Raw genomic sequence first — 243,793 nt, 5'->3', positions numbered from 1 at the left:
TAAGAAAGTTTGTACAACAATTTTTGCTCCTTTTTCTGGTTTGTTGCCTAAGACGTACGGTTCTTAACCTCAACCATAGAAAATAACACCGTTCGATCAATTAGCGTTGGCTCTCTCCACAAAAGATGCGCATCAAAGGGCCATCAAGTTTGCTTCTGGTGGTCTTTCTTTTCGCGCCGGAATAAGTTCCTGATAAAGATTGAACACTACATTTCCCGTAACAAGTAAAATTCTTTTGTAGTCTGACCGTATCCAGACTTGATTGGTATCGAATGTGGTAAGTATTGTTAACTGTTCATACAAACCTCCGTAGTTAAAGCCATACAACAGATTTTTAAAAAGAATATCCTTTCTTCTCTTAGCTGCAGACACATAGCCATATCGATGGTTGGCAATGAAAACCTCGTAACTTCATCTGTCTTTGAAATCCTTTAATTCCAGTAACCAGTAGCTCCATTATCAAAGACAGTTTTGAAAGTGCATGGATTTCTCTAATCTGTCAGTAACTGGGCTTCTACTGTATAGTTACACATGTAATAACTTTCATCTGTGTGACTTTATATATTTTTTTGAAAAACTGTTTAACTTCTCCTGTAAAATTTAGCACAATTGAATTACGCGGTTTTCACTGCTTACCATCGATATGCCCTATATGCCACAGGCCACATCCTTTCTTCCAAGACGAGAGATCATGTTGCTCTCGGTTATCTCTACATTTACTGGATCTTCATCCTGCAGCGCTACGGAAGCAACTAATTTTCTAGCTTAAGTTTGCTATCTTACTAACTTCTACCCATCCGCTACTGGGTGTTGTCGTCATGAACCTTCGAAGGCGATAGTTAACTAAATGAAATTAAGTGGTTTCGGAGAGCTTTTCAAGTCTCAAACATCTATGATGTTTATGTGCAGACTAAGCGACGAATGAAAATTTGTACAAAGGCCGGGATTTGAACCCGCATCTCCTGCTCCGCCACTGCATCAGGGTGGCGTGTGGTTAGCGCGCCTGCCCAATGAGCAGGCGCCCCAGGTTGGAATCTTTGCCTTGGTACATATTTTCATTTGTCCCTTCAGTCTGCATATATACACAATAATCAACCGTTTCTTCTGCCAGGGTCACGGCTACACGGCATACACTAGAAACGCAGACACGAGGCTTTTGCTACAACTGAATGTCTCACATATCATTAACTTGTTCACGGAAGATCCGATATTTAGTTTCTCCAAAAACAGCATGCATGCGGTATACACACTGTAACTAAAGAGCAATAAATAAAATTCTGCTCTGCCATAATGTCCTTAATAAAGCTCATCGATTTCGGAAGGCCAGTTCTTCAACTGAGGGTGCGTGTCAAACGTAACTACGTTATTGAAAAGTGGGACTAGAAAGTAAACGACATTAATTAAGATTAAACGTAATAACATAACAGTGCGATATTTTTCGTCAAACTGTAAATCGCTGTCCACGGGCTCTTACAACCACATTGCCTAAGACGGGTCACGAAAAGATACGTTCATGACGCCTAAAAGGATGACGCTGCAGTAAGCAGTTAATCATGCTACTGAATTTTTAATACAACAATGTAACGGAAGATATTTTGCAAACGTCTCACACCCTAAACTTTGAATTGCAACTGTCGTACTATTTTTGATTATATGATGTTCGTGGTTTCATCTATAAAACTCTACAACATGAACTCTCCACGAACGGCACCAATAAACGACACAGCTATATTAAAATAACTAAGAAAATTTACAAGAGCAGTGAGCAGTAGTATTTTTCGACATACACAACGTATGTGACGAAGGTCCAACTATGGTTAAGTAATGAACAAAATAGTACATGTCAATTAGGAAACGTGTCACTCTTTAACTCTTTTGGAGTCAGGAGTCATAATCACCATAAACCTAACCTTCCGAAATGATACACATTTACCAAGGTGTGGGTAATTTTGAAGACCTCATTCGACGTTACTGCAGAAACCAACTATAAGCGCGTAGAAAAGATTAATCATATTTCACAACACTATATCTCCTAGATGAATGAAGTTAGAAACTTAGGGTTAAATTTAACTTACGCATCGAAATTAAAAGTTTATCTTGGTGCCAGCTGCAAGTTGCCGGTGGGGATTTTCCTAATGCCGCTAGCTTGTTCATGAAAAGTTTTCCCATAATTAACAGAAGGTGTCGAAAATTTCAGTTTTCAACAGGTCGGAGCACCACGAAACCGGGATGCTCTATCATGATTCTCAAATTCCATCATTAAACTCCAAGGTCGCCTGATCTTACAATAAGTGATTTTTTTGTGTTGGGGGGAGGGGGGGGGGGGGGGGGGTTGGAGGATTGGAAGGGAAGTTTGAAGACTCCAACTACATGCCTGTCCTTCAACAGCTTAGGGTGAACGCCGCAAATGAACAGCAGTGAATACAGTTGTGAGTAGGCAAGCAACTTAAATCACTTAATAAAAGCAAGTCTTCTGGTCCAGACTGTATACCAATTACGTTCCTTTCACAGTATGCTGATGCAATAGCTCCTTACTTAACTATCACATACAACCGTTCGCTCGACGAAAGATCCGTAGCCAAAGACTGGAAAGTTGCACAGGTCACACCAATATTCGAGAAACGCATTAGGAATAATCCACTGAATTACAGGCCCATATCATTAACGTCGATATATTGTGTTCGAACGTTATGAACTAACTCAAAGAAAACTGTCTATTAACACACAGTCAACATGGATTTAGAAGACATCGTTCTTTTGAAACACAACTAGCTCTTTACTCACATGAATTGCTGAGTGTTATTGACAAGGGATTTCAGATTGATTCCGTATTTCTGGATTTCCGTAAGGCTCTTGACACTGTACCACACAAGTGGCATGAAGTGAAATTGCGTGCTTACGGAATATCGTCTTAGTTATATGACTGGATTCGTGATTTCCTGTCAGAATAGTCACAGTTCGTAGTAACTGACGGAAAGTCATCCAGTAAAACAGAAGTGATTTCTGAGGTACCTCAAGGTAGCGTTACTTCGGTTACGCGATAAGTAAGTCGAATCAAAAGGCCGTAAATTCAACTAAATACCTAAGAATTACAATTATGAACAACTTAAATAGGAACACATAGAAAGACTGCGTTTTATTGACAGGACACTTAGAAAATGTAACAGATCTACTAAGGAGACTGCCTACACTACGCACGTCCGTCCTCTTTTATCTTCTTTTAGAATACTGCTGCGCGGTGTGGGATCCTTGCAAGATATGATTGACAAAGTACATCGAAAAAGTTCAAAGAAGGGAAGTACGTTTTGTATAATCATGAAATAGAGGGCAGAGTGTCACTGAAATGATACAGGATTTGGGGTGGACATAATTTTTTTTTTTAAAGGCGTTTTTCGTTGCGGCGTAATCTTCTCACGAAATTCCAATCACCAACTTTCTCCTCCGAATGCGAAGATATTTTATTGGTACCGACCTAAATAGGGAGAAACGGTCACCATGATAAAATATGGGAAACCAGATCTCTTACGGAAAGATACAATATGTGATCAAAAGTATCCGGACACTCCCAAAAACATACGTTTTCCATATCAGGTGCACTGTGCTGCCACCAGCTGCCAGGTAATCTATATTAGCGACCTCAGCAGACATTAGACGTCGCGAGAGACCAGAATGTGGCGCTCCGCGGATCTCACGGACTTCGAACGTGGTCAAGTGGTTGGGTGTCACTTATGTCATACGTCTGTCCGCGAGATTTTCACACTCATAAACATCCCTAGGTCCACTGTTTCCGATGTGATAGTGAAGTGGACTGACAGAGACCGCCGACATTTGAAGAGGTCGTAATGTGTAATAGGCATACATCTACCTAGGCCATCACACAGGAATTCCAAACTGTATCAGGATCCACTGGAAGTACTATGACAGTTAGGCGGGAGGTGAGAAAACTTGGATTTCATGGTCGAGCCGCTCGTCATAAGCCACTCATCATGCTGGTAAATGCCAAACGACGCCTCGCTTGGTGTAATGAGCGTAAACATTGGACGATTGAACAGTGGAAAAACGTTGTGTGGAGTGTAGCGATCCGAGGTAGGATTTGGGTATGGCGAATGCCTGGCGAACGTCATCTGCCACCGTGTGTAGTGCCAACAGTAAAATTCGGAGGCGGTGTGGTCATGTTTTTCATGAACGGGGCTTCCACACCTTGTTGTTTTACGTAGCACTATCACTGCACAGGCCTGCACTGATGTTTTAAGCACCTTCTTGCTTCCCACTGTTGAAGAGCAATTGCATCTTTCAACATGATCCAGCACATCGAGCACCTGTTCATAAAACACGGCTTTTGGCGGATTGGTTACGCGACAATAATGGACTGGCCTGCACAGAGGCCTGACCTAAATCCTGTAAAACACCTTTGCGATGTTTTGGAACGCTGACTTCCTGCCAGGCCTCACCAACAGACATCGGTACCTGTCCGCAGTGCAGCACTCCGTGAAGAATGGGCTGCCATTCGCCAAGAATCCTTCCAGCATCTGATTGAGCGTATGCCTGCGAAAGTGAAAGCTGTGATCAAGGCTAAGGGTTGATCAACACCATATTGAATTCCAGCATTAGCGATGAAGGACGCCACGAACTTGTGAGTCATTTTCAGCCAGGTGTTCGGATACATAGTGTATAGGTAATCGTTCTTTCCGCACCATATACGAGATTGGTGTAATAGATAATTGTGGAGATGGTTCGATAAACCCTCTGCCAGGCACTTAAATGTGAGTTGCAGAGTATCGATGTAGATGTAGATTGTGCAGCAGGTTGTAAAAGCCGAACTTACGTACAGAGAAAACTTTTACAAAACGCTTTGCCCTAACTGGACTAAGTGCTCGATACAGATTTATGTTTACGGTAAAATTTGATGGCATGCTTGTAGATTGTGTAGGAGAAGATTCATCAATAGGTTTTTGTAAACGTGACTGTGAAAAGCACACTTCGAAGGATGTAATGTGGAAAATACCTATGGAGCAGTAAATATTCCCTTATTGTAAACAACGTGTACCGTTCATGGAGTTAAACGATTTCGAGCTCAAGTAACGGAGTCAAATGTTTTCGATCTCTAACTTTATTTCTATCAATGGGCGTACTTTATAATGCAAGGTGTTGAGACTGGAAGTTGTCAGTTTCATCAACTGCTGTGAGAGTAAGTAGCTGTTACAGGATGCAACTTCTTTAAGCAAGTAAAAAACAAATATTCATTTCCGACCATAAGTTCCTTGTCTCAAATTAATCAGTTTAGGACCCCTTCTACTACAGGCGTAATTTTGGCCCTGAAGGTTCCCTTGTTCCCACATTAAAATCTGCTTCTTTCCAAAAACATAGCAGACTTGTAAAACACTCGTCTCTATATTATTCTAAAGTAACTGAAATTGCGACCTAATCCTGAAACAGTTTATTGTTAAACTAGCAGCTGAGGGCAAGACAAGTCAACAGTTTACGAAAATGGCCACACATGATATAAAAACAAATTGTAATTTCTTTAGATATACTGTTCCAATCCTACAGCAATTCTCATTTCATCAGCTATTGATGGCCCTTAAAAATTACATTATTTCATTGAAAGTAATTCTAGCTGCTTGAATGCCGGACTAGATATGGCAGTTTCGCATATAAATCATATGGCAAAATACAACGAGGCGACAAAAGTCATGAGATGCCTTCTAATATCGTGTTTGGCCAGCGTAGTGAAGCAGCTCGACATGGCATGGGCTCAACAAATCGTTGGAGCTTCCCTACAGAAATACTGAGGCATGCTGCCTCTGTAGCCGTCCATAATTGTGAAAGTGTTGCCGGTGTAGGATTATGTGCACGGACAGACCTCTCCATTATATCACATAAATGTTCGATGGGATTCATGCTGGGCAATCTGGCTAGTCAAACCATCGCTAAGACTGTCCAGAATTTTCTTCCAACCAATCGCGAACAATTGTGGCTTGGTGACATGGCGCATTGTCATCCACAAAAATGCCATAGTTTTTTGGGAGTATGAAGTCCATGAATGGCTGCAGCTGTTCTCCAAGTTGCCGAACAGAACCATTTCCAGTCAATGATCGGTTTAGTTGGATTACAGGACCCAGTCCATTCCATGTAAACACACCCCACAGCATTACGGAGCCTCTGTCAGTTTCCACAGTGCCTTGTTGGCAACTTGGGTCCAAGGTTTCGGGGGGTCTACGCCACACTCGAGCTCTTATCATCAGCACGTAAGAACTGAAATCAGAACTCATCTGACCATGCCAAGGTTTTCCACTCCTCTACGCTATAGGCGATACGTTCACGAGCCCAGGAGAGGCGCTGCAGGCGATGTCGTGCTGTTAGGAAAGGCACTAGCATCGTTCGTCTACTTCCATAGCCCACAGATTTCGCCACACTGTTATAACAGACATGTTCGTCGTACGTTCTACATTGATTTTTGCGGTTATTTCAAGCATAATTGTTTGTGTGTTAGCACTGAAAACTCTACGAAAACACCGCTGCTTTCGGTCCTTAGGTGAAGGCCATAGGCCACTGCAGAGTCCAATGTGCGAGGTAATGCCTGAAATTTGCTAGTCTCCACACACACTTGAAACTGTTGACCTCGGAATATTGAATTCCCTAATAATTTCCGATATGAAATGTCGTATGCGTCTCACTGCGTTCAGAGTCTGTTAATTCCGAGGCCGTAATCCCGTCGGTAACCATTTCACATCAATCACCTGAGTACAGATGACAGCTCCACCAATGCACTGCCCTTTTATAACTTGTTTACTAGCTACCACCGTCTGTACATATGCATATCGCTATCCCATGATTTGTCACCTCAGTGTACTCTCCTCTATGCTACTGTCATCTGCCAAAATCTTGTTAAGATATCTCAAACTGTTTATCGATGAACGTTGTGAGTGTTTAATTTTAGCGAGTGCGGGACGAAGCGCTTTCCATACAATCCATTTCCTCGAAATTGGAGACAGACAACTATGTCATTCCAAGTTTAAAGAATAATTTAATGTTATCTACACTTCATATGCAGCAACATATGACCTCCAGAGTGAGATTTTCACTCTGCAGCGGAGTGTGCGCTGATATGAAACTTCCTGGCAGATTAAAAGTGTGTACCGGACCGAGACTCGAACTCGGGACCTTTGCCTTTCGGAAAGTGCTCTACCAACTGAACTACCCAAGCACGACTCTCGACCCGTTCCCACAGCTTCAATTCCGCCAGTACCTCGTCTCCTACCTTCCAAACTTCTCAGAAGCTCTCCTGCATACCTTGCAGAACTAGCACTCCTGGAAGAAAAGATTTTGTGGAGACATGGCTTAGCCACATATGACCTACCATGCACCAAACGCAATTTCATAGCGATCCTTTTTTTTCCCAGTGCCAACTTCAAGAATTTCTTGCAGTAGTTTAGCTAACCTCGAAATATCATAGTAACCATGACCATCAACGAAATGATAGGCAATTCATAATAGGCTGAGGAATTAAATTGTAAGATACGCGAGAATGAACTTTTTTTACCGAATAGTTTATTTACAATCCGCCCTGTAGGCTGGGTGCGCGAATGAACTTTTTTTTACCGAATAGTTTATTTACAATCCGCCCTGTAGGCTGGGACATCAGACGCCAAACAACTCCTGACCGTCACCACAGATCCCTGCAGCCAGCTAGCAGACGATAGAGCCTGCAAGCGAGCCGGCGCACCAGCCAGCAAACTAAGCTTACAGCGAGTCTTATTCCGTGTGAGGCGGGCTTCTTTTGTGAGCTAATGGCTGTCTAATTGTCCACTGTTTAGCGCTTTGACTGCCGCGTTCTCTCGGTAATACACTACCGCTACTGCTGCAACTTACCGAAGAGGCTGGCGGCGTCGAGCAGGCTGGGCGCGTCCGCGGCGGCGGCGGCGGCAGCGGCGGCGGCGGCGGCGGCGGCAGCGGGGCCGGACCCCGGAGCCGCCGCGGACTTGTCGGCGCCGCGCTCCACGTCGCTCTCCTTCTCCATCCCGCTGCTCACTCCGCCACCTGCACCACAAAGCGCGCCCTCACCACACTGACAGAGCTGCAGCGGTTGCACAACAAAATGGACACAGCGAGGGAAATGCATACCTGATCATAAATACGGATGCCTGCATGTTGCGCTCTTTTATTCGACCAGGAACGGAGCCTGTGCAATGCCCTCAACCAACACCGACTCAAAGGAAGGCCTCGACGCTTGTTGGTGACGTTACGTCAGCTAGGCACGGCGAACGCCAGGCCTGTTGCAGGCAGAAACGCCTGGGCGTGCTTATCACTATAAATCTCTTATTTTTTGGACAAAATGTTTGGTATTGTTTTGCATTCTGCAGTTTTATTTAGATGAAAGATTTTCTTAATATCGTAAAGCTAAAAATGAGGATCGTAGTTCTGTATTACTGAATCCTGTCGAAACAAACGTAGATCAATATGAGAAGATGCTTTGCCCCATTGCAGAAACAGAACAAAAGAAGGCAAAAGAGGAATCGAACCCGAAACCTCTGGCGTTAAGAGTCCAAGCCCTACCCATCTAGACCAGACGGTGGCTCAGCAGTGGACTAACATTTTATACTCATAACGCACGTAAGAAACTTTGGATCGCTTTTTCTCGGGATTTTCCCAGTAGTGCGTTCTAATACTTTAACCATGTGAGGTGTTAGGGGTCCTCTTTCACCACACAAAATTTCGGACAAATCCCCGACCCCAACTCGTGCTATCTCCTTGTTAGTTTGCAAGCTTCGGAAATTTTACATTCAAGTAACTATATTTACTTCATCCATTTTGTTATCGAAACTTACCCCAACCCCCTTACAATGAACTCGTTTCTTTTATTTATTTATTTATTTCCGTTTGACATTGACACTGTAAATGTGAACTAATTTACATGTGTAAATGTCCAACTGTTGCCAGTCATTAGATTACAGTTGTTTTCCTCGAAAGGAATTCTAAACAGGAAACAAAATGCTTCCTACATCGAAAACACTGCTGAGCTTAAATTTTTTAAACATGCGCATTAGAAAAGATAAATATTCCCCTCTTGTAACTGAAAGGAGAAACTTTATAAGATAAAAAAAATTTATTTGATAAAACTTATTCTGTCCCCGACCCCATACCCAAATGTGTACAATCGCAAGATATTTCATTAACATTCAGTGCTCCTCACCCCATAGTCAACCAAGATACCTAAAGAAGAGCACCAATATGTTCACAGTTTCTTGTAAAAGCAACCCAGTACAAACCCGACTTCCTCAGATTTACAAATAAGGTAAAGGAGCACGAATTCTATTGCTGCTGGACCATGAAGTTGTTTTTGTATGTCAATCCTTAAAACAGGTGGAAATTTAAGTTCAGGAGTGCACTATTTGTTTAGAAGTGTAATGAACTGCACAATTAATTGATTGCAGAAATCTCTCAGAACAATGTGTGTTGGTCAACTACCGCCAATAGTTCCACATTTTCCTGTGTCAGGGAGGGAGACACCACCATTATGAGTATGCCTGCAATAGACCTGGCGTTGGCCGTGCCTAGCTGACGTGACGCCATGAACAAGCGCCGAGACCTTCCTTTGAGCCGGTGTTGCCTCAACACGTTGCAAATGTGAGTGCTCTGTGTATTCGAGTGTGCATTATGTCGGAGATTAGTACACACATCAAAAAAAGTTTTGCATCACCTCAGTTCCGAGAGTTCTAGAACCTGTACAGAAAATTGGAATAGAGATTAACATAAACATCATTTTCGCCCTTTTATTGCTCATGAAAACCACACATTGCATGTTGTACCACCATACAGCGAGACCTTCAGAGGTGGTGCCCAAGACTGCTGAACACACCGGTACCTCTAATACCCAGTAGCACTCTTGCATTGATGCACGCTCATATTCGTCGTGGCATACTGTCCACAAGTTCATAGAGGCACTTTTGGTCCAGATAGTCCCACTTCTCAACGGCAATTCGGCGTAGATCCCTCAGAGCTGTTGGTGGGTCACGTCATCCATAAACAGCCCGTTTCAATTTATCCCAGGCATATTCGATGGGGTTCATGTCTGGAAAACATGCTGGCCACTCTAGTCGAGCGACGTCATTATCTTGAAGGAAGTCATCCACAAGATGTCCACGCGCAGTGGCTAGCACACTGGACTCGCATTCCGGCCATCCTGATTTAGGTTTTCCGTGATTTCTCTAAATCGCTCCAGGCAAATTCCGGGATAGTTCCTTTGAAAGGGCACGGCCGGCTTCCTTCCCCGTCCTTCCCTAATCCGATGAGACCGATTGACCTCGCTGTCTGATCTCCTCCCCAAACAATCCAATCCAATCCAAGACGTTCACGATCGGGTGCGAACTGTCATCCATGAAGACGAATGCCTCGCCAATTTGTTGCCGATATGGCTGCACTATCGGTCAAAGGATGGCATTCACTTATCGTACAGCCGTTACGGTGCCTTCCATGACCACCAGTGGCGTACGCCGGTCCAACATAATGCACCCCAAAACAGCAGGGAACTTCCACGTTGCTGCACACGCAGGACAGTGTGTCTAAGGCGTTCAGCCTGACCGGGTTGCCTCCAAACTCGTCTCCGAAGACTGACTGATTGAAGGCATATGCGACACTCAGCGGTGAAGAGAACGTGATGCCAATACTGAGCGGTACATTCGGCATGTTGTTGGGCCCACCTGTACCGCGCTGCATGGTGTCGTGGTTGCAAAGATGGACCTCGCCATGGACGTCGGGAGTAGTGTTGCGCATCATGCAGCCTATCGCGCACAGTTTGAGTCGCTACACGACGTCTTGTTGCTACTCGAAAAGCATTATTCAACATGGTGACGTTGCTGACAGGCTTCCTCCGAGCCAAAATCCGAAGGTAGCGGTCATCCACTGCAGTAGTAGCCCTTGGGCGGCCTGAGAGAGGCATGTCATCGACAGTTCGTGTCTCTCTGTAGCTCTTCCATGTCCGAACAACATCGCTTTGGTTCACTCAGAGACGCTTTGAACCTTCGCCCGTTAACAGCCCTTCCTGAGACAGAGTAATAATGCGGACGCGATCGAACCGCGGTATTGACCGTCTAGACATGGTTGAAGTACAGAGAACAAGAGTCTGTACTTCCTTACTGGTGGAAGACTGGAACTGATCAGCTGTCGGACCCCCTCCGTCCAATAGACGCTGCTCATGCATGGTTGTTTATATCTTTGGACGGGTTTAGTGACGTCTCTGAACAGTCTAAGGGACTGTGTCTGTGATATAATATCCACAGTCAACGTCTATCTTCAAGAGTGATCCAAAACGTTTTTTGATGTGTGTAAATGTTGATGACTAACGACTAGAATGATTTGCTTGAGACGTGAATCGCAGATGAAGTTAATAGCGCATCTCGGATAGAGAGACAAACAGACGTTGCAACATTTAGTACGTTTTTGGAAATTGAGAATTTAGTAAGGACTATGAGACCAAACTGCTGAGGTTATCGGTCCCTAAGCTTACCTACTACTTAATCTAACTGAAACTAACCCACGCCCGATGGAGGACTCGAACCTCCAACGGGGGGAGCCGCGTGGACCGCGGCAACACGCATGAGACCGCGCGGCTACGCGGCCCGGCAGTACGGTTGTAACTGCCACTGTGTAATTTCGTTAATGTGTTACAGTTTCTGCAATGTATCCCCTAAGTGCGTCCCTGTGCCTGTGAGTGGTATCTTCGAAACTGGTTTATCAGACTCACGTCGCAGACTTCGTGCCCGACATGTTTTGGCTGAGCGAAGTGGCGGGATGGTTCCTTGAAAATCTTGTTGTCGATCAGTTTGCAGTCTTTAGCAGAAACGGTGCTCGTACTTCGTATCTAATGAAGTTTTCGTTTATCTGAGGTTAAATTTCAATCAGAAGATGGAGCGTGACGGAAAAAAACAAACCGCATACTGTTCCTACACGTTCTCGATGTAAATTACCATTTAAGGTTAAATACAACTGTTCGTATGTGTACAGCGCCAAGTGTTTTTACAACAACACACAGAAATAGTTAGGTCAGTTATATTTAACGATCGACAGAAGCTTAATAAAGGCTTCGAGAAAGAAGATATTAAAGCGAAATACGACTGTTTTACGCTCTGCGCTGCCACTGCCAACTCATAAAACTACGACTGCAGAAGTTTCAGCTTTTTTCCCCCTTGGACTGTCTGAAAGCTACAGCAAAGGACAAACAGTCACTTCTGCTAAATCGAAACTGAATACTTCTGGAGGAGTCGACTTCTGAGAGGCAACCTCCAACGAAGAAATCTAAATACATACCGCTGCTATATGCACTGGAACGACAGCGATGCGATATTGTACATAAGATGTCTTCTGCGGTTCTCAAATCCTATCTGCTGAACTAATGACCCTGTGTGCTATGACCTGGTCGGTGAATTACTGCTCTATAGAAAAAAATCTAGCTATAGGTTTCCTGCGCACATTACACAAATAATGAGATTTGTTCTGTAGAGTGTCTCTTATTGAAGGAACTGTTTGAATACAACTACTCGTAAATGCGGGGTGAAGTGTGACCTATAACTCTACTTCTTGGTTACATTCAAATAGAATAAGCTCTTTAATAAACAAGCGTTTACGACCGTAGACGTACTGCCAGAATGAGATTTTCACTCTGCAGCGGAGTATGCGCTGATACGAAACTTCCTGGCAGATTAAAACTGTGTGTCCGACCGAGACTCGAACTCGGGACCTTTGCCTTTCGTGGGCAAGTGCTCTACCAACTGAGCTACCGAAGCACGACTCACGCGTAGGAGACGAGGTACTGGCAAAAGTAAAGCTGTGAGTACCGGGCGTGAGTCGTGCTTCGGTAGCTCAGTTGGTAGAGCACTTGCCCGCGAAAGGCAAAGGTCCCGTGAGTCTCGTTCGGGCATACAGTTTTAATCTGCCAGGAAGTTTCGTAGACGTACTGATTCGGCAGCATTTCCATTTTCTCCCGCAAAAATACACGTATCCATCTGCGGATTTCAATCCAGCCTTCGTGGTGAGGTCAACTTTACTCACTATATTTTTACGAGTCGTTCACTTTCTGCGAAACTCGCTAGTTGCATGAAGGATGTGATATGAAGAAGACGCAGATGCGGAAAAGTTGCACTGAAGCCTGTATCATGTGACAGACTAGGCGTCATTGCGCAAGCTTCACAAAAAGCTACAGCTTAATTGCCTCACAAGGGGCTGCCTGACGCTCTCTGACAAGCGCATCACTTCTTTGTCGTCAATGACTGCTCTTGCTTCACCTGTTTCTGTTGACATGCTGCACACTATATTTCCCCCAATTTTTGCAACTTCTTAGTGGGTTTTTACAAAACACAATGAAAATTTCTTACTTTTTAACCTGTAACGCTTGCGCACCGTCCACGTTTTAATCGTGCATGGCGCCGGTACGATGCAGAATAGAATCAGTGTAACAATGCATTGTCTAGCGATGACTTTAAATAACTGCACACGATTGGAATATTGGAAAAAATCGTTAAAAGAATGCAACCACTACCTTCTAATCAGAAAATATGTGCACTGGCATTAGTCGATTGCTAGTGTATGAGAAATGAAAACGATACTTCATGATTATCTGTCGCTGACTCTCTGTTGAAAAGTATTACAAAAATCGCTCACAGTGACACTTGTGTTCAAATAAAGCTAACACTGCTCCAAGAAACAAGAAAACTTTTAAAAAGAAACACTACTTGTATGCAGAAGTGAAATGGATTCTTCGGGTATGATAGAGTGAACATTACTACGTATGAGGAGCGGCTCGTTCTGCCTTGCGTAGTAAGTGAAGTGCTGTGGTGCGGTGTGTGTTGTGTTGTGTGTGTGTGTGTGTGTGTGTGTGTGTGTGTGTGTGTGTGTGTGTGTGTTTAAAGACAGAGAGAGAGAGAGAGAGAGAGAGAGAGAGAGAGAGAGAGCTGGGGGCGGATGTGTGGTACACGCAAGGAGTGCAACTCCGCCAGAGCAGCACGATGCTATCTGAGCTATTTACGACCACTTTGTTATTGGATATCTCTCTGCAAATGAGTCAATACGCGCTCCGTTCTCAGGCTTGTCTTGTCGTGCTCTTATCTCGTCGTCCTCAATAAATGGGTGACAGTAAGCGGCGACACATTATTTTCAGATTGTATTTTAATATGATTTTGAATCAAATGCTATAATAGAGTTCTCAAACACCGTGTTTGCGTCCTCATTGAATATGTGCGAACTGTCCAACGCAAGAATTTTCTTGATGATTAGCGCAGCTCTTTCAAGCTGGCCTGTTGATTGTCGATGCATCTTTCACTGAGCTACACTTCTATTTTATGACAGTATTTTGCCACCAACTAATAATCGTCAGAGTTACACTACTCTAGGAATACAATCTGAGAACATCTGAACCAATTACAATTTCCTTGGCTATCATACCCAAGAGCAAGCACTGGCAAGACTTAATACTCAAAGAGAAAAACAATGACTATATTCGGCACTGCTCCGGTTGCAAAGTGCGAACACAGATCTAAGGGACTAGTTTCGTTCACTACTGCAGAGTAAGTTGACATACTGCCTTATTACATGTCACGATAACATACAACTGTCTTACAGACCTGCAATGCCTTCCAGACGGAATGCCATGAATTGTCGAATGTGTTACCTGCATTCATTTCGTGCACTTCCAGTCAGCACCACAAATGCTAATGTTATCTTACTGTTTATAGGAGATAATTTGCGTAAATCTATAATTGGTTTTTATTCGACACAGTCCTGTTTTTCTTTTATTCAGTTTTAGTTCCTGACAACGATAGCAATATATCTGAAATACTCTTTCAAGGTAGTTTCACGCACTGACTGTATTGTAGGTACTTCATCAGCACACCTAAATACGATCATCATCATTAATATTACTGTCCGAATACACTGGTCGTCTGAAGATGTATGCAGCAAAGAAATAATTATACTAAATAATAGCAGTGAAGCAACGCTCAACAAGTACTACAACTGCGTATAACGTTACGGTAATACCAATTGTTTTATATTTACCGCCTTCGGACGAAACTCAAGCAAGGGAAAGTTGAAAGTGTCATCAGGCCGGAAGAGGGGGTGGATGTTAGTGGTAGTTCACAATTAATAAAAAAGGCTAGTCTTCAAGTACTGAACGTCTTTACCTTGTTGTTCCACATGACATTCGTCAAATACAACGATCCAAAAAGCTGCCCTGAAACACACCGTATCTGTCGTGGTAATTTGCGTATCGTCCGTAAACAAAATTTATTGACAATGCAGCCAGCAGGGTAATTGCGTTTATGCGCCCATTTCAGCCAAAAGCTTTATTTCAAGGGGAGAGGTATTCACACCAGACATAATGATAAGCCTGATGCATTTATGGTTTACGTTCATCAGCAAATGTTTCCTTAAACATACGGGCCGTAACTGTTACGACGATGTGCCGGAATCTGTTGCCGCGTCACCAGGCGGCTTAAGTCAATGAAATTCACAGCATACACTTCAGCGGCTCATTGAAAATGTACCCCTGCGCGGGAAGGAACATGGAACACTTCCGCAGTTCGGCCTGGTTGTACGGAATAGTAGAGCAGGACCTGTTGCACAATCACGCGACATAACTCCGGTAGAATTTTTATGAAGACCTGTGTAAAACATCGTGTACCCTGTCCCAGAAAGGAATTTATTGTGCTCTTATTCGTAGCTTTTGCGTAAATTCGACACGAAACTCATGTGTTCGAATGACTGTCACAATCGCTACCACAAGGCAATTCGGACGCCTTTTCTCCAGTGTGTAAGAAGACAATTCGAGAATGAATACGTTATCAGTTTCACTGATTCTTCTTCAGTTCAATGTTACGTGCCTCATTAATTAATCTCTCTGTGAACATATGCTGCTCGACATAAAAATGATTATTTGATCGACATTGCGAACTAACATACACAATAGGATTCGGATCGTAGTGGTTGTTACTATCACAAAGTTAATTGATTACTTGTGTTCATATTCTGCTTAAACTACAGAAGCCGATTTGAGAAAAACTCAGTGCCTCGTCTATTATTTCCGATGGTAATTTGTGTTCTATAATAATATAAAAATACATCACAAAATAAATGAAATTCGGCGAAGTTTTTTTACGTGACTTACAAAGGAAATCAAATACTTCGGTACCTGCTTGTGGACGTTGCGACACTCTTGCTCCCGCGGGCATTATTGCTCTGAGAACGACCCTGACGGCAAGAAACCTCTCTCCCGCTTTTCCATAAACTCTCTTAGAAACTTCAACTACAGATTCCAAAAAAGGAAATTTGCAACACACATAACACTATGATGGTAGACTGACAATTTATTCATCGACAGGATTTCATAACGACTTTTATGAACTGTTTCGTGTAAGCGGTAGATAAGTTTTTGTGTACTGCAATTAACAACATCAGGCACAACAATGATGAAACTGCAGACCTATTCAAATGTCCTCAGCTTCTAGTGGCTGAACATATAAGACGAAAACAAAATACCTTCCACAATAGAACTTTCGAATTCATGCCAGTTTATCAGCCTCACTGCGTCCATCTGACCAGCAACTGAATTAAAGTAAGTATTGATGGTTTTGAAGTTACTGAGTTCTACTGCGCACAGCCGTTGCCTCCAACTCGTTCATATACAGGACAGCTATAATTAAACTTTCGCTGCTTGAGCCACTGTAGACGAAAAGAATTTACCGTCTGGGCATCTCGCTTTATAGGATACTGTGCGCTGCAGGATTTGCGTTCTTACAAGGGAACCTCCCCATCGCACTCCCCTCACATTTAATTATAAGTTGGCACAGTGGATAGGACTTGAAAACTGAACACAAATCTATCGAGGAAACAGGAAGAAGTTGTGTGGAAGTATGAAAAAATAAGCAAAATATACAAACTGAGTAGTCCATGGGCAACATATGCAACATCAAGGAACGCTGAGCTCAGGAGCGCCGTGGTCCCGTGGTTAGCGTGAGCAGACACGGTCGGAACGAGAGGTCTTTGTTTCAAGTTTTACCTCGTGTGAAAATTTTTATTTTTTATTTACTGTTTACGTCACAAACTCTTATGTTTTCATCACTTGGGGGAGGGGGGGGGGTGATTATCACATCCACAAGAAAACCTAAATCGGGCAAGGTAGAAGAATCTTGTAACCCATTCGCCAAGTGTACATGTTAGGTGGGTCGACAACATATTCCTGTCATGTGACGCACATGCCGTCACCTGTGTCGTATAGAATGTACCAGACGTGTTTTCCTGTGGAGGAATCGGTTGACCTATGACGTAGCGATGAAATGTTTTCGGTTCCCATTGAAGAGGCACGTCCTTTCGTCTACTAATCGTACGGTTTTGCGGTGCGGTCGCAAAACACAGACACTAAACTTATTACAGTGAACAGAGACGTCAATGAACGAAAGGACAGATCATAACTTTGCGAAAATAAAGAAAGAAAACTTTTCACTCCAGGAAAGACTTGAACCAAGAACCTCTCGTTCCGCAGCAGCTCACGCTAACCACTGGACCACGGCACACCGGAGCTCTCAGTATCCTGGATGTTGCCTATCTTCAGCAACTTCTTCCTGTATTCTCGATTGATATGTGTTCAGTTTTTCAAGGCCTATCCACTGTGACAACTTATAACTAAATCTGAGGGGGGGGGTGCGATGGGGAGGTTCCCTTGTTAGTAGTTTTGGGTTCGGCACTAGTACGGCAACTTATGATTGAAACGAGCATCAATGTACATTACGCCGGCCGGAGTGGCCGTGCGGTTCTAGGCGCTACAGTCTGGAACCGAGCGACCGCTACGGTCGCAGGTTCGAATCCTGTCTCGGGCATGGATGTGTGTGATGTCCTTAGGTTAGTTAGGTTTAATTAGTTCTAAGTTCTAGGCGACTGATGACCTCAGAAGTTAAGTCGCATAGTGCTCAGAGCCATTTGAACCAATGTGCATTACAGTTGCAGGAGGTCAACATGGGCCTGGACAAGGTGAGAAACGCTTTACTAGTAAAAGCGTTTTATTAAACAACAGATATAGTGCTATTGTCCTTCGTGAGTACAGACGCATCAAAGGAATACGGACAGGTTATCTTTCCGCACCGGGATTGAAGAACATTATTCAGTAGTTCAAACTAACTGGCGATTTGGGAATTGTTTCTGGGAGAGATCGACTGTCAACTGCTCGGCAAATTGTTGAAGAAGTTAATGTCGCCATAGCTGAGAATGCTGCACGCAATGTGCGAACTTCAAGCAGACTGCGAGCTGTGGCGAGACAGCAGAACATTCCATGGTCCACCATTCGAAAAAATCTGCGAACAACTGTGAACAGTATCTTTACAAACTCCACATTACTTATCAACTTTTGCCAGGAGACGCTGACATTCGAGTAGACTTTGCTCTTAGGTTTCCTGCAAGGGATGTTTTTGACGACATGTGGCCTTGGAACATTTTGTGGATTGATGACGCACACTTTAAGCTCACTGGGGCAGTGGACACTCACAGTCGATGCATTTGGGGATCGTCATCGACAACGAATGTTCATTAAGTTCGTCTGCATAGTGAACGCGTAACTGTGTGGTGTGGCTTCGCGGCATAGTTCATGATTGGTCCGTTTTCCTTTGAGGATTTCTGACCCCAAGGACCAAGGACACGCAGCGTCAACGATACAGGTTATTGTGATTTGCTTCGCCAACATGTGACCCCTGCTCTACGGGAGAGAGGGGCTTTAGACTCAGTTGTTTTGATGTACTGTACATGCGGCTCCACCTCACATTATTCGTGACGTCACTCGGTTACTTCGTAACGCATTTGACGAAAACCGAATAACTGGCCGATTGTTCCAAAATGCATGACCACCAAGGTCACCAGATTAGAATTCTTGTGACATCTGACTGTGGGGGACAGGGGTAATCAACGGGATACTGACACACGTTGGAAGTTGAAGATGATCATAACGAGGGAGGAAGCCAACGTCCCACCTGATATGTTTCGAGCAGCTGTAGAGCCATCTGTAGTACGGTTCCAGGCTGTCGTGGATGCCGATGTTCGTCTCAATGAGCAACGTTTGTAACCTGGAACGTAACCATGGTACGCAATTAACAAATGTTTCCCTTTCACGTAGAAATTAAAATGCGTTTGTTTCAATGGTTTATTCGTCATGTCTCTTCCGCATGTCCTTACAAACGTTTTCACAAAGTTTCGTTGTCCTACGATCACCAGTTTTTCATTGGGACGCTCTCAAGTAGGGAAAGTTTAACTATAAACATGCTGTATTACTAGCGCCAACTGCCTTGCCGCAGTGATAACTTCGGTGATCTGACGGGAATCGGTGTTAAGAGCTGTCGGACTTGGCTATTACCTGGATGGGTGACTATTTTGGTCTGCCGAGCGCTGTTGGCAAGCAGGGTGCACTCAGCCCTTGTGAGGCTAATTGAGATGCTGGTTGTCTGGATAAGTTGCGGCTCCGGTCACGGAAACTGACAACGGCCGGGAGAGCTGTGTGCTGACCAAATGCCCCTCCGTAGTAGCATCCTTCGACTGAGAATAACACGGTGGTCTGTCGGCACCGTTGGGCCTTTCCAGGCCTGTTCGGATGGAGAGTATTACTAGGAAGTGAGGACTAACAGACTACAACATAAAAGACAAAATGAGTAGTCTATAGGACGTCGTTGCGATTTAGAAACAGACAGAAGCTGTATAACAGTTTATTTATCCACCAGTAGACCTGACCGGTGTCGAAATAGAAAAATCGGTTTTAGCCTCTGCGGGTACAGAGGCATTCTGCATGTAGAAGTTCAGAGTCAGTGCTTTATAAACCACTCATTTCAGGTTCAATAAAAACCTACTGTTTGTAGTGCATTGGGCAGCTACTTTGGGCCGGAAAACGTGTAAAGTTTCAAAGGGACTTTTATCCACATAAGTGACGAACACGGAACTTTAAATGAGAAGGTATAGCACCTTACCAATGCGTGACGATGCTCAGTAGTAATGAGGTGCCTTGCGTAAGCGGGACTTACACCTGTCTGGAATGAAAACAGAACATCAGCGCAGACCGTTCTCTTCCGGTTACGTAGGAGCCCGAAACGCTACGCAGATGTAGTGGATACATTGATCATCGAAAGTGAAGTGAGAAGATATTCACCAAAACCCTTCGCGTCTACTGCAGATACACAAATGAACTGTCAGCCAGAACGAGCTTCCCACAAGGCAAACTCAGTATCGCACCCCCCTCAGATACAGTGATAAGATGACCGAGAGAATAGCCCGCCAAAAAATGAACACAGATCAAGCATTAAAACAGGAAGACGGTGTATGAATGTCAAAAAAAGAAGCAAAACAGAAACAGTGAATGGTCCAAGCTCAAGATGTACAAAATCGAGTGAACTACAACAAACACAGCGTCGTGGTTACGTGGTGACGGCTTTGAACTGCTGAGCGGGAGATCCGTGTTCAAACCTCCATCGTACCCTTTTTTTTTCACAAAACTATGAACTATCCGTCCGGTCACTGAAGTGTCTGTTCGTTGTATTCAAAGTTGTGTGTGTGTGCGCAGTGGTGTAACGCCCGTTTGCAGCAGTGAGGTGGAAGAAGGGGCCTCCACCCTTACGTACCTCCATTTTTTCTAAGCAAGTACCTAATGTTATGAATCTTGCATTCCGTTTTGGAAATCTTTACTGTTGAATTCCTTTGTTGTAACATAGTTCACACCCGTTTATTTGCTGTTTTCATTTCTGTGACAGGTCTACGCAGCATCTCGTCTGCTCTCACTATTCATCACATTTTATGGCAATGGTAATATATTCTTACAACATGACTCACATTCTATAACCAATGTATAGTATGACAATTACCAAGACTGCAGAAGGAAAACAGACAAGACAATGACCAGACGGAAATCTAAACATGGATCTCCCACTCTGAAGTCCACCACCGTGACAACATAACCACGAGGCTGTGATTCTCGCAAGCAGCTCAAATGTTATACAACCTGGTCTTGCACTGTTCACTGTCTATTTTGCTTCTTTTTTCACAGTTTAAAACACCTTCTTCCTGTTTTCAATGCTCGATCTTTATTAAGTTTTTGCTGACTATCCACGTGGGCAATTTTACTGTTAAATCTGAGGGGAGTTTCCTTCTCAGAAGAAAGAGCTGCAAATATCAGGAGGCCAGGCTAGCTACAAACATAACCAGTTCTGCTAATTAGTTGTGAAATTTACTGACAGCTTAAAACTGTGAGGCGGGACGAGAGCTTCAATTCTACGAGGGCTACTCTGCTACTTGATTTCGCGTTTCCTCCAAGCCAAAACATTATTCTAAAAGAATCATGTGGTTTACCGCTAAAATGTGAATAGCACAGCAGTAACGAAATTAAGAGCCTGGCGGCATTGTGAAGAAATATCAACAGCATTCGAACGCTTACTGACTACGTAAGACGCTACAGTCTGAAGCCGAGCGACCACTACGGTCGCAGGTTCGAATCCTGCCTCGTGCGTGGATGTGTGTTACGTTCTTAGGTTAGTTAGGTTTAATTAGTTCTAAGTTCTAGGCGACTAATGACCTCAGAAGTTAAGTCGCATAGTGCCCAGAGCCATTTGAACCATTTGACTACTTAAGAATGCCAGCGGGTGGTAATTAAAACGAATAATCAACGGTGAAGCTACACGTATACGACACTTTCCTGACAAGACTACTTTCCTTCTTTCATTTTTATGTTACTGCATAAAATTAGGTGTAATATATAGATAACAAACTAAACAACCATTCGACATGCTCACTGTTCCACGTGAAATGACTAGCGGATGGACGAATTCAGTCCCTTCTGGGATTTTGTTTTACGTTATTTAAAGCAGCAGCTCGCAGAATCTTACTTTTTCACACAACGCGAAAAAATATATAATTTCGTGCTTCCACAGCTGTTTGAAACCATAACATTCTGTGTCCGTAAATACTCAAATGGCGCTGGGTACTATATTTTGTAGTTGTGAGACTGTACAATTTTGTTTCAGTTAATGGAGCTTTCGTTCGCCCAACTTATTTCATTCGAAACACTCAAATTTCCATGTTTCATCAATCAAAATTCCACAATTCATCAAAAATTGTTTGGTTTCGTTACAGTTTCGACAGGAACAAATGCACGTTCCCCCGATTTGCTGTCCGTACTTCCTAAATAAGATGCTCCGGAGCGATCTGATTCTTATTTAAATTTATGTTGCTCGCGACCGCAAGTGGGTTATAACTAATTCACCAGCCGTTGTGATCCATATCTACATGACATATCGCCTCAGCGATACTGTATTAATCGCTACGAAACATGCTACTTTGTTGTACGTCGAGTACAGCGCAAATTTACTCTTCCATCCCTCATCAGAGAGGTAACTTCATATAGTTAGCGCTGTCGAAATGTAAGTGTAATTTAGAGCTGGCTCTGATCGGTCACTTATGACTCACAGATGTTTTTATTCATATTCAATTAATATACAGTCATGGTGTTCTAAAATATCCGCAATGGATTAGCATAATCTGTATTTTAGAGCCATGTCATGAAAACAGTAAACAAGCGCGGAATTCGCCACATATCTGACTGTTGCTGAAGTTAGTAAACTCATCGGTATTTTTTATCAAAATGTGACAAATTCAGTAAGTCTCAAAGTGACACCAGGGAATATATAAAAGGACGCAACTAAATTTTCTTTAGTGGCTTTATGAAAGGTCCCTTCGGCCAAAACAAAAAGTGTAGTAAACACGGACCATAAAAAAAGATACACGGGCCATAAGAAACATATCTTTAAGAGACATATCTTTAAGAGACATGAGAATTTCGCCACTGTGAAAGACGTCCCTTCTATTGAACGTGTGCTCATAGTTCTTAAGGTATGCACTGTAGACCACGTGTTTACTGGACCATTTTTCTGGTTTTGGTTCATACTACCTCCTCCCAAAATATGGATTGATTGGTTGGTCTGGGGAGTAAATGGACTAAACTGCTGGGTTATCAGCCCCTAAAATATGGAAAGCAAAGAGGTTCCTGTAGAAGAGATTTGTTTCACAGTATCGAAGAAGGAGAAGAATAAGTGTTCATAGCTCTCAAGGCATGCGTTTTAGAGCCCATGTTTACTGAGACTTTTTTTTTTTCTTATAGTATCGTGTACTTTCAACTGAATGCGCGTTTACGTCATTAGTTATATGATACACCCTGTATACGCAGGGTGGTCAGGAACAGTCTGAAAAGCTTATAATGGTGTTGCGGGATACTTTGGGCTGAGAAATAATGGTTAAGAAAACATTTCAATACCGCGCACCGCTTCCGAGATAGCATTGCAGTTACCCGTCAGGCTTTTGCGAGCGCAAATTCAAGCGCAGGGGGGGGGGGGGGGGGGGGGGAGTATTTCACAGTTAACTGGATTAGGAAATGAGACGCTGAAAGCAGTGGGCGAGGGCGAGTTTTAGCATACTGGCAGCAAAATAAATGACAATGGCAGAAGTCAAGATGATATGAAATAAAGGCTCGCACTAGAAGGAAAAGCTTTCCTGAAAATGAGAAATATGATAGCGGCGAACTGATTTAAAATTAGCTTGTAGCTACAAATAGACCGGATCTTATCGACAATGTCAGTATAGAAATGGGGATTAGCATGATGTCATTATAGCAAGTATGGTTACGAAAGTTAATAAATCAGTCAAGAAGGCTAGAAGAGTGTTTCTGCTACATAGAGCAGATAAGCAGTTGTTAGCATCTCACTTAGAGAGTGAACTGACATCACTTAGTTCCAGTAAGATGAATGTAGAGGGATTATTGGCACAGGTCTGTAGAGTTATGTGCCTAGTGAGTGGATAAACGATGGAAAAGACCCTCCATGGTTTAGTAACGATATTCGGAGTATGCTGCGGAAGCAGAGGCTGCTGCAATGTCGTTTCAAAAGAGAACGCGCAAATGACGACAAGCAAAGGTTAGCAGAGATTCGTGCGTCTGTGAAAAGATCCATGCGTGAAGCGTAAACAACTACCACCGTCGTACCTCAGAAAAACATCTGGCAGAGAACCAGAGAAAATTCTGGTTCTATGTAAAAGCGCTAAGCAGGTATGAAGTTTCCATTAAGTCCCTTGTTCACCAGTCTGATGTGGCAGTTGAACGTAGCAAATCGAAAGCCGAAGTTTTAAGTATTCTGTTCAAGAAATCGTCCTTTCAGGAGAATCGTACAAACATACCGTCATTTGACCATCGGACAGACTCCCGCATGGAAGACATAGTGGTAAGCATCGTGGCTTATAGAAAAAAAAAAAAACAAAGATTTCAAGCCGGCCGGTGTGGCCGAGCGGCTCTAGGCGCTTCAGTCTGGAACCGCGCGACCGCTACGGTCGCAGGTTCGAATCCTGCCTCGGGCATGGATGGGTGTTATGTCCTTAGGTTAGTTAGGTTTAAGTAGTTCTTAGGGGACTGATGACGTCAGATGCTGAGTCCCATAGTGCTCAGAGCAGATTTGAGCCATTGTTTTGAAAGATTTGAAAACAAATAAGTCACCGTGTCAGGATGAAATCCCAAATCGGTTTTACAAAGAGTACTCTTCAGCACTGGCCCCTTACCTAGTTTGCATTTATCGCGAATCTCTCGTCCAGCACAAAGTCCCAAGCGACTGGAAAAAAGCGCAGGTGACTTCTGTATATAAGAAGAGTATGAGAACGGACCTTCACAATTACAGACCAATATCACTAAGTTCGGTCTGCTGCAGAATCCTTGAACATATTGCCAGTTCTAGTACAATAAACTTTCCTGAGACTGAGGAGCTTACGTGCACGAGCATCATGGTTTCAGAAAGCATCGCTCCTGCGAAACTCAGCTTTCCCTTTCCATCATGTGATATAAGGCGAACTAAGGATGAAGGGCAACAGGCGAGTTCCATATTTCCACGTTTTCGGAAAACACTTGAGCCGGTGCCCCATTGCAGGCTGTTAACGAAGGTGCAAGCATATGGAGCTAGTTCACAGATGCGTGAGTGGCTCGAAGACTTCTTAAGTAATAGAACTCAGTATGTTGTCCTGCACGGCGAGTGTTCATCAGAGACAAGGGTGTTGTCAGGACAGCTCCATGGAAGAGTGATACGTCCATCTGGCGGACAGGGTAGACAACAGTATGCAGTTGATTGCTGATGATGCTGTGGTGTAGGGTAAGGTGTCGAAGTTGAGTGACTGTAGGAAGATACAAGACGACTTACACAGAATTTCTAATTGGGGAGATATATGGTAGAAGCCCCAAATGTGGGAAAATGTAAGTTAATGCGGATTCGCGTCTTTTAAGTATCTGGGCGTAACGTCGCAAAGCAATATGAAACGGAACGTGCATTTGAGAACTGTGATATGGGAGGCGAATGGTCGACTTCGGTTTACTGGGAGAATTTTAGGAACGTGTAGTTCATCTGTATAGGAGACCCCATATCGGACGTTGGTCGGACCTATTCTTGAATACTGCTCAAGTGTTTGGGATCCATACAAGGTGGATTGAAGGAGGATATCGAAGTAATTCAGACGCAGCCTGCTACTTTGTTACCGGTAGGATCGATCAACACGTAAGTGTTGCAGAGATACTTCGGGAACTCAAATCGGAATCCCTGAAGAGAAGGCCACATTCTTTTCGAGGAACACTATTGGGAAAATTTAGAGAACCGGCATTTTAAGTTTGCTGCCGAATGATTCTGCAGCTACCAACATACATTGCGCGTAAGGACTACGAAGATAAGATACGAGAAATTAGGGCTCATACGAAGACATATAGACAGTCGTTTTCGCGTCGTTCTGTTTGCGAGTGGAACAGAAACGTACGTTACTTGTAATGGTACAGGGTACCCTCCGCCACGTGGTACGGTGGCTTGCGTAGTACCTATGTAGATGTAAGTATAGAAGTTTTTTCTGAAGTCTGGAGCGTAGTCATATATGGAAGTGAAACGTAAACCACGAACAGTCCAGACAAAAAGAGAATAGAAGCTTCTGAAATGTGTAGCTACGGAAGAATACAAAAGAGCTTTATGATTCAGACTTGGCTAACAGGACGGGATAGATTGGTAGGATATGGAAGATAATGTGTGGAGGGGGAGGGGGGCGGCGGGCGGGAAGGAGGGGGAACTGTACAGGGAGACATCGACTTCAACATAATAAACAGGTTCAAATAGATGTAGGATGTAGTATTTACGCCCCATACAAAATACCTTCAAAAAATATACTGGTATGCAGAGCTCCTTCACGGACTACCCTCGCACACGTCCTTCCTCACTCCAAACTCCCATTCACGCCTCAGCCCACTTTGTATTCCCCCTAACCTCGAACGCACTGCAGTGGGACTTAACTTCTGAGGTCATCAGTCCCATAGAACTTAGAACTACTTAAACCTAACTAACCTAAGGACATCACACACATCCATGCCCGAGGCAGGATTCGAACCTGCGACCGTAGCGGTCGCGCGGTTCCAGACTGTAGCGCCTAGAAGAGACTCTCCAACTGTACTCAAATAGCACCTCAAACTCGAACGAAACAGGGGATCCTGCCTGAAACCCAGGCACAGGTCCTTTTAATGAAATGAGACTGCATGGTTCCACATTGCGGAGGGAGGCATGCTAGTGTAGTCCGTGCAGTTGTACAAAGCCACTAAGCCAGGGTGGCATAGTGGTTAGCTCATCTGTCTACTTAGCGGCAGACCCAGGTTCTAATCCAACCCTTGGCACAAATTTTATTCGTCGCTTCAGTCTGGATATATACACCATAGACGTTTGACGCTTGAAAAGGTATCTGAAACCATACGGAAGAGCTACCTACGTTGTATGGTAACAACTTGACAGCTGATGGGACAGCTGCGAAATTCAAGTCTACACAACGAGATGTCTACAGCAGAGAAAACAGTACTCGTAAATGCATTTCAGTCTCGACTCAGCCGAGAGGTGAGACCGGAGGCAGCCTTTACATACCCCAGTGCTGCACTTCCAATGCTGTGAAGCCTATGCTACTACGTTTCCTAGAAAACAGAAGAAGTTCCTATCTCTTGAGTCATCGACTCGGACGTGACCAGCTGCCCAGGGCACTGCTACGATCATTGCAAGCGGCTGACAAAGGCGGGCATGTAAAGCAGGCGGCAGCGCGCTGGGGCGCGCCGGCGGCGGCCCGGCTAGAAATCGCTGGCCTGGAGAATGTGGCGGCGCGCTTGTTCGTAATGAGTGGAGTGGAGTGGAGCTGGGGCAGCCGGGCGCCCGGGGCGGCTGCCATATTGATTTACACTGGACGCGCCCACCTGCGCAAAAAGCGGCGTTACTGCGCGGCCACCTCCTCCACCTCCGCAGCTCGCAGAAGGCCCCTGCCACAGCGACATGACAGCCTCGCTGCGTCGTGCGAGCGACCGCTGCGCACCGAGCGACGCCTGGTGTTCAAAACGAGAGGCGCTATGCCGAGGCCGTACCGAGGGGTGGAGAGACAGGCTCCCGCCAAGAGCGCAAAAGCTCACAAAAAAAACTTTTTAAGAATTGGGCGCGAGCGGTACACGAATTCTCCTATCTCTCGTTTTCCTATCTTCTGCTTACAATAAGACTGTAGACGCACGCTGTTTTCCAGGCGTCATTTCGTTCGATTAACACAGTACAGAAGCGACTGTTACTGCAAATGCGTCCGTTGCTAACACCGTTTCTGTGAGAACTGTGCGCTTGGTTCACATAGCTGCTGTCTACACACTTAGCTAGTGTTCAACAACAGGGTTTTTGCTGCAACTTCGAAACTATATTTTTGGATCTCAAAGGTCGGCGAGCAGGTTATCAAACAAAACAAAACAAAACAAAACAAGCAAATGCTGTTTCGCCGAAGGCTTCCGATGTTTTACGATTTCTGCCGACTGAGGACCGGGGCGACGCGACGTCGGAGGAAGCAAACAGAAAAAGTGTGGGAGAAGATCTGTTATTGATTCAAAAGTGATAGCTATAACTGTTAATATATTTATCCCACTCTGAGACAAAACGGTCAACGCCTTCATAGGAAAATGTAAACAGTTGCCTACAGAACCATGATTGTACCCAGGTGTGCAACTCTTCCTCCGAAGAAAATCGACGGCCACGAATGTCTTTCTTCAGGGCTCCACAAAAACATGGATATCGCATGGGGAGAGGTCGGAGCTGTAAGGAGGATGCGTAAAGCTTCCCAGCGAAACTTCTGCGGCGCAGTCGAAACATCCTGCCAAGAAAATGCCCGCTCACATGTTGCCAAGAAATTTCGCTGGGAAGCCCTCACATATTGTTCATAGACTCCCGGTCTTTCGATATGCCATTTCGACATGTTTTGGAGCCCTGAAGCAAAACATTCGTGGCCATCGATTTTCTTCGGACGAAATGGTGCACGCCAAGGTACAATCACGATTTCGTAAGCAACCGCATTCCCTTTTCCATGACGGCGTTGAACGTCTTGTCTCTCAGTCGAATAGATTTATTAAAAGTTATGGTGATTACTTTTGAAATAATAACAACTTTTTTTTCATCTGTCTCGATTTCATTTGACTGCCCCTTGTACTTTTGCAGCTCCCAAGTTTCGTTTGGTACAATCTGCTGTGTAAATAGAAAGGAATTCAAAAAGAATCTTTCTATGGCAGATTGTCAATATTATAGGACTTGTTAGCTGTTGTACCTACAGGCAAACTGTATTTTTACGTAAGTTGAACCATCATGTATTCCTCAAGCATCTGATGTCTTAAGACCACTGGAAGTAGGTCTTGCTTATGTATTAAGTTTCGGCTGGTCCCAGCGGAGGTTCGAGTCCTCCCTCGGGCGTGTGTGTGTGTTTGTTCTTAGGATAGTTTAGGTTAAGTAGTGTATACGTTTAGGGACTGGTGACCTTAGAAGTTAAGTCCCATAAGATTTCACACACGTTTCAACATTTTTTTGTATTACGTTTTTGAAGTTATTCTAGCACGTATGAACTCTGCATAGTTCCTTAAAAAATATGCTGCTGATTTTGGAGTCAAATACAGCTGAGATATACTATACAGCGGGGCTACTTAGCAAAGTAGCTATTTTAAGGCTCTATGTGAAGGAGCTGATGAGCATTAAAATGGCTTACCATTTCGATATTTTGAAAAAAATCTTGCAAATACTGTTTCAGGAAATTGGTAATGATTGGAAATCTGTGGTAAGTTCCTATGGGACTAAACTGCCGAAGTCATGGGCCCCTAGGCTTACACACTACTCAATCTAGCTTAAACCAGTTTACGCTAAGGACAACACACACACACACACACACACACACACACACACACACACACACACACACAAACCAATGTGCGAGGAAGGACTCAAACCTCCGACGGGGGAGCCTCGCGATCTGTGGCAAGCCACCAAAGACCGCGCGGTTACCCCGCGCGGCTTGGTGATGATGAAAGGGTACTTACGGCCGAATACGGGTGAAAGACGACTGCCACATTTAGCTGTCTTGTCGGCAGAATACGACACAGCTGCTACACGTAATATTCAATGAGTTTGCCATCTTGAGAGTAAGGAAATGCAAGTACAATTATAATAAATACACTCCAAGTAGTCCTATGATTCAGTGGGTACACCTACGCTGTTCCAAATTGTAGGGAAGATGAGTTTGGATAAAAAAACGAATGAAAAACCTATGAACTAAAAATCAGACCTTAAGCTACACGACATCCAAGGTCACGTTCAGGGGGAAGTTTTAAGAGTGCTGGAAGATCAAATGCAGAGCTAGACGCAAAGGTAGATCCTCCCCTTTGAACTTTATCTGTGTCCTCAATAAGGTGTTCAGGCAATGGCTACGAGTAATGAAAGGAGTGAGTCAGTAGAATACGGTTGCGATTAAAGACAGAGGGCCGCGCGGGACTAGCCGAGCGGTATCAGGCGCTGCAGTTATTGACTGTGCGGCTGGTCCCGACGGAGGTTCGAGTTCTTCCTTGGGCATGGGTGTGTGTGTTTGTCCTTAGGAAAATTTAGGTTAAGTAGTGTATAAGCTTAGGGACTGATGACCTTAGCAGTTAAGTCCTACAAGATTTTTTTTTAAAGAGAGAGGAATACGGGTAGCCTGTCTGGCATTCGCAGACAATATTGTGGCAAATAACAATTTACTGCCAAAATGTAGACTAACTGGCATAAAATACACACTTAAGTGTAGTAGTTCAAAGTGTTTGTATCTCTAGAAACATAGTGCGAACGTAGAACTGCACGACACAACTCTTAAACGACTCTAGGAAAAAACGCCAGTGGTTGCGGATTACAAATGGGGAAGATTTACGAAGTCCTCTTCCGGTTGTAAAACGTCATCTCATGCCATATCGTGCAGGGATATTTGTCATTTTGTGGTGTATTGAAATTAATTGTTTTTGATTGACTCCAGTAAGTATATCGCACTAGCTTACAAACGGAGTATCCAGGTAAAAGGCATGCTGGAGTTAACGTCCCAGCGACATCACGCTCGTTGGAGATGGCAGTTGTAAGACGTTGTAAGAATGTGGTCGCAGAAACTGAGAGAAGAAAAGAAGAAACGGTGCTTGTATATTCCAATAGTATTATCCACTACAGCTGAAGCTGAGAAAAGGCATCCTTCAAACGCAACACTAATAGAGTGGCAGCCTGCCGAATAACGCAGTGTCTTAAGTGTAATCCAGAGGTGAAAAGGACAAAAAAAAATTTTGGATTGCAGTCTTTGTCGGCGAATTTCACTGCCTCCATAACACGGCTGATAACTAGCGAAGATTTCACAACAAAAAATATTATTAGTGTTTAACGTTCTTTGGACGACTTCATTGGCTACGGATTGTCGTAGGATGGAGAAAGAAATTGGCCTTGTCCTGTTTAAAAAGAAAAAGAAAAATCCCGGCATTGGCTGAAGTGTTTTAGGGAAACCATAGAAAATCCAAGGGAAAGTGAACCGAGGACTCCCTGAATGCGAATGCCCTGTGTTACCACAGTGAAAAATGAGCGTTTAAGAAGAACTTTACTGCTGGCTACAGCCTGCTATATAGAACGCGGGAGACGTGACTTGGGGTGTAATGGAAAACCGAAGACTTGAGGGTTTATTGAAGGGGAAGGGGACCTCGAGAGTGAGGAGCTTTTACACTCCTTCCAGCAAGCTAGTCCTGGATGTCGGGCGACTGTAATGTCAGTCATAATCTGTTTTCACTCATAATATCTTTTTCATTTCATTTCAATTTTTGATATTCGTTATGTACAGCACATTTTCTTGGTTCGGAAAAAAAGTAGACTCGCATTCGGCATAAAAGATTCATGTATATCAGTTTGCACATTATGTCAAACAATATCTTTGAAGGTGCAGACGAAAACAACGAAGGTAGTTTGAAAAGGTCACGGAATAAACACCAGTTGTCGGCGCTAGCGCAACGAGGTTCTCGGGTAATAACGAGAGGCGTCTGTGTTCTGAGCAGAGATCTGTGACGCGGAAGTCTCTCTATTGTTGTTCCCATGTAGTAATTTGTGAAGACAGAAAAAAAAATCGAGATTTGGGCAGTGATTATGTACATCCTAAAGAGAGGTATGAAGGTAAAGGAAATCCATGCCTACATTTAGAACATACTAGGGACTCTGCAGTTCTATATTCACCTATTTGTAAATGAATAAACGAGTTCAAATTTAGTCGGGACAGTTTAGATGATGATCCGCGTAATTTTCGGCCAATATGCGCCACTAGCCCATAAATTATTGCAAAAGTACATAAAAGGGTAGTGAAGATCGCCAACTGAAAGTGCGACAAATTTTTGAAGCTGTGGAGACGTCATCTGAAAGAGCATATCACATTTCAACAGTGGAACTGGATATGAAAAAGTGACCTGCTACATGGTTGCCGCGACTTTTAAGGCGGGATCAGAAATGCATCGGAATGGAAATGCCCGAACAATATGTGACCCGTTTTCAGAGCAACCAACGAGGTTTTTTGTGCCGGTTTGTGTTGACAGATGAAACCTGGGTCCACTAGTATACCAAAGAGACAGAAAAATAATCAAACCAATGCAAACATGTTGATTCACCATCACCAAAGAAACCAAAGGCAACACGCGCGGCCGGGAAAGTCATGGAGCCAGTTTTCTGGGATGCAAAAGGGAAATTGCTGACAGACTTTCTTCCCACTGGTCAAACAATTACGTGACAATATTACGCTAATCTCATGGACCAACAACAGCGAAAAGTACGTGAAAAACTGCCACGTTTGATAAGGAAAAGTCATCTTTCATCAAGACAATGTGCGCTCACACAAAAGTGTCGTTGCCATGCAAAAATATACGAAATAAAATATGAATTATTACCACACACGCCTTATTCATCTCATTGGCTCTTCCAGAATTCCGACTCTTCCCCAAGCTCAAAGATTTCATCGGTGAACGGAGATTCTCTTCGAACGAAGAACTGACAGCCAAAGTTGACGGAAATTTTACAGACCTAGAGAAATCTAATTTTCAAGATCGAATCATGGCACTAGACCATCGCTGGAGCAAGTGCATTAGTGTACATGGAGACTGCTTTGAAAAATAGCAAAAAAAGACGTTTCTATTCCATCCCGAGAACTTTTCACACCATACTGGTATGAGAAGGGTGTATAGATACCCCAGACGGCATTTTGTAGTGTTCTAGACCGCATTTCGTCCAGGCGGTGTAAAGTGTTGGCTCACAACAGTGTCGCATCCTCCAACACTGGAAATATGAACTGCTGTCTCATGCGGCAGACCTCTACATTTTAGTCATCTAGAAATAACGAGAGTAATCTACTTGTAGGGTTACAGATAACTTTCAGTCCTCAACAAATACTCAGATCAGCAGAAATACGTTAGTTAGGTTTAAGTAGTTCTAAGTCTAGCGGACTGATGACCTTAGATGTTAAGTCCGGTAGTGCTTGGAGCCATTTGAACCATTTTTCTTATGTAATATCTTACAGCTTGTCCATAGCACGTCTATTTCACATTTTTATGTAGGTGTGAAAATAAAAGAGTAGTTACCTCAACGTGTATAGTATTACCAGCATAATTCCGTTAACGAACTGGAACTGTCAGTCAAAAATAATTAACTGTCCTTGTGAAAATAGGAAAACAATGAAAGACAGCAGAAAAAAGTCATCACGCATAGAGAATACTGGACCTAAAAATACAATCAGCAAGAAAAAGAAATGCAATTAGAAAAAAAAGTATAGAAGATTCGACATACGAGACACAGGGATGCTATCAGGAAGAGTGGCCTTGCAATTTACAGCAGAGGAACATCATGGCAAAATACGTAAACCATCGTAGATATACAACCACCCTGGTCGTTGTCAACGGGGCATCTAACACAAACAAGAATGTCAGGAAATTGCAATACAGTAGCACATCCACGAGTACCCCCAGTACTTTGCAAGTTTCTCCCTCACAGTTTCACGAACCTGGAGGAATATATACCCACTACGCTATACACAACATTTCTGTGATAAAGTCCACAGGGCGTTCCGTTCGTCAACCAGCGCGGCCGATAACTGCTGGATGGTCGTCGGTGGATATGGATGTGCTGCAGTACGTCTTCCCAAAGCATACCACACGGGATCGATGCGATTGAAGCCGGTGAAACGAAAAGGCCAGTCCATTCGCCGAATCCCTCTCGCTCCAAGAGCTCCTCCACCTGCGCTATTCAATGCGGTTGCGTATTTTCATCCATAAAAATCAATTAAGTGGCGAAAGCACTCCTGAAAATACGCACCTGAGGAAAGAGTACAGTGCCATAATAATGTTGAAAGGTGAATGTATCGTATTCAAAGATTTGGAAGTCAGTATGCCGGTGCATCATTAAGCCTCCTCTCACCATAACACTTGGACCACCAAAACGATCATATTCGAAAATGTTCCTGCGTACATCACGTGTTTCCACCTCTCGATATATGAGAGTACGTCCAGAGTCACAACCCATACTGAATTTCCTCTCATACCAGAAGAGCACACGACCCCACTCCTCGTTAGTCCAGTCCCTAAGCTCTTGGAATCATAGCAAACTGTGCCGCTGATGTGCAGGTGTCGACGGAACACAGCGTATTGGTCGTTGGGCGAAGAGATCACCCTCATGGAGCCGCCCTGTCACTGTGGAAAGTAAGATTTCGTGACTTACTGTCCTGTTAAACGTGGCCGCAATTGCACCTGCTGTTTGAAGAGTGTCACTTCCGTGGTCGACCAACTCTCCTTCTGACCGCAGTGTCTGTGGTTCAGAACGCTTCCCATGTACGTGAAACAATGCTGTGTGAGCAATACCAAACCCCTCGGCTACACTATTCACACTTCGTCCTTCTTCCAGTTTAGTGATAATACCTCCCCGTGCGATCTCATCCAGTCCGCGCCTTGCTGTAATGAAGAACACAACCTTAGGGCACCATAGCTGCTCGCTGATCGACACTCACAGCCTTTTCCCATTTCTTCAACATCGTGGGATGGAGGGCCAGCCCCATTTGGCGCTAGTCATTCTGGCCTCACGCCATGTGGATCCAATTTTCCGTCCACGGGTGGGAGACCTCTGCGACACACTCCCGCTCTTTCATTCACTTCCACAGAATTCTTAATACGTTATGTTTCTTGCAGAGCAGTGTGCGTCTATGCACGAAGGACGTTATTTTTTTCCACTTCTGTTTAGCGAGTTCAGTTTTCTTCTTTTTTTTTGTTAGGAATTGATAGGTTAGGGTATCTTCTGCTCCTGTCACAGTGACCAACATCTTCTGTAAAAATAATAAATTTGTGAATAACTGTTTCTTCCACTTCCATAGCGAATGTGGGGTCAGTTGAGAAGCTGTGTACATTCGCTAGTACACCTCAGAAGGTTTGCGCTTTTATCGCATTCTCACAAGCAGGAGTAGGAGCTCTCTCCTCTAGTTATGTTGTCACTTTTCGGAATTTTTTCAGTGCTTTCCAACCTTTCTGTGCTTCAGATACTGGCTTAAGCAGCCCAGCCTTCTGACTTAAACTGTAGTAGTTGGTGTTTACGAGGCTACTGCGGCGATTCCATCTCCTTTTATAGTAATCTGGGAACCAACAGAACAATTACAAAGCCCTTCTCTTTTTTATTATGGTATTGAGGATTGGTAGTGGTTTTCTTCAGATGTGAGATTTGATGAACTATGACGTACATTCTTCAGTTACTACGGTTATCGCATCTAGTATTATGTTTTTAACCCGTACTAGTTGTGCAATGCCATTTATCTTTTATGGTTGAAGAAGACTCCTAGAGAATAAACCTTAATATTTCTAGACATGGACTTTGTTTTAATTTTTTAGGTTGATGAATGTTCTCTTCAATTAGTCAGGTAGTGATGTTGACACGGATACTTGACGAGTAGGGGCATATCTTCGCTCCAGATGTTGTCTCCTGCCCATGGTACGCTGAGGTGAGCATATACTGTCATCTAGCGTAAACAGTGGTCTAATACAGACGATCCTCGATGGATCTGATGCATTTCTGGTTCTTCTTCTTCTAAGTATCTATCGTGTATTATGCCATTTTCTGTTATTGACAACGTCCCCAGGTGACAAGGTTCTCACCCATTAATATGTTCTCGCCCAAGTTATTTACATACTGCAAGAATTCCTTTGACGCCCCTTCTTAAGGGATAATTTATATGTAAATGAGAGGGCGTGCTGAAAAAGGAAAACCTCCGAATTTTTTATGTGAAAAATATTACAGCTATTTAAATAAAATAAACGTTACTGACATTCTACATATTTATTCTTCATGTCTACATAGTTAGTTCTCAGCGTAGTCACCCTGGCGAAGAACATATTTCCATTTTGTTGATACCATGAATGTACAACGTCTGATTTTGTTGGCGGAGCCACGGCCACGCCTCTGGCTGCACTGCTTCGTCACTACAATAGTGAAATCCTCGAAGGTGTTTTTTAATCGGATTGCAGCACAAACCCTTCCATCGGTTTGGCACAGCGCGTAGCGTAATTCATCACTTCAAATCACACGTTGTCAGTCCACCATTATTCCCCAGTGGACTCTTCACACCACCTCAAGCGTCGGTTAGCACTGATTTCAGAAATGTGTGTCTGACGAAGAGATACTCACCCACTTTACAGCATTCTTTTGAATTCCCTACGCACATTATAGTGTTCACTGGACTGATGGTAGTATTTCGGAACTGGCGAGTGTTTCCCTCCGCGGACTGCCTGCGATTCCTCTGCAGTGCTCGACGGTCCCTCTCCGTCAGTACATGAGATCTGTCTGGTCTTGGTTTAGCTATGGTTGTTCGCTCGCGTTTCCATTTCACAATCACCTCAGCTTTAGAAGAGATGAAATGCCTCTTATGGGTTTGTTACTCATGTGACATCCAACGGCTACTCGACGCTCGATGTCAATGAGCTCTCCTCACCGACCTGTTTTGCAGTTACTGCATCTCTGCTGGCAACACAATATTCGCCGCCTCTGTTGATCCTGGCGGGTCCTTTCTCGTGACATCTACTGGTGAATTTCACGTTACATAGCAGTCTCCGGATACTTTTGATCAGATAGTGCACGTAGATCTTCCACAGAACTCTTAAGTTGAGCACTGTTCATCTTGTATTTCCTGCTGGAAAATATATGGAGATACCACACACCACAAATTGTCGTTTTGTTAGACTTTAAAATCTTCGAGGCACATTCCGCTGCCTTTCTCATCAGCACCCTTCTTTCCTTCTGGTCGTCTGCATGTACTTTTATAACTCCACAAGTCACTGCATAGTGGTGGTGGTGGTGGTTAGTGTTTAACGTCCCGTCGACAACGAGGTCATTAGAGACGGAGCGCAAGCTCGGGTTAGGGAAGGATTGGGAAGGAAATCGGCCGTGCCCTTTCAAAGGAAGCATCCCGGCATTTGCCTGAAACGATTTAGGGAAATCACGGAAAACCTAAATCAGGATGGCTGGAGACGGGATTGAACCGTCGTCCTCCCGAATGCGAGCCCAGTGTACTACCCACTGCGCCACCTCGCTCGGTCCACTGCATAGTGCTTGGCCGAAGGACATGTACCAGTATCATCGATATTCTCTTCTGTTCCATTCGCGTGTTGAGCGAAGGAAAAATGACTGCCTATGTGCGTCTGTACGTCCCCCGGGCTTTCTTATTCTCACTACTCGCACGCGATATACGGTATACAATGGTAACAGCCTAAAGGTCGCGCAGTCTTATTTGAATATAGGTTCGCTGAATTTCACGAGAAGCACTTCATCTGTTTTTTCAAGTATTTTCGTTTAAGTTCTCCAAGCATTTCTGTTACACTTTCGGATGGGCTATACCAGTCTGTTACGATGCTAGCAGCGTGTTCCTAAGTTGGCCCAGCGCCTGCCGTTATGCTTGTTAGATAAAACTGACTTAATAGGGTTAATAACGTCCCCTTTCTTGGTGAACGCATTTTTGTAGTATCAGTTCTTGTTCGAATTGCTCCGTGGTTACGGGATACACTGACATTTCTTCAAAAATTCATGATTTTGTAATTATTTATTATTTTAAGTTTGTGGTCGGATGCCCTTCCTGATGCCTAGCCAATTTGGAGAGAAAATACGTCTGAGTCATATGTCCATAAGTCATATAATCGTTTTTCGTTCTTTGTCATATCGTAACTATTGTGCACCGTGTTTACTGTCAGTAAACACCAGTTTATTTCACTCATAGAAGGTTCTCAGTATGTCCGTCTCAGACTTTGACACTTTTGTGTACAGCCTGATGACGTCCTGACGAAGTCTTAGTAAGATTCCCGGCATGTCGTGGATGACCCAGCTGCTACCTGTATTCGTATGTCAAGATATTGTGGTGAGTCCCCGGGTGTCTCGAACACCTCGGTTTTCATGCACAGTTTATATTGTCTCGTTTACTCCTTGCCCAGCTTGTGTACTCCAAACTATTTACGTCCTCCTCCACATTTCAGATATGCTAGCACGCTAACGGAGCGTTCTCGAAAATAAGTTTATTAGCAGAATGGTTCGAAAATTGGCAATTGACCTTAAATAATTAAAAAGTGTGAAGTAATCCATATGAATGCTTAAAGGAATCGTTCAACTTCGGTTACACGATAAATCAATCAAACCTAAAGGTCTTAAATTCAGATAAATACCTGGGAATTACAATTCTGAACAACTTAAATGTTGTGGGGAAGGCGAACCAAAGACTGCGATTTATTTGCAGAACACATGGCAGATACGACAAATCTACTGCAGAGACTGCCTATACGACGCTTGTCCTTCCTCTTTTGGAGTACTGGTTCAAATGGCTCTGAGCATATGGGACTTAACTTCTGAGGTCATCAGTCCCCTAGAACTTAGAACTACTTAAACCTAACTAACTTATGGACATCACACACATCCATGCCCGAGGCAGGATTCGAACCTGCGACCGTAGCGGTCGCGCGGTTCCAGACTGTAGCGCCTAGAACCGCTCGGCCACCACGGCCGGCTTTTGGAGTACTGTTGCGCGGTGCGGGATTCTTGCCAGATACGATTAACGGAGTTCAAAGAAGAGCAGCACGTTTTCTATTATCGAGAAATAGGGAAGAGAGTGTCACGGACATGATACAGGATTTAGGGTGGACATCATTAAAAGAAAGACGTTTTTCGTTGAGGCGGGATCTTCTCACGAAACTTCGATCACTAGCCTTCTCCTGCGAATACGGAAATATTTTTTTGACGTCGACCTACATAGAGAGAAACGATCATCATAGCAAAATAAGGGAAATCAGAGCTCGCACGGAAAGACATATGTGTTTGTTTATTCCGCACGCTGTTCGAGATTGAAATAATAGTGAATCATTGTGAAGGTGGTTCGATGAGCCCTCTACCAGGCACTTAAATGTGATGTGCAGAGTATCCATGTACATGTAGATGTACCAACCACTTGTTAAATTGGGTTTCTCGCATGGAATTTCAGCTTAGTAAATTAAAAACTTTAAGTGGCTGGTCTCGTGGTAACTGGCATTAGATTTCAGGGAATCACTAGAGAAATAGAACTGCACTTGTGCCATTTTGCAGCCTTAGTTGATGTTGGTCGGTAGTAGCATGCAGTGAACGGACTGCAGCGCTGCACCACTGCAAACCTGAACCCACGTTCAAAGGTTTCAGTTTTGAGTCTACAGTCACTCGTTTCATGATTCTAGGTCAGCGGGAAGTATCCTATGGGTTTGATGAGTGAGTCCACGAGATTCAACAAAATGGCCGTACCTTCTGAGTGCATTGACTTAGAAGCTAACTTTTTAAATCGCCAAAGGGTCGAAGACCTTTTTATGTGACACAATTTTTAGCTTGATACTGTACCTCTGCCAGTTCCTGAGAAAAAGGGCTCTTAATAGTCGGACAGACTGACAGACGGACGGACAAAAAAGTGACCTTATCAGCGAACTCTGTCCCTCATATCTCTCCTCGATCTTAACGTTCCCATCCGAGCAAAATCATTTGTGTCGCATTCCATCTTTCGTTTTCGAAGTCCTTCTCAGTAGCAGGAACTCGACTCTGAAGTAACCTCCCGCACTATATCCGAGAACTGAATAATATCTCCAGCTTTAGAAGACAGTTAATGATATTAAAGCAACACTAAGTATAACCTTTGTCCATGTATGGACTTGTTGCCCCTGCACATCCCTCTTTCCAACCATATCATGTTCTTTTCCCTACACTCTTAGCTGGTGCAGTGTGCTTAAATTTCCTTTCCCTAGAACTCGCTATACCGAAAACAGCTATCTTGCACACCTATAAATTCTTCTTATATCTTCCAATACTATTACTGTAATTTTATTGTTATTACTATCAGCGGCAGCAGCTGCAGTAGTACCAGTACTGCCAGTATTGACTTCATTAGTTCGGGAGCAGTCAACGGCCTCGTCCCAGAGGTAACACCGGTTCCCACCAGATCACTGAAGCTAAGGACTGTCGGGGTTGGCTAACACCCGGATACATGACCGACCGGGTCTATCGAGCGCTTTTGGCAAGCGGGGTGCACTCAGTCCCACTTAACAGAGGAGCTACTTGACTGAGAAGTTGTGGCGCGGGTCACGGAAACTGACAACAGCAGCGAGAGCGGTGATGACACGGCGGTCGGTCGGTACCTTTGAGCCTTCCGAAGCCTGTTCGGAGAGAGTTTATTGTAGTTCAAAGTCGCTTTTATTTACTCATAGTACGGCTTCAGGCACTCAAATTCTTTCAATACTATTTGTCATATTAATATTGTTCTTTTTTTTTTTATAGGGAAAGTGCGGTATGTGCAAAACCCTTGGCGGACATAAGACCGGACCTAACGAACAAAGATACTAGAAAGACAATTATTCCCGTTAATGTTCCCCTTATAGCTAAACAATATTTGATCGACAGATGTTTTCATTTTGCTTCTGGGAAGAAAGTTATTTGGGTGGCCGAGATAAATGGTACACCGTCTGCATAAAAACAAACAGCCACTTTTGCTTCGGCTGAAATCTGGCAGAAATTATGTAAACCTTCAGACATAATAAGACCTATGTTTACCTTGAGGGATTACGAATTTCTCATCGACCTTGAGTACAGCTTTAGCTGACGTAATGAGAGGAGTAAAAATCAGGGCCAAGAACACGAGGGATCCACTGTCAGCATAAACCTAGACGCCGAGTTTTCGGGGAAAAATGCCCGTGGAAGACGACGGGGAAGAAGAGCGCTGCTGCGAACGTGGAGTGTAGGCGAGGAGGAACGGAGAAAAGCGAGCCAGGGCCTGCGCTTGCGCCTGCCTGGAGCTGCCCGTCGTCTCTTCCCCTCGCAGCGGCATTAATGCTGTCGTGATCGTGCCTACACGGAACTCATTCAAATGAAGAAACTACCGAGCACACAAATAGCCTTCACTGACGCTGCACGCCGTGCCAAAACCTGACCGGCAAACATGTGCATTAATCTCGTAGTCTCTTCTTCTCCCTCTCGAGAGCTTGGAGAACGCCGTTGCTCTAATTTTTACTGTCGTTAAGCAATGAAATGAGAAAGAATGGCCTAGGAGTACGGTCTACTACCAAAGATCCCAGTACATTTACTACACAAAAATAAAAAAGTCTTGGCTTCGTGATACAGACCACGTTCTCATTTCTTAATTTTTTTACAAGAGTTGGATATAAAAATGGGAACACCGTGAGAAATTTATTAAAGGACAGCTTACAAGCACCCTGATCTGCACTTGAAATGTTTATTTGCCAAACTAGTATTTCGGTGTCTAACCCACCGTCAATGGCATCCGATCCAGAGCGATAAACAACTGTGTGTACATCAGTTTCTACAACATTACAACTGCATGTGTAACAGCAGAAACATAAGTCTACTTACGTTGTGTGTCTCTACAACAATGACACGTGTGTCAGTTATAAATTTTTTTGTGCTGTCGAGACTGGTGTGCATCTGGAAAGTAAAGGGCCACGTGTACACCTAGAACCCAATTACAGCCATGTCTATGTTGATACGATAGGATATGAAATCTATCGTATCTCATTGTACACTGGTTGTCGTGCATTTTACTACTGTCAAATCTTGGGCAGCGACAAATTCTTGATCACGTCTGACATAACTCTCACATAGTACAGACATGGAACTCACAGGTCAAAGAGTTTATATTACCGGTCATTTGTTATTTCTAAGATATAGTTATATACATATGTGACATGCATTCATTATATAAAATAGAATCATTGGACGCTTGGTATATGAGCGTAGAATATACAATAGGTATAAAACTGCAAAATAATCCAACATCATGTCAGGTCAATGTTACATGCAGGATATGGAGACTCCATACCGAACGTATTAAGTTAAAAGAGTGACGAAAGTTTGTATATCAATCTTATTCTGAAACTCTGTTTGTTCATTACGTATATTGTCCGGGTGTTTCTCATGAGGATATACATATCAATTTCTTCTGAAATGTTTAATAATCTGCTTTTTTCTGCCTTTTGAAGTACGAGCATGTTTTTATTAATGACATTCGCAGAATGCTTTTATTCCCTTAAATGAACACTGACATTAATACGTTATCTAAATCTGTTTTTGAAGTTTCTCCCTCTCTGCCCAACATAAAATTATCACACTCAGTGTTATTTTATGTACACATGACATGTTATATTTTTGGGCGTTATCTATACTGTGTGTAATGCTTGATCTTATTTTGTTCTCTATCCCAAAGCCAATCTGCAGCCTAGTTTTTCGAAACAAACGACTTATTTTTACAGAAATGTGACTGTAAGGTTATAAATTTATCTTTATCTACTTACTCATTCTTTTCTAATGTGATCTGATTTATATTCTTTGTATGCTCTTTCTATTTTTGATGTATAACTGCGTAACTAGTTTTGGTCCACAGCCAATGGGAGTATGAACGTTTTGGACCTGACAGTTAAAAGAGAAGGAAATGCAATCTTTTCAACATATTTCGGAAACCCACAACAACTGATTGCTCAACTCACAGCAGTTCCTGCCATCCACGATCCCTTAAAGAGGCATATTTCCGGTAAGTGATTGACAGGTTTATCAAATGCCCTTTAAAAGTGGCGAATATTAACTCTGAATTACATACAATGGAGAAGGAATCATGTAACAATGGCTATGACCAATACTAGTTATGCTATTGTGCATAAAAAACAGAAAGAACATACTAGTAATATAAAACAAAACATATGAGATAAGAGCGAGCAAGCAGATAAAGTTAAGTTTATAACCTTGCCATACCGGGGTCACATTCACTACAAAATAAGTAGTTTGTTTCAAAAAGTAGGGTGCAAATTCATTTCAAGATAGAGGACAGTATAAGATCACGTATTACACACGATATAGGTAAGAGCCAAAAATATAACAGAAGGATGTGTGATCGCCATTCACCTCCATCATGGTTGTCTGCACTTGTCACTATTTCGCAGCAAGACTGCTATAAGATACCTTTCAGGATCATACAGGACCTGTATTTATCCATTCAGAGACGATAGGAAGCTATTTCGAATGCCGACGGTATTGCTACACCGCATTAGACAGGGTAATGTGTTGTGCTTTTGGTATTTTCATATTCCCCCCCCCCCCCCCCCCCCCCCCCCCGCCGCTGCCCCCTCCTTCAGCCTTGCATTTATTTATCAGCTCTTTGGTCATCGAATGAGTCAGTACATAGTTTATAATACCCACCTGAAAATCTACAAAGAAAAGGTGAACAAGACTAACAAAACACAGAAAAGTTCTCTACTACTATGAGGAACTATTACACATAATCGAAGAAATGTACGATGCTGAAATCTGTCAACTAGGATTTGAATACTTCAGCTTTACCACTCGTATTTTTCAGTTCTGCTGGAAGCCTATTGAAAAAGAAACCTGCTGACTGGTGCAAACCTTTCTGTAGATAGTGTAACGAAGTGTTAGGCAAGTGCATATCGTTTTTCCGTCTAGTGTTCACTGAATGAATCAGTACTGTCGACAACAAATCCCATGACGGAATATGTGTACACAGATGGCAGAGCTAGAGTTACTAGACACCTGCACAACGGCCTATAGGAAGTACGCGTACTGACACCGCAGACAGTCAGACCACCTTTTCCTGGGCTAAGTGGTGAGCGCATAAAATTGCCAAAAACATAACAGTATTCGGGATAATAGCGTGAAAGTAAACAAAGTAAACACGCCTTCGCGTTTCAGTGCCAGGGGCGGTAGAAATCATTCTTAGAGGGGAGGTAGCAGCACTCTGTTTCTGTACAAGATTTTGTGCGTGATACTTCCAAACAAACCTTCATCTACCCAGTGTCTAAAAGATACGCTGACGCTACCCAGTGACGTTAGGTGTCTTTTATAAGTGGTTACACCCGTGAGCCGGCCGGTGTGGCCGTGCGGTTCTAGGCGCTGCAGTCTGGAACCGCGTAGCCGCTACGGTCGCAGGTTCGAATCCTACCTCGGGCATGGATGTGTGTGATGTCCCTAGGTTAGTTAGGTTTAGGTAGTTCTACGTTCTAAGGGACTGATGACCTCAGATGTTAAGTCCCATAGTGCACAGAGCCATTTGAATCATTTTTGATACCCCCTAAAACCGTGTCGGACCTGCTTTTGCCCAGCGTAGTGCAGCAACTCGACGTGTCAGGGGCTTACCAAGCTGTTGGATGTCTCCTGCAGAAATATCGAGTCAAGCTGACTCCACAGCAGTCTATAATTGATGACATATTGTCGGTCCATTTGTGCACGAACAGACCTCTCGATTCTATCCCATAAATGTTCGATGGGATTCGTGCCAGGCGACCTGGGTTGCCAAATCATTCGTTTTAGATGTCCAGCATGTTCAAACCAGTCACGAACAATTGTAGCCCGGTGACACGACGCACCGTCATCCATAAAAGTTCCATCGTTGTTTTGGAGCATTGCTGCCAATGCTCACCAAGTAGCCGAACACAACCATTTCCAGTATCTCATCGGTCCCGTTGTACCAGAGAACCCAGTCCATTCCATGTAAACACTGTCCACACCATTATGGAGCCATCACCAGCTTGTGCACAGTCTTGTTAACAGGGGTCCATGACTTCCTGGCGTCTGCACAATACTCGAAACCTACTGCAGCTCTTACCAACTGCAATCCGGACTCATCTGACGAGGTCACGGTCTTCCACTCGTCAAGGGTCCTACCGATATGGTCACGAGCCCAGGAGACACGCTGCAGGCGATGTCGTGCTGTTAGCAAAGGCACTCGCGTCGGTCGCCTGCTGCTACAACCCATTAATGCCAAATGACATCTCTACGCAAACGCCGTTGCTCTCTTCCAATGCATTATCGGTGATGGGAGTTCATGCCTGAATTTGGTATTCTCGGCACACTCTTGACACTTCGGACCTCGGAATATTGAATTCCAAATGATTTCCGAAGTAGAATGTCCCAAGCGTCTACCTCCATCTACCGTTCCGCGTTCAAAGGCTGTAAGTTGCTGTCGTGCCCCCATAATCACGTCGGAAACATTTTCACATGAATCACCTCAGTACAAATGACAGCTCCACTTTTTTTCCCTTTATTGAATTTCGACTCCCCCTCCAACCCCCACCCCCCCCCCCCCCTTCCCGAAGAGGGTGGGCTGGCAGCAGTTTAGTACGCTGCTCTACAGCCTACGTACTTTTTAAAAACGTAAGAAGAAAAGAAACAATAAGAGCAGGCGATAAAACGGTGACTTAAATTGGAAAATTGTGGAAAGTTAAAACATAAAGCAAAGGGGTTGGCAATGTTAATAAAATACACAGGAATCAGACAAGTAACATAGCAGACAAACAATTAAAAAGACATGGCGACAGTCTGGTTTCTGTTTGCAAGAGATAAAAAAATCACACCCAGCGACAGTATGATGTCCATTCGCAACACTTCCCAAAAGACACACAACACTGAACACTCACTGTAAAACATTGCACGAAAATGATAGTACGCAGAGGGGCACATATGGCAAATGCTCTCAATTCTTGCATCAATAAGAGATACTGAAGGAAGCATAGTATTTTTAAATGGTAAGATGTATTTATGTAACGGCATTCGAAAGGTCTTCGAAAAACGAGTACAGAAATAGTAACTAAATTAAGATTTCTACATCGAATTAACACATTTGCACTTATGGATACCATTTCAACATAGCACGTGTTTTGATAGTTTGAACGGCGGGTTCTAAATTAGTCCAACTCGCCAGCTCGATATCAAAGCCAATTGAGCGCCCTCTATTATTATAATGAGCAGTGCACAGATACAACGACCTCACTGAGATAACGTAATCACTAGGCGAGGCCAGCTCTTCAGCTCTTATGTGCAGTTATAAAGCGTGCAGCGCAGTACTTACTTGGACTGCAGTTTTTTTAATACATATTTACAATGTGAAGATAAAGCGAATTGTATTTTTAAATATAAAAAATGAGTAGTCCATAATTTCTTTTGTAGTTACTAGATGTGGTATATCACCAGTGAATGATTTCAGCGGAAATAAGATGTGAAAATGGTTATTGGGTACAAAGCCCGCCTGTTACGCAAAACACTGTTTTTTTATATAGACCCAAACATGTTTCAGAACCTTTGCGCCAGCTTCATTGGGTTTTCTTTACTTGAATCTGTAAAATCTGGCATGTTTTAAGAGATAATTAATATATGATAATCAAACCTTCGGCAGTGTTTGTTTGTTGTTGCCACTACAACACAACATAACGACAAACAAAAATTTAATTTTCGTAGATTAAATATCACTTTAAATGTTCAAATTTTACAGACTTGACTGAATAAAAACCACTTAAGATGCCACAGAGATGCTGAAATATGTTCGAGTGTATATGAAAAAAACATTGTTTTGATAACAGTCGGAACTTATACCCAACAATTCTTATGCAACATGGCCAGTGCAAGACCACCAAAACCAGACGAGGAATATGTGGTTCAAATGGCTCTGAGCACTATGGGACTTAACATTTATGGTCATTAGTCTCCTAGAACTTAGAACTACTTAAACCTAACTAACCTAAGGACATCACACAACACCCAGTCATCACGGGGCAGAGAAAATCCCTGACCCCGCCGGGAATCGAACCCGGGATCCCGGGCGTGGGAAGCGGGAACGCTACCGCACGACCACGAGCTGCGGACGGGAATATGTGAAAATTAATTTAACTCCACTATGACCGGCACACACATGCCAGATACGGATTGTCCACTGTGTATCTGATACACTGGCCAGCCAAACTACACTAGCGGGACACCCACAGATGGGCACCGGCGGAAGGATTCTGCGAGCCGGTCCATGTGCCACATACCTATAACTGATCTGCAAATACAAATCCACGGAGGTTCAGAAATAAAGCTGGCGCGAGTATGCAACGGTGGAGATGAGCTGTGGCACGTACCAGGAACGTGCCAACTGGACCAAGGGCTATGTTACAAGCGGCGTTCCCTGCACGCAGTAGTCCAGAGTCACGTAGGCAGACTCGTGTTACACGCCCTGCCGAGGTCGAGGCAGAGGATTCATCTATGCAAGGCGTCATTCACAAATGTCCAAATATACGTCTATGTCTTGAGGCGATAAACCACTTGTCGGTATATGGTGGAGGGCAACAACTATTATTCGTGGTCAGCTAATTTGTAATCTTTTGCACGTACGGTAAAAATCTTGCGTCGCCATGAAGAATTCATGACAAAAACGCACACAGCCGGCCGGGGTGGCCGAGCGGTTCTAGGCGCTACAGTCTGGAACCGCGCCCGCTACGGTCGCAGGTTCGAATACTGCCTCGGGCATGGATGTGTGTGCTGTCCTTAGGTTAGTTAGGTTTAAGTAGTTCTAAGTTCTAGGGGACTGATGACCTCAGAAGTTAAGTCCCATAGTACTCAGCGCCATTTTTTTGAACCAAAAATGCACACACTGTCGCATCTGGTTGATCGTACTGACAGCGGCATTGGACTGTTTGCCGATGATGTTGTAGTCTACAAGAAAGTAGTATCACACGAAAGTTGGGAACAAATAAATGAGGATTTGCAGAAAATAAATGCGTGGTGTAACGAGTGGCAGTTATCTCTCGATATTAGTAAGTGTAACTTACTGCGTATATCAATGCAAAAATTCCCGTGAATGTACGAGTACAAAATAAACGCCCACTCTTTGGAAGCGGTAACATCCGCCAAGTATCTCAAATGGAATGATCAGATTACACAAGTAACGGGCAATGTGAACTTTGGATTGCGGTTTATTGGTAGAATCCTGAAGCGATGCAGTCCTTCAACAAAGGAATGAGCGGCAAGATTCGTGAATGGTACATTTAGCCATCGCGAGAGCGTTACAAATCTCAGAGAAAGTTTGAAATGGGACACACTTGTAGACAGACGACGCTCTACACGGAAGAGGCTGCTCACTAAAGTACTAAATCCGATCTTCGCCGAGGTTGTACAGCATACTTTCAAATCGCGCAATGATCACGATTCAAAGGTAAGGGAAATTAGAGCTCGTATTGAGGCGACCAAACAATCGTTTTTCCCTCGTGCGATCCACGAGGGGAACAGTGGGGGGTAGGGGATATGACTTTGGCGCGAATTGTGCCCTCAGCCACTGTAGATGTAGATATGTAGAGTCGCGCGCGCGCCGACACACACGCGCGCGCGCGCGCACACACACACACACACACAGACACATTATATACATAATGTATGTGAAAACGAGACAGATGGCAAAAAAGTAAGTCAGCTGTCTATTATTTCAAAAGTAATCGCCTTGTTAATGAATTTCTCCCACTATGAGCCAAGACGGTCAATGCATTCATGGAGAAATATTTGAGGTTGCCTATGGAAACACTTCGTTCGAAGCAAATCCACAGCGACCAGTGTGTTTCTTCTTCTTTTTCTTGTGCCTTTGTCTCGCACAGGCGCAGCGTCGTCATGGTTGTGAACAGCTGTGGCATGGTTAATTTAAGGAGCGGCCGGATGTCCTTCCTATTGCCAGTCTGTTACCGCCCGGACTGGAATATATTACCCCAACTGTTTGCGTGTCGTGTGCTATCCATGTGAAAGTGAGTGAAATGCAGGTGAATCGTGTAACTGAGGTGGGAATTAGATCCCACTCTGGCATTCACCTAGTGGAATGTGGGAAACCGCCTAAAAACTACATAAAGGCTGGCCGTCAAACCGACTATCTTCGCTAATGAGGCGGGCGGATTCAATTCGGGGCCGGCGCAACTCCTCGTCCGGGAAGCGGCACTTTCACACACACGACTCTCCGGTCGGTTATCACGAATGTCTTTCTTCAGGATACTAGAAATAGTGAAATCGTACGGGGAGAGATCCGGACTGTATGGAGGATGTGTAGGGCCTTTCCGTAGAAACTTCAACAGCGTACTAGAAACAACCGTTGCAACACGTGGCTATCGATTTTCTTCGGACGAATTGGTGCGTGCCTGGGTACAATCATGATTCCGTGGGCAACCGTAAACAATTTTCCATGAAGGCATTCACCGTCTTTTTTCACAGTGGGATGAATCTATTAACAGTTATGGCGATTACTTATGACACGGTTCTGGGCACTGCAGTCTGGAACTGCGAGACCGCTACGGTCGCAGGTTCGAATCCTGCCTCGGGCATGGATGTGTGTGATGTCCTTAGGTTTGTTAGGTTTAACTAGTTCTAAGTTCTAGAGGACTAATGACCTCAGAAGTTGAGTCCCATAGTGCTCAGAGCCATTTGAACCAACTTATGACAATTGGAGCAATTTTCGCCAGCCAACGAGTCTTATAGAAGGATTGCTTACATGGAGAACCATCAAATGGAGGAGCCACAGTAATTTTCCCATTCTCCATTTGTATACTATAGGAAACGCTCAAATTGGCAAATAATAAAGTTTAATTATATTTTTCCAACTATCTCGTTTTCATTTGACTGCACCTTACAATTAGAAAAACCACAGGACTATGGACCGTACGAAAATGGTTTAAATGGTTCTGAGTTCTATGGGACTTAACATCTGTGGCCATCAGTCCCCTAGAACTTAGAACTACTTAAACCTAACTAACCTAAGGACATCTCACACATCCATGCCCGAGGCAGGATTCGAACCTGCGACCGTAGCGGTCGCGCGGTTCCAGACTGAAACGCCTAAATCCGCTCGGCCACTCCGGCCGGCTGCTATGAACTAATTTTAAGAAATGTATCACCCGGTGATAAGACGCTGCGCTACTTGAAACCGGTAATGGGAGAAGAAAAATTCTACTTTTCTAGACGGCAACCATTTTTGAAAATATTTGCTCGTCACATTAGCAGTATTCCACATCCATTAAACGTTTTAAAGGAGAATGCAGTTAAGATGTGATTTATTTTATAATTCAGGGAGATACGTGATCCTGGCAAGTCACTATTTCTAAAGCGACCGCATCACGTTCTACTGCATCGTTAAAATGAACGCGAGGATTCTTTCGCCACGCTCCACTGTATCCTAGTAGAGAGTCAATGCAGTGAGCTACTACGCGTGAAACTGGTTATCGTTCACGAAGGAAGGTTAGACTAAAAAGTCTTGTCGACAACGAGATGGCACAGCGTTCAGCTGTCGATATGTAATCGCGTCTGGTGCAATGTACGGCCAGTACAGCACAGTTACGGCTCTGGTGATAAGCTGACAGCTCACTTTGCAGAGCCCGGACCCACTGATGTCATTACAAACAAGGTATGGCACATCTCACGTTACCATATCAGCTTAAATAATTTAAGCTTCCTGTCGACTTCTTCTTAGTTACCGACAGACCTCGGAGGGAACTGCGTCTCTATCGTACGCATTTATATATGGTTTTCAACGGAGACAACGATACAAGGAATTTCACAATTCAGTGTTAACTAAAATTCCGAGAAATGTATTTTTCAGTGTAATTGTCATACTCATTTCTTCATCGAGTGTCTTCTTTTGTTAAAAATTTCTAAGTTTGATTTTTCCGCTGCATCCCGTCACATTTTACTTGAAATGTTTCATCGAAGACAAACGATCGACCACCAGGATGTTTGTATTATTAGTAATGAGTTAAAAGACTGTCAGTGTTAACAAGGAACAACTGCACGAAGAAGCCACAGGAGACTTTATTGAAAGAAAATTTCGAAGGGCTGGCAGGAAGATTAGAATTTAACATCTCGTCGACATCGAATTCATTAGAGACGGAGAAAATTTCGGGCACAGTTAAGTGGCTCATATAACTGATTGCCTAGGCGTTGGCATACACACGCACTAAACACTCGCTCACAGTGTTTTAATTACAGCATGTATATTTCCTAAATAAAGGCTCTCAAATTCGAAAAATGCACGTTCCATGTTATAGATGGAGATAAAACGTTAAATTTCACCTCGATTTACTATTAACATTACAACCTTCTGAAACTTCCTTTGACACAGGAAAAATGAAAGCAAACGGAAACAATGACTTACTTCCGCCGCAAAATTCGCAATGCATTTCATAACGAAGACATCACTGAAAACAAGCAAATTCATTCGGTCAGCCGATTGCGATGATGTTTGGGTATCGATTGAATGCTCATAATTTTACTTCAGTGTAAATGTTGCATGTCGTTGTCGGCTGGGACATCTTCCAGGGATACAGTCGCCTATATCTGAAAGTTTAGTTTTAATTCCCATTGGGCACTTTTCCGTTGTGAAGAGCGAGTGTGAAATGCAGTATCGTGTTTTCGTTGTTGTTGTTCATATTTATGCTGGTGGCTATAAGAAAGGGTGGGGGCAACCAGTGCTGGCAGACAGCTTACTTCTCTCGAATAGCACAAAAGAGATCGCTGAGTTTAATGTTTTCATCCGACCGATGAATCACATGTCCTCATGCATGAGTTATTGCGGAGAGCCTTAAGATTTAATATTAGTGATTGGTGATCACAAACCTCTTCTCCCCCTTTGTCGGCCAAATAACGGTTGTGAATTTCCACGAAAAGGATTCGAGAACCCACCCCCATCTCCACGCGACGACCTCCACCCACCATCTTACCGTCTCGAGGGCCACCTTACAATCGTGTTACAATCTCAGATAAGGATGCGGATAGCTTCCGTAACTTTCCAGCGATGAAACTCTATACACAATGATCTTCATACTGGTCGTTCTCACTTGAAGTGTCCTGTCATGTCAGTTCCTCATCCTTTTCTTTCTCCATTTTACAGCCAATTGACAATTATTTTTCGGCGAAAGGGAAACGTGAAATGAGTATGAAGAGCAGTAAAGTTTCTGTTCATGCACAGATACTCTTTCGCGATAATCTCTGATGAACCAACTTTTCTTTACTATGCAACTCTGCGCTGGGTCAGAGTACGGATCCCAAGGTGCAGCGTAGGCTCTCTTAAGACTTATCTGTCACTTTTCCCTTTTTTTCACCTCTGGCAGTATGTGAAAAACTGCCGAATTCCACTGTGGTTCGGAATTCACATTGAGCTGTGGGTTCCCTGTACGTGAGGTCGGAGGAAGGCAACGATATGTCAAATATAATGGGACCATGCCTAGTAAAGCACTATGGTTTTCAAAGCAACCTCCTGGGTGATGGCAGCTTTACCTTCTATAAGAGCCTGAAACGATTCTGAGAACGGTTGAATATAGTGGCACTGACGTATTGCCGTTTCCGACAAAACGTCGTGTAGGCTGCTTGCCACTGCGTTCCTGCATACTTTTAAAGATATAATGAATACATGCTTAACATATTCCGCTGGACCACAGCATGAGGATTAGAAAATGTGTGGCACCACTTCTCATGCCCTGTTGACCAGCTAAAAGCATTTAAACTGCTTACCCAAACATGAAAATCTACCGACTAGCTGTGATCACTATTTTTCTTGAAGACAGACTTAGTTACACCTCTACGGAATAAGAAAGTTTTCATGAGAACAAGCGTAGAGTTATGGAGTCTTTTTTGTGCGATTTTGAATCTGATCAATGCTTTTTTACGGCCACCTGACATCTTCGATATTTACTTCAGTTATTTTGTAATTCTTCCCAGGACTTTTTGGCGCCACTTCACAGAAGTCTACAATAGTAATACGCTTTCTAATTAAGGCAGGCTGTCATTTTATTTCTTTCATCAACCAATTGTTCTTCAACATAAAATAAAATTTTTAAGAAAGAAACGAGAGTAAAATAGCAGTGAGCAAATACTCTGCCACGTGAAACATGGTGCCGTAAGTCGTACACACTGCAAAAATTCTGTAAACGGAATAATCTTATAGGTAATTATATAATTCTTTCAAGTGTAGCCATGTTTTTTATCCCGGCAGACGGCAGGAGAAACCACCAGCACATGGAGGTCGTAATGTTAGTTATAAGAACACAGAAACTGACTCTGTTCAGAAACACACTAGCTGCTGAAAAGTATCCGGACATCCCTATGTAATGCAGAACTGATCACTGGATGTTACAACAGGTGGAAGTGCCAGTATAAAAGGAGATGGCGATTATTGTGATGGCAGTAGGGAAGCAGTAACTGCGGTCAGCAGATCTCAGCGACTTTTAACGTGTATTAGTAATTGGCTGCTACCTGACTAACAAATTCATCACGAACATTTCAACCCCTATAACGTCCCTCAAGTCGACTGTATGGTGTGACTGAACAGGAAACGCGAAGAAACAACTACAGCTAAACCAAAGCCAGGCAGACAATATGTACGGACGGGCGGGGACCGTCGAACGTTGCCGAAGATGGTTGTAAAAAACGGCAGGCAGTCAGCGGAATGAATCATTCCAAAGCGCTACCAGTAGTGTGAACTTACACTTAGTTTACACCTGACTGTGAGTAGGATGTTTAAAAGAATGGGGTACAACTGTCAAGCAACACCTCATGAGCAACACATTTCTGAAGAGTCAATGCTAAGCGACGCTTGAGGTGCTGTAAAGAGTGACGTCACTGAACTGTGGATGACTGGAAACGAGTGATTTGGAGTGACAAACCGCTCTATACCTTGTGGCAGTCCAGCGGAAGGGGCTGGATTTGGTGAATGTCTGAAGAGTGTTGCCTGCCATCATGTGTAGTGCCATCAGTATAGTACGGTGGAAGTGGTGTTACGGTATGGGGGTATTTATCGTGGGTGGGGCGTGAGCTCTTTATTGTGCTTAAGAAGACGCTAAATGCGGAAGGATACGAACACAAAATGGTTCAAATGGCTCTCTGCACTATGGGGCATAATATATGTGGTCATCAGTCCCCTAGACATAGTATTACTTAAACCTAAGTAACCTAAGGACATCACACACATTCATGCCCGAGGCAGGATTCGAACCTGCGACCGTAGCAGCAGCGCGTTTCCGGACTGAAGTTATCAGAACCGCTTGGCCACAGCGGCTGGCATTTCACAGTATTGTGAACTGCGTACAGTAGATGAACAGTTCAGAGAAAGTCAGAAAGCAGCATTTGAGTGAGGGCAGTAACATTCTTAAAATGAACTGGCCTGTCTAAATTCCCAACCTGAACCCAATGCATCACCTTTGGGACGAGTCAGGACGTCGACGTCGCTACAGACACCAGCGTCCAACATCAATACTTTCTCTGGTTTCTGCTCTTGAAGAAAACTGGGTATCGTTTCCTCCATAGACATTCAAACACCTCATTGAAATCGTCCTAAGCAGAGATCAAGCCATCATAAGGGTGTAGGATAGACACATCCCACCTTAATGTCCAGTAATAGGTGTCTGGATACTTCTCATCACAAAATTATCTGCTCAGGGCACTTGATGAAATGAGTGACACCGATCAAGCTCTGTAGCGGATTCATTTCATGCAACTCCTTCTTCTCGTGCTGTTAAATGCCGGGGCAGCCCGCATGTTACAGAGTGATGTTTGATAATGGCCAGTATTCGTCATGTAACGGACAGAGACGAGTTTTTTTGAACGCGTATATTTGGTGCTGCCGTAGCTGGTGTGCGCGGTTGTATATCAAGGCGTTTCCGTCGTTCGTAAGATTTACGCGCGTTGGCATCAGATTCGCCAACGACCCGCCATTTGTTTTTTTTTCCCATTCAGAAGCATTCAGAAGGTATGGAGACTGACGCTTATTACCGATTAGCTGCGCACTTGCTGTAAGTTCTACTCATTGCTGAACCTTATGTCATCGTTCAATGTGCGAGAGGGAGAAAGCGACAGTAAAATATGTACGCGTTAAAACAACTCGTACTATTGAATGTTATCATCTGAGGAGAATGAACATGTCATCGTTTTTGTACGTAGTAGGGTGAATTTTGATGGCAATAAATACTTAAAAAACTAAACTATACTAAATTCGTTCGAACAGGCCATCACGGGCCAACAGTACCGACCGGCCGCCGTGTCATCCTCAGACCACAGGCATCACTGGATGCGGATATGGAGGGGAATTTGGTCGGCACACCGTTCCCCAGCCGTATGCCAGTTTAGGAGACCGGAGCCACAACTGCTCAATCAAATATCTCCTCAGTTTGACTCACGAGGGCTGAGTGCACCCCGCTTGTCGACAGCGCTCGGCAGACCGGATGGTCACCCATCCAACTTCCAGCCCAGCGTGGCAGCGCTTAGCTTCGGTGATCTGACGGGAACCGATCTCTCCACTGCGGCAAGGCCGTTGGTAATAAATACTTAATTTCTGTTCGAGATATTCACTTCGAGAACATGAGAAATGCAACAATAAATATTTGATTCGGTCTAAACGTATAATTCCTAGAGATTTATTTATTTATTTAATCGTGTCTGAGCTACAACTGTAATTAATTAATGGGCTATGTAGACTAGGTTCAAAATATAACTAAATGATAGTTATACATTCATATATACATTCATGATCTTCATATAACGTAAGTCGTCATTAGTGTCTATAGCAAGGCTCATATCTCTCTCCAGTCTTCGGCACACTTAACTGCAGCGGCGTTGGGCAATCACAGTTCTTGGAAGGTGCATGGGGCCAGCAAGGATGGACAGGTCAACAGGTGTGCCATCGTCTGTTTTCCTCCACATTGGCAGGGTCCTTCTTCGGCTTGAAGAGGTTATCTTTTGATCTTCCCATTTAACACCTCAAGTCTATTTAGGCTCTCCCTGACTCTCTTTCCAATTGTGATCCAGCAGGAAGTTTTTCTTCAATGTTTCAACTTTTCAGGCTGTCTTTATCCAATTTCTGTTTCCACATTGATTCTCTGCTTGTAGACTGACTTTCGTTTAGTGGACGTTCAACTTTTATGAAATCTTTCCTAGGTTTAAGTCTGGCCACCGCTGGCTGATGTGCATACAGGGGTTAACTTCTACCTTTGCACTGCCTGCTTCGTTCGGCCATCGCCAACGTCTGCCGTCTGATCTGTGTGTGTGGGGGGGGGGGGGCTATTCCAGAACACGTATAAAGGAGATCACGGTTTGTAGACTTCAGGCAGCCCGTAAATAATCGTTATGAGTCATCCAGTGCTGCATCTAGCTTCTGGGCATATGTCGATCTTCTCCATACGGTGCATGCATATTCAGCTGGAGCAAAGCACAATGCCAGGGATGATTCATGTAGAATTTCAGGATTTGCTCCCCAGTGTGAGATGGTAGGTTTGCGGAGTATACCGTTCAGTGCTGTACAGGTGCTGACAGATTGAGAACGGGAGTCCTTTATTTTCAATAAAAGAAAAGGGAATTTTCTTCCTATATGCGTGAGCTATGGATGGCAATGGATCTTCACAAAGCCATGCACGGGCCCTGGGTTGGCGACACATCAGATTTTTCCAGTATGTGCCGCTATCCCACGGCTTGTTCACGTGCTCGACGAACAAACAACCTTTCTGCCGACGGGTTGACGCTTAGGGAAGTGTCGCTTGCCTAGGCAGAGCTCCTACAGCAGCCAGTCAGAAAGGTCCAGGAGATCACGTGTGAGCGCCCACCGCGCCGAGCTGCGCGGACGAGGCGGGTGGATCGCTCTCTTTTACTGACAGGCCCCCGACGAGATCAGACGCATTGGCCGGTTGCCTCCGTGCACTTTTCGAGACCCAGCTCTTCTGTTTGCGCCTTAGGGCCGCTAAACTCACATAATGTACTCCGGCTAGGTCAATCAGTAAATGTTTTCTCAATAAACGGGAGGCAGTTTGCCGACCGGAGTTGAAAAATTAACACTTGTTCTTTTTTAGACCCCACTTCCACCTCAGCCACATCCTGACATGCACAGTGCGTTGACTTTCGCCCTAGTTTTTTCTACATGTTTCTTGTAAGACAGTGTTCGATCTAGCGGAACTCCAAGATAAACTGGGTTTGGGCAGTGTTTAACTGAGTTCCATTCGAATTGTAATTCCCTGTTTGCTTCCTTATTTTTCAGATGAAATAAACAAGTCTGCGTCTTCGCTGGATTCGGTCGAAGCTGGTTCTCGTTGTAATATTCAGTTCGTACTCCTAAGACATCTGTTAGGTTTCTCTCAATCTGTTTGATTGATCTTCATTGGCAGACAATGGCTACATCATCAGCATTCTTGTCGTTGGTCCAACTGGTTGGTCATTTGTATACAGATTGAAAAGAAGAGGGGACAAAACACTACCTTGTGGGAGCCCATTCTTTTGGTTCCTCCAGCAACTTCTTTGATCTTGAAATTCTACATAGTATCTTCTGTTGGAGATCAGTGATCTCACAACTTCTATCCCAACAGATAAACTGAGGTCATACCATGTAATACTCAATTAGCTCTGCAGCAAGGCGTACATAATCATAGTGTGGTGTCACCGCCAGACACCACACTTGCTAGGTGGTAGCCTTTAAATCGGCCGCGGTCCGGTAGTATACGTCGGACCCGCGTGTCGCCACTATCAGTGATTGCAGACCGAGCGCCGCCACACGGCAGGTCTAGAGAGACTTCCTAGCACTCGCCCCAGTTGTACAGCCGACTTTGCTAGCGATGGTTCACTGACTTCTACGCTCTCATTTGCAGAGACGATAGTTAGCATAGCCTTCAGCTACGTTATTTGCTACGACCTAGCAAGACGCCATTATCAGTACTATTGATATTGTAAACCCTGTATCGTCAAGAGCGACGTTCATCATTAATGGATTAAAGTTAAGTATTCCACCAGCTACGTCAGTTTTTCTCAATTCTAATTCCCTTGTCATGTTCCAGACCTCACGCCAGCCTGCGTGAGCTAAAACGCGTGCATTTCGGCTTCCTTTAGTAACACGGTGTTGGCTCTCCTGCCAACTACAACGCATAGTCTGTCTTTTACGTGTAATGGGCAGTCAAATGTGGTCGGGCCCACATGTTGCCAAGGTTCTTTCAACTGCGCTGCAGAATTTTCGCTGGATAGCCCTCACACATTCTCCATACAGTCTCTATTTTTTCCGTGTGATTTCCACATTTTTGGGATCCTGAAGAAAGATATTCGTGGCAGTCGATTTGCTTCGGAGGAAGAGGTGCACGACTGTGTACAGTCATGGTTCCTTAAGCAACCGCAAACATTTTTTCATAAAGACATTGACCGTCTTGTCTCGCGGTAGAAAAAATTTATTAACAATTATGTCGATTACTTTTGAAATGATAAACAGTTTACTTACTTTTTGTCCATCTGTTTCGTTTTCATTTGACAAATGGTTCAAATGGCCCTGAGCACTATGAGACTTAACATCTGAGGTCATCAGTCCCCTAGAACTTAGAACTACTCAAACCTAACTAACCTAAACACATCACACACATCCATGCCCGAGGCAGGATTCGAACCTGCGACCGTAGCAGTCATGCGGTTCCGGACTTAAGTGCCTAGAACCGCACGGCCACCGCAGCCGGCTTCATTTGACATCCTCCTTAATAGTATACCAGGTGTCCCTTCTCACAGTCGTCAAGTGCATTTTCTCTGATTTTTCAGCAGATTTTGCGATTTTATTTCTGCAACATATAGGTGGAGTCAACCCAAACAAATACTGCTCATCACGCCTTTCACATGACGCCTATTGTCTACGGAAAACCTCGGTTTGTTGACCGTTGCAAACAAAACGATTATTCAAGTGTAATTTTACGTATCCATTCGGTAGAGCGGTACCAGATTAGCCTAGTACGATAATTGTTTCATCGATCTATATTAAATGGGACAGCAAAACACGAAGAACATCCAGTTCTCCAACTTAGCAACGCTGCTGCATGGCGGTAGCAGGCAGCCCGGGCCTGGGCGGTTCTGTCGCTACTGGAATGCTAGTTATTCTTTGTGTTTTACTGTCCGTTTTAATATATATCGATAACACGAATATCGCCCTAGACTAATGTGAGACCGCTCTAATTCATTTTCTTTCCAACTGGATACAAACAGACGCTTTCCTTCGATTCTCGCTGTCGCATGACAGACGTGATGGGAAGTATTTGTTTGGGTTGACTCCAGCTACACATTGCAAAAACGAAATTGCAGATGCCTGCCGAAACACCAGAGAAAATGCGCCTGATGAATCTTAGGAGGAACGGCTACGGGGGCCTTCCGATCACGTTTCCGTCCCTTTTGTAGGAGCAGCAGGCACCGTGGGACTTTTGACCAATAGCCCCACCACTGATGACTTGCGCCAGTCGTTCACCAGCAGAAAGTGTGTTGTCACTGTCAGTCAGACGGTGCAGTCGCCGACAGCCTTCCTTTCCGTATAGTTTCCTAGGCCTAAGCTACCTAAATTCTACATACTGTGCGCAATGGAAATAATTACAACAAAGACAGGGAAGCCGTGTCTTCTCGAAGATCGTCATCGCTACCGTGTGCACGGAAAATGTGTTGAGTATTGGTTGTGCGTGACTTCCGAACTGAGTAATTGTCGAGGCGGTTTAAAAATTGCAAATGGCAGAACCGTGGCCGAACAGCAACATTCTTGCCTACCTGAAGAAGCAGATGTGCAGGTTAAGAAACGAATGCACAGCTGCAGGAACAGGGTCCATGAAGGGAAAGTCAGCACATGGTTTCAAAATTTTTAATGAGGAATCCCAAGACTGAAAGATAAATAATCCTGATATTCGGTCGCGAAAAAGGGGAGAAAATCCAGTGTGAAAATGGAACTGTTTTTACGGATGAACCACTCAACTGTACATCATACGCCGTGGTATTGGAAGCTTTTCTCCCAGATAACACTAAAAATAATATTCAGGACGTTTTCATGGATTCTAAAATAAGATGCATGGTGGTCATCGAAAACTGCTCTGCTATACTTTGAAATGGCTGCAGTTAAAGCTATGACAACAGTGTTTCTCGAAACATCCCATTCCGGTCTACAATTTCACTTCAACCACTGCCTGTGGAAGGAAATACAACAACATGGGTTAACGATAGAATACAAGGATGGAGAAGAAGTCCGATTGTTTTGCCGCATGTGTGCTGCAGTGGCACAGTTTCCACCAGTGTTGTTGGAAGCGTGGATGGTAATAATAGAGGAAACTCCCCAGTTGAGAAAAGGCAATGAAATTCGCAGAATATATGGTCAATTAATTAACAGAAAATTCTGGTATACCAATTTACACGTGGAATATTTTTAACTAGTGGCACAGGACCACGAGTGTTGACGAAGATTGGTCCTGAATAAATCGAAAACCTCCGGAAGCATACTTTCTGAAAAATAAGCTGAAAGAGAAAGCAGTAACTGCTATATTTTTAGTTAAATAAGTTTCCATCGCCTCTTCAAAAAAGAAGAAAAAGGTACATAAATCTTGACAAAAGGTTAGATGAATTTATAAGAATAGATATACAAAGACTACGGGGATTTAAGAAGACACGTGAGAAATTAAAATTCATAAAATAGGGGAAAAAGTTTAATTATTTGCTACAGTAATGTTGTAAATGAAAAAGAAATTTTAACATGTGTATGTACTATGTGCATAGCCAACCCTAAGGCTGGACAAATTGTGAAGGGATGATCCTATTACAAAACGATCAGCAGAGCGCTCTCGATGTTGGGATTCTTGTGATTGTCGGAACACCATAGCTGAAATATCTGTGATCGGGAACACCACGTTGAAGTCAGGGATATCAAAGCCCACGACAGCGGAAGGACCCTGTATGCAGTGACATACACAATCGTAAAAGTATTTATACAATTTGATATCTAAATATAATTTTATAACAGAGCAATACCTGTCATACTCTTTGTATAAATATAGTCAAATACTGAAATGACGAAGTTATTTCGTTCTTCTGTTTGTAAAAGCCTTGCTGTAAATCAGTTAATTACAGGAATGTAACATGTTGAAATTAATATGCCTCTCTCCCACTCTTCCTAACTAGCTTTTTTTCAGATTCAGGACCAACATGCAATTTTATTAAGTGGTGTACATCTCTGGAGATAACGTCTCTCTTATCTCCGCAAGCCGGCACAATGGTTGCAACAATATCATAGCCAATTCTTTCAACCGTCCATCAGAACTGAAGCAGTACTTTGTTTCTCGGGCTCGCACTATCAGAAGGATGTTCCTAAGTGCCCCATGTGCTGATTGACTTGGAGATATACGGTTCACTTTAGACTGCTCCCTGTAAGACCTCCTACAACGTCCACTACTTGTTTTCCCCGACTTCCTTGTTTATGGATCAAATGGCTCTGAGCACTATGGGACTCAACTGCTGTGGTTATCAGTCCCCTAGAACTTAGAACTACTTAAACCTAACTAACTTAAGGACATCACACACATCCATGCCCGAGGCAGGATTCGAACCTGCGACCGTAGCAGTCGCACGGTTCCGGACTGCGCGCCTATAGCCGCGAGACCACCGCGGCCGGCCTTCCTTGTTTATTTTGAACAACGCATACCGAGATTAAGTATTGTAAACGTATTTCGGAACCCCCATTTAGATCTCTAAAACACGAGATGTGCATAATTTTCTTCAACTTTACTCGGATAATTCATCATTTAACAAAAAATGGAAAATTAGTATTACGGTATTTAAGCCACATAGGATACCGCTGCCGACAGCAAGTGAAACACAGTAACACATGTGGCAAGCAGCTTGAGAAAGAAAGAAAGAAAGAAAGAAAGAAAGAGCGGTGTAGCATTGTGGGCTGGGAAGCCCCAAGGGGTTCGGTCGCTTAATCGGAAAGGGTCTGCTTCCTCAGCACACAATGGCCCCTTTCCAAGCGGTGTGTGGCAGTCGTGTCTTACGTGCATCTGTTGTGTTTAGATTACTGTAATGGATTTGTGTGTATAGTGTGGTCTCATGTCCGTGTTCTGTGGTGGTGAGACAAGGGAGAGGGGGAAACCAGATGCCGGTACATGGCCTACTCCTCTCGATTTGCACCAAGGGGACCGTCGGGGTTAACTTTCTCTTCTGATGGACGGACCACAGTCAACAGTGTCAAGTATTCCCTTTTCTGTTCCACTCGCAAATGGTATTTAAATGTCTCCGCGCGAGCCACAATTTCTTATTTCTTGTTTTCGCGGTCATGCGAAATGTACATTGCTGGCAATAGAATCCTTCTGGAGTCAGTCGCAAACACCATTTCGCTAAATTTTCTCAATGGTGTTTCGTGAAAAGAACGTCGTCTTTCATACAGGAATTACCAATTGAGTTCACGGAGCATCTCCGTGACAATCGCATGTTGATCGAACTCCTCGATAGCAGCACGCCTCTAAATTGCTTCACTGTGGTTCTTCAATCCGACCTCGTTGGGACCCCAAACACTCGAGTGCACTCAAGAATGGGCCACACCATTGTTCTATATGCGGCCTGCGTTATAGGTAAGCTAAACTTTCCCAAAATTCTCACAATAACTCTAAGTCTACAATTCGCCTTCCCTATTACCGTCATTACGTGCTCGTTCCATCTGATACCAGTTTGCAGCGTTACGCCTAGACATTTAATTGACGCAACTGTGTCACATACGATGCCATAATACTATATTCGAACATTGTTTTCCCTACTCTGTTGCATTAACTCATATTTTTCTACATTTAGAGCAAGCTGTGATTCATCGTTGAAAATAGAAATTCTGTCTATGTAATCCTGTAACCTTCTAAAAACAGTTGCTCACCGTATCCATCAGATCATTTTTGTTTATTGAGCACAAGAGGGGTCCTGTAACATTACCCTGAGGGTACTTCTGACGATACCCTCGTCTCTGACGAACATCCGTCATCCAGGAGAATGTACTGGCTTCTATTACTCAAAAATTCTTCGAGCCATTCACATATCGGAGACCCTATTCGTCTGTAATCAGCCTGCAGTACGGCACCGTCTGAAACGCTTTCCGGAAACCAAGGAGTGTAGACTCTCCCTGTTGCTCTTCATCCACGCTTCACGTGAGAAAAGGGCAACCTAAGTTCCGCACCAGCGATGCTACCGAACGCCAGTGCACAATAGTGCGTTAGCGAACTACTCACCCACAGCTCTCCCAAGGCCCAATGGTACCGACCGACCGCCGTGTCATCTCCTGCCGATAGGCATCACTGGATGCGGGTATAGAGGGGAATGTGGTCAGCACATCGCTCTCCCGGCCGTTGTCAATTGTCGTGGTCAGAGCCGCTACTTTTCGGTCCGGTAGCTTCTCAATTGGCCTCACAGGGGCTTAGAGTACCCCGCTTGCCAATAGCACACGGCAGACTATTGTAGTAGGGTCATCCACTGATTGCCATTCCCAGACAGTGTAATGTTGACTTAAAGTGACCCACAAATACAAAACTTAATGTCTCTCTCACGTCTATTCTGGCGGCTGTTGTTTAATTCTTGTCTATTAATGTTCTCTATAGAGGCGCTAAATAATTACTCGTTTGTTTCTTAACAGTCGAAAAAAAACGGACGTTCTTGTACTAAAAACAGAAGGCAAATGCGTGAAGTATGCAATGCAGAAGTCACGCGCAGATTCGCTAACATGTAGCAGGCGCAAATATACGTTTACGTCATCACTGATGTGTTCAGTGCGAAGAACCACAATAGAAAGCGCTCGTCGGCCCTGTACGTATCAGATGTGCTAGTAGGCCTGCGATTGCTGTGCTCAAATCAACGACCGCAAATTCCTGAACCGAGCACTCGATAAAACGTATTGTTCATCATTTTGGCCTTCTGTGAGCATTCGCTATCAGCATGACGTGTAACGCTCTGTCACAGTTATGAACACTGGAAGATTGAAGTGCGCAGCGTATCAATTCTTCCTCATTTAGCCCTCGTGCCACATAGCGTACGTCTTCCGTCTCTCTGTCTGAATGCTGCAGTTGCTCTCTTCCAAACGGAAATACGCAGAAACTATAAAATGTTATACATCTCCTATTGACTTTACTAACTCTGATACAGCATCCGCATTGCGCTAAATACAATCAGTTACAAGCTATAACTTCTTTTAGGCGCTATACGCAGCGAAAATAATGTAAACGCGAAATGCCACCGTTGTTTGGATATCAAAATAGCGGCGCGTAATTCACGAGCTGCGTATGCAGGCCATCATTACGTTTTGTCCAACGCACTCATTAGTATTCCTTTCAATCCATGCGTCGGAAACTGGCGTTAATGTCGAAAGTTGAGCCATCCACCGTTTATTTCCGCTAGTCGTAAACAACTGTGAGGTGCACATGAAGCATCACTTTCATGTGGCCGCGGAAACACTCTTTATAAAAACACGCAACGCTAACACAATTTGTGGACAGGGGGGGGTGACATGATGACCATCACTCTTAGTGAATGGTGCGCAACACTTGGGATCGAGCGAGGTGGCGCAGCGATTCAAATTCCAGTCCGACCACTTTGTTTTCTATAGTTTCTCTAAACCCATTACAGCAAATGTCAAGATGGTTCCTTGGTTCCTTTAAAAAGGAAACAACCGCGTATTACCACCTCGTTGCTAAGACTGATCTTGAGCTCCGTCGTCGGTGGAATGTTAAACTCTAAACTACCTCCTCCATTGCAAGAGCCAGGATGGTAAAGTGCCTCCGAAGACACAGATACAGAGAGAGAGACAGAGAGAGAGAGAGAGAGAGAGAGAGAGAGAGAATACGGGGGGGGGGGGGGGGGGAGAGGGAGAGAGAAAATAGGGAGGGGAACAGAGTTGTACATATGTCCCCCTCAATATTAACGGAACATGGTGTACAGAAAGTGAGAGAGCTATTAATAAAATTACGTAAGACGTAATGTTTAGGGTATACTTTTCGTATAAACATGTGTGTAATGCTACCTACTTCAGAAACCGCCCTCCATTCTCTAATAGTCTACTTTCTCTCTGCATTCATCGACAAATGTAAGAGCGAAAAATTAATTTCTTTCCAACGCAAAGACTACAAATATTTTTATAGTTGACAAAATACAACACAAATATTACATTTTATTAAGACCCACTAAGATCAAGTTGCCGCTATAATGATACACTTATCAAAATAACACTTGTGAATAGTTATCAGCTCTAGATACGTCATAGTGGATTACCAATAAACAGCATCGACGCCGTGTACCTTTGAAAAACTGAGATTCTCTGCCGGCCGAAGTGGCCGAGCGGTTCTAGGCGCTACAGTGTGGAACCGCGCGACCGCTACGGTCGCAGATTCGACCACTGCCTCGGGCATGGATGTATGTGATGTCTTTAGGTTGGTTAGGTTTAAGTAGTTCTAAGTTCTTGAGGACTGATGACCTCAGTAGTTAAGTCCCATACTGCTCAGAGCCATTTTTTAAATTTAATTTGAGATTCTCTACGAATTCAGATACTGAATACTTACGGTTAGGGCGCGTTCTGGCAGCCGCGGCACACATTCATGGTTCCCTCCAGACCTGAAATCAACGGTTCGTGTCAGAAACACATTACAGAATGCATTTAAGTTTGTTAGAAAACGTCAAGCTCCACATTCACCAGGCAGAGTATCAACTAAGAAAATTATTCAACTAGAAGGATAAAACAGAAACAAACTATTCAGATGAATTAATTCATTAGTCAAGTTCTTACTGCGAGATGAAGTAGTAGGCTTCTGGCATATTTCACTCAAGAAAGAGCATGAAATGAGGGAGTAAAATAGTGTACGACGAACACTGCGGGAATGTATACTGCTGGAGCTTCGGAGATTATCACGTTAGTTTCTGACGACTACGCAAATCTGAACACCTCTGCCCAAAGGACGCAGGCTCTTTTGCTGTACCACATGATATTAAGGCGAGATAAATAAAGAGAGATCATTTTCTTTTTTGTAATTCAATTAAATTGAGTGGTATCTTTCTCTAAAGCGACTCCACACCGAGCAAGCCTTTTACTGCAGACGCCTCATTCAGTACTGAACTGTAATAAAATATTAAACATTACAGTCAGTTTATTGTTTCTTTACTATTTTCAGAAATAGGCCTATACTATACTGAAATTATACAGGATTAACTTTTTCAGTTTTTTCCGTTCTTTCTTCTCGGAGAACCAACTACGTAACATTACTATGTAACACAACAAACGTCTCGCTTCATTGACTAAACAACCCGCCTCCGTAGCGCTACTACTAACGCTGTGCGGTGGCGCTCGGTTGGGAGGTAAGCTGGTTCGAGTCCTGGTGTTGGAAAATATTCACTGCCAGTACTTGGCCGGCAATGGGAGGAGACATTTGTGATCCTTCCGCTGGATAGGATCGTTAAGCTCGGCACCATCTTTCGTACTATTCTAGAGCCATGGGGTTATGTGCCGGCATTCATAACAGCACAACACTACAGTGTGCACGCATTCGTCGCAGTCATCCGGTCGGCACCGCTACACATCTGACGCTTCGCAACAGGTCGGAAGTAGGCAAGGCAAACGATCTCCACTAAATGCATGCCAAGAGCGTCGATGCAGAACTCCGCATCTGTTCCGCCTACGATCATTTCCTCAGTATGGGACTACTTTGACGTTGAAATATATGACGAGTAAAAGTAGTACACTACTAGCCATTAAAATTGCTACACCAAGAATATATGCAGATGATACACGGGTATTCATTGGACAAAGATATTATACTAGAACTGACGTGTGCTTACATTTTGACGCTAATTGGGTGCATAGATCCTGAGAGATCAATACCCAGAACAACCACCTCTGGCCGTAATAACGGCCTTGATACGCCTGGGCATTGAGTCAAACAGAGCTTGGATGGCGTGTACAGGTACAGCTGCCCATGCAGCTTCAACACGGTACCACAGTTCATCAAGAGTAATGACTGGCGTATTGTGACGAGCCAGTTGCTCGGCCACCATTGACCAGACGTTTACAGTTGGTGAGAGATCTGGAGAATGTGCTGGCCAGGGCAGCAGCCGAACATTTTCTGTATCCAGAAAGGTCCGTACAGAACCTGCAACATGCGGTCGTGCATTATCCTGCTGAAATGTAGGGTTTCGCAGGGATCGAATGCAGAGTAGAGCCACGGGTGGCAACACATCTGAAATGTAACGTCAGCTGTTCAAAGTGCCGTCAGTGCGAACAAGAGGTGACCGAGAAGTGTAACCAATGGCACCCCATACCATCAAGCCGGGTGATACGCCAGTATGGCGATGACGAATACACGCTTCCAATGTGCGTTTACCACGATGTCGCCAAACACGGATACGACCATCATAATGCTAAACAGTACCTGGATTCATCCGAAAAAATGACGTTTTGCCATTCGTGCACCCAGGTTCGTCGTTGAGTACACCATCACAGGCGCTCCTGTCTGTGATGCAGCGTCAAGGGTAACCGCAACCATGGTCTCCGACTGATAGTCCATGCTGCTGCAAACGTCATCGAACTGTTCGTGCAGATGGTTGTTGTCTTGCAAACGTCCCCATCTGTTGACTCAGGGATCGAGACGTGGTTGCACGATACATTACAGCAGTGCGTATAAGATGCCTGTCATCTCGACTGCTAGTCATGCAAGGCCGTTGGGATCTACCACGGCGTTCCGTATTACCCTCCGGAACCCACAGATTCCATATTGTGCAAACAGTTACTGGATCTAGACCGACGCGAGCAGCAATGTCGCTATACGATAAACCGCAATAGGCTACAATCCGACTTTTATCAAAGTCGGAAACGTGATGGTACGCATTTCTCCTCCTTACACGAGGCATCACAACATCGTATCACCAGGCAACGCCGGTAATTGCTGTTTGTGTAGGAGAAATCGGTTGGAAACTTTCCTCTTGTCAGCACGTTGTAGGTGTCGCCACCGGCGCCAACCTTGTTTGAATGCTCTGAAAAGCTAATCATTTGCATAGCACAGCATCTTCTTCCTGTCGGTTAAATTTCGCTTCTGTAGCACGTCATCTTCGTGGTGTAGAAATTTTAATGGCCGGTAGTGTATATTCTATGCCGTTTACGCCTAACAAGTACGTACACACTTCTTCTAGGCCAATTTACGAAAGGAGCGAAAAAAGTCAACTATCCACCTTGTGTATCCTAATTTAATTCTGTTAAGTTTAACTCCAAGCCCTTAAATGAAAAATATATTCCAAGCGGCAAAATGATTTTGCACTCATGTTAGAAATTTTTACTTTTGCAAGCCTAATAAATTCCGTACTAAAATTATGTAACTGTTCTCCCTCTCACTCCTTCGCTCTACTTCTAAAAAGCAAACACAGTTTGGAAAATATGAAGTTACTGTTGTGGCTGGCTTCAACAAACCACGTGTGCCAAACAGTGTTTCCATCTTCATGTTTGGCATCTCTCTCGAAAACCTATTGTTACAGTAGTTAAAACCTAACGCTCATAAAGTGAAGGTAAGAAATCAGCAACGCCGTTTGAAATTTCAGCGCTTGTGAACAAATAAATTTCTGGGTGGTAGATGGTACTGATTAAGCATGGCTCTCTCCCGTAGCCCAGTATATTCCGAATATCACCACCTTATTACAGTTTTCCTGCCAGTAAAACGGAATGATGCATCTTGAGGTAGTCATACAATAACAGATTCCGGCTAACAACTTTCAATATAAATGGACATAGTAATTCGAAGTCGGACGTAAGTAAAGCGACATCTGTTCCGCTACAGCTATGACCCGTCCAGTCGTCATGACTGATAAATAATGAAATTTCAATATGTGACCGTCTTCTGTGAAATATATACATATTTCTGACTGTCCCATTTCGCCCACGCTGCTATAGCGACAATCACTGATCGTATATCCTCACTGTTACCGGACATTTCAGCGCAGTATATTTTTTTCACGATTTTTTGTGCGTCTCGTTATTTATTACGAAAATTTTTGACCTGCGCTATTAACTCAGTTCGTAAATGCAACGCTAAATTAAAAACTGTTACGCTTATAGTATAAGATACCTGTTTATTAGTTTAGTTTCTAGAACCTGAACGGCCATCATGTCTTGTTTGTAGTATTTCGAAGTCGAACGTGAGTAAAGTGACATCTGTTCAGCTACAGCTATGATCCGTCCAGTCGTCACGACTGAAAAATGTAATGTAAAAGACGCTAAAACCTTCACAAATAAAAATAATAATAGTAATAACAATATTAGTGAGTGGTTATTAAACAGTCATTTTTATACCAGAATCAAATGCGGTAACAACCGACAAGTTGGTCTTTTTTAGAAACCAAGTACATTAAATCTGAAACTATTTTCCATTCAGCAAAAAACTGCCACAAAGAACCCGAAATTTACCGACCAAATTCAAACGAGTAGTCGGTCCTAGTTATGTTGCTTGTCCCTATGTATTTGTCTAGAGCCGTTAACTATGGCGAGGTACAAATAAATGCCGTAGGAAATAACGATGTCGAATTTTTGTGGCATTTCTGAACGGCATAATTATGATAGCTTCAAAAATATTATGCCAGATGCACTCCAAGATACAGACACTCTTCGCAGTCGTCTTCGCTAGATTGTTTTCATGTAAATGACACAAAACATTTTAGGACTCAACGTTCATGATCTCTTAGCCTGAAGCAGTTGCTACGTGTTTAGACTGGGCCACTGGAAGTAGTACAGTCAGCTGTTAATTAAACATGAATCGAGTAGAATCAGAGACTAGTATGTGATAAAATGACTTGTGGATCACACTAAATACCCTAGTATAGACAACAAGTGTTTTAAAACCAAGCGTAAGTCCCGCAGCTTGCAGACGAAACCGGGACTACAATTGTTTCTTTCCCGGAACTGTCAGATCTGTGCAAGTGCTCGCCTGTTACGAGACCGTGACGCAGCGAATGTTACGCGCCAACAGGAAACAAAAAAGCATACTCGTCAGCAGCAGGGTCAGAACTTATGTCACACCAGTTATTGCTGATATGTATGAAACTTCTCTATCACGAGAATAGAGGAAAAATCTTTGTCTTTCTGTTTTGGATAACAGGACTTCAGTTCTCCGCAAACTAGCAGTAAGTTTGCAGACAATAATTCTGTATCAGAAAATGTGAAAGACTTCCATTATCAACAACATTTGATAACACAAAAAAAATTCCAAATGTTACTGTTGAGGAGTCTCACCTGTCAACCTTCCAACATTTCCAGCGGTTTGTGTCTGCCGCGATAATTCCGTATTTCTACATTACATGCTTAGAATGAAGACACATAAACCATGCAAAACCACAATTATTTTGATGTGGATTGCAATACTACGCATAGGTCCCACATGTGTTGTAAGACAGTCCCCTCTCCAATATAACTCTGAATGTCTTCCGCCCTCATTCTTGCATTACAGTACTTTCATTTCTAGAGATTATATGAATAAATTGTCAACAATTCCAGATAGCTTACAACCATATGAGAAAGAGCAGTTCTTGTCACTCCTCGGCAGTATTCACAAATGCTACTGATTGCACTTCGCAGAATTAGTAGATAATACGTTTGTATTACACACGTGGTGGACAAGCACTAAGTTCATAGTGACACGGGTATTAAAGCTGACGTCACGCCACACGTATCTCATCAAGCAAGTAAATGATTCCAGTAGCGACTACAAACTTTCCTGCAGTCTGCCTCAGTAGCTGCGCGGTCAGCACGGCTGGTGGCTAACCCAAGGGGCCCGGGTTAAAAAAAAATGGCTCTGAGCACTATGGGACTCAACTGCTGTGGTCATTAGTCCCCTAGAACTTAGAACTACTTAAACCTAACTAACCTAAGGACATGACACACATCCATGCACGAGGCAGGATTCGAACCTGCGACCGTAGCAGTCGCACGGTTCCGGACTGCGCGCCTAGAACCGCGAGACCACCGCGGCCGGCGGGCCCGGGTTCGATTACCGGCCGGGTCGGAGATTTTCTTAGCTCGGAGGTTGGATGTTGTGATGTCTTTACGTTCGTATCGTCAGAAATATCATTCCACTTTTGAGACGGCTGTATCAGCACGTTCAGAAAGCCAGTAAATAAAAATAGTACAATAACTGACCTTTCTACACGTCTAGTGACGACTTATGAATGTCCAGTTCTTCAACCATATTTGTTGTTTATTATGTAGAAGATGTTTAGCATCACTGTCTCCCAAAAAGAAACACAATCTTAAAATGATTCGCCTATCATGTCATCAGGTTACATTTGGTTCGGTCGTACTTTAATTGTCAGTGTCTGAGCCAGAACAATTCTGGCTCAACAGTAGCGACATCTACGACCTATCTGTTGTCACTTCGTAGGGGCACAAAATTTGTTTCGATAATGAAGCTAGCAGCGAAAAGTTTTTGAGCGAAAAACAACGTAAACGTGCTTATCGAAATAGGGCGTCATTCTATAAACTGTGGATGGCGATCGACGCTTTCACCTCACACATCATTTAATGAAGATATTGATATAATAAAGAAATTGATAGAATCAAGATATTGTTAATCAATGATAATCTAGGCAAATAATCTAAAGAGACCGATAAAATAATCACTAACGTATTTTCGTAACATTATAAACAACGAACAAAATTATTCTTAAAATGGAGCTGTTTTCTGCTTCCATAATAGTAATTATCGACCAGAGAACGTCACTGATACAACAGGTACTCTGGAGTTAAACACAATACTTCTAACTGAGAAAAAAAAGAAACGATAAAGACTAAGCTATATCCCTGTAAGAGCAAATCCAGGGTCTCGTGTTACAACAATACTAGGGTGAGAACGTAAGTTAAAAGTGGGTTACCAAGCCCAAGACATTAATGTGTTCAGTCATGGGATGGCACACAATCACATCAGCTGACGTCACTATGGTTCGAAATTCTCCCCATCTATTTTGATTCGTGATCTACACAAAAGCTAAAGACGGTGTCGTTGACCCTCAGTACTTCTCATATCTGAAGAAAGGAAGGGAGATTGTAGAGTTTAACGTTGACGACGAGATAATTAGGGAAGATTCAAATCTGAACATAAGTTCCGTTGTTAGAGTTTTTATTTTCTAAGTGCCAGTAAGCTATGACGAGCGAGTGGTGGTTGAAGCGTAGAAAACCCTACCCGATAGTAATGTGCGATGTCTGTCGTGATAATTCGCCTTACTTTATTATTTATTGCTATTTACTTGTTCCCGTGTGGCAATGATGACACTGGTTTTTATATCTTCATATCTGTCTTACTGTTCTCTTTTTTAAAAGAAACTTTGGAATAACAACGTCTTTAGTGCAGAAGATTCTAAATATTTCTGATTTTTACTTTACCGTTGTGCAGCTTGGTTGTTCAGTTGTTTAAGTGTTGGATTCATGGCAAAAAGATTCGGAGAGCGATCTGTTGGTGACCCTGGGAAGTTTTGTGGCACTTCACGCGACAAAAGTCTGAAACTCCTAAAAAGCCTAAGGCACTGCACTCTTGGGATTCCTCGTAAAAGTGCTGATGTCAGCAGTTATAGATGGGCTGGCATGGTTCAGAATTTGACAAGGGAACATCACCTTCCATACCACCTACGGCTAGTAGCACGCTGTGCACTTAATACCATTCTTTGAGTCGATCAAAGGAAACAACAGATACCGAAAAAAGCCTTCACAAACAATTATTTCTCACGAATTTCCTGGTTAAACAGGTCACATAACGTTTTTATCTGTCTATCCGAAATACCGTTTTTGTGTGATATGATGACCGCAATGAAAAACGCGTGATAAGTTTAATAATGTACCGCTAATATTGTACATGACTAGCCGAAGAATTTGCATTATCTATACTTCCTTTCGCTTCTCAGTGCATTTTCCTTTCAGCTACAAATGTCATCGGTTATTGTGCTGATCCGTCAGTGAAATCCAAATTAAGGTCCGTTCCCTGTGTTTAGATCACACAAAGTTTCAGACTTGACTACTGAAATTCCGTTCAACACTAATGAATTTGGAAAACGTTACCAATTCGTGCAATGGAATAAGTCAGGGCGACGTTTGTGAATTGAAGAAAAAAAGATGCAAGTTTTAGGTACACAATGCTGACCCTGGAAGACAGGTCTTTTACATCAGTCGGTGAGGCAGCGTAAACGTGGAACTTGTTCTGATAAAAGGAGGAACGAACTCCAGTTGCAGAGAATGTACAACAGTGAAAGATTATTGAATTTCATTCTTCAGCAATGTGTGCTGTTTCATTTCCAAGTGAGGTAGCAAATTTGCACAAAAAATTCCTAGAAACTGATAATATTTCTCCTACAGATAACAACACAAATTTTGCCGTGCACTTTCTGTAATACAAGCGCTGTGTTGTGTTGTGAGAGTCGCTTAATAATTTTGCACGTATCAGATTCTCTTTCCAGATAAGCGTAGAAATTCAGAGAGTTTGTGCGGTCAACTGCACACTTAGTTGCAACAGGACGCTGCACGGTTGTAAGCGAAGCTCGCTTGAGCGTAATTGTCGTGTACATATGACAAAATGGCGTACAAACGCAGCCGTGTAATTTGAAGACGGCAGACAACCCTTTGTATCCAGTCGATAAGTTTCAGTCACTCCGGTCCTGTTGCTACATATGAGGTAGTGCTGAAATGTGGTACCACCGAATTTTTCATGCGAAAACTCGTAAAGCTTTTCAAATAAAACAATTATTAACATTCTACATCTTCATTCTTCATGTCTACATATTTGCAGCCCTGTGCCGACAGAGGGCTCCGAATTGTAGCGTGTAACGTGGCGGTGTTTAACGGAATTGTGTAGGTGCGTGAGAAAGAGCGCGCTGTAATCGAGTTTCGTTTTCGAAGAGTTCGTCCACACATGCAGTACCCTATCTTTCAGCATATCAATCCCAGACCACACACGAGTGCTGCGACATATTCGACAATGCGATGCGCCTTAGGTTCACCGTCATCGATCATCCTCCATACAGTTCCGAATTGCCTCCATCCGATTTTCATCTGTTTCCAAAAATTAAAGAACACTTTTGGGGTCTTCACTTTGATAGTGATGACATGGTGCAAGCAGAGCCGCGCGGAGTGGCCGCATGGTCTTGGGCGCCATGTCACGGATTACGCGGCCCCTCCCGCCGGCAGTTCGAGTACACCCTCTGGCATGGGTGTGTATGTTGTTCTTAGCATAAGTTGGTTTAAGTATTGTGTAAGTCTAGGGACCGATGACCTCAGGAATTCACACACATTTGAACATTTGCGGGCAGAGGTGAGGTTGTGGCATCGTCAACAAAGTCAAATATTCCACAGTGACGATTTCAACAAACTGGTCATTCGGTGGGAGAAATGTGTTCATCACCAGGATGACTATGCTGAGAAATACATATGTGGACATAAAGAATAAAGATGTAGGATGTTAATAAAATTTGTTTTATTAAAAACCTTCAAGGTTTTTCACGTAAAAAAAAATTGGAGACATTAAGTTTCAGCTCGTCCTCATAGTTTCTGAAAAAAAAAAACATACATATCTGAAATCCAGCTGCAGATTTTTTGAAAGGCAACACCTCAAATTTTTTGCAGTATTTGAAACTTTGTTCCCATTTACAACATATGCTTTTGTTTCGCTGTGATACTAAGAGACAACTGTTGCATGAAAGCTTGCCAGAATTTATGTGTATGAATGACAGCAGGTACATGAAGCACTCGATTTAAAGAACATATCGCAGCAAATGATGTAATGTTGATTTCCGTTTTTCACGATTCTAATTTTTGCAAATAGCATATTGCGGCATTTAAAATAATGCACGTGTGTTTTAGACATGGTTTTCCCATGTGCTTGAAACATAAATTGTCGAATGGCTCCAACTGTGGCCGATGTGCAAGACATCAACTTCTTGTATCACACAGAACCTTCAACCTTGAACCGCAATAGTTTCTAAGGAATCTACCGACTGGTAAAATATATGCCACGGCTTCTTCTTCCAAACCTTTCCTCGTGTCTCCCCTGGGTGGGCGTGTTAGTTCGGATTTGTCAATTTTAGTGGCAGAGCGCGACCAGATGTCCTTCCATACGCCACACCTACCTCCTCCTCCCCCCCCCCCCCCCCCCCTACTGGCGGTACTCGTGCAAACCATCTGTCTCCTTCTAAAGTTATCATACGTTTAAGAGTGAGGGCGTTTTCTAAATCTTTGCGTACCGTATATCGTGTGTGGGACATGGGTACCACTCCGATATTTACCTAGCCATATGGGGAAATCCACCTAAAAACTACATCCAGGCTGGTCATCATATTCGTCTCCGCCAGATGGGTTCGATCCAAAGCCGACGCGGCTCCGTGAATACCGGAAGCGGCGTTTTAAAACGCTCGGCTATCCGGTCGGTTCAACGCCATATGCCATACCAGAAAAGAAATCACAGCGATAAATGAATAAAACGTAAGCACCGTAGAACATGTTTTGGCTTGCAGTATTAACGCAGTGATGGTTCACTAACGTATCAGTTCATGTAGTAAATAGGCCAAAGTGACAGAAATTGGCTTCCAGGCTGCAGACAGGTGTCTAGTAACATAGTGATTGATGATAGCGGACGACGAGGCTACAGCCACCGTGGGAAAGATGTTACACGGGGTCTGAATTTGGGGACTTGCAACAAGCGTGACGCACTTGAGGCAGTCAGCGGTGCTTCGCAGCTGAGTGTGGCGTTAGTCACGCGTGTGCGGTACAGTCGGCGCCAATGCGATGCAACAGCGCGCAGCGCAGCTACTGCTCAACGAGGCATCGCTACTGCCGCGGAACACTGCGGCGAACCGTTCGCAGCTCGTACCTGCTTCCACCACAATGAGAATGGGATTTGGGGAAATCGGCGGTGGCGCTGCAGGATGAGTTATCGCCGATAAATTTATAAATTAACACTTTCTCAGCTTCGGTCACTGGTGTAGAAGTAACACTTAGTTACCCGACGTCTAAACGCATAATTTAACCCCCGGCACGCACGCACGCACGCACGCACGCACGCACACACACACACACACACACACACACACACACACACACACACACACACACACACACGCGCGCGCGCGCGCGCTACGAATCATCTCCACCAGATAAAGTCCCGCCCCCACTTAATTAATGTCCAAACCGAACACGAGTACGATAGATAACACTTTAGCATGCAGAACAACTAGTAGCTTGAGATAGATTCGAATCCCAAATACACCGTGAAAAATGACCGAATAAAATAACAAGGAACCATCCGATGGTGGACGTATGTAGCGCGGAGTTCTAGTGCGTGTAAGTTTCCTAACTTGTATGTAGCGAGGGAGTTTATCACATACGGACCTCTCTATTCAATTGATTCAACAAGTAAGGGGAAAGAAGCTAGCCAACTCACACATTCAACTGTAGTGATTTAGGGGAACTTGAAATACTAAATCAGGATGACCGGGCCTGAATACAAGTCCTCTTCCCCCACCCCCAGTCAAGACGACGATTCCGTTTATTCTATTGTTGCTCCTCTTATTTATCTTACAGAGTTCCATTACTGATTAAAATGAAATGATTTCATGGCTTTTCTGGTCGGTTCTTAGGCAGCCTGGTGCAAGTCTTTGTATTTGACGCCACTTCAGCGATTTGCGCGTCGATGAAGATGGGAGGAAATGCTAATGACAACACAAACACCTAGTCCCCGAACGGTGAAAGTCTCCGACCCGGCCGGAAATCAAGCCGGGACGCTGCGATCTAGAGAGCTGCGGACGTCGCTTTCTGGTAACAACCACTTTCGTGAATTGGTTTTCGACATCACAGCAGCGATAATTGGCAGTAACAAGGTAATTATGAGACCGAAACTACGAGTAATAGGAACACGTTACGGATTGCACACTCGCAAACAGGTAATCTACTTCCAAGTTACGGTTTGGTCAGACGTGTACATGCGTGACGTTCAAGATGCCGCTGTAGGAGTAAATTCGTTCCTCGAAAGGAAGCTACTGCAGTTGTCACCGCAGTACTAAGTATTGACAGAGACTGCAGTAAATGCAGAAGTTGGAGGCGGCCCAAGTTAACTGTGACACGCATTGCGAAATGCAGATCGGCGATTAGGGAGAGCGTGCGGAGGAAGCAAAGGTCGGTCGCCGGGCAAGCAGATACCATCGTGGCTTTTGTTGCGTAACATATGCAGACGCCAGCGCGCCGGCTCTCCTGTTTAAACAGGGACAGCTGTTCGCAGGGTTTCCTGTCGCCCTTAGGTCGAGGCCGAAACGTGGCTCCAGCAACAAATGCTACGGGCACACGTGTAGCCACCCGCTCACGTTTACGACCATTGCTTAAAAACCTAGCTCGCCCACAATTTAAAACAGCCACTGTTTCTCTGTCACGCCCTTTGCTTTAGAACTACAGAGTCCCCACTCTCTCCACGCAACTACGCCACAAGTTGCTCCCACAGGGAGTTTCCCAACGTTATACAGGCCCTTCCGCACCGCGTGTTTTACATTAGTGGCGCTGCTGTGTCCGGATACGCGCATGGAGCATTTATTTCAGTAAACATCTTAACACTGAACAGAATACGAAAATTAGTAACTAACTCAAAAATGCACGAATAAAATCTACGCGGTACCAGTAGCGTTCTTCCGACTGAGGGCACTCCCCCCATCCCCTCTTAATCCCTCGAAGTAGTGCCACTAATTCTTGAGTTTATAGACGATAACACCATCGCTGTGAAGAAGACTGGGCGAGCAGTCGGAATGCTGTGCTGGCAAATGGTTTCTACAATCCAGGTTGTTGCTCGCTAGCGGTATCCTAGATGAGATGTTTTCAGAATGAGTAATACGTCATACAGCAGTGATGGAAGAAATTATCGTATGTTCTGTGCATAATCCTGCGATAAATTACCAAAAAGCCTATTGCTCCATCGCTAACCCACCTAGCTTACACTATGGCCTTGCGAGCTCAAATATCAGTGGGTATTCTCAGTCTGCGAGGACGCTGAAGCCATTAACATCTGGTCCACATAGAGGTTATTTGAGATACTATCTCAGTGTGTACGGATGAAGAGAAACCACTCCGGTAGGGTGCTATGTGATTTGGTTAAGCCACTTAAGAACAAAATCAAATGGCCGTGCCGTCAGTTGAGCCCTGCTCCTCCCCAGTACGTTCCACGTAACAGACCTCTTCGTAAAGGATGGATACAATGTGACTGGAGCAGCAGAAGATGGGAAGCCCAGCTCAGCTAAGCAGAAAGGAAAAAGAAAAGGAAGATTCGGCGATGAGGACAACTGGACGGGCAGCCGTGTCATCCGCTACCACTTATGGCGTCAAGAGACACATAGGGAAGGAAATGGGGTCCACACACCCCTTTGTCGGCTTTCCAAACCATGGAACCGTTACTTATTCAAGTAGCTTCTTAGCTGGTATCACTAGGCTGAGTTGACCCCGTTCCCGTCCTCTCACTGCCTCGTCATGACTGGGTGTTGTGTGATGTCCTTAGGTTAGTTAGGTTTAAATAGTTCTAAGTTCTAGGGGACTGATGACCATAGATGTTAAGTCCCATAGTGCTCAGAGCCATTTGAACCCTTTTTGAACCGTCCTCTCACCAAGGAAAAAACACTGGCAATACTGTGAACTGAGCCCAGGTTCTCCGCATGGCAGTCAGACTTGTTGAACCGTCAGCTCCGGAGGTGGACCCAGCTGTACACAGATGTTAAACTCGTAAACACAAATTTCTCCATTACTATGGGTTTATCGACAAATTATTGAAAAAATCTCATAAGAATACTGGGTGTCCAAATCAAACGAATAATAATATTAAAATGTAATACCTTGAAAGGTAATTGAGATCTACAAGTGTGGTAACTCAAAATGTTTTTTTACACTCCTAATACACCTCGTTATGCGCTCCATCTAATTCGTATTCCACTTCTCTCCAAGTGTCTTGCATCACTGCATGCGTAATATTGGCGGGAGCTACATGAATGTGATGGCGGAGATCTGACAGATCTCTAACTAGTGTTTGGTACACTTGATACTTTGTCAACCCCCACAGAAAAGAATCGGTGGCGTAATGCCTGGACTTTTAGGGGGCCAAGCAATCGATGGATCTCCCAGTCCAGCGATCTGGGAACTCGTGATCCAAGAAATCCCTCACAATGTTCACAAAATGACATTGTTGGAAAATCAGGTCAAGAGGAACTTGTGGCACAGTATACAGTTCCAACATAACTACGTAAGTTGTTGCCGTAACTGTAGGCGCTGTGTATGAGAGACTTTCAACAATCCACACAACACATTCATCTTCGGAGAGTCGCGTTCGCACTCTGTCACTTCATGTGGGGGTTCACTTCCCGATATGCACCAACTGTGCGTGTCTACCGTGCCAGAAGTGTGGAATCTAGCCTCCTCCGTGAAATAAATCAAATAGAGGAATGTCTCGTTTTCAGCTATATTTGCCAGATTGCCGGAATTGTCTCCGCGAAAGCACTCCGTCGCGGCCTGTCCTCAGGCTTGATTTTTTGACGCAGCTGCAGTTTGTACGCCCGTAGGCGCAATCTTTTATGGACGACATAGCCTACTGTCTAACGAGGTCACTGTAACTGCCAATTTGCTTGTCCGACTGACTGACAAGGGTTCCGCTGGAACGACGAACGGATTAATTCAACAGTAGCCTTTGGAACTGCGTGCTTGGCGTGGTGATCCGACGTCGAAAGTCAACTTCCAGTTTCCCGAAGCTGCTTGTTCCATTTCTTGATTGTTACGTAAGTGGGAACATGGACAGTTGGTCGCAGTCTATTCTTACGCTGAAAATGGCGGTGTACCAGTGTAACAGACTTTAGCTCCGCGACGGAAAGTACACCTACTGCTGTGGAATCCACATGGCTACTGACACGTGTTTACGTGAACAAAGCAATTATGCGCACGCGCATGCGCTACCAACTGCTGCAAGGGAAAGCAGAAAAATTCTGTTACCATACTTGTAGAAGAAAATCGCCAATAAATATCTCAATTACGTCCCCGGTTATTACATGTTATATCATGATATGTTTAACTCGGACAGTCTGTATTATAACGGGCGTTGGGGTGTATTACGCCTCCTGCCCCCCACCCCCCCAATATTTATCTTCTTCATTACTCACTTCCTTTTAACTTTCCAAATGTTGGTCAGCATGTAAATTATGTTCAACATGTCGTTTTGTCAGTTATGCGCTCTCTCTCTCTCTCTCTCTCTGTCGCAGAAAAGCGATAGATAGGTAGCGTGCGGTTCGCTGCACCCGATTTTTTTCTACATGTATCTGGCGTGTTTTGCGACTAGGGTTGCCAGCTGTCTGGTGTGTTCGAATTTTGTTCGGCTTTTTTTTTTTTTTTTTTTTTTTTTAGCGATGCAGTAGAGAACGCACAACTAACGCCTGTTCCAAACTGACGACGTAAGCGTGAGGAATAAGTTTAAGGTAATAAAAGAAATATGACAAAATACATATATACTAACCAGTGGTATTCTCGTGTCTGTGTTTTATGCTTTTCTTCGTAGGTCGAACGACCCTAAAACACAATGTGACAATCACGCTACCCGTAGAGCGAGCGTCGTAAAGTAGAATGTAATGATCCGACGATACCAACTCGCCGCGCCAATACTTAAATACCGACCAATATTAAAAAGGCAAACACTTCCTAATGTTCTGCAAAACAATATATTTCTTTGGTCATCGGTACAAATAACATCTGTGTAAAACGCACATCAGGTTTATCTGTGTTTGCGACAGTCAATTCTCACCCGAAGATGGCCTGAGAAGCCGAAAGCCGGTTCACAACCAAACAAATATAATGTTGTAGACCGTTAGGAACTGTTTTCCTTTTCAATATTATTACCATGTTCTGCCAAGGACCTACGAAAAATTCAATTAATGTTAAGTACAGGTTATCGTTATTTCATTATAAGTGTAATTGGAATGATCAAAGTAATCGATTGTTTTTGATTTTCGGTCCCAGAAGAATAAAAACTTGTTTATTTTGTTTGATACAGAACTTTTACTTCATTCTGACATAAAACTATCTTAGCAAGAAGACTGATCAATTAAGAACACTAATCACTTAATTGCTCTCATAACTGCCAAATTATGAGGCCCTTTAAAGAATTGTTTTGATTAAGCACGTTTAAGGCCGATCTCACAAAAAGCGACTGTAACTGATTATTAATAAACGATTGAAAATATCCAACGGAATCTACGCCTGTATTTCCTGATTATTTCTATTTGAAATAGGTAGTCCGGCTTTTCTACGTTTGGACTTAGCAATCCTACTTGTGACCAAGCAGGATGACCAGTAGAAGAAGCAGACATGGTTAAAAAAAGATGCAAATTCTGCCCCCCCCCCCCAAGTAAAACAAGAACAAACACTAGCACTTCACACCACACAAGTATGTGTAATGAACACAGAGTACAGACAGGCTAGAGTGCTTCCACTGGAGTAGTAAGAAAACATCTGGCTAAGACAGACTGATGCAAAAAGCTGTAACTTATTCGTTTTGTCACTAAATTTAACATCTTTAGTGGGTAATGGGATTGTTGTTATCGCTATAATGTAGCGATTCTCAAGCTGTGGGGCAGGCATCCCTAGCGGGAAATGATAACACTGAATGAGGGGCGCAAGCTCATTCCAAACGGAAAAAAATGAAGTGAAAAACTGATTAATTTACTAACAAGAAAGCAAAAGAAAATGCATTGTCATAGTATAAAATTAAAATTCACATTTACACTAATATAATGCACTTATAAATAGGACTCAATCTGTACTGTACAATAAAATTTAATAACAAACTTCTCAACACTAAATTAAAGACAAGTTTGGTTATTATTAGTGGCTCTCGGCTTGCACCGCAAAGTTCTTAGAAGGAGAGTTTAATGTTAGAAATAGACACTCTAAGTTGATTTTCCATGTTTATCTGAGATCTGTTACCACAGAAAATCCCGTTTGGCTAAGGTAGGATGTAGGAAATGGTAATAGAATACTAAATGCTCTTGTTTTCAGTGCAGAAAATTCATCATCCACTCCTCTCCAAAATTCAAAGAGCAATTTATTACTCAATAATGTTCTGATTTCGCCACTTGGCGTAAAATCTATAAAGATTTTTCTTCTGCGTTTGACAGACTTTCGGGAGTATTATGAAATAGATTCCTAACCCACCCGTAATGCGCTACGAAGTTTTCGTCAGCGCGAAGATACTTTTTAAAATTCTTTTCCAGCGTGGTTAAGTGGTTTTCAGTGATTACAAAAACAATTCCTACATGTTTTTTCAGCCTTGTAATTAATTACTCGATTATGTCAACCAAGTAACTCAATTTCATCACAAATAAACAATCTCGAAACTTCTCGGCTCCCGGTCGGTTTTCCTCTTTTAGAAAATTACGATTTCTTTTCCTAATCCATAAACAGGTTGCAAAAATTTCCTGCGCGATAAGCATGCCGCTTCGCAATAAAATAGTAAAATTGAATGTGCTGTACCCGTTTCTTTACAAACTAAAGGCAAATTTCTTGATTTTAGGGAAATCATTTTTATCGTTAATTCTGAAGCAGAAAATGTTTGTCTGATTGTATATAACTGTTCATTTTTAAATTAATACTAAAGTTTAAAAAAATGTTAAAATGATAAGCATTTGAACTTTCTACACAATGAACCTAAGGGACACCTGACAATTTCGGATGAAAATGCAATTTTTACACACCGTCCGCAAGAGCCTGGCAACACATTAAATCGCAAGTCTTAGAAACTCTGAAAGCCTCTTCCAATCGGCCACCTGACCGCAGCGCACGTATGCTGAACACCCCACTCACCGAGAAGAAACAGCGCCATCGAATCGGCTCACCGTCCTAGTAGCAGACCGGCGTGCACACTGGCTTCCGTACATAAGGAAAAACTGAGCGCCGTGCAACGCCACCAAGCAGAGGCAAATGCAGTTAACCATAACTGTCACATCCTGCTTCGTGCAACTCTAGTTGCTGCACATAGTTTGACTTTCATAATTTACTGTTTTATAGTCTTTAATGTCTTATACTTTCAATGATTTTAAAATTCATAATAATTTATGACACTTCATGTAGTTGTATTATTCATCCATTATCCCACGTCCGGCCAGCCTGATTTAGGTTTTTCGTGATCTTCCTAAAACGCTTTAGGCAAATGACGGGTTGGTTCCTTTGAAAGGGGACCGCCGATATCCTTCCCCGTCATTCCCTATTCCGATGGGACCGATGACCTCGCTGTTTGTTCCTTCCCTCAAATCAACCAGCCATACATCCAGTGTTCTAGGCATATACTTTTAATATTTCAACCACTTTAGTTACTTTATTATGACCATAACACACAATTTTATCTCTCTTTTACAGTTTTATGGATCTGTTCTGGTATGTGAACAGAGAATTTCTTACATAAGGACTTTCTGCAGTTTTAGTATAAGATCCTCTCTTATTAAACCGATAGCATCCCTCCCTCCCTCCTCGCCCTATTTTATAATTTCACTATCTTATGACGTTTACATTTTACACCCCCATCTTTTACACTATTCGTGTTTCAACGAGAATTTCTACATAATTATGCGTTCTATAATTTTAGCACGACCCCTCTTCTTAGACTGATGACATCCTCACCACTCCCTCCCTGTTTCGTTTCCTCTCCCCCAATCAGACTCACTCCATCCCCCCTCCCCCGCGTTGTTCCCATCCACCAACTACTTAAAAAAAACTGACTGATATATTGTGTTGACAAAACTACTTAGGTACCTTCTACATTTACGAAAAATTCTTTTTTCTGTTTATTGTAAAATATTATATGGTTCATATTTCGTTTTACTTTGTTTTCGATCTGAAGAAGATCCAGAGTGAGCGAAACATGTAATCTAATTAAAAATGTGCAACTGAGGCGGAAAAGTAAATGAGAATTCTCTTAAAAATCAATACAGTTGCTGAATCTCTCAAGCCGATTATGTCAGCTATAGTGATCATGAAGTATTCATTGTTTCATTAACCTATAGCTGAACTGCAAGAAAACAACACAGTACTTTCAAAAAATTAATACACGCTCAGGTTTTATATACCTTAGTGTGTGTTTTACACTTTCGTTTAACAAATGTATCCGCTATCATAAATTGTCAGTCAATGTCCTTCTGTTCGAGTATATGCCATGGTCACGTCGCCTCTCCAGTGTCATGCGAGTGAACTTGAAGTCACAGTCTTAGTGAACTGCGAATCTCTACGGAAAAGTAAACAAATGTTTCGTGGCATAAGGCTACAGTCACAGTGGCACCGATATCGGATCTTTTCAAATCGGTAAGCCACTCCGTGTGCAGTCACAATGCACCCCATCCCATCTCCCGAACGTGCGGACTTCAAGCGACTATCGGCGAAATTCAGATCAGACTTTTTTTTGTCAAATCGGTCAACGTTGTCGCACACGAAATATGGACTGTGAGAAACTGGTAAATTTAGTCCAAGAAGGAAGGAAGTTTTGATATCTTGAAGAAGAAAAATATCATAATCGGGATAAAGTTCGAAATCTATGGCCCGAATTTGCACCTTCATTGGAAACCACAAGTAGGCAAAAATGTTTGTTGGAAATTTTAGAGCCGGCCGCTGTGGCTGAGCGGTTCTAGGCGCTTCAGTCTGGAACCGTGCGACTGCTGTGGTCGTAGGTTCGAATCCTGCCTAGGGAATGGATGTGTGTGATGTCCTTAGGTTTGTTCGGTTTACATAGTTCTAATTTCTAGAGGACTGATGACCTCAGATGTTAAATCCCATAGGGCTTAGAGCCATTTGAACCATTTTTGAAATTTTATAGGTAAATTACAACCTCAAAAATAATTTGTTCGGGCGTATCTTACGCTTAAAATTACTGGAGTAGGTCTTTTTTGGGTTATGGTCTGTCTACAGGTTGTTATTACTGATTGGTTGTGTTTTATGGCAATATTGAGTTGATTGTTTTATATGAGGTAGTTTGCAAATATGGTCAACTTTATTGAGTGCTTTAGTTGTTCAGAATATCCAAATCTAAAACGTATGTTTGTCTTTCAGACGTATACTGCATGACAGTCATTGAAGATTAATTTACATACGTTTGTATTGTAAAAGTTATCTGAAATTGTGCAGAGCGTTTGTAATCACACTTTTAAGTGTCATCATGAATCATCTCGATGATTTAACAGAACGTTTCTCTCTTCATATCACATATTCGTAACACTTGTCCGGTTATTCCAATAACTGAGAAAGGAGTGTACAGTACTCTTCACATTCTCTTCTAGGCAGATGTAGTTCATTCATGCCACTGCCCTACCCACACAATACACTACTCCTCACCCTACGTCTTTCCCACCGACTGTATATTTCAACTATCCACCAAAACCCCTACATATTATCTCCATAGTTTTCCTTTTTAACAGGCCCCTACCTTTCTACTCATACCCGCAACCCTACATAACATGCTCCTTCCTCCGACAATACTTTTAACCGTAAGTGAAAGTGTAGTGCTTCAGTGTTTTTAGCAGAAGAATTTAATCTTCCTGTGATATATTTTTAAAATGTATATATTTCCGTTTATTAACTGTCCGTCTTTGATTTTAAAATAAAACACAAAAGCCGGCCGCGGTGGCCATGCGGTTCTGGCGCTGCAGTCCGGAACCGCGGGGCTGCTACGGTCGCAGGTTCGAATCCTGCCTCGGGCATGGGTGTGTGTGATGTCCTTACGTCAGTTAGGTTTAAGTAGTTCTAAGTTCTAGGGGACTTATAAACTAAGATGTTGAGCCCCATAGTGCTCAGAGCCATTTGAACCATTTTTAAACACAAAACAGCCCCAAATTTTTTTCTGTATTTCATTATACTTTTTTTTTATTCACCTGGCTGAAGAGTGGAGAAATGTACCGCTGAGAGCTTCCCCTCCCCGCCCCATACGGGGCGAGGGGGATGAAATAACAATAACGAAAAAAAAAAGCTGTTATGCAGCACTCGTCTCCAAGCCCAAAAACCTCGTGTTATCCATCCCTCCCAAGGTCGTTAAAATCTAACCTACTTCACAGAACAGATTCTACCCTGACTTAATCTCACCTCCGTGACCTCACCAAAAACTGACTGAGATGCACTATGACCAAGCTGTCGGCCGATATCATCGGGCGATCTCTGACGGCGGTATCTAGTGACCGCTGTCGGTACTACTCTCAGAACGTAGCGTAAGTCGTTCACTATCTGCCGATCTCCCATCGATACAGATTACAGCCTGTGCATATTTGTGTTTCCATTTTTTTAACAATCTTCCGAGTTTATTAGGACGCACTGACAGTGAACCATTTAGAAGAGCTGTTAGCTGAAAGACGAATGCTGCTCGTACAGTTTTCCTTTCTACCTGCGCCGTTTCCGTAGATGGCGGCGACGCTCTCACGGCGCTACCCACGTGCCTTCTGCCTGGCTAACTGCAGCTTCCTGCAGCAACCGGTTCCAGAGCCACCGCCGACATCCAATTTGCAACACACCGAGTCGCCCTGCTCCTGCCGCTCGTAACACTAACAGCCAGTCACTTGCAGTTCCTCGCAAGATACTCGCAAGCAACATTTTTGCGGAGGCTTACAGCCTTCTGCCATCACCTCACCGTATTTTACATTGAACTTCGAGCCGATATCACGTAGGCCTCTCTGGTAGCGTAGCATCGCGTCCAGCCTTCGACGGTGAACGTTAGAAAACACCTCGAAGACATCGGGCGCGTACAAATTGAGCCCTACCACGCCCACTGCGTCGCTCAAATTCGTGACCTGCCTCTTACTGCCAAAGCGCTTCGCCGAGCACGGCTAATCGCACGAGCTTCTCTGAAACGTGAGAGAGATGTTAACAGGGAGCTTTACTACCGTACGTATGCTACAGATTTCTAGTTTATAACACGTGTACGTGAACACTGTTTAGTAAAACGTTACCTCTGTGAATATTTCACTTACTGTAACTCTTCAGTTTCTCCCGGTATATTTGTTGACCGAACAGTCCACAGATGTACTCGTCAGCGCACCTCACGATGGCGATATGTTTGATCGCCGAAATATTGTGCCCGTTGGACACTATGGAGCGGCAGTACACACATGGACTGTTCTATCATTTTACTTACTGTTTCATTTTATGGACATCCTCCTTTCATTCAATGACAAATAACACCATCATTGTCACGAGATGTCACGCTTATCCTGGTATTTTTCCCACATCTCAACTACAATGCGTTAATGCCGAGGAAGAAAAAAATCTGTCCAAATATTCAGTCAGTGTTTATGGCGTTTGTCAGTGCATACTAAAAAAAAATATATGGGGAACCAACCAGTTTGCAAGTTAAAGCATGAATAGCTGCCGAGATCACATATCATTCAACCGTATTTAAACACTTTTAGACTCAAATCTCTGTTTAGGAGGATACTACTTCAAATACGCGCACAGCCTGGAGGACATGTTTAGCATAAGCTGTCTCTCGTAATAAAAATTGTGGTGTCTTTCTTAGTTCAGTACTGGACGGTACACACGCACCGCAATAAGTCAACTCTATTACGGAGTAACGTCAAATCTGTCAATATATATATATATATATATATATTGACAGATTTGACGTTACTCCGTAATAGAGTTGACTTATTGCGGTGCGTGTGTACCGTCCAGTACATATATATAAGCACTCCGTCTTCAGGCCACGAGTGGCGTACCGGGACCATCCGACTGCCGTGTCATCTTCAGTGGAGATGCGGATAGGAAGGGCGTGGAGTCAGCACACCGCTCTCCCGGTCGTTACGATGGTATTCTTGACCGAAGCCGCTACTATTCGGTCGAGTAGCTCCTCAATTGGCATCACGAGGTTGAGTGCGTCCCGAAAAATGGCAACAGCACATGGTGGCCCGGATGGTCACCCATCCAAGTGCCGGCCACGCCCGACAGCGCTTAAATTCGGTGATCTCACGGGAACCGGTGGATCCACTGCGGCAAGGACGTTGATCCACATGCAACATTACAAATTTTAAAAAGTAGTGACGATTGTCACCTTCCGGTAGAACTACCTTTCGCAAGAAGAAGTGATCTTTTTCACATCGTTCACTGGCTGTACTAGCAGCACAAGAGATTTATTAACTGTAAAAATAAATTACTTGAATGGGCCCGACTACATTTATGAATTATGCTGTCTATGGCTTAATTTTTTTAAATTTTATTATATTATTTCATAACATGTTTCGGCTACAGGCACCTCCAGAACTGAGCTTAGAATTTCTGACACAAACTTCTGTGTCACTGTACAGCGCTGACGTGGAGCGTCAAATCAGAAATGAGATTCACGTATGAAACAATGTAGATACTAAACAAATTTCGATGTCGAGGTAAAGAAGGTGGCTTTGCGAAGAAAGTAACGCCTAAAGTCGTTCAGAGACAACACGGAATACCAAAATAATGATGGCTGGGCGAGGTTCTGAATTTGGCGAAGCCTGAAAATGAGCTCGGCTTCTTCACCACTATGACTCAAACAAAATTATATATGATAAACAAGTCACCAGCAAGCGTCACTGCGCCGCACTCCATTATTATTTTGCATTATAAGTGATCACCTCAAGACTCGAACCGCTTATATTTCACACTTTCCGTGCACTCAGATGTCATCCGCTACGACCGTCACAGGGAACTATTACATTATACATTTTACTGCGAATACGAAACAAAATCGATAATATCAACAACGGGTCTAAATTATATATTCTCAGTCGGAAAGTCTGATTTCCATTTCTATCGATAAGATCCCAATATAAAAATTTCCTGCTAATGACACGGTTGCATCTATATCAACATTCGCAGCTGACACAAGTCTACTTTTTATGTGTTATCTGGACAAGTATTAACTTATCTCGTAAGAACTTGCGATAGTTATTCTGCTAACCAGGAGGCCGATGCACTCGAGCTGATAAAATACACTGAGGTGACAAACGACATGGAATACCTCCTAATATCGACTCGGACCTCCTTTTGCCCGGCATAGCGAAGCAACTCGACGCGGCACGGACTCAAAAAGGCGTTGGAAATCGCCTGCGTAAATACTGAGCCATGCTGCCTCTATAGCCGTCCATAATTGCGAAATTGTTGGCGCTGTAGAATTTTGCTCACAAACAGACCTCTCGATTATTTTTCATCGCTCAAACTGTCCAGAATGTACACTATGTGATCAAATGTATCCGGGCAACGCCAAAAACATACGTTTTTTTCATATTAGGTGCATTGTGTTGTCACCTACTGCCAGGTACTCCATATCAACGACCTCAGTAGTCATTAGACATCGTGCGAGAGCAGAATGGGGCGCTCCGCGGAACTCACGGACTTCGTACGTGGTCAGGTGACTGGGTGTCACTTGTGTCATACGTCTGTGCGCGAGATTACCAAGCTGCTAAAGATCCCTAGGTCCACTGTTTCCGATGTGATAGTGAAGTGGAAACGTGAAAAGACACGTACAGCATAAAACCGTACAGGCCGACCTCGTCTGTTGATTGACAGAGAACGCCGACAGTTGAGGAGGATCGTAATGTGTAATAGGCAGATATCTATCCAGACAGGAATTCCTAACTGCATCAGTATCCACTGCATGTACTATGACAGTTAGGCAGAAGGTGAGAAAACTTGGGTTTCATTGTGGAGCGGCTGCTTATAAGGCACACATCACGCCGGTAAATGCTAAAGACGCCTCTCTTGGTTTCAGGAGCGTAAACATTGAACGATTGAACAGTGGATAAACGTTGCGTCGAGTGACGATTCACAGTACACAACGTGCCGATCCGATGGCAGGGTGTGAGTATCGCGAATGCCCGTTGAATGTCATGTGCCAGCGTGTGTAGTGCCAACAGTAAAATTCGGAGGCGGTTGTGATATGGTGTGGTCGTGCTTTTCATGGAGGGAGCTTACACCCCCTGTTGTTTTGCGTGGCACTATCACAGCACAGGCCTACATTGATGTTTTAAGCACTTTCTTGCTTCCCATTGTTGAAGAGGAGTTCGGGGCTGGCAGTTGCATCTTTCAACACGATCGAGTACCTGTTCATAATGCACGGCCTGTGGCGGAGTGGTTACACGACAATAAATCCCTGTAATGGACTGGCCTGCCCAGAGTCCTGACCTGGATCCTATAGAACACCTTTGGGATGTTTTGGAACTCCGACCTCGTGCCAGGCCTCATCGACCGACATCGATACCTCTCCTCAGTGCAGCACTCCGTGAAGAGTGGGCTGCCATTCCCAAAGAAACCTTCCAGCACCTGACTGAACGTATGCCTGCGAGAATGGAAGGTGTCATCAAGGCTAAGGGTGGGCCAACACTATACTGAATTCCAGCATTACTGATGGAGGGCGCCACGAACTTTTAAGTCATTTTCAGCTAGGTGTTCGGATACTTTTGATCAGATAGTGTACTTCAAACCAATCGCGAATAATTGTGACCTGGTGACATGTCACAACGTCACAAATAGTATTCCATCCTTGTTTGGAAACATGAAATCCACGAATGGCTGCACATGGCCTCCAACTAGCCGACCATAACCAGGCCCCAGTCCATTCAATGTAAACACAGCCCACACTATTATGGAGCAATACTAACTTGCACAATGCATTGTTGACAAAGTGGACCCACGGCTTCGTGGTGTCTCCGCCACACTCGAACACTACCATCAGCACTCACCGACCGAAATCCTGACTCATCTGACCAGGCCACGAGCCCACTGAGAGGCTCTACAAACGACGTCGTGCTGTTAGCAAAGGCACTCGCGTCGGTCGTCTGTTGCCATAGCCCACTAACGCCAAATTTTGCAGCACTATCGTAACGAATACGTTCGTCGTACGAACCACATTCATTTCTGCGATTATTTCACACAGTGTTGCTTGTCTGTTGGTACTGGGAACACTACGCAAACGCCGCATCTCTGCCGCGTGGGATTAGCCGAGCGGTCTAAAGCGTTGCAGTCATAGACTGTGCGGCTGGTCCCGGCAGAGGTTCGAGTCCTCCCTCGGGCATGGGTGTGTGTGTTTGTCCTTAGGATAATTTAGGTTAAATAGGGTGTAAGCTTAGGGACTGATAACCTAGCCGTTAAGTCCCATAAGATTTCACACACGTTTGAACTTTTTTGCCGCTTCTCTCGGTCGCTAAGTGAAGGCCGTCGACCACAGCGATACCCGTGGTGAGAGGTAATTCCTAAACTCTGATATTTGCAGCACAGTCTTGACTCTGTGGCCCTAACGACTTCCGAAATGGACTGTCCCATGTGTCTAGCTCCAGCTACAATTCCGCGTATAAAGCCTATGAATTCCCTTCGTGCGGCCATAATCACGACGGAAATCTTTTCAAATGAAGCACATGAATACTAATGTCAGCTCCACCAATGCACTGCTCTTTTATACTTTATGTGTGCGTTACTACCGCAATTTGTATATGTGCATACCACTATCCCATGACTTCTGTTAGGTCAGTGTACGTTTCTGACAACACTGTCATAACGGCACCTGAATGATGAAAAATTAACTGCGATGGAAACCGTGTTCGACTTCCCTTGTGCCGGCCGAGCGGTTCTAGGCGCTTCAGTCTGGAACCGCGCAACCGCTACGGCCGCAGGTTCGAATCCTGCCTCTGGCATGGATGTGTGTGATGTCCTTAGGTTAGTTAGGTTTAAGTAGTTCTAAGTTCTAGGGGACTGATGACCTCAGATGTTAAGTCCCATAGTACTCAGAGCCATTTGAACTTCCCTTGTAATTACAGATACACAGCCAGAAAATAGTGTAATCCACTTAATATCAAATTCACCATCACCGATCTTTACATATTTCATTTCTTAACCCCATAAAAATAATAGATGACATTGGCTCTCCTAGTTATCAGCAGGATAAAAATTGTTCGGTGAAGTACCGTTGTAATTTGATCGGTAGACATAGCTATATGTTCGAAGAGACATAATCTTTCAGTCGTACACTATTTCAGTATGTGTAGACCTCACGTCCGTCAAGTAGCTTACCGTAGTAAAGCCACAAGCTCCAACGACGTCAACGTTTTCTGTATATCATGTAAGCTAGTAAAATGATAGTGTGTGACTTCCTTACTTAAAAACATATTTTCTAAAACAGTGCTGTCAGAAATACGTTGCTACTACAGCGTCCGCCGGCCGCGGTGGTTTTGCGGTTCTAGGCGCGCAGTCCGGAATCGCGCGACTGCTACGGTCGCAGGTTCGAATCCTGCCTCGGGCATGGATGTGTGTGATGTCCTTAGGTTAGTTAGGTTTAAGTAGTTCTAAGTTCTAGGGGACTGATGACCACAGCTGTTAAGTCCCATAGTGCTCAGAGCCATTTTTTTTTACTACAGCGTCCGACTATATTTAATTTATCAATTGGTGTTTTGAATTACGTAACTGTTCAATGATAATGTGCCTCTCAGAAAAAGAAGAAGAAAGGAAGATAGGATTTTAGGGTCCCGTCGACAACGAGGTCATTAGAGATGGAGCACGCACACGAACGGTGCGCGCGAAGATTTGGCTATATATATATATATATATATATATATATATATATATATGGGTTCAGCGTCCAACCTTTTTGTTAACCTTTTCGCCTTTTTGTTAACCTTTTCGTGTTGACGGACGGACGGAGGTTAGCAACGTTCTCCTACTGCAAGTCCAGTACCTTCACGACTGCGACACCTCACTATTTTGCAGAAGAGAGGAGAGAGGAGAACGAGGTAATGTGTACCCACTAACTGTGTCAGCAGGCAATTATTACCAGGGGAACGCGCTATGGCGACCGACAGCTGCTCCAGCCCCTGGAGTCAAGCCATGTGTCACAGTGCTTATAAAGTTTTGCTTGGTTTCCCTTAGTTTGTAAATGCGAATACTGGGATGTTTCCTTTGAATAGGGCACAGCCGATATCCTTTTCTACCCAAAATTGTTGTCGGTCTCTTATTTGAGCGACGAAGATGGAGGTTTAAACCCTAAACTTCCTAAATTGTGACTGTGCGGCAGCACTGGATGGACACGTGATTATCATTGTGCTTTCTTGGTTGGTACTGTCCGCATCCAAACTGGAACCTGTGCTTCCCCTAGGTTGTCCTCAGATGTCAATCTGAATGCCTTTCCAGTCGTCGAATTGAGGAAACATATTCGGCACAGCCAGGATCCAATCCGATTCCCTCAGGCGGCAAACATGCCGACTGCTAAATTCAGTAGGCAGAAGCAAATGAGTGTTTATACAAATGAGATGAACGCATTTGTGGCAAAGAAAGTGGCTTAATAACGACACAGACAGTGAGTGAAACGCATGCACTCTTAACAGATCACAGCAGATGTGACACGGGTGAGTCCTTATTGCTCACTGCATTTCTTGTCGATTTGTTGGCGAAGACAAGCGAATCAAATTAATGGCGAGAAATGTCATAATAACAAGTCCTACAGCAGGCTCAGCGAAACAGCTCGTAGATATACAGGCAGTCATTTGGTTAGGCGATGAACATGAAACCGATTGTGGCAAACACCGTAACTTTTCTGGCGGAGTCATCAACTCAAAGATTGGTTTGAGCTCTGAAGTGCTCTGCTACGCACGGTCCCCTTCCTCGGATCTCTGAACTGGTTGTCCAGTCGATTATACAGAGCTCTACAGTTTATTGTGGACCCCGAGCCACAGTGCAGCCCAGCATTTTAAATATTAACAAACAAATCTGAGACCTTTCGATTGACTGTCTGGCATTTCACCACCGAGTCGCACACCAGACGTCTGAATATAACGAACTCATTCACTAAGCGATTGCAGCGCCTCTGGTGATGAATTAACCAAAACCTACATGACAACAGACTTACGCAGCGCCTCTACCGGAATAAATCTGTACTCAAATAGGTCGTCTACTTTGTGAACTGTTTACATTCCAAATGTAGATTTCGCACTCTGAAGAAAGGTATCATATGCGGAAGACTGGTCAGTCGAAGCTTACATAAAGCGCCTTCGCCTTACGAAATTAAGAGAGAGAGAGAGAGAGAGAGAGAGAGAGAGAGAGAGAGAGGTGCGCTCATTACGGCGATATCCGGCGGAGCGCAGCGCGGGGCAGCGCCGGCGGCCGGCCGGGCCGGGAGTCGGAGTTAAGGCTATCGATTCGGCGCGGCCGCCATCTTGGGCCGCGGCGGGCTTTGTGCCACCGGCGCTGGCGCGGCGCAGCGCGCGGCCCAAAAAGGCAGCGGCCGGCCGACGGCGGACCGAGACCGGCGCCATCTTCCCCGCGGCCGCGGCTGACGCATTCGCAATTCCGACGACCGGGCCACGCGTCGATACGGCGCCCGGGCCGCAGCGCGCCGCAGGTGACACCGTTAATTCCGAGAGCGCCGCCTGTCTGAGAGCTCTGCCAATTTCCGGGAACGCGCGCCGCTGCTGCTGACAGATTTCAGATTTCCGCTGCCCACGACTTGCCGCAGCCTCTGTAACAGGTGCTCCCCGTCCGTCCGCTCGCGCCGTTGACAGCCTTTCGTGCACGCCCGACCGGCCTGCAATGCTCTGTATGGTGTCCAACTTAGGTCGCTGTTAACAAGCTTTCATCTTTTATGTCGTATCTTCGTGCGCTACTCTGCCGGGACTGTTCACCATTTCGATCTCTTTTTATCCCGCGTTCCTATTTTCTGCTCTGCTCCCCTGTGTCTGACATGACCTGGCTCCAACGCTTTTTGCTCTTCTTGTCTTGTCGAACACGACAAAAAAAAACCTACGTAACTAACAAGCCATTAACGAATGGACCAAGCGACTAGCTACTGTTGTCACATTTTCAAATGCAAACTTCCCCGCTAATTAAGTCCATCGTGTGGTCCTGTTCTACAATTACATGTATAAAAAGTGAAACCGAACGTCACCGCAAAATTTCGGACGTTCTTCAGGGGCATTTTCTGATAATTTTGGTGTACGAGAACAATGGTCCCTGGTGCCCCGTTGCAGAGTAACAATGTATTGCGCTTGTTTCCCACACTACCTTTGTTTCTTTGAAGGTACCCACACAATTGAGAAAAGCAAATCACCAAAGAGCAAAGCACGAAACACAGGGTACTTGAACAATCTTCAGACGATGCAGAAGATATGTGATGAGGTTGCCGTCTGTACGCAAACAGCTCAGCGTAGCCTCGTTGCGCCGCTCTTCTACTACATTCAGTAAACCCATACATGAGGTGCATCTCGGCCACATGTTCGTCAATCTATACTGCTGTGTGTCACTGCTACTACTCCCCGCCCATTATATTATTCCACTTGGCTTCCCCTGGCCATTAGCGGAAATACACGGCGCCGTTAAACAAAGGAAAACGCATCGCAGTGTGAATGATTTCAAAACAGTTGTGCATACACTGTCAAATGTTTCGGCTCGTCTTCGAGAAATATCAGGAGAAAAAACTGATGATAAGCCGACCGAAGCGTCCTCTCAGGTGCAATAATGTAGTGGTCGAATAATACAGTGAATGAATGGGGCATACCGTCGACTCCTTCTTCTCTTTACCCCGTCTAGTACGCTCTTTACCCCGTCTAGCACGGGCTGCGCGAATTTACGCAATTTGGCTCCGCAGTCGGATGCCCTTCCTGTCGCCGCAGAGCCGCGCGGGGTAGCCGAGCGGTCGAGGCGCCTTGTCACGGTTCGCGCGGCTCCCCCCGTCGGAGGTTCGAGTACTCCCTCGGGCGCGCGCGTGTGTGTGTGTGTGTGTGTGTGTGTGTGTGTGTGTGTGTTGTCCTTAGTGTAAGTTAGTTTAACTTAGATTACGTAGTGTGTAAGCTTAGGGACCGATGACCTCAGCAGTTTGGTCCCATAAGACCTTACCATAAATTTCCAAAATTTTGTCGCCTCACCGTCAGTAACCTAAGGGTGGTGGCCGGGAGGTGGGGGGGGGGGGGGGGGGGGGAGAGAAAGGTCGTGTGCGCCAGTATTGACTGTGTTATGTGTGTGACTGTATTTTAACTGTTCGTACCTCGTATTTTCTGAGGCGGAAAGGGAAGGGGGCAGCGCAGTATTTACCTAAACGAGCGTGGAAACTGCCTAAAAACCACACAGCCTGACCCGTGCACCAGATGCAGTCAATCAGCCGCTCGGATTGGATCTCGGCGTGACTCACCTTTCAGTCAGGCGAGCTAGCGCGTTGCGCGTTATGCTATACGAGCAGGATGCACATATAGTCAACATACGCACATATTTTCTGTACAATAGATATCCAAATATAATATAAATGCGGGAGGCGGGGGGAAGAAATAAAACAAGATGCAATTACTCTGTAGCGTGCCACCAGAGTCCATTGGTCCCTTTCATCAAAATTGCCGAATAATAATCGTAAACAAAATGCGTGTGAAGTCTTATGGGACTTAACTGCTGAGGTCATCAGTCCCTAAGCTTACGCGCTACTTAACCTAAATTATCTAAGGCCAAACGCACACACCCATGCCCGAGGGAGGACTCGAACCTCCGCCGGGACCAATCGTGAACAACTTCCGAAACTTTGTGGTTAGGGTTCGGGTTAGCCTTGTATGTTACGGGGCTATCAGTCACGAATGAGCTACAAATGGGTTTTTAGATGACTGTTTGTCCCGCTCCGTGACGTATACATTTTATGACAGTGGTCGAAGTAAATATGAAGGGCCCTGCTGATATGTCCCCTCGGGCCTTCGTCCTTTTCATGAGTTTTACCATTGTGATTCGACATCTCTGTTCTTCAAACAGTGTAACTCTGTTCTCGGTGGATTTCCTCTAGGAAAGGGACACGTTTCTCAGTTGTCAGTAATGCCTTAGCTTAAATCACAAATTGCCTTTGAACCATTCCTTCTGAGCTCGAATATTACGACTAACCTCGTTTTGGAGAATCATTCGGGGTTTGGGATGCAAAGAATGGGCATAATAATCCATTCGGATATGATGCTGAACTGTTACAGCCTCTATAATTGTACTACTGGCGTCCTCCATAAGGCTAATAGTTGTTCGTTGATCGTGTCAAGTGATGCTATTGAGGATATTTGATGGAACTGTTCAAACACTTTAATGTAGCGCCTGTTCGCTGTCCATATCCCACTGCAGTTGGATAAACGTCAGACAAATCTACATCTATACTCCGTAAGACACTTTGTTGAATGGGCGGAGCGTACTTTGTGTACCTTACCCCTTATCCTGTTCCAGAGGCCGATGGGTCACGGGAAAAACGACTGATGGCAAGCGAGCTCGAATCGCTCTAGTTTTACCTTCGTGGTCTTTTCGCGAGTTAGAGGTAGAAGGACACAATATATTGGTTGACTCTTCTACGGAAGTACGCTCTTGGAACTTTAACAGTAAAACATTCTGTGATGCTGAACGTCTCTCTTGCAATGTCTTCTACTAGAGCTGGCTAAACATCTCTGTGATGCTTTCGCGCTTGTTCAGAGTACCTGTAACGAGTAGCGCTGCTCTTCTTCGGATCTCGTCTGTTTCCCTATCCTCCCACCCTCACGAGCAATATTCAAGTATTGGTCGCACGATGGTTTTGTAACCTAGGTCCTTCTTGGGTGAACTACATCTGCCGCGGATTCTTCCAGTGGATACCAGCCTGACATATGCCATACCTACGACAAATAACCCACAATTTCGAAATTCAGTATTCGGATTTCCTGGCACTTAAAATACAATAAGGCAACCAGTACGACAAAACTGCAAAATCCTACAGTTGGTAGGAGTCAGGTTAAATTGGAGCTCCCACATTCCCGGCGAGCCGCCTAGTAAATCAGAGGAAGACAAGGCCACAGCATTCCCGACAGGGATTGACTTTATTGAGGCAATTAGAGGAGCAGCAGTAGCTTAGATAAACATGAGTAGGCAAGCAAATCTGTCGTGACGTACTTGAGGGAACCATCTCCGCATCTGTCTGCAGAGGTACGAGAAACTAGGGAGGACCGTACTGGGACGTGAATATAAATGCTTCCGAATACATAGATTTTTGGACAACATGGTTGTGGAGATGAAGCAGCAATTAGCATGATTAATAAATTATTCGAAACAGTCTAAATCGCATTTATTATTATTATACCCCCAACCTGTTTCAACCCGGCGTAGGGGTCATCTTCTGGGCGTTTACACCAGTGGTCAACTGCTGGTGGTGTCACTCCTGTCTATATAACGGCAGGAAACTGTATCTTCCGAATACAGTTCCAGTGGATTAATCTGGCGATCCTTTCGTTGGTCCCGAACAGGACTACACCTCCTAAAATACCGCGATATTTGGACTGGCTAATGCATTATTTAGCGCAAAAAGCTAGAACATGTAGCGGCTTTTCCACGAGGAGTTGCACACTCAAGCTGGGTTCTCAAACGCCGTCACTACTGGCACCAATCATGTCGCACGCGGGAGCACTGGTATTTTGCATCTGCAAGGCGGCAGGCGGCAGGAATCAAAACACTAGTAAATGTTAAAATTCATTTACTTCCTTGGCGCAAGTTCTTCGCCCCGCTTCACTCTCATACTATAGTCACATAGATGTTGCCACATGCTGAAACAGCTGTGTCCACCTGGTTGCTAACTGACTTGGAAATCCACAATTAGTAGTAACATGATCGCTAGACTAGAAGGTTTAATGTTTAGAGACTGCACGAAGGTATGCAACGGCGTCATCACGCGAGAGAAATTCATACATAACTTCGCGATTATTAAGGTGCCTGCATTCAATACTCCAAACTGCATTTCAGAGAATTCGTGTCTGTATCCTAGTTTTCTTTTTTTCTGTGGCCACAAAAATGTGGGCCTATACTAGCAGAATACAGTGGAATTCTATTTCTGTCTAATACATCTAACTTCCTGATCGTTTCACCAGTAAAATACCTAACTTTCAGGAAAGCGTGTTATACCTCCCCTCGTTGAACTGTCATTTCACATTTCACCAGTACTATCAATTGCTTTAACAACGCTGTCATGTGGAGCGCATTAGAATTTTGTCTCTTTTTAGTCATGTGTAAGGACCGAAACACCAGTCTTGATAGAATCACTGTGGAGTCAGTGTTACACTAATATCTTCTTCACGAGGCATTTGCCTTTTACGTTTATTTTGGTGAGAAAACAATGCATGCCACGTCAATGTTACTACTTTTTCTTGTATAATAACTGCTCTACACGAGCGCTAAACTCTGTAAAATACCGTCAACATTCACTAGACATAACGACGCAAGTGCAATAAAGGCCACTTTTCACCTAATAGTGGGGATTACAACGAGCAAAGACTTTTCGTTTAGCCTCATAAGATTTTAAACAGGTTTCTATATTTTTAAGTGGCGTGTCCGTCATGTCCAACATTAAATTTCTTGTTTCAACCTATGCGGTTAAGCAAAACAAAACAGAGACGTGGTTTACAATCACATTCGTGTAACTTATCTCTATGAAGACGCAGCCACGAGAAATTGACTTTTTAAACAAAAGCAATCCTCTCATCCCAACAAAGCTTAAAGTAACATACTGGATCTGCATCCGTGATAGCGGCTTCTCGAATGTTTGTCGAACGTAACTGTTGTGAGCTTCCGCGTGATACTCCTTGGTATTATTACATTATTAAACAGTTCAGCCTGGTGGCCTGACGGTCTGGAAACCGATAGGTCGCGGGATAGAATACCGCCCGGATCACGGAATTTTTCAGTCCGCCTTTAACCTAACCTTCAATTCTCAACGATCTGAGAAGTCGCCAGGAACAACACGTGGTTCGTTTTGGACGTTAAACTCTACGTCTCCTTTCCCCGGTTGGGGACACGCAAGTCGCTGTACGGTTGTCTAACGGCAAGACTTGTGCTCGGCCATTGAACCGCACGAAATTTTTATTATTAATGATAAGGAATTAATATACATTCTGGACCACTAACAGTTAGCCTTTGACCCAACATGTCTTTATTCAACTTAATACTCCCAAAATCTGATACATTCCGAACACTGGCGTAACTTTGAAAGGTTATACCGTGTCACGACTCGACGCCGGTACTTTGGCTTTCATAGGCAACACTCAGCTAATTGAGCAGTCCGAAGCAACTAAAGAAAATTAGGATTGAATATCCCGTCGACGTTGAGGTCATTCGATACGAAGCAAAAGCTCGGTGCCAATCCGCCCGTCAGATTGAAGACGAATTCTGATGTGCTGGCCAGGCTCTAAGCACTATGGGACTTAACATCTGAGGTCATCAGTCATCTAGACGTAGAACTACTTAAACCTAACTAACCTAAGGACATCACACAGGGCCATACCCGAGGCAGGATTCGAACTTGCGACCGTAGCAGCAGCGCGTTTCCGGACTGAAGCGTCTAGAACCGCTCGGTCACAACGGCCGGCTGTGCTGGCCAGCATGGATGTGGTTCTTAGGCGGTATCCCACATCTCACTAGGTGAATACCGCGCTGGTACCCACGTCCTGCACATACACCCTACCCAAACACTTGAAAACTTTCTCACGCTTGCATATACAATTATTTATTCTAGACGCAGAGAGATGGGGAAAAAAAGTTTCTGTCCCGGGGGCGAGGTGAATGGGGGAGTGATGACCTTAGCTTTTAGTCTCCTTAAGCAGGTAATCAGCAGCAGGAACAAGGCGTTTCGAAGTTTCTATCTGCCAGCATCTCTCCTCTACTTTTCTATATTAATTACTTATTTATTGCCCTTTAGCGTTAACCATTTAGCCACTGAAGTGAGTAATAACAGATTTGGTATGCAATATCATATATACAGTACATTCATTGTAAATTACATTAATACCAGTTAAACTTCACGGAACACTTTGTAAATTCACACATTCAACACAGTCCATGTATTACAACTTATCACGCTGGATCCTTTGTGCCTGACTTACAAATGGATATCCGCTTCGCGCAGAAACAGGGCAATACTGAGATAGTCCATTGTGGACAGCTTCAAAAACAGGTCCGTCACACATACAGGTAGGGGAATTCCTACTCAGATCAAGGCCATGAAAAACTTGCGGCGTCGTCTGTCACAACATGAACATCCTAGTATCGCATGGTTCAGATCTGCAATCTCACTCAGACTTCGCAGAGCAGAGATGGGTCAACTTCCATCCCACACAGATGTGCAGGATAACAGCCGTGACCTAGCCGGATGCGTGTTGTAGTAATAGTATGACGTCGAGATTGCTTGACTTAGAAGAACCAGGTTCTTCGCGAAATGCTCTGCTGTATTGCGGCTTAATGTTTCCCTCTGGACTGTTGTGAAATGTGACACGTCGGTGACCAATCTTGAAGGACTTGTTTCTTTGCGCCAACAGTAAAATCCGTATGTGGAAAGCAAGTGTAGTAAGGCTGGCCATCAATCGCACTTTGTATCGCCAGGTGGTCTGCCAATTCGTTGCGTGAGATACCACAATGTCCTATTATCCACAATAAATGGAGCCGGCCGGATTGGCCGAGCGGTTCTAGGCACTACAGTCTGCAACCGCGCGACCGCTAAGATCGCAGGTTCGAATCCTGCCTCGGGCATGGATGTGTGTGATGTACTTAGGTTAGTTAGGTTTAAGAAGTTCTAACTTCTAGGGGACTGATGACCTTAGAAGTTAAGTCCCATAGTGTTCAGAGCCATTTGAACCATAATAAATGGAAGCGTTTATGTTGGCTTTCACACCGACAGATTATCTTAAGTACACCGAACACATGACAGTGTTCTGGTATCATTGCTGCTTTTCTAGATTTTCCAATGCACTCCTCAAATCCGTGGCGCTAAGGATGTAGTCGAGCTGATTCGTCGCATATAGAAAGGCCTCCTCAATTGCAAGAACTTCAGCAGTGGAGATTTGGCTTCCGTCGGAGACTTAAACATAGCACGAAACAGTGGATCCTACTTTCCTATATTCTACGCTATCGGGTTTGGGTCCCTACCCGACTGACCGTTTTAGTCAGATACGTTCATCAGAACAGATCGACAGGTTTATTTTAAACTTTTAGAGAGTGCGTCATTCAGCGGCTCCTAACTACGTACTAATCAATGCCGATTCGATAATACGTGATTCTGCTAAGTAGGTGCGGGTGAATCTAATGACTCTGTTACGCCTGAGTTTTACGCTGCAGACTCTTAAAACCCGCGTAAATGAGCAGTCGTAACAATCGTGTAACCATTAATAACATATAACAACAACGGGCAAAGTACAGGTACAACGTTGTTACAGAATACTCAGGACTGTATTTCGATGGTAAATTACAACTGCTGCCCCATGTTGCGTGCTTAATTATGTCTGTACAAGTACTGCTGAGCAGTTACGTTAGTCTGTGCTACAACCGCCGCGGTTCCATCAGACACATCACGCGCAGCCGGTGTCGCCACCATACATCACCGCGCACAGCCCGTCCCACAAATGCGGTGCCTATCTCCACCCCCCCCCCTCCCCCCATGAACCATGGACCTTGCCGTTGGTGGGGAGGCTTACGCGCCTCAGAGATACAGATAGCCGTACCGTAGGTGCAACCACAACGGAGGGGTATCTGCTGAGAGGCCAGACAAACGTGTGGTTCCTGAAGAGGGGCAGCAGCCTTTTCAGTAGTTGCAGGGGCAGTCTAGATGAGTCACTGATCTGGCCTTGTAACACTAACCAAAACGGCCTTGCTGTGCTGGTACTGCAAACGGCTGAAAGCAAGGGGAAACTACAGCAGCAATTTTTCCCGAGGGCATGCAGCTTTAATTTATGGTTAAATCATGATGCCGTCCTCTTGGGTAAAATATTCCGGAGGTAAAATAGTATCCCATTCGGATCTCCGGGCGAGAATTACTCAGGAGGACGTCGTTATCAGGAGAAAGAAAACTGGCGTCCGACGGATCGGAGCGTGGAATGTCACATCCCTTAATCGGGTAGATAGAAAATTTAAAAAGGGAAATGGATAGGTTGAAGTTAGATATAGTGGGGATTAGTGAAGTACGGTGGCAGGAGGAACACGACTTTTGGTCAGGTGAATACAGGGTTATAAACACAAAATCAAATATGGGTAATGCAGGAGTAAGTTTAATAATGAATTAAAAAAAATACAAGTGCGGGTCAGCTACTACAAACAGCATAGTGAACGCATTATTATAGCCAAGATAGACACGAAGCCCACGCCTACCACAGCAGTGCATGTATGATGGGATAAAAGAAATTATTCAGATAGTGAAAGGAGACGAAAATTTAATAGTCATGGGGGACTGTAATTCGACAGTAGGAAAATAAAGAGAAGAAAGAGAAGGAAAATTAGTAGGTGAATATGGACATGGGGCAAGCAATGAATGAGGAAGCTGCCAGGTAGAATTTTGCTCAGAGCAAAACTTAATCATAGCTAACACTTGCTTTAAGAATCACAAAAGAAGGTTGTATACGTGGAAGAGGCCTGGAGGCACTGGAAGATTTGAGATAGATTATATAATGGTAAGACAGAGATTTAGGAACCAGGTTTTAAATTGAAAGACATTTACAGGGGCATATGTGGACTCTGACCACAATCTATTGGTTATGAACTCTAGATTATAGATTTAAACTGAATAAACTGCAAAAAGGTGTGAATTTAAGGAGATGGAACACGGATAAACTGAAGGAACCACAGGTTGTATAGCGTTTCAGAGAGAGCATTAGGGAAAGATTGACAGGAACAAGAAAAAGAAATAGAGTAGAAGAAGAATGGGTAGGTTTGGGAAATGAAACAGTGAATGCAGCAGAGAATCAAGAAGGTAAAAAGACGAGGGCTAGTAGAAATCCTTGGGTAACAGAAGAGATACTGAATTTAATTTACAAAAGGAGAAAATACAAAAATGCAATAAATGAAGCGGCCAAAAAGGAATACAAACGGCTCAAAAATGAGATCGACAGGAAGTGCAAAATGGCTAAGCAGGGATGGCTACAGGACAAATGTAAAGATGTAGAGGCGCATATGACTAGGGGTAAGATAGATACTGCCTACAGGAAAATTAAAGAAACCTTTGGAGAAAAGAGAAACACATGTATGAATATCAAGAGCTCATATGGAAAACCAGTTCTAAGCAAAGAAGGGAAAGCAGAAAGGTGGAAGGAATATACAGAGGGTCTATACAAGGACGATGTACTTGAGTGCAATATTATGGAAATGGAAGAGGACGTAGATGAAGATTAAATGGGAGAAGTATGAGTGCGTGAAGAATTTGACAGAGCACTAAAAGATCTAGGCCGAAACAAGGCCCCGGGAGTAGACTATATTCGATTAGCCTTGCGAGAGCCAGCCCTAACAAACTCTGGTGAGCAAGAAGTAAGATACAGGCGAAATACCTTCAGATTTCAAGAAGAATATAATAATTCCAATCCCAAAGAAAGCGTGTTTTGACAGGTGTGAAAATTTCCGAACTATTAGCTTAAGAAGTCATGGCTGCAAAATATTGACACGAATTCTTTATTGACGAATGGAAAAACTGGTAGACGCCGATCTTGGGGAAGATCAGTTTGGATTCCGAAAAAATGTTGGAACACGCTAAGCAATACTGACCCAACGACTTATCTTAGAAGACAGATTAAGGAAAGGAAAAACTATGTTTGTAACATTTGTAGACTTACAGAAAGCTTTTGACTATATTGACTGGAATACTCTTTCAAATTCTGAAGGTGGCAGGTGTCAAATACAGGGAGCGAAAGGCTATTTACAATTCGTACAGAAACTAGGTGGCAGTTTTAAGAGTCGAGGGGGGTGAAAGGGAAGCAGTGGTCGGGAAGGGAATGGCCAATGTCTTGAAAGGAGGATATAAGATGAACATCAACAAAAGCAAAACGAGGATAATGGAATGTAATCGAATTAAGTCGGGTGATGCTGAGGGAATTAGGTTAGGAAATAAGACACTTAGAGTAGTAGATGAGTTTTGATATTTGGGCAGCAAAATAACTGATGATGGTCGAAGTAGAGAGGATATAAAATGTAGACTGGCAATGGCAATAAAAGTGTTTCTGAAAAAGAAAAATGTGCTAACATCGAGTACAGATTTGAGTGTCAGGAAGTCTTTTCTAAATGTATTTGTATGGAGTGTAGCCATGTATGGATGTGAAACATGAACGATAAATAGTTTTTACAAAAAAAGAATAGAAGCTTTCGAAATGTGGTGCTGCAGAAGAATGCTAATGATTGGATGGGTAGATCACATAACTAATGAGGAGGTATTGAACAGAATTGGGGAGAAGAGGAATTTGTGGCACAACTTGACTAGAAGAAGGGATCGGTTGGTATGATATGTCCTGAGGCATCAAGGGATTTACCAATTTAGTATTGGAGGGCAGCGCGGAGTGTAAAAATCGTAGAGGGAGACCAAGAAATGAATATACTAAGCCGATTCAGCAGGATTTAGGGCGCAGTAGTTACTTAGAAATGAAGAGGCTTGCATAGGATAGAGTAGCATGGAAAGCTGCATCAAACCAGTCTCTGGACTGAAGACCACAACAACAACAACAACATCCCCACAACAATCCGAATCTGCTGAGGGCTGTTGGCGAGCAGGATGCACCCAGCCCTTGTGATGACAATTGAGGAGCTACGTGACTGAGAAGTAGAGGCTCTGGTCACGAGAATAGACAACGGCCGGGAGAGCGGTGTGCTTACCATGTGCCCCTGCGTATCCACATCCAGTGACGCCTAGCATTTGAGGATGACACGGCGGTCGGTCGGTTCCGCAGGACCTACCGAGGCCTGTTCGGGCGGAGTTTAGTTTCAGTTTAGTTTACCTCCACAACAAGGTGCTGGTTTAGAAATTCCTTGTAAAACTTATTCTCCATCAACAATATATTTAATTCAGCTTATTACATTTAAATCTGTAAGACACTTATTCACTAATCACGAGTAACAGATCCTTTATAAAGGTAGTCGGCTTGCATCGTTATTACCAACAGAGCACTACATGCTATTTCCAACAGTAGCTTCGACTACACGGAAATTTACTGAATACTATAATGAAAGCGACAACAAGGAGCGAGTTCTACCTGGAGGTTTTGAATAAAATACCGCAAGCAAATGCTATTTCAACTAGCGCGGAGTCACGTAAATACATCCTGTCTAGTAAATGTCGTGTGACTAGGTCCTCCCGTCGGGTAGAATGTTCGCCGGGTGCAAGTCTTTCGATATGACGCCACCTCGGCGACTTTCATGTCGATGGGGATGAAATGATGATGATTAGGACAACACAACACCGAGTCCCTGAGCTGAGAAAATCTCCGACCCAGCCGGGAATCGAACCCGGACCCTTAGGATTGACATTCTGTCACGCTGACCATTTATTTTTTTATACTGTCTAGTGAAATTTGATTAAACCGAATCCGTGTTACATTTAATGCATTAACACAGTCACAGTGCTGAAAAGGAAGATTACAATTTAACGTTTCATCATTATTAGACACGAAGTATAGCTAAATTGAAGAACAGTATCGTGATTGGATTGAAGGAACTATCTCAGCATTCGTCAGATGTAGAGTTGCACTCTACCAAAACTACAGTACATGAATGACGTAGTAAATGGTAGGATTACTGGCAGTATTGATAGAAGAAAGAAAAATAAGAGGAGCTGGGACCCGAAGACTTCTCTTAGTTTGTTTCGCACATAATTAGAGCCGCACACTATTCAGTGATAGCCCATTGTGTATTTTATATCCTTACAGCATATAGATTGTATTTTAGAAGTAATAAAATTCTTTGAGGGCGTAACTTACGTGCTTTTATGCAACCACAGAAATTACTTTCTATGCAAGCAAATTTTAGATGCACGAACGTAAAACTATCGATATAATTATTGTTGGTACTTTGTACTCAACAGAATGTTCTTCATCATGATCAAAGGTAAGAGTTTCCTGTTAATACTGATAAATGCGAAAGTTGTTTAAGAACAACAGAAGCAAGTTTTGAAGTGATGTTTGACATATTTTTGTATTGCGGTTTCTTTCGATTTATCTTTTTTTGAGGAACTTGCATTTCTAGTGTAAGATAATAAATCTGTATTTTTTTTAGTTTTTACTACAACATCTCTCGGTTTCACGTTACAGATCAACAATTTTCAAATGAAACCTGAATTAAACATTGACAATTTCAATTTTGCTATAAATACTGTTTATTTTTAACTAATGGCCAGAAGAATAGCCATGTAGAACAAAAATGTTTCGTAGGTCATGCGGTCCTTTATATCCTCACTCAGTTTCTACACGGTTTCCTGCTTCCGGTTTCTAGCGGAATCCAGTAAGACACTGACCGTATACGTAAAAGATGTGATAGATACGAGATAAAGCCCTACAGGTGTGCAATACAGCTAATGTGCCGGAAACGCGGGTGCGATCTTTACTCACCAAGGCTAGTAGGGAAACTACCCTAGTCCACACGTACTTATGATAGTCTGCTCCAGCCCACGGTAGTTTTACAACTCTAGTCTTAAGTGGTTTAGAGAAAACAACGAAACCATCAGTATCGACCGTCGGAGATCGGATTTTTGCTCATTCTGAGTAAGACTCCAGTGCCGTAATAGATGTCCATCCTTTCTCGGGTACGACGGTTCAAATCCCCGTCCGACCGCCCAAGCCGACGTTATCCGTGATTTCCCTAAGTCGTTTAAGGTAAATGCGGGAATGGTCCCTGTGAAAAGGATAAAGTAGATTTCCTTCTCCACCCTTCTCGCCATTCGAGCTTTTATTCTGACCCTAGTGACCTAGCTGTAGACGGGACGGTAAAACCTAATCTGCTTCCGTTTTCCACTGTGTCACATCGTTCGACTGCTTTACTGAACTATGGCAACTAGAAACATTCAAACCTAGAGACGGGGAACAGACAACAGGAATGCATTATAATGATACAATTGGAAAAGGATAGCCTCTTTTCTCCATAGGCAGCTTCCGCAGTTCCTTACTAAGCTATTAATTTTCATGACATGCTACAGTGCCACGCAGAAATCGTTTTCAGAACTTCACATCGTAATTTCCAGCAATTATTGTAATTGACGAAATATCGTCCTCAACTAAATTTCTTGTGCCCAAACATTTATTTATACGAAAAGGCTGAAGTTTCAAGATTTTATTTCGTAGTAGTCTTATTTTCCTCCCCCACTGGTGATACACTATCTGATCAAATGCATCCAGACACTCCCATGTAGTGTAGAATTGACCACTAGATCCTACGAGAGTAGGCAGTACAAAAGCCAATACCAAGCGATGCTGGAGGTGATGTAAATGCTAAATGCGGAAGGATAGGGAGACATTTTACAGTATCGTGTAATGCGCACCGTTTAGGAACAGTTCGGAACTGATGACTGTATCAACATGACAATGCATGAAATGGAGTGGCCTGCCCCGAGTCCCGTATTAAGGTCTACTAATAGGTGTCTGTATATTTTTGATCACATAGTGTATATCGCCGCCCTACCGAATTCTGAAGACTTTTAGGTCACCATGTGGGCGATCAAGACATAGTCAGAGGGAGACCACTGAACCTTATTTCTTAAAGCGAATAACAGAGATCAGTTTTGTCACGATTTTTTTTCTTTTTTTTTTTTCAATGCGTGTTAGGAGGGAAGTGATAATTCTACGGCTGTAGACGTCTCCGGTACTATCTCCTTGCTTCAGAGCTAAGATCACGAGTGACGAAGTGATTCTGCTGTCCCTATAAGGAAGAGTTAGCGGCCACTTCCAAGAGAGTGAAAAATAACTTACAAAGAAGTCGTAGGAGTTAGCGGGAGACCCGGCCGTGGTGACCAACAGCTCGCAGGAGCGAGGCGCGCGCCGAGCAGCCGCGCCCAATGCCACGCAATCGATATCCCTTGGCAACCAACAGCCCTAACAAATCTCCGGGATAAAATGCGTTCCACGTTACACGCGTCCCGACTCCACTATCTGCAGCCAATTTTCTGGCCGCCGTTTCAATCAACTGTGAGAGACACACGTTTACGCGCATCTAGAAGACTAAACTGAGACAAATGTTGTCGTGCTGCAAGGGTTCCACCAGCATCTAGTAAAATGGAAAACATGTATTCCGTACACGTACACACACACACACACACACACACACACACACACACACACACATACATACACTAGTGCGCCACCAGTATTTAAGTATAACTGAAGTAAATTAGAGCTACAAGAACATCGATCAAACTATTTCTAGTGGTCAGTATCCATTCTGTTTGATTCTGCTTCGATGCGACTAATTTATTGTTTGTGTACGATTAGTTTTTTTGTCCGCTGATTCCCTGGCTTACTTGTAACTTTCTTTTCGAGCGCTTATTCGCCTCTGGTACGCTGCATGTTGTTGCCTTACTGTGGAAGGTAAACGCAGTACAACAGATTTCGTAAATACGATTCTGTTTTCTGTTAGTGTGGGTTGTTCTACATAGATGATAATGAATACTTTCGGAGGATTTCAAAATGCGGAAGGGCTACAGTAAGACGTTGAAAATGTTCCCAACAATATTCAAGCTTCAGTAATGGTAACAAAACGATGCAGCTGGAGATAGTTGTTCACTTATGTAAACCTGGACATACTGGAAACAAATAAGCAGCAATGTAAACAAATTTATACGAATTCAGACGAATACACTCGAGAATCCCCCCCCCCCCCATCTTTTTCCTTCACCTGTTTGTTTATTTGTTTGATCGTCTGTCTCACTGCTGTTGCCTTAAAGGCGTATCTGCTATAAACAGTAGGAAACTTTTCCGCAAGACTAGAATAAAACTTCTATCATCAGCTCTGTTGAGAAAGCATTCACAGTAAACATTACGCTTACCTAAGGAAATCCTAAGGAAACGGCCACATTGCTAAGCGGGCTTCTAATCGTAGTTTTTAAATCTTCCAAGACCAGTCAAGCCCCAGGACGTTCAAAAACATGTGAAGACAGCTCGACAGTTAAACGACCGAAAATTAGCTTCGCAATATGCGAGCTATAACAAGCTTCGGGTGTCTATATTAACATCAGTAGAATGAAATGTCAGCAGGTTATCAACCCTACGTTCAGCTTGCATACCATCGCGTGCCTCCTAGCTGTAGTTTCAACGTGACTAGCACAGGTACTCGTTAAGGACCAGTAAGTGCACGGGGAAGTAATTGCAGCCAGTAGTGTATTACGGCAAATTATTGTATTGCACGGTTTGTTACGATAGTTACCAACGCTCGTGAAATTCCGAATGTGTATCTGACACAACCACTGAGTGTTTTAAGGAAGAGAATAGCATGCACACAAGAGGACAAACGGTCTGCCGTAACGGATATAATGACGATACACCAACGCAGTCTGCGAAAAGGCATTAATGATGCAGATACAATTCCGAATAAGAAACAAAAATTTGATGCATTCAGGTTATTCGCGGTTCGAGATCTATTACGAGCGAAAAACAAATTTACAGAATGGGGGCATTGTGTCTCCAGGGGAGAACAGTAACACTGTTCTATAATTTTACGAGAAAAGCATAGCCTATATCGGGTATTTCTTATTATGATGGCCATTTTCTGCTAAATTAGGCTATCTTCAAATCTAAAGTACGGAAAGAACGTCAGTGGCCACCGGGATCAGCTGCTGAACGTTTTGACGACGCGTCAGCTGATTTGCGGTGGCAGCTACCATCTTCTCCATATTTCAGATCTGAGGATGGCCTACTACAGCCGAAACCGCTCATCACTAAACATACCTGATTTAGACTGCACTTTCTTCATAAAAGTAAAACCAAATTCTTGCTGTAAAGTTTTACAGCCGTCTCATATATGGACCTCGTTATTAACTGCAACTACACATTATTGTAATCGAATCACATTATTATATAATACTTTCCATCACGCGGATGGGTGTCCGCTGTTCGTGGTCTAGTGGCTAGCGTTGCGGGCCTCTGGATCACCGGGTCCCGGTTTCGATTCCTGGCCGGCGTGGGTATTTTCTCTCCCTGGGAACTGGGTGTTTGTGTTGTCCTCATCATATCATATCATCATCATCATCATCATCCGTGATAGTAGCTAGATTGGACTGTGTAGAAAAAATTGGACTCTGTAAAAATTGGGAGTTTGTACGGGCGCTGATGACCGCGCAGTTGAGCGCCCCACAAGCAAAACATCATCACCAACGCGGTTCGGAGGATTATATCTCCATCATCAGGTGCATTTATGTTTGTTAATAAGGCACGGATTTATTACATGCACAAATTTTGAAAAACTTGTGGCGCTGTCCAGTGGCTAAAGACTGCTTTTCCTGTTATATTTACATCTGATACACTATCTGATCAAAAGTATCCGGAACCCCTACGAAATGCTGAACTGGCCACTAAATGTAGCGAGAGGAGGACCTTAAATTATGAAAGGAGGCGGGGAGCACTTTGTTGTCAGCAGAGAAACAGTGACAGCAGAATGGGTCGGTCACGTGAGCTCAGTGACTTTGAACTTAGAGTAATCATTGGATGACACCTGAGTAACAAATTAGAGTCTGAGCCGTTCATTGCGCTTAAGAAAGCACTAAATGCTGAAGTATAGGTATACATTTTTCAGCATTGCGTGTTGCGCACTGTAGAGGAATGGTATTACCTTGAGAATGCACCCTGTCATAAAGCAGTATCTATGAATCATTTTTTTTTTTTTGTGGACAAAAATATTCCTGAAACGGACTGGCCTGCCCATAGTTCCGACCTGAACCCAATGGATTTCGGACCGGACCCTAGTGTCCAGCATCACTACCATCTCTGATTTCAGCTCTGGATGAAGAATGGGATGTCATTCCTCCACAGACATTCAGGCACCCCATTGAAAGTGTCCCCAGCAGAGTTCAAGACTTCATTAAGGCGAAGAATGGTTCAAATGGCTCTGAGCACTATGGGACTTAACATCTATGGTCATCAGTCCCCAAGAACTTAGAACTGCTTATACCTAACTAACCTAAGAACAGCACACAACAGCCATAAGGCGAAGAGTGATCACACACACTTTAATGTCCGTCAAGAGGTGTCCGGATACTTTGGGTCAGATAGTGTACATTTTTACTGAACTGAACTGTTATAATAAGTGCGTTTGTTGGAAATACGCTTAAAAAAGCAGCCCATGACCACTGAAAGATAGTGCCATGTATTACCCAAAAGCCGTAAATACAATACATCCACATCTTATTAACTGACGTTTAAGTCCACAATCCTCTGAAATCCGTGCTGGGAAGAACATCAAATGTAAGTGATTACATTAACGTGTAATTTCAATTGATATCCGTACCGCTCACGCTCAATCCTAGCCTAAATTGTTCGCTTTTAAGTCTCGTGACCGTGACGCTTTCACTGCGGTTGCATTGGTCTCTGACTGCTGCAAACAAATCTTCCAGGAACTTTTGTCATAAATACAACAGCGACTATATGTCAGAAACACCTGCAACCGAACTCTGCCATACAGTGAAGGTTGCAGCTCTGAAATAGAGAATTTTAAGTTCGAATTTACGATGTTGCATGCAGTTTCCTTGTCAACACTCCTGAATATTTACTATTACTTGGTCCAATAAGCTTGCTGACACCTCATTGCTTTTCTCTTCTGCGAATATTGTAAGCTCGCTGAGGCACAGAAAGTGGAGCCGCGCCCGCTTAAGGTAAAGGCGTCGGAACGGCGGACAAGGAAACGGGTACCCACTACGCGCAGTTCGCGACTGTACGCCAAGGCCACGCAGCTGTCTCTTCTGTTCGGAAATGTCTTCGCCCGTCCTCTTCGCCTTCCTGTCAACGGCTGGCTAGTTCGAAGGCAGCGACAAAGTTGTGCCTCTGGCGGATTGAGGCCGAAGCCTGACTCTCTCATGTATCTCACGTTGCAAGCGCTGCTTTTTCCTACGTTTTCCACGGTGGACGGACACGAAGACGAACGTTACTGCCTTCTCCGCAGTTTTTATTAGCTGATCTGGTTCAGGATTCTACATCAGTCGCGTTATATTTCTTCAAGCACCGCTGACCAGTTTCATACAGCGGTTTACAATACGTCTATTGGGGAGCAGACTTTTTATTATTCGAATATGCCTCCTCTCTCTCTCTCTCTCTCTCTCTCTCTCTCTCTCTCTCTCTCTCTCCTCCGCCGTTATCGATAACGCATACACAACACTAGAATATACAAGGATTCATTAGGCATTAGCATCAAACAGCTACAGTCAAGATCCTCCACTAATACATCTAGAAGAAAGATGTGAATAACTGACATCATCACTTTCGTTAATAGAAAACAGATTATGCTTAAGTATCAGCAAAAAGAGAACGGATTTAACTATGACTGATGTGCTGTAATGTGGGAGTTGTTACCACAGTGCTCTGTTCTTCGTCAATTGCTTTTATTGAAAGACAAACATTACCTATCGTTATGAGTGACAGATGATTTTCAAAAATATTGCGAACAACAGAATGTCGCTTAAATGCAAAAAAAAAAAGAAAAAAATGTACTGCCTACTCACTGACACGCGGAAAATTGTTTGCTTATCTTAAATTTCATTCTATATTACGTCGTACTCTCTGGCCACTTTGTGCATCCGTGCATCCTCGAATGGCACTCTTCAGCCAGAAAAGAGATACAAAAAGGATCTTTGGTGCATATATTTGTACGGAGACTGTCGCTATAATCCTCTGACACAGCATCGTGCACTCTGCCACAGACCACGTAGAACATCGGTTTCCGTGGGGCAGGTGCTCCCTCGGAAACGTCTAACGAGCCTACATCACGATATATCTACATTCAGAAAGCTTTAGTTCTGCAATGAGAGTGAACATAGTACCATTCGCGTATCTATCGATGACGGAAACCTTAGTTTCTGTGGGTGCATTAAATTTGTGTTCGACATAAGCTCATTATATCTTCTCAAACTCTGTTGGCCAAGCTCAGTAATCAAATATAAGTTTCTTTTCTTTGATTTCATTGTTAACTGTCTTTATAATACAGTGTAATAATATGTAGGTAAACTGTATTACGTATCTTATTGTGTTTTACGCTCATCGTTCTTCACGAGCTGTAATTTTTCCTATTATTTTTCCAGCAAACGTGATAATTTTGCTGCAAATTTCGTTTCGATATACATTCACAAAGTACTGCAAACCTGGCTCACTTACGTGAAGTCTCTACATTTGCACAGTAAATCGGCGGAAAATTAGACAACCCTCTAGTGATTGCATTGTACACACGCTTTCCGGGAGACTAAAAATCAACTTTACTTAATTTCGCCAGAGGGCATCGGCTTGCTTTGTTGTCAACGCAGAGCACGGGAAAGGGATTCGTTTTACGCATGTACTTTTAGCCGCGTTAGACCCACTCCGCTCTCTCTCTCTCTCTCTCTCTCTCTCTCTCTCTCTCTCTCTCTCTCTCTCTCTATATCTCACACACACACACACACACACACACACACACACACACACACACACACACACAAACACACACACACACACACACCGTGTAACAGAAGAGGAACCTTTAATTGTTTACCTCACAAATAACAGAGACGTCCAGGGCTGTATATATACTATATACTGAACAAGTATGAACTGGGGCTCGGTAATAATATAACAGTATGAATATTTGTACGTTAACTACTAGCAGATAATTTTCTACACAGCAATCACTAACATATTGAAAACATGTTATTACAACACCATATCCCCGCAATGACTGAAAGAGCAGATGGAATCTTATAAATATGAAGTGTGTATCAATTACACATAGCACTGTTTACAACTTATGAAACAAAGTGCAAGGAAGTTTCACAGTAACAAAGGTTGAATAGAAAGTCATCTAAATTTCTTCAGTTCCGTCTTCACAGTTTTCTTTTCCTGCTGCTTAGCGAAATCCAAAAACAAATACACGTGGGCTGTCTTATTCAAATTTTGTAAGTCACAATGGCGGATCAATAACACAAAATTTAAAAAAAAAAATGGTTCAAATGGCTCTGAGCACTATGGGACGTAACATCTGTGGTCATCAGTCCCCTAGAACTTAGAACTACTTAAACCTAACTAACCTAAGAACATCACACACATTCATGCCCGAGGCAGGATTTGAACCTGCGACCGTAGGAGGAGCACGGTTACGCTGTTCCGGACTGAGCGCCTTAACCGCGAGACCACCGCGGCCGGCCACACAAAATTCGAAAGGCAGGATACTCGTCATACATTGCCACGCGTTCCATTACTTGTTCCGTTACTTTCAAATTACCTTTAACTTTTAAGAAATCTGCGCTGGCAAGCGCTTTAAGTCGACCAAGATGGCAGCTGAGGCATCAGAAGTAGTCTCCGAGGAATAGTTCTCGCTCTCTCGCTCTCTCTCTCTTAACATGCATGTGTGTGTGTGTGTGTGTGTGTGTGTGTATCGAAAACTGGCCCTTCGAATATTTTTAAACTATTCGTTTGCAAAACGTAGACCGTTGAAGGGCTAGATCAACGGGAATCTACAAAATTGGGAACTACACTACTGGCCATTAAAATTGCTACACCACGAAGATGATATGCTACAGACGCGAAATTTAGCCGACAGGAACAAGATGCTGTAATATGCAAATGATTAGCTTTTCAAAGCATTCACATAAGGTTGGCGCCGGTGGCGACACCTACAACGTGCTGACATGAGGAAAGTTTCCAACCGATTTTTCATACACAAACAGCAGTTGACAGGCGTTGCCTGGTGAACCGTTGTTGTCATGCCACATGTAAGGAGGAGAAATGCCAACCATTACGTTTCCTACATTGATAAAGGTCGGATTGTAGCCTATTGAGATTGCGGTTTATCGTATCGCGACATTACTGCTCGCGTTGGTCGAGAGCCAATGACTGTTAGCGGAATATGGAATCGGTGGGTTCAGGAGGGAAATACGGAACGCCGTGCTGGATCCCAACGGCCTCGTATCACTAGCAGTCGAGATGACAGGCATCTTATCCGCATGGCTGTAACGGATCGTGCAGCCACGTCTCAATCCCTGAGTCAACAGATGGGGACATTTGCAAGACAACAACCATTTACGCGAACAGTTCGACGACGTTTGCAGCAGCATGGACTATCAGCTCGCAGACCATGGCTGCGCTTACTCTTGACGCTGCATCACAGACAGGAGCGCCTGCGATGGTGGACTCAACGACGAACCTGGGTGCACGAATGGCAAAACGTCATTTTTTCGGATGAATCCAGGTTCTGTTTACAGCATCATGATGGTCGCATCCGTGTTTGGCGACATCGTGGTGAACGCACATTGGAAGCGTTATTCGTTATCGCCATACTGGCATGTTACCAGGTGTGATGGTATGGGGTGGGATTGGTTACACGTCTCGGTCACCTCTTGTTCGCATTGACGGCACGTTGAACAGTGGACGTTACATTTCAGATGTGTTGCGACCCGTTGCACTACCCTTCATTCGATCTCGGCGAAACCCTACATTTCAGCAAGATAATGCACGACCGCATGTTGCAGGTCCTGTACGGGCCTTTCTGGATGCAGAAAATGTTCGACTGCTGCCCTGGCCAGCATATTCTCCAGATCTCCCACCAATTGAAAACGTCTGGTCAATGGTGGCCGAGCAACTGGCTCGTCACAATACGCCAGTCACTCTTGATGAACGGTGGTATCGTGTCTAAGCTGCATGGGCAGCTGTACGTGTAGACGCCATCCAAGCTCTGTTCGACTCAATGCCCAGGCGTATCAAGGCCGTTATTACGGCCAGAGGCGGTTGTTCTGGGTACTGATTCCTCAGGATATATGCACCCAAATTGCGTGAAAATGTAATCACATGTCAGTTCTAGTATGTTTGTCCAATGAATACCAGTTTATCATCTGCAATTCTTCTTGGTGTAGCAATTTTAATGGCCAGTGGTGTACTCGATTATCTGCGTGAGACGGAAGAGCGCTACGCTGAGAAGATGTGAGCGCGGAGAACTGGTAGAGGGCCTCGCGCGAGCTCGCAGCAATTTATCCCAGTGAAGAGGCCGCATTGTACGCGGCGGGCTTGATAAAGCGACACCGCCCAGCTCCTACTCCCCGGCCGTTTCCTTCGCAAGACAGTGGGTGGTCAGCAGCAAGACGGCTGTGGCTCCTCTCAAATCTCATCACTTACGACCGATGTCGTCTCGCTGTATAACGTTCACCTATACAATCCCACTCAACGCTTTCCGCTTCTCTAATTCTTTTCTAAAATAAATTTCCTTTTCGTTACGATAGTCCTTTACTCATTTCTCTCGCGCCTGGTTTCTCATCCTCGGCGAAGTAAACAACCCTACTTCGTGGGGCAACAATTCCATCTAAAAAAGGATTGGATGTTATTACAGGATGACTGAGGGGAAGAAGGAAGGTAGATTAGAGTTTAACGTCCCGTCGACGACAAAGCCATTAGCGACGAAGCACACGGTGAAGCCGTCGGCACACGGGACGAGTTAGTAACGTCGACGTGGCGCTCAACGAGTTTTGTGAAGTCGCTTCTTGCTGTTCGACAAGAAACACAAAATAAGTTTGCGGTATTTCAGCAAAAGACGCCATATACTGAGGTGACAAAATTCATGGGATAGCAATATGCACATATACAGATGGCGGTAGTATCGCGTACACAACGTACATAAGAGTAGAGCACTGGTGTGGGTGTCATTTGTACTCAGGTGATTCATATGAGCCGGCCGGGGTGTCCGAGCGGTTCTACGCGCTACAGTCTGTAACCGCGCGACCACTACAGTCACAGGTTCGAATCCTGCTTTGGGCATGGATGTGTGTGATGTCCTTAGGTTAGTTAGGATTAAGTAGTTCTAAGTTCTAGAGGACCGATGACCTCAGAAGTTAAGTCCCATAGTGCTCAGAGCCATTTTTTTTAATTCATGTGAAAAGATTTCTGACGTGATTATGGCCGCACGACGGGAATTATGACTTTGGACACGGAATATTAGTTGGTGCTAGACACATGGGACAGTCCATTTCGGAAATCGTTACGGAACTCAATATTCCAGGATCCACAGAGTCAAGAGTGTGCCGAGAATACCAAATTTCAGGCATTACGCAGTGGCCGTCGGTCTTCACATAACGACCGAGAGCAGTGGCGTTTGCTTAGTGTTGTCAGTGCTAGCAGACAAGCAACACTTCGTGAAATAACGGCAGAAATCAATGTGCGACGTACGACGAACGTATCTGTTAGCACAGTGCGGTGAAATTTGTTAATGGGATATTGCAACAGACGACCTATGCTACTGCACGACATCGCCTGCAGCGCCTCTCTAGGGCTCGTGACCATATCGGTTGGATCCTAGACGATTGGACAACCGTGGCCTGGTAGGACGATTCTCGATTTCAGTTGGTAAGATCTGGTGGTAGGGTTTGGGTGTGGCCTAGACCTAACTTATCAGCAAGGCACTGTGCGAGCTGGTAGTGGCTCAATAATAGTGTGGTCTGTGTTTACATGGAATAGGCTGGGTCCTCTGGTCCAACTGAACTGGAGTTTTTATGGACGACAATTCACAATGTCTCTGAGCCACAACTGTTCGTGACTGGTTTGAAGAACATTCTGGATATTCGAGCGAATGATTTGGCCACCTAAATCGCCCAACACGAATTCCATCGAACATCTATGGTACATAATCGAGAGGTCAGTCCGTGCACAAAATCCGGCACCGGCAACACTTTCGCTATTATGGACGGCTATAGAGGCAGCATGGCTCAATATTTCTGCAGAGGACTTCTAACGACTTGTTGAGTCCATGCCACTACGCCGGGCAAAGGGATGTCCAATACGTTATTAGGAGGTGTCTCATGACTTTTGTCACCTCAGTATTCTACACGCGCAAACTGATACTCGGCCCCTTTCCGTTAGCAACCTGCCGATCTGACGGTCCGCGCTACCCTATTAGCACAGGTAAAAACAATATTAAACAGAAATAACCAAAATACGCAAATATGATAGGAAGGCTCTGTTTACTTTAATAAGCTACTTTTCCTCGGACGCAAGTGGTCACGCAGACTGCACCGTGCAACATCTTTCTGTCACCAATGTAGAAAGCAATGTGTTCGATGTTGAAGTGTTTTTTTGTTCTCTCAATTCGAAAGTTGATTCCAAACGTTTGGGTGTTGTTACTGATCATCTTTTATATTGCGAGAAAAACACGAGCTAAACACCGTGTTTTCCACGTTGGTGAAAAATATGTGTTGGCACTATACATTTCACACACAGTCCTGCAGTCTACATACGGGATATGCGTAATTAAACTAAAATAGAACATCACGTCTAGGCTTCGGTCAACAGCATGTACGAATTTTACAAAATGCATAACACTGTGGTGTCTGAGATAATGTTTTTTATTCTGCTACCCGTTTCGTTTCAAACCATCATCAACGGCAGAAAAATTATTGCAGATTTATCACATGCCATACATGCTTTGACATACGTTACTACAGTGGACGACAATTGTCAATAAAAATGAAAAAATGTAGCAAGATTACAATACGATGATCCACTGACAAAAGAACAACATAATGTGTGTGAAATCTTATGGGACCTCACTGCGAAGGTCATCAGTCCCTAAGCTTACACACTACTTAACCTAAATTATCCTAAGGACAAACACACACACCCATGCCCAAGGGAGGACTCGAACCTCCGACGGGACCAGCCGCACTGTATGTGACTGCAGCGATACAGACCGCTCGGCCAATCCCGCGGGGCAAAGAAACAACATGTGATGTATAGTAGTGCAAGTATTGTATTGACAATGTCAATGGACCATCGTATTGTAACCTTACTACAATTTTTCATTTTTATTGGCAGTTATGGTTTTCAGTAGTAAAGTATGTCAAAGTATGTATGACATGTAATAAATTTGTGATAATTTTTCTGCCGTTTATGATGGTTTAATACCGAAACCGGTAGCAGAATAAATAACATTATCACGGACAGCGCAGTGTTATGCATTTTGTAAAATAAACTGAAACAAGCTTTAATTTAAGTTATTTATTGTATTTTGGTTAATTCTGAGGCCTCGTACGGTGCCGAAACACTAAAACTAGTGAGAAAAGGTGGCACAAGAAAATTATGAACTCAGAAAGAAGACTGGTGAGAAGCAGGGAAACAGAATACATCAGACCACTTCGTAACAATGAAATCTATTAACATGCAGAAAACGTAACAACACAATGCACAAAAGAAGAATGTCGTTCTTCGGACATGTGGCTAGAATGGATGATGACAGATTGACGAAGCAGATCTTGAGGAAAATTATCGAGATGAAAGGACAAGTAGCATTGTTTGCGCAAACACTAAAATGTCCTTAAGGAATCAAACACCAACATGATGGACACACATAACAGAAAATTATTTAGGAACAAAATTCGAAAGTGACACTCAGGGATAAACAAGAAACAAATAAAACAGGCTCATAACATCGAACAGTTCCGGAAGCAGAGACCAGAATATATGAAAAGAATTTGGGCGAAGAGGAAGAAGAACGCATGCGGCAAGAACTGAAACATTGATTTAGCGTGCTCCTCAGAAGAGCTATTCGAATAAATACATAAATAAATAAAATTATGTCGATCAGCCGCACAGTCCATGACTGTAGTGCCTGAGGCCGCTCGGCGAATCCCGCGCGGCACAGCGGGTGTAGGTGCACATATTTCTATTGATGACTGAGGACGATGTACTGAACGACATTACATCAGTATTTACTTCAGTCGTAGACTAATAATTATAGGTATTACAAGTCGTATTTTTAGGTTGGTTAGTACCTCCAAGTGTGTGTGGCACGAGCAAGTCGTTAATGCTTATTTTCCCCTGGGCAGCAGGTAATGTGTCGAAGCGTGGAGGCGTGAACGCAAAACCGTTAGTCTATACTGACAGGGGTAGTCCACTTACCAGTGCAGTTACGACCATGCATGACGTGTTTGTGGGCGGGTTCTTCGGCGCAGGCAAAAAACAACTAACACACTGATGTGTGTAGACATTAAGGTATCACATATAAAGATATCGGCACTTATACCGTTACGCCCTACATACTGGGCTATCATAAACAATTTTATATAAATAACGTGTCAGCCTTCAGCACATAACCGTCGTCAGTACACCTATGCGCAGGAGCGGATGTAATGTTGAAAAGTACGCCGCTGGGAGACGAGTTTTTGTGAGCTGTCTGCTAACGCTGTGGAGTGACGGGACATAGGTCGCAGGAGATAAGCCGAGGCTGTGCATCGCACCGAACAACCGTAGCGGCCCACCAAATGTCTGAAGTGCGTCCGCTTCTTCCGTCTGGTTGGAGACATACAACGTGGCGGTTGTAAGTGGCGTGCGGGAGTCGCGAAAGTCACATGGAGATGGGATAATTGAGTGACATTTGTTGTCAACAGCGGTCACTGCAATGTTGACCAAGCTACAAGACCGTTCTGTATTAAATATGTAACCACAGGACGAGAAAACTGGACCAGTACGAAGAAAATCAAAGTTCCAAATTATATATGACGAGGTCACTTAACAAGCTAGTAGCGGAACTATTACACCGATGTCGTGTCAACGTTAGGAGTAGTGTCGAAATTTTACCAACTAAAGGTAGGCTATCCAGCACTTACACTTACCTACAGCCTTACTGTCCCTTGTCAGTACATAATTCGTGATCTGGAACGTATTTCGCAGTAGCTTCATAGCTTCCGCACTAATCGTAGCTGCTGCAGTAATTAAGTATCGGACGGTTCAATCAAAAAATTAGTTCAGCCTAGTTCGATGTCTCATCGATAGTGAGTCCGTAGATAAAGATTTGGTGGAAGCTTTGGGTAAGAATGGATAAATCTGAGGGAGGCAACCATCTGACTAACTGATTTTGCGACAGTCACTGCATCTCCTGCAGTTGGTACAGCGAACAAAATAACAGCCAGGTGGATAATGGAAGCAGAGCTATTTTAAATAAGAGTTTAGAGTCTATGTAATTCTACGATTCTGTCTATTAAGATGGAACAGGGACAAACAAGGGTGCTAGCGGGCAACAGCTTTCAAGGTATACCCAAAACCACAGTCCTTGATGGTTTACGGCGTATCCTCTAGAGTTATCACCCGTGCACTCAGCGACGTACACGTGATACACAATAGCGTTCTGCGCAATAACTTCATCTAAGGTTTACATCACACAGTGTAAAATTAGCGGCAAAAGTTGATTAGCCTCTAAAGCTCTCGATTTTGATCCAGCGCCGTAAAGACTGGGGAAGGCGTCGGGGGTAGATTTCTCTTGTAAAAATAATATGTTCGTACTAACAAAGATCCAGAATTATGAAACTGTCACGAAAGTATGTAATTGTACCTACTGCTCACTACATTTCCCGTTTGAAGGGTCTTACGAATAATTCACGACAACTCAAACAAAGAGTTCAACCTGCGTACATTCAGCCTAAATAAATGTTTTAGTTTACCGCGGCGATGATTTCCAAACAAAATCGAATACACCAAACAAAATGCTTACTTTCTCAGACACTTTCGAACTCGTGCAAGAATAGATACATCTTCAGTACGAGCTGTTGCGTAACCGTTAGCCGACATATCCGTACGGAAAGGAGTACAATGGGTTTAGGTCAGATGAAGGTGGAGGCCAAGGAACTGGTTCCCCACTAACCATCCGTAGACCAGCGTAAAGTATATTAAAGTGCGCTCGGAAACACACGCTGAAAAGCATTAAGTACATCTCCCGACAGACTGACACTGGTAAATTCTCAGTTTCATTATCTATCACGAACCGACTGAAACACAAAAACGTACGAGACAGGAGACGTAATTGACTGCCTCGTCATTTAGAAATGACATAGTCCCCGACAATTTTTGATATACAGAGGTTTTCAGGATCTCATCGGGAAACTTTCACAAAAGACAGGCGACGCAGACAAAGAGAAATATAAATACAGGATGAACCAAAATTCGCGTATTCGTACTCCAGTGCGCGATTCCTTGCATAATAGCAGTACAAAAATGGCTAACAGAATTTCGCCCTGTGCAATTTTTTAGTAGAAAATAGACGTCAAATTAAGGCAATTTAGCAACCCTGTTAGCAGATATAGACAAGCGTCTTCATTCTATACTGTGCAGATGTGCTGCCAGGGAGTTTTGCGTTAGAGTACTCGAGTTCGATTCCAAATCTAGACGTAATTTTTATTTTTTCTATTTTTAATCTGCCCAATACTGCTGTAGTATACGCTGTTTCTTAAACGATGCATTTCGTTTAACTGCAGCTTCTAAGCGTCGAAAATAAAAATGATTTGTAAGCCATATCTAAAATAGTCATTGAGTATAGTAATGATTTGAAAATAAACTACCTGTCGTAGCATATAAATAACTACAAAATTTATCAATGTGGAGATGGTAAACATACATACTACACTCTGTATGAGCTATTAGTTGCAATATTTAAATAAACAATCACTAAGTAACAGCACGTCTTTCACAGAACATACATAGCCTTCAGAGCAGATGCTCAAAGCGACATCCGTCCATCTCCACACATTTAGCGACTCGCTGGATCATTCTTCTCTGACGCCTTCACAGCACAGCTGCATCCACAGTTACAAGAGCAGCGCGCTAACAGTTCTTCATCGGCGGAATAGCATAAACCTGTTCCTTCGTATGTTCCTATAGGAAAAATCCGGGGTCAGGCGAAAGCGGAGGCCACAAAACAGAACCTCCACGACAAATCCATTTTCTGGGAAAGGTTCTGCTTAAATACTGTCGCACATTTATTTCAAAGTGTGCAGGTGCACCATCGTTTTGGAACCACAACCACTACCGATGATGGAGCGGAATTTCTTCAACTGAAACTTGTCCGGCGGCATGTAGGGACCCAAGATACTATCTTCCGATATTCCAGCCTGTACGTTGATGCTAAAGCGGTCCTGATACCTAGGTCGCGGGCGACGTGCGGGTTAACTTCACTCCAGTAGTGGGTGTCCTAAACAATGAATCAAGTGTGAACGCAGCAGCTTCATCACACCATACTAAAATGTTTATGAAGTCATTGTTAGCTCCCTCTTATTGTTCGAACAATTTACAAAACTGCATACGCAGAAAGCTCTTTTCAGGATGCTGATGCTGCGTTAACGAATTGTGATGGAAGTGCAGGCCTTAGTCATACAACACGTCAACGACCATTTGTTGAAAGTTATCCAGTTGCCTTCCTACCTCAAGTGTACTTTGCTGGGGTTCTTGGTGTATAATTCTAGAATGGCTTCTTCGTTAGCTGGAGTACACCTGTCCGTGAACGACATTTATTCATTGATGGTAGGAGGAGAGAACGTGTCTCTGGAAAGCGAAGTTCCAGACAACAAACACATTTTTGTCAGAATGACTTCGATCAGGGTACATAGCAACATATTTGAGAGCAGCAACTCCAGCCCTGTTATCAGAAGTACCAAGGGTCAAAGGCATGACCACATATTCAGAGTTTTCGGAACACTTTGGAGGTGCATTTGAAGGAACAGAATGATGATGAACAATATTGTTCTCAAAAGGGATAACGTAGAATATGCTGTGCTCGGCCATTATGTAAACAAGTGGTTGTGTGCGTGATTCACTACTTTTTTTTGCATTATTCAATCTAATACGTGAAAGGCATAAGATTGCAATCACGCTGTTCTCTAGCGGTAATACACGAGATTTTATCAGGAATCCAACTATACAGCGAATAATAACAACAATGATATTATTATTATTATTATTATTATTATTATTAATACCCGCCCGGATAGCCGAGTTCGTTAACGCGCCTCTTCCAGGATTCGGGGAGGTGAGCCTCGCTGATTAACGACAAAGGCTTGTGAATAGCCCAGGTTGGATGTGGTCTTTGGGTGGTTTCCCACATCAATCTAGGTGAATACCTGGCTAGTACCCACGTCACGCTTAAGATGCACGCTACGCAAACGTACGTTTTTGCACATGAATATGAGATTTGCTCTAGACGCACGCACATGGAGAGCACAGATTCCGTCCCTTGGGGTAGTGGTGTTGTTAGGATAGGCATTTGGCTAACAAATGTCATTAACATTCCAAAACTCATATGACAATGCCGACCGTGTAAGGACACGGGAAAAGACAAATAATAATAATAATAATAATGACAGACTGAAAGCTGAAAGACATAACTAGTTGTTGCACAATGATGATAAAATTAGTAACGGAGTTTACCTATGAAGCAGGTTACTTGCCCTATTGATGACGTAAAGTCCTAAATAAATGTACTGGATATGAAAGTGGTAAGCATGGTAGTGGATATTAATCGATAGAAGCAATGACAGGAGGATATACTGGAAACTGGACGCGAATGTAACCGACGAAGTAGTACGAAGCAATACACTTAGACGGTGTGGCTATGTGTTTTCCATGTTTGCAGGGAAACTACTTAGGATAAAAGAAACGCGGATAGACCAAGAAGGAGCAGCGCAAGGTGGAGACAGTTTTTTTAGTGGAATGATGAAAACGACTGTTCTCTCATGTCTGTGTTAGAATTAAATAATTTCACAAGTTTTTATACAATAACTGAAGTAATTGCTGTGTAACGATTAAGAATCCAGATACCGTGGCTGTGTAAAATTATGAAGAGAAAAACAAAAGAAAAAAATACACCTACACCCTGAATGGAAAACTCTCGAACCCTTGTATTCTAAAGCAAATTTCTACACATTGCATTAACTGAGCTGCACACACTATAAAAAGATATCTGGCGTATATATGTTCACAGTGTTGTCAAATTGCTTTTCTTGACGCCAATTTCCTACCGAAAATATGCACAGAATGAAATGTTGTTAGAGCTATATTTGTTCTGTTAACAGGCATGGAATCTCACTGTGACGTCCAAGTGCGCGAATTTTGGTTCAGCTAGTATATGGGACACAGTCTCTTAACTATCGATAGTAATTTTGCGAACGAGAAGCCCATAAAGTTTTTAGAAAGAATAACGACAATTGTACAACATTACATTTTTGTTTGAAGCATGTTTGAATAAATTTACAAGAGAGATAAAACAGTTCCCTCTAAGCGTTCTATTTTATGTCGTGAAACAACCCACTTACCTGTGGTACAAATTTTGGCGGCAGTTTTGGCTGTGTACACTGCATTATTGGCAGCCCCTCCTTATCTCCCAACAAGCCCGACCTGCTTGACCAGTACACTGTTTCCCAAGGTTGACACAGTTATTTTGCGTACAGTGGCTGCTGAGAGGAGACGCATCATTCTTGCGTCGCAGGGTAAACATGACAACTGCCTGTGTTTCGCGCTTCTACGAAAGAAGACGACACACATGGAGATTATGTTCTTAAAATGTTTTCTACTGTCCAGATTGAAATAATATTGCCACAAATTACAAAGTATTGCCATAAAACACTCCCAGTACAAATTCTGTTTTCTAAAGTTGTCACCGATCGGAAACAAGTGAACATCGGCCGACTTCTACAAATTCCAGTCCCCTCGCAAACTGTCAAGATTATGTGAGGGCATAACAGGTGTGAAATATGGTGGGACATCGTAATGTTAAAACCAGAGGCCGCTGTCCACTGAAAACGGTGTTGTCTATGGCAGTTCAGCAAGTGTTGCGCTCTGGAAACACTTGGTTATCTGTTCCAGTTAAATGTGCTGCCAGAAGCATCCCTGCAGGATACTAGCAAACAATTCTAGCATAAATGTAAACAGAACATCTTTGCTGGAGACACCTAACAGCAGATGTGACAACAGTGCCGAAATATCTCGCACAGATGAGAAACTCTCATCTGTAAATAACATGTATGTGTGGAAGACAGCATCATTACCATTTTAGGTAAGAAACCACTGCATAAATGCAAAATGAGGTGCAAAATCGGCGGTCTTCGTGTCGCAGTGGTTATGTGACGAGGTCATATCAGGCTGCATGCATTTTGATCTAACTTGAATTTTGTTAAACCTCTGTATCTCAAAATCCTCTGCACTCACATCACAAATTGCGCGGCCAACATTTTCAGTACAAATTCCTTTTCTCAAATATGTCGATAAGTTTAAAGAAAAATGCATCGTGGTGTTGGATGTTTCAACGAAGGCACCGTCGTGCGCAATGCCTCCTGGCTCGGAAAATTTCCGAGTCCACACTGGATTGAGAACATGTAAATAACAAGCACTCGAGAAGTATACCGAAAGCTTAGAAGCAACAACTAACTAGGAAGTGGAGATGAAGGTATGAGGGCCATGAGTATAGTCCAAAAATGGTTCAAATGGCTCTGAGCACTATGGGACTCAACTGCTGTGGTCATTAGTCCCCTAGAACTTAGAACTACTGAAACCTAACTATCCTAAGGACATCACACACATCCATGCCCGAGGCAGGATTCGAACCTGCGACCGTAGCAGACGCACCGTTCCGGACTGCGCGCCTAGAACCGCGAGACCACCGCGGCCGGCGCCATGAGTATAGCACCTGCCTCATGCGCATACCACAAATGACGGACTGAAAAGGAGAAGTTCCAAGACAAATGATCCTCTGAGTGCCACTTACCGTCCCTCCAGTTTTTGGTAATATCCTGAGGCACCCTGAATTTTCTTATCATTTCACTTCTAGATGAGGGGTCCAACTGCTATGTACAGTCTACTTAATATAGATATAACCTGTATGCAAGCAATAGGAGGATTTGCAAAGACTCATGCTTTTGTTTTTTGTTCTTGTACTCGTATTTCCGATTTTTTACTTTCTCGATTTCCACTGTACAATGGAAAGTCATTGTGACTGGTGGCTCAATGTTTCGTAAAAAGAGTGACTACGGCAGCGAATAAGGGAACACAGGCCAGATGCTGCTGAGAAATTTTTTGTTGTTGTACAGGACATAGAATCCATACGATAAACTGTAAAGGACAAGAGGAACACATCAAACGAGAATCTATAGCTGAACTGCGTGAGAAAGGCGTGCAGAAAGACGTACACATTCGTCCCAGAAAGAAAATCTTGAAACCAACTGCGCCAGTAAGGACACAGATGCTGCGCTCAGATGAAGATGTGTAACGCGAGAACCGCCCTCCTGCTGATAAGTAAAAATAGTTGCCTGCCGCTCCCCTACTATTATTATACACGGAGATATGCGGCCAGCGTACATCACTGTCGCCCTCTACTATTAGAGACCAACTTCTTCTAATAAAAGCAACAGCAATGTTATTTCATGTTTGTCAACAGGGCGTTACCGGCACTCCAGTAACACAGTAAATTTTATGAGACAGTGTCCTACAGGAACAGCTTGTAATTGCCGTCCCAGACGTAAATATCACATTAAGTCCTACGGAAATAGTAGTGTCGATGCAATTCGAACAGGAAACACTCCGATCCATCAAAATTTTTGTGTAAGTGTTGGTAGTATCTTTAAGAAGCACTAATAACGTTTATTTTACTGAAAGGATTCACATATATGCTGCAATTCGTAATATAACTTTTGGTTCCCAAATAAATATATTATATATTGCTTCCAAATATCTGTATTTTCAAATCACTAATCCCATCTACTCTTATTGCTAGGTTGTAGGTACGCTAGCGTTCAAAGTCCGAAACTAATATTAGTGACTCATGCGGAAATTCTATGCTGATGAACCCTCAGAAACATATATATAAAATATAGCGTTACAAGCCCACTTTAACGACGGAGATCATTAACATCACAGACACGTTCTTTCAATCAATATAATATACATGAACGGTGCATCCAATACTAGCGTGGCGTATTACATAAACACTTGACAGTTATCACGGAATAATTCTTTAATAAAGTCGCACTTGTATCCATAATTGTTTTCTCCGTGTCATTGAAAAAAAAAACGCAGTTCAGATAAATATTATGTTTTCCAGTGTAGTAAAATTGCACTTTTTTAGTCTTGACATTTATCTCCTTTATTCGGATGGGTTTCACGCAACCATAAGATCTTTGTGTGGAATTAAACCCTTCAGGCTTCTTCCAATAGAAGCTGATCATTCCAGAAGTCAAATAATGCAATTTTCAGAGAAACCAAAGATGTGTCTTGCTCTGAAAATAATTTTGAACGGATTAAATGAACACATACTCGGCAATTTAGTAATCTAAGGAGCAGTTCTGAACACAGATTATGAAGCCCAGTCACAGTATGCTCTACAGGAAGTGTCCTCTCTGTCAGTTCCTTATTCTGTCTATTCAAGGTGTTCGGAAACTGTCTGAAAATCTTGTACGGGTGTTGCAGGGTAGATTTTGCTGAGAAATAATTGTTAAAATAAATTCCATACATTGTGCCGTTTCTGAGTTAATTGGCATTTAAGTTATCCAATCAGGGCGTTGCGCGCGCAAGTCGCCACAGACAATTAGCGTCAGTTGTTCTCATAGCGTAAAAGACAGTGCAAGAGACTGCTCAGTTTTTTTCTCAGGTTCGATCCTTACTACCGTCCCGTGTCCAATTTTTTTTATCGCTTTCTTGTCCTGTTTTAGAGAGTCAAACGAAGTACACCTTTGGCGGATCCGTCCACAGCGGACCGCTTGAATTTGCTCGCGCTAAGACCTGATTGGCTTCTTCTATACTAGTTACCTCGGAAACAGCGCAATTTTTCGAATTTTTTCTTAATAAATATTTCTCAGCACAACCTACCATGCAACACCCTTACAAGCTTCTTCGACTATTTCTGACTACTCTGTATATTATTCGCACAATGGTAACAACACATCAGAGCCTTCTGGAAGAAAATTTTCTCAAAGTTTCTGAAAACTGCCATACGAGTAGACCCATCGGTATGAATATAAAGAAGTGGAAGACCCATTGCTCCAAAAAAATCTGACGGATTCTGCATCCTTCTCAAATGATTGCCGTCAAACACGAGAACACTACAGAATCAATGCACTCTCAGAATTTGGATTTAAGGTACTGAACCAAATTGGACGTGGGCCACATACGTTCAGGTACATGACGTAGAGATAAAAACTTCTCAACTGAGAAGATCAGTTTCTACAACTTTTAAAGCAATAATAATACCCTTCTTCTCGTGTTCTCAATGAGAAAAAAGACGTCAGTTACCTAAATCACACAGTGATGCATCATGAAAGCACAATACTCGGATTAGAACATTACCTGAAGAGCAGAAGAGGTATGGTGAATGCACTACGACACGTCTACTCGGCTTTTTGGCCGGAATTATGCGGTAATCAGATCCACTGCTCCCATCGTTTTTATTGTATTTCAGAATTTAAATAAATAGCCTAAAGTTTCTCGTAAGCTTAAGCTATAGCATAGCAAATACAATGAGGTGAGCACTCACGGGTTAGCAATATGCACATTTACAGATGGCGCTAATATTGCGTACACAAGGTGTAGAAGGGCAATGCATTGGCAGACCTGTCGTCCATGTTCAGGTGACTCATGTGATAAGATTTCCGACATGACTATGGCTGCACAACATACTTTGAACGCGGAATGGTAGTTGGAGCTAGACGCATGGAACATATCATTTTGGAAATCGTTGGGGAATTCAATGAGACCCACAGTGTCAAAAGCGTGCGGAGAATACCATATTTCAGGAATTAGCTCTCACCACGGACAACGCAGTGGCCGACCGCCTTCACTTAACGACCGAGAGCAGCAGAGTTTGCGTAGAGTTGTCAGTGTCAACAGGCGAGCAACTCTGGGTGAAATAACGTCATAAATCAATGTGGGACGTACGAAGAACGTATCCATCTGGTCAGTGCAGTGAAATCTGGCGTTAATGGGCAATGGTAGCAGACGACCCATGCGAGAACCTCTGCTAACAGTACGACATCGCCTGCAGCGCCTCTCCTGCGCTCCTGACCATTTCGGTTGGACTCTAGACGATTGGAAAACTGTGGCCTGGTCAGATGAGTCCCGATTTCAGTTGGTAACACCTAACGGTAGGGTTCGAGTGTGGCGCAGCCATGGACCGCTAGTGGTGGCTCTATAATGGTTTAAGATGTGTTTACGTGGAATGGACTGGGTCCTCTTGGATGCTCGACTACTTGGAAGCCATTTTCAGCCATTCACGGACGTTATGTTTCCAAGCAACGATCGAATTTTTTATGGATGTCAATGCGCCATGTCACCAAGCCAAAGTTGTTCGCAATTGGTTTAAAACACATTCTGGACAATTCGGGCGAATGTTTTGACCACCCGGATCGCCCGACACGTACCTCGTCGAAAATTTATGGGACATAATGGAGTGGTAAGGTCGTACCCAAAACCCTGCGCGGGCAACACTTTCGCAATTATGGATGACTGTAGAGGCAACATGGCTTAATACTTCTGCAGCGTACTCCCGACGCGGTGGTCTAGCGGTTCTACACGCTCAGTCCGGAACCGCGCGACTCCTACGATCGCAGGTTCGAATCCTGCCTCGGGCATGGCTGTGCGTGATGTCCTTAGGTTAGTTAGGTTTAAGTAGTTCTAAGTTCTAGCGGACTGATGACCTCAGAAGTTAAATCCCATAGTGCTCAGAGCAGTTGCTGCACTACGGTGGGCAAAAAGAAGTCCGACTCGATATGACTTATCACTTCAGTGTAGCTAGTAATTCAAACGTTGATTTATGGTTACCTAAAAAGTGACCGTAACCAGCTACATATATTTTTATTCTACACTACGCAATTCGTGATATCACTCATAGTATGGTTCCTTATTGCATCTAGTTTAGTTGCGAATTTTTTTTATTTCGCGAACTAATCGTAACCAGACTTAACATAATCTGCATCCAGCAGCAAATTTACAGCGTCAGCAAAAACAGTACGTGTGATCTCTCGGTGCGACTGATTAATGATGTGCTTTCGGATGTTTAGCCCAGTCATCGAACTTCGTTTTTTATCCACAGCATTTCGACAATCCACCTAGCCATGGTCATCAGGTGTTGCAACTACGTTGTTTACAAGCAGGCTCTGCCAACACACACACACACACACACACACACACACACACACACACACACACATTGTTTACAAACAGTCTGGTTGGGGTCCAGGCAGCTAGTACGCATAACAACACAGCCCATACCATCTGAAGAACATCACTGGGCCAGTCGAAATTTCCGCGTAAAGGATGGAATCAACAACACTTTGCACACGCTAAAGCAACAGACAAAGAGCAGCCAGCAAGAGAACGAATGGACCGCTTCTGCATAGGCAATGAGTCACAATATTTTCATATTATATTAGGTTGCTTGAAATTACTAGTCACTAAGTTCTAATATTTCAACTGCGAGGCCTTTCGGAGTTTCTAGTCCGTCATTAGGTGGCACGTTTCGTGTTTAGTGCTGCAAAATACCAAAGAAGGGAGCTCGAGGATGTCGAAATTTATACACACACCTGCATATGCATTGTGTAATTTTCCTCTTGAGCTCTACATCGGTGCTTCTCGTATTTAATGTTCACAAATTTCGACACAGTTGGTTTCTCTAGAGCTGAACTGCCATCAGTTAAAAGGCCAAGCCTCTGAAACGCATAGCATTTAAAGTTTAGTCGCTTGTTACCAAGTGATTATTTGCTTATTTACAGTTGAACTGAGGTAGCTTGGAATTAGTTATCAGTACAAATGAATGAGTTCCACAGTAAATTTAGTAACAGTAAGGCATAAAATGACGGTCAGAAATCCGTTGTCTGTGGCGGAGAATGGTTCAAATGGCTCTGAGCACTATGGGACTCAACTGCTGTGGTCATTAGTCCCCTAGAACTTAGAACTACTTAAACCTAACTAACCTAAGGACATCACACACATCCATGCCCGAGGCAGGATTCGAACCTGCGACGATAGCAGTCGCACGGTTCCGGACTGCGCGCCTAGAACCGCGAGACCACCGCGGCCGGCGGCGGAGAATGAACTAAGTAAAACAGAAACACGATATAAAAATGTTTATGCATGGTTATGGCCACATACGTAGCTACATTTTGTCACAGTCACGATCACGTAAGTACTAGTATTCCCTTCCATGGTGATATTTGGTATTCTGAGATTAGCGTTTTTGCAGGAGTGGGTGACGGTGAAAGTCGGAGAGGAGAAGGGGAGGATGAGATTAGTGTTTAACGTCCCGTTGACAACGAGGTCATTAGTGACGGAGCGCAAGCTCGGGTTACGGAAGGATGTGGAAGGAAATCGGCCGTGCCCTTTCAAAGGAACCATCCCGACATTTGCCTGAAACGATTTAGGGGAATCACGGAAAACCTAAATCAGGATGGCCGGGGACGGGATCGAATCGTTGTCCTCCCCAATGCGAGTCCAGAGTCGGAGAGAAGAGAATAATGACTGAGACGTGTCAGATCCGTGATTTGTAACTTCCCAAATTATTTTCAAAGCTCTGATCGGAAGTAAACTAAACGCAACCAGTCTCGCTTGATCACACATAAATTCATCACTACAAGTCACTGCAACCCTTATTTCTACTAGGAACTGAAACTTTTTTCACCACAATTGTACTTATTTAAAAAAGCTAAATGCTGTTCGCTTATTTCGCAAAGGTTTCCTTCATCAACGCCGAATGCGTGATCCAGGACACACCACGAGCAGGCGAACTAGGTTTACACTGTAAGTCAGAATAAAACGCCCTAGTTTTTTTACTTTAGACAGAACGTTAAGCTATAAGGACCACCTTCATGCAGGCAGCTGCAAAACTCTGTACAAGGCATAATATGATACAGAAGCTATAGGTCACCGCATGGGGCTCTTTCGCATCTACGTTACGAACAACAGCTTCAGCGCTGATTTATCAAGTAGCAGAATCCTACTGTCCCCTCTGACTTAACAGACACCCACCCAAGAAGATAGACATTGATCTGAATCACTCAATGCGAATGATTTACGGCACAATTAAGAGTACCCTCAGCTTCAGGTCATCAGTCCTAACCACTACTACGAAGGCAACGAGCACTTTTTACAGAGTCTAGAAAAATTCAAAACTATCAACACTATTCTTTGCGTTCGTTCTCCGATTATATAAATATCAAACACTCTGCTCTAGAAACCACCATTTGCGGAAGCTATAGCTTAGAAAATAACTTTGATGCTGCACGATACTCGAAGAAAATCCGAGAAGATTAACTGCGGATCTCAAACAATTCCGATACATCTCTGAAACAGTGACTAGCTTTGACCTGCCAAGAAAATCCTGTGTTTAGTCTAAATGGAATTAACGAGCTAACCAAAGAAAATGTGTGAACACATTGTATAAATGGGAACGAAACACATCTCCGAGGTGCCGCTGTGGAGCAGAAAGGCAGACAATCCAGTATATTCGTATAGTGCGGACATGTTCACTCAGAGCCTACACCGGACAATTTGGATATTTCCTGAATGCGAATGATAATTCAACAAATTATAGTTGTAATCTACATTTTTATGAATGTTATTATAGTTTATAGTCATTAATGTGACTTGTATCACGTTACATGAGACATAAATAATCGCAATACATTAAATGCATTACGGTACTTTTGGCGTAGTTGATTTAATAGCCGAGACTTACCCAGAAAAAAAACAGCACAGAAAATCAGCGTCTAACGTAACGAACCGTGGAAAGAAACTTACAGTTTACCTAGCTTTGACTGTTCTGCTTAAACCGTCATCTTCAGCTAATTTAATTAGTAACAGCGCTGTGTAGGATGTGTGTGCGACCTGGAACAAGGTACTCGTGTTTTAAATGCACACGCTTCCGCGCCCTCGTCGCTGATTGGCTGCCGTTTTCCGGCCGCAGCTCCACAACGGCGCATTTCCGACCTGCGGTTATTCGGAAAATTTTGCTCGATGCGACGTCCGCTACCTGTATTACCAGTTTGTTTGTTTTTTCCTTTTTCAGCCTGTATAAGGAGCAGTGAGTGACGTACGGAATCGGCACATCAGACACGTATTAAGACGCGGGCTATTGGCTTGGCAGGTTCGAGCAGTGCGGCAGCAGAAGATAAGGTGCAGATTACCGGCGCAGCCAAGATGGCGAGGCCGGCAGGACAGGCGAGCCGCGCGCAGCGAGCGCTCGCTGCCCCTCCGTGCCCCCCCCCCCCCCCCCCCTCCCCTCCCCGCACCCATTCGCGCTCGCCACTCCACTCTTTTCCGTCTCCTCCTCCTCCTGTTCTCTCCTCTCCTGTGCCTCTTCCACCGCGGCCGCTCTCGCCGCGTGTGAAGAATTTCTTGTATTTTCTCATTTCCCGGCGATCTGCTTTCCCGCAACGCAGGCTGCGAGCCTCTGCGTCAATAGCGCCGGCCGCGCCGGGACCTCGCAGCTGCGTCGCACAACTTCCCTCGGCCCGGGATGAGAAATGCGAGCGACTGCCACGCATTCAGTCGCAGCCGACTAGCTTCCATCAAACCGGTGCCTTTGCAAAGAGGTTCACTGCGCATTCGCATCTGCTGCGCCGCCTTGATCCAACCGGAATTTTCAAACATAGGCAAAAGGCGGCGGAAAATCTAAATGCCTGGCAACTAGGCAACCATTAAAGCCCGGGCGTGCACGGACATATGGGTACATCTGCGCTTATAAAACAAACGTGTGGCTCTTTAAAGATTCGCCAGTTACATAACACGCAAAACTAACGTAGTAGATTATGCGGGCGTCATGTTGCTTATAAGTGTTAAAAAAAAAATAATGGAATGAGATCACGGCTGTATCGAAATACCAGTGAGGAAGAAAACTGCAAGCAGGCTTTTTTGTTTTTTAATGATTAATCAGGAGGCAGCAGGAATTACACGCACGAATTTATTCTATATTACAGAATAAAGTCGTATTTGAAGAAACAATACAAAGTAACTGCCTTTTACGATTTTCTTGTTGGTATGCGTAACTTAGCACAACTGCTCTTACCGCGGGAATGAGTTTCCTATTCTGTACACTGGAAATGAAGCTCAAAGAATATCGCCCAAGTCAAATAAGATAAAAAAAGGTGTAATTCCCCGTAACTGCAAAAGAATGGAGTACATCCCAACTGGAAGAAGGGTCTTCCGCTAAATGCCGGGAGATCTGCAGACAGCCGACGATCGCTCACCCTCGCAAACAAATCGCCGCTTTCATACGCAACTTTCAAATGAGAAACGATTTCTTGCTCGTTGAAAACATGACCTCGTTAAAACCCGTGGATTGCCATCAACTGAAGACTTGACTCAAAGACTGCTTTCCATCACCCAGAGACATAAACCTGACAGTCCAAAAGGTTTCGAGACTGTATTAATAAATAAAAATGAGAAAAGTTAAGATGTTGGTTTTAATTCTTCAGGTGTTCTACATAGTACCCCTCACTTGATTAGAACGTACAGAACGTTCGTACAGCCATTTGTCGTTTGGGATGTCTTTCAGCTCGCGCGTCACATTGACATCTTCGGTATTGTTTTGTGAAAGGCTCACACTGATAACACTAAGCCTCGCAACCCTTGATATTTTATTCCCGAAATGAATCGTCTACGTTTCGCATTTCAATCAAGTCTCTGCAGGCGTCCACAGGTCGTTATTTTTTGTTCCCGAATAAAGGCTTGCGGGATAAGCTCTGCACACACTTTTCTCTTCTTCAAAATAGTCTGAAGTATATCTTGAACATATTAATTTAGAGATGGTGTGTTTGTTGCTCGAATACGAGTTGTGGCACAACAACGTCGACGCATTTACGGCCGCACGTCCACTATTTAACACTGCCTGCTCACAAGTGACTGGTGGAATGCACATCTGTTATTTACAGCTGTTGGTTCAAGCTGTCATCGCAGTTACTGCGCTGATGTCGCTTCTACGCCAGGAATAAACACAGACTCGGAACTTTTTAGAGGGACGGTGTAGACCAGAATATAGTTATGGAGAAATAAATTCTCCTTCAAAAACAGTGTGAATGGCTGCCGTTTCCTTCCTCAATGATATTCACTACACTGTTGTCTCGTCCATCACAATTCCGCTCGGATAACACACACACACACACACACGCTCGCGCGCGCGCTTCAGATCGGTCTCGTATCTACACAGCGTTCTCGCTGTGAAAGTCCTGCGAGTTCACGGTGCGTAAATTATACCTGCACTCTCATACGTCAAACCTTACGAACGGAAAAAAGGGAAGAAATTGTTTTCTGAAAGAGAATGATCCAGAAAAATCTAAGTGTCGCGCCATCTTGTGGGCTGCAGCTGCAGCATTTTCAGAGTTTCGTGTGACCAGCCGAAACAGGTATTACAAGGTGAAAGCCCCGCACGGCCGCGGGAAGGGAATTCCACAGTTGCCGCGCCATCTGCGTACTAATGTATTCGGTAGCAGCGCGCAGCGCCAGCACACCTCGGCCATTTGCCTGTGCCCGGCTACAGCACACACATACAACAGTCCGGCACTGCAACATCAACTGAGTGCTGAATTTTCCATCACTGTAATCTATCTAGGACACGGCCGCCGCATCAGATCTCTCGACTACGGTAGGCTCCTACTGCGAGATGAGACTCCGAACGCAGAGCTGGTGTTTTATGATATAAGCACACACGTTTTCCGTTTCCACATAAGTTTCCATTTTCAATCGGATGACTAAAGCCAATCAATGCTTATAATAGGAGAGCATTCTGACTAAGCGAAAATATTAAATTTCTTTATCTGGGACGGCCTCCGCAAGGACTGAGGATAAATTAGAATACAAACAAACATGTTGTAAAGTTTATTTACATTCCACGTTCTTCTTCGTGGTTCCTTAGGATATGCGGACATAAGAAGTCATTTGCAATTGAGTATGAAGGCAGCGATTATCCTGGTTTTCTTTTTTTGTTCTGTTACTTGTTTCCAGTACGAATGACATTTACCATCATTCTGGTAAATAAAAGTGGTAGAGACTATAGTTAGCACTTTCTGCCATAAAGGATGTAAATTCCTTTGGAACGTAAATTCTGCTGGGTATGTTTGCGAGGCTGAAATTGAGCTTAGTGCAGAAATCACTCATCTGTGCATGGGAAGAACACGGGCAGTGGGTTCGCCTCGAATAGTTTTAAATCTGTTCTTAATGAAATATCTATCGAGATCTTTCTAAAAAAAATGACATTGTACTTCATCTCCATAAATCTCACTGTTCCGAGTACGCTGACTCTAAGGAAACTTAAAAACATATAAACAAAAAACCATCGATGGCAGTAGAAACTTAAGGAAAACTTTATATTTAATGTATTTACTGTCGCATCATAGTTTACATGTCGACAGGGCTCATATTAAATAGTTTTGTTGTTAACAAAGCGTAGAAATCCACATTAACCAGGACTTGGCATTTCCATCTAAAGAGCGACGTGAATTCCAGTACTCTGTAAACAGCATAATCATCTGTTAACCCGAAACCGATAATTGGACAGAAAATACAGAAAATGTAAAGTAACTGACTGTGGTGTTCTCACAGTTTCTACTGTCCTTAACAGTCACGGAGTCTCACAGTTGAAACTATGAAAACAGATCGTACCTAGTCATGACACTTACTTGCCAAAGAAAATAAACAATGCACACTAGTTGCATAGCTGTAGTTCGTTTAACTACAAAAAAGTGACACAAGGGGATATGAAGCAGTGTAATGTGCGTGCAGTTGTTACAGAGACGTAATGGAGAATATCACTAACCCGGAAATAGATGTGGTAGACGTTTCTGAGATTCGCTGCTGAGGATTCTTCGAAAAGAAACAATTATGTTCTGTCGAAAAAGCGACGCTGGGTAAATGGAACTCACCAAGCTACTAACGAACAGACACCGTAACTGTAAGTGGTATAGAAAGAAAGGCTACCAGATGGAGCAAAATAGTGCTGCTTGCTATTCTTAACATGAAAGAAATGCATGGATGCATCCATGTGATGACAACTATGTCTTAAGATATTTCGATAAAGAAGAAATGAAAATGTTTCTGGCACGAGGTCGTCAAGATCTAAGGCAATGTTTCACATTTTGCAGGTACTTTCGGAGCCCAAGATTTGCTGTTCACAGTCAATCTCAACCGAGAGCATAGTGCAATCACCATGACTACTTTCTGCTGATTTGTAAAGAAAACCGCGATAAAAGCGATTAATACGAATACAAGATCCACTCGGCAGGAAAAGGGCCATGGTCAGCCTTACGGAGATGGAAGCCGGCAGATGTGTCCGGAAAGACAAAAGACCAGTGCAAGACGCACAAACTAACCATTACTTTTTTGAAAACAAGTTCTTCATATTAATAAGCTGACAATCGCACTGTGCAACAACTTTTGTTCGTGTGTTCTTCGAATCATTCTAGCCTAAACATAATTTACATACGTGCAGACTGTTAGGTGAGATCTCACATGATTAGGAGGAATGAAAACGCTTGTGACAAAATCCGGTTTCGAACTGTTGATTTAAGGTATCAGTTTGTAGCAAGAAATAAAAGCTTAGTCTATTTCTCTACGTTAACAAATCACTGCCCACAATAGTTTATTTTATTGCAATATGCGAAAAAGGCTACAAAAAAATCACCTAACTTTAAAAACATCTGATTTTCAAAATAACTAGGCCTACTGAAACGGCGCAGAAACTCCTCTATATTATGAGAAAGTTAAAGTATGTTGATGTTTTTATATTTTCGTTTGAGTATAAGTGCGCATTGGCCATGTTGTCCATTACAGTCATCCAATTTTTGGGAACATTACTCAGTTATCTAGCTTACGTGGGTGACACACGGAGAAAATTGATTTTATCGGAAATACCTCTTCGTGTAATGTCTGACAGCGATATGGAAGGGAAAAGGGACAGGGGATATGGGAGAAGGAACAAAGCGAGACGGTGGCGAGAGAGAGGAATCGCTTCTCTTAATTACAAAGCACCGAAATGCGGCTCATTAATGCATGTAGCACAAATTACGGAAGTCACGCGATCACGGAACAGTTTCTTTTTACTACTCTATGAGTTTCTTTTTACTACTCTATCATTCAAACTGCAAATACCTCTTTATCACCAATACATTCGCCGGGGAGACACAATTACTTAATTTAACGCGGCGAGTTTTATTAGAAACAGCAAACCGGAAAAATGAAATTGAATGTTACTGTATGAAGCACGGTGGTGTGTTCAGTAGAAATGTGGGAGAACGTTTATTTGCTCGCGTGCAGTGCTGGCGGACAGTTCACACAAACTAAATTTCATCGCACCTCGGACATGCTGAGTATTCGTCTTACACCTTTTCCCGGTGGACGTATTCACTAGTTTTCTATGCACTTAGACAAATCTTTAAATGTTTGTCCGTTTATTTGCGGCGGAGCCTTTTTATACTCTGACTTATTATTTAGCTCAAATGCTGCCAAACAGGTACGAAAAATAACATCTTCAGGCAGGAAATTAACGGCATCTTTCCCCGTTGAAGACGCATCTGTCACATCAGTATTCGTCTTCTCACGCTGAACAAACAACGGAACTCCTCTGTAAATTGCAACGAAACGGTTTAGTAACGTTACGATTGACGGCTCAACAGGAAACAACACTATGTCAGTAACACCATACAAAATAATCAGCACTATTTGCAGAAAATATAAATCCTTGTGCCCTTCAGTGTATTAGTTTGCAGTATTTCTGGAAGCAAAAGTCTAGAAACAGGATCCACAGACTTGAATGCAATACAGTAAGGCAAGCAGAGTTCCCTACGTCGCTGAAAGAAATCTTGCAACAGAGCTTTAATCGGAAAATTATACAGATTTGGGTTTCCTTTTCAAAACACAGCTTATAGACGCATTGAACATGCAGTCATCATCTATCGCATTTTTTTCCCAGAAATTCGATGACATGTACGGATAACAAGCTTTATTAAATTTATCCACGCACTATGGAATTTGTTGAAGTTAGTGACTGTATTATACATTTATAAAATAATTTCTTACTACTATTTATTTGCACGACGTGTTTCGGCAGCATGCTGCCACCATCAGGCACATCACATTACATGTATATTGATCTGTACATGATCTTAATCGCACTTCATATTAGCGTACATGTAACTGTAATGCACCTCTTTATCACAACATGCTGTCAAAAAGCGTCGTGCATAAAAATATTAGTAAAAAGTTACTGAAAGAGTAGAAATTATTTCGTAAATTTTGTTTAGTATGTATAAAATCCTAAGGGGAACGCCACACACAATAATGTCCACCTACTGCTCACTCGAATGAAACACTAAATGCAGCCACTGTAACAGACAGTTCCTCTTTCCGGTGTGCCAAAAGTCATTAATGTACACCAGAACAGAGGGCCAGAATGTTTGTCCTGTGTCGCAGTGACTGCCCTTCAAGTTGCCTCGCCACTCGCAAGAGACATTTATTTTTACGCGAACTCTTGTACCTTACAAACCGCGCAACAACTAAATTTGCTATGCTCCTTCGGAAAGAACAAGTTCGTACATAAGCTTGGAGATAGAGCACGAAAAATGTATGCGCAGAGGAAGAGACAGCTACAGAAGCGAGTGTGACTCATCAGCGGAATGAACGAAATTCTGTTTTTGATTTATGCCTCCTTCGGTCATTTCGTGAGAATTTCGGGGGGAAGGATGCGGTCTGTTGCTCTAGAGAGTGCTACCTTATATTCTGTGTCCATTAATGCCACGACCTTTTGTGGCCTTTACAAACAGGGGGCAGGGAAACAAGTGAGATGCATCATTTTCTATGAACACTTCTATCCAGACTCCTCTTGCAGGTATATTTAGCCAATTTAGCAGCAATACATTCTCAGTGCGCTATACCAGAAGATTACTCTTCGCAAGGTTTTCACAGCACTCACGCAAAAATCAATATTCGGAACTGTCTTAAAACTTAAAACCGTAGCATGAAGTGTTTGGAACGAATGAGCGATGTCTCATAAAACTATTCATTTCCGTGGTTTAACTTGCACTCTTCCAGCAAAAAGTGAACACAGGGGAAAAAATCCAATTGTACTTTAAAAAGGGAGCTAAAAGTTACTGCAGTGCCGCCAGCAAGCACAGCTAATGATTGTCGAGTCCGTGTTTCTACACCCGATAAAATTTGTTTATTACGTAACCAGAGGTACAGCGGACGAACATGTGGCAGCACAGAAGGCCAAGTTAAAATTATTCTTCTCCGTCATCCTGCCGGCAACCGTGCACGATTCCGAAATCCGGGCTACGACTTCCAACTCCAGCTTTCGGGAAGCTCAGTCTCCAGGGTTGGTACATGACGGCCGCCCCCGCAGTGCCGTACACGAAACACATTTTTCAAAAATCAGGAGCAGACGCACTAAAACCGTTAGCTCTCTCCATTTCTTCACGAAAGGATAATACAGACCTCAATTCGTACAAAAAATAAATAAAAAGTAAAGAAACAAATTCTCACCCTAGAAGGCCAGAATAGAAGTAAAAAATAAAATGTGAAACAAAATTGTAACGCTTTTCATACGAATAACTGTTATTCGACTATTGTCACTGATTTTTTATTATTATTTTCAACCAAACATGTTAGGCCTAATTGCGTTAGGCGTATCCAATGGCTTACAAAGAAATGAAAGATATAACTGCATAACGTTATATAAATGTTTTGTTCGTGACATGCTTAGTGTTTCATCACAAAACAAAATATTAGCCATAGCGACTATTCTTGGTAAATCCAATGAATGGACAATTTTATAGTAAAATCCACCTACCGTCCTTTCAATAAGGTTTTCACTTTGGCAGTGTACATTCTGAAGACACAGCTTCATCAGGACTTCTGTTGTTACGTGCGGGCAACGACTACCAGCTTCAATATGTGGAAGCTGTTTCGCTGTGACGTCACATACTATAGAAAACAGAAAATTTCTCAGGTTCTTGTTTCTAGCGCCATGACATCGCAAGAAGGCCCCTGCTTATCTATTAAAATTCTGTTGATGAGGCTGTGACTGCGAAATGTACGTCGGCAAAGTGAAAACGCCATTGAAAAGACAGTACACGAGTTGTGTTATTTTAAGAGAATAATTATTTATTTTATTTCTTTGTAGGCTACTGAAGAGCTTAAAACAATTAGGGGAAACATGTATGGTAATAATAAAAATTGAGTTGCAAAAGATGCGTAACAGTTATTCATTATACACATAACGAATGACAAACTGCAACAGCGATTTAAACTGGCCGAAAGGGTATGATATGCAAGGAGTCGCTGTTTAAATTTGATAGGATTTATTGTATAATTAACTAGTTTTCGAGCCACCGCAGGCCCATTATCAGATGGAGGTGTTACAGGAGCATTACATTCTGAACCGGCGGTGCTGGCGGAAATAATGAAAATTTAGCTAACGAAATGCTTACACCTGTTAACACCTCCTACTGATGACGAGCCTGCAGTGGCTAGATAGCTAGTTAATGGCACAATAAATCGAATTAAGTTCAAAAAAACACTGGTTTCATATTAGCCTATCCCTACATAAAGTGCCGGGTTGTTCTTAGCTATAAGATAAGCAGCAGTGAAGTGGCAACTGAGAAAAAGATGACTGCAAATGGTACAAAACAAAACATGTGCCAAAGTTAACGATTTTTCCTTCGTGTGAGACCACATTCAAATAGAATTTTTAGAACGGATTTTCCGCCATTTGGCTGTTAATTGTTCATTTATTTTACACGATCATGATTTCGGCGCTATAGGCATTCTCAAGTGCATGTTTGAAATGTTAAAATATGTCAGACCTGTCTGCGACATGTCATCGTCGAAAACACATATTTCTGGTCTTGTAGGCCAGTTGTCACGTAACAGTAAACGAGTACATATCGAAGATATCGGGTGATCAAAAAGTCAGCATAAATTTGAAAACTGAATAAATCACGGAATAATTTAGAAAGAGAGGCACAAATTGACACACATGCTTGGAGCGACATGGGGTTTTATTAGAACAAAAATAAATAAATAAATAAATAAATAAATAAATTGCAAAAGTTCAATAAATTTCCTACACATAGCGCTTCATCTGATCAGAATAGCAATAATTAGCATAACAAAGAAATACAAAGCAAAGATGATATTCTTTACAGGAAATGCTCAATATGTCCACCATCATTCCTCAACAATAGCTGTAGACGAGGAATAATGTTGTGAACTGCACTGTAATGCATGTCCGGCGTTATGTTGAGGCATTGGCGTCGGATGTTGTTTTTCAGCATCCCTATAGATGTCGGTCGATCACGATACACTTGCGACTGCAGGTCACCCCAAAGCCAATAATCGCACGGACTGAGGTCTGGGGACCTGGGAGGCCAAGCATGACGAAAGTGGCGGCTGAGCACACGATTATCAGCAAACGACGCGCGCAAAAGATCAAGTGGTTCAAATGGCTCTGAGCACTATGGGAGTTAACATCTACTGTCATCAGTCCCCTAGAACTTGGAACTACTTAATCCTAACTAACCTAAGGACATCACACAACACCCAGTCAGCACGAGGCAGAGAAAATCCCTTGGGAAGCGAGACGCAAGAGATCTTTCTCGCGTCTAGCAATATAGGGTGATTTTAATAAAACCCCATGTCATTCCAAGCATGTTTGTCAATTTTTACCTCTCTATCTACATTATTCCGTGGTTTATTACGTTTTTAAATTTATACTAACTTTTTGATCACCCAGTTTATAATATTGCTGACACTGTAGGCAGTGAACAACCATTAACACACGGTATGGCGCATTTTACAGCTAATACTCCCGTGACCAGCATTCGTCACTCACTTTTCAGTGTGCAGTGTCAGCTATATTATATTTCTTCGTTATGTACTCGTATCCTGGTGTACAAGAGAAGAAGTACGATTACACGCCACAGACAGGTCAGACTATTTTAACTTTTCAACATGCACTTGACAATGGCTACGAAGCCGAAATCGTGATTGCGTAAGAATAAATGAACCATAAACAGTCAAATGGGGGAAATTTCGTGAGAAAGGTGCAGAGGTGTGTAGAATCGTGGTTATTATCGCTGCATATCAGTAATCTATTTAGTGTAACAGAAAATAAGAGAAGAGTGAAATGCATTTCGTGACAGAGACAGGAGAGCTTTACGGCTTCATCGGCAGAGCGCGGGCAGCCAGGGACGGCGCGGGGACCGCCGAAATGGCGACGGCGACGGCGCTGGCGCTCTTATAATGCTGGCCGGCTAGTTCGATCCACACAAAAACTGGCCCGGCCGAAAACATCCGGCTGCGGCCGGGCGCGGGAATGTGCGAGCGGCAGCGGGCGCACAAAGAAGGAGCCGGCAGCGCCGCTGCAGCCACGCACCCTGCCCGCTGCCTGCTGCTTCACAGGAATGTGCCACGTCGGCCGCCGCATCTTCGCCGGCCGTTACTCGCCGCCCACCGCCACAATTCTTACCGCGCGTACCTGGCCGACTCGCCACGCTGCTGCCCGCCCGGCACTCCGCCATCGCGCATCGTCCGGTGCCCACTATCCTCATGAACGTACCACTTATCGAACAAATTTGTTGGCGAAGCGAGGTGTGTGCCAAACAGCAAGATTCTGGAATGAATCTCACTCTTTACACATTACTAGTAGACAGAGGCTGTAGAGCGGGCAAGGACTCCAACCTGGACCCTCTCGACAGAACTTTCCAGCATATCTTGGCAAACTGACACTTGTGGAAGCTACGAAGGGGGCTTGGCGTGCATAGCTCAGTCGATCACAGTACTGCGGAAGTCATGGATCCCGATCAGATATCTAAATCTACATCCATACTCTGCAAGCCACACGACGGTGTGTGGCGGAGGGTACCTTGTCGGTTCTCCCTTCTATTCCAGTCTCGTATTGTTCGTGGAAAGAAGGATTGTCGGTATGCCTCTGTGTGGGCTCTAATCTCTCTGATTTTATCCTCATGGTCTCTTCGCGAGATATACGTAGGAGGGAGCAATATACTGCTTGACTCCTCGATGAAGGTATGTTCTCGAAACCTCAAAAAAGCCCGTACCGAGCTACTGAGCGTCTCTCCTGCAGAGTCTTCCACTGGAGTTTATCTATCATCTCCGTAACCCTTTCGCGATTACTAAATGATCCTGTAACGAAGCGCGCTGCTCTCCGTTGGATCTTCTCTATCTCTTCTATAAACCCTATCTGGTACGGATCCCACACTGCTGAGCAGTTTTCAAGCAGTGGGCGAACAAGCGTACTGTAATCTACTTCCTTTGTTTTCGAACTGCATTTCCTTAGGATTCTTCCAATGAATCTCAGTCTGGCATTTGCTTTACCGACGATCAAATGGCTCTGAGCACTATGGGACTTAGCATTTGAGGTCATGAGTCCCCTAGAACTTAGAACTACTTAAACCTAACTAACCTGAGGACATCACACACATCCATGCCCGAGGCAGGATTCGAACCTGCGACCGTAGCGGTCGCGCGGTTCCAGACTGAAGCGCCTAGAACCGCTCGGCCAACCGACGATCAACTTTATATGATCAGTCCATTTTAAATCACTCCTAATGCGTACTCCCAGATAATTTATGGAATTAACTGCTTCCAGTTGCTGACCTGCTGTTTTGTAGCTAAATGATAAGGGATCTTTCTTTCTTTCTATGTATTCGCAGCACATTACACTTGTCTACATTGAGATTCAATTGCCATTCCGTGCACCATGCGTCAATTCGCTGCAGATCCTCCTGCATTTCAGCACAATTTTCCATTGTTACAACCTCTCGATATACCACAGCATCATCCCCAAAAAGCCTCAGTGAACTTCCGATGTCATCCACAAGGTCATTTATGTATATTGTGAATAGCAACGGTCCTATGACACTCCCCTGTGGCACACCTGAAATCACTCTTACTTCGGAAGACTTCTCTCCCTTGAGAATGACATGCTGCGTTCTGTTATCTAGGACCTCTTCAATCCAATCACACAATTGGTTTGATAGTCCATATGCTCTTACTTTGTTCATTAAACGACTGTGGGGGAATGTTTGATTTGTTTTGATTTGGCAGAAAGCTTCAATTTGACGTTACTTCCATGCTGACAACCCATCGCTTTGCTGAGCTGTATAATTCTTCTAGTACACTTACACAACCGACGTCTCCGGGAAGCGGTCCTTCTCTGAAATCGTTTACTTGTCGTTGTTACCAAAAAAGAATCTGTAATCAGACACACATTTTGTGACCGAAAAAGAATCTGTAATCAGACACACATTTTGTGTCTGATTTGTAGAAGAGTCTTCCGAAGTAAACCTGATCTCATTTAATTGCAACAATGCAATATCTAATTCCTACGTAATCACCATAGCGACGACTCAAACATATATTTTACCTCCTAATTGTCACGAAAGCACAGTTTTCACACCTCCTTTCATTTGGAGACGTGACGAACTGAATTGTGGGTCGTTAAACATCTGTGGCCTAATCGAGAGAAATCTTCAGAATGAGAAATGAAGCTGATTTCTTTCGTGACAAATGATGGAATGGCTGTCCAAAAAATGTCATTCACCTTTCTCATTTCATTGACACGAGTCGCAGATTTCATCTGACTACATCTTTTTTCACAATCACTGTAGCTATCTGGTGATGACATTGCAGAGGCTTGAAACCTTGTTAGTTGACAAGTGTACTTACCCATGCTGGTTTGAAAACAATGCGGTTGTTTTTTTAAACATAAGCGAAGAAAACACTGCAACCAGCCACAATGTTTGAACGGATGACTTACTTCACTGTAAGTGGTTTCCGTGTCATTGTAACACGGTAGCGAGGATTTCTCATACACATCTCAAGTTCTGTTTTGAGAAGCATATCAACGATGGTCACCCCAGTGCTTTAATGTATAAAGAAAATGCTGCCTCAAGCCAAAATTGTGACATTTATACGAGAGAACCTAGATGCTGTCTGACGATAGAGCCAGGCCGGAAACGCTACGGTGAAATAAATAATTCATTCGAAAAGTGTGGCTAATTGTAGTTTGTTCTTCACTGATATTTAAGAAAATAGCCGCTGTCTACTCAAACCACCATGGGTAAGCTTGCTTGTCAACTAATAAGGCTTCGAACCTCTGCTAGGTCATCACTAGATGGCGACATTTACTGTCGAGATTTCAGAATAAACAATGCGAAAATTATTGTGATATTTACAGCGATTGTGAAAACTGGTGTACTCAGATAAAAACTGTGACTCGAATCATTGAAATGAGAAAGGTGAATGACATTTTTGGACGGCCATTCCATCATTTGCCACTAATTGAAAGTCTGCTTGATTTTTCATCTTGCAGATTTATTTTGATAAGTCCACAGATATTTAACGATCCACAGGTCAGTTCGTTACATCTCCAAATGAAACAAATTGTGAAAAAACTGCTTTACCGTCCATTGCTGAGGTAAAATATATTGGTGTCACATGAGCTATGTTTGAATCATCGTTACAGTATTCTTGTAAGAATCAGGTATAGCACTGTAGAAGCTAATGAAGTTAGATTTACTGTGGAAGACTCTTTCACAAATTTACACGCTTGGACCACGACAGAAGACCTCAGAGTGGCAGTTTACGAAAGGTAATGTAGTCTGCCTTCTTGAAACAAATGTTTAAGATAGAATCATTCATTCCACGAGTTATTAAAAAAAAACCTAGACTGTTTTGCTAGAAACGGTAGTGACGGTAGCGTGACATCCAATTTATAGCGGCCACCTGTCGGCAACTAAAATACCAATACATGTAATTCAAATTCTGTATCAACAAATTATGGTTATATTAAAAATTACTTGCAAAACATAAGAACGATTTTAGGGCATAATAAAGCAGGTAAGCTTATAATTCTCCACTTATTTTTTTAATAGAGGTTTTCTAATGGTGTTGGTAAAAGTATACTGGGTATTCATCAAACGACTATTAGTCAAAATACTCTTCGTTAATTCCTACATCACTGTCAACATGTAGCCGGTAGATTAAAATACGAATAATTTTGGCTAACGTTAACTCCCTTCGCGACAATGACGTCTAGCTCCAACAGAGTTACGTTCCAACTCACCTTCATTTTACGCAAGTCATGACTTGGTTACTACATCGATCAGCGCCAGCATTACTTCAGTTTAAACGGTAGTTCACGAATGTCACCGTCAGTCGTCTAAACACGTTAGCGCAGTCCCGGAAAGCTAGTCACTACTGCATACTGCTACAGTTCGGGAATAGTGGCTATTATCTGCACAGGTAGGGTGACCAGACGCCCGAATTAATCCGGACATGTCCTTCTTTTTAGCTCTTTATCCGGGGTCCGGGGAGATTTTTACAGTGTCCGGCTTTTTCGCAAAGTTGAGGGTAATACAGTGAAATTTACAATTCGTCCCGTTCTATTGCTCTTTTCTTAAATACTTTAACTATTGGACAGCCTTTGTGATAAGCACGCACGAAGGCGGTGTAAGTAGGTGGCACCAGGATCGTCGATGTTATCGTTGATCTACCTATAAGCGAATGCAAATATCGATTATTTAAAATTTTCGTTTCGTATCTTCACTTTGTATTGGCTTGGCTTCCTGTAGTGCAAGTGTGATATGTGAGTGTAATTTTTAACCGAGTGAGTTACGTAATATATTTGGCTATGCCTAAACGAAAGTGTACGTTTTCTGATGTCCTTTCCTGCAAATATCCGGCTTTAAGAAAGGGAGAAATGAATTTGAAGCGGAATGTAAGATATGTGGAGCTGGTTCGTACGTCTCAGTGGCCAATAAAGGTAAGAAATAACTCGACAGATTAACTGTCATGGTTTTATTTCATTGTTTCATAGTCATTCAAGTTATTTGTATTCGGAAGGTTAAAGTGCGGTTAACATGTCGTCAGCTGCTGCTTGAATTGTAGATGTTGGTAGCGGTGCGTCGAATGAAGGGAGGTAAATGGTCTTACGTTTTCCGCTTTGTAAACAATTCCGTGTTGTTGACATAACAAAACAATCGACGCCACACTGTCACCACAATGAATGTTTTTAATTTTTTTAGCGGTGCGTCGAATGAAGGGAGGTAAATGGTCTTACGTTTTCCGCTTTGTAAACAATTCCGTGTTGTTGACATAACAAAACAATCGACGCCACACTGTCACCACAATCAGTGTTTTTAATTTTTTTTATATTGCTCATTTAACCACCACCTGGCCATCAGTAACAATTTACTACTAGTTTTACCGGTAATTCCCGGTAGTCACGTGACTTCTCCAAAGCTGACGGATGTCGTCATCTGCAGTTGACCCGTTTGATGTGTCCTCTTTTTTCTTCCTTCGTCCTCCTTTTTGAAGCTGTTTGTCCTCATTTTTAAACAACTGCATCTGGTCACCCTATGTGCAGGCGAAGTTTCGGGAAGGAATTTTACACAAATGATGAAACCTCGCGCACTTGGTGCAAATACGTGGAGTGTAAATTGGTCTCTTTGACACATTTCTGTTTTGATTTCGATCCAGCCTGCTGCCACTGAAGTAAGAGACGAGTTACTGTAATCTTTACCACGTGGAGACTTTCTTCTGTACGTCGCTGTTACCGCTTCTTGTCTAGCGGCCATTTCTGAGTCGACCTAGTCTCGGGGCAATGAACTTCCGTGTGCGCCACTAGACCGTAGAACGCAATGTATTTGTTGTTGTTGTTATTGTTGTTGCAGATACGATACAAAAAGGTGAAAGATTTTCATGTCGGAATAGGGAAGGAAACAGGGTGAAAGATTAGGGTTTACCATTTCGTCGACGACAAGGTCACCAGCGACCTAACGCACAGTCGGAGTAGACACGGATGGGGATGGAAATGTGCCGTATCTTCTCGAGAAGAGAAAGAGGAGGAGGAGCTGCTAGTGTAGCGGCCAGCAGTAGGTCGGCGCCGTAGGTGACTGGCGTTCCAGACAGAGGTCAATTCACTCAATGGCGGCCGCAGCCATTGCTCGCGTCATCCGGCGCAAACATCCACACGCGCTCTGCCCAGCACTCCGCATACACCTAGCTGTAGCTGCATCCACACACACTGCCCGTTGCGAACAGAACAAACAATAAACGCGTGCAGTATTGTACAAGTTTACTGCATATATGACACAACTGGAAAAATAGCGAGAATGAGATGCTCAGCGTTAAAGAGCAAATTCTCTCATTTAGAACAATAACGTGTGGAAACCACACGAGCGCGCGCGATTCTTGTGTGTGTGTGTGTGTGTGTGTGTGTGTGTGTGCGTGTGTGTGTGTGTGTGCGTGTGCGCACTTATTACTCGAAAAGGTTAGATGTAGCTACAAATCACAACAGCAGTACTACGCATTCGCAAATCAATATGAGAGGCTACATTATTGCAATATTGTTATAAATTAAATGAACTGGCGGACACACCTCATACCATAATATACCAAAAGCATGCAGAGCAAAAAGGGATGAAATTAGCGGAGAGTGGCGAAAACTGCATAACGAAGAGGTTCACGAACTCTATTCGAGCCCTGTCATAATCAGTATTATTAAATCACGTAGGCTGTGATGGGCGGGTCACGTAGCTCGAATAGATGAGGACAGGGCAGCGCGCACAGTACTGGTAGGGCACCTAGAGGGAAAACGTCCTGTAGGGAGACCGAGGCGTAGATGGGAGGACAATGTGAAGGCTGATTTGAGGAGCCTAGGTATTGAAGGGGAATGGAAGGAAATAGCCCAAGACAGGGACAGATGGCGAAAATACGTTGTTGCGGTAATGGACTCTCGAGTCCGGTATGACCAGTGAGTAAGTAAGTAAGTAAGTAAGTAAGTATGCATAGTTCTTTGCTCCCTGAAATATCGCCATGTAACAACTGGATTATATCACAGTTCCGCTACAAATTAGTCTGCAAATGAAATATTTTATACGTCCACTTTATGTGAACATCAACTGAATTCTCTTTCGATGCTTGACAGGGAATGAAAATAATATTACATTTACCCGTTGATGGCCTAAAAAACCGAAATCTTGTCCGTGGTCAATTAAACAGCATTTGCAGAACACCAATAACCTGTTTCCTTTTCAGCATTCCAACATTTGTGCAAGTCAGAGACTCATTGTTCACCCCGTATAGAATTACATAGTATGTCACAATAGAAATAATAGTTTCCAGTCCTCAGAGAAGTTATCGCCGTCAAGCAGAAATCAACCATATGAAAGCAGACAAAATGGCATTAGATAATATTACGGAGAGACATTGATCTAGAGCCGAACATTAAGTAGATGATCACAAATCACTTCAGTGGTAAATGTGTCAGCACAACGTTGCTTCCAGGTGCGCACCACGGCGGGTAAATCCGCTTCCAGCAAGTGCGTGAGCTTATAATAAAAATTATACACGCGCTAGAAGACCACCTGTAAATTACCATCGTTAAAACGGTGCAGATCTTTGTTTTGATTAGGCGTGTCTCTAGTTACGGCGCTGCGGGATAGAAGAAGTTTCTTTTATCCATAGCCGGCCGGGGTAGCCGAGCGGTTCTAGGCGCTACAGTCTGGAACCGCACCACCGCTACGGTCGCAGGTTCGAATCCTGCCTCGGGCATGGATGTGTGTGATGTCCTTAGGTTAGTTAGGTTTAAGTAGTTCTAAGTTCTAGGGGACTGATGACCTCAGAAGTTACGTCCCATAGTGCTCAGAGCCATTTGAACCATTTTTTTTATCCATAAATAAACCAAACTTGGCGGACGCCCAACAGCAAATAAGCAGTTCACATGGTTCTTCCTCCAAATTGTTTTAACCAGAACAGGATGGTCTGCGTATTTCTCGGCTCGTGATGGTTAACTGGAAAGCAGTCGTTTGAGGAGGTAAATTTCTGGTCGGAAATGGATGTAACATAAGTAAAGGTGTCCATTTACGCTTTGTCGGTCTGATGTATATTTCGAAAACTTTGAGGCAGTGCTGTGCTTTTTGTGAGAGCAAAAAACATTTACATGGGGCATGTATAGAATTCCATTTTGTTCAAGTACTACCTAACGCAATTTTTTGTGTAAGTTAAGCTGAGCGTCAGACAGATAACATTGTTACCAAATATCTCCGAAGTTCAACAACAATAAGTGAACATTTGCTTCCCTTATATATCTGTAAGTTCTCGACTAGTTACAAGCCGGAAAATGAACATACCTTTTAAGCATATAATATGCGTAAAGGAGCCCACTAAAGTCATGCTGATAAACCACGGTACTGCCTAAGGGGAAACAAAGTCGGTTATTTGAGTCTGAAACCGTTCAATTTACAATGCTTGCTGAACAATCTGACGGAAACTACCTCTAGGAAGGCAGTGCTACGTATCACAGGAATTCCATTCCAGTGTAATGCAACGAAGGTATACCAACAATGAAAATCCAGCCGGTCGCTAGACCAGCGATCTGCCGAATATATGTGCACTTATCACAGAATGTATTTTACACCACATGGCAAAAGAGAAATCAGGCTATCCCTACGCAGGAATGGCCACTGACTCGACACTGTGCGTGACTACAAAAATATTTGTTAAAAGACATCTTGGAGTACACCATGAGCCATAAAAACATTTAATTTACAGACCGGTATTCGAGCATACAGCTCATATTCAGTGGAATATATCAGACTATTCAGATAGTTAAATTCAGTACAGCAAGACGTCTTTTAACTAGCAACTGATCATTAAGATATATAAATTTTCCACTGTAAAAATAATTACTTAATACAATTTATTCGCTGCGCAAAGTTGCAAGAACTTTTTATATGTATTACGTCAAAAAATTAATTGCCTGCTCTTTCTACAATGTATTACACACAAACAATGTTCGATACAATTTGTCTTTCGGCCATAGCCGTAGAGTATTTATACTTCGAGAGCTGCGTGACTGGAGAATATAGGCACTGGCAAATAACGTGATGAGGGAACAGCCCCGAGAATCAGAACTACAAGATTATATCGCCACACCCTTCCCCCGAGTGTATATTTGAAGTATACGATATGACGAAGGGCACAGGATTTCTTCCAACAGTTCAGATACGTATGATTTATATCTTACTAAAAACCAAAGAGAAACGCACTTACCTCTTTGACATATACCGCACAGGTCTAAACGAAAGACAATAGATAGGTGCTACGAGTAAAAGATAGGACACAGCTTTGGGAGGAACAGGATTAAAATCCGGATTCCACCAACTCACGTAGTTTCTTCGAACTTCGTTTAAAACGAAAGCCATCACTATTCCCTTAAGAAGGCTCGTCTGTACAACTGATCTACTGAAATACGCAGCCTTAATGATTTCGCTGGCGACAGAGTGTTAAACATTTAACATAGCAAAGACGCATTAACAATTCAATTTTTCTGTTTTCTGCATCCCCTTTCATTAACTGTTAAAATTTCACCGTATCATTTACTAACGTTGTTACTTGGAAATACTGCCGTTAAAGCTGTATATCATCCAGCAGTAAAGTTATTACATATACGCAGTTATGCAAACCCGCTTTTCAAAATTAATGCATTAACTTCTCTAACATTATTTACGCTTGACCAGTGCGTCGCACGAAATCTTCCACCATGCATCGGCCTGGAGTGCGCGCCTGTGTGTGTGTGTGTGTGTGTGTGTGTGTGAGAGAGAGAGAGAGAGAGAGAGAGAGAGAGAGAGAGAGAGGGGGGGGGAGGGAGGGAGGTAGGGTGGAAATGGGGAGGGGGGGGAGGTCTGGATGGAGTCGTGGAGGATAGAGCAGCACCTGAGTAGAGAAACAGATTCAACGCACCCGATAGGTAAACGGATATCCCACTAGAGATTTGATCGTACACGTACAGAAGGCGAAAGGGAGAATACATCTAATTGGCGTCCGCGACCTTCACCCTGATCTCTACCTTTGCAGGTACGGCTCCGGATTCTGCTGTCGGCTTTCGCCCACGGAATTAGAGTGCATTCAGTCGAATCCCTCAATGTAGCGTTGCGTCACAACCCAAAGTAACATGGACGCCCGGGGGCACAAGATAAGAAATTTGTGGGTCAGAATCCGCCATATACAAGACCGATTAAAGATTAGAGAGTTTTGTAACAGTCTTGTGCCACAGATATGCCACTCTCGCTTCAATAACACTACTTGCGGGCTGTAAATATAATAACCGTGAAGAGTAGTAATTGTATGAACGAATTAAGCACTTATGTCACAGTTAATACCATCTCTACGACGATTCATGAACCGCATATGTATTTTACATATCAGAGGCAAGCCTGCCTCGACTTACCATGATTTATAAAGACAAAACTATTCCGATGAGACGCGTAATTAATATTTACGGCGAGTTGAGATGAGGCGATGGATGTTACAAGAAAACTCAGCTTGCTTATAATTTGTAATTTCGAAAACAGGAGAAAGAAGAGTAGAGTTTTATGTCCCGTCGACACAGGCTCATGCTAGGGAACCATCCCGCCGTTTACGTTAAATGATTTATAGGAGCCACACAAAATCTCAGTGTGGATGGCCCGACAGAGATTTAAACCGCGAGGCCAGTGTCTTACTACAGCGCCACCTCGTTCGGTTTGCAATTTTGCTCTTGGGACTGAGTTGTGTGCGTGCAGCACGGTACTGACAAATGACCAGTGGCGCACGGAGCAGTTGCGTTATCACGTTTCCGGTCCGATGGGCTGCGCTGATGCCAAATCAACAAAGCGCTGCAACAGTGGCTGACAGGCTACAGAACTTGAGATAAACGAGTTCTCAACGAAGCGGCACTCTCCAGCGGATAGCGCACTGTTGATTATGCCCTGCAAATTGACCATTCCAGCAAACGATCTAATCCTGTTGGGATGACCGCTCGTACTGCCACAGAGGCTGCTTTCAAACATTGGAGTAGAAAGTTTTCTTTGTGTCAAAGAATTGTAGGAAGGTTTTATGAGTTTCCATATTGTCTCCTACGGTCTCCTAGTACCCTTCACACTAGGTTGATTTAACTAATATTTGTAATATAATAATTAGTTATAATTCTACTGGTCATAAAGTTACCCGAAGACATATTCACTTATATGTTATGAACAAATACAACGATTTTATGTTTCCAAAGGTCTCTTACTTCGCAAAACCCAACAATAGCTCCATGTTTCTCTTGTTTTCAATTCCTTTTACTGGACCATCGCCCCATAAGGTAACACAGGAAATTCTTCCACAATTATCATACTCATCACGACAGTTTTCTCGCTGTGGTTAGTCTGTTTTAATGACTTACTTTTTTAAAGAAAACAAACACTTACTGTGCTACTTGTCCCTTCCATTTCGTGCCATACCGTATCCGAAAAATCTGTGGAGACCACCTGAGCCTGGCCTGGATTGATTAGATAAAGTAAAACAACTGGAGTCCGTCGAATGCACGCGTACACGGTTCACATATCCATCCGTTCGTTCTGACTTCTTCGTGATTTAGAGTAATCGCTTGAAGTGAATGCCGGGACGAAAAAATGGTTCAAATGGCTCTGAGCACTATGGCACTTAACATCTCAGGTCATCAGTCCCCTAGAACTTAGAACTACTTAAACCTAACTAACCTAAGGACATCACACACATCCATGCCCGAGGTAAGATTCGAACCTGCGACCGTAACGGTCGCGCGGTTCCAGACTGACGCGCCTAGAACCGCTCGGCCACCAACGGCCGGCGAAAGCCGGGACGGTTCCTTAAAACACGCCACGGCTGCTTCATTTCCCACCTTGTACCCATTACAATGAGCTAGTGCTTTGTCTTTAAAGACCTAAACATCGACGAGACCGTCAAGTCTAACCGATTACGGATGCAAGTTTCTATCACCATCTCGCTCTAATCTATTACACGTGCGAGTTTCTACCACTGGCTCGCTTCGACGTAAAATACCTTTAACTTCATCTTTCCTTTGTTACAACTCCACCAGTTTGCCACTTCCGTCGCTGCCTGTTGAGTTGTTTATTCTTATCGTTACAGCACTGAATTCTTTGTACATTTACTTCGATCGAAAGTTAACGAGCCTTTTTTTTTTGCTGTTAGACAAGAAGAGGAACTGAAAAATGCGAAAATATCAATTGTTCATTTTATTTCCTATGTGGACCTGCTCGCTCATACTTGGGACATACACAGCAGCACAGTGCTATGCTGACGTTCTGTTAGATTAGCACTTATCTGCAATTTACTGTGCAAAATATTTTAGTTTCCCACGATACTTTCCCGGGTTCGATTCCCGGCGTGGTTAGGGATTTTCTCTGCCTCGTGATGGCTGGGTGTTGTGTGAAGTCCTCAGGTTAGTTAGGTTTAAGTAGTTCTAAGTTCTAGGGGACTGATGACCATAGATGTTAAGTCCCATAGTGCTCAGAGCCATTTGAACCATTTGAACCCACGATACTTCAGTGGAAATGTGCAATGCGATTAAGACAAACAGCAACTGGTGAGCACCTCATAAATTGTCAATCGACTTCGTAGGTTTTCCTCGTAACCTGGTGTTCTTCCCACGGCATCTGCTGCTGAACAAGTGTAGCTTGTCGGAAGCTCTTTGTGTTCAGCCTGATATTTCCAAGAACAAACTGTGTACGTACTACCAGTTGTTTTTTCCTGTATTGTAATGCGCCATTAAGTAGCCTCAAGTTTTACGCACAGCACCAAGTTTATTGAGCCTGAAGGCTTCAGCGTCCATGACGGCGGGTAAACGTTGTGGCAACTGGGGACGAAACCACAAACCGGTGTGTCCGTCGGTGGCATCAGCGGGTCTCTGGTCGCACTCTGGCATTTCTCTTGGCGTGTGCGCGAGAGAGCAGCTACGCAACTGACGCTTCTACGGCTGGAAGACACTGTGTTGGATTTCCCCGCGGTGGCTATAGACCCGCTGTTTTCTTGAACGACTTCCGAGCTATAAACAAACTTCGTATTTGTCAGTGTTTAAGACTTGTTGAATTGCAAAACCATTGGGCTGTAACTTGTACAGTATTAGTCATCAATACACAGATCATCATCGGGTAATTTGTATATCAACGGAGAAGATACGTGAGATACATCTGATTAGCTAGCGGTTAATATAGAAATATATGGTGAACATACACACATATAATTTGTTATTGCATTCTATATTGAATAGTTACTGCTGTGGTGTGAATAAATTATATGTTATTACGAATCACTGTAAATAAAATTTATAGAACGAAATATGGAACTGACAGTTTTTATGCATATAAATGTACGTGTATGTACAAAAACTATGTATCGTAGTTTTTTTATTATTGACGCCACAGTAATATTAATGCTGTGTATGTTGTAGCAACAATGTTTGGCTGAGTACGTCCGATTATGCTATGGAAGTTTTCGTGTGAATGTTCGTCACATATTGTCACACTTGCAGTCAGATAGTAAAATGTAACGCACGTATTGTCTCCGCTGCTATACGAGCTGCATGATGATGATCAAGCAGATTGAAGTTGGTATCTAATAAACATATGACTGTTGGACAGATCATCGTGCTATATAAAAACGACTTTCTTGAAATATTTGAGAGTTACTAGCTGTGGACCACTGCCTACACCATTACTACTTCTTTCTCCGCTACAGAACAATGCGCGCATAATCTGTGTGTTTCAGATGGCTGATGCTGACTGAGTGTTCAAAAGGACCAAATAGCGAAGGTCATCAGTCTCCTGGGACGAAAGCAGTGCCCATTCTGTCTGCGTATAGAGTAAATTCTGTTTGCAAGCGTGAGAAAGTGTTCTAAATGTTTGTGTAGCGAGTATCTGAGAAGAAACATGTGAGCCAGTCCGGTATTCACCTAGTGAGATGTGGAAAACCGCCTAAAAATCACATCCAGGCTGGCCCGCACATCAGTCCCTCATGTCCGCCAGACGGATTCGATCCGGAGGCGGCGTACCTCCCAGTCGAGTAAATGTCACGTGAACACTCGCGTCTATCTTGCAGATGGCCAATAACGTTCGAAATCTGTGACTGAAATATGCCAAAATCATTGTCTCTCCCTTTGCTGTTGTCTTTAGTTCACAAACGACGACGTCTATCAAAATGCCCTCTATCGATCTTGTTTGTTTCATTTCTTTATGTAGTAGAGCACCTACCTTCAGCTGCATTTATTTGTCTTATTTTATGTCCAATCCATTTCAGTAGTGTTGCATTACACCATCTTCAGGTCCCTCTGTAATAGCAGGTATTACCTCAGAGCAGTGGTTCCCGACCTTTCTCGGATCATTACCGCTGAACATTTTATCCCTCAGGAGGTAATTACGTTCAGGGTGGGTAAAAAGAATCACTGTTCACTATGATCGACCCTCTTTTCTGCTATCGTATGAACGGCGGCAGCATATCAACAAGTTTGATACTGCATTTTGTACATTTATGACAAAAGACATTTTTATTCTGGGGCGCTCTTCTCAAATTGTACCAAAACATCTAATTCTTTCATTTTCGATTGTACACAAGCGAACTGCGAAATATGAACTGAATTGGTTGGCTGTGTTCGATGCCTCCCCCTTGTGAGAGCTCTTCTTACTAGCTACAATCTTGTCGATGTGCTGTCGCCGCCGGCCGGTGTGGCCGAGAGGTTCTAGGCGCTTCAGTCTGGAACCGCGCGACCGCTACTGTCGCAGGTTCGCATCCTGCCTCGGGCATGGATGTGTGTGATGTTCTTAGGTTAGTTAGGTTTAAGTAGTTCGAAGTTCTATGGGACTGATGACCTCAGAAATTGAGTCCCATTGAGCTCAGAACCATTTGAACCATTTTGCTGTCGCCGTTCACACCATAGGAAGAACAAAGGTTCAGCATGGCAGACATCGATATTTTTGTACCGTCCGTGGGATCTATAAAGATGATTATCCGGAATCCACATGATCACCTGGCATCGTACATGCACATCTGACAGATAGGTCGAGGAGCAATCTAGTATTGCTGATGACGCTGTAGTGTATGGGAAACTGGCGTCGTTGAGTGACTGCAGGAGGATACAGGATGACTTAGACAGAATTTCTATTTGATGTGACGAATAGCAGCTTGATCTAAATGTGGAACAATGTAATACATATGAGTAGGGAAAAACAACCCTGTAATGTTCGAATACAGTACCAGTGACGCGCTGCTTGATACAGTCACGTCGATTAAATATCTATGGGCATGTAAGGTCGGTAGTAGGGAAGGCGAATTGTCGATATGGGTTAGTTGCGAGAATTTTAGGAAGTGTGGTCCATCTATAAAGGTGACCGCGAACAGAACACTTCTGCGACCCATTCTTTAATATTGGTCGAGTGTTTGGGATACCCATCAGTTCGAATTAGATGGATATACGGAAACAATCAAAGGCGTGCTGATAGATTTGTTACCGGTAGGTTCCGAATTACGGAATTGCTCCGTAAACTCAAAGGAGAATCCCCGGAGGAAAGACGCGCGAAATACTATTGAGAAAGTTTAGAGAGCCGGATTTTTCCGCAGACGGTAGAATTATTCCACTGCCATCACCGTACATCTCGTGTAAGGGTTGTGAAGAGAAAATTAGAGAAATTAGGGTTCGTACGGAGACATGCAAACAGTCGTTTTTCCTTCATTTGCGAGGGGCTTAGTAAAAGGTAAGCCTAGTAGTGGTAGAAGATAAACCTCCGTCATGAACTATAAGGTAGCTTTTGGATTGTGTATGTAGATGCATATCACAGAGACTAAAGATAGTGTAATGTAACACTGAAATTGATTAGAAATAAAACATAAAAATACAGCTCAATTACTACTACATAAAGATCTAAGCTCACCTATCAGATCAATCGTCAAGCTCTTAAAGCTAGCACAGCGATCGAGTCTCTTAGGCAACCGCAGGCGACTGCCACTAACCTGAGCACGAGAGAGTAGCCATCAGTGAGGCATCATTGTTTCAAGCGAACATTGTAGGTAAACCTGAGCAAATGTAAGGACATGACAGAGTGGCAAACAGGGGCAATCGTGTTTGGCCGCACCCATGTCTGAAGTTGCTGGATTTGTTGATGTTTCACGACGGACTGTTCTACAAGCGGTGGTGTAACACACGTGGCTACGAAACACAACTTCAGAATTGTGGTCGGAAAAAGATCCTGACTGCGAGGGACCGGAGACGCGTCGCACGCGTATAAATCATAATCACTTCCAAAACCGACGGAACAGCTGCTGACAGTGAATGAAGGCCGATCCCAACCTCTTAGCGAGAGAGCATTGCGAAAGGAATTTGGAGTCTGTCGCCTCGTAAGAGGCCATTGCTCATGCAGGCACATAAAGATGACAACAGCGAAGGTCGTCGGGCTGGAAGAATATGTGACTGGTTTTCTGAACACTCCCCACCCAATTGCTGTATCTTGATTGGCCTGTAAAATCAACTGACTTTAACCCCATAGAAAACCTGTGCGGCACGTTGGAGTAGCGGGTAAAACACCGACAATCCTCAGCGAGTGGCTTAAATTGGATGCGACGTACCTGCACTGTCTTGTGGACTCACTTCCGTAACCAAAACCAGGGGATGGAATTACAAGGTATTAAATGATGCTGGTAATCATTTCTCTTGGGGTGAGTATTTTTTTGTGCTGTGAGCTTAGTAACAGCTGTGGTCCTACGATTTAACAAGCATATATGCTCAGAAAGTAATGCACCCCATTTTCTTCCCCAGCCGTAAACAATGCTACGAATGCGATACTTTACGTATGTGTTATTTGAAGTCTCCTGAGATAGCGTAGGTGCAGTACAGTTTCAAAATGGCGTTTGTAGGTGACATATGTTACAAGCAACGTGTCGTCATTGAATTTCTCACTGCAGAGAAAAACACTGTGGGGACAATTCACAAACGCTTGTGCATGGGTCTATGGGTCGCTGGGCACGGAGGGTGAGGTCATCAGAAGGCGGTTCGGCGGAGCTCCACGATTTGCTGCGGTCAGGGAGACCATTCACGGCTGTCACACCTGGCAGCCCTGACCTAGCCCCCTCGGACTTGCAGTTGTTTGGGCCATTCGTGGAAGACATTTTGAGGAAGATGAGGAGGTGATTCACACAGTGAAGCACAGGCTCCGTCACCAGGACAAGGAATGGTACCGGTAGGACATACACGCCCATGTTTCGCGCTGGAGGAAGGCCATAAAACGGGATGGAGATTACGTGGAAGAATAGGGTGTGTGGATAAAACGCCATTCTTTCGTGTGTGTAGTTCTCATTCTGCTCAATAAAGAATTGTTCAACCAAAAAATTGTGGTGCATAAGTTTCTGGGTAACCTTCGTAAGATGTAAGTACGGCGCTCGTTTCTATCAGTCCAGCAGAGCTGCGCCTTTATTACTTCATTATTTCTGTGTCATGAAGAATTGTACAAATTGGTCATATTTAAAGTGCAAAGGAGGTTCAGTTTGAGCTGTAATTATCGATGGCGGCGAAATATATTAATGAGTTATTGCGAAATCCATTTACGTTGGAAAAAAAATAGTTCCAAATTTGGCCACCTGGTGCAAATCTGGCGCTGTAAAGCATTTCTTCGACGTCTCCGGTGCTTATACTGAGCAAATTGTGTAAGCGGCGGTTAATAATAAAATTAACATCATGCCTTTCCCACTTGCTTGACCTATATGTCTTTACGCCGTTCGTAATCAATTACATATGGAAACATTCCTGTACATCTTTCTTGTATTCACAGGGCAAGATTTTCACCTGGTGGCCAAAATTGTAACTGATTTTTTTCCTCAGTGTAGTACGGTTCCGTAATAACGCATTAAAATATCTACCACTTTTCGCTGCCATACAATAATTACAGCCCAAACGGTTCAAATGGCTCTGAGCGCTATGGGACTTAAAACATCTGGGGTCATCAGTCCCCTAGAACTTAGAACTACTTAAACCTAACGAACCTAATGACATCACACTCATCCATGCCCAAGGCAGTATTCGAACCTGCGACCGTAGCGGTTGCGCGGTTCCAGACTGAAGCACATAGAACCGCTCGGCCACAACAGCCGGATAGTTACAGCCCACAATGGACCTCTGTGACCAGCTGCATTTTAACTACTCGATACATGTAACAACCCCCAAGCTTGCAATTTTAAAAGTATTAACCACGACCATACAGACTGAAACTGGTGGAAAATAGTGGTTTGTGTATTAGGCAGCTCGACTTTCTTTAATGGTGATAGTGACATAATCCGGAGTCCAGCAACTACAGAGCTGGGAGAGTAAATTAACAAAAGCGAAGCATAAACAGAGAAACAGCAGTATAATGACAATATACACTACTGGCCATTAAAATTGCTACAACACGTAGATGACGTGCTACAGACGGGAAATTTAACAGACAGGAAGAAGATGCTATGATATGCAAATGATTAGCTTTTCAGAGCATTAACACAAGGTTGGCGCCGGTGGCGACACCTACAACGTGCTGATATGAGGAAAGTTTCCAACCGATTTCTCATACACAAACAGTAGTTGACCGGCGTTGCCTGGTGAAACGTTGTTGTGATGCCTCGTGTAAGGCGGAGAAATGCGTACCATCACGTTTCTGACTTTGATAAAGGTCGGATTGTAGCCTATTGAGATTGCGGTTTATCGTATCGCGACATTACTGCTCGCGTTGGTCGAGAGCCAATGACTGTTAGCGGAATATGGAATCGGTGGGTTCAGGAGGGAAATACGGAACGCCGTGCTGGATCCCAACGGCCTCGTATCACTAGGAGTCAAGATGACAGGCATCCTATCCGTATGGCTGTAACGGATCGTGCAGCCACGTCTCGATCCTAGTGTCAGCAGATGGGGACGTTTGCAAGACAACAGCCATCTGCACGAACAGTTCGACGACGTTTGCAGCAGCATGGACTATCAGCTCGGAGACCATGGCTGCGGTCACCATTGACGCTGCATCACAGTCAGGAGCGCCTGCGATGGTGTGTTAAACGACGAACCTGGGTGCACGAATGGCAAAACGTCATTTTTTCGGATGAATTCAGGTTCTATTTACAGCATCATGATGGTCACGTCCGTGTTTGGCGAGATTGCGGTGAACGTATATTGGAAGCGCGTATTCGTCATCGCCATACTGGCCTATCACCCGGCGTGATGGTATGGTGTGCCACTGGTTGCACGGCTGGTCATCTCTTGCTCGCATTGACGTCACTTTGAACAGTGGACGTTACATTTCAGATGTTTTACGACCCGTGGCTCTACCTTTCATTCTATCCCTACGAAACCCTACATTTCAGCAGGATAATGCACGACAGCATGCTGCAGGTCCTGTACGGGCCTTTCTGGATACAGAAAATGTTCGACTTCTGCCCTGTCCAGCACATTCTCCAGATATCTCATCAATTGAAAACGTCTGGTCAATGGTGGCCGAGCATGTAGCTCGTCACAATACGCCAGTCACTATTCTTGATGAACTGTGGTATCGTGTTGAAGCTGCATGGGCAGCTGTACCTGCACACGCCATCCAAGCTCTGTTCGACTCAATGCCCAGGCCCATCAAGGCCGTTATTACGGCCAGAGGTGGTTGTTCTGGGTACTGATGTCTCAGTAACTATGCTCCCAAACTGCGTGAAAATGTAATCACATGTCAGTTCTAGTATATTTGTCCAATGGATACCCGTTTATCATCTGCATTTCTTCTTGGTGTAGCAATTTTAATGGCCAGTAGTGTAACAGGCATATCGAGTACCGTGGCTAGGGACACATCATCGGCGGCCAGTAAGACAGGCTGCCGTACAATCGGGTGTGCTGCAATGAGCAGGCGCCGGCAGCGCTAGCGGCCGGTGGGTCCCGTTTCTATATTGAGAGAATGTCGCGGCTGGTGAGCGCGCGCCGGAGGCCGGGGGCTAAATCAGGCCGTGGACGCGCCGCCGCTGCTACTGCGGCCGCGCTGGCCGCCTGCCACGACGTACACTCGCCAACGCCGCAGCCGCCTCCAGTGCACCGCACAGCCCGGCTACCTGCCCTGCGTCCGAGCTCCAGTATCTGTGACTCACACAGTCTCTAGGGATATCGTACGGCTGGCTCTGAGCACTATAGGACTCAACTGCTGTGGTCATCAGTCCCCTAGAACGTAGAACGACTTAAACCTAACTAACCTAAGGACATCACACACATCCATGCCCGAGGCAGGATTCGAACCTGCGACCGTAGCAGTCACACGGTTCCGGACTGCGCGCCTAGAACCGCGAGACCACCGCGGCCGGAGGCTCATCAGGGATCCGTCGCACGTGTCTGAGGTATGCTGTAGAGGGACCTGTCTCAAGTACCTGACTAACGGACTTGTATGCTACGGCCCCTAGTTTCCGAGGATATCAATTTTGAAATTTTGTGCGTACGTCCTACAGCTGTAACGCTAACCATTTTACGGGCAACTGTGCGTAGGGCAGGTGCTAAGACTTAAGACGACGACGCGGTCGTAACAGTTACAAACACTACCTGTGTAGCTTTTTCTCAGTTTCGTCCTACTGGATATCATTAAATCGTATATGCCATACAAATTTTTTCAGAAATAATCGATTTTTGCCGTAGTAATTACATTAATAAATCAATCATTACAGTACACCTCCTTCAAATGTGTATCCCGTTTGTGGTTCGTAGTAGCAATTACGGAAGGATCCCAAATACGGGCTAAAGTATTCAACCTTAGTTTTTACCTCTGTTACGTAATTCATACCGATCAAACCGACTGTCTGTACCAGTCGACGTACAACAGACCCATTGGGAAACAAGGAACATAAACCGATTTCAGCACTTTAGTCATTTCTTCACAGCATAGTGTACTATAACTACGTCAGGAAAGACAGTCCCTTACGTTTGCAAGAACCATCCGGGAAATTTGATCGGACTGTTCGAAAACGAGTTGACGACTCGTCTCATAAATTTAAAAAAATAAAATTGTGATCTGCACGAAATCTGGTAACTTCACGATAGTGCTGTACGAAGAGGTTTTTAAATCTCAAATTCTTCCGTACGTGGAGGAAACAAAAATTCTTTTCATTTTTTGGTTCAAAAAATGGTTCAAATGGCTCTGAGCACTATGCGACTTAACATCTGTGGTCATCAGTCGCCTAGAACTTAAAACTACTTAAACCTAACTAGCCTAAGGACATCACACACATCCATGCCCGAGGCACGATTCGATCCTGCGACCGTAGCGGTCACGCAGTTCCAGACTGAAGCGCCTAGAACCGCACGGCCACAACCGGCCGGCTTCTAATTTTTTCTTTACTATCAAGTCTTTGTAGTTTAAAGACAATTTTTACATGGTACGTTCTATTTATTAATATTCTGAACGATGAAAAAAAGAAATAAAGCCAGCAGAAATGGACTACTTATCGCCAGCGTGGCAGCCGAAAACCTTAGTCACTGCTCTACGCGCACTCGGCAGAAACATGGCTAATGTTACAGTTACAGGAGGTACGCATAAAAATTCAACATCGACTTTCTCGGAAATTAGGGGCCGTGGCGTGAGAATTCGCTCATTAGGTACTCACGAACAGCTTAGACTCATCAAAATTCGTGATTAACAGGTCTGATGGTCTCCTTGTCGGTCGTAGGAGAGGCAGGGTGCTACGTTTTGCTGCATTTGTATGATACTGGGAAATTACAATCAGTTTGCAGCGGGGATTGCCCCGAAAAATACACGCGCGACTCAAGTGTAGCAATCAGGACTAACAGCAGATATTGAACGTATCCAAAGATGGGCATGCTGAATGGTTACAGATTTGTTTGACTGACTGAAGAGTCACAGAAATGGCGAAAACCCTGAATTGACAGATGCCTGACGACAGACGTCAATCATACCGCGCAAGCGTATTTACGATGTTTCAAGAACCAGTATTAAGTGATGGACCTAGAAAGATAGCCTACTTCCGCCTCCTACGTATGGCTCCGTGTGGGCCGAGAATACAAGATTAGACTAAATACAGCGAGTATAGTGATATTTAAGCAGTCGTGCTTCACATGCTCCATATGCGATTGGATTGGGAAAGAAACCCCAACATGTAGTTCCATGATAAATAACATATGCTATGCCCTTCTCAGAAGTTTGTAGTCTGTTTCGCTTGGTGGTGTCAATAGAGACGAGAAAGTTTCTAATATCTGAGGAGATATAGAAAAGAGTGAAAAGTGATTTTCACTTAGGGGTCATTTGTGTAATTTATGTAGTGAAGTATTAGACGAATTACAGCTCGCACCGAGGCGTTTAAGCAATCATTCTTCCCGAGCTCCATTCGCGCATGCAGCAGAAAGAAATCCGGTGTTTTACGGAAGTACCCTCTGCCATGCATTTCACAGTGGTCTGCAGAGTATAACTGTAACTGCGTGAACCTCGTGTAATTCTTCGCGTGTGGTAAGTAAAGAATTCCAAACCTTGACTCCGTATGCGTATGCTGCCATAGATGCTCAGTAGAAATCAGTTGGTTAGTTACTTAGTTCACACGATAAATTGTAGTGATGTGGAACGAGTCATTTATGTTCACATCTGAAGTTAATTTGCAGATATGACTACATGCCATGTTTGTTGTATTTTCCATGTTTGTTTTATTTATTTATTTTAGTTTTTATTACTATTAGCATCATTATCATTATTAGTATTACTATTATTACTACCAAATACACATATGTCAGTTAGGAATTCCTACTCACCACCTTTTACACAACTCCTCTACTGAATAGCTTTCAAGGAGAAACTTTTTCAGTTTCTTTTGAAGTTTTAACTTGCTGTCTGTCAGAAGCTTTATACCACAGTTTACATTATCAAAACATTTAGTTGCGACATTGTGTACCTCTTTTTGTGCTAAAGACTACCTTAATTTGGAGTAATGAATGTCATTTTTCCTTCTGGTACTGTAATTACGTACATCATTGTTCCTTTTGAACTTCAGTGGATTATTCACAACAAACTTCATGAGAGAATAAATATATGTGAAGCAGTACTCAGAACGCACAACTTCTTAAGCACATAACTACAAGATGGTAACAGGTGAACACGACATATTATTTGTACAGGACGTTTTTGAGCAAAGAAAACTTTCCTTCTTAAAGATGAGTTACTCTAGAAACTTATTCTATATAATGTTAATGAAAAAAAAAATCCCAAATATGTCAACTTCCTCATTTGTTTCTCCCCAAGCTTTGCAATGCTTCTAAGTACAAAAGAGACTGAACTAAGTTGCTTTAGGAGCTCCAAAACGTGTTTTTCCGGGTTAAATTCTCATCAATATGGACACCTAAGAATTCGGAAGTTTCAACGCTGTTTATTATTTCTTCACCATATGTTACACTTATCATTGGTGTAGTAACTCTAGACGTGCAGAACTGAATACATTGTATCTTTTTAAAATCGAGGGTGATATCATTCGCAGAAAACCAGTTACTGGTACTTGTACGATCCTTGTGTACCATTTCTTCTGTTGCTGTATGTACGCTTGGATTGATTATAGTACGAGTCTCGTGTATAAAATGAACTAATTCTGCTTGTTGTATTATCCAATGGCTGGCTATACATCAGACCCATAAAACTCCAGTTTACCTAGGAAAATATTGTGATTCACACACTAAAAAGCCTTAGATCGCTCGCAGAAAATACCAGCCGCCCGATTTTGTGATTTAATGCTTGTAAAATTTTGTGAATGAATATGTTAACCGCATTATCAGTAGAGAAACTCTTCTGCGTTCTCTGTTATCTATTTTAGGAGCACGGACCAGTGATATAAAGAGCGCTGTTAAGGTGACTTGCATTCAGTAGCAACAAGGTTCAAACCTAGTGTCTTCCGCAAATAATTTCTAGTGGAGGGTTCGTTCCTCCAACACAACTACGACTGATTTTCTCACCCCCGTTGTGTCTTCAACGTGCTCGAAATCGACACCGCGTTAAACGAAAACATTCCTTACCTGAACTAGCCGTAAACAAGCTGCCTGATCAAAATTTCTTTACTGTAAGTTTTTTATGCAAAGACAAAGACTGCTTCACGACCGGTCGTTTAAGGATAAGGCGTACGTGTAAGTAGCGTACTTAAGACCGCGAGAATACCAGTTCGCCCATCCTAGCTTTTGCAGCCCTGGATAACTGCACCAAGCAAACGAACAGACTGAGTTCCTCCAGAGGGAAATTCTTCGGAAAATCTTTGAAATCCGAGAGGAGCTTGGCGTCATCGACAGTTTCGAGCTGCTGACAGTTGTTAAACGGCTGCATACGAACTTGAGTGCGTGCGTCATTGTGGGTTCGAATTCTGTCCACACGTATGCGTTATTTAAGCAGACCCGCCAGGGTAACCGAGTGCGCTAACACGCTGCTTCCTGGACTCGGGTCGGAGGAAGGCACTAGCAGGACCAAGCCGTGTTCAACCCAATCTCCGGACTGAGGACACCTCTATTAGGGAAGTATAGGTCATCAGCAGTAACCACAATCATCTATTTTGCCCGGATGTGGTTTTCAGGCGGTTTTCCACATTCCGCTAAGTGAATACCGGGCTGGTCCCCACGTTCCGCCTCAGTTACACGCGTCACAGACATTTGAAACACGTTCGCACTGTTTCACGATTTACACTAGATGCACACAGCTAGGGTACACTGATTCCGTCCCTGGGGGTATAGGGTGGCGGCAGGAAGTTCATCCGGCCACTCCTAAATCTAACCTTGCCAAATCCGTTCTAACCACGCCGACTATGCGATCGCTGTGGGACTATGGCGTAAGCACCAGTCCAAATTAGTGCAGGAGAGTCAGTTTCACATTGCAAAAAAAATGGGTATTTCGATTAATTCAACAAATTAGATGGTTTATCACCTTGCACAGCTTAGGTGCGGCAGGATGACTGAAGTGCAACAACAAAACCAGCCGTCTGGTTTTCGATTTACTGTGTGGCCTGCCTTTCTCTGGTGCATGTTAAGCCCCCCCCCCCCTCTCTCTCTCTTTGCTTTCTGTGTGCTGCAAAAACCAAGTTCTGGCATGGTTCAAGTTTCACGTCGAGTTGTGACTCCACATAAAAGTGGCTAAGAGACCTGGTTATCAGGTCGGAGGAAGGCACTAGCAGGACCAAGTCGTGTTCAACCCAATCTCCGGACTGAGGACACCTCTATTAGGCAAGTATAGGTCATCAGCAGTAACCACAATCATCTATTTTGCGCGGGTCATTAGATGTTACAGAAAAATCTGTCATTTGCGTCCCTGTTGCTGTCTCTGCATTGGACATGGGAGCGACGACAGGGCGGAGCGGGCTAGCGCAGAGCGCAGCGGGCATACCTGGAGCGGCGCGTTATTTTGGCCTGCGCGCTAGCAGCAGAAGCAGCAGCGAGATGCCACCTCGCGTGTATTTTAAGCGGCGGGATTACGGCCCGAGCCAAGCACTTCCTCTGCGCCGCACTGGCCAGGCGCCGCTAAACGTCCTCCCCGAGTGCGTGCGGCAAACGCCACCACTTAAACCACCTTACTTTTGGAAACCTGCCGTCTTCCACACAGGTTTGACACTCTCCAGTCACACCAATGTGATCATCTGTCGAAAGCCCGAATAGCCACCTATTGCAGCGCGGCCCGCAGCGATACGTGCAGGAAGCGAGTAAGTGAGGTTATAGAAGGTACCGACACGGATGTGCAGCCAAGCCGATTCCAGTGCTGTGGGCAGCTGCGCTACGTCCAGTTAGGCATCCACGCCGCGTACAGCCCGACTGGGGCGGTTCCACAATTCTCGACTGGATATTAATCTGGGTGGCCAGGGGAGTACGGTAAACTCATCCTGGTGTGTTTCAAACCACGCAAGTACACTGCGAGGTGTGTGCCGCGTTGAATTGTCCTGCCGGTAGATGCCATCCTGCCGAGAAAACAATCTGCACGTAGGTGTGGACATAGTCCCCAAGGATGGACCCATACTTGTGTTGATCCATTGTGCATTCCAGAATGACGAGCTCACCCAAAGAATTTCCGCCGGCCTGGTCCCTTCCGATGACGAAGTGGATACACCGGTTCCCGTCATATCACCGAAGTTAAGCGCTGTCGGGAGTGGCCTGCACTTGGATGGGTGACCATCCAGGCCGCAATGCACTGCTGCCATTTTTCGTGATTCCAATTGAGGAGCTACTCGACCGAATAGTAGCGGCTCCGGTCAAAGAAAACCACCATAACGATTTGGTTAAAATGGCTCTGAGCACTATGGGACTTAACATCTGAGGTCATCAGTCCCCTAGAACTTAGAACTACTTAAACCTAACTAACCTAAGGACATCACACACATCCATGTCCGAGGCAGGATTCGAACCTGCGACCCTAGCAGTCGCGTGGTTCCGGACTGGAGCGCCTAGAACCGCACGGCCACCGAGGTTCTGTTACGAACAACATATCACAGAAACGGACGGTGAAAAAGCGAAAAGCGTTCTACAATATTTCCATTTACAATGATTATTCCGACACTGTATTAATCCATATGTACTCATGTACGTTCTGTGTACAACGTGTGTGTGTGTGTGTGTGTGTGTGTGTGTGTGTGTGTGTTTGTGTTGCGTAGAAGAATGGATGCTGCTACCCGACATGCAATACTGGTAAGCGGTACACACTGACCGTTGTTTTAGGTTCTTTCTAAAACAAATCTTGGCGAATGTTATCCTAGCCTCCAAGACGAGTATCTTGACCATTTCCATATGAAATACTGATTACTCACACCAGGTCCTGAAAGTTTCAAATGAAAGCACTCTGTGTGTGCACCGTCGCTGCTTAAATGTATGTTAAAAGGTGGTAAATGAATTCATTGCGGGCGGGCAGAAAATCAGAAAAAAATGGCTCTGAGCACTATGGGACTTACCTTCTGAGGTCATTAGTCGCCTAGAACTTAGAACTAATTAAACCTAACTAACCTAAGGACATCACACACATCCATGTCCGAGGCAGGATTCGAACCTGCGACCGTAGCGGTCGCTCGGTTCCAGACTGTAGCGCCAAGAACCGTACGGCCACTCCGGCCGACGAAAATCAGCAATTAAAGACGCTAATCACTATATCCACCTAGCGAGGAGTGTATGGAAAAAAGACACTAATCCCTAAATCCACTCGCATTAGCGTAAGAGGAGTTGAGAACTCCATCTGGCCATTAGTTAAGTCGAATATGATCACCGCCGACTCTGCCCTTGTCGAACTAACCTAGAGGTGCGTCTCTTATGACCAAAAGTTCCTTTCTTCAATCTACGACTGGTCCTTTTATACAAATCTTCTTTGTCAAGCAAAAATATATAATGTGAAGTCGCGTGTGTCTCTGACAACTAACGGTGCACTCATCATGATGATTTTGAAGCTGCAAGTATCATTAAAAGGAATAAAAGCCTCGAACAATCGCAACATACTAAGAAAGGCAAAAGGAACTAAATAAAGTGAGATCAGACAACTTCCGCTCAAAAGGCATGACAGCCTTGCCTATCAGCACGTACACCGATCGCAACGCTTTCTACACTAAACGACAGCTTCAGCCGAAAACAGTGATAAATAAACAGAGGCGAGGCAGAGTGGGGCGTGTTACGTAAACTGCGTTATCTGTGACCCGCTCGGCTGCTGCGCGGCCTAAGGCTACCGCTCTGTTTCCGGCTAAATGTTAGGGCGTAATGCACAGCGGACAACCGATCGCTGGTACTTGGATGTGAGCGGGTATCTCATCTCTCGATTGAGGGGCGCAATTTGCCGGCGATATGTCATACATGGTGCTTACGCAGGCCGACAGCTAAGCACACTAAGTACCTATCATTATTTACTTGCACTGGATTCTCATTTGAATTTCTTCTTTTACACGTTTACATATAACAAGCGCAACAACTGAATCCGACGCTATGCAGTGCGCTTACGTCAGGTAGGCAACGCTGATTTAAAGAAGTCTGCTATGAGGCCCAGAGAAGCGCGCATTGCCAACCGACCGCTGTGTATGCTGCATGAAGGGGCATAAGGTCAGCACACCGCTCTCCCGGCTGTTATCTACTTTCCAAACCTTGGAGCCGTTACTTCTCGATCAGGAAGCTCCTCAATTGCCCTCACGAAGCTCAGTGCAGCCCGTTCCATGACTCCAACCAAGGAAAGATCCCTGCCAGTACCGGGAATTGAACCCCAGTCTTCCGCATGGCAGTTAGACAAGCTGACCAATCAGCTACGGAGGTGGACGGTCAGTACTGGTGTGGCTAGCTTGTCGCAGCTCAAGGGAAGTAGGCGGTTTTACACAATTTACTGCAGTTACGTTCACCAAGAACACTACACGTCGCTCTGGATAAAGGCAACACACTATCGCTGCCTCCTGTCAATGATATTCTCACCGCTCGTAGTATCAACACTTTGTCAGAACGCTGAAGTCATTACTGACGGACGGAGAGACTAAAACTGTATCAAATTATGCATAGCAGTTCCCGCGAGGAAAGGGGGAATTAGGTAGCTGTTGCCGTGCAGGGGTCGGGTTAGTTGCAAGGGGGTCAGAGGAGCGGGGTAGGGTGGGAGAGGGAGAAGACAGATGGAGCTTTGTAAGTGCTCTCTGCTTTCCCACTGAAACTATCCAGCACAAGAGACCAGTTAACGACGCAGTTCGGTATATGTAAATTTGAGACTGACGATGGGCTTTCTAGAGACGAACATCACGGTAGTCCATAATACTATTGAAGGGCGCCCAGGAAACTCCGGAAGATCTAACACAGTATCGCCAGAACAGAACTTGAACCCAACTTCTTTCACTGCTATGCTGCGTCCAGCGGTAGCTGTTAAGGAGCTCTCCAGACCCATTAATACCGAAAAATATACTGTCTTATATACTGACAAATAACTGAGCCCGCCACTCACCAATGAAGGAAATATTTTATTCGCATAAGGAGTTAACAGGCCCTATAGCACCTATGTGCTTGACCTATGGAATGAATATCCAATCTCATATAGAATTTTGTTTAATAGAAAGGATTATAATTTCCATGAAGCAACTCCTTAAAACGACGAATTGCAATGTCTTGTAATACGCACAGCATAAACCTCAGAGACATTATCGCTATCCAAACACCATCTTATAATCTTCTCTTGCAAAATTACGAAGCCCTGTTACTGCTTGACCAACGCACGAAAGAGATGCGCGAGTTTTGAGCCTGTAAGGGGATCTTCCATGGTGTTATTTTGGTCGCCCCGCTATTTTTCTTCTCAGTTATACTAACCGTCAACAATAGGACAACTATCGTCGAAATTTGGAAAAAGGAAAAGAAAAATAATCCCGGTCATCTCGACGTTCATAGCTCATTCTTGTTCAAGAAACTTCCACAGCTGTATTAATACAAGTTTATTATTCACGACCAAATTCGTTCAAAAAGCATCATCACATGTGACTTGCATATCATTTATACGTGTATGTTACAATAACTTTTATCAAAAATAAATGGTTCAAATGGCTCTAAGCTCTATGGGACTTAACATCTGAGGTCATCAGTCTCCTAGACTTAGAAGTACTTAAACCTAACTAACTTAAGGACACCACACACATCAATGCCCGAGGCAGGATTCAAACCTGCGACCGTAGCAGCAGCGCGGTTCCAGACTGAAGCGCCTAGAACTGCTCGGCCACAGTGGCCGGCTAACTTTTATCCTAATTTTTGTTTTGTGCAACTGCATGTAACCTGATAACGCTCTTTTTAACAAAACCGGTCGTGACATAGTAAGTATGTATCAATACGCCTGTAGTGGTTTCTTATTCATGTCAACAACAATTAGCTGTGAAGTTCAAGATGATTCCCTTTTCTCAAATTTCCGACAGCCAGTGTTACGTTTCTACCAGTGTCTAATCAGTAGTTGGTCCTGGCCAAATAACTGTTCTACGGCATTATTTCTTCGCTATCATCTATGGAAATGCTACATGTTGGCTAGGCTGTCAACGGTACGCTACATAAAATCGCCAACAGACTTCACTGGTGACCACTACCTATACATTCAACCGGTATCAGACCTGCTCCTCTTACCTATCATTTCGCTGTGAGATTTTCAAGGTGAATGTCGAATGTTTTCAGATGCAGCTATGCAACGCGTAGCGCTGACATATTATTCCCCCCCCCCTTCCCCCCCCCCCCCCACACACACACACACCACGACCCCCACCACACAAGAAAGTAACAAATGAAAAAATATGCACTGTTCTGATAGTGAGCTAATCCCCATCGTTTAAATACCTGGGGCCGGCCGTAGTGGGCGAGCGGTTCTAGGCGCTTCAGCCTGACACCACGCGACCGCTAAGGTCGCAGGTTCGAATCTTGCTTCGGGCATGATGTGTGTGATGTCCATAGGTTAGTAGGTTTAAGTAGTTCTAAGTTCTAGGGGAGTGATGACCTCAGCTGTTAAATCCCGTAGTGCTCAGAGCCATTTGAACCATCTGAAATATCTGGGCGTAACGTGGCAGAGCGATATGAAATGGAACGAACATGTGAGGACTGTGATAAGGAAGACGAAAGGCAGACTTCGATTTTTTGGGAGAATTTTGAGAAAGCGTTTATCACCGATAAAGGTGGCCGCATATAGGACATTAGCGCAACCTATTCTTGAGTACTGCTCGAGTTTTTGGGATCCGCTGCAGGCGACGTTCTTTCCGAGGAACACTACTGGGAAAGTTTAGAGAAGCGGTGTATTAAATTGATTGCAGACACGATTATGGGAGAATGGTGCAGTGTATCCTAATTTCCTACGTAATGTTCTACCGATGTTACTACAAGATGTTTCACTGCATGGCAGAATGGCGATGTACTTCCACTATGATGGATGTCCGGCACATAGCTCGCATGCGGTTGAAGCGGTATTACATAGCATATTTCATGGCCCGCACGTTCACCGTATCTCACGTCCCCGGATTTCTTTCTGTGGGGAAAGTTGAAGGATAATTGCTATCGTGATCCACCGACAACGCCTGACAACATGCGTCAGCGCATTGTCAATGCATGTGCGAACATTACGGAAGGCGAACTACTCGCTGTTGAGAGGAATGTCGTTACACGTATTGCCAAATGCAATGAGGTTGACGGACATCATTTTGCGCATTTATTGCATTACTGTGGTATTTACAGATAATCACGCTGTAACAGCAAGCGTTCTCAGAAATGATAAGTTCACAAAGGTGCATGTATCACATTGGTAAAACCGAAATAGAATGTTCAAACGTACCTACGTTCTGTATTTTAATTTAAAAAACCTACCTGTTACCAACTGTTCGTCTAAAATTGTGAGCCATATGTTTGTGACTATTACAGCGCCATCTATTACAAAGCGAAAAAAGTGGTCCAACTAAAACATTCATATTTCCTTACGTAATACACGAATATGTAATAAAAAATGGGGATTCCAATTTTAAAAAAAACGTAGTTGATATCCGCTTGACCTATGGCAGCGCCATCTAGCGGGCCAACCATAGCGCCATCTGGTTTCCCCCTTCAAGCTACACACGTTTCGTTCTTTGTAGTTTTATCGTTTGACGCTTATTTCGTGAGATATTTGGCCCGGTCACGATCAACGGATCACCCTGTATATACAGCCGTTTTTCTCTCGCTCTGTTTGCAAGTGGAGCAGTAAAGGAAATGACTAGTAGTTGTAGGGTACCCTCCACCAAGCACAGTGCGGTGCGGTGGCTTGCGGATTATGTGCTTAGATGTAGAACCGTAGTTCAACGTAATGTTTGCATTTTTCTAGACGCGTGTCACACTCCTGAGGTGTAACTTTCTTTGAAACCACAAGTTATTTTAGTTTAGGTGCTGATAAACACGTTGTTGAAGGCCTGAAAAGTCCTACACCCCTTCACGCATTACATCGCTCGAGTACAAACACATAAATATCTAAAGCTCCAACGTAATTTACTCGCTAAAAAGAAAACAGCCGCAGCGGTAGAGACTAGGCGGCTGGAAATGTGAAATGTAAATCTTGTTTATTATGACAGGCTCTCGAACAGTGAACACTGTCTGAAAGGACACCACGGCGTTATTAAAAATAACACCACAGCGCGCCGCTCCAATGCGTCACAGCGAGGAAGCAGCTCGTAACCTGGGCAGCAATGGCGGCCGGAGAGGCTTCACAGCAGGCCGACAGAAGCGTTTTTTTCCCGAAACAGCTGTCGCCATTGCCGCCAGCATTTACAGTCTGCAAGTTATCCGAGCCACGTGGGGCGGCCTGAGGTATTGACACTGCAGGGAGCAGCTGCGTCGCGGCCGGTATTAAAACGTAGGGCGCACAAGAAAGGACCAACGGTCGACCCGTACGACTCAAGAATCTGCAAATGAAATGCCAGGTGAGAGGATTTGGGAACGACGACGGGTTCCTCCACGTTTGTCGCAGCAGAAACGCTGACTGCTGTGGACGTGCGACGGCTGTAGCGTGTGAGCACTGTCCTCGTTTCCTAAGTGATGCGGCAGCCGAAAGCCGATACACGAATGGCGCTCACACGAGAGAAAGGAAGCAGACTACTCGCAGAACACTCGGCGTCTTAACAACGGGCCAAACACACGTTAGTAACTCATTAACAACGCGCTCTTTTCCTCGAAAGAATTCATCGTACAGGTTTCTAGCAATCTGTTATTTTTTGTTCACTATTTATTACTCTCGGTAATGAAGTCAATCGAGACGTGGTATTGACGTAGACATATCCTTTGGGAAAAAAAACTCTACCTAGAACATGTTTAATTTCCAGTTTCGATCGTGCGTCCGTGAAAGATGACATTGGAAGGACATAAATAATTGATAGGATTTAATGCCCCACTGTTGACGAGGCCCTTGAGTGGGATGGTTAAAGCACGGCCGGGAAAGACATTGCTCCCAGAACTTGTTGTTAGCCAGCATTAACCCGTGACCATTGCCTGCCGCTTTTCTATTGTGATGTATGATTGCAAAGTTGGTGTTGATGTTTGTGTGTCATCTTGGTGCTGTGTTATATGGACGCACGGTTGTCCTGGCTCACTACTTAAGCTCGTAGGGCAACTGGCCACATGGAGCGGTCGTTGGGTTCATTTCGCCCGCCGACATGGCAAATGAGGAAACTGACAGACCATCTGGCGCGAGAACAGAATTTCTTACATACACAAGGGAAGTACAGTCATTGGCTGCGAGCAGGCATTGACTGGAATCAGTTGCGAAAGTTGAAAATTTGTGCCGGCCTGTGATTCGAACCCGGGTCTCCTGCTTACGAGGCAGATGCTTTGGCCACTTTTTTTTTTTTTTTAGAGTGACTCGGTACTACCATGAAAATTCAGTAGGCCATAGTCAAATCATCATGTAATACAAGCTGCAAACGGGAGAAAAAATTGTTGTTGTTGTTGTGGTCTTCAGTCCTGAGACTGGTTTGATGCAGCTCTCCATGCTACTCTATCTAATGCAAGCTTCTTCACCTCCCAGTACCTACTGCAACCTACATCCTTCTGAATCTGCTTAGTGTATTCATCTCTTGGTCTCCCTCTACGATTTTTACCCTCCACGCTGCCCTCCAATACTAAATTGGTGATCCCTTGATTCCTCATAACATGTCCTACCAATCGATCCCTTCTTCTGGTCAAGTTGTGCCACAAACGTTTCTTCTCCCCAATCCTATTCAATACTTCCTCATTAGTTATGTGATCTGCCCATGTAATCTTCAGCATTCTTCTGTAGCACCACATGTCGAAATCTTCTATTCACTTCTTGTCCAAACTATTTATCGTCCATGTTTCACTTCCATACATGGCTACACTCCATACAAATACTTTCAGAAATGACTTCCTGACACTTAAATCTATACTCTTCTTCAGCAAGAAAAAGAAAAAAAAATAATTATGATAAAATAATAATAGAAGGAGAAAAAAAAGAAGAAACGAGAACATAGCCGAAACTCTCATGATTATATATATATATATATATATATATATATATATATATATATATATATATATATATATATAAAACAATTTTTTAGTTTTTTAAATTTTTTAGTTTTTTGTTGCATTTTATTTATTATATATATTAATTTTATATAGAATCTTAAAGCAGAAAGGCAAACTAATCAGACTATATTCTAAATAACAAAGTAAAAAACTTACAATATGATTGCATGGAGTGTATACAACCATGTGTATATATACTTCATCTATTCACATTTTGCAATAGAACTGGAGCGACACTGAGTCAAAACACTAATCAACACGAGCAGGTAAACTAGGAGAGAACAAGCCGAAGCAAATCAGATGGGAAAAATACATAACAAGGAAAACACCTGTCATCAGAGAAATTAAATTAACCCACACCTTGCCGACGGAAAGCAATATTCAAGATGTTGGCGAAGAGGTCTCGATATCGAGGTTCAAAAATGGTTCAAATGGCTCTGAGCACTATGGGACTTAACATCTGTGGTCATCAGTCCCCTAGAACGTAGAACTACTTACACCTAACTAACCTAAGGACATCACACACATCCATGCCCGAGGCCGGATTCGAACCTGCGACCGTAGCAATCTCGCGGTTCCGGACTGCCCGCCTAGAACCGCGAGACCATCGATATCGAGGCATTGGCCACTAAGAATCCGGACACAGTGGTCGTTGCAACTACACGGACTACCCTAGCACGCCTCCCGTCAGACCCAAGCTCTCAACTTATCCACACACTCCCCTTGCCCATTATCCTCAGTACTACGGCACCTCACCGTCAGAGTTTCAGCCTCGTGTGCATCTGCACTGAAGACATCGTCGGCTGTTCCGCCTGAAGTTCCTAAATCGCCCGTCGATAAGTTTTTCTCCAGCAGCTTCTTTGAGATATTGCTGTGCCACAGTCGTGGTACGTGCGAAACCCTCATTATCTGCGGCCTTTATGAAGGAACTGTCCAGGTATTCACCTGAAATGATTTGGTGGAACAACTGAGCACCTCATTTTGGATGGCTGCACGGGAGTTTTATATCAGCTCCTTTCGAATGCGAGTCAGGTACCACTAACAATTTGTGGGGACATGAAATGGAATGATTACACAGCCTGAGTCATGGGTAAAGCAGGTGCCAGGCATTGATTCTTCGGCAGGATACTGGGAAAATGCAGTCAGTCTACAGGGACGATTACTTAATGCGTCTCATCTTAGAATGCTGCTCACGTCTAGAGGACCGATGCTGAACCTAGTCAGAAAAGGGCAGCACGAATCATCACAAGTTTGTTTGACTTGTGGGAGAGTGCACGGAAGTGCTAAAAACCCTGAACTGGTGGACGACTGAAGATAAACGGCAATTATCCAGTGAAAGACACGAAACTCCGCGATCAGGCCCTGAAGACCACACGAGGCACCACCTCTGCCATGTGGTGTCATGCGGATGCACACTGCTCTCTCGGCCGTTGTCGACGTTTAGACCTTGAAGCTGCTTCTCAGTCAGGTAGCTCCGCAGCTGTCATCACGAGGCTGAGTGCACCCTGGTCCAGTGCTCCCACGAAGGAAAAGTCTTTGGCAGTATCGGGAATCGAACCCGGGTCTGCCGCATGGCAGCCACTTGTACAGGCCACTCACTTACGGGAAGCGGATATCCAGTGAAAGCCTGCTTACAAAATTTCTAAGACCAGTATTAAGTGAAGCATCCAGAAATATACTACAGCTCTCTGTGTATCGCTCCCGTAGCAACGGTAAAGACAAGATTAAGAGGGGTTTGGATTTTTTGGGGAAGCCAGACAGCGAAGTCATCGGTCTCATCGGATTAGGGAAGAACAGGGAAGGAAGTAGGCCGTGGCCTTTGAAAGGAACCATCCCGGCATTTGCTTGGAGCGATTTAGGGAAAGCACGGAAAACCTAAATCAGGATGGCCGGACGCGGGATTGAACCGTCGTCTTCCCGAATGCGAGTCCAGTGTCTACAAGATTAAGACTAATTACAGCAAGCTCACAGTCATTTAAGCAGTCCCACGCTCCGTGTGCAGTTAGAACCGGAAGAAACCGTCAGTACCCTCCACCATGCACTTCACAGTGGTTTGCAGAAAATGTTTATATATGTATAATGGCGCATCCTCATTTGGCGATATTTCTAGAGGCGAGGAAGTCTCTAACATTTGACGAGATACAGAAAAGTGTTCGCAGTGATCTTCGTCTAGGGGCTATTCGTTTAATTTATGTAGAGGCGTATTAAGGTTTAACGTCGCGTACACAATGAGGTCATTAGAGACGGAAATTTATGACGAGCAGCTAACAAGAAACGTTAGCCCAGTTATCGGAACGTGATTAGACCACTGGCTCTTCCGAACGCAGTCCTCCGTTGTCCTCGAAATACGGTCGCGTTTCAGATTTCTCCATTGCGGTCATAACGATCATTGCGACTAGATGAGCGGAATGCTCTTGTTCGTTGTTACTTCTTATTTCTTCGCCCCAATCTACAACGCCAACAGCGAGACGACGTCATACTGGTGAGGAGAAACTTAACAAAAAGTAAGAAACAAAGAAATGTGCCTTATAAATCCAACTGAATCGGAAACATCTGAAATAAACATTTACAACACCGAAGTGAACGTCTAGTCTGGTACACAGTCCAAAGATGAAGACTTAGCGTGTCAGTTTCCAAGAGGTGCAACGGCTTCAGGGCAAGGAAGCGCCTTCTTTTCGACGACACCATCCTTCACTTGACGCCAACAAGAAAGCGCGGGCCTTGCGTACCCCAGCAGGCGCACTTCCGGTGCGCAGTGCGGCCGTCTCCGTCTTCCGTTTCCGGGAAAACGGTTGCGACGACAGACCCTACCTCAAGCACCCTTCCCCCGCCAGGGCGTTACCAACTCGCTGGAACCAAAATTCGAATAAATTAAACCATTCAACAAAAACGTAAATTCCATCTACGGGCTGTGCCGTCTTCCGCCAATGGCGTCACTGGATGCGGTACTAAGCGGCGTGGGGTATGCACAGCGCCCTCCCGACCGTTCTCAGTTTTCGTAAGCTGGAGCCGCTACTTCTCGGTCGAATATCTCCTCAGCTGGCATCACGAAGCACAGTGCTCCCTAGCAGTACGGGAATCGAATCTGGGCCCTCCGCATGGCCGCCCGTGTGACCTAGCGGTTCTAGGCACTACAGTCTGGAACCGCGTGACAGCCACGGTCGCAGGTTCGAGTCCTGCCTCGGGCATGGATGTGTGTCATGTCCTTAGGTTAGTTAGGTTTAAGTAGTTCTAACAAGGGAACCTCCCCATCGCAACCCCCTCAGATTTAGTTATAAGTTGGCATAGTGGAAAGGCCTTGAAAAACTGAACACAGACCAATCGAGAAAACAGGAAGAAGTTGTGTGGAACTATGAAAAAAAAAGCAAAATATACAAACTGAGTAGTCTTTGCGCAAGATAGACAACATCAAGGAGAACGTGAGTTCAGGAGCGCTGTGGTTAGCGTGAGCAGCTGCGGACTGAGAGGTCCATGGTTCAAGTCTTCCATCGAGTGAAAAGTTTAACTTTTTATTTTCAGACAATTATTATCTGTCCGTCATAACTTTTTTGGGATTGATTATCACGTCCACAAGGAAACCTGAATTGGGCAAGGTAGAAGAATCTTTTTACCCAATCGCCAAGTGTACAAGTTAGGTGGGTCGACAACATATTCCAGTCATGTGACGCACATGCCGTCACCAGTATCGTATAGAATGTATCAGACGTGTTTTCCTGGGGAGGAATCGGTTGACCTATGACCTTGCAATCAAGTGTTTTCGGTTCCCATTGGAGAGGCACGTCCTTTAGTCTACTAATAGCACGGTTTTGCGGTGCGGTCGCAAAACACAGACACTAAACTTATTACAGTGAACAGAGACGTCAATGAACGAACGGACAGATCATAACTTTGCGAAAATAAAGAAAGTAAACTTTACACTCGAGGGAAGACTTGAACCAAGGTCTTCTCGTTCCGCAGCTGCTCACGGTAACCACGGGACCACGGAGCTCTTTAGCCTATACTATCCTTGATGTTGCCTATGTTGCGCATGGACTACTCAGTTTGTATTTTTTGCTTATTATTTTCATAGTTCCACACAACTTCTTCCTGTATTCTCGATTGATCTGTGTTCAGTTTTTCAAAGCCTATCCACTGTGACAACTTATAACTAAATCTGAGGGGGGTGCGATGGGAGGTTCCCTTGTAAGTTCTAGGGGACTGATGACCTCAGAAGTTAAGTCCCATAGTGCTCAGAACGATTTGAACCCTCCGCATGGCAGTCAGTCACGCTGACCACTCAGCTATGAAGGCGGACAATAAGCCGTTCTACAATGTGAAAGAAGACCATGACTTCTGCTTGAAACAAATTTTAATAAGGCGCTGGTAGCCTGTGTTGTCTTTTTTGCCCACGATTTCAGTTGTGTGAGACGATGACAGAAGCGAAGACACGCTGCGATACAGATGGTGTAGCAGGCATATTGAGCGATTACCGAATTCGTCCTGAGTGTTCCTTCAACCTGGCGTCCTTGCCGAGCATAACGTTCTCATTGGACTAATACTGTCTGGCGATTCTTGGCCAACAACGTGGGCGCCGAATTCCTGCAAGGTTTCACCTTGCGATCTGTGGACAGTAGGTCATGCTCCCAATAAAATGCCAGCCCTTGTAGACGGTCGCTCGCGCGGTTGATGATGTAAGGTTTGTTGGCTTCCTCAAACGCAGAACTCTCTTATAACAAAAATCTCATTCAGTGCAGCCGACATATTCGATCAGACATAATTCAGCAACTGTGTTCACGTTTAAAACTTTATATATCGCGTATTTTTCGGCCCCAGTTTGCTCATTCATAGCCGAAGACATGTGAGCATCTCGAGAAGATCGGGCAGTAAAAAATTTTATCACTTCTTTCGAACCGTATAATTATTTTATCTTCGTTGGGCTTCTGCTAAAAACAACGCATAACTACTGTTGGAAAATAAATGGATAACGGCAGCAAATTCTAAATATCAGTTGTGTCTTTCGACAGCTATGCTCCTAGTCAGTATCAGTCCTAACTAAACACAATAGGTCAATGAAATTCTTACAAGCTCTCAGAATTTCCAAACTCATGACTATTAAATGCTGCATTTATGTATGTATGTGTGTGTGTGTGTGTGTGTAGCAGGAGAATGTGTACATATTTTAGCACAGAGTTCCGTAAACAAGATTAGAAACGTAACCTGCGAATCGTTAATGCTACATATTCAGCAGGAAACTTATAAGCGCCTGTTTTAGTTTCTTTTTTTTTATTTGGTCATAGTACAGTTGTTTATTTGTATCAGTGTTTATGTTCAAGGATAAAATGATAACATTTTTAACCCATAAGAAGGACCTGTGGGTAGACAGAGTGCTATTATAGTATTAATAATTGAAACAGGTTTCAGTCTAAAGATTTGTTTGAACATCATATTACTTTTACCCGGAGAAGTGGGTACTTGCCGACATAATAACCAATTTCTAGCCACTGGTATTCGTTGTATACTAAAATAACTGGGGATGCGTTGGACTGACAAGTAAATCCTAAGGTGAACTCTTTCCTTGAGTCTCCGTCTAGCGCCTGATTCCATGAATTTGACGTAACTGAGCTGAGACAGATTGCGTACTACACTTTTTTCTCTCTTTTTTTTTTTTAACTAAAATACTCACCCGTCAAGAGACACAACATGGTCACCCCTTTATTTCAAAACTCGACCTAGTTTACCAACCTCGTTGACGAAATGACTGACACGAAATAAAAGTGGAAGGAAGTGATGACATCGAGGATAGCACAGAATATAGGGACATGAAAAGACTAGTTTCGGCAAGGGTAATTGTGAGCCATGATGCAGTTACGCTGACATTAACTGTCTGATCGTCACAAGATACAGAGGAACGGTCTCATCGTTGCGATAACAAAATAAGTACGGAAGGATGCCGAACGGAATAAAAGTAGGACGATCAAAAAGGCAAATTGTGGTATTCTGTGCTTCCCAGTGTGGAAATAGCGTATTTGTAGCCTACGTAGACACTTTTACATGTTATACATCCCTATACAAATTTTTTTGTTTCAGAGCGAATGAACTATAGCATGCACGCGACAGAAAGTAGACTAAAAACTCTAAATAAAAAAAATCTGTTTACTTATACAGAATGCGAGGAAGTTGTGAATGCTTCCATTTAAACAAAGTTACACAAATCACCTCCATACAGCGCAAGACGCTCGACTGTAACACATGCAAATGTGTGCACCACACCCACGCGTTTAAAGTTTGTAAACAAAACTACGAGTTTTAAACATGCACTTTGATTCAGAACACTAATGTAGATATACTCTACAGCTGATCACCTGCACTGGTCACGCAGACGTGACCGAACAACGGTAACGTTACTGTAATGTATTATCTTGCTTTATCACTGTTCCCTTTCACTGTACTCTCCACAATATTGTTTTGAACATGCAGTGACAACTGACATAACACTGTTTAGACGAGTGGGAGAATGACGGACCGGGAAGGAGTATGTAGAGGGAGAGAGGGAAACACAAACTGGTGAAGTGCGCGCGAACACACACACACACACACACACACACACACACACACACACACACATAGATAGATATATATATATATATATAGAGAGAGAGAGAGAGAGAGAGAGAAAAGAGAAAGGGAGAGGGGGTGGGAGGGGAGTGGGAGAGAACGAGCAAGCGAGAGAGCGAGAGAGAGAGAGAGAGAGAGAGAGATGTACTTCGCCCCTAACGGAAACATGATCGTAAATTAAGATGCCCGTTTCGCTACCGAAATAAGCAAATGCACTGATTAAAGAGGTTGGAGAACATTGACGTCTGCGAATTCAACACTATGTCGCTTTCTGTTGGAAATTAATGTTGTGTTAATCTTTTCATCGTTACTGGTATTAGTATGAGGGCTAACAATTGTCAAAATCGCATACATATATAATGATTTTGAAGTCTTCGTTAATTAAGAGAAAAAGAAGAGTTTATCTCCAAACGGCATTGGTCGCATTTGTAAGTCTTTGTTCTTGTCTTACGTATTTCAATTTTCAATGTACAGCTGTCTTCCTTGACCTAGAGCAAGAAGGTGCTCTATTATTTAGTTCCCATTGTGTTCAGAAAAGCAATTAGCATTGCTTCCTAAGCAAGCAAAGACGCCGTGCTGGTATAGCATGAGTCACGAGTAATGACGGACTGATATAATTAACGACGTCAAGCATTCGCGGTGATGGGACTCTGGCCTTAGCCTAACAATCAAAGAAAAGAACAAATGCCTCAAAAACACCGGAGTGCATAAGCCAGACATGCGTCTGCGGTGAAGTACATTGTTCTCAGTACAGGAGAACAACGTTAGGCAAATAACATGATTAAAAAGTATAGCGTGTATTTAAATAACAAAAATTCTTTGTAAAGCGGTGAGGTGCCCCTTCACAATAAACATTCTGTGACGTAATTGCAATCAGGTGGTGCACGATTTAGAATCGTTCATAAAGCGCCTGTGCACTACTGTTCGATCGAAATAAAAATATAGCTGCTGGAAAGGAATGAGTCGCGTGAGGTGCAATGAATGCGGTGCGTCAGTCCAAAATGGCTCCGGCAATTTATTCCCTTGGTCCGCTTCTGTGCGGAAGCCCAGGTTCCCCCCTACAGTCGCTACTGACAGACAACGGCATACTGGCAGCGAGCTGCACACACACGTTAAAGCCAAACGGATGACGCAGGTTGACAGAAAATGCACTTTCACGCGAATAAGCAGTCGGCTCGCATGCAGATGGACGAGAAGTTAATTCAAGCTTTACCCCCGTGCCAGGAACACACACACATACACACAATACAGTGCTGACGTAAATAGAGCAAACATGCAGCATGAGTTTTCTTGGATACTTTTAAAATCTACTTATAAAGAAATTATTAAGTGGCGTAATCTACTTGAAATTGGCACTTACACAGTCCACAAGATCCACGGCGAACTCGTAAAAGCAGCCCATTCCCAGGATACGAGCGTCGAGTTCACCAGCGAGAAGCGTGAAACCCGCGAACGAAGAAGTTCTAGTTCTCGAAGCACCTGACGTCGAGTAGCTTCTCACGTAGTCTCGCAGCAGGAAAACACAGTCATTAATCTCGTCCGCAGCCTCAGGGCTGAGCGGTTTGAAAAAGCAGGTGACCGCTCTGCCTCAGAACACGGGAGAACGCACCAGAGTTTCGAAAGACAGTACGTGCTCGCGTCTCCCGCCCTCGATACGAAGGGAGAGGCGACTCGCTGTCGGCTGGCTACTTTTACGCAGTCTACGAAAATAGCACCGTTCCCACAGCAGCCTCGCAGAGCTTTGCGCTCGCTACGCGACAGGGCTGCGGGAGGTAGGAAGCGGTGCGTCAGACAGCGAAACGGAGCGACGTGCGACGGAAGCGAGAAAGAACAGCCACAGTGTCCACGGGGGGCCCCGGTACAGGGATCAGGGCGCGTCGGGGAGCGCGAGTGACATAAGGAGCGTCGTCAGCTTCGGCGTCGCAGCGTCGGCAGCGTCAGGTCGCGGCGCACACACACACGCATCCACTCGACATTCGACACTACACTGGCGCGGCCGCCGCCGCCGCCGCTGCATCGCGGCCGCCGGCCGCCGGCCGGGGCGGGAGGGGGTGGGGGGCAGGGGGAGGGGGAGGGGACGCCGAGGAGAAAATAAAACCTGAAGGGGAGAGCGAGGCGAGCTGAGCCGCTGCGCGCCGCGCCGTGCGCCTGCTGCGGCCGGCCACGCCGCTACGCCGCGACCTGAAAACATCCAGCGGGCGTGCGCAGCCGCCACAGCCGCCGCCGCCCCTCCAATTACAGCGCAAATCTAACTAATGTATCGTTATTGAACGATTACGACTGCGTGCATCGCGCGCGCAGATTAATTCCGCTGCGCAGTCTCCCGGGCCTCGCAGCCGCTTTCTTCTCCACCCTCCACCCCCTCACGGCTCTTTCTCCTTCTCTCTCTCTGTCTCTCCTCCCGCCCTGCCAAATAAATTATGTTCGCTGCAGCTGGTAGCTCGCTGTGTCATTTCGCACCGATGACACTAGAAGTGATCGCGCGGAGATGGTACCGCGGAGTCTTGCGATAAAACAACGAGATGTTGAGAGCGCAGTAGGCCCGAGGCTAGCTGCTGCGCCGTTACGGCCAGCCTGGCCCGGCAAAAAGAATGTTAGCGTTGCGTGTCGGGAACAGGCTTGGAGTCCCGCTGCCGCTCAGTTCGACCGAGCCCTCCTTGTCCGCTGCCGCCTGGCTCTGCCTTCGTTTACAAAGAAAACACGTTGGAGCACAGAGTTACACACTCCCAATCTTCCGCTTATTACTTTCCAGTGTATCTCATTTCGCAATAACACACTGAAAAACTTGCTCGTTAAAGAATGTCAGACACGTGTCGGTAAACATGTGCTGCCTTTGAACAACACAGAAATGACATCAAATACGACTCCCTACTATCACGACACACTTCCGTAGCTGTGTTTTCCCATATTGAAAGAATAATGAATAACTAATATAGGTACATTTTCTTAAAACAATGCTCATTTTAGTAATTTTTTTTTTATCAGCCGAGCGGGATTAGCCGAGCGGTCTGCCGGCACGGTAGCTCAGCTTGTTCGGTCAGAGGGCTAGCTACCCTCTGTAATAAGAAAGACTGAGTTAATGGATCAACAACGAACTGAAACGGTTGTCTTTCGGCGTCCGCCCAGAGTAGATACAACGGACGAAAACGAACAAAATGTGATTAAACAAAAAAACGGTCTAAGGCGCTGCAGTGTTGGACTGTGCGGCTGGTCCCGGCGGAGGTTCGAGTCCACCCTCGGGCATGGGTGTGTGTGTTTGTCCTTAGGAAATGGGTTCAAATGGCTCTGAGCACTATGGAACTTAACATCTGAGGTCATCAGTCCCCTAGAACTTAGAACTAGTTAAACCTAAGGACATCACACACATCCATGCCCGAGGCAGGATTCGAATCTGCGACCGTAGTAGTCGCGCGGTTCCAGACTGTAGCGCCTAGAACCGCACGGTCAACTCAACCGGCCTTGTCCTTAGGATAATTTAGGTTAAGTAGTGTGTAAGCTTAGAGTCTGGTGACCTTAACAGTCAAGTCCAATAAGAATTCACACTCTTTTGAATTTTTGAACATTTTTCTCAATATCTCACCATGTTTTAGTACTGCTATTACCGTAATTAGCTGACCTTCCATTGATTACGATAGTAATATACAGGCCGATTCAAAATTGTGGCGCAGAAATCGACGTATCTGCATCACACTCGGCAAGCCACCTAACGGTGTCTGGTGGACAATATTTCTGGTACCAAAATCTGATCCCTATTCCCCGTTTCACTCTCTAATGACGCGTGGGATGAATGACGGTTGACAAGCCTCTCTACTGGCTCTTTCTCGAATTTTCTAGTCGTGGCCGTCTCGCGAGATGTATGTGGGAGGAAATAATATGTTGTCCAACTCGCCCAGGAAAACGCTCTCTCTGTGATACACAACGCTTTTCCTGTAACGTCTGCTACTAGACTCTGTTGAGCAAATCTGTAACTCTTTAGCGCGGACTAGATGATCTTGTAACGAAACGAGCCACTCTCCGTTAGATCTTCTCTACTTCTTCTATCAGTCCTACCTGGTAAGGATCCCAAACTAATGAACAATACTCAATAATTAGCCGAACAAGCGCCTTGTACGTGGACGAGCTACATTTCCTTAAGATTCTTATTATGAATCTCAGTTTGGCAATCGCTTTTCCTATTATTTGTTTGCTATGGGCATTCCACTTAACAGCAGATTACTAAACACCCTCAAAATTTACGATTGCAGTTGCTACCAATTCGTGGTTCTCGCCAACCTGGTATTGTCACTATAGGCTATAAAACAGGGCATTTTGCCCTTATTTTGTATGTGACATACCATTGGAGACCTTATAATTGTGATTAACTAGTGCATAAACTATAAATTATGAATTACTTTGCATAAAATATGTAGTAGAAAAAATTACCATGGTTTGGTAATAATGCAACATTTTCGCACCTTCAGTGTTCTTGTGTTAAGGTCACTCGGGATAGTTACTCATAGATATTTTACGGTAGATACTGTTCCCAGCAACTTGTCATCAAAAGTGTAGTTGTACAGTACTAGTAGGGCCGAAGTAATACAACAGCTTTCGCTTAGAAACCAAGGCTTGACGATTACCTCGTTTTCCAAGGACGTAAAAACTCTAAGATTATTAATTTACTGCCGTTTTTGGACAGTAAACACACAATGTTGTCTATAAAAGCTGTTCCAACTGTCAAAGACCATATTCGACGAAATGCGAGGACAGGTGTGAATATTAGCAGCAGCTTACGAATTTCGTGCACTACACCGAAAACTGGGCCAGTATTTACTATGCACGTTGCGGTAACAAATAAACGCGTAAATACACTGAATATATACACAAACATAAATAAATGCAATGACATGCCGTTCCTAGTCTCAAGGCACTAGCAATTTCCCATTAGACATTTGGACTGCGTACAGTGGGAGGCAAGTAGGGATGATTTTGAAGAGTAATGTACAGTTTGCTTTCTGCAGGAATAATCGTGTAATCCAATGGACTGAAGTCTCCAGCGCCATTTTGAATCAGCCTTTATACATGAAATGCAGGGAGTTACAATTGTGGCGTGACAGTCACTTGTACCTTATAGTAAGGAAACAAGTTGTTTCACACTATCGTGACTACAGTGCAACGTTATCCATGTAAAGGTAAATCGACACCCGACGATGTGTACTTCTTCCGAAAAAGGTATAATTTTTTTGATGAAAAACACAGCATCGATTTAATTATTATTTGAAGTCCAGTAGCACACTATTTAATTGAATTTTTAGTGGACATTCCAATTGTACTTCAATGTATTGGTACTTTTCGCCTTCTTCAAATTTATTTCCGATGCCGATACAGACACCTATTAAAGGCTAACACGGTATCACGATTAAATTTCTGAGCAAAAGCAGAGAGAACTGATGCCTGGAGATAAAAGAGACTGACTATATCATGGGAAGGGAAGAGCTTGAGGAAAATATCAATCTGAGTAAAACCAAAAGTAATGCAACTTACATTGCACCATCGAAAATAGTAGACAATAATTAGAAATCGGGTTCATCGTGCAAAAACGGAAATAAATATCAAATGGGTTCCTAAACAATTAACTTCAGTTATGAGATGGAAAATAACAGATACCGATGCGCTGAACCCGTGCCCCTCGATACCACATCCGTAAGACGCTACATGGCAGGTCCTCTGGGCATGATTGCGCAGTTAAATTACGGCAAACAGGCTTACATGTGCGAACCACAAACATTTTTGCGTATCATATTACCTGTTTACTTGTGTTCTGAAAAACAACCTCTGTATATATATACCGTTTCCAAAATGTTTATTTTCCAGATAATTATGTTGTTGTTGTTGTGGTCTTCAGTCCTGAGACTTGTTTGATGCAGCCCTCCATGCTACTCTATCCTGTGCAAGCTTCTTCATCTCCCAGTACCTACTGCAACCTACATCCTTCTGAATCTGCTTAGTGTATTCATCTGTTGGTCTCCCTCGACGATTTTTACCCTCCACACTGCCCTCCAATGCTAAATTGGTGATCCCTTGATGCCTCAGAACATGTCCTACCAACCTATCCCTTCTTCTAGTCAAGTTGTGCCACAAACTTCTCTTCTCCCCAATCCTATTCAGTACTTCCTCATTAGTTATGTGATCTACCCATCTAATCTTCAGCATTCTTCTGTAGCACCACATTTCGAAAGCTTCTATTCTCTTCTTGTCCAAACTATTTATCGTCCATGTTTCACTTCCATACATGGCTACACTCCATACAAATACTTTCATAAATGACTTCCTGATACTTAAATCTATACTCGATGTTAACAAATTTCTCTTCTCCAGAAACGCTTTCCTTGCCATTGCCAGTCTACATTTTATATCCTCTCTACTTCGACCATCATCAGTTATTTTGCTCCCCAAATAGCAAAACTCCTTTACTACTTTAAGTGTCTTATATCCTAATCTAATTCCCTCAACATCACCCGACTTAATTCGACTACATTCCATTATCCTCGTTTTGCTTTTGTTGATGTTCATCTTATATCCTCCTTTCAAGACACTGTCCATTCCATTCAACTGCTCTTCCAAGTCCTTTGCTGTCTCTGACAGAATTACAATGTCATGGGCGAACCTCAAAGTTTTTATTTCTTCTCCATGGATTTTAATACCTACTCCAAATTTTTCTTTTTGTTTCCTTTACTGCTTGCTCAATATACAGATTGAATAACATCGGGGAGATGATACAACCCTGTCTTACTCCCTTCTCAACCACTGCTTCCCTTTCATGTCCCTCGACTCTTATAACTGCCATCTGGTTTCTGTACAAATTGTAAATAGCCTTTCGCTCCCTGTATTTTACCCCTGCCACCTTTAGAATTTGAAAGAGAGTATTCCAGTCAACATTGTCAAAAGCTTTCTCTAAGTCTACAAATGCTAGAAACGTAGGTTTGCCTTTCCTTAATCTAGCTTCTAAGATAAGTCGTAGGGTCAGTATTGCCTCACGTGTTCCAATATTTTTACGGAATCCAGACTGATCTTCCCCGAGGTCGGCTTGTACTAGTTTTTCCATTCGTCTGTAAAGAATTCGTGTTAGTATTTTGCAGCTGTGGCTTATTAAACTGATTTTTCCGTAATTTTCACATCTGTCAATACCTGTTTTCTTTGGGATTGGAATTATTATATTCTTCTTGACATCTGAGGGTATTTCGCCTGTTTCATACATCTTGCTCACCAGGTGGTAGAGTTTTGTCAGGCCTGGTTCTCCCAAGGCCGTCAGTAGTTCCAATGGAATGTTGTCTACTCCGGGGGCCTTGTTTCGACTCAGGTCTTTCAGTGCTCTGTCAAACTCTTCACGCAATATCATATCTCCCATTTCATCTGCATCTACATCCTCTTCCATTTCCATAATATTGTCCTCAAGTACATCGCCCTTGTATAGACCCTCTATATACTCCTTCCACCTTTCTGCTTTCCCTTCTTTGCTTAGAACTGGGTTTCCATCTGAGCTCTTGATGTTCATACAAGTGGTTCTCTTATCTCCAAAGGTCTCTTTAATTTTCCTGTAGGCAGTATCTATCTTACCCCTAGTGAGATAAGCCTCTATATCCTTACATTTGTCCTCTAGCCATCCCTGCTTAGCCATTTTGCACTTCCTGTCGATCTCATTTTTGAGACGTTTGTATTCCTTTTTGCCTGCTTCATTTATGTTAACTGTCTCATTTGCTCCAGATTACCAAATACTTCTTAGAAGTAGATGAAAAGGATAACATACCGTTTCCAGGCCGCCGGAGACGTACTTCCTGTACGATCGCACTCCTGCACGGCCCGTGTAGACTTGAACCCATTGGACACATCTGTGTCGGATCACGTCAAATAGGTAGTTTACGCAACTCATGACAGTGATCAAGCATATTTTCTTCAGCGAGTTCTAAGATCATATTACACAGTATGGACTATGGCATTCCAGCCTTGTCGCAGCGGCGGTGACACGAAGCTCGTATTCAGGTGGAAGCCGGGCACAAGGAAAATAACTAAAAAATGTCTGTACATATAATATTATCGTTTTGTGGGCTTTAAACACTTCTTATACATGACATCTTCAGGTATCAGGTGTTCTATCAGATATCAGTGTCGTCCATGGACAATACTTTGACGACGTGACTCGTTGTCTTCATGAGTGTTCGCAGAATGACCTGCACATTACAGCTAACTCACACTATGAGAACCAGGCCGTATTAAACACCATTTTTCTGGTACATCAGAAAAAATATTATCTTTTCTGAAATCGGCCGTAGAGCTAGCAACATCAGTATTTAAAGAGCCGCTCCTTTTTTCTACATAAAAAAGATGTAGTTAGATTCACAATGTCTTTACTTATCACAATTGATTTCCTTACTTCCTATCGCATTCTATACTTCAAATGAAGTAGAAAATCAACGTTGATTTCGAATAATATTCTAATGTACGCACAGTAGCAGCACATATAAAACCCACGTCCATGCCAAAGGCGGGACTCGAACCAGTGACCTCCCCTTCTCGATGCTTCGAAATTACCTGTGTATGCCCCGAATGCCCCGACGTACGATATTCTCTCTTCGTTAAATCAAGTGCCGATCTGACTCCCTAAAAATACAATCTAATCTTTACACTATTCGCAGACTGGTCGGAGTATACGTTTGCTTTCTCGTCTTAGGATAAATGGTCCGCGTCATTTGCCGAGGGGTGAGCGCTTGTGGCTACAACGCTGGGGACTTGATTTCAGTTCCCGGTATTGTCAGGGCTGTTTCCTCGGTCAGAGGACTGGAACGGGGTGCCTTCAGTCTCGTGAGGCCAGCTGAGAAGTTATTTCAATGAAAAGAAGTGGCTCCATGGACTTTCCAGGCTGATAGAGCAGTAGGCTGACGTCATGCCCCTCGATACTGCATCAAAATAACGCCACCTTTTAAATTATGACACGGCGGTCCGTCTGAATCGCGTGGTCTTCTGAGCCTTATCGCGGAGTTTTCTTAAGATAAATTAAGATGTGGCGACAGGATTGGCATCCGGCCACAAAATGAAAGAATTGCGGAGTCCAAGATGGGCGAAAGGCTCTTCGTACTGATTTAACCCATTACGTTAACTTGTCACTGTATTCCTTATATCTCAGTAGCTTGGAAGTAACTGCGGCCAGTTTAAAGGAAAATTTTAAAAGGCGACTAGCTCAGTACCCGGTGTTTCCCGTGTGTGTGTTTATTCGTCTTCTATTAGTCAAGCTCCTCCTTCTCCCTCTCTCTCTGCCCATCTCCTTCTCCTCTTTCTCTGTCCATCTTCTCCTTCCCCCCCTCTCTCTCTCTCTCCAATTCTTGCCCCCCCCCCCGCCCCCCACGCTCTGTCCATTTCTTCTCCTCCATCTCTCTGTCCATTCCGTCCTCTTCCCTTTCTCTGTCCATCTCCTTCTCACCCCTTTCTCTGTTCATCTCTTCCTCTTCCCTTTCTCAGTCCATTTCCTCATCCTCCTCTCTCTGTCCATCTCCTCCTTCTTCCTCTCTCTGTACATCTCTCCCTCTTTCCTCTCTCGTTCCACTCCCTCCTCTCCCCACTCTCTGTCCATCTCTTCCTCTTCCATTTCCCCCTTCCCCTCTCTGTCCATCTCCTCCACTGCTCCACCTGTGTCCATCTCCTCCTTTGCTCTCTCTGTCTGTCAATTTGCTAACTTCTCTCTCCACGTTATCAGCCCCACACCAATAGGACGCGACTGGTTCGAATTCGAACCCCTCACCCTATTACTTCTTTGCACATAGTAAGTAGTATGTGTACCAAGTTTGGCTGAAATCGGTCCAAGGGTTTAGGAGAAGGTGTGGAACATATATATATATATATATATATATATATATATATATATATATATATATATATATAAAACATGTATGTGTACAGCAAGATAACAGAGAAAATACATAAGAATTAATGGTGGACTGTCGTATGAGGCTGATACACGTGGTGCGCGCAGAAAGCTTCACATTTCTGCAGACGCACAGAAACGTACTTATCTGTAGCACAACTGGCAAGGAAGACGCCCGATATCCGTTATCTCATAACCTAACGAAAAGGCCGTGCGCGGCTGTACACTTTGTCAGACACTGCAGCGAAAGAGTTAAAAGAAAATAAGTTTCCATGGCAGGTTTGCAGCGTAGTTCCACAGCGTACAAAACAAACACGCTGTACTCGACGAACGGCTGGCTATGGAAAAAGACGAGCGCACGGCGGAAGCCTGGATGTACATCCGCTTGTTTGCTAACGTTACCTCCGCAGACACACTCAAGCCGTTCAGCTACGTTGCAACGACCGGTGGGGTCGGCGCGAACAACGCGGTTTCTTGATGTCTGAATAACAGTCTGACATAGGGGACAGTTTTAATACAGAAGCGTTTACTAAAAGCTCTAACTAATACCAACAGTTTCCATTTTCTCCTGCACCATTTTCGTTTTTTACTCTCTCCTCCTCTCTGTCCTTATCCGTTTCCTTCCTTCATCCTACTGAGTAAAGCATGTTTTAAGTATCCACGATGAATTAGCAGAAGACCAAGAACTGTGTACCAGACACATCACGATGAACAATCCAAAGACTAACACCTAGATACCAGACGTAACACGAACCTTATTCGTGGGTTCCCTAACTCGCTTAAGGCAAATGTCGCAGAGGTTCCTTTGAAAAGGAAACGACCGATTTACTTCTCAACCTTTCCCCAAATCCTAGCTTGCACGTCATCTCTAACGACCTTATCATGCATAAGATGCTAAACCTTAACTTCCCTTCATTTTTCTTTAACGAACATGTTACAAGTAAAAATTCTGATATCGCTTTTAATATCAAGAGAGCTATGTAACGCAAAGTATTACTATGACTAGAAAATGAGAAGGCAGTTATGAAACAAATGCAGTTTCGCCACATACAATGAGCGTTTACTCTAGCTGCATATTCCCGATGCAAGTTCACAGTATGCACATGGTGTCACCCTTTACTACAGATTTCTAGCTCGTATGGAGAGTACGGGGCAGATAATGACTAGAAGAGGAAGTTGTATCATCTGTAAAACAAGAAGAAGCATGAAAAACGATGTGTTCTACTCTCCTGCGTCAAACAAGTGAATGAGGGGCAGTAATTTACTGACACTCTGGTAAGTACTACGTAAGTAACAAACTGACTGAAGTTCTAATACTGCCTAATGCTAAGGTACTCAAGCTAGATATCTCTCCTGTAACTGGCGGTCAGCATCCTATTCCACTACATACATACAAACACTCTGTATCTATTATCGGTCAACCACTAAATTCTTCTGTTCAACAGTAGCAACATTCGTAATTATGTTCCAGATTAGACAGTTCTGACTTTTCGCACAGAGGTCTTCTATCAAGTCATCGTTCTCCTAACGCAAATAAGAATCTTTTTCGTCATGGATTTTAAGCTCTCTTCCTATGCTTTTCAGAAAATACTGACTAATTCACCCCGCCTTCTTGAAAGAAAATAATTTGTGTTCGTTTGTATACAGATACCCGTCGTCGTAGCCTTTTTGGACTAACAATGTATCCGTATGCTTCGACTTAACTCATTTACTTTTCATGGCTAGGTTTTACAGTTAGGAATTTTCTTAAAAGGATATCGTGGTCGCTTTTGGTGTTAAGACAAAGGCAACCACGATGATAATTTAAAAAAATATAAAACTAGTTCATCATTAAATATACTGTATATTTTTTTCTTTCGTTTGTTCGATTTTTTTCGCTCAAACGGCAAAACGAGCTTTGGCGGTAGAATTGTGAGAAATGGGGATGGTACAGTGGGCGGTGGTGATGATGTTACGTTTGTGGGGCGCTTACTTGCGCGGTCATCAGCGCCCGTACAAACTCCCAATTTTCACACATTCCATTTTCTTTTCACAATCCAACCTCATCACTCTAGCAAATGATGATGATGAAATCATAAGGACAATACAAACACCCAGCCCCCGAGCAGAGAAAATCCCCAACCCAGCCGTGAATCGAAACCGGGACCCTGTGATCCAGAAGCAGCAACGCTAGCCCCTAGATAACGAGTTGCGGACAGTGGGCGGAGGAAAAGGATACCATGGAGAAGACAAGTGGTGCTAGGGACTTAAAGCCTCTTCCGACGCGCAGAACGGACGCGAAGGTCAAATTTAAATTGAACACGGTGTCCGTATTTAGCGGTACGTCACGTGAGTAAACTAAAAACTAACATGCGATTGAGTGAAGCTATTTAAAACATCTCTATTGAAACAAAGACTGTAAATACTGAGATGTGTCTCAGTCACACATTAACTCGATAGGAATAATTTTTACAGGAAAGAAACTTCAGATCAACCGAGAGAGAAAATTACGATATTGTACTCGTTGGTGCATTCTTTAACGCTATTGATGAAAATTCTATAACCAAAAAATAATGCGATGTAGAAATTTGGTATTGCATATTTGCGACGGTGAAAATTTATTTTGGTTACACCCGCTTTCCATCAAACCTATTCATAACACTTTCACCAAATACACGTTCGAGGTAATTCTTATTGTGAATGTGAAGTGGTAACAGTACGAGATATTAATCATACTCTTTTTAAGTGTGCACTGTTTGCAAACATTGATTTCGTACAACAGTTAATCAGGTGTCTTCAACCGTTACCAGCCAATATGGCAGCTCTCTTACCTCAAAATAATATATTAATTTTAAAACAAATTATGAAATTTTTTAATAAGCGTAATCTTACCCTGTAACATCTCAGAAAATTACTAAAATTCCTGAATCACCGACAGATGGCTGTACGGCTTTCAGACCAAAAGCCATAGAAAGGTTACACCCGGGCTGCAACCAAAGCTTGAGGTTGATCATACATGCTTTTATGTAGTTACATAATATACACTGAAGAGTCAAAGGAACTGGTACACCTACCTAGTATCGTCTATGGCAACAGTGTCGCAACACGACGTGGCATGGACTCGACTAATGTCTGAAGTAGTGCTGTAGGAAACTGAAATCATGAATCATGCAGGGCTATACATAAATCTGGAAGATTACGAGGGGTAGGAGACCTCTTCTGAACAGCACGATCCAAGGCAACCCAGATGTGCTCAATAATTTTCATGTCTGGGGAATTTGGTGGCCAGCGGAACTGTTTAAACTCAGAGGAGTGTTCCTAAAGACACTCTTTAGCAATTCTGGACGTGCGGGGTGTCTCACTGTCCTGCTGGAATTGCCCACGTCCGTCGGAATGCACGGACATGAATGGGTGCAGATTATCAGACAGGGTGCTTACGTACGTGTCACCTGTCAGGGTCGTATCTAGACGTATCAGGGGTAAGCTATCACTCCGACTGCACACGTCCCGCTCCATTACAGAGCATCCACCAGCTTCAACAGTTCCCTGATGACATGCAGGGTCCTTGGTTTCATGAGGTTTTTTTCTAAATGCCTAAACACGTCCATCCGATACAATTAGAAACGAGGCTCGTCCGTCCAGGCAACATGTTTACAGTCGTCAACAGTCCAATGGCGTAAAGCTTTGTCTCGTGCAGTCATCAAGGGTACACGAGTGGGCCTCCGGCTCCGAAAACCCATATCGATGATGTTTCGTTGAATAATCGCACGCTGACCCTTCCTAATGGCCCAGTACTGAAATTTGTAGCAATTTGGGGAAGGTTTGCACTTCTGTCATGTTGAGCGATTATCATCAGTCGTCGTTCGTCCCGTTCTTGTAGGATCTTTTACCGGCCGCAGCGATGTCGGAGATTTTATGTTTTACCGGATTCCTGATATTCACGCTACACTCGTGAAATGGTCGTACGGGAAAACCCCCATTTCATCGCTACCTCGGAGATGCTGTGTCCCATCGCTCGTGCGCTGACTATAACACCACATTCAGACTCACTTAAATCTTCAAACCATTGTAGCAGCAGTAACCGATCTAACAACTGCGCCAGACACTTCTTGTCTTATATAGGCGTTGCCGACCGCTGCTGCGTATTTTGCCTGTTTGCATATTCTGTATTTCAATACGCACGCCTATATCACTTTCTTTAGCGCTTCAGGCTATAATTAATGTAAGTTTTGACTGTAGCCCATGATTGTTTGATGAGTTATCAAATGGAATGGATAGGATCTTGAAAAGATGTTACAAGATGAGCATGTATAAAAATAAAACAAGGGTAATGGAATGCGGTCGAATTAAATCAGATGCTGCTGTAGAAGTTAGATTAGGGAATGAGACACTAAAATAGTAGAGGAGTTTTGCTATTTGCATAGCAAAATAACTGATGATGGCCGAAATAACAATTCCGCGGTGAGTCCCAGTGGACCCAGATATGTCGACCGGCCACCGTGTCATCCTCTATTATGTGGCGGCATGCGGATGCGGTATGGAGGGCCGCTCTCCCGGCGGTTGTAGGCTGTCAGAGTCCTGGAGCCGCTACTTGATGGCCGAAGCAGGGAGGATATAAAATGCAAGACTGGTGATAGTACGAAAAGCATTTCTGAAAACGAGGAATTTGTTAACATCTAACGTAAATTTAAGTGTTGCAGTGTTTTTGCTGGAGGTAATTGTATGGAATGTAGACTTCTGCGGAACTAGTAGAATGCTGAAGATTAGTTGGGTAGATTGAGTAACTAATGAGGAGGTAGTGAACTGATTTGGGGAAAAAAGAACTTTGTGGTAAATGCTTCACTAAAAGAAGGAGTCGACTGGCAGGGAACATCCTGAGACATGAAGGGATCTTCAAATTAGTTATGGAGGGAAGTGAGGGGAGTACAAATTTCAGAGGGATGGACACAGTAAGCAGGTTGAAATGTGTGTAGGTTGCAGTAGTTATCCGAAGATGGAGGAGGTTACACAAGAAGCAGAAGCGTGGAGATCTGCATGAAACCAGTCTTCGAATTGAAGACTACATCATCAACATAATCATCATGACCGAGCGGTTCTAGGCGCTTCAGTCTGGAACCGCGCGACCGCTCCGGTCGCAGGTTCGAATCTAGCCTCGGGCATGGATGTGTGTGATGTCCTTAGGTTAATTAGGATTAAGTAGTTTCTGAGGCTAGGGGACTGATGGCCTCAGATGTTAAGTCCCATAGTGCTCAAAGCCATTTGAACCTTTAATCATCAGCAGCAACAACAGAAACAACAACCATAAACTTTAAAATGGCTACACTACAGCGACTGTACGACATCTACATCTACATCCATACTCCGCAAGCCACCTGACGGTGTGTGGCGGAGGGTACCTCGAGTACCTCTATCGGTTATCCCTTCTGTTGCAGTCTCGTATTGTTCGTGGAAAGGATTGTCGGTATGCCTCTGTGTGGGCTCTAATCTCTCTGATTTTATCCTCATGGTCTCTTTGTGAGATATACGTAGGAGGGAGCAATATACTGCTTGACTCCTCGGTGAAGGTATGTTCTCGAAACTTCAACAAAAGCCCGTACCGAGCTACTGAGCGTCTCTCCTGCAGAGCCTTCCACTGGAAAAATGGTTCAAATGGCTCTGAGCACTATGCGACTTAACTTCTGAGGTCATCAGTCACCTAGAACTTAGAACTAATTAAATCTAACTAACCTAAGGACATCACACACATCCATGCCCGAGGCAGGATTCGAACCTGCGGCCGTAGCGGTCGCTCGGCTCCTGACTGTAGCGCCTAGAACCGCACGGCCACTCTGGCCGGCTCTTCCTCTGGAGTTTATCTGTCATCTTCGTAACGCTTTCGCGATTACTAAATGATCCTGTAACGAAGCGCGCTGCTCTCCATTGGAGCTTCTCTATCTCTTCTGTCAACCCTATCTGGTACGGATTCCACACTGCTTAGTAGTATTCAAGCAGTGGGCGAACAAGCGTGCTGTAACCTACTTCCTTTGTTTTCGGATTGCATTTCCTTAGGATTCTTCCAATGAATCTCAGTCTGGCATCTGCTTTACCTACGATCAACTTTATATGATCATTCCATTTTAAATCACTCCTAATGCGTACTCCCAGGTAATTTATGGAATTAACTGCTTCCAGTTGCTGACTTGCTATATTGTACTAAATGATAAGGGATCTTTCTTTCTTTCTATGTATTCGCAGCACATTACACTTGTCTACATTGAGATTCAATTGCCATTCCGTGCATCATGCGTCAGTTCGTGCAGATCCTCCTGCATTTCAGTACAATTTTTCATTATTACAACCTCTCGATATACCACAGCATCATACGCAAAAAGCCTCAGTGAACTTCCGATGTCATCCACCAGGTCATTTATGTATATTTAGAATAGCAACGGTCCTACGACACTCCCCTGCTGCACACCTGAAATCGCTCTTACTTTGGAAGACGTCTCTCCATTGAGAATGACATGCTGCGTTCTGTTACCTAGGAACTCTTCAATCCAATCACACAATTGGTCTGATAGTCCATATGCTCTTACTTTGTTTATTAAACGAGTGCGGGGAACTGTATCGAACGACTTGCGGAAGTCAAGAAATACGGCATCTACCTGGGAACCCGTGTCTACGGTCCTCTGAGTCTCGTGGACGAATAGCGCGAGCTGGGTTTCACACGATTGTCTTTTTCGAAAGCCATGCTGATTCCTACAGAGTACATTTCTAGTCTCCAGAAAAGTCATTATACTCGAACATAAGTGAAAAAGGCAAAATAAAAGAATGTTCTTACCCAAATTACAACACTCAGTGATACAGATTATTGCCACTCAAAATATTTATTTCGGCTGAGGGCCCCGTTGCAACAAAAATATCGTATGTCAGAGACGGCATTGTGGTATTAGTTATGACGACTGATACGGTTATTGTTTTTATTTGACGATACTCTTTCTCAGTATGCGTGGTGTCAGTAGGGGTACTCAGTCACTCACCAATATTGCCAAATCCGAAATAAAATGCTGACCCCGCGGCGACATGCGGTAAGGCCAGAGAAGAAGAAGAAGACGAAGTGTGGCTGAGAAGCAGCTTCTTTACGTCCGGGCGGCTGACATTTGTCGGCTTCCCCTGCGAGACGGCGTCGCTTGAGTCGCCACCATCATTCTACCTGCGCGGCGGTTGCGTGGATTCGCCGCCGTCGCTGCGGGGTTGCCATAGCTGCCACCTACGGCTGGCGCGCACCCCCCGCTTCTTCCCCTTCACTCAATTCGCAACTCCCCACTCTGCATCATTTTACGTGACGTTTCATGCAGTGGCCATCGTATAGCTGTCTTCAGGAATCGGGTTTCACATTGGCACGAACACGGCCTACAAGTTACATGAGCTAAACAGACGAGAATACAAATTCTACAGGGTGAAAAGTATTTCAACCGACAAACTCTGAAAGGTTGTAGGGCTCATCAAAATAAATATTTTTCCCTGATGTCATTTTTTCCTATGAGAATTAAACCGGTGGAGGCCGTATTACGTACTACGTACCGCGTGTGGTATTCAAAAAATTTAAAAACCTTTCTCACACCGGCCTGATTTAGTTTCACTGATCAGGATAGTAAAAACATGCGTATGTTAAGGGAATTTTCATTCACAAAGCAGGCTTATTACATTCACACAGTTCAATACTGTTCCATCCTGATTAAATTGAGCTTAACTTAAATTCCAGAAGGCAGTGAAGCAATTTCGAAGTCTCGGTGCGACGAAAATTGTCAGTCGATCTCCTGAAAACATTTGTAACAATTATTAACTTTCGGTTGTCACATGGGGAAGACCGGAAATCTGCTGGTAAGACCGTGTTAGCCTATTTATTTGAAGTAACTGGATATCTTGAGCATACAAAACGGCAGGTTCGTCCAGTGTAAATCAGACGTTCCCCACTGATCCCGTGCAACACAGCGTAGTAATCAGACACTGTCAATAATAATCAGTTAAATAATACGCGAACACACTTACATTAGTTTAGTTCATGTATTAAATCCCTTCTCATACAGAATCTCCTCAAGATGGCGACTAGCTCATCAATACATACATATACATCCTCCGCCTTTCACGGCTAATCGGCAAGCATTGCCTCATTCTTTTCATGAGAGAAAACAGATAGCAGAGAAGCTATTCCATTGAGTAAATGGACGCTCCAAGGAATAATAGGGCTTGAAACTACTTTGCATTGATAATCATCGTGTATTAAAGTTTAGGAATCGGTAAGATAAGAAGAGATATTTCGAGATATGTACTGAGTTATATAATTAATAAAATTTCTAAAAATATCGCGGGGAGGCCGCTGCAAGAGACATTACATTATCAACAACAATATCCTAATCGCCGTATCCCGCATCATACGACCTTTGCTGCTGTGTACCAACGTCTGCGTGAGACCGGGTCATTTAGCAGATTACCTGGACAGTCACTTACAACGTGTTCACAACCTGCAACCAGTTGATTATCCACCAATGGCACAGTTTTCGCAGTGGTACCCGGAACAGTGTGAAATGCATCCTACCTTTCCATCCTCTGAATTGTTTACCGATGAAGCAACGTTCGGACGTGATGGAAGTCTTCAACATGCACAATTCGCATGTTTGGAGTGAGGGTAACCCACATGCCACAGTTACTATCGCTCATCAAGTGCAGTCCTTCGTTAATGTGTGGGTCGGTGTTGTTGGGGACTGTGAAATTGGGCCGTATCTGCTACCTAGGCCATTAAATGTCAGGCACTATTACAATTTTCTCGCCAGAGCATTGCCAGAATTGCTAGAAGACGTCCCGCTCCCTACAAGACAACGCATATGGTTCCAATATGACAGGGCGCCGGCACATTTCAGTCGTCGCGTGCGTCGATTCCTGGACCGACGGTTCCCACAAACGTGGATTGGCAGAGGTGATCCTGTACCGTGGCCTGCTCGATCCCCAGATATGTCCCCTCTGGACTTTTTTGTGTGGGGAGAGATGCGCAACCTTATTTACGCATCTCCTGTTGCATGAGAAGAGCATCTGGTTGCCCGGATAGTAGCAGCAGCAGGAACAATTTAGGATACTCCTGGGGTTTTTGCCCGTGTCAGACAGAAGATGATCCGACGGTGTAACCTTTGTTTACATGTCAATGGAGGCATTTCTGAAAATCTACTGCAATAGAAATTGGGTTGTGTTAATGTGTTGTTGCTTGGTCATAAAAAAATGGAAAAATTTTTGTTGGTTTAAATAACTTCCCCCCAGAGAAATCTTCCTCTACCGGTTTAAATACTCTTCATAGGAAAAAATGACATTAGGGGAAAATATTTGTTTTGATGTCCCCTACAACCTCCCAGAGTTTGTCGGTTTAAATACTTTTCACGTTGTAGAATTTATCTGCAGTAACTTACCACTGAAATTTTGCCTTTCATTATACTACTACTATAAAACAGTCTGGACTCTTCGTCTCTACTTCCACTTATCATTCATCTCACTCACTCCATTTGCATTGCCACACATACACACGAACTCACACAGTGTGGACATAACTTACTAGCGAACCCGGAAATCACGCAACTGCTAAACGTGTATGGGGTTTTGTATATACGTCCTGATCTCCTTCTGCCCCGTCAGCCGGCCGCTGTAGCGGTTCTAGGGGCTTCAGTTTGGAACCGCGCGACCGCTATGATCGCAGGTTCGAGTCCTGCCTGGGGCATGGATGTGTGTGATGTCCTTAGGTTAGTCAGGTTTAAGTAGTTCTAAGTTCTAGGGGACTGTTGACCTCAGATGTTAAGTCCCATAGTGCTCAGAGCCATTTTTCCTCCCCCGTCCCTCTGCCCACCACCTCCTCCTATCTCTCTCCACCCCCGCCTCCATCCTCTCTATGTTCGTGTACTGCTTCCCTCACTCTATGTCCATTTCCTCTTCCCTCTCTCACTGACCTTGAGCCGTGTTTGTTGTTACAGCCAGAGAAACTTTGATTGGGACTTGAAGTCGCTTAAAATAAATGGGTAAATCGGTAAGGATCATATGTACGAGAGACCTCTCCTGCTGCTGGATTTGTGAGGATATTAGCTTCAGTGCCAATATTTCGCCTAGTTTCAATCTGCAAACAAGCAGGATAACTAAGTTTCGGGCGATTTAGATTCCGTAGTAGTACTCCAATCATAGGCCACGATCCATAAATACGACTTCCCTGTTTTCTGTTAAAATTGACCAAGAGGAGGAAAACAAACCAGCAAATAGTGGTATTCGTTTTCTTAAATAAAAACCTGCTGCAGTTTATGTTATTTCTTCCATACGTGTTTCGCCTTTTAGACTAAGGCATCTACAGTGGAATCTAGATACAGTTGTGTTTAAATATGCGATTGTTGTAGATTATAAAACAGTTGATGTCTTGTTTTTTACGTAAATAAGTGATTACGTACAGTTCTTAGCGTTTCTGGTTGGCATCTGGGTTTCCTCTCATCTGTTCACATGCAGATGCCAATTAAAAATGAGAACTGTCAGTAACCACTTATTTACGTAAAAAACAAGACGTCACTGTTTTATAATCTACAAATATCGTAACTTAAAACAAAACTTTATCATTCTAGATTCCATTGACGATGTCATAACTAAAAGCCGAAACTCGTCTAGAAGAAATAAAATACATGGCAGCAAGAAAAGGCGGCTTTTATTTACACAAGGAATATTTCTGTGCTTACTGTGGATGATGGCCATACAAACAAACTTGTTATCACATAGTTGTGTACAGAATTTTTGTTTAAAATTATATGTAACAAGAAACAATATATACTGCAGAGCCAAAGAAACTGGTACACCTGCCTAATGTCATGAAGGGCCCTTCCCGTGCACGCAGAAGTGCCGCAAAACGACGTGGCGTGGACTCGACTAATGTCTGAAGTAGTGCTGGAGGGAAGGGACACCATGAATTTAGCAAGGCTGTCCATAAATGCGCGCAAGTAAGAGAAGGTGGAGATCTCTTCTGAACAACATGTTGCAAAGCTTTCCAGATATGCTCAATAATGTTTGTGGCTGGGGAGTTTGGTGGCTAGCGGAAGTGTTTAAACTCAGTAGAGTGTTCCTGGAGCCGCTCTTTAGCAATTCTGGAGGTGTGGGATGTAGCAACGTCCCGCTGGAATTATCCAAGTCCGTCGGAATGCACAAGGGACATGAATGGATGCAGGTGATCGGACAGGATGCGTACGTACGTGTCACCTACCAGAATCGCATCTAGACGTATCACGGGTCCCATATCACTCCAACTGCACACGCCCCACACAATTGCAGCCTTCACTAGCTTGAACAGTCCTCAGCTGACGTGCACGGTCCATAGATTCATGAGATTGTCTCCATACCCGTAGTGTCCATCCGCTCGATTCCATTTGAAACGAGGCTCGTCCCTCCAGGCAACTTGCTTCCAGTCATCAACAGTCCAATGTCGGTGTTCACACCCCAGGCGAGTCTCAAAAAATGGTTCAAATGGCTCTGAACACTATGGGGCTTAACTTCTGAAGTCGTCAGTCCCCTAGAACTTAGAACTACTTAAACCTAACTAACCTAAGAACATCACACATATCCATGCCCGAGGCAGGATTCGAACCTGCGACCGTAGCGGTCCGCGGTTCCAGACTGTAGCGCCTGGAACCGCTCGGTCACAACGGCCGGCACAGGCGAGGCGTAAAGCTCAGTGTCGTGTAGTCATCAACTGTATACGAGTGGACCTGCGTCTCTGAAAGCCCATATCGATGGTGTTTCGTTGAATCGTTAGCACGCTGACACTTGTTGAAGGCCCAGCATTGAAATCTGCAGCAATTTTTGAAAGGTTTGCACTTCTGTCACGTTGAACGATTGTCTTCGGTCGTCATTGGTCCCGTTCTTGCAAGATTTTTTTCCAGTCGCATCGATGTCGGAGATTTTATGTTTTACCGGACTCCTGGTATTCACGGCACACTCGTGAAATGGTCGTACGGGAAAATCCCCGCTTCATTGCTGTCTCGGAGGTTCTGTGTCCCGCCGCTCGCGTGCCGACTGTAACATCACGTTCAAACTCACTTGAATCTCGATAACTGCCATTGTAGCAGTAGTAACCGACCTAACAACTGCGCCCGACACTTGTATATAGACGTTACCGATCGCGGCGCTGTATTCTGCCTGTTTGCATATCTGCCTGCGGCTGTGGACGAGCGGTTCTAGGGGCTTCAGTCAGGAACCGTGCGACCGCTACGGTCGCAGGTTCGAATCCTGCCTCGAGTATAGATGTGTGAGATGTCCTTAGGTTAGTTAGGTTTAAGTAGTTCTAAGTTCTAGAGTGCTGATGACCTCAGAAGTTAAGTCCCATAGCGCTCATAGCCATTTTATCCATTTTTTTTTTTTTTACATATCTTTGTATTTGAATACGCATGCCTTTCCCCGTTTGTTTGACGCTTCAGTGTATATGGGAGAAATAATTTGTCTAATGATTTAAATGCTCTGCTATCGTAGCTCAAACTGAATGCAAGAAAGAAATGTAAACTGTACAGTTTCATAGCACAGCATTTCCTTTTTCGTAGTCGGTTTTTATGGAATATTTGTACAATTTTGTATGAAAAAATATATAGTCTATATCACTTGAATTTTTATTAGAATATTGTGTAAAGATTTGAAGTACGTTGATGAATAGCTTTTCGAGATTTTTGCTAACAACCAAATATATTAAAAATATGCAACCTTTGTCCGTCTCAACGTTTATTACAATATAGTTTAAAAATTTGAAGTAAATCTGCGAAGAACATTTCGAGATTTTAAACAACGACATATCCTTGTATAGTAAGATAGACTTAAAGGTTCGTTTATTAACGTAGATCCATTTAAATGTTGTTTCTTCTTCTTCCTTCTTGTATTTGGTGACGTCAACTGTTCCAATCGACAAGGTCCGGTATTAATTTCGTGATATTCCCCTCCTGTGTCTTGTCCTTCTAGCTTTATCAAGAATTTGTTTTTCAAGTCTGTTTACAGATACTATATCTACATGCCCCCACCATCTGTTTCTGTTTACACCTTTTTTTTGCACTTGATCAATTTGTAATTCATTTCTCATGTCTTCATTTCTGAATCCATCTTCTCTGGTGTACCTTTTAACACAGCCAAGAAATCGCATGTCCGCAGCTTGCTTGGATCTTGCTCATATTCTTTTGCTGGCGAACACAAGTTTTAAGGGCATAGAGCATAGTGGGTACTGCAACGGTTTCCTAAAACTTTCGCTTTAGGGGATGTCTTTCTTTATTTTTTGTAGGGTATTTTTAATTCTACTACAGATCGCGTTAAATATTAGGATCTTGTTATCAATTTCACTGTCGAAATTTAGTCCAATATCACAGTCACTATACTGAAAGTGGGTTACCGTACCAGTATTCCATTATTTAATATAATTTTTGATCTCGTAGGAGATGTTCCCTCGAATGCCATTACCTTTATTTTATTAGTGGATGTGTTCGTATAATATATAGAAGGCAAAAAATTAAGATGATAAACGAACTTTGAAGATTATCTTCAATTTCTTGATTTATTATTTGATCATCCATGTATAGCAGAGTGTATACTCAGGCCCAGACCTACACACACCACTGACCTATAATGGTGATAAACTTAAATCAACAACATAATAGTATGTAAGTTGCAGGAAAAGTTGTCGTAGGTTCAACTCTTCGAGTTACGCGAGAATGAATAAAAGATGGTGTTTTTCAATAGGAATTCTGCGAAGTACGGCTGAATTCGTAGGTAACTTACACGAGCAAGTGAAATTTGACATTCACATCTCCATGGTTTCTGTGCCTTGTAAAGCAGATGTCGCGGGTGCGACACCCGCTTCAAGTACGGGTTGTGTGTGTGTGAGTGGGGAATCCCTGATGGAGTAGAGTAGAATAAAATGATAAAAATATAAACACGGACATTGAGGATATTAGTCTGAAAATCCGTGTATTGTTTAATCAGAGATAAGGGTATCGTCAGGAGTCACTCAGGGAGGTGTGGTAGGATTCTGTTGTTCTCTATGTACATAAATGATTTGGCGGACAGGGTGGACAGCAATCTGCGGTTGTTTGCTGATGATGCTGTGGTGTACGGTAAGGTGTCGGAGTTGAGTGGCTGTAGGAAGAGACAAAACCACTTAGAGAACATTTCCAATTGGTGTGATGAATGGCAGCTAGCCCTAAATGTGGAATAAAGTAAGTTAATGAGGATATGTAGGAAGGACAAACGTGTAATGTTCGGATACAGTATTACTAGTGCCCTGCTTGACACAGTGAAGACGTTTAAATATCTGGGCGTATCGTTGCAAAGCGATATGAGGTGGAACGAGCATGTGGAAACAACGGTAAGGAAAGCGAATGGTCGTCTTCGGTTTACTGGGAGAATTTTAGGAAACGTGACCTCAAATAGGTCTCTGGTGCGACCTGTTCTTGAGTACTGCTCGAGTGTTCGGGATTCGTACCTGGTCGGACTGAAGGAAGACATTCAAGCAGTTCAGAGGCGGGCGGCTAGATTTATTACCGGTGGGTTGAAACAACACGTAAGTGCAGCAGGCCGGAGTGGCCGAGCGGTTCTAGGCGCTTCGGTCTGGAACCGCTCGACGCTACGGTCGCAGGTTCGAATCCTGCCTCAGGCATGGATGTGTGTGATGTTCTTAGGTTAGTTAGGTTTATGTATTTCTAAGTTCTAGGGGACTGATGACCTCAGATGTTAAGTCCCATAGTGCTCAGAGCCATTTGCACCATTTTTTGAACACGTAAGTGCTACGGAAATGCTTCGGGAACTCCAATGGAAATCCCTGGAGGGGAGGCGACGTTCTTCTCGAGAAACGCAATTGAGGAAATTTAGAGAACCTGTATTTGAAGGTGGCTGCTGAACGATTCTACTGCTGCCAACACACATCGCGCGTACGGACCATGGAGATAAGGTACGAGAAATGAGGATTCATACGGAGGCGTACAGACAGTCGTTTTCCCCTCGCTCTATTTTTGAGTGGAACAGGAGGGGAAATGACATGTAGTAGTCCGCCACGCACCGTACTGTGGCTTGCGGAGTATCTATGTAGGTGTAGATGTAGCTGTTTTAGAAATATGACTGACCAACCCTGTTTTCCTGTCACTCTGGGACTGCACGAGAGATTCTCAGTAATTACGAGGTAGGAAAAGAAGGAAGGAAGATTAGAGTATAACGTCTTGTTGATGATCAGGTCATTAACGACGGATCTCAAGCTCGGTATTGACGAGGAAAGAAAAGGAAACCGGCCGTGTCCTTTTCCAAGAAAGCATTCCGACATTTCTCTCTAGCGATTTAGGGAAAGAACTGTCGGACGGCCATCTAAACCGCCGTTCTGAATACTAAAACGGCGTGATGAAAAGTAATGCCTCCAAATATTTAATTTTGTTCTCAAAACACGTTGGGGTATTACATGTCATGTACATTATTCGGTCAACTTCCCCGCTTCGTTGACGCAAGATGCAACCCTCTGCCGTTAGAGGGCTCAAAATTGTAGCGTGTAACATGGTGCTGTTCAACGTTACCATCTCGATGCGTGAGAAACAGTCTGCTATAATCGAGAAAATTGAAAGCAAGAATTCGAAGAGTTCATCCACACATGGAACACCCTCTCCTTCAACACGACAGTGCCAGAACAAGAGGTTCAAATGGCTCTGAGCACTATGGGACTTTACATCTGAGGTCATCAGTCCCCTAGACTTAGAACTACTTAAACCTAACTAACCTAAGGACATCACACACATCCATGACCGAGGCAGGATTCGAACCTGCGACCGTAACAGTCGTGCTTTTCCCCTTCTGAAGCGCGTAAAACCGCTCGGCCACAGCGGCCGGCTGTATTTATAGTGCCAGAAGACGCAAGAGCGCTGCAACACCTGCAACAAGCCAACGCCTTGGGTTCACTGTCATCGATCATTCTCCACATAGCCTCGACATGGCCCAGTCCGATTTTCGTCAGTTTCGGGAACTGAAAGAACACCTTCGAGGACTTTACTTTGATAGTGTTGAAACAGTGCAAGCTGAGGTGAGATTGTGGCTCCGTCAACAGTGGCAAAAATTGTACAATGACGATATCAACAAACAGGTCTCCCGTTGGGAGAAATGTTTTCATCGTCATGGTGAGTAGATTGAGAAATAAATATATATAGTTGGAGAATAAAGATGTAGAATGTTAATAAAGTTTGTTTTATGGAAAAATCTGTCAGGGTTTTCACATAAAAAATTCGGAGGCATTACTTTTCAGCACCCCTTCGTAGTCACAGACATTCACCTGATCTTGCATTAATGCCCCTAGGATATACGAGAGGCGTTCAATAAGTAATGCAACATTTTTTTTCTGAAAGCAGCTTAGTTTTATTCAGGATTCCGATAACCATATCTTTCCCTACTCTTTTGGCTGCAAAACCCTATTTTTCAACTCAGTTTCCGTTCAGTGTGACGGCCTTACGCCCCATTACTGGGAGGACGTGCATATCCGCATGGTACCATTCTACTGGTTGACGTCGGAGCCAATGTCTTGCTGCAGCAATAACCTCCCCATCATCCACGTTCTGCTACCTGCAGAGTGCGTCCACCATTGCACCAAACACATGCAAGTCGGAAGGTGCGAAATCGGGGCAGTAGTGTGGGTGAGGAAGAACAGTCCAATGTAGTTTTGAGTTCCTCTCGGGTGCGCAGACTTACGTGAGGCTTTACGTTGTTACGGAGAAGGAAGAGTTCGTTTGCATTTTTGTGGCGACGAAGGCGCGGAAGTCGTGTCTTTAGTTTCATGAGGGTAGCACAGTACACTTCAGAGTTGATCGTTGCACCATGAGGAATGACATGAAACAGAATAATCTTTTCAGAGTCCAAAGACACTGTCTCCATGACTTTGCCGGCTGAGGTTGCAGCTTTTAACTATAATTGGACTACAGAGGAGAGGTGGTGTGGCAACACCTCATGGATTGCCGTTTTGTTTCCGGTTTAAAGTGATGAATCCATGTTTAATCGCCTGTGACTAGGTTCGATAAGAAATTGTCAGCATAAGATCGTAACGCGCAGTTGGTCTTCCGTTAGCAGGCGAGGAACCCAGCGTGCGTACATGTTTGTGTATCCCAAATGGTGACGAGTGTGTCAGCATTATCAACAGAGATGTCCAGTGGTGCAGCGAGGTGTCTACGATCCGTCAATTAGTTCGAATGAGAGTGTCCGCACGTTCCAAAACTTCACTGGTCACAGCTGTGTGCGGCCGGCGCGACTGCTACGGTCGCAGGTTCGAATCCTGCCTCGGGCATGGATGTGTGTGATGTCCTTAGGTTAGTTAGCTTTAAGTAGTTCTAAGTTCTAGGGGACTTGTGATCTCAGATGTTAAGTCCCATAGTGCTCAGAGCGATTTGATTTTTTTTTTTTTTTTTTTTTTTTTTTTTTTTTTTTTTTTTTGCGGCCGTCCGGCACGTGGGATATGTGACAGGTTTTCGCGGCCTTGTTGCGATGATAACAGACACTTCGCCCAATGGCTCATCGTGCTTTTGTTCACTGCCAGGTCTCTGCAGACATTCTGCAGGCGCCTACGAATAAATGCGATGCTCAATGATAACTCTCGGCATGGGACGCACCTCCGTTACAAACACCATTTTGGAAAGACCGGGAAAAATAATGTGTTGCATTACTTACTGAACGCCCCTTGTATCTGGAGGTGCTGAATACGTGGGCTACTAGCGGTGATAGTACTCTTTACTGACATTCTTTTCAAAGTATTGTTCTTAATCTCTGCAGAAGAATTCTTCACCAACACTAAACCACAGTCAATTCTCTCACAGAAAATTGTCAGATTTGTCAAATTTCTTGGCATTTAAAATTATTTCCATAGGGTGAATTAACAATTAACAGAAAATTTCAAGCATGGTGTTGAAAATGAACGTTCTAATAATTCACATCTAAGTGACCGCCTTGTTAGCGTCGGATTTCGGTAGGTCAACAGTTCCGTTCGCGTAAATCGGAAATGTGTCGCATGTTGCCGTATTTTCACTCGCAGAAATCTGTCCAGTATTCAACTCGGTCTGGGGTTCTTTCTACCACTTAACAGTTTATGCAACCGAATGTAGTTTGCTTTGTAAAATAAAACACCACTATTTACATAACTACTGTAAACAATATTATACTGCTGACAACCTGCTATAATTGGTGTGCTTCGAGCTGTCATTTGCCACAGAGAAGGGAGTTTTACGAAGACAGACACGAATGTTCGCATTCTGAAGAGCGCCTTCTAAATAAAATAATCACAACTGAGTTTACCTTTTCTTGTTTATAAGGTGTAATCTTATCCCTCTCATTCTACGTAGGTTCAGTGATCACCCCGAAAGAAGTAGCAGCCACTAATGGTACAAGTGTATCTTAATAAAGCCCACTACTTTTCCTAAGCAATTGCATTATTGACACCTTACAGAAAAAATGCACTAAATAAACAGGATATTCTAAAAGGAAGTAGACTAAATATTCTACTCCACGTTATATTTAAATCTGTGTTCCTGTAAGTCACATGAGAAAATGTTCTTTACACCTCTCCTTCTTAGTAAGTGAATGGAGGAAGCGTAATTGGTCACCCCTGCATAAGTCCCGGTACGCGCTCTGAACTCTTTTATCTTGATATTACTTCACTTTATTTATTCGAGGGGCGTAATGGAGCCATAAGAATCCTTTTAGACTCCCTCCCGAGTTCCATCATTATAAGTTTTTTCCCTGCGACTTTCGCAAGAGGGACATCGAGTGTCTCGCAACGTTAGCCATGTAAAATCCGCCGGAGTTAATAATTCATTCACATTTCTCGTATTCCCGGAAGTTGACGCGAGTAAGAACTGAATTTTAGGAGCGAGTGTTTTGTGTAATAAATACGTAAACGCAGCCATCACAAAGAACGCCTTTGTGCATTAATAAGTTATGAATGCACGGTGCTCTTCAGTTTGACCTGTCACAGGTTTGAAATAACGAGCAAATTGCTGCCGGCAGTGTAGAGCATAAAACGACGTCGGCTACGGCTGAGAAAACGCTGGGGAACTTCGGATGCTTCTTTTTTGGCTGTAAATGTGAAAACGTTTCTCAGCTATGAATCGGTAAGTGAGTAGCACTTCTCGATCGTTGAACTGTTTTCTCCTAAAATGTTGCCGTATTCTGTAATACTTGCCGAGAGACACTGTTAGTTATGTCCACTTTTAATAGTACATTTAGCCGTCTGTTGAGGAAAAGAATACGGACAGAAACATGATAAACACTTTTTTATGTTTTTCGTAGTTCCTTAGTTACTTTTAAATTCTTAGAGAGGAGGCCCGTGTAAGCAGCCAAATTAAAGGCTGTTCGGTTTGCACCATACGCGTTTCGTACTTTTTAGTCATGAAGTAGGTCTTACCACTCACACTAACATCCCATAAACATAACAAACAAACGAATATCAAACAACATACAGGCACCACAACACGCACAAAAGAAACGAAAAACGCACAGTGTCACTTGGCAACACTATATAAACACACAGAACCAACACACAGTGAAAGTGAAGCGTTCGACTGATATTTGTTCCAAAACACCGAAAATTGGACACCCTGGTTTACGCAGGCCGGCTTAATAGTAGAACTCCAGGAAAACACAAATAAAATAATAAGATCAAAAAATCTTAAGCAGAATCAAATAATAATTTAACCTTATGAAATTTTCGCTCTAAAAAGTTGTTTTCGACCAAACAATAAGAGAATAAAAACAGTAATACGATGAAATATCTGTGATCATTATATAAGGCAGTTATTTTAGACACAATGTAAACATGTATTTCAGGCCAATGAAGATGCTTCACAAATCAAAAGAAAAGAAACGCGTATGACACAAGAAAACAGCCATTCGTTTAGTAATATAGACGGACCGCATATCTAACAGCAAGGACACTTTTTTTAAAAAAAAATAAGTGTCAAATGCAAAAATAAGATAAATCAAAAAGCCTAAAGCAAACGCATCAAGATTAGATGATGAGTTAATGCAGATAAAATCAATATATGCAGAGGGACATAGAATTATCTCTCATTTTAAATTGTCTGTCGCCTCTCAGCACCAGGTATGAGAGACAAAGCTGTGAGCGATTTTCAGCACATCTGAGGAAATACTGAGCTACAGCGCCGCTGAATATTCCCCTCGGCGTTTGGTAGGAGTGTTTTGAGAGAACCCACAGGGAAACTAACCTGGGATCCTCCTGAGCAAGCCTTCCAGTGAACCCACCCGCAGATGTGATTAGCTATGTCATCTTTCACTCATTGTCTACATTTCCTAACAAACCAAGCTAGTAATAGTAATACGAGAAGGTTACGGACGAATGCTGTGTTAGTCTGCTTTATTAAAAATTTTGCAGTGGTAAAAATGGCCGAAAAGGATCTTAACAATAGGAGAAATTTAGTGGACATAAGGCAAGAGAGGTTTGTTTCAGACTAGAATATACATTCAGTAAAATCCTTTGGGTGATGTTTTCAAAACATTCGTATGTAGCTTTCGGAGTTCATAACACTTACGCACAAACACTCGTTTACAGATTTAACTATCATTTTATATAACAATGTGCGTTACCAACAGACGACGAGGACTTGAAATAACTACGGAAGTTTAGAGTAAAACATCCTGACGATGTCGATATCATTGCTGACGAAGCAACATCGTAGCTTAAGGAGAACATAAGAAGGAACCAAACGCAGCCAGTGCAGGGGAACAGTACTAGCAATCGTCAGAAAAGAATTGGGAAACTTTAGGAAAACTAAATCAAAACCCTACGGGAACTCAACCCCCGCAACTTAGGAATAGTCGTCCAGTGTCTAGAGACTGCCCGACGATAGGACTATGGACTGTGATTCAACCGAATTGTACGAAATGTTTCCTGACAGATGAGAAACACCGATGACGAAATGTTGCTTCAAAATTTAATTGACAGCCTCTTAGCTAAATTAAGTCTCCTGGGTGTTTGTCTGGATTAAACGTATAATAATATAAAATGTAATAACTTGGACACATTTCGCCCTCCAAGTAGCATATGGAGCCATTGCTTAGCACTAACTTTCTTGTTCTTCCTATCTTCCCAAAACTTCCTCATCCTTTCACTTTGGGCCTATTTTCTTTCTTGCGTCCATACATTTTTAAGTTTTAGATTCTTTCTCGCTGGGTTCTTGGGTAAGAAGTTACGTGTATCGATTTTCTGTCTCTATTTAGTCCGCGTAGTTTCCAGTGGGTGGATATCGATAACCGTCGGGTCCATTTGGATGTCTACCATACAACGTAAGTTGGATTGTCCAGTTTCGTTGATGATATGGAAGATTCACTTGGTCAAGCAAGAGTCGTCAATTCGTGCTACTATATATCTGTAGAGTTTCATCAGTCTTTTCCGTACGTGCGAGGTGAACCGCTCGATCAGCGAATACAGTTATTCTGAGCTTTCGTGCGTCCAGTTTTCAATTTTTGGGTCTAAATATTATTCTCAGAATTTTTCGTACTACTTTCTCGATGCCTTTTGAGACATGATGATACTTATTCCTGTGTTTCCTCCTCCCAAGTTTTGATGATCTTATTAAAACTAGGTTGAACGGGAGTGGAGACAGACCATCACCCTATCTTGCTCCAGTTCTAATCTGAAAAGGTTCGGAGATTCACGCATGAATTTTACTGTAGAGAATGTATCAGTCAAGGTCTGTTCGATTAACGTAGTCGTTTCGTTATCCACACCGTATTCATTCAGAAATTGCTGCAGGTGGAGATGGTCTACTATCATTTTTATCCTAATTATAATTATTACCGCGTTGGATTTTAATAACATTTCAAGCTGTCCACGACTTTCTTCATCATCGCCAGAAGGTGACTATCGTAACTGATGGTGTGCTCCAGAAGATTAGAGGAGCGATTGGGAGTAAGAAGCCACAGTAAGAAGCCAAACATAAAAAAGACATTTACCATGCTAATGTGCCACCGCACAAACGTCTGGCAACAAATAGAGCTGGTCTGGGGTCCCCTACCGACGTGCTGCCCTACTACTTCTACATATTAATTGGTGTAATGAAGAACCGTTTTCGAAGACAACAATTTGATGAGGTGTAAGAGGAAAACGCGGACGTGAACTGCACACTTGACTTTCAAAAAGGATGCGAAAGCTGGGTTTAACGATTGTACAAAAATATCTTTTGTAATGGAGAATACGCTGAGTAGCATCTTTGTACACAGGACCAGTCACTCCATATACATGCGCAATTTGAACAATCTCCGCTTGTTAATAAACAACAACATCTGCACTGCATTCGGTGTAAACACCTCAATGTGAAAACTTGTGTTGTTTATAACTTCAGGGATAGAGAGTGGCGTTGCTACTGTCTTTCATCTCTCTTTGGGCAAAATATTCTTTTGATCGCATATTTCGTACTACGCACGTTACTAGAATACTTGTATCCTCCTTACACTTTTCCTATCCTATCAATTTCGCAGTAAAGTGAGCTAAAGAAACATTTATCTTCATTATTGCATCGTACATTACAGCAAGAAAGGAATTACGTTGTCATTTGTCAGTGACCTCCGAGGTGTTGTTGATATGTGACATACTATTTGTCTGTTAACAAATCCCGTGACATGTATTGCGGTGTCAGCCCGTCAATAGCATCCGAATGTGGGAAACCGCACAAAGGCCAACCAGTCTGCCACCCTTGTGAGCGCACTAAATCCCAAACATCCCTCTAGGGCCTTCGCTGTCAGCAGGCGCAATAATTGCATCCCGCTTTCAGAACGTGCTTTCATTATTCTACCTCCCTCTACGCTTTCCTTTCCTTGTATTCTTCTTTCCGTGAAATATCACAGTATGTGCCTATTAAGGAAATAACACATGTAACGAGTTTCCCTTCTTTCAGTGGAAAGCTTACCCAGGCAAATTTTAGGATATTTTCGACAATCAAACAAGATACGATGTTTCGAATGCCGTTGTACTACGTCAGTCTAAAAGTTTCGAAACTGGATTAACAAAACAAACAAAAAACAGAGAGAGAAAATCTAAGACTGTGGTTTTAATGCTTCAGACGCGGCACATTGGCTTAAATGTCGGTTAGTCTATGTCGTCAAACCACTGACCTTCATATGCAGTTTTGCACTTTGTCGTTTGGTGATAGGGTCGTATTGATAACGTCTGGTCTCGTCACCCGTCACAATTTTTTTCCAGAAAAGAGCTGTTCACGTTTTGAATTTCAGTCAAGTAGCGATAGGCGTTCACGAGTCGTTGTTTTTTGGGGAGAGTTAGGCGTGCGGAACAAACTTGGCACATATTTTTCTCATCTTAAGAACGTACTAGAGAATGTCTTCACTACTTAATTTAGAGCTGTTGCTTCATTGCTAATTGTGACACAACAACGTTGACAAACTACGGCTGCAAGTCTACTAGAATGCGCATCTGTTGTCTGGAGCTGTTAGTTCAAGCTGCCACAATAGCTACTTCTTGGACATCGTTCATACACCAGGAATGAAATACACTGATGTGACAAAAGTCGTGGGATACCTTCTAATGTGGTGTCGGACCTCCTTTTGCCCGGCATAACGCAGCAACCCTATGTGACATGGACTCAACAAGTCGTTGGAAGTCCCATGCAGAAATATTGAGAAATGTTGCCTCTATAGCCGTCCATAATTGCGAAAGTATTGCCGGTGAAGAATATTGTGCACGAACTGGCCTCGCGATTATATCCCATAAAGGTTCGATGGGATTCATGTCGGGCGATCTAGGTGCCAAAATCATTTGTTCGAATTGTCTGCAAATGATCTCTAAGTACTTGACCATTTACAGTCAATGATCGGGTCGGTTGGACCAGTGGACCCAAGCCATTCCAAGTAAACACAGCCCACATCATTATGGAGCCTCCACTAGCTTGCACAGTGCCTTGTTGACAACTTGGCTTCATGGCTTCGTGGGGTCTGCACCAAGTTCAAACCCTATCATCAGCTATTACCAAATGAAATCGGGATTCATCCGACCAGGCTCCGGTTTAGCAGTCGACCAGGGTCCAACCGATATGGCCACGAGCCAAGAAGAGGCAATGCCGGCGATGTCGTGCTGTTAGCAAAGGCATTCGCGTCGGTCGTCTGCTGCCATGGCCCATTATCGCCAAATTTCGTCGCACTGTCCTAACGGATACGTCTGTCGCACGTCGCAAAGTGATTTCTACAGGTATTTCATCCAGTGTTACTTTTCTGTTAGCATTTGACAACTCTACGCAAATGTCACTGCTCTCGGTCGTGAAAGTGAAGGCCGTCGGTTACTGTGTTGTCCATTGTTAGAGGTAATGCCTGAATTTTGGTATTCTCGATACACTCTTGACACTATGGATTTTGAAATATTGAATTTCCTGACGATTTCCGAAATGAAATGTACCATGGGTCTAACTCCAACTACAAAAAAAAAAAAGTTCCAATGTGTATGTATTCCTAAGGGACCAAACTGCTTAGGTCATCGGTCCCTAGATTTACACACTACTTAAACTAACTTATGCTAAGAACGACACACACACACACACACACACACACACACACACACCCATGCCCGAGGGAGGACTTGAAACTCCGGCGGGAGGGGCCGCGCAGTTCGTGACATGACGCCTTAACCGCGCTGTCACGCCGCTCGGCTCCAACTACCATTCCGCGTTCGAAGTCTGTTAATTCAGGTCGCATGGCCATAATCATATCGGTAATCTTTTCACAAGAGTCACCTGAGTACAGCTCGGCCAACGCATTTTACACCTTGTGTACGCAATATTACCGCCATCTGTGTATGTGCATATCGCCATCCCATTACTTCCGGCACCTCCGTGCAAGTCTCGGAACTGTTTGAACGGACAGTATATATTCTCCCTCCAACGCCTTCCCTATTAGAACGCTACATATTTTATATTTCATTTTCTACTCCTAAAGGCTCCATTTTAAAATGTTCTACGCTGGATACGCCTTCCCAATTAGAATGCTACGTATTTTACATTTCATTTTCTATTCTCAAAGGCTTCAGTTTTAAAATGTTTTACGCTGGATACAACGTGGCAGCGATGAAGGTGTGTGCAGAATAATATCTCTGGTATCTTTCCTAAGCCTACACGCATACTCCACAAAATCGACGCAAGGTGGAGCCATCGCTAGTGTTCTTTGGTTGTCTTGTCATTCTCTCTCTCTCTCTCTCTCTGTTTCAGGCTATGTTTCCTGTGTGAGAGTGTGATGCTCAAGTATTCCTTAATTCTGTCTTCCGTTTTTTACACGTTTCCATTTGATAAGCACATCATAAATAGAACATATCTTACAATTCTTTTTAGATATTTAACATTTCATTATTCGTGCAGTTAATCTCAAAGCTCTCTTGCCTTTTGTCTTACAAATTTCTTATAACGTTTAGCTCCTTTTCAGTCATCTCGACAGCCGCAAAATTTTGATACCCTCTTGTATTACGATTACTGACCCTTTTTTTTTTTTTACTATACGGTAATAGCGTGGCAGTAGGAGCTGGTTAATACACGCGAACGAGACACAGCTGTACCAGTTCCACCATTTGCACAGTCTACGCGAATAAAGCACTTTTTCAAACTGAGAGAGCAATGCTGGGCGAGAGCAGCAGAAGAGGCAGAAGGCGCGAAATAATTTGTGAGCGGCCGTCCGCTGGCAGGCAGCGAAGCCTCCCAGCAGGCGGCCAGAACCGGACTTTTAAATGTTGGGCCGGGCGCAGCCTTCTCGATCGGGATTCCACGCCGCATTACGGCGCTGACCTTGCACGCTAGCCGGCCCACAGAAGAAGAATAAAAAGAAAAAGCCGCTTTACATTTCACGTAGGAGCTGGAGGGCGCGCTATCTGCAGCCCCGACGAATAAACACACTACTGCTCTCAGGCAGGCAGAAAGCGAAGAAAATGAAGCTGCGTCCGCGGCGACGCGGGTTATCGCCGAGTATTTGTGCAAGATTTCGAAACGGTCTTCTTTAGCGGGCGGGCGCGACGTGCAGGTGCCTGGAGACCAGCCAATTCAAACACTTACGTAAGAGCGCGCACCCAGACATGCTTATCGGCTCCTAACGTTATTTGCGCCAGCTTCTCTGTAGAAACGACAAGTCTCGTACACCGCCATCAACATTACTGCTATGGCACCATTCTGAGCACAGCATCCGTACCCTTTCCCCCATCCCTCTCCCTGTCTCTCCACAGTGGCTACTACAGTGCTAAAGACGAAACAGCAACTCACTACACTGATCTGTAAATGTTCAGCATGCAGCAATACATATATACTAGTTGTGTTCAACTGCCTATACAATGACTAGTTCTGTATTGTTGTGATGTTGTTGTTGTTGTGGTCTTCAGTCCTCAGACTGGTTTGATGCAGCTCTCCATGCTACTCTATCGTGTGCAAGCTTCTTCATCTCCCAGTACCTACTGCAACCAACATCCTTCTGAATCTGCTTAGTGTATTCATCTCTTGGTCTCCCTCCACGATTTTTATCCTCCACGCTGCCCTCCAATTCTAAATTGGTGATCCCTTGATGTCTCAGAATATGTCCTACCAAGAGATACCTTCTTCTAGTCAAGTTGAGCCACAAATTTCTCTTCTTCCCAATTCTTTTATGTGATCTACCCATCTAATATTCAGCATTCCTCTGCAGCACCACATTTCGAAAGCTTCTATTCTCTTCTTCTAGTCAAGTTGAGCCACAAATTTCTCTTCTCCCCAATTCTGTTATGTGATCTACCCATCTAATCTTCAGCATTCTTCTGTAGCACCACATTTCGAAAGCTTCTCTTCTTCCGAAACGCTTTCCTTGATATTGCCAGTCTACATTTTATATCCTCTCTACTTCGACCATCATCAGTTATTTTGCTCCCCAAATAGCAAAACTCCTTTACTACTTTAGGTGTCTTATTTCCTAATCTAATTCCCTTAGCATCACCCGACTTAATTCGACTACATTCCATTATCCTCGTTCTGCTTTTGTTGATGTTCATCTTATATCCTCCTTTCAAGACACTGTCCATTCCGTTCAACTGCTCTTCCAAGTCCTTTGCTGTCTCTGTCAGAATTACAATGTCATGGGCGAACCTCAAAGTTTTTATTTTTTCTCCATGAATTTTAATACCTACTCCGAATTTTTCTTTTGTTTCCTTTACTGATTGCTCAATATACAGATTAAATAACATCGGGGAGAGGCTACAACCCTGTCTCACTCCCTTCGCAACCACTGCTTCCCTTTCATGCCCCTCGACTCTTATAACTGCCATCTGGTTTCTGTACAAATTGTAAATAGGCTTTCGCTCCCTGTATTTTACCCCTGCCACCTTCAGAATTTGAAAGAGAGTATTCCAGTCAACATTGTCAAAAGCTTTCTCTAAGTCTACAAATGCTAGAAACGTAGGTTTGCCTTTCCTTAATCTAGCTTCTAAGATCTTCCCCGAGGTCAGTTTCTACTAGTTTTTCCATTCGTCTGTAAAGAATTCGCGTTAGTATTTTGCAGCCGTGACTTATTAAACTGATAGTTCGGTAATTTTTGCATCTGTCAGCACCTGCTTTCTTTGGGATTAGAATTATGTGATGTATCCTACAGAAAAATCAAGTATCTAAATATGCTAATCCGGGTGATGGCTATCCGTACAGAATTTGGCTATTATTCCAAGAAAAAGAAAAAAATTAAGGCTGAAGATTCTGTTATTATTAGAGCGAATACCAATTTCTGGCTTTGATGCTATAGATGACGAAAATGTCGGTTAGTGGTTAAATAGCGATGCGCATGAACCGATATTTGAGCATATAAGTGAGACAGATATGTTGAACAAACTGTGCTCGGCAGAGGAAGGGAGCGAAAACAAGGTGATCGAAGAACCCGTTATCATGGATGTCGAGGCACTGAAATTTAATTATCTGTTGTTAGAACATGTAGGACAATTCTTTTAATTTATTGGCTTTCAGAACGTGCCACTACAGGCATATCAACACTGGAAATCTTATATTACCGTTTTCACTGAGGATTCAGAGTATACTTTAATTTTATTCATACCTTGATACGAAGTTACATAGGCTTAACAAAAGACAAATTCCGACATAAAACAAATTTCACGCCCACAGAGTACTGAAACGAGTAAACAAGACGAAAGTGTAACAAGGATACACAGAGATAGTACGCTATAAAATCCTACTCATAAGGGAATAACATTTGAGATATTCCCATTTCACTCCGTATTAATGAGTATGTATCTAAATTAGCAATAAAATGTTCTTTTGTATGTCCTGTAAGAATTGCTTCAAAATTTGTGGACAGAGAATTGAATATTTGAGCAGGTTTATAGGTGCCATCTAGAAAGAATGCGAGAATACAAGAACCAGATTTGGATATTTCAACCATGCGTATAGTTCAGGACAAAATTCGTTTGGCTACATTGAAGTTTCCTCCTTCGCAAAATGAGAACCGTCATCAGGAAAGAGTGAATGATAAAAAAATAAAGAAAACAGAAAAACGTGGTTGATTATTTGCCGAAAGTGAACTGAAAGCAAGTCATACGAAAAAAGTGTGTTTTAAGCGTTATTTTGAACGTAAGTTGCTGGTTTTCGGCGAGTCAAAGAGTCGTATAGCATTGATGGCTGATGTATCCTACGGGACGGGTTGAGCCGCCTGTAGGTTCGGGGTTTTTTCAAAATGGTTCAAATGGCTCTAAGCACTATGGGATTTAACATCTGAGGTCATCAGTCCCCTAGACTTAGAACTACTTATACCTAACTAACCTAAGGACATCACACACATCCATGCCCGAGGCAGCATTCGAACCTGGGACCGTAGCAGCAGCGCGGTTCCGGACTGAAGCGCCTACAACCGCTCGGCCACAACGGCCGGCACAGGGGTTTTTCCTCCACGTACATTGACCCCTTTCCTTGCTGATATGTGACACTTGAGTCGTACGTGTACTAGCGGAGTGTAGGTAATTGTACGGATGGGCGTGTAGTGTAGTGCTATGTTTGTGTTTTATGATGTTGATGGGAGAAGGGAGAGTGAAACCCGGTGCCGATATGTAGTCGACGCCTCTCGAATACCATCGAGTGGACTGCCAAGTTTAGCTTCCCCGTACCAACCCGACAGGTGGATAACCATCAACTGCGTCACATGTCCTCACTTAATGAGGCACTGCAGAGGGGTTTGGAATCTAATCCAGGACAACGGCGCAAGGGCTGGTGGTCGGGAACTTCGTGTCACCACCTCTCTTCTCCTCGCCAGCCAAATACTGGCAGTGAAAATTTCACGCGTCAGCAGGATTCGAACCGGCTTATCTCCGAGTAGAGCGCCACCACACGGGAGTGAGTTATGAGCCTCGGCTACGCAGGCGAGATTTCGGCGAGTAAGAATTATGTAATGCTGTGGCTATTCAAACGTGAAGTGTAGCATGTTTCGCATATATAGCAAATAGCAGTTTTCCAGGAAAAACACCTTTGTTTTGGATTCTCGGTTTTTTTTTCTCTTATTCTTGCAGTCGAGGGTCTGCATAAAGCCAGCTAATAGGTAGCATGCTGTTATTTTGTTGGGCGAAGGGAAGGATGGTGATAGGCCTGGCATTCGTTGGTAAAATAAAATTCATTATAAACGCTAAACCTCGCGAATACATATCGAATGATTTAAGGGGGGCTGTATTCAAAACTGATCAAAAATGTTGAAATCTTTTTTTGTCACTATATAGTACTGTAGCATGTCAAAAATATTGTCCCCAATTTTCAGAGTTTAATTCGTGCTACAAATGATGTGAAAGGCTCTTCTTTGACCCATACTTGCAGTACGACGCCACCTTTTCTACGCGACTCTATCCTTATTTGCAATATTGTATTATTTTCTGCATTCAGTGAAGACATCTAAGGAGTATAAAAGGCTGGAGCCCACTTGCGATGCGAATTTATTAAAGCAATGCACACATTGTGGAACACCAATCCCGACGAATGTTTTAATGACGCCCAAAGACAACATTTTGCTTACCGATTTTTGCTAAAATTTTCTCTTATGATGGTTGTCTGGTGTTTAATGGTTGTAACACTCGAAGTATCAGGACCCTTATGGCTGTAGGATGTGATGCAAGTTGCTTCGCTGAAAATTTACTGAAGAAAATAGATGACCTGAGTATTGCTATTTCTGAAATATCAGAGAGGGATAGTACCGAAAGGGCACACTAGAAGAATGAGTCTAAAAGAAAAGAGGCACAAGAAGACAAAAAAGACCAAATGTGTGGCTGTGGCCAACATTAACGTACTTGCTTCTAGCATAAATTCTAATAAAATCTTTTTTTCTGCATTTCCCGCTGCTTTCAATTTTCACTGTGTAAGGAACATTTTCTGCTGAACCATTGCAGGTAAATAGGTGAAATTGGCTACAGACGTTGTACACCCTACAACACATGTTTGTGTGGCACAAAATTTTTCAAAATGCATTAGTGTCAAAGTCATTTAAATCTTTGTGAAATAAAAATTGCTATGTATCATGCACATAAATTTAAAAAAAAATGTTTCGAGTGTTCTAAGACTGATATTAAGAAGCTGGTAAACAGATTTGTTGATGTAATTACTAAGAATGACCTACCACGTTCTGAAAGTGTTAAGTAAAGTAACATTTGAGAAAATGTTCATCACGTGATGGTATGTGTTCTGAAAACATCCAGCAACGTGCCGATCAAATTATAGAACAAACAATTGGAAAAAAAAATCCAGATTATAGTCAACAATATAATGACATGTACAAAATTTCGTTCAGTTAACTCTCATATAGGAAAAGTGGCATTAGCTTATATGTACCCGTATATTTTCTCATACACGTCACCCCTTAAGTAGTGTGTCACATTGTTTCGCCCAGGTACAGAAGTTGTAAACAATAATCGTCAAAGTTCTACCTACGCTGGACTTCTTTAACGCTGCTACATGTGTATCGACATACGGGTTTCTTAGGCGAAGGGCATGTTTGCAATACTTACTATTTCTGAATATTTAGAACTGTGGTGTTGCTTAGGCGAAGGGCAAGTTTGTAAGACTGATTATCTCTGAATCTTTAGGGCTGTGGTGTTCGAGCTCCATAGCGAGTAAGTTTTCGTCTAACAGATCTCGCGAATTCACTTATCTTCTGACTTAAAGAGGTTATTAAAAAGTACTTATTAATGCGAACAAAGACTGATGGTCATAAACCAGCTGTTGTGGCCACACACTGTTTAACCACTGCCGTTATTCTTAACTATGCATTAAGTATGTCTCCACAAACGTTTTACGTCCTCCTGACATAAAAGTGACTGACAGGTGAAATCCATTAACTAAAGAAACTGGAAAAATTCTGAATAGACGTGACGTGTCAGTAGGCATTTCGTCTCGCATCCACACGCAAACTGTAAGCTATAGTTTTGACAAGACAAATTTTCTTCTGCTGGGGCCCGGCGGTTGGCAAGCACGCATTACGAACTTTCCCATCGCTGCTCGCACTTGCAGGCTTCTCAGCTAAGCGCGTTAAGCACGTGTCTGGCTAGCTTTATCTGAATTACCTGAGGCTGACGTACAGCCGCACGATACTAAAACTCGGTGTGACCTCTCGCACCTGCGACGAAATCTCAAGATAAAGCAACTATTCGTTTCAGATCACTCTCTTCTCAACAACGCCTATCAGGCACAACTGGCTCCAATTTGTAATCGTCACTGACACATCCAGAAACTTAGTGCAGCAGTGTTGCTCGGTTACAGAGTACACATTTTCCCATTCGAAAGAAATGAAGCAATTATCTTCACTTTCTGTCAACTAACGCCGACAAGACGGACGGCTTTTTGTTTAAATTTTTTCGAAGTACAGCTTGGGCAGTGTGTCTGGCAAGTAAGTTCAATAAATAGTGGTGCTTATAACAATCCTCACCAAACGACATTAAAAAGTTTGAATGGTGCTAAACGGGGGAATATTAAGATGATTATTACATCTGTAAAACGATGTTTTATAAGAAACATGTTTTATAATACCTTTACAGTTTGGCTGACCACAACCAGTGACTTAGATGACAACTTACTTTCTTTTAAGAGGAATAATAAGCACTACTTAATGATGTTGCTACCATTTTAATATCCTTTAAATATGGATACTCTTTCCTGAATAATTCAAAATGTAATGAAAAATAATATTAAAATCTCAGAATAGTAGGTGAACGCACTCCTATTTAGGAGTGTAAACTTATATTCGCTCCACAAGCGCCGGTAATATTATACAATGGACTATCGAATTGTCTGAAGAAATTTCAATTCATTATTTTTTATGATGATGGAGAAAGGCCGTTCCACAGAAGTAAGAAAGGTCAGTATCAATAGAAAAGAGGTCGGGCTGTTAATGGTGATTAAAGCTATAGTTCGTAAGCTAAGTTGTGATTCAAGTACCACTAAATTGCTACCACATTTTGTTTCTCTGCCAATCCATTTCTTTTTCGTAGTACTTACTTTTCCGCAAATCTGAAATCAAAGTCTACGGCAACAAATATTTTTAGCACCCTTCATACTTAGTGTCAGCTATAACCAATATATTCCGTTAAGTAGCAATGTTGGAAGTCGCTGAAAAGTCGGAAGAATTTTAGGGTGGACTACCACTTAACTCACCATGACTCATTTTATAAGCTAGAAGGAAGGACGATCGGTGTTTGTCGTCCCATCAACGGCGACGTTTTTAGAAGAAGAAAGTAAGATCAGAGTTTAATGTCATTAGAGACGGAGCACAAATTCGGGTTAGGAAGGATAGGGGAGGAACTCGGCAGTGTCCTTTTCCAAGGAACCATCCTGACATTTGCCTGGAGTTATTTAGGGGAATCACGGAACATGTAAATCTGGATGGTAGGATGGAGATTTGAACCATCGTTCTGCCGAATGCGAGTCCAGTGCGCTACCTCCTCGATATATTATTAGAGGCAGAGCGCTTTCTCGTAAATTGGTCGTATCCTTTTCGAAGGAACCATCCCGGAATTCGTCGTTCGATTTTAGTGAAACCAAAATATGGAAGGCATAAGGGCATTTGGTCCCCACTCTCCCCATATGTGCTGGAGTCACAGACGCGTCCCGCGGCAACGTTTGTCTTGGTTCCTTCCCGCATTTCATCAGTGCATGCGAGTTGTGACTCGGATCTAACTGGACTTATGCTGGCAAATGCAGTGGTGCTTCCTGTAAAACAATTAGACTCTTCAATTAAACTTCGGAAGTTATGAATTCCACCTCTGCATATGTACTCTGTTTCGAGAGATTCCCGAACCAATGATTTCTAACTCCTATGAGTCTTCTTCACCCTGACGCCGACAACTGTGTGTATTCCGTCTTATCTCAGAGTCTCCTTTCGACCATTTTAACATCAATCTCTGCGATAGCAAGTGGTCAAAACATAATCAATAAATTTTTTCTGGGTTTGTGATCGCATTGTCAATATGTTAAACTACCGAGGTTTCGGTCACAATTGCAAGTGACCTTCTTCGGGGTGTTTTTGTTTCCTCAGATTAGACAGTAAGCAAAAACACCCTGAACAAGGTCACTTGCAATAATAACCGAAACGTCGGCAGTTTTACACATTGACAATGCGTTCACAAACCGAGAAAAATTTTGTTGATTTGTGAAAATGGCCGTGAAAGCCTACGTTTATATATCCAAAATATAATTTATATTGTTTCTTTTCACCACATGAAACGATTTCTGTGCATGTAACTGCGCAAGCTTACAAACTTTCGCAGCTGCCTTGGCTGGATGCATCTCATAATCGTATTTAGTTTTAATCGGTCTATGAAGAATAGAATACCAGCGGCGTAGAAAATCATTGGATAAAATTTTTTTTGTTCTAGTACGACTCCGCACAGTACTTTCGGAATATTTAAATTCAAATGCTAACATTTCCGGCGGAAATTGTAACAACATGTATGGGTTTGTATTGGCCAGGCCGTTTTATCATGGCACGCTCTGGTAGTGTGATGATAGGTCAAAATACTCTCACAAGGGGGCTGCATAGGAAGCAGTACGTTTACCAAGGAATATTCCAGGCGTCTGGATGAGTCAGCGTAAGAGCTACCTCAAAGAATCAAATGAGACTAAATGTTCCTGACGCGAGCCTGATGTTACAACTGAGAGTCTCTGTTGCAGCATTAAGCATCCTATGGTCTGTATTCTCGATGTATGCCATTGTATCAAATATAATTGGGCGCAAAAAAGAAAGGCGGTCCCATTAGAACAATGTTAAATTAACACTCTCTTGTCTCTTGTCTGTTGAACTACTATATGACGTCAGTAGTGACGTATGTAGTTAAATTAAATACGTAATTTTATTTTCTATTCGAAAGTAATGTATATACGAAATCTATAAGATGCTTGAAAGTACAACACAATGTCGACATGACAACGTTCAAAAAGGTTCCAATGGCCCTGAGCACTATGGGATTTAACATCTGAGGTCATCAGTCCCCTAGAACTTAGAACTACTTAAACCTAACTAACCTACGGACATCACACACATCCATGCCAGAGGCAGGATTCGAACCTGCGACCGTAGCAGTCGCACGGTTCCGGGCTGAGCGCCTAGAACCGCTAGACCACTGCGGCCTGTATTTTAAGACAGTCGCAGAACTCTCAGGACTGCAAATGCATGCTCATGGGCAGACGCCTCTGAAGAAAATTTAGAAAGGTCCGTTAACGAATTTCAGAGGGCAATAAACACAGCGAAAAGGCTTTGTTTGCATTACTGGCAACTTCCGTTCGGAAGTGGACCACCCTATGAAACCTGAAACTGCTGCAGGATTGAGTTTACTAGAGGAAGGTAGTCAAAATTTTGTCATTATCAGAAACCGAGGCTAATTTATACATACGTTTAGGAATCACAGGAAGGCCACAATACCCAGACAACATCAAATGCAGAATATGTTGTTGTTGTTATCTTTAGTCCTGAGACTGGTTTGATGCAGCTCTCCATGCTACTCTATCCTGTTCAAGCTTCTTCATTTCCCAGTACTTACTGCAACCTACATCCTTCTGAATCTGCTTAGTGTATTCATCTCTTGGTCTCCCTCTACGATTTTTACCATCCACGCTGCCCTCCAATACTAAATTTGTGATCCTTTGATGCCTCAGAACATGTGCTACCAACCGGTCCCTTCTTCTTGTCAAGTTGTGCCACAAACTCCTCCTCTCCCCAATTATATTCAAAACTTCCTCATTAGTTATGTGATCTACCCATCTAATCTTCAGCATTCTTCTGTAGCACCACATTTCGAAAGCTTCTATTCTCTTCTTGTCCAAACTATTTATCGTCCATGTTTCACTTCCGTACATGGCTACACTCCATACACATACTTTCAGAAACGACTTCCTGACACTTAAATCTATACTCGATGATAACAAATTTCCCTTCTTCAAAAACGCTTTCCTTGCCATTGCCAGTCTACATTTTATATCCTCTCTACTTCAACCATCATCAGTTATTTTGCTCCCCAAGTAGCAAAACTCCTTTACTACTTTAGGTGTCTTATTTCCTAGTCTAATTCCCTCAGCATCATTCGACTTAATTCGACTACATTCCATTATCCTTGTTTTGCTTTTGTTGATGTTCATCTTATATCTTCCTTTTAAGACACTATCCATTCCGTTCAACTGCTCTTCCAAGTCCTTTGCTGTCTCTGACAGAATTACAATGTCAACGGCGAACCTCAACGTTTTTATTTCTTCTCCATGGATATTAATACCTACTCCAAACTTTTCTTTTGTTTCCTTTACTGCTTGATCAATATACAGATTGAATAACATCGTGGACAGGCTACAACCCTGTCTCACTCCCTTCGCAACCGCTGCTTCCCTTTCATGTCCTTCGACTCTTATAACTGCCATCTGGTTTCTGTACAAATTGTAACTAGCCTTTCGCTCCCTGTATTTTACCCCTGCCATGTTTAGAATTTGAAAGAGAGTATTCCAGTCAGCATTGTCAAAAGCTTTCTCTAAGTCTACAAATGCTAGAAACGTAGGTTTACCTTTTCTTAATCTATTTTCTAAGATAAGTCGTAGGGTCAGTATTGCCTCACGTGTTCCAACATTTTGCGGAATCCAAACTGTATGATTAAATGGAGAATATAAATAACTGATAAGCTTCTCCCGAAGAATACGTAGAAGAGTTTAGTCACAGCTGTGAAAACATTTTGCCTTAAATAGGAATTAGTAATGATCCCATCAGTATCTGTGAATTACGCTAAAGAATCAATAGGCATTAATATATATGATGCGGAGATTATCAGGGCTGCAATTGAGGTATACAGGGTGTTTCAAAAATGACCGGTATATTTGAAACGGCAATACAAACTGAGCGAGCAGCGATAGAAATACACCGTTTGTTGCAATATGCTTGGGACAACAGTACATTTTCAGGCAGACAAACTTTCGAAATTACAGTAATTACAATTGTCAACAACAGATGGCGCTGCGGTCTGGGAAACTCTATAGTACGATATTTTTCACATATCCACCATGCGTAGCAATAATATGGCGTAGTCTCTGAATGAAATTACCCGAAACCTTTGACAACGTGTCTGGCAGAATGGCTTCACATGCAGATGAGATGTACTGCTTCAGCTGTTCAATTGTTTCTGGATTCTGGCGGTACACCTGGTCTTTCAAGTGCCCCACAGAAAGAAGTCACAGGGGTTCATGTCTGGCGAATAGCGAGGCCAATCCACGCCGCCTCCTGTATGTTTCGGATAGCCCGAAGTAATCACACGATCATCGAAATATTCATTCAGGAAATTAAAGACGTCGGCCGTGCGATGTGGACGGGCACCATCTTGCATAAACCACGAGGTGTTCGCAGTGTCGTCTAAGGCAGTTTGTACCGCCACAAATTCACGAAGAATGTCCAGATAGCGTGATGCACTAATCGTTTCGGATCTGAAAAATGGGCCAATGATTCCTTTGGAAGAAATGGTGGCCTAGACCAGTACTTTTTGAGGATGCAGGTACGATGGGACTGCAACATGGGGCTTTTCGATTCCCCATATGCGCCAGTTATGTTTATTGACGAAGCCGTCCAGGTAAAAATTAGCTTCGTCAGTAAACCAAATGCTGCCCACATGCATATCGCCGTCATCAATCCTGTGCACTATATCGTTAGCGAATGTCTCTCGCGCAGCAATGGTAGCGGCGCTGAGTGGTTGCCGCGTTTGAATTTTGTATGGATAGAGGTGTAAACTCTGGCGCATGAGACGATACGTGGACGTTGGCGTCATTTGGACCGCAGCTGCAACACGGCGAACGGAAACCCGAGGCCGCTGTTGGATCACCTGCTGCACTAGCTGCGCGTTGCCCTCTGTGGTTGCCGTACGCGGTCGCCCTACCTTTCCAGCACGTTCATCCGTCACGTTCCCAGTCCGTTGAAATTTTTCAAACAGATCCTTTATTGTATCGCTTTTCGGTCCTTTGGTTACATTGAAAACTTCGTCTTGTTGTAACAACACTGTGTTCTAGGCTGTGGAATTCCAACACCAGAAAAATCCTCTGTTCTAAGGAATAAACCATGTTGTCCACAGCACACGCTTACAGCAGAAAGACGACGTACAGAATGGCGCACCCACAGACTGCGTTGTCTTCTATATCTTTCACATCACTTGCAGCGCCATCTGTTGCTGAAAATTGTAACTACCGTAATTCCGAAAGTTTGTCCGCCTGAAAATGTATTGTTGTCCCAAGCATATTGCAACAAACGGTGTATTTCTATCGCTGCTCGTTTAGTTTTTATTGCAGTTTCAAACATACCGGTCATTTTTGAAACACCCTGTAGAAAACAACATATAGAAGAAATCAGAGGAAGTTTGGAAAAGAATCAAAATACCCCTTTATCGGCAGAGACGCGTGGCGTGCTGCGTACTCGCACAAGAAACCATTCGACACCGCCAAACCGATTTCAGGAACATACACTCTTAAAGAAAGAAAAAAAAAGCGAGTTAGTTAAAAGATGCACAGAGTAGACAAGAATTTATGCAACAAAATAATACGATTATCCGATACAGAGAAACGCACTGGGACTAGTATTGCCAGGAAATACTAGAAGAAAATGAGAAGCATTTCACTGTAAATCAATATATTCAGGCGAGACGCACCAGAAGATTATTCTCTGCTCGCATTATTTCTATACGCGGGGAAGGTTGTCAGGAGTAACGCACATATCAAGCAAGAAGAGGCGGCTGGAGGGAAGATGCAGAGCAGATGTAAGACGATGATGTTCATCGAAGCGGACCACCCAAAGAATACGAGTAAATGGAACTGAAACTTGATATCCTAGACTAGGAAGATGTAGCATGCATTACGAAACAGGTTACAAGGCCTCGGATATCGGCAGAATTGTAGCAGAACTCTTACAGACATTTATTATCAGCAAATATTTACATCATTTTTACCCATGACCCAGAAAATCTTCCTGAAAATTATTGTTATCTGAGAACTATCACTGACATAAACAGAAACTGGACTGCGAAAAGAACGAGAGACAAGACATCATATCTCAGTCCTTTTTATCGAAAGTAATGGGGCAGTGGTTAACATACTGGACTCGTATTCGGGAGGAAGATGATAGAAATCCCTGCTCACCCACCTTTATTAGGTTTCCTGTAGTTTCACTACATAAATTTGGGCGAGTGCTGGTATCGTTCCTCCAAGAGGCCAAGGCCTATTCCTTCTCCTATCTTTGTTCATTATAAATTAGAGCTTCGTTAGAAACGGCACCGACGTGGATTGACTGCTTAACTCTAACGTACTTTTTTTCCTCCCTTCAGATCTTTGCCAAGTATAAGAGAAATATTGTAAATATTTAAAAAGGTGGTGTTTATATTTACGTCATTGTTTATACGAACGTTTACGATTTTGATGAGCATTGCAGATTTATGGTGTAGCAAGAAAAATGAATGAGAAGTAGAACGTGTTGCTAATTGATTAGAGCACTTTATTCCCGATAGATGATCACTGTTCCGACATCATAAGACTAGTGCAAAGGATGTAGAACAAGACTGTGTTCTGACATCACTAATTTTCAACAAATTTGCAAGACCACCTGAGAATGGCGCCATCTGGACGACGCCATCCGGCTGATTACCGGAGACCAGTTCAAAGGCATCAAAGGCATATAAAATCATACAACATGTATACTGAAATCATTAAGATTTAAAAAACTCTCTCAAAATATTACAATGCCGTAAAAACTTATGGTCGAATAATTAACATCACACGATACGCTGATGACGTAGCCTTGTTCACAGTAAGTGAATAACATCTATAGTACTTAATCAAGAAGTAAAACGGAGAAAGCGAGAATGTCGCGGGGTACTTTAACGTCATAAAAATCATGATGACTGCAAAGAATCAGATTAATGATTGATTTTAACGATGTAGAAACTGAGATAATCAGAATAATTGGTCTCCCTCGTATCTAAAACCAACTACAAATGCGAATAAATAACACGATGAGACTGGAAAAACAATTCGGAGAATTAAGAAAACAGCAGGATCAAAAATACATATTCGAAACTGCCACAAATATTTCCAAAGCTAACAACAATACCGCAACGCCGACCCAGAAGAAAAACAACTGGAGAAAGTGTGAAGCATTTTATATTCGGTGTCGGATTAGTTAATGTCGACAACTTCTGAAGAAAATGACGTAGATTTTCTGAACAAATAGCAAGCAACTCTTAAAGCAAGTCTCAGCAATCATTATCCTTGAAGGCAGTGTAACGATTCTAAAGCTGTTCTACTTCATGCACACAGCCATAATTTATTCTACTTTACGGGCTCAATTAGATATCCAGCGGGAAATATATGTTGTAAAGAACAGCGAGCAGAAACAGATTACAACGATCAGACATCATCAAGAGAGATACAAGCAGTACCAATTCTGATATGAAAGAGACATGTAGATTACATCAGGATGGAGACACAAGGCCCACAGATCAACAGATTTGTCTGATTCAATAGAAAGTGTGTGGGCTGAAAATCATAACTGGAAGACACTTGAAGAAAAACATAGGCAACTTCTTAAGAAAATCCCGAGAACCCACTTACAAGAGAGATACTACGAATAAACTTTTCTGTCCTTCGTGTAGAGATCATGACGGTAAGTACGATGAAGTACGACATTTTCATCGTGCGAAAACGCCCTTGCTTGCTCTATTTGGCAACTTGTTGGAACTTCAGCGATTTATCTTTATATAAGTATATGAAGTACAGTCTAAATCGTAATTTATTTTATTATTACTGGTGGTGAGCGGTTTCAGTTACAATAACCGCCATAAGGCAAAAGAATTTGATGAGAGATATGCCCTGGTACCGAGCACAGACGTCTCATGTGGTCGGGGCCAATTAATTTTGATCTAAAGATGTTTATTATAAACCAAAGCGTAAGCAGGAAGAAAATAAATTGAGCTTTAGACTTTAATTTTACTCCTTATTGCTCTATTTGTTAAAACAATTTTTATTACTCGACTGAAATAAATTAATATTATTACATTATCGGTTTGAAACATATTTAAAAGTCATTTTCAACCTGAGGAAAATCCGTGGTTTTAGTGGCAATGAATGCTGTTTGATACATTTAAAATCGGTAATGTAAAATTCTAAATGTGACTGTGTCAGCAAATTAAAAATTATTTTGATAGAAACAGACTTAACAAAAGTTCGTACACTGGTGTACAAGTAATCGTTCTTCTCATGTCCCACCAGTGACTAGAATGGGCAATAAACCTTAATACGAGAATATTGCGCAATAAAAAGTGCCGTGTGCCAGACAATTAACAGAATATAGATGCAGCCGTCATCGACTGAACATAAGAGCGGAACTGAGACGAACAAATCAAAATAAATCTAGAGCTGTGAAATGCAGTTGTAGTAAGTAAGGTGAGGTGCTATACAACAGCATTCTACAAACCGGTTAAAAAGCGTACGGACCAGTTCGTCAATCAGTTCAGCCAAATCTAAACTACAGGCTGTGGAGTAGCCCTGACCACTCATTACATCTCCGATATTTATCTTCTGTTGGAAATCGTCCTTTTTTTTTTACACATTCTGAATACTTTAAGTTACATCATTAAGAAGCCACTGTGCATAACGAGGATCACATTAGTTTACGAATTTATTGGGCAGCACAAACAAAATGCAGACGCCTTTGGTTTCTTTTGTCCATTTTGCAACAACTGGTTGAGAGTCTGCGATGGAACATGTTGACCTGAGAAAACCTAACTAGTTCTGTATTTTTGACTTCATTCAACTTGGAAATATTTTCTCGTTCTCTCGAGTTGTACGGAAATGTTCAGAGAAGAGCCTTAAATGAACCACAGTAACACTTAAAACTGTTTTTAACTAATGTGAGCGGCCACCTAAAAGACACGATGAAGACTACTGCCACTATCCAGAGCAAAACAAAAATTACTTGGTGTGACAACAGTAACTGCTTACTCATCAGAGACATGACAGGTGCCCATAGTGTCAGAATACATAATAAAAGAATGGGAAACAATTAAAATTTTTGAGTAACGGGCTTCGTTAGTATCGGATAAGGGAATAAGAAGAGCGGTAAGGCGTGGGAGTGAGAAATGCAGTGCGTTATTAACTGTATATTTTAAAGAGAGAAGAACTTTCACGTCCCTTCGACATAAAGATTTCTGTCAAAACGTCACATTAGCTCCGTAGTAACTATCAACATAGAATGAAATTTTCACTCTACAGTGGAGTGTGCGCTGACGTGAAATTTCCTGGCAGATTTAAACTGTGTGCCGGACCGAGACTCGAACTCGATACCTTTGCCTTTCGCGGGCAACTGCTCTACCAATTGAGCTACCCAAGCGCGACTCATGACCTGTCACAGGAGAGCTTCTGTGAAGTTTGGAACGTAGGAGACGAGGTACTGCGGAATTAAAGCTGTGAGGAGGGGTAGCTCAGTTGGTAGAGCACTTGCCCGCGAAAGGCAAAGGTCCCGAGTTCGAGTCTCTGTCCGACGCACAGTTTTAATCTGCCCGGAAGTTTAAACTATCAACAATTTCCCTGTCGGTTCTATATTCTGTAGTGCATTTTTTGCGAGTTCATTCGCTACTATCACAGTGTGTGAACTGAGAAATTCTGTATTATTTAAAACGGTTCTTGATCGAAACTTTTTTGTTTTTATTCAATAACTGGTTTCAATGTATAGGATGATCATTAGGTATGCCTGTCTTGCTAAACTAGTATATTAAACATTAAAAACTTGTAACGAAGACCTTTTATATACTAGTTTAGTTAGACAGACATACATGACGGTCATAATATACACTATCTTATCAAATGTATCCGGACATCCTTACGCAATGCGGAATTGACCACTAGATGTCACCAGAGGCGGACACATCTACATCTACATCTACATCTACATGACTACTCTGCAATTCACATTTAAGTGCTTGGCAGAGGGTTCATCGAACCACAATCATACTATCTCTCTACTATTCCACTCCCGAACAGCGAGCGGGAAAAACGAACACCTAAACCTTTCTGTTCGACCTCTGATTTCTCTTATTTTATTTTGATGATCATTCCTACCTATGTAGGTTGGGCCCAACAAAATATTTTCGCATTCGGAAGAGAAAGTTGGTGACTGAAATTTCGTAAAAAGGTCTCGCCGCGACGAAAAACGTCTATGCTGTAATGACTTCCATCCCAACTCGTGTATCATATCTGTCACACTCTCTCCCCTATAACGCGATAATACAAAACGAGCTGCCCTTTTTTGCACCCTTTCGATGTCCTCCGTCAATCCCACCTGGTAAGGATCCCACACCGCGCAGCAATATTCTAACAGAGGACGAACGAGTGTAGTGTAAGCTGTCTCTTTAGTGGACTTGTTGCATCTTCTAAGTGTTCTGCCAATGAAACGCAACCTTTGGCTCGCCTTCCCGACAATATTATCTATGTGGTCCTTCCAACTGAAGTTGTTCGTAATTTTAACACCCAGGTACTTAGTTGAATTGACAGCCTTGAGAATTGTACTATTTATCGAGTAATCGAATTCCAACGGATTTCTTTTGGAACTCATGTGGATCATCTCACACTTTTCGTTATTTAGCGTCAACTGCCACCTGACACACCATACAGCAATCTTTTCTAAATCGCTTTGCAGCTGATACACGCCATCATACAAGGAGGCAGGGAATGTTGTGTTCCAGTAGAGAAGTAACAGCAGAATGGGTCTGCCAGGGACATTTCAACCTTCCTAAAGCTGCCCAGCTCGACTGTTGATAATGTGACTGTGAAGTGGAAACACGGAGGAACAATCACTGCTATAACGAGAGCATGCACACCTCATATACTAAAGAGCAGAGACGATGCGCACTGCGGGGCGCAGTTGCAAAAAAGTCGCATGAAATGAGCGGAAGGAATCACTCGTGAGTTCCAAAGTCCTGCAAGTAGTTCAGCTAGCAATTTGGCTGTACGTATCGAGTTAATAAAAATGGTGTACGATGGTCAAGCAACTCCCCGTAAGTCCAACATGTCTGTATTAGTGTTATGCGATGCTTCAGACGGTGCAAAGACCGTCGCCACTGCACAATGGGTGGTTGGAAAGGACTGATCTGGAGTGATAACTCACGCTACACCCTGTGGCAATGCGATGGAAGGGTTTGATTTTGGTAAATTCCTGGTGAATGTTAGCTGTTATCACGTGTAGTGCCAACACTGAAGTACAGATGAAGTGGTGTTAGGGTACGCTTGTGTTTCTCGTGGTTAGGGCGAGGGTCGCTTATCGTGTTTAAGAAGACGGTAAAGAAAGAAAAAAAAAACAGTCCGTCTACAGGCCACAAGAGGCCCATCGGGACCATCCGACCGCCGTTTCATCCTCAGGGGAGGATGCAGATAGGAGGGGAGTGGGGTCAGCACACCGATCTCCCAGTCGTTATGATGGTATTCTTGACCGAAGCTGCTACTATTCGGTCGAGTACCTCCTCAATTAGCATCACGAGGCTGAGTGCACCCCGAAAAATGGCAAGAATGCATGGCGGCCTGGATGGTCACCAATCCAATTGCCGACCACGCCCGACATTGCTTAACTTCGGTGATCTCACGGGAACCGGTGTATCCACTGTGGCAAGGAAGAAGACGCTAAAGGCGAAAGGCTATGAACACATTTTTCAGCATTGTGTATTTCTTACAGTACAGGAATATTTCGAAGGCAATGGTTGGTTGAATCATCATGACTATGCACTCTCGCAAAAAACAGCATCTATGAGGCAATGATCTGTGGACAGTAAAATTCCTGAAATGGTCGAGACTGCCCAAGGTCCTGACCTGAACCCAACGCAATACCTTTGGGGTGATTTCTCTCCACATCCCAGAGACCAACACCAATATCTTCTCTTGTTTCGGCTCTTGAGGTAGAAAGGATTGCCCATTCTTCCACTGATATTCATACACCCGATTGAAAGTGTCCCCAGCAGAGATCACGCCGTGATAAAGGTGAGGGGTGGACACACCCCATATTATTGTCTACAAATAGGTATCTGGATACTTTTGATCACTTACTGTGGATCGAAATCTATTATAAAACGAAAGGCAGAACTATGCTAATGGCTCAGTGCACTATGGGACTTAACATCTGAGGTCATCAGTCCCCTAGAACTTAGAACTACTTACATCTAACCAACCTAAGGATATCACACACACCCATGCCCGAGGCAGGATTCGAACTTGCGATCGTAGCGGTCGCGCGGTTCCAGACTGAAGTGCCTAGAACCGCTCGGCCATTCCGGCCGGCACAGAACTTTGCTATCAGAGACAGCTTTAAATTCTGCATGTTTAAACATTGGTTCGTTGTGTCCTTCACTGCGATTGCGTGGCATTTAATAAGAAATTCAATGTTTGTTAAAAAATAAATAATAACATTTCATCAGTCTTCTACCCAGATACGGTGAATCACGTTTCACGTAGAAGAAATATAGGATTTTAACTGACAGTGTGTTCTTGTTGCTGCTCTGAAGTCTAAAGCACACTGTCCATTTACTCTTGTTCTAGAAATCGTGCTTATTTCCTTTCACGAACGTTCTTTGGGAAACTCGCCCCTTCCTCCATCCCCTTGTGAGTTTCACACTTCCAGACAGCAGGTCGGATTGTACATCCTATAATATGGTGTAGAGAATTAATCAAAATATTCGAAAGTTTGACTATCACTGTTACTTGGGTTCACACTTGACCTTATTTTGCGATGTTCCAACCAAGTCGCTAAGCGCTGGAAGACGAGGGTATAATTCTTACAGCCTGAAAGTTGTAATGTGTCTAGGAGAGAGTGGTGCAGTTCTTTCTGCTGTACAGAAGTATTCACTCGCATACAGAGAAACTGCTTGTGCGTGTTGTGGAATACGAAGAGGCAACACCATTGGTATTTTGAGGCTAACCCGACCTGAGACGGAGCAACCAATTCCTTACGAATTCTACTTGCGACACAGAATTTATGGTGACAAATATGGCGAAAGTGACCTTGCGTCCCCGTGGCGTTGCCCTCCTGTGATATCGCAATGAGAGGGAAAGTACAAGTGAGTACGGCGTGAGTCTCGATGTTGACACGGATGCTAAGCTGTAGCCGGCGGCTGAACGATACTCGGTAACGCCAATAATACTCAAGAGGCAGCAGACAGCAGAGAGCAAATTATCGGCAACGTCAGCTCTAAGCTGTGAACTGAGTGATTACGTGGAACACAGGCGGCATCACTGCCGACAGGGAGTGATTAACATTCGATTCAACAAGTGGTGAGTAAACTGCAGCATATCTTTCACATCAGCAACTGAAAATGAGTGAAAGCAAGTATTGCGAAATAATTATCCTGGGATGTTTATATCGTTTGAAGAGGATAAAGACATTAACGTTGGGCGTTCGTACAGGACGACAACGGGTCGGTAGAAGAACAAAGGAGAAACTAAGGTACCGTTACGTAAATCAGAAAAAAATGGTTGAAATGGCTCTGAGCACTATGGGACTTAACATCTGAGGTCATCAGTCCCCTAAACTTAGAACTACTTAAACCTAACTAACCTAAGGACATCACACACATCCATGCCCGAGGCAGGATTTGAACCTGCGACCGTAGGAGGAGCACGGTTTCGGACTGAAGCGCCTAGAACCGCTCGGCCACCGCGGCAGGCTCGTAAATCAGATATTAAAAATGCAAACAGTACTTTTGGGATGGAAAACGTTTTGGGTCAAAGAAGAATCTTAACAGAGAGTGGATTGTAAACATATAACCTCCTTTCATGTAACTAAACATTAAATAAAAGAAGAGATTGTTAACGAAGAACAAATTATATCGTCGCTACAATGCGAATATCTCTTAATTAAAATGAAGCGCTACACTAGAGGTGTGCAAGGAAATGGTAACGACGTAACCGATCCTATTGGTCGAAACGCGAGAATTTAGCTTACGTTTTAGAGGAAGCTCTCCGAGCAAGACGTTACTTGTGAGGAGAACACGCTACGAAGACCGATGTTAAATGCAGTAAGAACATTAACGTGTTGCTGGATATTTTGATTAATGTCATTTATGGATGAAGTTATTGCGGGAAAAGACACACTTGTTTTGAGAGAATATCCTAGACGTTATATCAGAGATACTCGTGCGGTTGGACATACGCGTTCGTGGCAACACTGATAATGGACTCGTATTGACTATTTAGAACACTGGAAGAACAAGACGACAGTATATACAAACGGATCTGACAGTGTGGAAACGGAAGTACATTTTATGTTGACACAGAAAGGAAGGAGGAGACGTCAAAACCTAAACAAAGCGTTGATCATAACGGCTGACTCGCTTCCCGCGCCCGGGCTCCCGGTTCGATTCCCGGCGGGTTCAGGGATTTTCTCTGCCTCGTGATGACTGGGTGTTGTATGATGTCCTTAGGTTAGTTAGGTTTACGTAGTTCTAAGTTCTAGGGTACTGATGACCATAGATGTTAATTCCCATAATGCTCAGAGCCATTTGAACCATTTGCACCATAACTGCTGAAGTGACAGCAATGCTGGAAAATTCAAAGTACACTGCCAGGGAAGAAGATACAATAACAATAATCCTCTGATTTGACATCGGCTCTTTATGTCCTGAATAACCTTAACAAAAGCGCAAAGGACAACCCTGAAGAACATAAGATTATGAGATTAACGTCTCCGATCATAAAGTCTAAGTTGTGATGTACTGATGAAAGCACACACTGTAGTACTAGAAATAAGACGGTAGCTGAATAAAGGGGCAACCTGAAGGAACCGACAGACACGCAAACATTTCGATAAATGACTACTGAAAATTAGTAACGTCACTGTGAGAAGAGTAATACAGAAAAGCCCATCTCCTTCAGTGAGAAAACGTGATGTCATGGCGTGATTGGCGTCAAGAGCTCCGATTCAAATTTGGTAAGGCAGCAAAAACACAGTATAAATTCTGTAGCCGTGTTGGCGCGATTACGACCCATTTAGGCAAAATCCAAACCCAACCAGTTCTGTTCTCGCCGTGGATTTGGAAAAGTGGAAGATGTGGACCTCACGATCCTTCATTGCCTTATCTGACATGGGGACATATCCGCCTTACGGCCGCTGCTTGTCACACGAAACTTCAAACTAATAACTTCCTTAAAGACTATGTTAGTAGGTAGGGGGAGTTGTCAAAAGTATACCGAATAAGATACAGTATATCAATATAAAGAACGTCAAAGAAGGAATCAAGTAGCTTACCAAATTGAAGCCTTTCGTGAACCAGCAATGAAGCGATCTGTGTCGTACATATTGTTATACTACCCCTCAACGGAATGGACAGTGTCTTCAAAGGAGGATATAAGATGAACATCAACAAAAGCAAAACGAGGATAATGGAATGTTGTCGAATTAAGTCGGGTGATGCTGAGGGAATTAGATTAGGAAATGAGACACTTAAAGTAGTAAAGGAGTTTTGCTATTTGGGCAGCAAAATAACTGATGATGGTCGAAGTAGAGAGGATATAAAATGTAGACTGGCAATGGCAAGGAAAGCGTTTCTGAAGAAGAGAAATTTGTTAACATCGATTATAGATTTAAGTGTCAGGAAGTCGTTTCTGAAAGTATTTATATGGAGTGTAGCCATGTATGGAAGTGAAACATGGACCATAAATAGTTTGGACAAGAAGAGAATATAAGCTTTCGAAATGTGGTGTTACAGAAGAATGCTGAAGATTAGATGGGTAGATCACATAACTAATGAGGAAGTATTGAATATGATTGGGGAGAAGAGAAGTTTGTGGCACAACTTGACCAGAAGAAGGGATCGGTTGGTAGGTCATGTTCTGAGGCATCAAGGGATCACAAATTTAGTATTGGAGGGCAGCATGGAGGGTAAAAATCGTAGAGGGAGACCAAGAGATGAATACACTAAGCAGATTCAGAAGGATGTAGGTTGCAGTAAGTACTGGGAGATGAAGAAGCTTGCACAGGATAGAGTAGCATGGAGAGCTGTATCAAACCAGTCTCAGGACTGAAAACAACAACAACATCCCTCAATGGAACTGAATAATATTCTAAGGCGTTGGACAGAAAGAGTATATTGGCCAGTCCGATGAATGGCACATCTTGAAGTAAATAACTTGTTAAGCCTACAATAAGTATACCTACTCGTTATCTTAAAGTGGTTGTATTTCCTTTCATTTCAGTATGCCAGTCGACCTATGTATTAATTAATGGATATCTGACGATGCAGTGAAAGGGACTGCTGGAAAAAGTGATTTAATCATGAAGTTGTAGCTCACTATTATTTTGAGTAACATTGTACTGTGTAGTGATGGATCATGAATCAACAATATACGTAAGGATATCTAGTAACAATGTAAGTCAGCTGCTTGTTTGACAGCTGGCCGAGTTGCCATGAACAGAAATAAATGCAGAAGGAGAAAGCAGTGGCGGCAGTTTTCTTTACCGGATGGAGACTGTTGAAACGATACGCGCTCGACTTTGTGAAAAAAAAAGAACTAGTCGTTGGAAAGTGTTAAGCGAAATAACGCATACGTCAAGCTGCAAATGCGGTTTAACAAACTGGGAGCAAATTGTTTGTTTGTCCATCAGCAAAACGCACAGCACATCGGTCAAAATCTTTTCAGATACTGTTTTCTGCAGGGAACCATTAATGAGTCCAGTAATTAAAAGACAGATGAGACACAACTGGCTTGATGA

The 243,793-nt window shown here is 43.5% G+C and overlaps 1 long non-coding RNA gene across 1 annotated transcript; it reads right to left on the bottom strand.

The window, feature by feature from the left end:
- Positions 1 to 7,878: 7,878 nt before the first annotated feature.
- Positions 7,879 to 186,631, bottom strand: LOC126299498 (uncharacterized). Its single transcript, XR_007552819.1, has 3 exons — positions 186,017 to 186,631; positions 65,069 to 65,120; positions 7,879 to 8,040 (listed from the first exon to the last, which is right to left on the bottom strand). It is a non-coding gene; the product is annotated as an uncharacterized LOC126299498 (long non-coding RNA).
- Between the last annotated feature and the right edge of the window lie 57,162 nt (positions 186,632 to 243,793).

The sequence above is a fragment of the Schistocerca gregaria genome, chromosome X (genome assembly GCF_023897955.1).
Source record: "Schistocerca gregaria isolate iqSchGreg1 chromosome X, iqSchGreg1.2, whole genome shotgun sequence".
NCBI classification, from domain to species: domain Eukaryota; kingdom Metazoa; phylum Arthropoda; class Insecta; order Orthoptera; family Acrididae; genus Schistocerca; species Schistocerca gregaria.
This window is presented reverse-complemented; position numbering and strand designations above follow the sequence as displayed.